The sequence below is a fragment of the Martes martes genome (assembly GCF_963455335.1).
Source record: "Martes martes genome assembly, chromosome: 12".
NCBI classification, from domain to species: Eukaryota; Metazoa; Chordata; class Mammalia; order Carnivora; family Mustelidae; genus Martes; species Martes martes.
This window is the reverse complement of record NC_137900.1, coordinates 42,631,719-42,920,076: the sequence shown is the minus strand read 5'-3', so window position 1 is coordinate 42,920,076 and position 288,358 is coordinate 42,631,719. Positions and strand designations below refer to the sequence as shown.

At 40.4% G+C, this 288,358-nt stretch overlaps 1 protein-coding gene and 1 long non-coding RNA gene across 10 annotated transcripts in view; one reads left to right on the top strand and one right to left on the bottom strand.

Annotated features, from left to right (window-relative positions):
- LOC308352986 overlaps positions 1-1,367 on the bottom strand; it is a 10,327-nt gene extending 8,960 nt beyond the window's left edge. Inside the window, exon 1 of the long non-coding RNA XR_013967719.1 lies at positions 1-1,367. This exon is cut by the window's left edge and continues 2,196 nt beyond it. This is a non-coding gene — a long non-coding RNA (uncharacterized lncRNA).
- Positions 1,368-48,613: 47,246 nt separating this feature from the next.
- On the top strand, positions 48,614-276,853 carry NFIB (nuclear factor I B). Of its 9 annotated transcripts, none has more exons than XM_080819505.1 (12): positions 48,614-49,710; positions 55,820-56,351; positions 180,807-180,860; positions 208,927-208,995; positions 215,203-215,323; positions 218,975-219,093; positions 239,496-239,630; positions 243,538-243,722; positions 247,863-248,001; positions 251,118-251,200; positions 261,213-261,301; positions 275,314-276,847. In XM_080819505.1, the coding sequence occupies exons 1-12, from the start codon at positions 49,681-49,683 to the stop codon at positions 275,441-275,443; spliced, it is 1,686 nt and encodes a 561-aa protein (XP_080675631.1). In that variant the 5' UTR covers positions 48,614-49,680; the 3' UTR covers positions 275,444-276,847. The 9 variants fall into 9 exon arrangements, with proteins under 9 accessions (XP_080675631.1, XP_080675630.1, XP_080675634.1 ...); XM_080819504.1 differs by having other exon boundaries at positions 247,863-248,028; XM_080819507.1 differs by having other exon boundaries at positions 49,095-49,710; positions 55,820-56,126; positions 247,863-248,028.
- Positions 276,854-288,358: the final 11,505 nt, after the last annotated feature.

Below are 288,358 nucleotides of genomic sequence, written 5' to 3'. Positions count from 1 at the left end.
CATGACATTGATCAAAGCAGGGCACTTGTGGTGCAATTAGGATTGGAATACCATGAACTTTTAACCGTCATCCGCTTTCCTCTTCCACCAACCTCTTCTGTTTCCCTGAAGCAAGCCGCAGGCTTTGAGGAGCAGGGTTTCAAAATCTTTTGACTGGATAACCCCTAAAGTTCCTCCCCGCCCCCCACCCCGCTCTAATGCCCGGTGATCCTGATTCTGGGGATGTAAACCATAGTAATCTCCAAAACAAGTTCCTGAAACCTGGATATTGGCAAACCTTGCTCTTCTTTCATAGGGCCGACTAAGCCCCTTTCCCATGTCTTTAAAGAATAGCTTTTTCAAATTGCTCTGCACCAAAAAACATAAAGATGAAATCAAGGAATGTTTCAGATGTAAACATACTGGCGCTCTAAGATTAAATATGTTGCTTACGTTAAAATGCAGTGCTGAGGTCAGGACCGATATCCATTTCCTGAATAATTAAGTTATTAAGTATTCTATAACACATTTGTTTATGCACTCAACAACAAATTATCTCTGAAAAATCCAGCTAAAAACAAAACAGCTAAAATCCAGCCAAAAAATAAGCATTAGGTATTAGCATTTTTACCTCTCACATTAGCTGGATGTCTGTCTGGGTATCGGCTCACTCAGAGCAGGGGGTTCATCAGGGAAAGGGGGAGACTTTTGATGTCTTTGTTAGCTTTTCACAAAGGCAAAAAAAACTCCACAGGCTGAACCTCTTAACTTCTAACTCACATCAGACATCCCTAAATTGCATGGTTTTAGTGTTGCTAAGGGGGGGGTGGGGAAACGGTCTCCTTCTCACAGTGTGGGTGAAGGTGTAAATCGGTATAAAATTATTGGAGGGCAATTTGGCAATAGCTATTAAAAATGAAATGCTCATACCCTTTGACCCAATAATAATTCACCTTCTGGGAATTCATCATAGAGAAATACTCGTACAACGGCTCAAAGATTTAAGAGTAAAATGATGTTTGCAAGAATATTTGGTACAGGGAAAACTGGAAAGAACCCAAGTGTGCATTAACAGGCAATTGGTTAGAGATACTATGGTTTGGCCATACAGGACCATACCGTGGAGCCATTAAAAAGAAGATTAAAAAGAAGCTCACTTTTTTCAGACTGGCATAGAAAGATGTCTGAGACATATTGCTAGGTGGAAAACAGCATGCTTCAAAGCTGAACTATAATCCCATTTTTTGTAAAATAATAAATGAAATTTTTAATATATGCCTTGAAAAAAATGTTAACTGGTTTTCTCAGCTGTGTGGGATTATGGAAGATTTTCACTTTCAATGCTATAATGTTTCAAGCTATTTATATATGTGTGTATATATATTTATATAGATATGCCATTACTTTTGTAATCAGAAAAAATAAATGTTGCTGTAGCTTGGTCCCTTGAGAGCCCTGTTACAAAAGTGTAGAAGGCTAGTCCAAACCCATTAACTTTACTGGAAAACAAAACTTAGTTGAAATTGGAACGGGGATGCTGCTTAACCAAAGGGAGGTCACTCACGGAAATTCTTCTGCCTTTAGAGTCTACAAGCCTTTGTAATAATTAGCCCACAACGAAATGTTCTTTTAAAGAGGAGCTAAGGAGGATAAATGTAAAACGCAGCCAGTTTTGGAACCACTGCCGTCGTTGACAGCCGTCTGAGCCCTGGGACGCGAAGAGGTCTCCTCTTTAACTGCGACTTGCCCGAGGTGGGGTGGGGGGGGGGAGTGTCATAAAAATGAAGAAGAGTTTGTGTTTAATTTTTGCACGTGCACCAAACTAAGATTTGGTGCACGTCCCCCAGCTCCGGGGCCGGTTCCTACGGCGGCAGTGGTGGTGGCAGGGGAGCTACCGCTTATACAATAAAGGGGCCTGTTCGTTGCAAAGAATGCAAAATTACAAGTACAAAATTAGGTACAGCATTCTGAAGGGGCCCCTGAAAAGGACAGGGCCTTAAACTAAGCTTAATTAGCTTCCCAGAGATCCGTCCCGCTCTGACTCAGAGTTCTTCAACCAAGATAACAGGGGAGAGTAACGGGCACACTTCCTCTCCTTCAAGAATTACCCTGCCAAAGAGGAGTTCCGGTGTCATGCGTAAAAGCTAGAGGCAGCACCCCAGAGCCCTGGGACACTGTGCGATCTCTGTTCTTTGGGGGACACTTAAGTTTCTGTGGACGTTCGAGCTCTGAAGAATCTGTACTTGTTGACAATGGCAGACGCCCAGTTCTTGATGCTCGTAAAACCATGGCAGTCAGAGTTGGAAAAGATGTATTAGGTCATCAATCTAGATTCAGGTCCAAGGCAGGATGGTTCATTACTGTAGTCATTCCAAGCCTTTGTCCAGGCAGCCTGGAAATGTCTTGAGGGCCTCACTCTTAGAAGGCTGTTCCTCTCTGCTGGTTACTGGGCAAGTTGTGGAGGTGTTTGAAGAAGAAAAAAAAAAAAACAAAAAAAGGCAGTTTAGAGTTGGAACCACACAAATACTTAATTATATCCATTCACCTAGATTTCTATCAGTGTTTTCCACATGAAGAAAACGATTTAGTGTAAAGAAACTCTTGGTCTCCGGCATAAAGTTGCCATCAGGGAACAAATCACTGATTTTTTCCGGTTCCTTGTATTTCAACTTTGGTGGTGAGTTTCTTTTTAGCCTTAGGGAAAAAGCTAACTTGCTGGGGTCCTCCGTAGCCAGCATTACCAAGAAACGGTAATAATGAAAAGCTGCTTTTGTTAATAGAAAGTGGCTTCCTAAACACTTATTTTGGGTCTATTTACCTGTCTTTGGCGAACTTGATGTGTTCCCGATTTTTATTTTAGGCTTTTATGGCACTATAAAAATGGGGAGTCTGGGGGCGTCTGGGTGGCTCAGTAGGTTAAGCGTCTGCCTTCGGCTCAGGTCATGATCCCAGGATCCTGGGATCAGCCCAGCATCAGGCTCCCTGCTCAGCAGGAGCCTGCTTGTCCTTCTCCTTCTGCTCTTCCTCCTGTCCCCTGCTCTGCTCTCTCTCTCCGTTGAATAAATAAATAAAATCTTTTTTTTTTTTTAAATGGGGACTCTGAAAGCTAAGTTTTTATTTTCTCATGTTTTCCTTGCAGTCCATACTGATAGTGAAGCTCATTTCCCAAAAGCTTCTGATGGCTACTTTTTTGGTAGCACAGAGAGGATTGTTCTAGACTGGAAGGAGAGTAGACTTGAATTGTGATCGACTGATGAATGTCTGCTGTATGTCCTAGTGAAATCTCTTATCCCTGTGCCTCACGAGTGTGCAATGGCATGTGTGTGGTCGGCTTGCTTATTCTTCATGTGTTTGGCAGTTTATGGGTTGGTTTGTTGTTGTTGTTGTTTGCCTTGAAAATACTCAGAACAATTCTTTCTTTGATAAGTCATACCATTAGCAAATATAAAGTGCTAAACAATAATCTATTTGGATATTTGCATTTGAGAGTTCATTTCTATCTTAAGACAAGTGGGCATTAGTTTATGGATGTTAGTGACATTATTTTTAGTAATGGGCTCTTTTAGCAACAAGCAACCCTCAGGAACCTCTTTTATTTTTTTCTATTCCCAAAGATGGGCTTCCGGTTTATCAACCATCAAGAAACTAACCGCAAGACTCCGTGTCAGGCTGGGCGTGGAGCCTGCTTAAGATTCACTCTCTCCCTCTGCCTCTCCCAACCCCCCAAATAAATAAATAAATAGATAATAAATAAATAAACGTAAAATAATTTTTTAAAAAAGAAACTAACCACAAATGCTGAGTTAAACTTAGGAGACTTTAGTTAGATTTAAAAAGTTGAGAATTCATTCAAAATGAAAAAATGTGCTCAGCAAAAAACAAACAAAGAAACAACAACAGAAACACAACTATTTGCCAAAGTATAGTAAAGGGGGATACCTGGGTGGCTCAGTGGGTTAAGCGGCTGCCCTCTGCTCAGGTCAGGATCCCAGAGTTCTGGTATCAAGTCCTGCATTGGGCTCCTTGCTCACTGGGGTGCCTGCTTCTCTCTCTGCTTCTGCTTGCCACTCTGCCTGTTTGTGTTCTCTCTCTTTCTCTCTGCCAAATAAATAAATGCAATCTTACAAAAAAAAAAAAAAAGATGGGCACCTGGGTGGCTCAGTGGGTTAAGCCGCTGCCTTTGGCTCAAGTCGTGATCCCGGGATGCTGGGATCGAGCCCCACATTGGGCTCTCTGCTCAGCGGGGAGCCTGCTTCCCCCCGCCCCCTGCCTGCCTCTCTGCCTACTTGTGCTCTCTGTCTGTAAAATAAATAAATAAAATCTTTAAAAAAAAAAAAAGCATAGGAAATAAATAGAATTTTGGGCAATATTAATTTTGAATCTCCTGAACTGAAAAAATAAAGGTAGAAATGCTATATGTTAAAAGATACTACTTTTATTTTAAAATTTTTCAATACAGTGTGTCTATCTCTGGGACTTCCTGTGACTCCGTCCTTTCAGAAATGTGCCTATCCATGCCAACAAATTACTAAGATAATGGAAAATAAAAATTCTTGAGAAGTTAAAAATTACCAAAGGCACAGTGTCATTGGAAATCACTAGAAGAGGGGTCCCTGGATGGTTCAGTGGTTAAGCATCTGCCTTTGACTCAGGTCATGATCACAGGGGTCCTGGATTGAGCCTCCAAATCTGTCTCCCTGCTCAGTGGGGAGTCTGCTTCTCCCTTTGCTTCTCCCCTTGGTTCGTGCTCTCTCTCTTTCTCTCTCTCTCTGTCAAGTAAATAAACATAATCTTAAAAAAAAAAGAAAAAAAGAAAGTCGCTAGAATATTTTCCCAACCCAAAACCATTCAATTTGCCAAAAGCTCTTTCATGATTTGTGAATGTACTTAAATGTAATCTCATAAAGAAGCTAAAATATTTTAATTGTGCATTAAACAAATTCTCCTTAGCAAAAATAATGAAATTATATGAATTTAGTACTGTCTAGAAAAATATGGGCTATTTTATGAAAAGTTAATACTGTTGGTGACCTCAGTAATGTGAGCTATCCTAAACTCCTTACTGGCAATTAAGTTGTAAGCTCTTAAATGTACGGATCTATGTCCTGAATTGAACCCTTTAAACATGGTTGGGTACATTAAATGTTTCTGGAACAAATGAACACGATTGAATTCAGGTAGGTGTCAGATTGTTCACTGTCTGATCCAGGTTTCCCTGATTGTCTTTGTTATTGGGCCTGATTTCAACAGTAACTGATCAAAGAAATCGCAATTGTATGTATTTACAACCCTGTCTGTACAAGTGAATGCTTTCCAACGTTCCATGAAAGTTCTCAGGTGTATATTGGTTAGAAGCTTGGTTTCAAAAGAATATATGAATTTATTTTTGTGATAGAGAATTCTAGTAGAAGACTGGATCCGGCTTCTCAAACAACATTGTCTGAAATGTCTCGCTCTTTCTCTCTCTAGATCCCAACTTGATGACTTTCTGTGCTGTGTTCATTCTTAGGCAAATATGATGGCAAAGATGGCACCGTTTGGCAACCCCTAAGTAGAAGGAGATTGTTTCTTTGACAATAGAAACTGACCTCCTGTTGTCCTAACTGGGGTGACATGCCCATCCCTGACCCTATGAAAGTCTTCTGGTGGTATGGGAGTGTGTCAGTTTGACATAGCTGTGTGGCTGCCTTCACAAATTACCACAGGTGGGATGGCTTACCAACAGAAATGTGTTCTTTCATATTTCTGGAGGCCAGCGATCCGAAGTCAAGGCGTCAGCAGGGCTGTGCTCCCTCTAGAGGCTCCAGGGGGAGATTCTGTTTCTTGCCTCTTCCAGCTTCTGATAGCTCAGGCATTCCTTGGCTTGTGGATGTACCACTTCAGTCAGTCTCTGCGGCCTCCTTGTCCTATCTGCGCGTCTCCCTTGCATGTCTGTGTCAAACCCCCTCTGCTGCATCTTATAAGGACATATGTGATTGTATTTAAGGCTCACTGGGATAATCCAGGATGACCTTATCTCAGGAGCCTTAATTTAAATACACCTGCAAAGATCCTTTTCCCAAACAAAGTCATATTCACAAACACCAGGGATTTGGACACAAACATCTGTTTTGGGGGAGAAGGGGGACATTATTTAACCCATTTCTGCTGGTAAATGATTAACAATCTCCTTAACAAAGAAGGAGAAGCCTCAATACACGGCATTTACATAGTTGTGTGGTCTTAATACTACTGTTGGTCAATTTCAAGCTGCCAACAGGAAGTCACTGAGCCATGGAGATGCGGAGAGATCCACAGTTGTGCCCTGAAATCATGCAGGTCCAAGAAGTGAAGTAACCTCAAGAGCATGGGTAATCATAAAATGTATTCAAATAACAAATAATCAAATAATAATATTAATAATATTCAAATAACTCCTCACTCAAAGAAGTGAGGATTTTTGAGTGCCTAATAACTGTTTCAAATATAATTTAATTATAAATGTATATACTTTAAATGTTAATAGTGATCATAGTTAACACTGGCTCACAAAATTTCTAAAAATTTTCCAGTTGGTTTGAATAAGCTGGTATGAGGCAGCTCCAACATGCCACTGGATAAAATGTGCTGATTGATCAGGACTGACTCACAGAGCCCGGGGCATAGGGTCAGCGATATTCAAACCACATGAACTGAAATTAAAGTGGATGGTTCTTTAGGAGAAAGTTGGGGTGCTATGACGTGAAGCTGAGGAAAAGAATATTAGGAAGACAAACAGCAGTCGCTTCAGTATCATTTAAATATATTCTAATGATTTCAGGCCAAGGAAAAAGTTTTCAGCCAAGTTCAAAGTAATTACAGGTACAAATATTGTGGCTGTACCTGGATCTGCAAGTCAGCTCTCTACCTAAGGGAAAAGCAGTATTTTTCACATTGTCATTTTACTTAGCTCATAAAATCTGTTTTTAAGCCTGGATACATGTGTCCCAAGGTGATCAGCTTCAGAAAGAGACATAAACAAACGGTCTTTTTAAAAGCATCATTTCTTGGGGTGCCTGGGTGGTTGATTCGGTTAAGTGTCCAACTCTTGGCTTCGGCTCAGGTCCTGATCTCGTGGGGTGATGGGATCAAGGCCCCTTGTCGGGCTCCCCAATGAGCCTGGCATCTGTTTCAGAGTCTCTCTCCCTCTCACCTCCCCCACCTCACTCCTCCCCCATCCCTGCACCTTCTCTGTCTCTCTCTCTGAAATAAATAAAATCTTTTTAAAAAGCATTTTTAAAAATAACTTAACAGCTTTATTAAAATATCATTTGCACACCATGCAACTCACCATTTAAAGTGCAAAATTGGATCTTTTGATACATCTTCAGAGTTCATTCTCCACCACAATCAATTTTAGGAGATTTTTGTCACCTTAAAAAGAAACTCTGTACCATGGTGCTGTCGTCTTCCAATGCCCAGACTCTGACCCCCAGGTCTTGGCAACCACTTGTCTATTTCCTCTCTGTAGGATTGTTTATTCTAGGGATGTTATACAAATGAAATCCTATGATATGTTCCATTGTGACTGGCATGATGTTTTAAAGTTCATCAGTGTAGCATAAAGCAATATCTCATACTGTATTTTTTAAAGGTTTTATTTATTTATTTGACAGAAATCACAAGTAGGCAGAGAGAGAGGGGGAAGCAGGCTACCCGTGGAGAAAAGAGCCCGATGTGGGGCTCGATTCCAGGACCCTGGAATCATGACCTGAGCCGAAGGCAGAGGCTTAACCCACTGAGCCACCCACGCACCCCTCTCCTACCGTATTTTTATTGCCACGTAGTATTCTACTGTGTGGCTATACCACGTTTTTGTTTACCCATTCATTAGTAGATGGGCATTTGGACTGTTTCCCCTTTTAGACTATTACGAATAATGCTCCTGCAAACATTTGTGGACAAGTTCTTTGGTGAACCTAGATTTCATTTCTCTGAAAATAATGGTCTTCTAGTTTAGCAAGCTTTCTTATCTCCCACATGTTTAAGGGAGCCGTCATTTAGGAATTAGATCAGAAATGCCACACACAGAATTTCAGTCCTCTTACATATTGGGTCAGTGAACCCAACCCCTTAAAAATCATGGGGACTGGCTCAGCCGAAAGGAGGAGCCCTGCTCATACACTTCAGGGAAGAGGAGGAGGGCATCGTTAGTTAGGAGGAGGAGCTAGCTCCGGGCACACTGTGTAGGTGTGGCTGAATTCTCCCTGTTGTACTAAGTCCTGGCCTGCCCACGATAAGCCACATAATTAGTCCATCTCAGGGTTCCTTCAGGGACTCTCCATATGCAAAGTGTAAGGAATAATAAAAATACAACCTTCCTCGGTGATCTGGAAATCAGACTCGCGAGGTTGGGGAAACCCGAAAGAAAGAGGGAATTTTAGTTTCCCTGATAGTGGCCTGGAGAGAGTTTCATATTCTCTCTTGCACGATGGGAGAGTTCTTTGGTGAGTCCTGCAAACCGGCCAAGGGGGGGGGGGAGAAGCTCTATACTAGTTTATATAGCAACTTTCTTCCAAGAAATTCAGTGTCTCAAACAGTCTTTCACTCATTTCCCTCAGGGAGTTTGCAAGAATGTACATTAGAAGTTACTTCTTTTAAAATGTACACTCTCCAGTTAGCCAGTACTGGGCAGAAAGACCCAGAAAAGTGAACCTACTGACCAAACATCCCACTCTAATATTTTCAGTGAGCTGCTAGAAATGAATGCATCTCCTGGGAAACAGGATCTCTCCGTAACAGCCCCATGACTCTACTCACAGTTGGCCACATTCCTTTCATCAGGGGCAAAGCTTCCCCTTCCAAGTTAGACTCAACTGGTATGGCATGCCCCACGAAATGGAAGTGTATTATTGACTTACAATTGGGTGCTCAGGTCTTCCTTCCAATGGGAAGTGTTTCCCTCTAACAGCTCAACACTCCTAATCCAGCCCAACCGAGAACCCCTCAAGAATCCTGGGACCGACCCGCTCCAAAGCAAGAGTCTTGCTTACAAACCACATGCAGAAAACTGGGGTCTAGCCAGTCCTCTCTCACTGCTGTTATTTGGTCTGTCTCCGTGTAGCCTTGACATGAGGCTGTACTACCCCTCACAGTCCTACCACTCAGACTGGGGAACAAGCATCCTCCGTTCCAATTTCCAAAGCCCAACTCCAGTGCCTGGATGGGCAATGACTCTGGGGAAGCCTCCAGCATCAGCCACATGCAGGGTCCACCCCAGCCCTCCATCCCAAACCACTTAGTTCCTTGTGTTGGGCCTTTCCTCAACATTTTCTTATTATGAAGTTCTCACTGCCCATCCCAGGGGGGAGGGGGGATCTTGGTCAGGGACCCACTAGCTCATGCAGAATCTCAGGGAATCACATCTGAAGAATATCTTTGCCTTCCCTCCCACCCCCAAAAAATCTCTGGGCGCCATTATGTCCTTCCCAGGGATTCTCAGAAAATGGAATATCTTAATCCAGTGGGTGACAAAGAGTCCATACTGGCATCCCATGTTACATCCAGCCTCAGACATAGATCGTTTTGGCCCCCATACTCTGAGCCAGCACTTTATTTTAAATTCGTGTAGGTTGTCAACAAGGACTAACTCCGTAGTTTATAGGGCCCAGTGTGGCATGAAAATGCAGGCCCCTTGTTCAAAATTTAAGAATTTCTGATTGGCCATAGCAGAACCTGAAACCAAGTACAGAGACCCTTCTCGGGCCAAGGTTGAGTGCTGGGTGAAGGCACACCGGCTGCATGTCCATGAAGCTAAGCCCTGCTCCCAACATTTTAAAAAGTGAAAGATTCTGAACCTCTCTTAAAAACTAAAGAAATCGGTGACTCTAGGTCCGCCTCCCTCAATGGATCCCCAAAATTGGTTGGCGCTGGGTTGTGACTTGTATTCCTTTGCTGGGGCTATCATGACAAAGTGCCATAGACCGAGTGGCAGAAATTTATTTCTTCATGATACCGGAGCTAGAAGTCTGAGAACAAGGTGTCAGTGGAAGTGTTTTTCCCTAAGGCTTCACTCCCTGGCTCACCGGCTCACTGATGGCCGCCATCTTGGTGCGTCTTCATACCGTCTTCCCACCGCACCAGTCTGTGTCCTAACCTCCTCCTCTTATAAGGACTTCCCCAGTCCCACTGGAATAGCACTACCTGAATGACCTCCTCTTAACTTAGTAACACCTTTAAAGGCTCTATCTCTAAATACAGACTCATTCCGAAGTGTTGGGGGTTAGGCCTTCAACATATGAATTTTGGAGGTCAAGTCAGCCCACGACACAGCTGCTCACTTCAGAGGGGCCAAAACTCCAACTCTCTGCACGGGCCTGGTCCCCAACCGTTGCCATGGGTCCTCTTCTTTGTGCTGCTCTTCTTCCTCCTGTCACTTCTCCCCTGCAGAGGGACCTGCTCCCCTGGTGTTGCATCTGGAATAGTGACACCATGTCCATTATACGACCACAGCTGCGCACACCCTCCACGTCTGCATGACGACTCAAGTAACCGTTCATGGGGCTACAACCAGTTTCTTAAAAACAAACCCCAAACGCAGCCATTATGCAGAGATCAGAGTTTAAAGGCAGCATAGAGGGAAGGAATCGCCCTGAGGTATGACTAAGGACCCATCCCAGTGATTAGACTTGCGGGCTTAGGAGAGGGTACTCTCAGCTGCTGCATAATTTTTCCTGGGGCCAAGCCTACTAAAAAATCACATGATTGTGTAAGGGACGGCCCTAAATTCCAGCGGAATCCCAACCATACAGCCCCTTAGAGACAGCATACTCTCAAATTGGTCTTTGTACCCTATTTGTAGAAATGTTAGCCAGATTATAGCTGAAAACTCTGCTAATTCTGGGGACGTTTTTGGTCTTGTGCCTGGAACTGTTGAAGCATATACTCACACCTACCACATGTAACACTCAGTAGCATAATTTCCAGCACGACACTTTCCTACTTTATTTTTAAAAGAAACAGAGCAGAGACTGAAGACCTGCTCGCTCAGTTGCTTTTTGCAGGAGACTCCATAAAAGGTGGAAGGGGTGGCTTCTGTGCTGCAAAGAGCCATATTTTGCCTTTTTTAAAAGGGAAAGGGGACACAAAAACCTTTGCTCAGAATCAGGGAGCTCGTGCTGAACCACAGAACACGGGTACCTGCATGCTAATAAAAATAAAAAGAATGTCCGATTTGCAAGGTTCTTGGAAAATCGTAATTAATAAATCCCAATATTGGAGCTTGGTACTCTAACCCCTTTGTTTCTAAGACAAGGAAAGGGAGGCTCTAAAATGTCGAATGACTCACCCCCAGACCAACACTCCACGTCAAAAGCAGGTCTTTTTCTCAGGTCCGTGGACTTCCCACCCCACCAGGCTACTTCGAAGCAGGCATTGTCCTATTGGCCTAAATTGCACGTAAAACAACAACAAAACGCCCCTCTCTCTCCATTAGAGTCTCTATTTAGATTCCAGAGTGGAGAAAGCAAAGGCTATTTCAACTTCAACTCCCTTAGCAAACAGAAGAAAAGGCATCTGCCTGACCCGTGGACTTTTCCAGCAGGACCCCGGGGCTCTCCGCCCTCAGGTCTCTGCGGCGGCGAGCGGTGCTGACTGCCAGTCTGACACCAGGGGGCGCAGCATCCTTTGTCCTGACACAGACACTGAAGGCAGGCTCTGAAGGCTGGCTGGGCCTCAAAAAAAAATCTGACTTTCCCTCCTTTCACGGTTTCTCTCTGGAACCGGCCCACTCCCCATCCCCCCTCATTCATCTTAAAACCGTTTTTGCTTTTTTTTCCCTTTCCTCCTGGACGCTCAGACTTTCCCTCTGTACTATCTCAGATTTATGCATGTTTCTAGAAGGGCTTTTCAGAGACAGCAACCCCTCCCCAGCCGCTCCTCTGCTGCAAAGCCCTGGAGCCCACGGCCACCGCCCTATCATTTGCTCTCACCTGGAGCCCCACCCCCCAACTCAGGGTTTTCTAGCAATTCTTCCAGAATGAAGAACTCTCAAGGACAGGACTAGCTTTTCCTGAAAAAAATGATCACATGCCATCCTCCCAAGTCCCTTTCGTTTCCACTCACAGAAATACTAACAAACAAATGAAATTATTGGTTCTGGAAAGCTCGTGCCGCCCAGCATGCACCCCTGCTGCCCTCTGTCTGCTTCTGATCATCTGACATCAGCCCACCCCAAGGGACAGGCTGAAGCATCCTTTAAGCCACACTTCTTCCTGACGCACTGTGCACACCAAGCAGGATCAGTGTCTCCTTCTACCCTCACCAGCCTGGCTCTAAGTGTCCTCCAGCAGAAGGAAATCCACTTCACATTCACCAACGTCTCTGATTTCACAGATAAAGGAACACCCACTTTGTTCACACTTTGAGACACACTTCTGTACCTGCTTCTATAGACAACACACCCAAAATGTGAACCCCATATCCGAAAGACAAACGTACCCTTTTGCAAAGAACCCTAAACATGCACAATTTTGAACTGAAGGGCCACAGGGTCCTACACCAGGCCTTTGACAAGCAGCTGCTCTATTTACATAAAGAGATTTCAAGTTTCTAGTCCACTCCCCAGGATCTCTCTGGTTTGAACCTCCCAACAACCCAGAGAGACAGGCCGGGAAATTGGAAGCTTCAGGAGCTTGCCCCAGTCCCAGAGCTAGCACAGGCTGGAGGCCGCATTGGGGTGACCGCCGCTAGGTGACAGGGGCCCAAGGAAAGTTGTCTGTCCAGTTGCACCGAGGCCTGGAAAGAATGCAGCCCTCACAAATGAGCGTCAGGTTACCTGCACCAAGAAAGTTTATGGTCTCAGCTCCTGAAAACCTGTAGCATTAGCAGGTGTAGGTGGAGAGGAAAAGGAAGGGGTGACGTGAACTCTGATCTGATCTTTCTTTTATCTGTGGCCTCACTACTCACTACTCACCTCCCCGCTCTCCTTTGCTACCATAGAGAGTGATGGCAATGCTGGGTTGGAGATAGGTAGCCACGGCTGGTGACCTTGACTGGGAGCCTCTCTGTCCTCATTCAGAAAGTCATGGTAACGTTTATTAGATATGGACAGAGACACTCAAGGGATGAAAAATACCAGCCTCATTCTGGAAAAGGGGACAGAGTAAGAGGCTTACTTTCAGTTTAGGCCTTTTTGAGTTATTTGAAGTATTTTGATTTATGTATATGTTTCTCTTATAATTTTAAAAAATTTTTATTGGGGCTAATAATGCTCTTTAGAGTTACTGTAATGATAACCTATGTAAAGTGTCTGGCACACGGCAAGTGGCCTGGCACGCAGCGGATGCTTCCTGAACAGTAGTGAACTGTCAGAGACACCGGCCCCAGTACTGAGCAAACGGACTCAGAATCAAGAATCCTGGGGTCTGATGCAGACTCTGCTCTCAGGTCACCGCCTGCCCTTGGGGAAGTCAAGTCCCTTCTTTGTGCCTCAGTTCCCTCCTCTATCAAATGACAAGATATGGTCCAACTGAATTGGAAAATAATGGGAAGGCCAGAGCCAAGCTCACCACCAGAAGTGCCTCAAGCACCCCCTAGAAAATGCAGCCAGTCTCTGCAGAGGAGGCCTCGCAAGCTGGAGCTCATCAGGCACAAATCCTTCCCTTCCTAGGAGAAGCTGACCTCGAGGGTGGGCAGAGAGAGCTGGAGACAGCTGAGCAAGGTCTGGAGATGATACAGAAATTAAGGGAGGAAACAAAAATGCGTGAACACCATGCAAAGCCATCAACTTAGGTAGGAGCTGGGGAGAGAAGGTTTAGGCTGTTCCCTGGGTGCACTGGGCCCCGATCATTTCCAGAGAGATGCCCTTGATTGTCAGAGGGGGTGTCATTCAGGAGCCGGCCGGTCTAGCCAGAGGAAGCCCCAGGAGGTCAGTCGGTGGAGAGTTCTGTGTGGGGCACAGGGGCTAGCTCTGGTGAGACCAGACCCTCCGCTTAGCACCACCAACAGCAGAGCGGGCCCTTTGGATAAAGTCAAAAGTCACCCGCTGCCCAGGAGAATGGGACTAAAGCACCCTCAGAAATTTTGTCCAGTTTTACATTTATCTGCGCAACAATGGAAAAGTGGAGAAACAGGGAGGGCCCTAGGAAGGGCAGATTGGATGCTCAGGCACTGAAACAGGGAGACCTGTTCTGGGGCACCCCAGCCCCTGAGAATCAAATACAGATTCCTTCCTGGGACACACTGCTAATTCACCTCCCATCCTGCTGGGGATTGGTGGTTTTCCTTATTAAGTCTCCTTTGCCAGCGCTCAGCCTTTGGGGACGGGAGGCAGGTAGTCTGGTGGGTAGGAAGGTTGTGACTTTCTTTTCGCCCTGCGGTCTCCTTCCTATTTAAAGCACCACCGCCTGTCGCAGCAGCAGCGTGCCAATATTTGCAGGCAGAAAGATTTTCTGACATGGGGGGGGGGAGGTTGGTGATCAGAGCAGATGGGAGGCCCTTTCCCAAAGCCATCAGGCAGGGCAGAAATGGGTTTCACCTGCACCCAGAGGAATCACCAGCCCCTACTCTCCCAGTCAACACTCAGAAGGTATCTGCGTTCATATTTAAAAAAAAGGGGGGGGGGAATTTTCCCCCTTATCTCTGAATTATTTGACCACACCCGTTAAAATGACATTCTGCCTGCGGCCCCCCCCCCCCGCGTTGTCACTGCCTAAAGGGAAGGTAGTGTTTTCAACTCTTGAAGGATCTGAAATAACGGTAGCAAAGTATGCTGACACCTGGAAGACCCCTCCCTCCCCTTTTTTGGTGAGGCCTAGCTATCTAAAAGGGGGATAAAGGAGGAGGAGGCGGCTTGTAGAGAGGTTGGGGCAGGTAGCAACAACTCCGCCTGATTTCCAGAGGCAAAACCAAATAAATAAAAAGAGTTCCAACCATCATACTTTGACAAACCTATACTTTTGCGGATTTCTATAATTTTGAAGAGATACCTTCCACTGTACAAGTCACTTTCAAAGATAGTTCTGAATGTACGGCCACTTGCAAAAATGTCTCCGTGCTTGCTTTTCCGCGTGGTTCTTTTTCTGCGCCCGTTTGTATCTGTAATAAGCAGCACTGTTTATTATCCTTGGGTCCGTGCCCCTGGGATGGAACTGAAATAAAACAGGAGCGCCGAGGCTGAGCACTGGAAAATACGCCGGGTTTCCCAGGCCCCGGAGGGTCCCGGGGCAGGGGCGCAGCGGCGCGGGGAGAGCCCACCCGCGCGTAAGCGCTTGGTGAAGGGCAAGTTTGCAAGAGTTTTTCCAGCCGCCGAAAGGTCCCGGGCAGCACGAAGCCCGGATGAGTGGGCACAGGAAAGAGGCACACTGGGAAGGGAAATGCCACTTAAGACTGGGAATAAGGGTGTGACTTAAGGGCCGAACAGAAGAATATCGCCAGAATCATAAAAGACCGCCGCGCGGGAAGCGTCCTGCGCCGTCTTTTAGCTCGAAGTCTCCACTCTCGTTCCTGTGCAATAAATTCTCATTAATAAATTCTCGTTCTTCCGCGTAGCCCAGCAGTCTTCGCTGTCAAAACAAGTATCCTAAACAAGACGAGGCTCACCGCCCTCCTTCCCTGCAGTGGCCTAATATTTGTCCCCATTTCGTTTTAAGCCGAGTGCTTTGTAACCGTGGAGAATGTGAGCGCAGGCCCTGAGAAATAAAGCCCCGCTGTGCCGGGATCACAAAGGCTCCCCGCACCCTCGGACCCCAAACGGGCCGGCCCGTAGGGCCTCTCCCAAGTTCCACTGCTCCCAAAACTGAGCGGGGTTCGCTATCAATAAGCAGAAACCCGCATCGGAGACACAACGCGGAGTGCTTCCCGCGTCTAGAGGGAAATTTCCCGGTTTAGCCCAGCCTGTGCCCCCACATCACCCCCGCCCTATGTCCTGTCGGTGCCGGCTCCGCCTGAGAGTTTGCCGGAAAGAATGCAATTAAACGCGCGCGCTAAACCCGCGCTGTGCGCTTCCCAAATGAGACTTCCAGCCCCAGGGCCCGGCCCGAACTGTCCGTCCCACAGGTTCCTGTGAGATACCAGTCCCCTGTCCCCCAGCCTCCAAAAATTCCTACAAAGACGGCTCGAATTGTTCTTGAGAGCTCCGCTTCCTCGTCCAGTTCGGTGGTTTTAAGACTCAGAGATTCAGTTTGCTCGAAAGAGCAGAGTGATTTCCCTCAAGCAACTCGTGCAGGAGCTCGAAGCAGCTTCTGGGTTGCCGCGCGTCCAAGCGGCCGCGGACTTTTCCGAATTTTAAGAAGTAGTAAATTGATTTTCGGTGCAGGGAAAAGTGCTGGGGGCTGGAGTGCGGAGTTGGGGTGGGCGCCGAGGAAGCTGCCAAGAGGCTTCTGGTTTTTTGTTTTGTTTGCCCTTTTTTTTTTTTTTTTTTAAGTTAGGCTTGCACTAAGCCGTAAACACGAACGGCACTGCTTCGTGGTTTCCGAATTTCGAGAATCGTGCAGAGTTTGGGCGCATCCCTGCGGCCAGGGGCCCCGCACAGCGTACTGGGAACTGCTTCCAGTTCCCAAAGAGCCAGCGCAGTTCGCTGGGTGGTACCAGGCGCTGCCGACTTTGTCCTGTGCCCCTGGCTCTTCTGTCTTCTCCCCTCTCCTGCCAAACCCAGAACCATCCCGTCGCCTCCGGGATTGCGCGGGAGAAAGTAGGGCCGACGGTCTAGACTGCGCATTCTCCCAACAGGTAGTGTCACCGGGGAGCTAGCCCGGGTTCAGTATTCAAGCTGGAGCCTAGACGCAGACACCTAGGGAGTCTGGGAAGGAAAGTCGCGTTCTGGGAGTCAACTTTAAATAACCTTGTATTCTCCCCATTCTCCAACTTCTCCCGAAATAGCGTGAGCTGCGCGGTTTGGAACGGAGCTCAATGAGCCCAAATATACAGCTCAGACTGTAAACTCACATCTGATTTGGGTCGGTCTTTCTTTTCTTTCTTTTTTTTTTCTTTTTTGCTCCAATAATTACTAAATAACCCAGCGGGACTTTAGAGAGAGAGAGAGAGAGATTTATTTGAGAATTGGGAGAGTCCCCTTCGAAATGCACTAGGCTGCAGAGCAAAAAGGAAAAAGCTGCGTGGCACTTGAATGATATAATTGAATTATGCCTTTCCCTGGTGCGCAGTGAGGAAAAGCAGAATGCCAGGCCGTATGTGGAACGGGCGGCGGCGGCCTCGCGCTCCAGCGGGCGCACCACGCTTCCTTCCCCAGGGCGCAGGGAGAAGTTGGGTTGGGCCATTTTGTCCTGCCCCCCAGCAAGGGTGGGCGGGCTGGGACGTCGCCGCAGCACGGTCCCAGCTGCGTGGCCCCCTTCCCTGCCGGGGCACTCGCCCAAACGTCCCTGCCTGAGGCCGTGGGCGCACGTGGTGCGCAGAGACCCGAAGCGCGACTCGAAACCGCGCGCGTCGCCCCAAAGATCCCTGGCGCGCGCGGCCCTCTCAGGGCGGGGGAAGGTGGGGGACGGGGCCCCCGGGCAGGCGGATCTAATCCCGCCTTGGCAGACGAGCCTTTGCCGCTGTTGCTCTGAGCCGTCTCCGCGTAGTGCTTTCGGCACTGGCACGAACCGCCGAACTACCGGCTCTGTCTTATCCGTCTCTTAAAGTAACGGCCCACAGTCAGCCCCTCGAAGCCTCTGGGGCCGCGGGCGGACCTGACCCAGGATTCTTGGATCTTTAACCACCTCAGGACCTGGCTTCCCAATGGCACCCAGCCCGCTCCCCCACACCCACCCCAGCGCTGCTTGTTTGCCCTGCGCTCCACCACTAACCGTGCTACCTAAACTTTCCAAAGTTTTCTCGAGCTCTGCCACCTCAATCAAGTTCGCCTCGGCTGACGCTGGCAGGAGGAGAAAGAGAACCACCACTTCCTCCCCCACCCCCTTCCCTCCACCTTGCCTCCTTTCCTCTCCCTCCCACCCTCCTCCACCCCCGTGAGTCCAAACCTTGCGGGTGGGAGCGCGCGCTGTGGAGCCCCCGGAGGCACCGACTCTGCAGGGGATGGAGTTCGTTCCGCATCCCCCACTCTCCGCGCCTCGGCCGTTCCCGCCCCCTCCTCCCCCACCTCGCTTTCGGCGGGGACCTTCGGGCTTGTAGTTTGGTTTGGTTCAAATTTATTTTTTTCTCTTTGCAGATTTTTTTCTTTAGGATTCTTCCACCCTGCTGGAGCCCCGAGCGCCCGCCTGCCTTCCAGTTCCCCGGGGTGGGGATCGGGAGACGCACTCTTCGTGCTGGGCGGGTTGGCTCCCGAGTGGGGGCCAGGGGCTCCCAGGCCGCGATTTCTCCGCCTTGGTTTCGTCTCCCTGGGAGACCCCTAAGTCTTGGCGTGAGGCAAACTCGTGCCAAAGCTCGGGCTCCAGTCAAGCTTCCTGCGCCCCTTGCCCCCCACCCCCCGGAGCTGTGGATGCGGCCGGTTTGGGGGGTTGTTTTTATACTTCTTTAGAAGACTGGAGTGCGCAACGGAGAGGAGACCCGGCTCTAACACGATCCTGAGGTATTCCCACAGACTGGGAATTAGAGGTAGAAAGGTTCACTCCCTCCGGGTCCCGCAGCTCCATGTGCCCAGTCAGGGGACCACCACAGACTTTGCCCCAAGTTGGTTGGTTTGTGGCCTGTTATGTTTTTATTTTGTCTAGGATTAGCGGGGTTTGACATTTTTGTGGCCAGCCTTACCCTCCCGGGGCTTCAACTTTCAAACCAACAAGTCAACGAGAACGTTCCGACGAAACAAGATCTTTTGGTGCGCCGCTGGGACGCGTGCGGGGAATAGAAACGAAATCCTCCTCCGGTGGCGCCGTGCGGACTCCCGGGCCTGGGGTTGCAGGGCCGTTTCTGAAACCCGCTGGACTGGGCTTGGAATCGGATTTGACCCCGCCAGGGTCAAGGCCAGCACTTTGCTTTGATCTTTCCACGTGCCGAGATTGTGATCCTACGATCATTGGCCACAGATGATGCTTGCCCCTAAGCGGCGTCCGCAGAAGCTAACGGGTTCAGCGGGGCTGCGCCTACGTGCCCAAATCAGAATCAAGTTTATGCTCGAAGTTAGGAGGACGTCGGTTACCTCGTGTGACCCGGGACATGAGCTGTCTGCCCAAATCAAAGCTGGCTACAAATGCGCCCTCCCCCAAGAGTCTCAGGAGACCCGCGCCCCACAACCTTCTCTCTTTCCAAACTCTGGGCAAACACGTGTCCCCCTTGCGGCTTCCTTTGGGCCGCACCTCCCAGAGGCCTCACTCTGACTGGGCCCTCCGGAAACCAAGGTCGCACCGCCTTGTCGCCTTGCCCCCCTCCCCCACCCCCAACCTCTGACTCCGGGCTGGTCCCTGCAAGCCTTGGCCCACATTGTCACCAAGGTTGTGTCGGAGAGGGAGGAGGCCTGGAAAGGCGAGGGTTATCTGGATCCTTCTATTGGCACCCTAGCAGAAACAAAACTTCTGGTGATGATAACGGGACACGTATGGCCGCTTTGAGGGGCGGAGGCGCGGAAGTGGAGAGGAGAAAAATATGATAGAGGTAGATAAGTTGTGTGTGTAAGCAACTTGCTTCTTAACTCCTCACCCCATCACCCCCAAAATCCAGCGCCTGACAGAACTGTCTATCTTTTCTTTACAGTATCAAACTCCCAGGGGGTGGGGCGGAGCTGAGGGCACGCTGTGCCCCCAGAGCCAGCCTGTACCCTACAACCGTGGCAGCCACACTTTCAAGGGCAGACGCACCGCTCTGATTTGTGTTTGCTTGGAATATAAAGGATCCTGTTCACAAAGGGGCACCCACTTCCCTCTCCCACCTCCACCCCCTCTGAGCATTTCCTAGAACCCCTAGCGCTTGGATTGTATGCATTGATTTTTAATATCCGGGCAGAGCACCCTAGATTTCACTGAGAGATTTTAAGACAGGGAGGAGAGGATGAAGTTAGGATTAAGTAAAAGGACTGGGCATTCTTTTCAGGGGAGGACTAGAGATGAATTCAAAATTGAATGTGGATGAATTTGGAAGTGTTTTGAAATCTCATTTCCTTCAGGAGCTGTCTGCTTTAGACCAAAACTTATTGAAATTATCACGAAGGACAGGAAGCTGGGAGTCTCTGTGAAACAAAAAAGTCAAAGGCTTGCAGGATACCCTTTCCCCCACCACCATCACCTCTCCTCAAATAAAGAAAAAGCAGCTCTCTGCTCAGCTCAGTGACTCAGTACTCCCCAACACTGTCACTGGGCTGCCTGAGTCCGTCCCTAATAGTCCGATCCTTCAGAAAAGGGGTGACCCAATACTAGCTGGGTTCCCCAAGTCCCTAGCACAGTGTCTGTCTTCTGGGATGGAGCCTGGGAAGGGCCTGCAGGAAACAGGCATGGGGGTGAAGCCCGGAGGCCTATAGCACCTTGCCAGTGTGGGAAGGAATGTCCAGGCCGCCCCTGGGCCTTCCAAGCCCATCTACTGGTGATTATTTAAGGCCTCAAGTTTAAATTTCTCATCTTGATGTTAAAAAAGGAGTGGGTAAGAACATATGCCAAGGTTTGGAGTTATTCATGTCTGTTCTCCATTTACTTTTGTTTGTAGGGTTTTCTTCTTTTTGTCTTTCCTTCCTTCTACCCCCTGCAGTGTTGACAACCTTGGAGGAGGAGGCTTGGGGGGAAGGCTGAACTTGACCCATTTATTCTTATTAACCAGTCACAAAAGCAGCATAAATATGATAAATATGAACCCTCCACACTTACTAAGATCTTTTAAAATACGGATGGAGATTTTATATGTATATATATGTACACACACACGCGCGCGCGCACACACACACATACACACATATCCATTTAAGTGGAAACTGATTAGGACTAAGACATCTCAGAAGCTGTACTGGTAAACTAATCCTGTCCCTTTAAGAAAAATCCATAAAGCACTTCCATCAGCCCAGTGTCTGGGAAAGGAGCAAACTAACTGCTTGGAACAAAAGAGACAAAGAGGCCAAACAACAAAACAAACAAACAAGTCCCTCTCCCCCCCTCCAGACAACAATAGACTAGACGGAGCGAGTGCAGGGACTGCCTGGGCTGGCGGCTGCTGTCCACCTGCCAAGTCTCCCGCATTTGGCTGGAGACTTCCCCTCTCTCGCCCCACTCCCGCCCCACTCCCGCCCCTGTCGCCCCCCTCTCCCAGCCCTTTCTGTCTCTCTCTGTGTGCGACTCTCTCTGTGTCCCTCTCTTGGGGTCTGGCTATGTGTGTGTGTTTTGTCCCTGTCTGTCTCTGTTCTGCTGCTGCTTTCACTTGATGTCGCTCTGTGTATCAAGACCTCCATTCTCTCCCTCTCTTTCTCACCCTCTCTTTAAAGGCCCGCAGCATATTAGCATACTCTGGCATTTATTTATTTATTTGCTAGGCCTTTTCTGTGCATCTCCAAATAAGCCTGCCTCCTCCAAACTTGGGTCTCCCTGAGATGTCACGGTGGCCTGTTTTGTATTTTGTTCGGAGCCCTCTTCACCAGGAGGATCCCAAAGTCCATTTGCACTTCTGCTTTTCACCATTCCCCGTTCAGATCTTTGCTCTTTTTCTATAAGGCTTTTGGCACACGCACACACCCCCTCCTTGTCCCCACCAGCCCTTTCTCTGCTTCTTGGCTGCGGCTTGAGGCTCTCATGCATGCCTGCCTTCCCTTTCTCTCCCTCTCTCTTCCTCTCTCTCCGGCAGCCATTATCACCCCCCCCAACCACGCGCCCCCTCCAAGTCCAGCCTTTCCCTTCCTCTTGCCTCCACTCCACCAAACTTTAATAAAAATGCTGCAAACATTTTTGCCTGGGGAGTGCTTTCCTTTAGGGAGTGAATATAAACACTTGCAAAGTCAGGAGTGGAGAAAGGAGAGAATTAATATATGGACACTGCAGGCAGCAGAGGCTTAGCCTGCAACAAGGGTCCTTGCCAACACCCCATCCTCTTCCACATATCCCCCACCACCACAATAAACCCTTTTGTGATAGCATTTCCTGAATCATCTGTGTCTGCTCCAGGAAGATGCAGGGAAAACCTGGCCACGGCTCTCCTCCACTGGACAGCAGGTGACCAATGGGGAGGGAGGCTGCAGCCTCATCAGGCACATTCCCACCTTCCCAACCCCTCTCTCTACATCCTCTGAGGAAAAAAAAACAAAACAAAAAACCAAGAACATAGAGGCCCCTGGCAACAAGGGGTGGGCGGTGGGCATGGTCTGTGATTCCTCTTTCAGAGAAGTATAGAGAAGCTTCTCCAAGGATGGTTGTCTCTCAGTAAAGGAGGAGATTTCAGTTATCAAGAAGTTGTGGGTAAAAAAGGACTGAACTGTTTATCTAAAACCGACCAGAGAATTCCCACAGGGGCGTGGTAGGGGGTTTGGCAAAATGGTGGCATCCTCACCCGACCTCTGCCACCCCCCCCCATAGTCTTTGCCCAGTAAACAACAGAACCCGGACCAGTGATCTCCCTCAGCCCTCACCCTTCCTCTTTTCCTCCTTTCTTCAATACTATATGAACGAAGCCAGATGAAAACAACATTAGGGGCAACTCTGAAGAGAGGAAAGTCATTTATAGTCTGAGAAGAGCACAAAAAACCAGAGATAGGAAATTTACCCTCATTGTTTGGTTGCTTAGCGATAGGGCAGTGTTGAGAAACACTTAAGTAACCAAAGACACCTATCCACAGACATATACACAAGTGTCCATGTAGGTACATTTAGTTGGTGGTGACTAGTTGTTAAGAGGAAAAGGGAAGAATTTTGAAATCAGGTAAACCTGGATGGAATATAACCTGGCTACTTACTAGCTAAGCAATTATACCTACCTCACAGTGGTGTTCTAGAGATTAAGTGGGATTGCATATATGAGAAAGCCAAAAGCAATGTCTGGCAAGCTGCGTGTGCTCAGTAAGTGAGTCCTTCTTCCCTCCCTCTGTTCCTCCCTTCCTCCTTCCTTCCTTTCCTCCTTCCCTCCTCTCTCCACTGGCTTCCTCCCTGGCTAGCTTCCCAAGGTGCAAGCAAAGCGGAAATCATCCAAATTGCCCCAATTTCCAGATCCCAAGGGAACTTGACTTCCCTCTGAGTCCCAATATTGGACAAGTGCAGACCACACCACAGCCCACTAATTCTGTGCCCAAATACCACCAGGGATCATCCGTTCTTGGATGGAATTATTTAGCTCCATGAGTCCACTCTCTCCTCTAGGGTCTTTCTTTTTATCAGTTAAGGGGGGAGAGAACTCTTACCCCAAAATCCAACCACTTCCATGTTTTTAGTTGAGACTGTGTGCCCGGAGAGTCTCTGTTTGAGGGAACGTATTAAAAATCACGTCATAGCCAGAATGTCTAAGGGAGAAGCAGAAACGAGTGTTTTCTAACGGAGTGTGGTCCTGACCCGTAACTTCTCAATAGCGAATGCTGTTTTCTTGGTATTTTGACCTTGTCAAAATGACTGATTTTTTTTTTTTCCTCCAGAGGAGTCACTCTCTACCTAAGCTGTTTCTCTCGAGAAGTGTTTTTGGGACAACACTTGGGTGCATCTAGAAGCGTTCACTGGTGGCGGCGCCTTGTCCTGGCCTTCCACCGGTGACTTGTTGCTGGGATTCCTTCTCTTTCTTTCTCTCTCCCAGAAGCCGAACCAGGTTGTCACAGCAGCAGGCTAGCCTGTGACCCATGCCTGGGCCCCCAGCTTCCGTTGGTAAGAGAGTGAACACGTAAAAAATGTTCCCACCTTACACTTCCTTTTTCCCCGAGTCTTATTGTCTGTTCGGCAGATATCCCATTTCCACATTTCACCAGCTTCCTGGACATTTTCCTGTGTTCACCCAGCCTTAACAACCGTGGAGAGGCGCTGATCCTGGAGCATATTTGGGGAGGGAGGGTGACCCCTACGGCCCCTCCCTAAGGCTTTCAGTCATCTCTTTGCTCTTCTCTCTTTTCCCCTGATTTCATCATGAGGCCTCTACTACTTATGACAAGGATGTGGAAGACTGTTGGGTCTTTCTCCACTTCGAGTGTTCTAATTTCCACGTAGTATCTTTCTGTGAACTACAGAGAGAGTCCTCTATCCTTCCTGGAAGCACAGCTTCTCACTGCAGATGGCAGCCCCGGTGTGGTGTACCAGGTCCCAGGGTGGGGTGGGGGCAGCGAACATCCCTCAGCAGCAAACACGAGCACTGTGAATCCCCTGGTTCTGACAGGTGTGAGTGTTGCTGGTGCATGAATCCTTTAGAGATGTCCGCTTAAAATGGAGGAGGCCACAAAGTGCGACGTCAGAAGACTAACAGCCTCTGAAGCCTTCCAAAGTCTTGTCTTTGATTCTCCTGAGATTATGTTTCCTTATTTTGTCTTTGACCTACATTCTTCGTCTACTCAGGCTTCATTGTCATACCAGCGGCAGGGGGACAAGTGGGTATTAGTGGTGGAAATAGCAAACCCCGTAGAGCCTGGTAGGTCCTTTGTCCTTTGCTTGCCATTGCTTCCAGTGGGCCAGCTTCCCCACTGAACCAGTAACTCCCCTTAGGTCTGCCTGAGAGCCTTGAGGTGGACACTACTGCCCCCTACAGTCTAAGTCTGGAAAAACTGCCCGGTGTCAATACCTGTCACTGGGTGCAAAGATTGCAAGTGACATCATTCTGAGGTGACGATGTAATTCGCCTTCTTCACCAGGGAAAAGTCCCAAGGGCTGTCAGTTTCCAGTCTAGGAGAAAGGTTAGCTCCTGTGTGCTAAGTGACAGCAGCTCTGTACTGACCCGATTCTACAGAACAAGAAACCTCCCAATTTAGGAGCCTTTGGAAAAACACTTCATCGTCTGAGGTGGCTCTCAGCTCTGGCTGCACATTAGAATCACCTGGGGAGCTTTAAAAAAATTGCCAGGGCCTGGGCCTCTCCTCAATCCAATTAAAAATTCGACTTTCCAGGGGTGTGGTGCGGGCACTGGTATTTTTTTAAAGTTCCCCGGGGTGATTCTAGTGTTTAACCAGGGTTGAGAACGGCTAATACGTAGGTGGGAAGAACAGGACATCATGGTGAATAATGCTCTTTCCTTTAACGAATATGTAAAGACCTCCTACTACAGACGGTTTGCTGAAAACAAATAGATGATGCAGTAACCCACGAACACAGAACGCAGGACAGGAAGTTCGAGCCCCAAGTTCCAATTCAGGTTCTATCACTAACGAGGGGAGTGACCTTGGACAAGTCTTTGGACCTTAGTCTGCTCATCTGTAAATGGAAGTGTCTGGAAAGAAAACTATAATTTATGTTGGTGTCCTCTAGCCTCACGGTGTATTGCCAAATTCTCAGAAACCCATAAGCTTAGCCAGGCAATTACCAAATTCTTTTGGAGGCTGGCTCCCTCCACTCATGCATATTACTGACAACCGTCCTTCTGATGTTCCACCAAATCCCTTTCCAAAAACCCTAAGTATCAGAGTGTTAATTTTTAAATAATACTGGGCTCCCTTAATTCTCTCCCCTGGTCTCTTACAAATTAGCGGATGAAGGGACTGGAGTAGTGGTAATGTCTATGAGCAGTGGGTAATGACTAACAGAAGTTTATCCAGTTGGATAAATGTCTAGTGGATTGCTGCTGGGGTCAGTGTTAGTTCTGTTCTTAATTAACATCTTCATTAATAGTGTGGGAGAGGGAATAAACAATAGCTAATGATATTTGCAGATGGTAGTAAATTCTGAGGTGTTGCTACTACCAGTGAGAGCAGCAGGAGCCATGGGGATATCAGAGATGTGAACAAGAAGTGATTATAATGATGTTTGTTCTGGAAAAGGCAGAATGAAATGTTTCGGGGGCGGGGGGAGGCGGGGGGAGGTGGGGAATGACAAGGGAGACTGAGAAATGCTGAGCGAAATAAACAACGACTATCGTTTTTAACTTGGGTGTGCATTTGGCAAATGAGGCCGCCAATGGCCTCGCAACTTCTGTTGGGCACCCTGAGATGTTGTCCCGAACAACAACAATAATTGTGATGCCGACGATCACGGTAATAATACCCAATGTTGACTCAGAGCAGACAATAACCCAGTTGGGGTTCTAAGTGATTTATATGGAGGCGATTTTTATTCCTGATATTTTAATCACCATAGAGTTCTCCTAGGCTCTCTAAAGATTCTGACAGCGGCCTTACCAAGATTCTTGGAATTCTAGGGGTGAAAAGACACATGAGCTCATGGGAAAATGAGGAGTATGAAGAGGTGTGGGCAAGGAACGTGGAGGATGTGACGTGGGCTCTTTCCCCAGACTCTTGAGTAGAATTTCTCTTTCCACCATTGATTCATCCTGTCCCCAACCCACCTGCCATCCTTTTCTCTCATGAAGCCATTGCTGGATTAACATGGTTGGTGAGGGTAGACAGAAAAATCTCGCAAAATGGAGGAAGGAAGGAAGGAAAGAGGGAGGGCAGGAAGGAAGGAAGGAGGGAAAAGAAAGAGAAAGAAAACCAACGTTTCTTGCAGCCTTATCCCAAGTCATGATGTAGTTGTGGCAGGAGGTGTTAAACTTCATACACTGCACAGATTTTCTTGTTTAACCTTTACATGTCTAATTGTCACAATGACTCTCTCTCATAGTTGTTGGCTCTCACTCCTATTAATGAAAGGAAAGACTCAGAGAGGTTAGGTCACTGGCCATGAACACACAGCCTATTGATCGAGTGGAGGTTCAAACTGCAGTTGGTTTACTCCTAAACTCATGTCCTCTCCAACCATGAATACATAATTCCTCTTCTTTCATTTCAGCCCTGCCTGGTTAATGACAACATACAGCCACGCATAGAGAGCCAGAAGGTAGAAATATTAAGAGGAGAATAAACACTGAGGAGCAGAGGGATAAAGGGAAAGTAGCCAGTATACGCATCCGCTGCCCAATTCAAAGTGATTGAATTATTTATAATTATATTTTGAAATTAGGAAAAATGGAATTTGCAAACAAGAAAGGCTTCAAGACAATGGAACCCATAATAATGTGGATTTGACCTTGAGGGAATTTGGCAGAGAGCATTAGTATCTGAGACAAAAGTAAACTGAGAAGAAAAACATTTGAATGCTATAAAAGCCAAGACTCTTCTTGGCAAATGTGAAGCCCAGGGCCAGATGGATGCCAAAGGTCTTCAAAATTATATCAAAGGAGCTTTAGGAAGTTGGAAACATGTGGCCTGGGCGTGCAGCTCCCCCCTTCCCCAACCTCGCTATGAAAGGGGGCTCCAAATGCCAACTCAGAGTTAGAATGAGGAACTGAGATTTTTAAACTGATGAAATATACATTTCAGAGTAGATACATAAAAGGTACAGTTCAAAGAATAAATATAAAGCAAACACCATTGTAAACATGACCCAGGTCAAGAAATGCAACATTCCCAGGACCTGAGAAGTACCCTCCCTGATTTTTCTTGTGATCATTTCTTTGCTTTTATTTTTAAAGTTTTTTTTTTAATTTTAGTTTTAGCAGTTATGCAGGTCTGTTTTTGAACTTTTTATAAATAAAATCATACTGTATGTATTCTTTCAAGACTTGCTTTTTTCTTTCAACCATATGTTATATGTAAAAGTAAACTACAGAACATTTAACTGCTCTACCTTTGTGGGGACTTTTGATTATTTCTAGCTTGGAGCATTCAAGAACAATTTTGATGTGAATGTCCCATACACGTGACCTCATCATGCACATGTGAGGGAGTTTCCCTAGGGAGGGGTGAGGAAGCTATCACCCTCAGGCCAAAGAGAACCCACTGCTTTTTGTATGACTTACCACCTAAGAACAGTTTCAGTGTTTTCAAATGATTAAGACTAAAAAAAAAACCCCCCAAAAAAAACAAAAAAAAAGGAAAAATATCTTATCATGTGTAAAGGTAATATTAAATTCCAATGTCAATGTCGATAAATACAGGTTATTGAAACACAGCCAGGTTCATTGTTTAAATATCATGGATGGCTGTTTTTGTGTGACATGGAAAGAGCTGGGTGGAGGCATCCGAGACTCACCCTATGGCCCGCAGAGCCTTAAACCTGAGTGATGTTCTGGGCTGTGTGAATGCACAGGCTCACGTCTGGTCCCTTTACAGAAAAGGACCCTGCTCTAGAGCATAGTCCTAGAAGGGAAATTATAAGGACCTTAAGTAAAACAGGATGCTAAATGAAAAAGTCAGCACATTGAGGGGTAACTTGCAGGAGTTACTATGAATCTGAGACTCCTTTCCCTCCCCCCTTCCACCTGGGTTTCCCTGCCTCCAAGAGGTAGGTCGGAAGAATCCCTTTCCAAAAAAGTCAGATTGTCAGCTGGCAGTCAGTTACCATAATAGCTGATGACTATTTGACTTAACATCGCCACAACCCCACTCTAGGTTCCATGCATTTTAATAAAAGGTCTTTGTGTAAAAACGACTTTTAAGCCCAAATGAACGATGGCATTAAGATCCCACAGGTGTAATCTCCAGCTCCAAGTTGGAAGAGTGTCTGTCTGAGTAGATTCGAGATTTCTTAGAGAAAATTTGTTAAAAATCAAACCAAACACTGGAAGAATTTATCCAAAGAACAGTACAACAGAAGAGTTCATCAAAAGACAACATTTAAAAGAACAAATTTAGAGAACTAATTACCACTCAATTTCAAGTGTTATTATGTTAGAATAACTAAGACAGTGTGCTATTGGCATCAATCAATCAAAGAAATAGAATAGACCCACACATATATGGACAACTGACTTTCAACAAGGGTATAAAGGCAATTCAGTGGAGGAAAAAATAGTCTTTTTAGTAAATGGTATGAGAACAATTGAATATCCACGCGAAAAAAATGAATTTTCAGTCCATGCCTTGCACTATATATAAAAGGTATCTCAAAATGGATTGTAGACCTCAAAGTAAAACATAAAATTATAAAAATTCCAAAAGAAATAGGGAGAAAAATCTTTGTCCTGTTGAATTAGGCAAAATGTCTTAGATATAAAACCAAAAGCATGATCCATAATTTTGACTTCATCACAATTCAATAATTCGACTCTTCAAAAGATATGGTTAAGAGACTGAAAAGAAAAGACATAGTTTGGGAGAAAATATTGCATATCAAATATCTGGTAAAAGATTTGTATCCACAACATGTAAACAATAAAACTACAATAATTCAACAATCAGAAAGCCAACACCTCAATTTTTAAAAATTAACAAAATATTTGAACAGATGCTTTACCTAAGATCTAAGAATGTTAAATACACATGTAAAAAGATGCTTAACTCTCTTAGTCATGAGGGAAACAAATATTAGGGAAACAAATAGTAAAATGGTATTGGAACACACTACATTGCTATTAGAATGGTGACAAATTAAAGACTTGATCATACTAAGTTGGTGAGGATATGAAGGAACTAGGATTCTCATATATTGTTAATGGAATTGTGAAATGGTGCAGCCACTTTGGGTAACCGTTTGACAGCTCCTTAAAAAGTTAAACCCTTAAAGAGATACCTACCATGTGCCCAGAAATTTCATTCCTAGGTATTTACCCGAGAGAATCAAAAGCTTATGCCCATGTAAAGTCTTATACATGAAATGTTCATAGCACCTTTATTTGTAAGAGCCCCAAACTATAAACAATTGAACTGCCCATCAACAGGTGATGGCTAAATTGTGCCAAGCCATACAATGAACTTCTACTCAAATAGTAAAAATAAATGAACTATTGATATACATAACGACGTGAATAAATGTCAAAATATGCTGAATGAAAGAAGCCAGACAAAAGAAGAGTACCTGTTGGGTGATTCTGTTTACATAAAATTCTAAAATATGCAAACCAAGTTATAATAACAGACAGCAGATCAGCTGGGAGGGATTACCGAGAGGCACAGAAAACCCCTCGAAGGTGATTGAAACATTTCCCATCTTGATTGTGGTGATGGTTTCACTAGCGTATACATATGTTAAAACTTACCAAGTCATACACATTAAATACGTACCACTTATTATATGGCACTAAGAATTAATAAATGTGCTTTTAGAAACTCACAAAAACATTACAACATTAAATGAGTGAAGTTGTAAGCTACAAAATAGGAGAGAAATCCGCACCAGATGGAAAGGACAAAGGTCTCACGTCCTGAATGTATAAAGGACACCTACAAATGAATAAGAAAAACACAAGAAAGCCCAACTAAAAATGGGCAAAATATTTGAACAGACATTTCATAAAAGAGGCTGTCCAAATGGCCAATAAACAGATGAAAAGCAGCTAACCCCATCAGTCATCCGGAAATGCAAATTAAAACCACATTGAGGGCACCTGGGTGGCTCAGTGGGTTAAGCCTCTGCCTTCAGCTCAGGTCATGATCTCAGGGTCCTGGGATCTAGCCCCCATCAGGCTCTCTGCTCAGCAGGGAGCCTGCTTCTCCCTCTCTCTCTCTGCCTGCCTCTCTGCCTACTTGTGATCTCTCTCTGTCAAATAAATAAATAAAAATCTTAAAAAAAACCCCAACACATTGAGATACTATACTCCAGAAATAGAAAAAAAGACCAATTAAACAGTGTTGACGAACATGTAAAACACCTAGAACTCTCATGCACTGCTGGTGGGAGTGTAGATTAGTACAATCACTTTAGAAGGTCTATTTGCCATTATCTATGAAAATTTGTCGTAGGCTACTTCATAACCCGGAAATTCTACTATTAGGCAAGAGAATGCCTATGTATGAACTCTGGAACACAGGTAGAAGTATGACCATCTCTCTGTTACTTGTATTGGCTCCAAACTAAAAATAACCCAGGGATTGTCAAGACCCCACAAAGAGTAGATAAATTGTGTTGTATTCATAAAATAGAATCCATACTGCAAAATATCATACAATATACATACATACTTACAAAATATCATACAATAGAATCCATACTGCAAAGTGGAGGGGGGAGGACATTTGTTATCTGCAGTAGCAAGAAGGAATGTCATATGAAATGCTGACCAAAATAGTTCAGCCATAAAAAAGCAACTATCATATGCTTCCCTCTGTATGAAGTTCAAAACCAGACAATATAACTTTGTATGTTAGAAATCAGGACAGTGGGTATCTTTGGGAGGGATGGTGGGGTTGTACTGGCAGAGAGTTGAAAGTGGTTTCTGGGTTGCCGGTAATTTTCCACTTCTTCATGTGCATGGTGTTGACACGGATCAGTGCTCTAGCTGCACGCCTAGGATGTGCCCTTTTCTACATGCACGCTCTAGAGAAGTTTGTTCTTTTTGTTCCTACACAATGTTCCATTGTGTGATTGGGCAGCCATTTATTCATTTCTCTAAAGCACAGGAAGAGAGACTGGGCCGTCACTGTATCTCACCCCGGAGGGATCAAAAGCATTAGGCCAAGGCTTCGGCCGCTTCCTTTCTCTTTGGGGACTAAGTCTTGGCCAGATGTCATTGTCATGCTATACAGTTGTGCTAAGGTTGCCCACATTACGGCTCCCTGTTAGGGAGATGTGAGGCCTAGAAAGAGCCCTACAGGACGGAGGAGAGATTTCAAGGTTGGGCAAAGCCACTCCATTGAGGCTGGGGCATGTAGAGGAGAATAAAAATTTGTATGAAATTGGTTAAGACCCAAGGGTCTGGAACCACCCTACCTAAGTTCAAATCCTGCCTCGGACACTTGGGAGGTATTGGACTTGGGTAAGTTATTTACTTCCCTGTACCCAAGTTTTCTCATCTGTCAAATGGAAATAATATTGTACCTGTACTATGGGGTACTGCAAAGGATAAACCAGGTTTAAAGGTTCTAGATCAATTGCCAAAGCTCCACAGAGCTCCTCAGAGGCTGCTCCCATCCCCTATTTTCAGTAGATAGATAGCCCTGATTTATTGTATGTTGCAAAATGCTTTGACACTCCTCTTTCCCAGCTTTTGATAAACCCTTCTCTGCCAATTTTCTGGAATTCTCCAATCACCCTTCTGACTCCACAAAGAAACCTGACAGGTGTATGAATTCAGAGCAACACTACACAAGGCTTCTATTTCTGTTAACTCTTCTGGTATTTTCTTCCCCATCTCCCATTTCCAGGTCTCTCTCCTCCATGCTAGAATATTGTCGGTTTTGTTCACTTTGAACTCCTGGACACAGCAGGTACTTATTTGGTGCCTAAAGAGTTGTGACATCTTAGTCACTAGATGAACGACACTGTTTGTGTCAGTGGGTTCTGGAGTGTTCTCAGTTCTTATCATTTGGGTAGCATCGTTCCATGCCTGTCACTAACCAGCCCTTTGAACACTGTTCTTGACGACAGGAGCAACCTTCCGGTCCCACCTTGAGCCTCAACCTGCCACAGGGCAGGCATTCCGTAAGTGTGTAGGAAGGGCCCTTGCTCAAGCTACAATTATATCTCCCACTGTTCTAGAGAGTCCAGGAGTAAACTTTAGATAGAAACTACCTACCACAAACTTCAGACTACACCACAGCCTCCTTCAACTTCATCTGCGCATGGGGGACCTCGGGACCTCCATCTTGCTTTTTAAATTCTAATCGCAAATAGAGGCTAGATGCCAGGCCCAGTGGCACTTGGAGGAGCCCTGACGTTTGGTCATTGTCACAGACCATGGTAACTCTTGTTGACCATCTCTCACCGCATCCGAAGGACAAGGACAGTGACAAATAATAACCTGATAATCAGGTTCAAGAAATATTTCTTGAGAAAGGACTCCATCTCAGACACATCTTGACGTATTTTGACACATATTTTGACATCCGAGACTTTTTTGATTCCCAAACAGCAATGAAGCAGGTACTTTAGATTTTTATGCTCTTTTTGAAGATCAGGCAAGCTTGGCTACGAATTATTACATGCCTTTCCCGGAATCACATAGCTTTTGAGTAACTAGGTCAGGATTTGAACCCCAACTCGTGGGGCGTCTAAGTCCAAGTCTATTCGCGTCCATTCCTCTATTCCATTCCTTCAGAAATGCTGGAGAATGAAGATAATCTTGTTACATTCTGTCATGCCTTGTTTGCTCCCTAAACTGGTTTGCCCAGCTTGAGAGGTTCTTTCATCACCACGGGGTATTGAATGAATCATAGCTATATCCAAAACTCAAATCCACATTCAAAGGAGGAAGATCTATCCCATTGATAATATTTAAAAGAATGTGCCTCGAGTTCTAAAGGCAATTTCAAAAGAAGAGTTATAAAAATGCTTTAAGGAATACTTGCAAAGCCTTCCAAGGCCAACTCCTGTGAAGGGGCCACACTCGCCTGGGTGGTTACAGTCTTGCACTAGGTCCTCGCTGTAGGTACCGGTCAGCTTCGGCCAGAGGCTTTGGAAATAGAAAGCCCTGGTTTAGGAGTCCCATAACCTTTCACTGTTACTCCACCTCCCTGAGCCTCAGGCTCCTCGTCTTTAAAAGAGCTGAGATCATGAAGGTGACCTACTGAGCACAGAGCAGAGCCATGGTTCAATCTGAGTACGCGGTAATTATTATCACTTGTTATGACACTCATTTTAACCTAAGGTTGGGGAAAATCGTTGCCCTAGGGGAGACCTTGCTTAATTAAGTTGCTGCCGTTGGTCAGAGCAGAAGAGAAGATCCAGCTTGTAGGTAGTCACGTAAAAGGAGCCTGCATCTCTGGACTGCAGGGAAACCTGGCCCATAGGGTTGGCCTCCCATGTGCACAGGGGTGTGCCCACGCTGCTCAACTAAGGTGGTGTGCTGGCCAGAAAAAGGGCCACAAAGATCACTTCTGTGAATGAGTTTAGAGCCTGATCGAATATGGAGCTCTTCTGTGCCCTTCCCCATGTACACAATGTACGAACTTCTCGGTTATTTACTGTTTTGACTCTGTGACATCGTATGTGGGAGGTGTTCACTGATGTCCATTTGAGAGAAGAACCTAGAGAGTCCTGTCTGATGAATGAAACACTACAAGCAAACTGCACAGGACACCAACAGCAATGATAACGTGGCAGTCCCTGTCATCAAATCCCATGCCTGGGCAAATTTCTAATTGCCTACATTAACATAGAGATCAGGCATCCCTAGATGGTATACATGTTTATTGTATTTCATGAAACCCATCCATTGAACCATAGCTCACAATGATTCATTTTTACAAACTTGTGTAAAACTTTCCAAAATCTTGACTTCATTTCCAAAAAAGGTCTTAGTTGTACCATGTGTCCTGATTCAACATTCAGAAAATACAGTCGCTGCACCCATCGGGGAGTTTTAGATTTTCTAGAATAGTGGTTGTCTACTAGGGTAGGGGCAGAACATCACACCTTTGTGAGATATGTCTGATAGGAATATTGTAGAGTATTTTACCAAGGAGAGCAGATTTGATGTTATCTCTATAAAGTGATCAGCTCCCCTGACTTGCATTCTGACATTTTTCTTTTTAAAGAGAGAACGAAAACTGTGAGTATGGCCAGGATTTATGGGGGTTCAGGTGTCTGGCTTGTGGACATCAAATGTTAATTACGACCTGGAGCATAAAAAGTGGTGAGTGGCTATCTGGGATTTGGCATATAAAGGAGCTTGAGGTCACAGTAGTTCTGGTGGGTTTGTCATGAGGAATCACAGGACCCCACTTCTCACATGCTTTGAAATAAACATTAATAAAAAGAGCCCTTGCTTAGAGTGAGGGCCTCTCCTCTAACAGCAGCAGGGTTGTTAATTAGCCTCATAGCCTTAACCAAGTCATTATCTCCTTGAACCTTGTTTTGATTTCTCATCTATAAGAAGAGCAGTTGGTTTAGATTAAGGGTTGTAAACTCGTGGGTGTGAGAGGCAGCGGGTAGACCCACATGAGGAAAGCGGGCCAGCAGAATGCAACAGGGGGCCCAGGAGATCAGGCCCCATCTAAAGGAGGCGGCAACTCTGCCCCAACCTTTTAAATGAATTCCAACATTCAAAAGATGACAGGGCAAAACACAGGATGCTGCCAGTTTGGTTTTCTTCACCTCTTGTCTAGAAGTCCTCAAAGTCTCTTCTAAGTTTTAGCATCTTAACAATTTTGCACCCTTTCGCTAATATCAAGGATAGGAATAGAAGGTTAAATGGAAGAGTTACGGAACAAAATTCTATCGAACTTAAGATCTTATAACTCTGCCAAATAATATACAAGCACAAAAGCAAATACTGGATTGGAATATATGCAAATGAAACAGGTTTTTTAGGTGATGGTACTGGGGGGTAGATGTAACTTACATGTTGCTAATTGTCCACTTAAAGCGTCTCTACTCTTGAAAAAAATAAACAAAGGGTCTCACTCTTGTTTGCTTGTGTAATAACAAGAAACATGTGTAATAACAAAAAAATTAAAAAGATAACGGTGAAAGTAATATTGAGGGCAGCTCAGAATGGTGCCTGACCTGAAGAGAAAATGGGAGGGGTTGTGATATTAGGTATGTTCTTGAAACTTGTATTTCTACCCTGCTCTGTGTATTTGCTTGTCAACCATTCTTAAACAATAAGCTGTTAAGACAGTGTGAATTTCACATAGGTAAACCCTGGGCGCCAGAGTTTTTCCACCTAACATTGCGGCTCTTCCCCGCCCCCCCCCCCCACCGTTGTTTATAAAAACACTTCCCACATCATGAAGAATAGTGGTATCAAAAGTTTCCTGACTTTGTTAGTTTGGCTTTTGTGTGCATTATTCGAGGGTTTGGTTTTGTTTTCAGTGGGTGGGTGGGGAAGGGCACCTGACTTATCTTCCCTAATTACATTTTTCTTTGGTTTCTATCCACACTATTTTCATTCTACAAACCCACATCAACTACCTGTAAAGTGAGCAAAAAAACCAAAGGTGGTTATTTAGTGTGTTTATTTGAAGGCTTTTAAGATAACCCACGGGAAGTTTACTCTTTTTTTTGACTAATGTAGAAGAGGGTATTAGCACAAAGCAGTGGAAGGCCTTGGTACCATAAATGCAGAAATCTTTAAAAACGTATTCATCCTTGTACGGGAGTGCCCAGCCCCAAGTCGAGCCCCAGAGGAAGCATGTGATACATGTTTGTAGAAGAATTGCATTCTTCCTCTATGCCTCAGGCTGTATCAAGGCTTTCTTAGTTACAGAATAAAGACACAAAATGGGGTTATTGATCTTCTTTACTAGTGGGCAATTTGAAACGATGTCGCCACGTTCTAGATATGCCAAGAAGCATGTTTGACCCTGAGGACAAGTAGCCATGGGATGTGGACGCAGGGGGCTTGACTTTCGTTTTCTTGTTGAAAATGGCCCACTGAGCAAAAGGCAGGATGGTCCTTTGCCAGGACTATACTGAAGGATCAGTAGACTGTCTAGCGCTTTCTTACATCCTGTTGCCTCGCTGACTTCTGGATTGCCAGATGCTTCTGTTTTTTGAAAATGGTTAAAAAAATACCTTAGTGATTCTGTTGTTTCAGAAATCTTACATATGGCACAAAATATCCAGAACATTTTTTGAGAAAACACTTGTGTTTCCTTTGCTCAATTTAATCATCATTACAGCCTAAATTCATTCAAGTTTATTGTTTTCTTTTTATGGGCATTTTGATGGTTGAAACTAAAGTTATATAAAAGTGTGAGTAAGCAAGATATGAAGATTTAACTGCTCCTAGCTTTTCTTTCCTAAAGTAAGTCTTCAGAACATAAGTAGGCTAGGGAAGAGTGGATACTTCGAGTTGAGAATTCGCAACGATTGCGATAAAAATGGTGTTTTCAAAGCTGGGAGACATCCTTGATTTATCACCCTTGAATCGGAGAGCAAATTTTTCACACAGTGAGTCATAACTAGAGGCTTTTTCTTCCTTTTTTTTTCCCTTTTGGTAAACCACCTCAACCTGCTCTCGAAAACCCCTGGTTTTTGTACAGAATGAGTCTAAGTCTGTCTCTGTTTTGCCTGTGAAATTTAACAAGACCATGGCTGGGGGTTGGGGAGGCTGTGAGCCATACCACCATCTCAGGTTTTTGATGACACCACAAACCACTTGAGATTTATTTTGTTAGCAGATGTCAGCAGATACATGTGTGCACAGGTGCAGCATGCAGTTAGTGAAAGAAGGAACACTGCGTGTATTTATTTTTGTACCCATACTCTCAATGGTTAGAAAGGGACCTGGTGTGCCTGTCTTGGGCAGTGTGGGGTTTCAACTCAATGTCAAGGGCTTATCTGGTGATCTCTTGAAGTCTCTTCCCCAGATATAATTCTGTAGGATGAGCAACTATGTCTTGTGGGAAAGACGCTGTATTTATTTTTTACAATCAATGTCTGAAGAAGGGGCACAATGGATTATAGTTAAAGACTGCTAGAACCAGTAGAAAATAAAAGTAATTACCAGAGGTGGTTGTTTATACTTGGGTATTCCACTTCTACAACAATATACGAGATACGCGTTCTCCTTTCCTCAGTAGAAGTTGTACGAAGACAGCTCTCATCTATAGAACTAAAACAAAGTGCCCAAACTTGGCACTTTACACATGTCCTACTTGAAGACTCCCTAAATATTTTTAGATAATTAAGAAATATTTGAAACTATTTCCTGGAGGCAATAGGCAATATGAATGCTTACACAGGTTTATACATCATGCAGTTTTTAAATTCTAAAAAATATTATCCAATTGTTTGAAAGGATGGTGTGTTTTATTTAGCATCATGTCTTGAGTATTCCACTACCTTTATTATATAAATTAAGTTTGCGTACATGCTAGCACAATAATGGACTAAATATAATAATCTAATAAGTTAGTGTGTGCCCTTTAATAATAAAAAATAATAGAAATAAAAACACACTTCCTATATTTTTGAGAAATAGCGAAGTAAGATAAAATAAACACCTTTGGGGTAATGACTGAAAATTACTGGTTTAGATGGGGTAGAAGAATTACTTCAATTATGATATAAAGCATTGTAATAATGCATGCTTTTAGAAATAATTATATAGTGATTATTCTCAAAGATAAACACATGCAGATGTTGTAGTACATTAAAAAAATTTTCTTAATTTGAAGAAAACATACAGAAACTGCATTACCAGTTAATTGGCTTTAAGAAGAACCAGAAAATCTAAAGTATCAGTGTACTCGTGAACCTTCTAGTTAGTTATAAGAAATCAATTGTGCCCGCAACTGAAGGCAGGAAAAAATTAGCTTTTCTACTGGAATCACTTCAGTTAGATAAGCCAGAGGGCCAAAATGCCTAAGTAACATTGGACAATCCTTATTTTTAAAAAATGATGAGTTATAATTTCTAGAAAAATGAATATAAAAAGATACTTGACCTTAATTATTTCTAGGAAAGGTTTTTAACCAAGATAATTTTAATTTTAAAAACGTACTCCCTAATTTCTATATATTGATTTATAATGCAAATTATGAAAACTGGAAAATCAACCAATTGTGTAGATTAGAAGACTATTAACATTTGCCAAATAAGAGACATAGGAACAACATTCCATTGAGGTGACTACAAATTAGTGAGTCCGATTTCTCTAAGACATGATTGGAAAACAGTTTCCTCATTTTATGAGCATTGGCTATCATTTACTTATGATATGGGTACATACTTGACAGACAGAGGGTAATCGGTAGAAGAAGTAGTATTATAGGCGTCACATGTCAGAAGAAACAAATTACATGCAAATAAAAAAGATAATCTATGAAAGACTGAACATGACATACAATGGTAAATTCTATTACTAAATAATATGCTCAGGGAGAAATCCTCTGACAGGTGACACTAACTCCAGATTCATTCAAGTCATCAGTAGGAAAGCTCAGGAAATCCTTCCCTCTTCCCTTTCCTATTCCTTTCCCCACTTCATCCCTTTGGGTATTTCTTAAACAAAACTGGATTCTTCCTGTAATATTATTTCTCTTTTGAATGAAATAGATGTTGGGAAGGATTGGTAACTATGAAGTCCACTATGGACTTCAAATAATCGCAAAAGAAAACCTTTCGGAGGCACACTTCTGTACAAAAGTTTTAGAATTTGGTAACATGGCCAATTTAAACACTCCCTTTGCGTCCTCAACAATTTTTTAAACTTTAGCTGCATTAAATTTTCATATTTTATATTTGGTTCCTTAGCACTAAATGTGATTTACTTCGCCATGAAACTACTATTAGGAAATGCTAGAATGGAAACAGATCTGTTTGTTACCCACTTGAATTGACTGCCTGAGAAGACTGAATTATGGCTACACTAGCTGAGTGGTTAAAATTACCTAACTTGGATCAAGATAGACGTTAAAAATTAATTTTCCTTGGGAAGTTATAGCTGAGTGTGGAGAGACATACATACATAGATGTATGTGTACATGTGTGTAATCTCATCCTCAACTCCCTTCCCAAAGCTATATAGATAATACTAGTTTTTAGATAGTGCTAGTTTTTCCTAGAGGGGAAATTGGGAGCTGTTAAACCTTTGGTTTAATAACCTGTCTTTAAATTTGGTATTTTCTGAAGTCCAATGGGGTCAATATAATTACTACTTTTCTGCTTATTATCATTAACATAGGTATGTATATTATTCACATACAGCCAAGGATCTATATAATGTGTGTGTGTATTAGAAAAAAACTCTTTTTGGGGGGTGATGAGGCCAAAATATCTTCCTTGTTTTATAATATATATTGTAGAAACCAAGAACCTGAACATTGTTGTTTAAGTTCTCTTGGACTTTGAAGGTTAACATAACTGGGATTAAAATACTGCCATGCTCACATTTAGTGGAGAGATAAGAACAATTCATCGGGAGCTATTCCGGTCCCGCTGGTAATCACATAATTGAACAGGGATTTTAAAGGATATTTGAAGCCATTGTCTGTTGTGCAATTACATAATTAGTCAAAATCTCTGTAATAAAATCTTTTCTAAACACACGTGGGTTAGTACCATGTAAATTTCGGGTCAATGTTATATTTCTACTTCTAATACTTCGATTTTAAATTAGAATTCTATAACAACTTAACCGTGAAGCATGTTACCGCCCCACAGACGCTTAAAATGAAAATAACTGGATTACTTAAAAACTAAGCAAAACCACTACATACATTTAACTTAAAAAAAAAATACTCATCAAATCCGCTTTGTTTACGAACATTAACTGTCTACCAAAGCTCACCTAGTGTTTACTTCTGGGGCCCCAAAGGTGGTGTTATTTCTTTGGTGCTAATTATTTCTTGCACCTTCCCCTAGATTATTGACATTCGCATGGATGCATACACATAGAAGTCAAGAGTGCCCTCTTTTCTGGTGGTTTTGCTGTAGTGATAACGCCCGGCCGGGAGGCACATTTCAGAAGTCCTTTTACACGAAAACAAACGCGGCCTTGCGAAGTTGACCGAGCAACGTGGCGGGAAGTAGGGGAGTACCACCTATTAAGTAAGCATCGCTATTATTTGGTGAAGAGTCTTGCGCCGCAGTTCGGCCCCGCTCCCCTCTCCCGCAAGCCGGCGGGGAGGCCCCGTGACCCGGGGAGCACAAAGGCGCGCGGAGCGGCGCGGCGCGGCCCCGCAGACAGGCGGCGCCGCCCTCCTCGCCCGCCCTCGCCGCGCTGCTGCCCCTCCCGGGCCGCACAAAGAGCAGAGCCGCCACTCGCGAGGGGCGCCCGCGCCGCGCAGGCCGCCACACCCACTCGGGCCCGCTCCCGCCTCCGCCGCCGCCGGCGCCCTGATGAATATGCATCGCCGCGCGCCCGCCCCCGGCTCCTCCTTTCGGCTTCCTTCCCGCCGCCAGGCGGAAGCGAAGAGCCGCGCTTCCCGCGCGCCGGGGCGGTCGGGGCGGTCGGGGCGGGGCGGGGGCAGGGCGGCCGGGGAGCCGGAGAAAGAGAAAGGCTGGGAGGCGGCGGCGGCGGCGGGACGCGCGGGGCCCGGGCGCGGAAAGGGTGCGCGGGTGGGTGGCGATTCCGGGGCAGCCCCGCCGCCGGCCAGGCCAATCCGAGGACTGGGAAGGGGCGAGCGCGCGACCCCGCGGCCGCGCCCGCTGCCCCTGTGGAGCGCGCCCGGGCCCGAGAGGGGGGGCAGCCCCCACCCCTAGAGCGGCCCTGCTAAAACAACAATAAAACCCACCGAACACACACACGCACACACACAGACACACACACACATCACTCTGGACGGCGTTCAAGTCAACCACGAGAAACAGACTTCAGCAAGTGAGAGGAAGGAAAACGGGATATCCAGACTGAGGGGGCTGCTTGCTTTTAGACTTGACTTTTTCTTCTCCGGCCAAGACCTGGGGCATTGCAGAAATAATAATTTTAAAAATAAAAGACTACTCCCGGATTGCCTTTTTTTTTTTTTTAAACTAAGCACAAAAAGCGACACCCAAACAACCCTTGAGAAAATCCTCAAATCTGTACCTGAGACACGTGAAGTCCGCGGCCCAGGGTTCTGTTGCAGACTCAAGATCTCTTTTATTTAATGCAATACGGTGCAATGGTATGTGGCTTTGAATGATGGGTTTTATTTGCTCGTCTTGTTCGTCCCTTGCACCCCCTTCACCCCAAACACAGTTTTCTTTTCCCCTGTTTGTGCATTGTGAAGTGACTGTTTTATACTTAAATGTCATCTGCTTTATAGGTTGAGCTATAGTGCTGGGTTTCCAGGCCAGTGCAAATATGTATTTTATTTTATTTTATTTTTTTAGCCTTAGCAACTTTACTATATGTGTCACACTTTTATGGCGGGAATCAGTGGATAACATTGTGAGCCCAAACTGTGAAATGTAACATTTTCCCTGCTTAATTCCCTATTTCCTCCTCCTCCCAATGCTGGAAAAAATTCCTGTGCAAATGATATTTTAGTTGTACCCTGTAGTCCATTCTCTCTTTTCATAGCATTCTTTCCACCACTTTAAGGTGAATGTGCACAGCTTTGTTACATATTCTCTTTTAAAAGTGCATTTGAAAAAAAAAATAAGTGAGGGTAGTACTATTTATTTAGCTCTGGTTGGTGTGTTAAGAGTTTTTAAAATCAATATTCCCAAGTTTAGTTCCCCCCCATCTTGCCCCTGAAGTTGCAGGATCAAATTGTTAGTCCTCCCACACCTCCCTCCCCGTTTAAAAAAAGATTATGATGGATTTCTTCCCGCTCCTAATACTTTTTTTTTTAAGTCCCGCTGTCTTTGCTCTAGGATTTTTACCCCTCTAAGTGTGTGTGTGTGTGTGTGTGTGTGCGCGCGCGCGCGCGCCTCCCTTTTCCCTTGTGCTCTCTTCGCCAGTACGTCTGGGACACATTTTAATGCACAATATCCCATCCATTAAGTTGTGGTTGAATGCGGAGTGTGTGAGGACTTGGCAGCTTTCAGGTTGAAGGGGGCGGGGAAGCCAGTTTCGACTTTGACACAAGATGCCGAAGTGGTGTGATTGGAATTATTATTAGGGCTGTGAACATGGCCATCTTCTCCTCCGGTTAGAAGAACTGCCATTGAACTTGAGACGGGACAGACAAGATCTCCAAGTCCCGCCCCCCCCCCCCCCCCAGTACAGTAGCTGGCAGGGAAAAGGCGCCAAAATACACAAGATTAACTCTAACGTTCTTTGAATGAATCTTATAGCACCATCCTTTGTAATTTTAATTTTCCAACAGGCGGGAAAAAGTTAACTTTTGAACCCATATTGAACAGACATTTAAATCAGCTCTAAAATGGAATAAATCCAGAAAGCCATACAGGCATGCTTATGTGGTTAGAAAAAGAATGCACGTGTAAATAAGCAGGGTGCATGTGTGTATCTGACTGGGGAGTTCAAGATTTAATCAAAATCAGAATTATAGTGTGACTTTTGTGTACCTTTACTTGTATGGGGGTGGGGTGGGGGAGTGAGGATCCTGAGGCTAGAAAGCTGACCTTTAAGCAGCCTAAGTAAAAACTGCAAAGAGTTGTGAAACACAAAACGTTGTGGTTTCCAGTTTTACATTTGAGGTTTGATGTTTTCATTTAATGGTATGAGAGATGGAGAAAGCTCCAGTGCTGAAAAGTCCCTATTAAATCATATGTGGGCAAAGGTCAAGCACTCCAACTCACTGATACAATATACTGCAGATTCTTGCCTAACTGATGGGGAGCATAAGAAAAAGTGCTTGGGCAATAAAAGTATTAGAAGGGTAATTATCGTCGTGGTTGGGACTGCATTCTTGTGCACTGGGAAAAGGTTTTTACTGGCCCCGATGAATTTTAAAGCTGAGTATTGTTGAAAGCTGTTTTAATAGGAAATTGATTAGCTGAGTGTTTCATACAATAAATGGTGACAGTTTCATTGTTTGATGTCCAAAATACATTCCTTTTATTCTTTAGCAGACATAGACATCTTTTAATTTTAATATGATCAGACTGAGCAGCAGTATAATTATGAGTGAATATGATGTCATGAACATCTGTAACCTTGCTTTTAGAGTTTGTGACATCACACGATTTGACAATTTTATTGCTTTGAAATTTATTAACTTTCTGTGTTGTTAAAACATTTCGGAGATGAAGTTTACTGAACATATATTTTGTGTAGGCCCAATAGTTTGTCTTTTCTCTTTGTAATTACACAATTGTTTGTTAAATTTTAATTTGAAAGTTAAAATGCACAATTCTGTTGTCATGTGTTATTTTGATTTTGAAACAGAATGGCAGTTTTCAAACGAAGAATTAGAGAAATGGGTGCAAAAAGTTTGAGTTTCTTTGCAGTACACCTTCTACACTTCTTAATATAGAATGTAAAGACTCCTTATCCAAAATAAGGATAAAGCTTTTTAAACACCTCCTTAAAACCGATTTGTTTTCCTGTCACATCAACGTATGTAGATAGATAACAAAAAATCAATTTATACGTAGAAATAAAATGATAGTATAGTTTTACTTTAAAGCTCAGCTGTTTTGAAAAAGGACGATAAGTACATTCTCAGCCTCTGCAGAGAAGAGACTGGAAGGAACTTTTGAAGAACTGTGAGTGAAGCAAGGCAATTATTACCATGATTATCAAGGTTTAAAATAAATCATGCAAAAGTTTCAGGCAACTGCTGACTTTGTAATCCGGGAGCAAATGTCTTCAGAAGTTGGGACTCTCTGCTGATGAACTCGCTTCATCTCTGGAGAGAAGTGGAAACCGGCTAACCTTAATAGAGGAATCTGGCCTAGTCGCTGTTCACATTCAGTTGTAGCTTGTAAATGTGCCCGAAATGTAAGCACACTTAGTGGGATGGTATTTTTTTTTTTTTTTAACAGTCGAGTACAGGCATTTCAGCAGCGACATTATTAACAGCGTCATTTTTCTCATTTAGTTTTGTCCTCAGGGGACACCAAACAGCTCCCAGAGGAGGGAAGAAAAGTCCACGGTTATTTATTCCTTTCAGTGAAAGGCAAAGCACTGGCAGTGGGGGGGTGGGGGTGGGGGAGCTAACCAGTTGTGAATTTTCTAGGAGGGAAAAATTGTTACCCTAATTTGACAGTTAGTAGTTTAAGGGCTGAGAGAGCTGGGCATGATTCTGCAATTCCCATCAAGTGCAGGCAATTTCAGTACTTGTTGGTTGTTTATATATGTGCTTTTGAGTGGATTTTTGGTGTTTCTCCTTGTGGATATGAAATTGTGTTTTCTGGGCTACCCGTGTATGATTTTTGTGGTTCACCTGGAAGAAGGAAAGGGCCCTAGGCCTGGTGTGGTAAATACTTGCAGTTTTGCAGGCCTGGGTCCTGGGGTCAGGAGGTCATCTGTCTCTTTTGTATTTAGTTTTAAAATATTGATATTGGCGAAGCAGCTAGGGTGTGTGGTTGTTGAGCCTCCCCTCAAATCACATTCAAGAGCTAAAAAAAAAAAAGTCATGGCGGTATTGAAAATGACAGCTTTGTTAAGCTCCAAGAAACCTTTCCCTACACTGCCCAGGATTTGCAACCTGTCACTGAGTTTCTTTAGAAGGGGGAAGGTTAAAAGAAAATCAATATTGATAGATACTTGAGATGTCAAGTCCTCTCTGGAGGTCAGTGAAAGGCTCCAATTGGGTAACTTGCTTAATTTTTCAAATATACGATTGAGTTTTGAAAAATCCTGTCTCTGGAAGCACTGGCATTCCTTCTTGACAACAAACTGTCAGGAAAGAAACTTTTTCCCCCTCTAAGGTGGCAGAGAATAAGTGATCTAGGGAGGAGTAATTCTGAAATATCAAATATTCCTGTTGCCACAAGAAGCTTTCACTTCTTTCTAGCTCTTCAAACCAGATTTTGGGGTGAATGCGATTGTCCAGTCATTACCTTTCAGTGTGAGAGAGAGGAAAAAAGAGGGTTTAGGGAGAGGTAAGTATCCAAGTCTAAGAAGTGTTTGGCCCATTTTGATAGTATCAGAAACTTCTCAAAGATACTTTAGCACCACTCTTAATACCACTGAACGGACATGCAGGAAAAAAGGGAAGGTGAATAAAACGCATGTATTTTCTCACTTTCTCTCTCTATTTTTCTACCTGGGATTTAAAAGATTGGTACTTTTAAAATCCAAGATAGTGGATGAGTATGCTGAGAAGCCAGATGTCCCATACCCCCAAATCTACCAGTCTGTCTTTACAAAGGCTCCCTTAAAGTTCATCCTGGGAGGCCTGCAGTGACCTTGACATGGGCTGGACAAGAAGTGGTGTTTTGGAGGGTGTGTGTGTGGGGGGGCGTCAGCCAACCTGCCCATGGCTCAGAGGCCTGAGTGCCCAGTCAAAGCCATATGAACTGAGCACCCAGGAAGCCCTTCCAGGATGTCACTGTTGCTCATTCTTTCTCCCCTTTTGGTTTACCCATCTCACCATTACTTCTTTCTCAATTTTACTCAAATTACTCCTTTTCTTGGAAACAAATCAAAACTCAAAACTCCCAAGCATCCTCCATGCTCATCAGACTGTCCCCAACCACAAGCGCTCTACAAACAGGGAACACCTGAGAGAGATTTGAACCCCTCAGTGCTAGGCCTGGGAAGCCCCAAACATCTCCACTTGTCTGGGTTCTTACCTGGGTCTGTCGCTGCTTCTTCACCCTGATGCTGCTGTAGATTTGTGGGCTCTTCTGTGTAACAGTTGTCAATTTTTCGCTTTTCGTTTTTAAGCTTGTGAGAAACTTTTGGATGCAATCTGGTTTGGGTGGCAGAGGGAAATGATTTCTGTTGGTAAGGGAAACTAACAGGAGAGGAGGGGTACGTTGTCTGCAGACACTTGCCCAGGGCTCAGCCCTGGGCCTCTTTTGCCAGGGGACAGCGGCTGGTTCTGGGATCTCTGGCTGAAAGGAGCGCTCTCTGGGTGCCAGGATTTCACTGGGGGTGGTGTGGTGTGGAGGGAGGGAAGAAAGGAGGGAGGGAGAGAAAGAGAGAGAGATGGGCTCCGGATTTTTAAAGAGACCCGAAATAATGGCTTCTGTAAGAGTCCAGGCATTCAAAGAGGTGTGTTCAAGGACATGAGTGCATTCGTGCCAAGGGGAATGTCTTTTATGGTAAATTAACTCCGGTTAAATTGAATATTTGTTCAAAGGGAAACTCCAGTAGTTAAAGCTGGTATTATCAGTAGCGCTTCCCCGCCCCCTCCCCTCAGACTTCGCTACAAGGGTGAGAAGAGGGAGGCAGCATAATGTGCAATACAAAAGTGATGCTTTGGGGGTTTTATTTTTAATCTGAGATTGCCTAAAAATTTCTGAGAGAGAAATGAGTATTTATTTGGATTAATCCCGACTGTCACCTCCCTCCTTTCATCTATAAGGACTGTCAACTTTATCCTGGCTTTTCAAAAAGAAGAAATGACCCACACAAAGGAAATTAACGTTGTCAGAACGCTGACTAGAGGATTTGCCTGGGGTGGGGTGGGGGGAGCAGGGAGTCTCCTCCCAGTGGTGTGTGCCCTGAAGGGTTAACTCGGGGGAGTTCTTGAAATTTCCCCGACTTTACCTGTCTTCCCAGACCCACCGCTCCCCCTCTCTCCGGCCTCCTCAGTTCCCCACCCCCCAGCGCCTTTCTTCTTTGGGCTCTGGGTTTACGGGGGCTGCAGCTGGTAGACTTGGCAAGCTGGCCTCATTAAGAGCGCTCTTTGAAAACGGACTGTGTTTGAGCATTTCCCTAATGAGGACAGGACGGGGTTAAAAAGTGACCATTTCATGGTTGACTTGAACCTGCCTACTTTTCTTGATGTGTCGTTGTGAAATGCTTGATGTGGATAACTCCCACTTGGTGAAGGAAAAAGTCACTGGTTCCTTCAGGTCCGCTGGGGGGACGGGAAGGGGGGGGACGGTGGGCAGAAGCGGGAGAGCGAGGGAAAGGAGAAAGTTGAGGAAGAAAACCGGGAGAGAGGAAGAGAAGAGGGAAGGAGAATCAGAGAGCCCCGTCAGACCCCAACAGCACCGTTGGGAGCAGGGGCGGCCCCGCCCTGGCGCGGGGGCAGTCGAGTCCCCTTCTTGGCCCCGACCGCCCCGGCAGCCCCTAGCTAGGTAGACGCGGAGCCCCTGGCACTCACTTTTCCTCTCTCCATTGTCTGGACAGCCTTTGCTTCTACCTCTTCCCCACCCACCCCTTGCCGAAAACCGGAATTTGGGGGGCGGGGAGTGTGTGTGTGTGTGTGTGTGTGTAAGTGTGCGCGTGTGTGCGCGCGCGCACGAGTACAGAGAGAGTGCAATACAAATCGCCTCCCTCCAAATACCCGAAATCAAGTTCATTCACTCGGGACCCCGCGGCTCGCGGCCGGGGTGGGGGCGGGGCCCTCCGCGCGGGAGCGAGGCAGGCGCGGCCGCCTCTGCAGGGCTGTAGCGGCACACGCACCCCGCTCGCGCGCGCGCCCGCCCTCCCCGCAGCTTCGGGCGCGCCGCCGCCCCGCCCTGCCTGCACCCCGGCGGGGAGGGAGCCGCTTTCCGCCGGCGCCCCGGGCCCCGGGGGGTGGGGATTGGGAGCGAGCCAGCGGGGCCGCAGGAGGAGGAGAACGGAGCGGGCTGCGGGAGGAGGCGGAGAAGGAGGAGAAGGAGGAGGGAGCAGGAGGCGGCGGCGGCAGCTCTGCCCGATCCTCCCGCTCCGAGCGAGGCCACGTGCACGGGGCACCCCCAGGAGGGCGGCAAACCGCGGCGAAGCGCGGCGCGCCGCTTCTGCGGAGCTGCCCCGGGGCGCGGGCCCGCGCTGGGGAGACCCCGGAGGACCCCGCCCCCCGCCCCCGTCCGCGCCGGCCTCCCCAACTACTTGAGCCGAAGTTCGCTCAGGCCCCCGCCTCCTCGGCCTGCCCCTCCTCCCTTCAGCCGGCGGGCTTGGCAGACCGCGCCCGCCCCGGGTGCGAGAGTCGGCGCCCCAGCCTGGGCCCCGGGGCGGCCTGGGTGTGAGGGAATTTTCCATTCGTTCCTTTCTCGGGCCCAGACCGGCTCAGTGCTTCTCCCACTCGGATGTTCCCGCGGCTTAAAGAGTCCGCAGCGAGCACAGAAATACCTCTTCCAGGGCGGGTTTTCGGGGGTGTGTGTGTGTGTGGTGGTGTGGGGAGACTGCAGGACTTGCCCAAAGGGCGGAAAGAAGATCTAGTTTGAAAAAAAAAAAAAAAAAAAGTCATGGTTCTGTGGCACCGATATGAGACCTTTAACAAATGAGAGGGAGAGAGAGAGAGAAGAGAAAGAGAAGCAAGAGGAGGAGGAGGAAGGTGGGGGGCGGGGGGTGTGGAGAGGCTGGTGCAAAAGGAATGCGCGTTTGCAGGAGGAGGAGTAAAGCGATGATTGTGTAATTAAATAATAAAACAATCCTTAAGTCTGATTTGGAGAGAGCTCGAGCGGGGTCCAGAGGGTGGAACCGGTGAAATTTTCAACTTCCAAGTTTTGCAACGAAAGAAAGCGAGAGAGGGAGGGGAAAAAAGAGCCCAGAACAGAAAAGAGCGGAGTTTGGAGCCGAGCGGGAGAGCGGGATTTATCGTTTGGGATTTTTCAGGAGCTCGTTCCGATCCCCCTGGGCTCTGGGCAGCGGCGGCAGCAGCAGCAGCCTCCTCGCTCGGCCCGGTCAGACGCGGGCGAGGCGGGCGGGCGGGCGGCCGGGCGTGGAAGAGCCGGCGCGGGCGGCGGCGGCTGCAGCCGGGGACCGCGCCGCGAGCCTCTTCCGCCCGGGAGACCTGCGCCTGAGCCCCCTCCCTCACCCCGGCCTCTCCCTTCTCCCCCACCCACCCCGCCCCCACCCGGCCCTCTCCCGCGCGCGCCCCGCCACCCGCGCGCACTCGCTCACGCTCCCCCTCGCGCACACACATGGTCGGCTCGCGGCAAAGTTTCGCCTGCGATCGCCACTCCGGAATCCTGCCGCAGTGCTCGGGGCTGTAACCTTGAACTTTCCCAGCGCGGTGACACATTCTCCTCGCTCTCCCTCCCGCGCTCTCTCCTGCGCCCCCCTCCCCGCCTTTTTTAAAAAAGCATTTCACCACCAACCACCACCCCAATCCAACCCACCCCGAACCTTCGCGCACCCCCTAGCCCCCAACAACAACAACAACTGCAAAACAGAAAATAAATCCCCAAACCCAGGCGAAAAGCAGCCAACACCGGCGGCGGCGGCGGCGGCGGCCTCGGCGAGCAGGGCCAGCGCGCTCGGACTGCAAGAGGGTTAAAAGTGTAGATTGGATTTCACCCCGGGAAATCTAGCACGCCGAGTGAACTTGAATCTTTGGCTATTTAAGGAGGACTGGGTTTGTTGTGAAGTTGCGGTGATCCAGCGCAGAGCCCCGTCCTGATTGATCGCATCGCGGGGCTCAGATGACTGTAAAATGAATAGATGAAATTCTTGCTTCTCGAAGATTTTCTTGGGCATCTCCGGGAAAGTGCGTTTTAAGGCGAAGTCATGATGTATTCTCCCATCTGTCTCACTCAGGTACATGTCTCGGTCGCTCTCTCGAGCTTTCTCTCTAGTCCGAAATGCCTTTGTTTTGCTTTGTTGCTCGCGTCTGCGGACAATTAACGGCTTTAGTTAACCTCCGCACACCCCTGTCCCTCCCAGAAGTGGCCCGGAGTTGCGGCGGGATTTGCGGGGCGGCGTGGGAGCCGGCGCGCGGCCGCTCGCCCGAGGCCACCCCGCGCGTCCGGCCCCGCGCCCTGGGCATGGGGAGCGGGCGCCCGCGCGCTGCCAGGGCGGCTGGGCCGGGCGAGGCCGTCGGGGGTGGGCAGGGCCCCGGGCCGGGAGCGCTAGCCCCTGCGCGGCCCCCAGAGTGTCTGCTGCTGTGCGGCGCCCCTGCCCAGGGTGCCCGTCGCCCCTGTCGGTCGCTGGAGCACTGAGACCCACTCCGGCTTTAGAGGAGCTTTTACGGGGGGACTGAGCCCTAATAAACAACCAGTGAACTTGGGCGAGGGGACTCTAGCACGAGTCCTTGTGGGCGCCTCTGGACTCCGCTGCAGGCAGTGGGCGGGCGACGAAGCGAGTCGGAGGTTGTGGTCCGGAGACCCATTCCTTTGCTTAATTTGGGGATCTGAAACTCTGGTCCATCGTGATCCGCACTTTGAGGTTTCCAGTGACCACACCACAAAGGCAGTCTTTACGTTGACGCGAGTTAGTTGGTCGTGGTGAAAGTTAAAGACTTTAGAACATGTTCATTTTGTGGAGACCTGTTCATTTGACAATATTTGGGCGTAGCTCGGAAGGCAGAAAGTAATGCTGGAAAAGTAAGGTCATTATTGAAAAATTCACTTTGAAAATTGTCCTAAGACTTTAGGAACAACGTTACGAAATAAAACACTGGCTTGGTGCATTTTTAAGAGCACAATTTATATAATTTTAAACCAGACGGTCGAATGCAAAACTGGTGAGACCGAACGGACTTACCTGGGGGCAGTTTTCATCGCTGCCCAGCTAACTAACCAACTGGCGAACTAACTAAATATCTTAGCCCAGAGTTGTTATTTGAAGCATTATTTTAAACCTCGAAAAGTGTGGGACTGTTGACTTCAGCTTTGAGGAGGAAGTGTCACCATTGATAATTGATAACCATTTTCTTGGACGTTGGCATAGAAAACTACACAGTTAAAGAAGTGTCGCCAGGTCTTAGTTGTGTTACAGTTTTTTAAAAATCCAATATCACGATGATGCATTTTTATAATGGACAAATGATTAAGATTTCAATTGTATGACAATTAGAAGCCATTGTGATTGGAAAGGACCGAGGCATTCATAAATTGTGAATGAAGATGAAAACAATGATAAGGCTTATTCAGTGATTGGATACAGTCCTGTAGCTTTTTGGCTGACACATTTTTTATTGTTTATATTTTGTTTGGCATCTGTGTATGATTAACTTAGATATGGCTATTTTCAGCAAGTAACGTGCACTTTAATTTAACAAAACTGGAAAAATGAGTTGCTGAGTTATTTGTATTTTAAAAGCTATGTATAATGGCCAATAAATATGATGATGAAATTGTTTCAGGTATAAGGGATTGCCTTTAGTTGTAAAAGTTACCTTTCATATTACCTATCAGCAGGATTTTTTTTTTTCTTTCTGGTAAGCCATGTTCATTTGGTAATATTTTTACATTATTGAAGCACAGTTCAAATAAAACAAATTGAGGCAAGATTTTTCGCTTACAAAGTAACTGCATGACTTATTCTCACCTGTAAAGGATTGCTTTTCTATATTAATTTGTATTTCTAGCATCAGCTGCTCAGAAGCCTTGCTAGCGATTACACTGCATTTTTTATTTCCTCTAAATATGCATTGTAAAGTCACTAGCTTTATCTTAATTTCAATAAGTTGGAGATAACATTGTAGCATCGTGACATATGGAATATTAGGAGCATATACAGCACAATCATTCAGCTATCACATTAGTATTCAAGAACACATACTTACCAATACTAATTCATGATGACTAACATTCTCTCTTGTTTTAATAATGTAAATTTAGGTTGACGTATTAAAACTGTTTTGGGGATTTCAGGCCTATACTCCAGAAGGAATTGTAGCTTTCCAATTCTCTTTTAATATCTCTGTGGCTTTATAGGTAATGTAAGGTGTTGCAAAAGTGAGAGCACATGAACAGTGTTACTTTTATATCAGACCAGTAGTTTAGCTTTGTATTATAAAAGTCTATTAGCTATGGCAAAATGTTTTTTAGGATATGTAAATACAGAATAAAGAAATATTCTTAATTGGCAGAAAACTTTACAAAGTGTCTCAGTTGTTGCAATAAAGTATCTAGGTTTTAGAAAGAATTTTAATTTCAAAAGGAGCTTCAATTTAAGTTAATATTTAGCAAAATGTTATGTAAAAGCATCAGGATACTCCTATAAATCAGTACATATACCTCAGTACAAATCAGATATAAAAGGAAAAATAAGAACCATCATATATGATTTAATATTTTGCTTTTTCTAAAAATAATGTAAACCCTTAATAAAACTTTTACTTGGCATGATTGCATTGAATTATTAAAATTTCAAGTTCTTTATGGAACATATTTTAAATGGTTTATTATTGTAGCAGTGTCCCAAGAATATCTAGTATTTACTCTTCCACCTCTATATTGATCTAATTTTCTGTTTTCCTTTCATGGAAACCATTGTTTCTATAAAGAAAAATAAATATTTCTGGTGGAATTAAGGTTGTTTACTTTTACATTTGATATTTGTAACTTGGCTATTTTATCAATTTAGTTCAACTAAAGGAAGTTTTAAAAGAGAAATGTCAATGAATTTCAATAAAAATTCTAAAAGAGTGAGGTGGCATATTGCCTTAGTATAGAGCCATTAGATCTTAGGTTACTTATATGCTTAGCTTTAAAAAAAAACAAAAACAAAAACTTTCATAATGGTTTAAAGTGTTATTGTGATAACCTATTAATTAGGACATTTGAATACCTTAATCACTTCTTTTTTGGATGAAGACAGTTACTATGCTTCATATTCATGTCACTCAAAATTACTAAAAATATATAGCAACTTAGTGCTAGAAAACAGTCACACTTGAGAGGTGACATTTTAGGCTTGTTAGTACAGAAGTATATGTGACTTATAACAAACCTGTACTTATCATCATGTTTTTGGAGGTTATGTTTCCTTGTCAAGTGTTTCCTTGAAAGGAATCCACAGAATATTAAAGCCCTGAAACATATTTATAAGGCAACTTAGTGGACTGAGAGAGTTTGCTATTTCTATTTGTCAATAAGGAAAAAAAAAGTATGTTTTAAAACATTATTTGGCAACATTGGAACAAACTCAAGGCAACCTTAAAAGAAAACCCACATTGTTTTGTGTGCATTTGCTAAGAAATTCCAAATTCAGTTCTCAAATTTGCATTTTGATTGTTTAAAATAACTTACTAAAATTTTGGGATTTATTACATGACAGATGATTTGGAACTCAAACAAATTTAATCAAAAGTATGTTTGATGTCTTAATAAGAAAATGAAATGTCACTGAACATAGTACTTAAGGATGTAGGCACTTAAGAGTTACCGCACCGCTTAATATCTGTTGCAATAATACAGCATTTTAAAAAGCATGGCAAGGGTAAAACTCCCCCCTCCCATCCCCATGTATTCTTTACATTCTCAACCCCTTAGCTGATGAGTATGTATGTATGTTTTTTAATCGTATCAATAAATCGTAGTAAAAGTCAGATTATAGGAAGTGAGTTCCCAAGGCATGTTTAAGTCCACACTTCCTTCAACAGGGCTTCCTTTGCATTATTTCTAAGGGGATAAACAAAGTTTTTGTAGTTACAGTGAAAGCTGAAAGCATGGCATCAGAAAGTATATGGAGATAGGGAGGTCTTATCATGGGGCTGTGGTTGCTGTGAGCAGGGCTGCCTTCCCACACAAAGAACAGATTGTGGTTTAACTCTTTCCATGGCCTAGTTTAATGTGCTCACATAGTAACCGAATTGTTCAAATCTCTGCTGGAAACTACTGATCGGTTTAATGATTTCCTCTATGGCATTTGGTTATGCCTCATGCTGTGATGTAATCATCTGCATTCTGTATTGTTATGAAATTTTGATTTATACTCATTCTGCCGGAGGAACGTTTTTACAGCAATATGTTAAAACACTTGATAACTGCATTATTGATTGGATGGGACGTGCACCTTTTCCGGGTGTGATACGCATACTGTGAACACGCTGCAGTCTTTAGCACCGAAAACTCGAATTTCATCTTAAAAATGGATTCAAACCCATTGGGGATTTTCTTTGGCTCCCTTCTTTGTTCCAGTGTCATTAGTTGCACTTTCTTCATCTTTACCCTCATGGCATTCATCAGACTGCTGGTTAGATAGAATTTATTTCTCGTAATTCAGGGTGACCAGCCCTAGTGTGTCAATTCTAAGTTGGGATCCGATAAGTTAGTGAAAGTTATTTTCCTGGTTGGGGTGACAGTACAGTCAGGGCGTCCAGAAAAGTGGCTGCAGTGGGAAGTTCTTATTTGCTTCGGATCTTGGTTTATTGCTCCCGTACAGTATGCCTGCCCAGGATGTTAGCTCTTTCTCTGAGCAGTAATAGGGCCTCAGCTTATGAGACAGGATTTACCTATGGCAGGAAGTAATGAAACATGAACTGCTTTGGGAAGTAACTTGGAATATCTCTAGGTGAAGATAATCTGCCGTTCCATACCGCCCCCCGCCCTTCAAAACAGGCTTAGATGGAACAGGCTGGGAAAATGCAGGAGCCCAAGGTAAACCACTTCATTCAAAAGACCGGATACTGTAGAGTCGATGCACGTGCAGACTCACAAGCCGTGCATACGTGCACCCACACTCCGGCCGAAGAATTCACACACGTAGCAGATGAATTGTATTGATTCCACAAAAGCAGTCAGTGACCAGCGGTGCACTCCTGGTGTCCCCCTGCCACCGCACGCAGAGACACAAAGCATGTAAAGTTGGTGCCAAGTTGCCATTTTTCATTGTTCACCTCAGATTGATTTTTAAGGGGTTTAGAATAATTGCCGTACTCATGTGATCGGTTAACAAATTAACGGACTCCGTGGGGCTTCGGATTCTCTAGGAAAGCTGCCGGAAGAACCTTCACATAATTTTTATTTTCAACTTTGGAAACTTCTATTGAAAAATGAAAAGAGTGTGTCGGTGTGTCCATGAGAGAATAGGAGAGTGTGAGAGTGAGTGTGTGTGTGTGTGTGTGTGTATGCGTGTGCGCCCGTGTGCCTTGGAGGCTGGTGTTGGTGAGGGGGGGAGAGAATGCACGGCTCAAAGTATGGAAACCTTCTGTTCAGGACACTGATACGGGGAGCTGTGTCCTTTGCCCACTTTCCCTCACTGTATACCGGTTTCTCTAGTTACCACTCTTGGAATGGTGCTGTTTCAGTGTTGGAATGTTGGACGTTTGATAAGAAAATGGATCAAGTTTAATGGCGCATGCTCTTTGTGCCACCAGCAGCCTCTTGCTGAGAGCATGCTCCAAAAGCGGGAACTGTGTGGCATTACACTGAGCATCTATATGCTTTGTGTTTCTGTGCCACAGAGAAGAGAAATGAACTGTGGCATCGCTCCTGCCTTCTGAACAGCTCTGCTCCGATTAAAAAAAAAAAAAAACAATCTTACTGTGTTCTTTGTAAAATGGTACTGCTTCGTGTTAGTTGGTCAATCAAATATTTAAATATTAAATTGGGTGCCAGGCACCTTGGTTACTTACGTTTTAGAGAATGTAGGATGCATGGTGGGAATGAGGGGGATGGGGCCAGAGTGGAAATACAAATAGAAATCTTATTTTCTTTTTAGGAGGCATGATCAACCTGTAAATTTTGGTGGAAAAGGGACTGCTTGGCGGACTTTGTTTTCTTCTTTTCCTGCTGTTTTGATAATTTTAAATAAGAGAGGAATGTGATTTTTATGCATAACTTTTTGGAGTGGATTGGGAATGGATTATAGTTTTATTTATTTATTTATTTATTTATTTATTTTTGAGCCTTTAAAACTAAGCTGACTGTGTCTGTCTTCTCCCCCCCCACCCCCCCGCCCCAACCTTCATCTTCAACAGGATGAATTTCACCCATTCATCGAGGCACTCCTTCCACATGTCCGTGCAATCGCCTACACTTGGTTCAACCTGCAGGCTCGGAAACGCAAGTACTTTAAAAAGCACGAGAAGCGAATGTCAAAGGACGAAGAAAGAGCAGTCAAAGATGAGCTTCTCAGCGAAAAGCCTGAAATCAAACAGAAGTGGGCATCCAGGCTCCTGGCCAAGCTGCGCAAAGACATCCGCCAGGAGTACCGAGAGGACTTTGTGCTCACCGTGACTGGCAAGAAGCACCCGTGCTGTGTCTTATCCAATCCCGACCAGAAGGGTAAGATTAGGAGAATCGACTGCCTGCGACAGGCAGACAAAGTCTGGCGTCTGGATCTAGTCATGGTGATCCTGTTCAAAGGCATCCCCTTGGAAAGTACCGATGGAGAGCGGCTCATGAAATCCCCTCATTGCACAAACCCAGCACTTTGTGTCCAGCCACATCATATCACAGTATCAGTTAAGGAGCTTGATTTGTTTTTGGCATACTACGTGCAGGAGCAAGGTAGGAGCAGATCGTTCTTTCTTCTAGTAGGGCAAACACTGCCCACAAACCCCGTGTACGAAATAGCTGGCTTGGGTTAGATGGTCCTCGAGGCCCCTAGATCTCCTTCACCCACGCTGGGTGGAGTGGCCTGCCCTCTTCCACTGCCATGTCCACTGCCATGGGCCAACCATGGACACAGGCGTGGAGCTTTCATACCTGGATAGGCGTGGGTATTTTGCAAAAGACCACAAAGAGATGCGTTTTCAGATGTCTTTGAAATAATATACCTTTTCAAAGGCACAGACTAGTCTGAAAACTAGAGTTTATTACAATTCACTTTTTGTCCTCGGCTGCATTCCTTGCGTCTAGTCATCATTTCTCCATTTGAAAATGTAACTTTATTTATGAAGAGTCAAACCGCTTTTTTTAATAATCTTTGTATTGGCCTCGTAACTAGCAAGGTAGATGAACTTTGTTCACGAATCTAGTCCTATTGCACCGAAAACAGAATTTACGTTTTCCTGTTACAAAATACTTAAGATAGCCAATATCAGAAAGTGTATCTTACGTGAACCTGAATTTATTTAATTTAAATATTTCTATCGACACCTCCTATTGATTGTGTAATATTCTCCATAGATTAAATGGATGATAGTTCTTGTTTAAATAATTTATGGTATAATATTTTCCCAACATGACTTGGGAATACTTAATATCATTAGTTTACTTGAATGTGAATTCACAAAACTTACTGAGGAGAGAAGTTGCAGCTCTTCTTACAGAACAAAAACGGAAAGTGGACTGGTTACACTGGTTTAAAATAAATCTCAAAAAGAATGCAGAAACCACATACCGTACCTATAAAAAAAAGACTTGATAAAGACAGTGGTATAAATGTTGCCTGGGTGAGTCAAAAATAGGGGATATTTTTGCTGAGCATTTTTTGAGTTCATGAAATATGTTTTTATTATTATTATTATTTTGTACTTTCCTTTAAATAAGTGACAGTTTCTTTTCTTCAAATAAATGTGTCAGGATATGGATTTCCACGTATTAGCAGCAGTCTGTAGTAAAACATCATTTTAAGAAAGCAGCATACCAAAAGTGGACTGAAGTTTGATCTGCCACAGATGGTGGGTCATTTCCGAACTTGGCCTGGTCGTAGGGAAATGGCCTGCAGATAGTGAGGTGGCAGACGGGTTATCTGTTGTTCGTTATATAAATCTGGGACTCAGCAAATTGGTATGAACCTTATCATTATCCAGAAAAAAAAAATCAAAATTACTCTTTTGGCTCAGAAATCTAGGTACTCGTTACATGTTTTTTGTCTTTATATTTCCTTGATATAGTTTTAGAGATATGCTTAAATGTCATTTAAAAAAAATTCTTAGTTGGATTTTAAATAAGATGCTCAAAATCATATATTTGAAACTACCTTTTTTTTTTTTTTTAAACATTGCTTTTGCCATCACCATGGATTTAAGAATTAAGGTCCAAATAATGATGGTTTAGGGAAAAATATATTTTCACCCTGTGCGTCCTAAAATAAAAGCTCATCAACACATGACACTTAATTTGATTGACAGCTGTCTAGGAGGTGACATCCTAAGGTGGGCTATAGATCTGTGTTGGGTTGACTGTGAATGTGTTTTAAGAGTGTTGTGAAAGTCGAGGCTGGAAGTAAAGTTTTAAAAAGTGGGTCATGCAACTTTTTAGTACAGGGAGGGAAGATTTGCAACCACTTCCCTGCTGCTCACATTTTAACTTGCTTGAAGGCTAGTCCTTGAGGTGTGCATGCATGTGCATTCATTCCCGGGGCAGGCAGCCAACTCTCTTGGTTGATGAACTGACAATAAAGAACATATCCTTTGGATTTGTGGAGATAGAATGAAGAAAGAAAAATGTGTAAATGCCTTCTGCATTGCACCATTGGTCATGATAATCATGAAGTTTTAAGCAACTCTTGGAGACCATGTTTTCAGATAGAACATTGATTTTGTTGTTGTTTTGAGTCTCTGTCATAAAAAGCTTTCATTATTTTACCCTGTATATCTAATTTGTATCCCCTCCTACCTGCCAGCGCGTCATCTCTTCTTAACATCTGTTGGCTCTTTCTTTGAAAAAGTCACATCAGGAAGCTTTTGCGTTTTCCTTTTTTCAAATTTCATATCTTTTTTTTTTTTTGGTCAAATGTAGGTTAATTATGTTGTTTTGCAGTGCAATTGATTGAAGAAGGCATTTACAAAGATAAGTCTGTAGTCAATCAAAGTGCTGCCTATCTCTCATCATGACTCTTTATTTCTCCTCTAAGTACATGAAAACCCACTTAAGTCAGTTTTATAAATCAGGCAAAGAAGTATGAAGATTAACATGAAGGAAAAATAAGAAAAGAAAGCTGTAATGTTTACAACAGAATGAGCAACAAAACTACCTTTCCCCCCCTTTCTCTCTGTCTCTCCACTTCTAAACGACTGGGAGGAAAACATGAGAAAGAACAGAGAGAATGCCAAAGATGGTTGCCACTGGCACCAGGATTGGCATCAGACCCTCTTTGTTTAGCTCAGGATGCCTGTGATTTGTTAGTTGGCATCCGCATTGCAGTGTGGAGTGATGTTACAATATATTGACAATTTCCAGATCTAGAAATGTCAATAGTCCTCTTGGTTATTTATACAAGATCACAAACTGCATCTCTTCTGGAGGATGAAATAAAGACCAACATATAATAAAGTTCCATTGTTGGCCAACTTCCTATGCTTTTCTTTTTCCCTCTTTCTCTTTTGGTTCAACCCACACTTCTTTTTTTTTTTTTTTTCCTTCATGCCCAGCAGCCTCATCTTTTTTTGAAATGTGGAAAGAGTTACTAGAGCTTTGACACAAGCTCTAGTACTACATCTGCCTCTGATATGGTTTTGGGAAAAATTTATGCATTTCGAAATCACTTTTGATATAGAGTTCATTAGACCTTTGCATCCCATGGCCACGAGGCAGTATTTTCTTTAAAGCTAAATCTCTTTGTTATTCAGCTTCTCCTATGCATATAGCCCGACTGACCGCAATTTAGTCCATTTTTCTATTTCTGCACATTAGTAAAGGGTCATGTTCAATACAGTCATTTATAAAATTATATCAGCCCCCCGCTTTACCTCACATATACACATCATGGGGGAGTAACTGCGTTTAAATCCATAAAATCATTTGACGTTATTGATTCAGAGGGCTGCGCTTCGGCTGTTCCGTTGCTACAAGAACCGCCATTTTGTTTGTGAAGTGCCAGGCGAGGGGGAAAAAAAAGGCAGACACTGTGCTTGATGCCAATAATGGTTGCCAGTGGCACCGAGGTTGGCATCAGACCCTCTTTGTCTAGTTGCTGAATGCCTTTGATTCGTTGGTTGGCATCCGCATTGCAGTGGGCACACTGGAAAGTTTTTGACAATCCCTGAATGAAAGCTGCTTGCTTGTTTGCTGCAGCAAATCTTAGCTAATATAAAACCCTTCCTTTTTATTTTTTAGGTTTTTTTTTCTTTCTTTCTTTTAAGTCTGTGTGATAGATCAGAGGAAAAAATAGCTCTAAAGTGGCCTCCATTTTCCCAAAGATGTTAAAGATGTCCAATGATTCTTGGGCAGGTGGTACCTAGTCCCCATATTGTCTTTGTTATTGCATTCATGAAAGCAAAGCAAAACAAAACAAAACAAAAACCAGACAAGGCTTGCACAGGACACCTTCCTGGGATGTAAGTGTGCTGTAGGGTGTGGGGTGTGCGCTGAGGATGTGGGGAAGACTTGCTGAATGTACTGATATTTAATGCATTCGTTATGACTGACTCTCGCTTTCAGTCCTATCACTGCTTATTTCTCATGTAATTTGTAGTTCCCTCAGTTTCCACCCTTCCAAATTTTACAGTGACATGATGAGAGGATCTAACTTTTCTTCCTAGTGACTAATGTGTAACAGTGTAAATGTTAAAAAAAAAAAAAAAAGCAAAACTTCATGAAGAAACCTCTGTGTTCAGGTCTGATATAAATCCTCCAGTCCTGAATTTCTCAATTCTTTATCAAAACGTTGCCAGATTCTCCGCACGGTCCTGCACACCAGGAAAACCAACCAAAAGGCTAAAATAATTTTGGTTGACGTTTCCTAGATAGTGAGCATTAATATTGCTTTCCGGTTAACCACCATTATCTCATTAATTAATAAGAAGGATTAGCAGTTCCACCCCAAAGGGCTGCAGAGAAGGAAGTCTGGCCTATGGGAGGCCTTGAGTCCAGGCTGTGTCCTGTCTGAAGGGGAAATGGGGAGGGGTGGGGTGGATTGGGGGGGGCTGGGCTTTCTCTGAGGCAGGGAAGGGTTCTGAAGAAGGAGGTCAAAACACACTAAGAAGTTTAAAGATCTCAAGAGATAGTAACTGTTGTCCTGAATTGAACAGATCAGAGTTTAAACTAAGTCAGCCTAACTGAGTTTTGGACTGTACTTTGCACTCCTATTAAACATGTTTCAGATATTGAAGAGAGTCCTCTCATGGCTCATGGCTGTCATCAAGGAGGAGTTTCCTTTAGCCTTGGGGAACCTTTAAAGCCACGATCCACTGCTGGGTGGCAACTTTTGTCGTTTTATTGTTAAGTGTGATGATAATTAAAGTACATTTTGAAGTTGTGAAAAATGTGACTTGTTTACAGGGGAGGTTGTAATCATTGTTACTGTTTTTGAAATAGAATCCTTCCCGGTTGTCACATATCATTAGCGAGGAAGCAAATGCTAAGAATTATTTTCCTCCCTTAGTTACTGACTCTTAGAATCCTTTTGGGTAACCATTATTTCTTTATGAAAAGCTGACGCAGATAATTGTTTGCAAGTTGACAGAGTATTTTAACATTTTAATAAATTCCACTTCATTTTCAGGTATTTCCCATTATGGGGAAAACTAAGCTTTTGTAATTTGTTAAAATGAGGCCATTCTCCAGGATGGTCTGGTGTGCGTGGACTGCGAAGGGCTCAGAGAGCAGAGAGTTCATGTGCACGTGGGATTTAGGGGGACACTGCAAAGTTTTCCCGTCTAGCATCCTGTCCTTGACTGAACTCCTGAACTCCAATGCACAGTTGTTTGCATTCTGGCTCACACACAATTCACCAGATAAAGAATGGCTCTTACTGACATGTCTTGCTTCTAGGCTTAATGAGACTTTTGTGGGAACATATATTGTAAGATAAGATACTTAGCCATTTTCTCACTGATAAGAAGAAAACACAGTCTAAGGGGCCAGAAACTCACCCTCTGTGTATGCCGTGATGTCCCTGCCATAAGATATCTCTGCCAGACAATTCAAGAGTTAAACTCGGAGGCCCCAGTTACCAGCTGGGGAAGCTTGGCATCTGTGTTCTGATATGGCAAACTAAGCTATTGCATTGCTGTTAATATGATTTCAGTTTTCAAAGGGAAAGGGGGGCGGGGGGGAGAGGCTCATTTGTTACATCAATTATGATTTCGAATATTAAAAAAAAAATACAGTGACCCACTTTCTGGAGGCAGCAAAGGTTGGAAAAATGTCCTACCGACAGCATGAGCCATCCCTCCCACCTTAAGCCCTCCCCAACCCTCCCCCCCAATACACAGCAGTACACATTTTATACTAAAAAATATTGTTCACCTAGATATGGGTTGGATTTGCAAATTCGGTGCACTCTGCCTCTTGCGTGGCAAAATGACTTTATATGTAAAGGAACAGAGATGCTGTTCGTTATTCAGGAATAATGGTAATATGGGGGATCTGTGAATTGCAGTGACAGGAGATAGTGGTTGGTTTCCCAAGGGTTGGCTCCCTGACAGATTCAGCATGGGCCTTGGAGCTAGGGAGGGCCACACATAGGGAGGCCCCCTGTAGCCGTGGCCTAAGTTCTTTAAAGTCGCTCTTTTCCAAAGTGGTGCAGAGGGAGTGTTTCCACGCGTAGAGGTAATGCAGAGTGGGTAGGATCTCTTATTTACTTAGTTGTTTTTCCCTAACTCTGGAACTTAGGAGTTGCCAAAAGGAAATTAAAGTTTTAATTCTCTGTTAACTTTTTCCTTTCAAATTTGGCGTTAGGGTTTGAAATAGTCCAGGATATCTAACTTAGGAAAGCCTTTCTCCGCATAAACGTTCATTATGCTTGATTGACCTGAAAAACTAGGCCAGTGGGCTTTAAAAAAACAAAACAAGAAGACAAAACAAAACAAAACAAAACTCTGTAAGGGCGCTTTTTTGCCCTTTACTTCTCTGCTGACCTGTTAGGATTTCAGCACCTGAAGAGGGAGGGACCGACCCAGTGCGAGGCTGAGTCAGAATTCTCTGGAATTCTTAAAAGTTGAGATAAGTATGTTTTCATTTCTGGCATCCCAGTGGCTTGTATGATAACTGGCTTTATAATCAAAGGGATAATTATCACTTTGTTGGGAGCTTGGGGTGACAGAGAGTAGAAATAACATAGGCAAAACTTTCTGAGATAGATAGATAGATTGTTAACTATCCGAACTTCTGGGGGCAAAGTGAAAGGTGATTCCTTGCAGTGAAACTGGCTTCTTGGGTAGAAATTTCTCTTCAGCTTGGCAAAGAATGGCATTTTCTAGTTTGAAGTTGAAAGCAGAGCCTGCGACCCTCCAGGCGTTTTCGTTATGGGCTAAGTCAGAGCAAGTGATCAGCCAATGTCATGTTCAAAGCAAAGTTTTCCAACTTTTTTCCCTCCATCCTTTGGAGGAGGAATAATTTTAGAAATCTCAAGGACTAGTGGTTGTGCGATGGGAAGCCGGAGTGATTACAGCAGCCGGTCTCCTCGCCAAGCATAGCAAGAGGGGTGCTTCCTCTGAGTCAGGCATGCTCTTCTGTGGCAGTGTGGTATGCCGTCTCATTTTAAGGAACATTCTTGGGTCCTTGAACTCTCATCATGTGATGTGGTTAATTTAACTGAATTCAGTTGTTAGGATTTGGCATAGAGAATAAATCATCAGACAGCAGAGAACTTGTGAAAACGAAGTGCGTGGAGTGAGAAGTGAGTCTGTGGGATTAGCTTGTATTAGACTGAACGGTACAGGGTGTGAGGCTAATGGGACTTGAATGGCTCGGCTTTTGGTTGTTATATTATTCAGAAAATTGGAAGAAATGGCTAGCAATTAACCAATGAGGTGGAAAGACCTTGAGGCTGAATTGAAGGCCACACATTGGAAAAAAAAAACCCTCAAAATTTACATCAAGCAGTGTTCCAAGATAGGAATGCAAACTCGTCTTGTGCATAAATATATTGTTTATAATAAAACACTTAGAAACACATATTCTCTCTTTTATGATGATGGTTTAAACAGGACAGCATTGATGAATCACAGACAAATTAAAGAACTCTGAATAAGGACTATATAATTGAAAATATGGGGTGATGGATGAAGTAATTTTACTAGCTGAGAGTTGCCCGGAGGTTGTATATTTTCAGAATCCCATTTTAAGGCAGTTCGGAGCATGTAGTAAGTTATGGATGCAGCACAAATCATTTGAAAATGGGATTTGTTTAAACAAGTGCAAAAAGGAAAGGAAGAATTGCCCTTGAAAAAAATTCCTTATTCTAAGTACGTGCAGTTTCAAATTTTTGGTTCGCTTTAGCTCTGTTTCTCAAAATAGAAAATTTAATGAACAGCATTCAGCTGAGTTTCAAAATGCACAAATCTCCCACAAAACGACACAAAAAGCCATTTAGCCAGCATCAGTTAATATTCGGTGACACTCGTATATATTCCAATACTGAGTGAAGCTGAAGATTTCTTTAAAAACTTGATTTTTCAAAAGTCACATTGAAAAAAAAATACATGGAAAAATGTATCGCTGTTCACAGGGAACGGCAGAGCTTAGAACAAAAATCTAATCATGAGCGCAGATGTTAAGAAAGTTATTGGAAATGGGGTGTATTCTCTAATTCCAGTGAGTAGGGGATTACATTTATGCCTATGTTAATACCATGAGTATGTCAACATGAAGTCTATACCCCTCTATTAGTGAAATCTAAAGTGTGAAAAATGTTCCTGCTTAGGACAACTTGTATTTTATTATTCTGACATCTGCAGTTTCTGGATGGATTACCTTAAATTTGCTATGCTATGTTAAAAGCCTTGTTTTATGAGGTCGGTCTCAGCTCCTGGCCTTGGTGTCAGGAACCCTGCTACGTGATGCAACTTGCCTTGTTAGGTTTAATTGACCAAAGCTGATGTGTTAAAACAATTCATTTGTGCTGTAACTTATGCCCTGGCTAACTTGCTACCTGAATCCTTTGACCTTGACTTGTCTGGGTCACGAAATGGCTGCAAGCTGTTTGACCTTTCTATTGTGCAGTAATGTCACTGTTTCCTCTTATTCTTTTATGGTAATAGCTGACAAAAAGCCCCAGCCCTGGCTTTACACCCCAGTGGATTCAAGGCGTCCCTCTGCTGTAGCCATGTCTTCTGTTTGACATGGTCTGGCTGTAGAAAGTGACTTTCTTTTGTTTGCTGACAGTGATGGGGACAAATTTGCAGCCCTCCTTGCTACAAGAGGTGGGGGATAGTCTTCTGGCATTTGGAGAGATTCGAATTCCTTCTGCTTAGATTCTCAGTTTCCGTGTTTTATGATGATGCATATCACAATTTCCTTTCCCCCACTCTTCTGAGGTCGACTTTGCAGCTTTTTATATTTATGATTTCCTTAATAATTGCTTTTCAACATTTTTAGCTGTTACAATAAAAATATTTTATTGTCATTACATAGGGTAAAAGTGATAAATTTAGTTATGCTTTTGGTTACCAATATGTAAGTCCTAAAACAACTGACGTTTAAACTTCACCCTATAAATCTTTGCCCAGTATTGGAAAAAGTCTTATACTAACTATGTAGAACAAGACAAAATTTTTCAAAAAATCAGAGTCATGTCATAACTTGATGTATGTGACCTTAAAACTCGGTGTATAGTTTTAGGGGAAGCCTACTCTTTGTGACTTCAATAGCCAAGTCCCAATACATAGTAGCAAACCATTGGTAGATCTGAAGTTTTTATTTCTGTGGGGACTTTTGCCAGCATATAAAATTAAATATTTATTTTAATGAATATAAAAATTGTCTTTCTATTCTTTATGAAGACCCATGTGCAAAAATGGAGTTTTACCTCTGTTCTCTTCTGAAGCAGTGAAATAATTTTATTTTTAAAATATTGGAAATGCCTTCTAAAATGTTAAAACACAGATATTTTTATCCTACCAAATTTTTCTTTGCCAAATATGACATTGTAGTTCATGATTTTTCCTATATTTGCCAGATTAAATATTTAAAATCCAAGCTGTTACATTTTATTTTTAAATTATTAGAGGAAAAAAGGAAGTTTAAGTTAGACTGTGCATTTCCTGACTTGTATGCCGCATACTGTTTATACATGTGTGTGGATACACTGACAGATGAGAGACAATGTGGCACAGGCACTAGAACCTTGGGAAAAAAAGCCCTAGATTTTTCTATTTCCATTTAAAAAAAATTTCTGAAATGGCAGGTGAGAAGATTTTACTTTTTCTTTTCTTTCTTTTTTTGGGGGGGGGTGGTGGCTGTTGTTTTAAACTATCCCCCCCCCCCCCAGAATGTTCCCAAGATCAGGGAATTTAAATGCTTCTCAGCATTAATTGTGTTGATATTCCAGCTTCCCAGGGGTTTGAGGAAGAAAGGTGAAAGAAATACACTGAATCTGATTTTACTCGGTAGCTTTAGTTCCTCTCTGTTCTGTAAAAACCAGTCTAGACTCAAAGACATACATCTCTCTTGACTTTCTGTTCCCTCGTTGGCTCTCTCAGTGGTAGAGCCAACACAGAGTTAGCTGGGTTTGGATGTGGTTAGGAGGCTCAAGGGTCAAAGGCAGTGGGACCATGGTTGGAAGACAGTGAGCAGCCCCTGAGGGTTTCAAACATGTCCACGACTTCTTGAAGTCAGCCTCAGTTCCTCCACTGAAAGGCTTTACAACGGAACTCAGCTGTTGAGTTGAAGAGGTTAAGTTTCTGGACCATGGGTAATTGGTGGATGCGCGTGCACACGCGCACGCGCGCGTGCTCACCAAAGAGGAAAAGTAAAGTTGGAGAAAAAGAGAAAGGTAGGGCTTAGATCTTGCAGGAATTAAGAAGGATAGTTCCATCATAGATTGGAGAGCAAATATAATGCAGTTTAAAATAGTCTGTCATCCTCTGAAGTTGGGATTGCTTCTTCCTACTGTTACAGATTTTTTCCAGCATTGAAAATTAAGTGCACAAATCTGACATTTAGGGGTCTCTCTTGGTTCTACCCTTTTGCAGCTTTGTAAGCTTGGTCAAGCCACTTAAGCTCCATGTGCTTTGGTTTCCTGTTCTGTAAAATGCGCTTTAAAATGTCTGCTTCACAGGACTGTTTTGTGATTAAATGAAATAATTCATGTAAGCAAAAGCAGTAGTGTTAACAACACCCATTACTACTCTGTGTAAAGTAACATAGCATAATAGATACTTGCAAAGAAACTACGCTGATGTTGGAGAGAAGGGGTGATTGGGTGTTGAAGCAAAAGGTCATCATTAGTTTTTACATATCAGGTGATAAGACATTCCCAAGAGAAAATGAAAGTCTCTGATCCCAGTGATGTGAATAGATATTTGTTAATTAAACTTCTGAGTGTAGGCATATGAAGTTAGCTAGTTGTATACAGTTTTAAAATCTGCTTGAATTAGGATTACTATACAGTTTCAGCAATTCTTTGCATCAAATTTACCAGAGACGTAACTTCTTGATCAAATTAGGAATATTTCCAAGGAAGGAGTAAAATAATTTTATTAGTATCTCTCTGAATAAATAATGCAACTTTGGTATCAAATGGAGGGTGTCCTAGCAAGACTTGTAATTCACTGCATTCCAGTAAAAGCAGAAGACTTTTATTTACCAAAAAATCACGTTGCCAGCATTTGGGAGAACTACACTTAAGTTTTAAATTTGGTTGGACAGAAGTGATGATATGTGGCTAGACTGGATTGTTCTTGACGAAGAGCATGCTGCTGGTTTTCAGACTCTATGTCTGAAAGCGTGTTATTCAAAAATGATCCCCAGTTGGGTCAAAACTCAAAATGTTCAATAGTTACATGAATTGTTTTGACTTTATTACCATTTAGCTCCTTCTATTTTAAGTCAGTCTTCCCTATTTGTCCTTTTTGTGGTGTGAAGCAAATTAATTGCATGATCTTTAGAGGGAAAAAGTTCTTATTTCTTACTTAAAGTGATTTCATTTTTACTGAGAACAATTGGGAGCCAAATGGGAGGGGGTTAAACCATTCTCTTCTCCTCAAACTAGATTTGGGACTCCTCAAACTAGTGTCTTTGGGTGGCTGGATCCTTGTGGTCACAAAGCCACTTCTGTGGGCCGGATCTGTGGGGAGCTTGACCATGGTGAGCAGGTTGCTCCCTTGACTCTCTGCACAGCGGGTTCAGAAAGTGGATGGATTCACCCATATCCATGTTGTCTGCTAGAGAAGTGCCTTAAATCGCATGTCACATTGGTGCCATACCAAAAAAAAAAAAAAAATCGTATTCTTACATGAAGCATTTTATAATAATACCTGGGGGTTCTGGCCAGGAGTTCATAGGAAAAGCTGTCGCACTGTTTGTTTGTCAGTTAAAGGATAACTGGAATGTGCAGCAAGCAGTATCAGAACATTGATTAGCTTGTTTACATTCAGGTAACATACTTTTAAATAATCTGTGTCGTACGTTTTCTTTTTGCGAACATCCCCGATATTCAGTTGCTCTTCTTCTGTTCGTTGGTTGCACAAAAGTAAAAAAGCATGTATTTTAGTAAAGGAGGCAAATTAAACCCCAAATTTTTAACATACATAAAATGAGTTGTTGTTGATGGCAGAAGGATTTGGTATTTTATCTCTCTAATACCTTGGGAAAGCTTTGTTTGCACTTACGAATTAAAGTTGATATCGACCTAAAATAGCGATGCATATAGGGTTCATGGTTCTTAAATACTGGTTGCCTTTCTTAGCCTCCTGGAGATGCTAACATAGTTCTTTAAATTTCCTGATGGTAAAATATTAATATTTTTGGATAAGACTTAGAGTTATCATGTAACAATATCTGTTCTATTTACAGTCTCCAAATAAGGGAAAAGCTGCTTATAGTAATATGAGGATCACTGGTCTTACAATAATTAAATAGACTTGTTATACTACATTAATCCCTTTTGGAACATTTGGAATGACTTCTTAGTACTAACAAACATAGCATTAGGGCCTAAAATTAATCTGCTCTTGGTATCCAACATTTTATAATATAAAACATGTGTATAGAGAAACCTATTTCGGGTTTAAGATGAGTTCATGGAAGGACAAAATGAAATTATATTGGAATATGATTCCAAGTCCTGATAAAATCCGGAATTCATTTACAGTCAGCGTAGGTAGACAGATTGTTTTTGGTAAGTTTTTGTATTTTGGTGAATATGATGTTTGGGCTCTCAGAATTATTTTCCACTTAAAATCCAAGTTTTGTACGCAATCCACCAGATACACACAGCATGAAATGGGAGCTTTTCCATCCAATATCCAGGAGGTTGCGTTAACACCTTATGAGCTGGGGTTTCTTGGTACCTGCATTGGTATGGCTGTTTATTAATCCCAGAGAAAATGAGATGGACCAATTTTAAAGTCTGATCCAGTCTTACTCGTTGTTTTGTAGAAATGGTTTCAAGTTAATGGCAGACTCTGCCTTCCCGCAGCATTATTCCAGATTTGCGGAAGGGACTTCTGAGACAGGGTAATGTTGACATCTTCTGTTGTGAAGCCCCACGAGGCATAATTTCCTCCGCAGTTGTGGGCTATTTTACTGTCGAGTTTTCCACACACGTGAAGTCAGCCTTGGGTGTGCCCGTTCCAGGGGAGATATTTTGCGAAGGATGAAGGGTTGGTTCCCTTCTCGGACAGAATGCAAGCATCTGCACAGAGAAGTATGGAAGTGCTCAAAGTATCGAGTGGTTTGCAGCCATTTTAGACCATGTGCCTGGGACCAGCTAACACATTGTCAGGGAAAAACATGATGTAGCAACAATATTAGATCATGCAAATGAGACTACTGAATAGTAATAGTTATGGGCAATATTTTGGAAAACACTGATTAGTGACAGTTTTATTACAGCAAATGTATGTATCAAGTCCCCAGATTTCATTGTAATGCACTGAAAACAGATGTCAAAGTGTCCCAAACAGAATTTCATGGTTAATCTACATATTGCATGGAAAGTACAAACAAACCATTTAGAATTCTGTTATTTAATCCTCTTAGAAGGAATGAAAATATACAATTTAGATTTACTCCATTCTTTCTTTTAATTTCAGTTTTTGTTTTCTAGGGGCTGCTGATAAGTTATTTTTTTGTTGTTGTTTGCTATTTTCTTAAGATGCGTGTGGGAGGAGACATCTCTGCATACGGACATGGTTTTACTTAATGTACTTTGAACTGTAAGTTTCTGAACATAAGGTCTTTGTATTTAAAAAAAAGAAGAAGAAGAAAGAAAAATTAGGCTTTAAATTATTTAGTGACCTGGTAATGGAATGACTTCCTTCTAGCCCTTTGTTTACTGATGTGGAGTTCCAGTCTGTGCCACATAGTGACTGAAGCAGAGCCTGAAGAGGAAAAGAAGGCAAACCGTAGCCCTACTACATGCAAGTCCCTTAGAGATTTTGAGCCTCTCAGGGCCTCTGTTTCTCTATCTGTCAAGGGAGGGTATTTGGTTAGAGAACTTCCACTATCCCTCTTAGCTCTGGCATCTTAGGAATCTAACTTCTGGTTACCTTGGCAAAGGGACTCTCCCCTCCATGTTAAGCAATATTTAATAAAGTTTAGCATACTCTTGTTAAATTTGGGGATTTTAATACATTTTATTTATTAAAAAGAAGTAGAAAATGTGTAACTTGCCAGTTGGGTAACACTTTCATGTTGCTCAATTCAAAGTCCAATAGTCAGATCATTTGGTTCAATCTAGATAAAAAGCTTGCCTTTTTTTTTTTTTTTTTTTTTTAAAGAAAGAGGTCTTTAACTCATAGAAGCTTAAAGCTTCGAGATTCTCTAGAGACCTTCTCACTTTATGGTTGTGGGTACTGAGTCTAAGAGAGGCCCAAAGCCTCTTCGGTTGTTTGTGTTAGTTTTACTGCTACAAGGACATAAAGAAGCATAAATAATGAAAAGTATTATCTTGTGGACATAGCAGCAGTTTTTGTCTTTTTTTTTTAAAGGAACATAGAGGGAAATCATGACTATAGATCTTAGTATTATCATTTTGTAACTTATTGAAATCCGTTGTTTTAAGAGTCCAGTTTTTTCTTTCATACCTTTTCATAGGATGTATTCTAATGAAGTCATTCTGAAGCTTTGGTCTTCATGAGAATGACTGCCTTTCTTTTTTTCAGTGCACGGAAAATACTTCTTAGTTTATGGTCAACTAATAAGGGTTGGATACTAGTTGGAAAACAGAGAGAATCCGTTAAAAATGCATTGCCAGATTTCCAGCTACATTGTAGGTCACGTTTGAGATTGCTTGTAAGAAAAACTGGTTTTTGGAAGTTAGATATTGGAAGAAAAAGTGGGAGCTGGTAATGAGTTGGTTTAAGCTCTGCTTCCTGGATGTCTACAATTTTCAGATTAGCTGGATAATTGCTATACCTCCATTTTCCTTTGTGTGGTATATGTCTCTCATCGTAGTTTAAAAAATTCCTTTTTTTTTCAAGTTTAAAACATCCATATACCTTCTTTTATTGAGGAGAAGTTTCTGAGGATTTTTTTTCTTAGTTTAATTTTTAGAAACCAAAGCATATTAAATTCACAAGGGTAATTCAATTTCAAAAGGAAACTTTTAGTGAATCTTTTTGCTAAGGTAAGAATTCTTTTTATAACATAAAAGATTTATCTGTAAATTAAATTGTTTTATGAGTGTCCTGTAATGTGCTTATGTATATCAGATCACCCCTGAAGTTAGCAGAGATTAATAAATTAAAGCAGAGGCACTAACAGTATTAGGAAAAGTTTAATATCAGCTACTATCAGGAGCCAGTTTCTAGTCTGATATTTTGTGGAGAGAGCTTGAAGAAGGCATGTTTTAAAGGCACAGCTATAGATGGAAAAATAGATGCATAAAAGATGGGTATTGTGCAAGATTGTCACACCGACATCAATGGAAATGTTAGGGGAGCACACTATGAAATTGATCAGATTTATTTGTTAAATGAATATAGATTATTTAAATCGAATACAGAACGTCATGGGCAAATAAGGTGAGTGTTATTGAAGTGATTCAAAGGAAGTCCCTCCAACTGGGAAAATCGACTTTTTACTGAGGTTGGTACTGTCTTCCCCACCTCATATGTACTTTCCATGTCAAGAGTGAGTAGAATAACAACGTAGGAAGCACGGTGTCCCTAATATTAGCCCTAGCGCCTGTCCTGGAACCAAGTTGCGGGTTTAAATGTTTCTCCTACTCCTGTTCACTATGGGACTGGGCAGATTAGTTGTTTTCTGAGATTCGGTTCCTGAGCTCCTGAGGGGGCACCTGCTTTACTTGGTGCTTAGGAGGGTGACCCGGGAAGGTGCTCGCAGGGTGCTTGGTACAGCGCCTGCCGCGTTGTGGCTCTTCCGCGAGAAGCTTGCAGTCCGGTGCTGTGATTTACACAGCAGCCAGTATGGGGCTTGCACACAGTAGGTCCTGAGTACTTATTTGTTCAGTGAGTGATGCTCACCACCTCTGCTGAGGATTCCGGAAGACTTGGTCTCCCTTTGGTGGGGCAGAGTGTTCCGTCGAGGACAACACTGTGCCGAAAGTGGGAAGAAAAAAATACTAATGTGGCAAAAATTAAAATATTGTCCTTGCTCTGTAATGTCTCAAAATTGAGCCCTCCGGAAGCGGAGGGTATAGAACTCTAGCACGTCATAATGCTCATTTCAGTGTTTTCAGGTGACTTAAGGGAGCAGCATCTCCTAGGAGCCTACTGACACGCTAGATTCCTGTATAAATGTCTCCTTAGAATCCAGTATGGTTCACAACTGCCCATTTTTCATAAGGCCTTTCATTTGGGTTATAAGGAAATCCCAGACATAAACATAATCAGAAACAAAAGGGAATATACCCATAACTGTTGCCTAGCAGGGAACACTCGAGGCAAATGGTGTTTATGCAGGAAACCAACACTTTAACATCCCAAACCTTTTCATGGGCTTGAATGGTGATATATAATTTTTCTCCTGTATGTCTCCAATAGCACGGAATTATTGCCCCACAAAAGTTTGGGAGCAGTATCTCCGTATTTTCTGTAAGATTTTCCTCTGAAGAATAATGTTGATTGTTTTGTCTTATTCATTAAAAATGTTACATAATTTAAAAAATCATTTCATTGACAATGTATTTTAAGTGCCGAAAAATTTTGGTGCTGGCAACATTTCTTTAGTAGTCACTAGTTAATAATCTTTATCTCGTTGTTGTTCATTTTATCAGTTATTAAGTTTTTCCAAAGTGTGTGTGAGTAAGCACAAATACAGTGTATTATTTTTATTTTATTTCTTTTTTTTTGTTATGTGATTATTAAATTCTACACACATCATACAGTCAGGGAAGTAGACATATATGAATTTATTAAAATTTGTTTTTCAAAGAAAATACAAAACACTTGGTAGAATAAAAGGTGGAAAATGGTTGACAAGTGTGTTTATTGAGTAGGAACTCAGCGCTGAGCACTTTTAGTATTTTAAAGCGTTAGGAAAAAATACTGCAAATACAGATGGCCTCTCCCAAATAATTTACAAGTAGAAAAGAAAGGACAATGGTCACTTGCAGTGTTTATGAGAAAGAAAAACGCCAGATATTGGAATAAGCACGCAACTAACTAATGATCTAACCAACTACTATATATAGATAGATTTGCTGAGCTCTCTGGGAGGAGACCCTGTGGGACTGTAACAGAAAGGTCACAGAGAGGAGGTGATTCTTCTGCAGGGTTTTCTCAGGGGTTCTATCACAAAAATAAAACAATGAAACAGATAACCAAGGATCTACCTCTCACATAAATGAATTCTGCTTGGCGATGATAGAAGCTGTATGGAGGTTGATATATCTTGGGGATTTGGGAGCAGCAAATTTGGCATTTTGTTTAAAAAATTTTTTAGTAAAAGAAAAACCTGGTAGAGAGCTTTCACCAAGATGCTGAGATACTCAATACTAAATAGCTTTAATTGGTTCATCTCTTTTTTTTTTTACTTTTAGCATGGCTAATAAATTGAATCTGAATATTTAAATTATTTCTATGTATATCTTAGCTCTTAGGTTTCAATGTAATCCTATACACATTGTTTAAACATTTTTATATAATATCCTTTAAAATTAATTCTCATGTTTTTCTTGTTTGTAATTATAATCTTGAATGGAAGATGGGAATATATTTGGGGTATATATATCTAATGATTCATTTTAGGTGTTTTATTTTTTTTTTAAGATTTTATTTATTTATTTGATAGAGAGAGAGATCACAAGTAGGCAGAGAGGCAGGCAGAGGGGTAGGGGAAAGCAGGTTCCCCACTGAGCAGAGAGCCTGATGCGGGGCTCGATCCCAGGACCCTGAGATCATGACCTGAGCCGAAGGCAGAGGCTTAACCCACTGAGCCACCCAGGTGCCCCCATTTTAGGTGTTTTAGAATTGAGAAGATAATTCTATAGTCAGGTAAAAAAAAAGCTAGAGACTAGAATACTCTGCAAAAAATATATATATTTTTTAAAGATTTATTTATTTATTTATTTGACAGAGAGAGATCACAAGTGGGCAGAGAGGCGGGCAGAGAGAGAGGGGGGAAGCAGGCTCCCTGCTGAGCAGAGAGCCCGATGCAGGGCTCGATCCCAGGACTCTGAGATCATGACCCAAGCCGAAGGCAGAGGCTTTAACCCACTGAGCCACCCAGGCGCTCCTGCAAAAAATATTTTATTTAAAAATTATTCTGAAGTTCATGGAATTGAATTTTGTGTCCAATTTACATCCCTATTATTATTACTATTATTATTATTATTTTAAAAATCAAGTGTGGCTCCCCAACTCAGTAGAAAGGAAAAAGAATTGTTTCAGTGGGTTAAGATGTGCTTTATTGTTGAGCTAACGTATCTCTTTTGAGGCAAACTTATACTTTTGCTACTAAAAGCGATGGATTGATACAGCAACATACCCAATAATAAAGTAACCCCGGGCTTTATTGTTGAATTTTCCTAATATATTTTGCTCTCTGTAAATGACATCTGTTTCAGAGCATAGTGTTTCCTTATAGATAGAGAAAAAATATAAAAGGAAAACTATGGTAATTCTTTGACTATTGCTGTATTTAACTCTTTTAAAGTAGCTTTCAAACTTGAAAGGTTGTCAGACTTAACCCGTAAAGATAGAATTGAATCCAATGTGTGAGATTCTGTTTCTTTCTATCTCCCCCACTCCCTCAGACAAATACAAAGTGAATTTAAGTTCTTAGAGGGCAGTGATCAGGTTTTCTTTTTTCATACTTCTCCTGATTCTCCATAAGGGAATATACAATGTTGACTGTTTAGTTGAATGTTGATTCTAACTCACAGATGTGACAAGATTATGACCAAAGAAATGTAAAGAGACATCTGTCTCTGTGTGCCATTACATGGATGGCCTTTCAAAACCATTCTATCTACACATAGGTTGTTTAGTCGTTCAACAAATATTCACTGAATACTTGCGATGTATCAGGCACTTGTGCCAGGTACTGAAATTATAATATCGAGAAGACGGGCATTTTACTAACTTTCCAGTAGGGAAAGACAATTTAAGAAGTATCCGACGTTTATGGTTCTTTTTTCCTTCACAGAAAAGCATTGCCATTTGACGCTCAGTAACTACTTTGTGCAAAGAGTAATGGCAGTGACTATTCAAACACCATCTGAAGGAAACGAGTTAATGAAAACTTGTGACAATTTCTAAGGAAATAGTGAGACCATGAGAATGGATTATTCTGATGAACAACTATAATTTTTTTCATCTGTGTGATAAAAAACATTTTTGTAGGCCATTTACAGTAACACTAAGCTTGCTCTATGACATCTTGTATGTAGCGTGTAGCTTTTCTTACAGGGAATTGGAAGTGTGTCAGGATGCCTTTCTGAGCTCTGTCCTAGCTCCGGACTGGAGCCGTGGCCCTGGCTCTGAGTGGCGTTAGCACCATGGTCTTCAGAAGTGAGCAGGTGGAGAACTCTGGTGAAGCTTTAGGGAGTACTGAGTACACGCTGGGCTTTGTGATGCTGATTACAATGGATGCAACAAGCAGAAGACTATTCTGGCATTGGGGGTACACACCCAATAATTTCTCCAACTCCTCAGACATCAGTAGATCCATTGCTGGTTTTGCAATCAGCAGGTCAGTCTGAGGGGTGACGATCACTGGAGGAAGTGAGCTAGGAACATATGAAGTTGGAACTTGCTGCAAGGAGCCATGAAACAGTGTCATCAAGTTGGAATCAGGAGTACTGAGTCTGAAACCCAGTTTTGATCACTTTTACTATATGACTTTCAGCAAGTGTTGCAAAGTCTCCATGACTCTCTTTCTTCTGCTGAAAAATGGAGACACTACCAACCTTAAGAGGTTTTTGTGAGGCTGGATGAGTTAAAGACTTGGAAAGGCCTTGTGCGGTGACAGTCGATGATGCCTTGTAAGGTGCTCAATCTATAATATGGTAAAGGTGGGTAGGATTTTCTAGGCTGTGATGATTTTCCACCCTGTTTTTTAATATGTAGTGGTCCCGCTGACATTCAGTGAACACTTACTATGTATCAGGCATTTCTTTCAGAGTTTTATCTGTGTGACTTTTTTAATCCTCAGTAACCATGTGAGGTAGCTACTTTACTGTCCTTTGATAAATGAAAACCCCACCTTCAAGTGAGTTAGGTGACAGAGCCCAAATTTGAACTCTTGTAGTGTGCCTCTAGAGTGCTTTCTCTCTCTCTCTCTCTTTTTTTTTTAAAGATTTTATTTATTTATTTGACAGACAGAGATCACAAGTAAGAGGAGAGGCAGGCAGAGAGAGAGGAGGAAGCAGGCTCCCCGCCGAGCAGAGAGCCCAACGCGGGGCTCGATCCCAGGGTCCTGGGATCATGACCTGAGCGGAAGGCAGAGGCTTAACCCACTGAGCCACCCAGGGGCCCCTCTAGAGTGCTTTCTTAACCCTACTTCTAGTTAGTGAAGTGACTCTCTCCACAGTAGGGTGGAAGAAATAACAGAAAATACTATATAGTGAAGGATGATTTCTGCATACTAAAAAGATAAGCTCATTTTAACTTATTCACATATCTTAAAAAGGATTGAAATGATCACTTGTTATCTTGGATTTGTAGTTGTCTCTTTCAAATTTTGATTTATTAATTCTGATATACGAAATAAAGTTATAGCAGTATCCAAGCTAATCTTTTCTCTGAAACTAAGCAGTCTTTCTCATTTGTTGTTTCCCCTGTTCTATTGTGCTTTTGTACGGAGGCCCTGAAATTGGATGTGTTTATTGTGTAGATCACAAAGGATACATAGGGAAAATAAAACAGTCTTAAAGAGAGGATTAGCAAGTCAAGAGCCATACATAGTAATCCAGATCTTCAAGAATAGGCATCATGGTCCTTATGATTGATCTATGATAAAACACTCCCTCTTCTACTCATACCAAGCTAAAGTAATGGTTTTTCTTAGAAGTCTTGGAATATTTCTCTTCTGTTCTTGTTATTTTTTTGGAAAAGTTGGGATATTTTTGTGAGATTTATTAACATCAGCTTACACCTGAGTAAATGTACTCTGAGATCTTTCTGTGATGACATGAACAGAGGACATGTATTTTGATTTCGATAATAATTTCCTTGTTGAATTTTTTCAGAGTCAAGACTTATTTGAATTATGGGTACTTGCTTTGTGGATAATTCAGATCAGAGGTTCTGAGATTTGTAGCTCACTCTAGGGGTGTGAGGGACAGACCTGCCGCCCTCCACCCCTGTCACATTTCATTCACTTTTTTGGTTCAGTGGATCGATTTCCTTCTTAGATAAGACAGTGAATATTAGGGAGAAAGATACGATGGAAAGATCCAGCAGAGACTCCCCTTTCTCTTCAGAAAGACGGAGATCCCTCTTATTACTGCTTTATTATTTTGCCAGCAATAATTGGTAGTCAGAGTAGTATAATAAAAATAACTACAGCCTGTTGAGAATGTCCTATGGGCCCCCTGAATTAATGTAATCATTATAGGTACCAAAGAAGTAGGAGTTATTCTCAATATTTGGTAGGTAAAGAAATCGAGGTTAAATGTGTTAGCGAAATCTCCAGTCGATGGCTAGTAAGTGACAGAGCTGAGGTTTGAGCCCAGGACTGCCCCTTTCCCATCTCATATTTCCAACTTCACTACTATCTCTTTATTTAAAACTTGTTCTTCAGTCGTCTTCAAGTAAGATAATGTCTTTTTTAAGGGTATTTTCTTTATTTTCCAAGGATTTAGGTTGCATCCTATAATAAATATATGCCGTAGCAGAGTTAGAGAACGGTCCTCAAATCTCGGCGTGGTCCTGCCGAAAGGAGGAAGTAACTATATGGTTTCTTTTTTTCTGTCCACTGTAAATATGTCTTCCTTCTACTGGCCTGGGTGTGCGTTGGTTTGTTCCACAGGCCCTGTTCTTCGGTGAGCAACAGTGATAGAAATTCCTGTGGCATTCCTAAGTACCCGCACAAAACAATGAAACATGTTGACTTTATATATCTGGCCCCCAAACACGAATAGAGATACTTTTCTCTTCTTATTCCTTCCGGTTCCTTTCAGAGATGGCATATAAAAAGCACAGTGGAGGCCCAGGCTGAATCGACTTGAGTTTGTGGCAGCCCCGAACACTATTGGGATCACTCTTGCCCTGAATGAGGAGTTCATTGTCCTCAAAGACATTATGTTAAAGCCCTTAACTGTGAACTTTCAGTCAAGATGCTAGACTTGCCAGTTAGTTACACAGAAACTATTCTGTCCAGGCTGGAATGTGGCAGTTTAAACAGGGGGACTTTGATCCCCGAGATAAAGTGGGGACAGACACTAGTGTACTGTTACCATCTTACCACAGTTTGAATTTGTAGAGTTTTTTTCTCGGTTTAATCTAAATGTCTTAAACCTGCGCCCAGTGTGTGGTGGGATGATGTAAATAAATGAGCATTTTGTTAGAAAATCTTTACGAAGAGCCAATGTGGCTCGTTCTCCAAGACCCCCTAGTTAAGAATTACAGTGATGTTTAGTTATGTCAGTTAGGTTTCTTTGAGAATGTGTGCCAAACTTTAATCTCTGGATTTGATATTTATGTGGCTGCTTATTTAATCTTTTAACCACGTCAGAATTGTCTTAGCCAGCTCTAAGATGGCGGTTGCAATAATAACACCTCGTATTTATAAGCACCTACTGTATGCCAGGCCCTGCGGTAAGGCCTCGTGCAGCACATCACCTTTAATCCTCACAAGTCCCTGACGCGGAAGCCATCACTATCATCATCCTCGTCGTCTTGTTGGAAATCAAAATACTCAGGCAGAGAGAGATTCATTCATGTCCTAGGTTTACACAGCAGTGGGTAAGAGTAGGAATAGCGGATTGAGCCTGAATATTCAGGTTCTGGAACCCTGCCCAAGGACCTCACTGGGCTGCCCAGCTCATCAGTCCTGTGGTTTCGGGCAGGGCAGCCCACCTTCCGGGACCGTGTTCTGATCTACTACAAGAGCAGACTCTTGCCTCCTTGATCAGATTATCAAGAAGACCAGATAAGAAAAGCACATGAGCAAAACTGCACACTTTTAAGAAATATACAAATAAATGAGATTATTTTAATAGCATTAACACATTCTAAAGATCATGTTTCTATGAATAATCTCATAAGAAACCACATCGCTCAGAGGTTGGACCTCAGCAAAGTGGGCTGCCACGTCTAGTGTAACATGGTTGTGATTTTCACATTTATATTATTGCTGATAGTACAAATAATTTTGTACTTTAGAGAAAATTCGTTGAGCACAATACTGCATTTTATTCTGGACTGGCATGCTTAAATAATGTTTATTGAATATTTATTGGCCTCTTGATGCCCTTAGGAACCACTTTGGTGGGGAAGGAGAAGACTGACAATTATATAAAAAAAAAGGAATGGATGTAATAGTTCTGTCTGCAGCCAGTGAAATGAGATAAACAGTTGGATAATTATTGCAGAAATGTTATCAGTGTAAGTAGATGGTTTAAGTATTTAAGAATTACCCCCAAATAATGTAGCCTAAACCCAACATGTACAGTAGCCAAAGTTTTTTTAAAAATGTTTTATGTATTTATTTGACAGACAGATCACAAGTAGGCAGAGAGGCAGGCAGAGAGAAAGGAGGGGAAGCAGGCTCCCCGCTGAGCAGAGAGCCCGATGTGGGGCTAGATCCCAGGACCCTGGGACCATGACCTGAGCCGAAGGCAGAGGCTTTAACCCACTGAGCCACCCAGGTGCCCTAGTAGCTGAAGTTTTAATACTGAATCCCATCTCCTCAATTCTTCTTTTCCCCGACTAGATACAGCTGCAAAATAGAATATTTTTAGAATGAATGCTTACTACAAAGTGTTTCTTCTAAAATTTATTTTGGCTTTTTAAAATATAACAGGTTTTTTTTTTTTTTAAAGCACAGTTTTCTGACCCATGCAGTATGTATTTTATATCCCTTTGAGTATTTATGAGTATGTCATTTAGTAGTTTTTATGTTTACTAAATTCATTTCCCTAGAAAGACAGGTGTGGAGTCTTTGCATGCATGCATGTACATCTGAATGTGTGAAACGTAGCTTAGGGATTACAACAGTTTAGTCAAGGTCATAAGTGACCTGATGTGCCCTTGAGCATGCTGTTTATAATTGCTGTGGTTAGTTTTCCTTCTCACTGTTTTTACCTATAATGTCAAAACACAATTATATGGAGTTGGTATGTTCACTAATAGCAGTTTATCTCTGCATGGTTTATAGACAGAGTCAAAAGCCAACGACTATAATTACATCCATGTTTCTAACTTAGCAGTGAGCTAGACAAGTGTGGTTGAAGTATGCCGTGGGTAGAGTGCAGCCAGTAGGAATTATAGGGTAAAGTCATTGCTTTGCATTCTTTTGGTTTTACAATAATTGTTACTTTAATTTTGTTTTCTGGATTTTACCACTGTCTGTTGTGTTTATATGACCACATAAAGAGTGGTTGAGTTACGTGTCTCTCCACTCTATTTTTCTTCTGCTTGCCTCCCTCTATAAATGTACTGGTTCTCCTTTCACTTTTCTTTGACTCAGCAGACAGTACATTACAGTTAATAGTTTTCTGAAGCGGCCTGATATTCATGCTCTATGGAACCCATAAGACTTCCACTATTTGCATTATATGTTTAATTGGATAATTATGGGAACCATGTTGAACTGTTAACAACTGTCAAGGCTTTGATTAATCTTTTGAATGTTCATTGGCATGGTTCAAGTTAGCAACCGCAGCACAGACTTTTTGTTGTTATTATTGTTGTTGTTTTGTTTTTGTTGCCATTCTCGTGATTATTTGAGAGGGTGCAAATGATTTCTCTAGAAAAATATATGCAGTCTCTCATTGGGGCTCAGCTTATATATTGTGGCAAAGAGAAGCCGCACAATTGGTGGACCGCCATCCTTTGTTCTGCCTAGGGAATAATGCAGTTGAATCAATCTCCAGAAAAATAAGAAAGTCTTCTTATATTTTTCATGATGTCAGTGATATAAAATAGAAAGGAGAATCTTTGCTTTTGAAATGGTATTGATTTGAGCCCGTTGTTTGGAAGAGGTAATGGAAAGAGAACTGCCGTACACATGAGGAATATTTGGTATTGGACCCTGGAACTAGGACTGAGTTATGTAGACCAGTGTTCTTTTGCCAATGTATGCTCAGTTCATATGGGTCTTATATGACACGAAATGAACATCCAGATTAGGATAGCAGACAATTCTATGCAAACATACATAACTCTCAGGCCCCCTTAAGATTTCTTGTCTCTTTTGCTTTAAGTGCCTGTCAGTGTGCTTATGGGACAAAAGCATACTTGTTTTTCCTTTTGTAATTGTAATTGGTTTCTATTTTTTATATTTGGCCTGACAGTTACAATTTTGGGTTTTTATATGCTTGTATTTTGGTACTGGATGGAGAAAACAGTTGGTCAGGTATATAGTGGAAAAGTTAGAATGAATAAATAATATTTGCAAACAAATCTTTAAAGAGTTTACATGGATGGGATAAAGATTTATACTATATTTGAGTGCTCTTTTTGTTTTCTCCGTGTGCGCTGCAACTCAGTTTTATGAGAATGTTTACTGAGAAATATCAGTGTTCTTTCCAGGTCGTGAATTTCAGAGTATAACTTGGACAGTACTATATCTTTGAGACCCAGGCTTTTAAAGATTTTGTTTATTTATTTATTTGAGAGAGCGAGCGAGAGAGAGAGCGGAGAGAGGAACCGAGGGAGAGGGAGAGAGAGAATCCCAAGCGGGCTCCTAAGCCCCGCGCAGAGCCTGAGGGGGCTCGATCTCCCGACCCTGAGATCAAGACCAAGAGTCCAGTTCTGAACGTACTGAGCCTCCCAGGCACTCCTGAGATCCGGGCTTTTATGATTAGTTAGGGTAGGTCTGATGGAGGAGGCAGCGTCTGAGAAGACTCAAGGGAGGTGGGTGGGTATCGTCAGTCAGACACTTGAGTGTGCGCATGCGTACACCCGTTGATACATACTGAGCTATTCCTTACATCAGCCCGGTGAAGCAAGGCCTGCTATTATCTCTTTTTTACATGTGGGGAAACTGAGGAACAGAAGTTAAATAATCTGCCCAGGGTCACATAACTATAAGCGATGGAATCAGGATTTGGACATAGGCGATTTTGTTAAACTATTATTTCAGGTCAGCTCTTCAGCGGGCTTAGTGAAGCTAATCCAGGATAGGAATAAGCCCTTGAGCAGACTTCGTACTCAGTTTAGGTATACGGGACTCAGACTAATTTCTCTTCCTGGGAAATAAAATATTGGATTCTACCTGTCATTTCCAAAGTGTGTTGTTTTGAAGTACCATCTTAGATCAAGTGAATGGGGTTGGAATGGGCACTTCAGCTACCGGCAAAGCAATCCTGCTGCTTATGTTGAAAGTGTATTTTAGTGCTTTAGTCAAATGCACAAAAGATGTGGGGGAGGAAGGATTGTTTTAGATGAGGAATATGCAAAGGGAATCGGAACACCATTCTGACCCCTTGAGGTTGCGTTATTTTTATAAGACCGTTGTTTACAGTTGGAAGCTTTATGGTAATTGTACCTTCCATTGAGGTTCAAGATGGCTCTTCAGGCCGCTCATAATGGGATAATGAAGTGGAGAGGAAGAGTATGAAAGGAGAGCGTAGAAGGAGCAAATTCACACTGCAGTACGTGTAGTGGCCCATAAATATTCATCTAAGAAAATTTCTTAGGTGCATTGAGTTGTGGATGAGCACCTTAACATCAAATTGCATTTATAGTTTGTTCACCGAAGTAAGTTATTTCAGTTCCTGCTGCTTCAAATACTTTTCTTTCCTAGAAGTGTCCTGGAAGCCCATGGACCTGCCTTCTGTATGGAGACAGTCTGATCACTGTGAGCCTTAACTTCCCCTTACTTGGGTTTTCAGTAAGCTCTCCATCTCAGCAGTTGAGTCTTAGGTAAAGCGGTTGTGTGAAAGGTAATGCGGAAGGGGATACAACTTCGAGAACGCATTTATTAACATTAAAAATAGGATTCATGGTTTTCAGGCATGATACACTGTGTTCATCATATATATACACACACGTGTGTATGTATGTGTGAATATATGGAAATGTTTATAATTATTTTTCTCTATCCTTTACACTCCAATGAAAAATTCCTGAGAACATGAAATCTGACTCAACACCTTGCTTAATACATAGTAGTGATAATATTTTTATATTGAGCTTACTTTGGATTTCTAGCATATCTTAGAGGTTTTACTGGAAATCTCTTAAGGTTAGTGAATGTATATATATTTTTTTTCTTGGTGTGCCTTTAGTTTTAAACAGACCAGACTTCTACCATGGGAAGATGCAAGGGCCCGACGACATGGTTCACCTCATGCCCTGACTAGAAATAGTTCCTCTCAGTCCTTGTTTTTCACTTTCTTTAGAGAAAGTCACCACTCATGAATCACGCTGGGGTTAAAGGTCTAAATTCCATACTACACAATCTAAACGTGACACTTTGCTGCTAGGAGAGTCCTGCCCCGGTTGCTAGACCACCTGTGTTTTTCCTGTTTTGCTCATGTTCTAGGTTGTGCTTATTCCGAAGCTCACGTGTCTTCTTTCCTTGGCCATTGAGACGACCAGAGGGGATACATTGGTCCTCCTTCTCCATAGTGGTGTTTGTTGATTTCCACATATGTTTCAGACCATTGGACTGTCCGATTTCAGAGATCCAAAATAAGACTTCGATTGAACATATGTATCTTGTTAGCAATGTTATGACAAATCGCAGCAGCTGTATAAACTAGTCTTTCTGTAGTTTCACACAGGGGACTCCATTAACAATGGACCACTCTGTCAGCATTTAATCCTTTTTACCTCTTGGTTCCTGTGAACTTTTCTACTGGACATCAGGATCATTCTGACCCGCAAACAGAAGAAAATGTCCAAGACTACCAGTCAGCTGAATTCCCCTTGGTGCTCTCTAAGGTGATCTGGAGGAAGGCTGGCAATGATCATGGTTACTTTATTGGTCCTAATTAGAAAGATAAACAGGTCATCAGGATGGCTGTGACAGAATTTGGGATTAACTTGGCTTTGGAATTGTTTCTGAATTTAGCACCAGGGTTCATGGTCCCGAAGAGCTGAGCTCTGACGTTTGGAGTGCTTGTGGTATGAAGCAGGGCAGCAAGGACATAGCTTCTCCCAGAAACAGTCACAGCTGGCAGACTCATCTTTGGGAGGACTTTGTCATGTATAAGTCTACTTCTGGGTCTGATAATTTCAAGACATGAGAAACACAGAGTTCTCAAGGGACCTTTTACCTCTTTAGGTAAATGTCTATCTTTATTTTTCCGTCAGGAAAAAAAGAGGGCACACTGGATGTTCAAGTACAATGGGGAACTTAGAAAAAGCCAGGTTATAGCCTTAGAATAACAATGAACAAAAGTTCAGGTTCCAGTTTAAGTATACTTGACGTTTGAACCCCTTGTTTGAAGCCCTTGCTTTAGGTCTATCTTCAGAGGACATCTGAAATTCCTTTGACTTCCAGTGGATGGCAAACGAACAAGAATGGATGACAAAGGGATATAAAGATAGAGCTCAAACAAGTTGTTGTTAATTCTTTCTTTCACCTAAGAGGACTAATGAAAAGCTTAAATTACTAAATTCAGACTAGACCATTGTCGCTACTTGCCAAATAGTACGTGCTTGTGCGTCTGTCTAATCCATATTTGAAAGCCACAAACAGAAGCACATAATTTGGCAAAACACCAGAAACATGCCTCGGCACACTTCTGGAGATTCTTCCAAATGACTTATTGATTCAAAAATTTTAGAGTGTGTGTGTGTGTGTGTGTGTGTGCGCGCGCGCGCGCGCGCACATTCAGATTGCCTGGAGACTCTTGAAATAATTTCTGCCAGCAAACCATATGTATTACAGTTGCTTGGCGGGGGGTGGGGGGTAGTTTGGGGACTTTCTTTTAAGATTCTGAATTGTAGAAAACAAAAAAATAAAGCTGTTTATTGGGCAGTTACTTTCTCTTTTATTTTCAAGTACAGACTTGCTACTTAAAAATCCTCCTCCAAATACAACATATCTTTACAACAGTCTTTACTTTGGAAAGTTAAAGCATCCTGTTTGTTTTTAAAATGTGTTTCGAGGTTTCAGTTTTCTTCTAACTGGTAGGTCGCAAAGAGTAATTCATTACAAGAAAAAATTCTTTGTAGCACCGTGAAGAAGTTTCCTAAAGTAAATTCTTCTTTTCTAAGATTTTTACAAAAGTATTTTTCCTTTGTCAGGTTTCTGCTTGGTATAGAAAATAATGCGCTTAAAAAAAAAAGCATATAATTTGAATTCAATCCAGAATACATGAAGATATGTAGATGGTAACTTTATTATCAAGGCAGAAGTGGAGGACAGAGTCCATAAGAGATCTTTGGTGTGGTCCCCTTTCCCTTGCACAAATATTATTTTTAAAAGTCAGGTGCTTTTATGTGTAGTATTTTGTTTAAACGTTCCATCTTCCTTTACAAGATGGGTACTATTATTCCTCACATAAAGATGAAAAAAATCAGCTCAAAGAATTTAAGTAAGCTGCTCCAGGTTGTCCAGCCAGGAAGTGGTGAAGGCAGGATTAATCCAAAGGCTGTTGGACTCCACAGATAATACCTACAGCTTTCTCTGAGGGAGGTAAATATTACAAATTCGGATATTCATCTCCCCTCCATCCCTCGAATTTTAAGCCCTATGGCTCTGAAGATAATTGTATGCAGGTTATGTGAATGTATTTCCTTATTAAGGGCTTTTTAAACGGTTTTAAATTATATTTCATATTTGTAAATTACTTAACACTTTTGTCTTTTGTTTATGGTATCTTACTTCATATGTATCCTGTTTGAGTGAAATATTATTGTTCCCATTTTACAGCTGAGAACCATTAAGTAATTCACCCAGTGGCTGGGGTTGGGGAGGGGTGTTTAAGTGTTTCGAATGCCTCAGATCCAAGGGCAATCTGTGCTTGTCTTTCACCTCAAACAGAAAAACTGAATATGGGGAAATCGAGAACTTTCTGGCTTAATTTAAAAACAAAATGGACCTGCATTATGTAATCATGTGTGTCTTTTGAGCATTCTTCTCACATTCTAGGTGCATATTGATAATTGGTTGAGCTGTTGTTATCTATGTTTTTGGGAGATGCTTCATTTCTGGTTATGAGTGAGTTCTTTTTTTTTTTTTTTTCTTCCTTGTTTCAAGGAATTTTGTGATGTACTAATGGGGTTTTCAACATCAGCAACTTTTTTTTAAAAATTTATTTATTTGACAGGCAGAGATAACAAGTAGGCAGAGAGGCAGGCAGAGAGAGAGGAGGAAGCAGGCTCCCCGCTGAGCAGAGAGCCTGATGCGGGGCTTGATCCCAGGACCCCGGGATCATGACCTGAGCCAAAGACAGAGGCTTTAACCCACTGAGCCACCCAGGTGCCCCAATATCAGCAACTTTTAGTCCTTTGGTTTCTTTAGGCATAATTGGATTATATAGATTAAGATGATTGAATTCACATAAATGTAAAAAACAAAAAAGGGGGGGTGAAGAAAGGAGGAAAAGAAGGAGTTAATTCTCATGGCTTTGTCTGTTTGTCGTGATATTTGAAATCCCTCCCAGCAATGCAGTCCTTTCCCTCCTACAACTTGCTTCCTTTTGCATCAGGCCCTTGGTAGGCAGCGTAGGACAGTATCCCACTCGAGCCCTTCACGTAGATATGCACAACAAGGAAATGAAGATGCTAAGGACTTGAGCACCCCGCGTCCCAGGTGAGTAACAGGGTTTTCACTTGTATGTGCTCGAGTTATTCTTCAAGGTGTCAGTGCTGGTGAATGGAGTGACTCAGGAGGTAGTCATGAGAGTCTCCCTGGCCTGGCGGTGTTTCCTCGCCAAGGCTCCATGTACCTTTCCCTCACTGTTTACTCCAGCTGCACTAACATCCCCTCTATTATCTCTCTTACTCTGACTTCGAGATTGACAATCGCCGAAACCTCAAAACCATTATGAATTCAAGTGTGTTCAGTGATTAGAGGCGGTAAGTGTTGGCTGGTGAAGAAGTTGACGTGAAATAACCAGAAAAGTAATGAACTCTGGGTTACTCATCCAAATATGTGACACAGGTGAAGAATTGATGAGCTTGGCGTGTGCAGAGAGGCAGTCTTGGCCCTGTCAGTGTAGAACTGCCATCGGAAGGATCAACAGCAAGGTCCGCCTTACAGACTGAGGCCCGTTGGGTGGATGGACGCACAGACAAATTAGGAACTCCTTATGATGGCCCATCCTCTGGGTTTTATCATAGATTTTATCAGATTAATGGTCTGCAACAGTTAATGTGATTTCTCATGGAATAAGTCAACTAAAACAAAAACATCCCCTATCTGTCGCCTAACCAGTGTTTCTGAAAGTTCACTGCCTTGGTACCGTTGATTTGACTTTCTCAAGAAATCAGTTAATTTAGTTAAAAAGCAAAGGTAACTCTACCACCTCTTGCCTGGTGCTTAGAGTTTCCAGAAGATTCCAATCCCTCAGCATGCTATCAGAGTGGAGGAGGCCCCACTTTAAAAAAAAAAAAAAAAAGATAATGCTCCGTCTTTCTTTGGTGAGTTCTAGCCGATGTAGGCTTAATTCTTGGGCCTCATATTGAATACTTGTTCTGGGGAAACGTGATCCCAGGAATGCTGGTGATTTGCTGTTTCAAAATGGTGCTATGCTTTAGGTTTCTGTTCAAATCTAAGATTTCAGAAGAGTCAGTAACTGCAAATAATCTAAAAGGGGAAGAGTAAAGAATGCTTCTAACTTCCCTTTGAAATGAATAGCTCCGCCAGAGAAGCAGCTATTAGAAAAACAAAAACGACCAAGAAAAGCTGCTCAGCTCAGCACACAGAGGTAAATTTACTGACATCAGACTGAAAAATGAGGGCTGGGCTTTGAAAAGACATCCCTTCTGACTAGAGGAAAGCTTGTGATTTTGGCATGGCTGCAGCCCTCCTAAGCCCCTGAGAAATTCTGAAAAACATTACAGAAGACTGTCCTTAATATTAATGGATGTCTTCCTGTGTGTGTGTGTGTGTGTGTGTGTGTGTGTGTGTGTGTGTGTAGGGAAGAAGACCGCCAGAGAGAGAAGGGGGAGACAGTGAGAGAGAAAAGATCACTTAGGTTGAAGAACTACCAGTGAAAATGTCGCAGTGTCTAATTTCTGGACCGCACTTTGCATCTGTTACTTTCTGCTCTCCAGTATTTGTGAGGATGAGAGTAGCCATGAGGCACTTTAAATTAGCCTTGCAATATCACGGCCCTCTTCACAAACTCTTCCTAAAATACTTTGTTTGTAGATAACACTGATAGGAACCCAGATTGTGGCCTTATCTGTTATATGACATCAGAGGTGGAAAAAAAAGACTGTTTCCCTGGGGCTCATTGTGGTGAGAGCCACATTAGGTTGTACCATAGTGAACAATTTCAGGGGCCCCAAAAGCGTGCAGCTCTGCCTCTTGGGAGGGGACTTTTCCTTTGCAGCTCAGCTCCAGGAAACGTGAACATTTGTGTTTTCAAGACCACATACCATTGGGAAGGAAGTAGGGGTGGAGATTCGTGCTGAGATTAAGTGGATACGAGAATCTCTGTACTGTGTATGATCTGGGAACTGCTAGATTTTATGTAGCTCTCTTTCTGGCGTGCCTTCTAGATTTTTCGGTCAGGCTGACAAGAATACGGATACTGGCTAAAGATATTTTTCATGAAATAACGTATTGACTCTTCAGGCTTGGACACACGGACTCCTGTTCAGCATGCCTGACTAGTGTGGATGTAACTCGTGTGTGTGTGTGTGTGTGTGTGTGTGTGTGTGCGCGCGCGCGCGGGGGCGCGTAGACACAGACAGAAATCTGCTGCCGGATCATCCACGGTTGTACTTTGGGATACATAACTGTTACCTATCACGGTAAAGGAATTTAATAATTGTGGGAACCAGTTGTTAAAAAGCAACTCGGAGATTATTTTCAGAAAGGGAGGCATTAACTCCTCACAGCCAGGTCGGTCACTCCACCTCGGGCACTGGTCCGTTCACCTTAAAAGACGTGAGGCCTAGTCCCGTTTGACCTGTGGAGAGTTATGCAGATCATAAACAGAGAACTGGAGTTTCTTTTCAGGACTGACGAGGTGGAAAAAAAACCCAGAAAATTCACCCATTTAGAAAGGGTGCCTTGATTTGCTGTGGCGCTGAAAACTGGGCACATGTTTTCCCAGACGTACAAAGCCCTGTAGCATTGTTGGCTGGTTAATGAGTGATCTCCCTGGTCTGCTCAGCCTGTGTCTGTTTTCTTGACTCAGGACTGACACTCTCAATATAATCTTAATTCATTTTTGGTCTAGGTTGGCTAAATCTTCTGATTTGGCAGAGTCGAGTGTCAGGATTGCCATGCTCATGTTTGCTCTGGATTTATATCTTAAGTTGAGGTTAAGTAACGCATTTACATAAATCAACTCAGCACTAGCCTCTGAAACGAAGTTGTTCTACTGAGAGAAAAAGTAATTGTATTGCTTCCGAGATTTGCTTTCATTTTATAGGAAGGATTTATAAATATAACATGTCCTGCGTTAAAATCAACTCTTCTGTGGGTTTTGGTTCTGGAAAACAGAATGGAAAAAATTTTACTTGCGAGAACTGGTTGTAGCTGTTACTACAGTGGGATGACTTTTGTGGAGGTAGATGTCCTTTAGCAAAAGATGTCATTTAGCAAACTAATTTAGCAAATAGTGTGCTTTAAAAGAAGGGTTTGTGTTTTCTGATCGGCAGCACAGGGGCTCTAAAAGAATAAAAAAGTCTCTTCGATAATAAAGGCAATGCAGAAGTGGGAAGAGACTTCACAGTTACAGCTGTCAATATTTAAGTAGGGGTGTTTTTCAAATAATAGTGATTGTGATTCATGCAAATAACCTTTTCAGAGATTAATTTCTCTTAAAATAACAGCAGAGAAAACTGTCGTGGCTGTATTGGATGGGTCATCATCTATTAATTCATGTTCTATTTTTTAAAAATTTACTTTAATTAAAATTTACCTGCACTTACTTCTAAAGCACAATAAAAAGAATATTTTATCCCTCCAAATTTAGGGATAAGTGACTGTAAAATATATGTTATAGTTGCAAATGCCAGAAATAGATGGGAAGACTAAGAGACTGGTTGCGATTTTAAGTTTCTCGAAAGCATATAATGAACACTTGCTATGTTCAGTACTATGAAATATTAACAAAACAGTATTGACTATGAGATATAATATTAAATGTCTGACTTTTAAATATAATAGTTTTTAGGGCTACTGAACGGAATTTGCCTTGTAATCTTGCAAGTTTTAAATGTGAAATAACTTTACGACAAGTTTTTATTTTCATCCTTAATGTATTTTTTTCCTAGACTGTTACTGGCATCGCTAAAATATTCTTCTGTATGTAGGGGAGAAAATCCTCTATCCTGAGTCTTTGTGAGTATATTTAAGATGGGCCAAATGACATGGGGTCGCCCTCATTATAGACAGCGTATTTTCCTCTGCAGGACAACATCGTAGGGCGTTTTGGTTTGTTTAAAGAAATTATTATTGACTCCTTAAGTGTTTTCCATGAGGTTCCATATTCCCTGACTTGATCTCATTTTGCTCCATTTAGCAATAGTGTGGCTGGCCAACCGCTCATCCTTCTTCATCAGTTCCCTTGGAAAGCTAGGATCCATATTTCCAGTCTCTGAAAGGTGGAAGCATGTGTTTTGTCCAGCTGAGTCTCTCGGTCTGATTTTTTTTTTTTTCCCGGTCCTAATACATGTTTATTCCTACATGTGACAAATCTGCAGTCGTGTTTTCTTTCTGAGTTATAATGACTCAGATGTCATAATTAATTTGATGAGCAGGTGGGGGTTATTAGCCTTGTGCTTCACTTGCTAATAGCCGCACAGTTTTTCTAAAGTACTCTTTCAACTAAGGAGGCATTTCTTCACATAGAATAAACAGTACAGCACAAAAGCCTCAGTTAGATAACTATCCGTGGGCTTGAAAAGCTGCCAAGCAGATGTTGTTATTGGAGCTGGCCCAGGCGAGATTGGGCAAGGCAGATGCTCGTGGGGAGGGGAGGGGGGAGGAGAAGGGGGAGGAGATGTAAGAGAGCAGAGGTTGTGGGGAGAGGGGGAGGTTCTACAGGACTCTGATGCTCTCTTTGCCGGGGTTGGGCCACATTTTGTTGCTGTGGGAGTTGTCTTCTCATGAGCCATCTCCATGGTCATGGCCGCGGGTTGGTCTCTTGAAATGTACAGAGATGAGGATGGGGTGGGAGGTGGAGGGGACCGTCTCTAAATATCCACATGGGAATGAATCTGAGTGTTCATCCAGCAGTCTGAGACTTCTGGTTTGCATTAGGGCGGCTGTGTGCAATTTTTGAAGGGCCCTACGGAGACTCTGCTTCATACCTACCCACATATGTAATGGACATGACGGCCCTGACATTTGCCAGAACTCATAGGTTTTGCTTTATTGCTATGAATCAGGTTGTGCAAATTTAAGACAAAATGCTGTTTTGTTTCCTGTCACCTCACTATATAATTTTTTTCCCTAAGCATTTCCCACTCTTTATTAAAATGTTGCAAAGTAACAGCACACTTTGAAAAATTAAAATCAATCTTGGAACATGTCAAATTTGTATGAGGTAAACATGCAGAGGGTTAATCTAAACTGATCTTGTTTCTGTCCTCTGCCTTTTTTTTTTTTTTTTTTTTTGGTGATCTAAGGCTTTTTAAAACTCATCTCTCACTCCCCTTCACTAGATTAAATTCTGTAATCTCATTTTTTCTTTGAGCTGATCTCAAGCCAATGGTCTGGGGATTTTATAGCCAAGGGATAATTTTTGATAATGGGCTATTAAAACACTTGCAGCTCCTATCCTGTCTTTCAAATTAGTGTGTGCACAGATTGTCTTTCTGGGGAAAAAGTCTTTCCCTTGGCAATAAGCAACTGATTATGGGCCACAAGCAGCATAAAAGCTTCCTGTAATGCTTATACGAAAAACATAGGTAAATAATAAATGATAAATAACAATGGGAACGAACTGTACAGTGGGAGCAGCAAGTCTGCCCAGCATTTTTGTTTTAATCCTTTGGAGAAAAAGTCTTGTTTTCTCTGATTCAGACAGATTTAGTGTGTTCTGACAACAGGGTCATCTAACAGTTTCCTTAACGATAGAAGTACAGTGGCTTGAGACAGCTGTGTGAGGTCACGTAACTTTCATTGTTGTTTATAGTGTAGCTTATTAATAGGTTAAAATGAATAACTCGTGGGACAGAGGTCAGGTAGCACCTGTATAAATAACGAATCTGTCCTTCCAAAATAGGTAATGCAAAATTAACATACATAGTTTGCCACTTTGTTTTTTTAATTCAGTTCAACTTCCTTTCCTTTCTTCAGCTTTGAGGCATGATTAAAGTAAAAATTTGAAGTTCGGAGGAGGCACACAAATTTGTTTCCTAATACTGTGTTTTCGTGTGACTGGGATTTTGGTAGCATAATGAAAGCCAGTATCCTCTGGCTGAAGGAGATGTCTGATTTTACGTCTGCATCATTTTTCAGAAGAAAAAATTTTAGACATACAGGCATATGTAACGTAAAGTGACATAAAGCCACCAACTGTGAGTCCAACGTGACGTGAATTGTGCTGGGGGTTGGCGTGAATGCTTTTCTTCTTCATGTGTAAAATGAGGCTTCAGACGTATCTTATGTGTGAAATGCGTTGCTGCAACGTGTGCAGATGGTAAGAACACATATGTCTCAATACCATTCTCCTAGCCTGTATGCTTTATTGCTCAATAGCCTGACAGATGCATATGGACGAATTCATTCATTGCCATCTCTGCTGATGGGTAGTACTTTTGGAAATGATGTTGTAATTTGGCAAACTGAATCGTGGTGGGGGGCGGTATGGAAAGCAATGAAGAAATGGCACCATTATGGTCTCGAACCCAATACTTAGAGTTATAAGACTTCTTCACATACAAGGTTTTTGGTACTCTGTAATGTTAAAAAAGAGGGAAGAAAAAACCCTAGTGTCACATTTGATGCAGAATTTGAAAAATGCCTGTCTTTTTATCAGTGAAGACGGATGAGAAAGCCCCTGCATCATTTTAAATATGCACAGAAAGAGATACGGTGTTATAAGGGATGTCAGGTTAAAAAAAAAAATGAGAGGTCAGTCTATGGATGCAGTCTGTAAAACTGTGTTTAATATAGTAGAGCACCTCATAACATGAGTCACTGTTAGGAAGAAGTGAGCGTTTGTATGCTGGAACTTAAGTAATTTGCCTACAACAGGAGAATTACGTGCAACAATTACTAATATAACACTGCTAGCTAGTAAAGTGGGCACCAAGACGACCTCTAGTCCAGTAAATGGTTGTGCTGTACCTGGGTATAAAATTGAAGTCCAGAGCAACCACCATCAATGCCTTTGTAGTTCTTCAAATTATGTAGATGTTTAATTGAATGAACATTTGATTAGTGCCCACTCTATGTCTTGCCATGTGCTAAAGGTTGGGGAAATGCAAAGACCAATAATTCCGGTGATCCTTCCTCTCAAGTTTATAATCTAATCTAGCAAAGGAAACAGAAAGCTAACCACCTATATCATATAAGACAGAAGGTAGATGATGCCATATAGGTAGCTAAAAAGTGCCATTGGCTTCCACAAGAGGGGATTCAGTAATTCACAAGAAGTCAGTGAAGGTTCTGTGACTCAAGGAAAGTGCTTGAAAAAGGTGTACAGTTTCCTCAGATGGGAGTGTGAGTAATGGGGGTCCTGGAGGCTGGGAAAAGCATTAGAAGAGGTGTCATTGGGAATGGATGAGGTGAGTGGGCAGTTGAGCTTCATGAACAATATGGGGGAGGGGGAGTGGGGAGAGCTGTAAGAGAGAGAGCTGTAAGGAGGGCTGATGCGTTAGGGCTGCTGAGGGCTTCGGCTGCCATGACGAAGAGTTTCCAGTGGGTAACTCTTCAATTGTTTGAGTGGTTATGATCAGATTGTCTTTTAGAAGACAACCCTGACAGCAAAATGGAGGGTGGATTAGAGAAGAGAGAAAATGGAGTCGGGGGAGGAAGGCATTTTATTTTATTTTATTTTATTTTATTTTATTTTTTTTAAAGATTTTATTCATTTATTTGACAGCGAGAGATCACAAGTAGGCAGAGAGGCAGGCAGAGAGAGAGGAGGAAGCAGGCTTCCTGCTGAGCAGAGAGCCCGATGTGGGGCTCGATCCCAGGACCCTGGGATCATGACCCGAGCCGAAGGCAGAGGCTTTAACCCACTGAGCCACCCAGGCGCCCCGGAGGAAGGCATTTTAAATCAAGCTTTTACATTTTCATATGAACTATTATTTTTGTCTTCTCCACACATATGCAGTACAGCATAAAAGATTTAGAGCAAAAACCATGGACGACATGCCTATTCATTTCAATGATTAAAAAATTTTTTTATTGAATACCTGCTACCTGCCAGTGACATTTCTGAGGGCTGTGGATACAGTAGTCAACAAGACAGACATGACCTCTGCCCTCAGGGAGCTTACCTTCTCTTGGGGGAGAATGATCATCAAACCAACAAGGTAATAAGTGATTTAGATTGGGATACTTGCTATGAGGAAGCAAATAGAATGATACGATACCAGTGTGTAGGTTAAACTGGAGGTTGAGTACGGGGTCTTTGTTACTTAAGGTCCTCTGGGAAAGCCTTTCTGTTGGAATGAAATATGAAAAAAAATGTAGCCTACTATTGTAGTATTTTTGATACTGATTTGTGACCTCATTTATTAATACAGCCTTGGTTAAAAGTCCCTTTGAAGCATTTGCACTTACAGAGATAACCTCAGGAACAGGTTAACTCTTCAGGTTTATCAGAAAGCTCTCCATAAGGAGCAGGCTTGCTGTATTTCAGTATAAACGGCATTTACATCGCTTCTCGGCCTTTTGGCTAAGATCAAGTGTAGTATAAACGGCATTTACAGAATCCTGATTTAATCTTAGGTGAGCTTCACCTTAAATGAAATATATAAGAAACATTTCATGTGTAAAAGATCCGTATATGGAAGACCTTGCTCATTTTACAGAAAGGCTACTTTTTTCTGTGATGTTTTTCAGTGTCCCTTGTTCTACTCCCAGTAATCTATTTTTCTGAGAAGTCCCTTCCAGGCAACAGATTTGTTGGCATGCCTCTTCTTATCCTGTGATGAGAACTGTGCAGCCAATCTAGTTTTTTCCTTTTCCTGGTGCGCCAGGAAGCTCAAAGCTCAAGATGTGTGTTCATTTTTTTTTTTTTTTAAAGATTTATTTATTTATTTATTTGACACGGGGTGGGGGGGGGGGAGAGAGAGAGAGAGATCACAAGTAGACAGAAAGGCAGGCAGAGAGAGAGGGGGAAAGCAGGCTCCCTGCCGAGCAGAGAGCCCGATGCGGGGCTCCATCCCAGGACCCTGAGATCATGACCTGAGCCGAAGGCAGAGGCTTAACCCACTGAGCCACCCAGGCGCCCCAAGATGTGTGTTCATTTGTCTGTTTTTCTCTGTTTGGATTCTAAGATAGTATCTTCTACTTTGTGTCTGTCTTTGTCCCTTGGATTTTGTGTTTTCATCAGTGGATTATTCCAGCTTTCAGTTAATGAAGTGTCAAGTCCTTATTTAAAATAAGAAATTTTAAAAAAATCAGTCCTCAAATTTGATGCTTAGGATTCAGCTGAGAACAGGAACAATGGGAACGGATAGATTCTGGAAGTACTGAGAAATGAGACCTTGAGGGTTGGAAGGACATAAAGGGTGGTGGCAGGCAGAGGTCTGCCCCCCTGGGTGAATACTATAGAGGCTATAAAGAGGAAGAGTAGATCTGCAGCGGGATAAAGACTTGGATTTTAGAGAAGCTCTTGGTCCCATGCCCTGCCGAACTGATGACCAGCCAATTAAAAAGAATGCTTAGAACACAAAAGGAAGGTTATGACTGGGAATACAGATCTGAGCATAACGGAGGACTTGGAAGTCAGTGGGGCTGTTGGAGGAAGATGGTTTCCGGAGAGGTGCTGCAGATGGTCCTTGAGGGATGTTTACAAGTGAGTGACTAGGGGAGAGGAACCCACACTCTCCAGCCTGGGACCTTTGTACACTTTCATCCAACCAAGACCCCCATCCTCAATCCTTCAGCTGACTAGTGTTGACTCTTCCTTCTGGGCCCTTCTGAGACATTTTCTGTTGCAGTAGGTTGGTTCTCCCCACCATTGTCTGAGATGGTTTCTTGTCCTACGGGCTCTTACAGCGCCTCACACTTTCCTGTCACAGGGCTTACCACAGGGGATTGGGATTGCTTATTTGGGTCTCCTTCCCCACACTCCATTGCAAACTCGTTGACACATGCTTCTCCAGCTTGTAGCTCCACGCCGCCACATAGCTGCTGCTCAGTGCGCATGAACTAAGCGAGCAAGTAAACCGGAAGGAGTCATCCTGAAAGTGAGAGGGATGCTGTCTCAGACCTGTTAGGAGAAGGAGATGAGTGTCTGCAGAGAGGGACACAGAGTCAACAGAGCAGTGTTCATGATCTGCATCTATCTGGTCTTGGTCTGCTAGAGCTGTCCTAACCAAACACCCGGGTGGCTTCAACGACATCAGTTTATTTCTCACAGTTCTGGAGGCTGAGAGGTCCAAGATCGAGGCATCGGCCAGGAGGTTCCTTTCTGAGGCTGCCTTCTCACAGTGTCCTCTCACGGTGTCCTCTGGCAGAGAGAGAGCAAACAAGATCCCGAGGGTTCCTTCTCTCCTTAGAAGCACACTAACCCTACCAGATCAGGGCCCTACCCTTGTCACCTCATTTAATCTTAATTACTGCCATAGAGACCCTGTGTCCAAAGAGCATCACGTTGGAAGTTGGGGCTTCAACATGTGAATTCTGGTATGTGTTGGGGGGAGGTTCCCAACCATTAAGTCCATAACATTTTTCTAGTAGCTGGCTCCTATTTATGGTTTGTAGACAGACAGATAGATAGGTGATATTATTCCTAGTTGCAAGTATGGTATATAATGTCCGATCCACACAATGGGAAGCCTCTGCCTTTGTTCCGGATCCTGATCCAAAGGACGTTGCTGGACCCAGATATATGGAGCCAAAATCAATCCCTGCTGATCCGGTAATTTCTTAGGATTGATCTCACAGAGCCACTCGCGTTGTCCACTAAATCTGCCTTTTTGGTCACGTAACACAATTAATAATGACTGGATGTGCTTAGGCTCAGCTTGAAAAGGAATTTCATGAGGAGAAGGGTGTCAGGCACAGGAATGCATTAGGGAGGGAATTTATGGAACTTGATTTCTTTTAAAATTAGATTAGATGGTTATCTGCCTAGGCTGCTGTAGGTGTGGCTTTGCCTTAGGTGGGGGGATAGCCCAGATTTCCTTTCAAGTTTCTTCTCGGCCCCGACATTCTCTGACAGGAATTTTCAAATTTATATTTGCAGGGTTGTTTGAAATTCTTCTCTTCTCTATCTCCTACAAATACAGTCTGTTGGAAATAAGACAGATCTGGGAAAGAGTATCTGTATAACGCTATAGAAGATGTCGCGCAGAACAGAGCCTTTGGATAATTAATGAAAATGTTTGTCTTATGATCCACTGTATAATCCCCAGATACATAAAAAGTCATCACTGATCGTTTTCACTTTCCTGAAGAAACCACGGCAAGATATCTTAGGTGCATAGACAGTAGGGGTTCCTTTCGTCTCTCTATTTTGATATTATTATTATTATTATTATTATTATTAACGTATATTGTATTATTTGTTTCAGGGGTACAGGTCTTATTGTGATAATATTATTTAAACCTCTTTTTATTCCGATGATGTTATTTATTATTATATACACTTCAAATTGTAAAAAAATGACCTAAATCTAGAAGGAGCTTTCCCTGGCTGGAGGAGTGGTTGTTGATGGGATGGGCAGAAAAGTCAGGAGTGTGTAGTGGGTTGCCTCTCCTGGAATCAGAGAGGGGGGCAAAAAGCATTTGACTTTTTGAAATATGACATATAATCTAATATTAGTGGGAATATCTGCTTGCTTCTCTGTTTTGGTCGGGTTTAAGTAGGTACTTCTATTTTTCTCTAATGTTCTTTGGGAGAATTTTTTCCCATAGGCCGGAAGTCTGGGCTAGAGGCAAGACGTTTGGAGTTTGTCTCCTTTCTTCCTCTGTACATTAACATAAATCAAAACAAAACTCTAATCCCTTTATTATATTTGACAAGCATGGAGTATTGTTCTATGCTATGTCAGCAAAATCACTCCTCATTTGAACTAAGAATTTTTTTTTTTTGATTGCCTTTTAACCTCCAGCATGTTTTGGGGGGCAGAGACATAACACAGGAGCAATAATAGTTTCAGGGGGTGGGGGCAATGAGTGACTACCAATCCCTGAGCATAAACCCTGGTATTTGGGTTCATAGATTGTACCTTCCAACCCCCCCTTTTAAAACTGAACAGGCCACTTGATATGTCTGGGACTCCCTTTCCCTCTTGCTGTTCCTAAGCCCTTCAGTCATGAACATGATAGTGTAAGTCCATAATTGTTCTTCGTAATGAATACATAACACAAATTCTTTGGGCGATTCGAGCTGTAAGTGTGAGAAATCTGGGTAGCAATCCCGTGTATGGTCACTTAGATCCCTCTGTGGTCACTAGTGTTGAATTTCATGTGTATTAGGGGTTGAACGAGGCCGTTAGGGAGGCTGCGCCCCCATTCCCCCATCATTTTGGGATGAGTTTATATTTTCGTATCTTAAACCCAGTCTTTCTTGCATAGACAAATTCAAGGTACAGGAAATGACTCAAAAATAAGGGTACGTGCTTTATTTTGTCAGAGTGATGCAGGAAAATGCAGAAAGTGGGAATTCCCAAAGACTTTTTCTTCGCAGGGAAGGATCGATGGCAGCCATTTCTTCATGAGCATCCCTGAGTGTGCAGCTTTTGTGAAACCAAACCCCCTCGTGCCATTTAAGATGCTGCCGGAACGTGTACCTTTGAATAATACATTAAAGAAAAAAAAAACCCACCTTGTTTTAACGGTAGTTTCTTTAAAGGCTGTACAAATAACAAAATCCTGTTATAGGTTAAAACAAAAAGCCGCAACAACCCTCCCTCTCAGCCCTTTTCTTTTGGGGGTAGTGGGCCAGATGTTTAAACAATATTGCGGGCTCTTGTGCACGCCGCGGGACTCGGAGACCTTGGGAAAGAAATCATGTCTGCACCCCTGGTGTGTCACAGTTTTAGACCCCTGACCTAGAAACCGTTTAAACAGATGTGTAGTTCAAGGGACTTATGTCGACATTGAACCTTTTTTTCCCTTTGCAAATGGCTGCCTCTAAAACCGGAACGTTTTTTTCTAGAAGAAACAGCTCTTTCTCACAACTTTCTCCTTTCGTGTAGAAACCGTTCTGGTGCCACAGGAACCGAACAAAGAAACAAACAGCTGCCTCATCAGCCACTCCTGTCCCGGGGTGGGGGGTCATCTTCTTTTCCATCTCAGGCCTGTGCATGGTGACTTTCGATAGTTAAGTGTCTACTCACCTCAGGAAACCCCTAGAGATTATGGACCAGCGTCATTTGTGGCCCTCTCCCTTTGTCATCTCCAGCCTGCACATCTCAATGTGCTCCTTCTTCCAGAAGGGATCCCTCCTCAACTTGGGTCCTGGCATGCGGAGTTCATTCTGTAGCTTGGGTCAGTCACCGACAAAGGCTTGCACCATAGCTGCCTTTATGAAAGTGTTTATTTCATATCTGAAATGTTTTCATGTGCATTCGCTCTGCTTTGACTTGCAGGAGGAGAAAGCAAGTAGTTTTACTGGAGGCAAAACAGCCACCTGTGAAAACTAATTGCGTAGGTAGAGGTTTGATGGTATCTCTGGGAGGGGATCCAGCAGGAAGAAAGCAAATGTTCTAAATCTACAAGGAAATCACCTGGGTGCCAAGCTGACCCTCTTCATCAAAGCCAGGATTGAAATATCCCATCAAATCCGGGGCCTGTGTTTAGGAGGCCGGGGTGGGGAAGGCAGCCAGAGGGAGGAGCCCCATGAAGGAAGGTGCAGTTTGTCAGGGTGAACGTTGTGGGAGCATGAAAAATGAGAAATGTGATCAACTCAATGGAACCTCCTCGTTAAAGGTTGACATGGTATGGGAATGGTCTATAGTGACTTTCAAACAAGTTTGGGATGTGGCTGCTCTTGAGTTCCTTTTTTCTCCCCTTCATCAAGCTTTCGTTTTCAGTCTTAAATTCTGCAGTCTTGACCCTTTCCCCCCACTCCCCTTTCCTTAATCCCACCAGTCTAGAATACCTGAGTGTTTCATGCCATTAAAAGGCCAAGATATTCTGTGATGGAGAGGCAGGAATCAATGAGGCAGGCCACCTTTTGTCACTGTCTGTGTAGCAACACAACACAACACAACACAACAACTGGAACCTGTTGTCCACGAGTTCAGAAAAAGCTGGTCCACTGGGCCTCCCACTAGTATTCATGTTGCCTCTGTCTGAACCTCATGCAGGTGACAGATCTGTGAGTGGTCTTCCAGATGGCAGAATCTGATCTATCTTGCAAAACTCTACATTTTGCCTGTCACTCCTGGTAGAAATCAGTTTTAGTCTCAGTACTAGATGTGCTTGACTAACACACCTACACGTTGCCTTAGTTGTAGGGCCAGAAAGGTTTAGTTAGCAGCATGTATCTGCATGCAAGTGACTTTTCTTATTGGCCGGCTTCCATGGCTGTCTTCAAAACTCTGGAGAGGTGGGGAAAGTTCCTAGTATTTGAAGCGCCATGAGATTTTAGGGAGATTTGGGGAAAAGTTAGATGATCCTTCCTGTAGCCCAGTAAAAATAAATCTTTGGAAAGTGACAAAGTGGTTTTATAAAAGCTCTATAAATGAAAGAGCAAGAATTAAAAAGACACTTACATGATTTTAAATGGAAGACTTTGGACACCCCCCCTCCCCCGGAGAAAGAGAGCACAAGCAGGGAGGGGCAGAGGGAGAGGGAGAAAGAGAATTCCAAGCGGACTCCCCACTGAGCACAGAGCCCAGTGTAGGACTCGATCTCACAACCCTGAGATCACGACCTGAGCCAAAACCAAGAGTCAGACGCTTAACCGCCTGAACCACCTAGGCACACCTGGACACGTTTCTTAATGTCCAGGGTATTCTGAAGCCAATGCTCAGATGGGCCTCATACAGTACTGACACACACCCCAAGGAGCTGTGAATTAGGAGTCCAGAGGGTTCTCTTGGAGGTTGCATTGCCTTAAGTTAGCTAGATCCCAATCTCTGAAGTCCATGGGGGCCTCACTTACCTCAATGCACTTTGATTCCTCCCTACCTGTTATCTTTACTGTGGTGTCTTATAGGGTCTGTCAGGATTCAAGAGCTCTACACCTCTTGATGAGGGCACTCCCTCCAGAGCGTCTCCCACTTCAAACTGCCATCAGAGACTGTTCTATGGAAGCTAATCCCAAGCCATTGTGAACCTATCTGGACGCTATAGTGGAGGCCTCCTTCTCACATTCAACCTCAGTCAACTAAAGTGTCTGGTTTTCATTAATACCATTCAGACAGAAGGCCTTTCCAACAGTAATATGTCACAGTGTCCCTGGGCCCCTCTTTCCAGAGCATAAGCCAGTGGATCCCCATTTGTGTGAGAAACTTCTCATCCATTGTATTGAAGATAGGATCTTGCTCAAGTGCAGCCCGCAGTCACTTCCTGTGTATTTCCAAGATGCTTAGGCACTTATTTTAAGCCATTTTGATTATATATCCCTGACATGTATGAGAGATTTATTCAGGGGTGATCATGAGTTTCTAAACTTACAGGCAACCCTTTGGAAAATAATTTCCTCTCCAGGTATTGAAGCACCATGTACATGGACTTCTTAACATTCTCTTTGCTTCTGTCACCAGCATAGGCAATTGGCTTTTCTTCCAGTGACCTTTTATATTTTAAACAAAGAAACAACATCATCACTTTAGAAACTTTATAACAATGAATAAGGAGAGCAAATTTGCCCTGAGATGTGGTTGTTGACCAGATGGCCAGATTTATGAAATGCCAAAGTTGTTCTCTCCAAACTTGCATTCCCGTGACTTGGATTTGTTTTCAGCAAAACTACCGACCTGATTATAAAACTCTCCCTAGGGAGTTCTATGGTCCCTAGAACATGGTTTAGGGAAATACTGGTGTTCCACATGAGCCCAAATGAAGGCAGATCCTCAGAGGAGGGTGCAGTGGAAAGAGCAGTCTGCGACTGTGTGTTAGTCCTGGGACTCAGTGTCAAGTTGAGCAAGTGGGTGTGTTTGTATGAATGTGTCTTTGTACATGTGTGTTCACCTCTATTATTGTTACAACATTTCCACGTGACCTGCTTTAAAATGGAATGGCATCCATACTATCCCGATTTATACAACCATAGTGTAAACTTTTTTTAAAAAATTATTTTGGAAGTGACGATGTGATAGAAAAGGATAAAAAATATCTGGCGGTCTTTCTCCACATCATTTCCTAGTTCATCCTGAACGTTCAGTAAAATCTCATTTGTAATGGTTTCCATCACAAGGTATCCAGGAGCAAATAAAACATACATTGCTGGGTGACATCAGCAGTTCACAGGGCCCATGGCAGTGAGACCCCATCAGTATTCATCCAAGAGGGTTGGGCGAGTTTTATGCCACCTCCTTGTCCTGTGGCCGAAGAGAGACCTGGCTCGGAGAGCAGATCCAGAAAGGCAGCCGAGGGCCACATGCCCCAGATGTGTAGAAATGTTCTTAGATACGTAGACAACACCGTGTTCTCACCCACCAGCAAAACTCTTTGACTGGAAGGGCTGAATTATTTAGCATAATCCTGAACGCATTGTTGCCTTACTAATAAGCATCTAAAGTTAAACAGCCTGTTGGCTAAATTGCATGTTGGACTCAATTGCCCTGCTAGATCGGAGCATTTATAAACGTAGTAGATCTGAATGGAAGTTCTCAGCAATGATAAGCAGTACCTTTGCTTCCATTGAATTTATATTCTAAACTGAGTCATCAAAGAAGTTCTTTTATAGCTTACTACATCCGTAAAAGAACACTGGAGAGGCTTGACTATAACAACGAGCTACCAACACTAAACACATAAATGGGGGAAGAGAGCCCATGCTGTTCACACAGTTCAATAAATTGCATTATTTAACCAAAACCTTGTTATGGGAGATACTGATAAAATATTCCTAAAAAAAAAAAAAAAAGGCCAAACTTGTCCCTTTTAAAAACCTTATCTTTCCTTAGCACTGCAACAAGTAATTCTGGCTCTGTCTATGAATAAATTCAAAGACAAAGACACCGTAGAAAGTGTACTTGTAGACCTCATCTCTGTAGTTGTCTCTTTATTGCTCAGAGGTTTGGGAGGCTTTACTTGTTCCTTCGGCGCCAAACAAAGAGCAGGGAGGCTGGTTGTGGCTGGCGCTAGAATTCATGGTCCCACGTCCTGCGCGACTGAGAGCCATCTGCCTCCCTCCGCCTCTTGGAGGGGCACAGTAGCTGGAACGAGGCACAGCAGGGGTTCCTCACTTCCTGGGACTGTATGCAGTTTTATGTGCTTATTGCCTTATTTCACAATCCCCTCGCTTTTATCCCCATCTTAGGGCTGGGGAACCAGATGCTGTTGGTCAAACTGACTTGCCCAAGGCCAGACAACTCCTAGGTGTCCAAGCCAGGTTTACAATCAGGCCTGTCTGCCTTTGGGGCCCTGAGTGGCTCAACCACAAGGCGTTACTGCCTCATCTTTAGAAATTTCGAAGTCCTTGTCACCAGCTGGGCCCTTCCTTCAGGGGCTCCTGCTGTGAGGCCCCAGAAAGGCAGCTTGACTCGCAGCTCTACTCAGTTCTGAGGGGAGAACTGAGGTAGTGACAAAGCCAGGTCCGACCAAGTCATGGGGGCTTGGTTCATGGTGCTGATGGGAAGGCAGTGGGGTCGGGAAGCCAAGAACGCGGGCAAGCTGAGCTATATCTGGTCAGGTTTTACCGAGGGCCTCTGGCGCAGGCCTGGAGCGAACCACCCCCTACTCAGGTCCCTCTCACCCTTCTTACCCAATCGGTCTTGTCACTTTGGGTCCAATTTCACGAACTCATGGTGATTAAGTAACCACGATTCTCATGGTTTTGCCACTGGCTGCCAAGGAGGCTGGGGTTTCTAAAATATTTTAATGGTATGAATATTCTCTTTCTTTTTGAAAGTTAGAGGACTGGAGGCAGGAATAGGAATATTATATTTCATGGCGCTTCCTTTCTCTTTCTCTGCATCTTTCTGTGCGTTTTTCCCTTTTTCCTAATTTTTCTTTTCTCTCTCTCTCTTTTTTAAAATATATCAGTATTGTAGATGAGGTGGAAGAATTTCTTTTCTGAAAGGAGGGGATCTTGTTCAGTTAAAGTTTTTAGGGATATAAATTTATTTCTAAAATGCAGAATAGCTCTATAGTTAATAAATTTTTCTCTTGGCCACATTTTCCCCTCTGTAACGGCATTTGGATTTGAGACTAACAATGAAAGCTGAGTAATTAAGGCAAAAAAAATCAGTAAGACTTTTATCACCTTTAATTTAACCTCTCGAGTTCGATGGATAACTTCTGTTGGTCCGAGCCTCTGGAAAATAGGTCAAGATGAATGTTTTCGGTTAAAGAGAAGCTGCATAGAATGTTTCGCTGTATCCACATGACAGTCGTAGGGTGGCAGGCACAGTTATTGGCCTCATTTTCCATCCAAGGTGGAGGGAAGGGACTTTCCAACATCACACAGCCAGTTGGTGGTGGGTTTAGATGAGGTGCTTTGGTTCCAGAATCTGTGTGCTTCTTCACTCCTATACCAGCATGACTGTGGGAGAGAGGATTGAAACGCCCCTGGGGTCTGGAGCTAAGCTGAACAGGATACCGTTGAACTAGAAGTTTTGGGAAGGCACTTGGGTCATTCCTTGATCACATCCCATAGATGGCATCCTTATTATCAATTAAATACACGACAAGACACACCCAGACTCATCAGTGAGCTGTGTTGTTCAAAGGTAACTTTTAATGACCTTGTGAAAATTCTCCACACTCCCGCTGTTTCATCAGTAAAAACGAATCAAAATTTTTTATCTTTTTAAAGGACTTTAGGGGGGTTAATCTGTTACTACCTGTAAAATACCTTAGTTGAAGCACAGGCCCGCAATAGCTATGTCAGATCTGATTCTTACCACACGTAACACGCCATTGGCCCGGCCGGAGCTTTCATATCGTGCTTGGTGACTATGAAGGTTCTTACCCCGCTGCGTCATTGACTGGATACCCATTTATTTGTGAATAATAAGGCAAAGCCAGTTACTCAAAGCCATTGCGAAGTTTATAGTTGAGACTTAGTCCCCATGTGGTTTTACACTAAAGACAGGCCGCTGAAGTGTTAGAAGGAGAATGTTCGACAAATTCAGCAAGATTCTCTCGCAGTTGCTGAAGAAGTACCCAAGGGTTGACTCCTGGTAGTTCAGCCAAGTTCATTTCATTTTGGAATTTGGAAGTCAGGTTGGTACTTTCATATTCCAGTATGTCGAGCCTTGTAGCTTAAGTGTTTTTGTCTGAAGTTCAAGAGGGGCAGAAGGTCATTGTTATCACTTAGCCCCCTAGCCCCTGACTGTTAACACGCCTATACACACACGCACATGCGCACACACTTGTATACTGTCCACCCACCCCCAGAGTCCCAACCAAGTAATGTAAAGCAAAACAAACCTTATCCCAATGAAGAGGTAAATGGTTCTGTTCTTGGTGAGATTTATCAACATATGATAATTCAGCTATTTATCTCTGATACCCGTGTGTTATTATAAACCACACTGACATGAGCGCAGATGAGCTTTTGGATCAGTGGAAGGCCTTTGAGCAGCTATTAGAGAACCAATGCACTGGAGTCCTGTAAAAGAAATGAGCCTCATCAGTTCACTTCAAATCAGCAAACAATTATTGAGTGCAAGTCCCTGAAGACGAACGTCTCCATGCTTATACGCTTATGTCTGGTGGAGGAAATAAGATCAGTAAGTGATGCAAGGCCAAGTCAGGTCAGTCTCTAAGACAGGTATAAATGTGGGGCTATTGAGATGCAGTGGCTGGCTCACATCTGGTTGTGGGGGAGGAAGGAGCTGCTTTGGAGAAGTGGTATTTTTGATTGATCTCAAGTGATGGGTTTTGAGAAGTGTGTGGGAGATCTTTCGACCAGGAGAATGGCATGGCCAAAAGGGAAAGGGCAGGAGAATGCGTGAGAAGTTATGCAGTGTGGCCAGAACATTCAGCTTATGGGTGGGAGGTGGACACCAGGCAGCAGGGGGCCATATGGGGAAAAGAGACTGAGGCTACCTCAGTTGGATTGAGAGATTTGTACTTATTGGACTAATTCCTGGAAGATATCTAGAGGCAGCTCCTAGGATATTACTAATTCTCCCAAGAGTTTCAGACAACTTTACTTAACACATTTTACTTGTATAGTATTTCTTCGCAGTCCAAAAGATCTAAATCTCCCTGGTTTTTTTATTTCTGGGATTTCTGGGGGTGTATTATATACATCAGAGAAAACCATGCACCCATAGGCCGTGTTCTCTCTGTACATTTCCAGCCCTCCCAGAAACAATCATCTTGCGAACTGTCAAATTATCCAGCTATAATCTAATTGGTGGTGACTGCTGAGTCCCTTAGCACCAAAGAACTTGTATCCAGCAAGCTTCTTTCTTTCAAACATTTGTTAGTTCATTAAAGATGTTATGTTAGAGGTAAGATACGATGATGCATCTGAGAAGGAAATAAAAGACCAGGACAAAAGACAAGTTGAATAGTCAAAGATGAGCAATAAGCACCAGGGAAAGCTCACTATAGCACCTGATTTTGATTGAATCACTGGTGATAGCGTTGGCTTTGAAGTTGTTGCCAATCTGCCTAAACTTTCTTCATGGGTGGAATGAATGAAAATTATGAAGCATTGATGTAAAAATAATTCTTTGTCTTCTTTCTTTCTTTCTCTCTTTCGAAGCAACCAACCTACCTTCCTTCTTTCCTTCCTCATCCTATCTTCCTTCTGTCCATCTGTCCACCCAACCCTCCCTTCTACTCCCCCCTCCTTCTCCAGGCTTTTCTAACTGCACAATTTCCCGGACTGATTGACTTCTGCTTGTCAACATTGATCTGAATTTAATACAGATGATTGTCACAGATGCAAACTTTTGCTGCAAGAAGATAGAAAGGCCATTTTCCCTCTGCCACAAAGCTGTGACAGAGAGGGACATGGAAAGCTACATGGGTTAAACTTAAGACACCTCATTCTCATAATCTTGCTCTCAGTCACTCTGCTTAGAGGTTTCCCCAAGGTTTTAGGCGGTAAGACTGCACCTAGTCTTACTAGTGAATAGTAAGAGAATATCTTGTGAATAACAGAGAATTCATTCACTCCTTCATTCATCAAGTATTCACTGTCTTATGCTAATAGCACAGTTAATGGAATTATTACATTTCTTTATATTTCTCTCACATATTATGACGAGGCAATTTGTATTTTCTTTTAAAATATGTGAATGCGGGGGCACCTGGGTGGCTCAGTGGGTTAAAGCCTCTGCCTTCAGCTCGGGTCATGATTCCAGGGTCCTGGGATCGAGCCCCACATCGGGCTCTCTGCTCGGCAGGGAGCCTGCTTCCTCCTCTCTCTCTGCCTGCATCTCTGCCTACTTGTGATCTCTGTCTGTCAAATAAATAAAATCTTTAAAAAAAACAACAACATGTGAATGCTTAAATATCAAGATAATTCTTTTATTACTGCGTGTTCAGTCTCAGCAGTTAAAACTTCACTATTTTATTTACTGACAGAATCAGGAAAAGATAAAAAAAACTATAAATATCATGATATAACATCTATGTATAATGCTTTTAAATTGAAAAATATTGTCAAGACTTAATCTCTCTAAATTTTTTTAGTAACGTTTTCATGAATTATAATGAATGAATTCTGAAATGGATTTATCCTTAGTAGACTTCATAATGCCCAAAGAAAGTAAAAATAAAGAAGAAAATTAGGATAAATATTTCCAGGTACTTAGAACATTGGGAGATATGTTACAGACTTTGAATGTGGAGTCCACTGGCCACCCCAATCCTTTTTGCTGTTCCTGGCACTTATATTTCCTCCTCGAGGACGGAGGTTAAAAAGTGGATCTTATTTTTAATTCTGATTCTTGTTTTGGGGAGCAAAATGGTTTCTCCCATTGAGAGAGAAGGGTAACCACAGTGTTAAAAACTGGCTGCCCCCTGAATGCATGCACCCTTGCAAATCCTGTAACAATGGAAAAATCTGCAGATAGATGTAGAAATTAATTAATATGTTGCTACCATGTGAAGAATGTAGGCACAAGTGGATAAAGCTGACTAAATCCCACAGAATTTGTGCAACTTGCCTATTAAACCTCTAATACTGTGAGCCCTCCAATAAGTGAAAGCCAAGGCCCACTTTGGGCCGTTGTTTTTTCCATCCCAGCTGGTTATTTATGAAAGTCGGGCCTGTTTGTTACGTGTTCTAAGTGCCCCTCATCCACCGAGCTGGAGTCATTCCTGATCACAGAGTGGACCGGAGAATGACCAGTGGGGACTAGCTGTCCTCCTAGAGGAGGCTGCGGAGGCCCCGGGGTCTGGGTGAGAAGGAGCAGCACCTCAGCCCTGTATGTGACCTCCAACAGCAAAGTGCCGGCCGGCTCCCTGATACCATTCGCGGTAACCTGAATGACTGGTTATTCTGGTCAGGAGAAAATAGCACTGACATCATGTGATTCTGGCAAAGTAAACCACATTGGAACTTGGCCTTTGAATACCCAAGGGGCTGGCAGCAATCTCAGGGGTTGGCTGGGAGCCCCATTGAGCTCACTAGTAATCAGTTGACTGCTGAGCTGGACAAGCTGCCCTAGTTTTTCTGACAAGCTCTGTCTAAAAGAATGATGGGCAGTCTGCCATTAGGATTTTTTAGCAGAGTTGCTAACGATTAACTCTTCAGCTCCTGTGCTTATTACTGTGTCCTTCGTAACGTGTTGGTATGCAATTAGACAGAACTTCGGAAGGAAGGGTCCGATTCCTCATTCAGCGACGCCACGCAGAATTCCTCTTTGGCGCAACCAACCCCCATAAGCAAGGAGAAACACTGTACGCAGGTTTCAGAGCAATGCCAGTGGGTGAGTTTTCCTTGAAATTTCTATTTTTTTTTAAACGAAATGCTATAATTTTTAATTAGGCAAAATGTCCACTGTTGCATCCCAACCCTCCCTTGGGAAGAGATACCTCCTTAGGGAACCCTTCACAAAACCATGAGCATTTAAGACTTATTTCTTACGATAGATATATCCATGCATATTCTTTCCGATAAAACTTGATAATTCAGAGTATTGTCCAGGAAAGGAGGTATTTGCAGTCAGTGTGTCGTCATCCAGAGAAACCAAATCTTTTGGATAAACCTGACTTCTCAAAGTACTTATCTACCTATCTTTTACTAGAAAAGGTAATGCCTTGGTAAGTTTTGTTCCTCTTCTCACATAGTATAAGTAAAATATAACCAATATTTTGTATCCGGTTGGTCAAAACCAGATTGATCCAAAAAATCTATATGCTGCCCTCCCTGTGATGAATTTGTCAAGTTTAGTCTTGCTTTATACTGGAATTCTTCCTAAGGTGTGCTGCCTCTTCTCTTGGTAGCTATGGCCATCTCCATTGGATAGCAAAGCGCTGTGACAGGATATCCATACTCCTGCACATGGCCAGACAGAGGCAGCGAGTATCCCAATGATGTCTTGTGAACCTGTGTCCACTTCTGGGAGTATTTAATGGCAAAAGCTAAAGTTCTGGGCTTCTTTCTGCCTACTGAGTGGCGGCGTGAAGTCTGACTCCTCTTTGCTCTTTTCTACCAAAAAGCCATATTTGAGAGATGGTACAGTTTCTCATGTTTGAGCGGTTTATGACATCAGCCACATGGAGACATGATTGTCCGTCAGAGAATTTAGTAAAGGGAACAGAAAGACGACACAGGCATTGGTAACTTTTCACAGGCTCTTCCTGTTCCACACACCTCCTGTCTCCCGTCCCCCAGCGCTCTAAAGCTTGATGGGCCGTGGCCTCAGAGGGGCCCTCCTCTGTAGTAGAGTTGGGGGTCAAGAGTGACAACCTTGCAGGTGCATCGTTAAAGACAAATTTTCACGGTTTTTTCATTTGGCTTGTTACCCGAAGACATATCAGGAGAAGATGAAAGCGACTCCAGGGGTTTGAGTAAGGATTTATAAGTAGGTGGAACTTTTCAGCATGTCTGGTCCTACTGGGTGTGGTTTGGGGGAGGAGCCAGGGCACATATCCCAAGACTTTAGCCTTCCTGATGATACTCCTGCTTGGTTCAGGTGTTCATCTCTCTAGCCCCTTTGTGTGAGGACAGTGTCACAATTGTCACTGAGCCCCCATTTATCCTAAGTAAGGGCTTGGGGGTGGTGAAAGAGCAGGTCAGGGTTTGGGGACCCCCCTTCCCCCTTCCTCCCATCTCTCCTTTCCTGTGTGCCTCCAACCTGCTCATGGCTCCCTTCACTCCCCTCCTCCTCTCTTTTTTCCTTCTTCTTGTTTTTTCCTCTTTTTAATTTATTTTTAAAAAAGATTTTATTTATTTGAGAGAGAGAAAGAGTTGGGGGAGGGGGTTAAGGGAGAGGGAGAGTCAAGCTCCCCCGCTGAGCAGAGAGCCCAATGCGGGACTCGATCCCAGGACCCTGAGATCATGACCTGAGCTGAAGGCAGAGGCTTCACCGATTGAGCCACCTAGGTGGCTCCCCGCTTTTTAGTTTTTAAAAACTACTTACTGAGCATCTCCTCTCACCAGACAATGTGCAATGATGTACAAAGCCGTGTTCATCCCGCACTCAGGGAGTTTGTAGTCTCGTGGGAGGCAAAGGGGTCTCAAATCGATTGATTACAAAAATAAATGCAGAACGAATGATCGTGGTAATTAATTTGATGAAAAGGCAGATGATGCTACCAGGGCATAAAGCAAGAGGATCTTAGTATATTCCTGTGAAAGATCTGGGTGATGACATTTCTCGGAGTGAAGAACAAGCGGGGAGTTAGACCTGAGGTGGTGTCTCAGCTCTGCGAGTGAGTATTGAAACCTGAGGGATGGACTTGGGCTCTTTGAGCCTTAATTTCCTTATCAGTTAAATGAGGATAATAATAGCTGCTCCCCAGGGTTTATATGTGATTGGAAATACTAAATTTGAAACATTTAGTCGACACAGTAAGAATTTAACAAAGTTCTCTCTTACTATTATTAATGCTATAATTCAGTGAGCTGAATTAGAGATATCCTATTGGGGTTTTTTTCCACCCCCTCTGGTATTAAAATGCCACTGACAACCCAGTTTTCCTGCACAGCGATCACTTCCATGACCAGTCTACTAAAATGTCATAAGCAGTGTCCACACTATGGGAACCCAGTAGTGTTTAATCCACTCATTTAACTCACATTTTTGAGGTGTGTAATAACCCATTGACATTTCCTGAAAAACACTGCCTAGAGCTTTGTCTGTCTCTCCTAACTTTTCTTTCTGTTTACTTTCAGGGGTCCTTTTGGTCACTGAAAGGTGTCAAATTCTTGCTGGCACTTGGGTTGTGTATTAATTGCAGGTGTCAGAAACTGAAGTCATGCCCAAGGCAGCGAGCGAGGGGAATTATTGGTTGGTGTAATTGAAAAGTCCAGTTCGTCCTCGGGCGTAACTGGACTCAAGGGCTCTGATGATGGGCTTAGGAATGGCTCTCTCACTCCCCTCCCTGGGGGGTCTCGCCTTTGTTCTTTAAGGCTCTCCCTTCCCTGAGGTGAGCCCCAGGCTTACCTTCCATCAGCTGAGCAGCCCCGGTGGGTGGGGAGGGAAAGTTCCAGGGTGGGCTCTCTCCGGGCCGCTCGCTGAATTGGTGCAGGCTTTTGGCTGGAGGGCCCGAGTCACCTGCCTGCTCTTGGAGCGAGGGGAGGAGGGCAAGACCCCCAAACCACCTGATTCCAGAAAGTGGGGATGAGGGGCTTGCCAGAAAAAAAGAGAAATGACCACGTTACTACTCTGAGGAACTAGTAAATGTGGTACAGACAGCAGCATTCCGATCAAACACGCAAACAGGCAGAAATCCACGATAGATAAGAAATTCAAACTACCCCGTTCCTGCTTTTAGCTCAGGCAGGAGTACGATCGGTGAGGTGACACGGAGACCTGGCACCCGCTCCCTGGGGAGTCTTGACTGCATGCCGGACAGTGGCCTGAGTTATGTCTGATATACATGATAACCTTGGAAGGTAAGAACTTGAAAATTCTCCTGCGGCAGAAGAGCAAAGTGACGTCTAGGGAAGTGTTATAACTTGTGTGGAGCTCCCCAACTAGTCAGCGGTGGCGGGAGCAGACTTTCACCCGCGGGGTCCCTCCCCTGAAGCCCAGGCTTGGGAGGCTTAGCTCCCTGATCATCGCCTTGTCCCGCAGAGGTGCCTGAGTGCTGTGGGATAGCCCCCCGAGCCCGAGGCCGTGCAGACGTGTGCCTCTCAGGCTGGATGGCTGGTGCGTTTTCCTGTGGGAAGCAGAGGAGGCTTCTCTTCCACGACTGGGTTTGGGAACACCAGGACTTTGGAGTCCTGTTCTGGGTATATATGGTCACACGGACTCTCCCCCAGTGACTGAGTGACTCATGGAAAGCCTCACCCCTTCGTTTTATCTGTCTGCAAACTGGCGATGATACTGTTCTGCTGTTGGGAGATTCATCTGAAAAGTTGGATGCCCTGAGCATCACACCAGAGGTTTTAAAACTCAAGTCTCAGGGCTTCAGGGTGGACGGCCCAGGCTCCCCGGGTGAGGAGATAGGTCTGAGTTCCTGCGACTGCCGCCAAATACCAGAGGCTGAGGGCCTTAAACATTTGTCTATTTTCTCCCAGTTTTGGAGGCTGGATGTCTAAGATCAGGCTGCTGGTGTGATCACGTCTGGACCCCGCAGACAGCTGCCTTCTCGCGTGTTCTCCCGTGTCAGAGAAGAGAGCTTGAGAGCTGACTCTTTGGAGTCTCTCCTTAGAAGAACACTAGTCCTGTCCTATCATGGCCCCACCCTTTGGTTCTTCTTTGACCTCCCATACCCCATACCTCCCTAAAAAGTCCCTGTCTCCAAATGCAGCCAAGCTGGGGTGGGGCGGGGGGGGCTCTAACATGATGGGGGCTGGGAAGCACAGTTCAGTCCCCAGCAGTGGGCTCTTGTGAGAACCACACATCTCCATTGCTATTCAGCACACTCTAGCCCTTCAGGTCTGCCAGTGGCACCAAATAAGGGGGCTTGGTGGAGGATGTGTTCCTAAAACTTAACATCTTTCTTTTGGGGAAAGTCATTTTAATTACTTGCCGAAGTTCCCAATTAGGGCAACAAGTTTTGGAAGGTGCTATGACAAACATATGGTCATCTGCTCAGCAAACCCAGATGTGGAATGTGTGGAAATAGAGGTATGATCAAAGGGGCTGAGTGAAAGCTCAGAGGAAGAACTAATCAAGAGTCAATGGGGAAGACTTGAGAAAGTGAAATTAGATGCTGATGTCACAGGCTAACTGGGATTTCACAGGGAGCCGGGCAGAGAGGTATTCTGGTCGTGGGGGCACAGCCCTTTGTGAAGGTGTCCCGAGACAGAGGGGCCATGGAGAGCCGAGGGAAGCTGCCTCCCAGCGATTGGCGTCAGAATTTGGAGTCCCTCGAGTCCCTGGCTCATCCAGGGTATTCGGTCTTTATTCAAAAGTCAGTGGAAAGCCCTTGAAGGTCTTTTAGAAAAGAGGAAGTGTTGTTGCTAGGTCTGGATTTTGGATGGGCAAGTTTTTTAAAATATGCAGGTTGATTTGGTGGCTAGAGAGCCTAGAGTTGGAGACCTAGCACATGCTGTTCCTGCTACCCAGAATGCCTTTCCTTCTCTTTGTGCCCCTCCCAAACTCCATTCATCCTCAAAGCACTGTTCTAGAGCAGTGTCCACTGCCAAGGGATTCCTGACCTGCCCAGATGGACTCATGACTCCTTCCTCCATCCTACTCTTAGGTGTGCCTGTTATGGCTTGATTAACGTTTCAGGATAATTGTGTTTACATATCTCTCCCACTACTTGACATGAAAGACCTTAAGAGAGGGGTTGTGTGTGTGTGTGTGTGTGTGTGTGTATTTTGTTGTTGTTCAGTCTTGTTTTACATTCATAGTCTACAATGCTTGGCACATTGTAGGTGCTCTGTTCTGATTTGTTGAACACAACCAAGTTGAACTCAGCCCACTGTGAAAGTCAGGAGAGAAGCGAGAACAGGGAAGAGGTAAGGATAGAAAGGGGAGGGCACGTTATGAGTGCAGAGAGAAGGAGCTGGATACTGTGAGGTTTCTAACTTGGTCATCTGGGTAAAGGTTAGTTAAGAGAGACAAGGAACATGAAAGAACCATTGCATTTGGAAGAGAGAAGATGCATTTGGATTTTCCTTTTGGTTGCTTAGGGACATTCCAAGAGCTGACATCTAGCAGGCAAGTGACAATACAGGTCTGAATTTAGCTTTGCTGTTACCCCAGACCTTTGAAACCGAAGGTGTGATTGCTATTGTTGAAAGAGAAGGTGGGCCAGGGGGGTATCTTTGAGAATGCTGACTTTTAAGGCCGTGGTGGAAGAATTGGAATTCATAAAGGAGAAGAGAAGTGAGAGATCAGAGGAGTAGGAGGAGAATCAGGGCAGCTCAATGTCATAGAATCAAAGAGATGAGAAATGAAGCCCAGGTTAGGCCAGACTCTGGCCAGAGTTGTATCATAAAAGGACTTTAATAACAAGAGCAATATCAGCAAAGATAAACATAATAGTATTTACCGAGTTCTCAGTACTTGCTATATTCCAGGCATTTTGCTAAATGCTTTTCCTAAATATCTCATTTAATTTAAACATTAAGCCTGTTATCCTTGAATATCCAAATTCAGACTCCAAGAGGTCAAGTCATTGTCCAAGGCCAAACAGCTAATAAGCATTCAAACTGGGCATGGTTTGTGAACTTTCAGATGCTGCAAAGAGCACTAAGCAATTATTTTATCTTATTTTTTTAGTGGGGGGAAGTCTGCAGAGATTATGGAAATTCAGGTAACTGTAAAAGTTGCTAGAGCCATCCCTGTAAACTCAGACGAAATATAACTTTCTCTCCCCTACATAGATGAGAGAATATGGGGATGTGTTACATTTCCATTTAAATCAGCTAATTCAAAATATATTAGTGGCTATAAGAAAACTGACTGCTTAGTATGTGGTGTGTATTTTAACCTTATTTTCTATCATAAGGTCATTTAAAAACCATTCTGATCTACCATTTCCTCTACATCCTAACTTTTTACATAATCAAGGGAATTATTTAAGTTGGAAAGAGAAACCTGACTATTCTTAGCAGTTATTTTGTTTAGTGCTTTCCACATCGAGTTGTATGCTTAAGAGATACACACCATAGCGATTCCTGAAAATATTTGCTCATAATCGCTGCGCTCTTATGGATGTGTTTTCATATATAATTCAGGAAAGAAAAATTATTGCATATGATAGATGAGTATTACCACATAAAAGTACTGATTTGTGTATCCTATTTTCATGCTTTGCTAATTCTCAAGAGATAACCGTACAGTAATTTCTAAGAAACCAGACAGTTTAATTTCGCGGCTAGTGTCATTTTAAAGCATTGGCGTATGTTTGCAGCCGTAGCTGTGGCTTTGGCTGGTCTTTGTGCAGGAAACCTTCCAGCAGCAAGGACTCTGGTCTGGGCTTCTCCCAGACATTTTATTCCCACCCAGCGACCCCCCCCCACCCACGTCACCTCACCACGTGGGGTTCCCTGGCCTTGAAGTGGGTGACTGTCTCCACCTGTTAGGCCATCCAAGATGAGGCTGAGGTTTCTCAGGAGGAACTCTTGCAGAGAAAACACTAAGGGTAACAGAACACAATGAGGTGCCTTATGAAGAAATAGACAGACACAGGTCTGGTTTGCTTCCCACCCATGTTAGGGGTATTTAACCACGGATTAATTTCCTGGCCGGCCTCGAAGACTCATTTATCTCGTTTCTCTTCCCTCAAAAACACAAACAGAAACACAAAAACCTGCCCCTCTTTTAGATTCCAGAAGGGCTTTGGAATTGGGAAGGAGGAGGAGGGCAGGCCAGCTGTGGTTGGGGCTTTCTTCCCACCTGGTGGCTTCTCTTCCTGAGTTACATTTGCTGGGAATCACAAGCCCATGCTTTGCTTGCAAGAACATGACAATGCGGAATACGGTCTTTTTGGAAAAGCTGATAGAGATTTTCATCATTTCTGCATCAATGAAGAGGGAAAGAGTGAGCTTTACGCTATTTATTTATTTATTTATTTATTTATTTATTTATTTTCTTTACGATTGACAGTTTTAAACTGTAGCCTTCCTGACTAAATTATTCGCCAGCTTGGTTAAGTCAGCATTCTCTTTACATAATTATTGGATTTCTTTCAAGGTGCTGTCTCCTTATCGGGCAAAGAAATGCAGTTTAATATAGCTCTCTCTCGAGGTGGTTAGATTTGGTTCACCCTCTTATCTTTCAAACACGCACCATTTATTTAAAATGCATAGGCATATGTTCCGAACAAAGTTATTTTCAGTGCATATATATTCATTAGCCCATGTGTGAAAGTACATTTCAAATAACAACCATTGCGATATTTGTTCTTCTTTCAAAACTTTCTTCTGTATCCCTCGTGGTTTAGTCGAACTCCAGGCCCACACTCTTTGAGGAAATTCCTATGGAGTCGGTACATTTGAACATTTTTGACTGATATAAAATTGCTTTGTTGATCATATACCCATGCATGATAAGATATGCATAAGAAGAAATCTGGTACAGAAGTATAAATAATACTTATCTTTAAGCCAGCATCTGTCATCTGCTTTAGCAGACATTGCTTGCTTTCTTCCTAGCACAAAAAGGGCTGAAAGATTAATGGAGCAGCTTTGTGTGTGCTCCGTGATGCTTAATCAATTTTTATTAAATTCTAAATTAAAACTTGGCTTTCACTACAGTGACATTGCTGATGTATAGAACAAGGGGAGGGATCACGATGCCCTGAAAAGGCTGAGCATTGCCTCACTGATCTTGAGTCCCTAGTCTGTTTCTTCCTGTAGGATTTCTTCTAAGGATTGTTGTGCACCGGACTGAACCCTGTAGTCTTGGGTAGGAAGAGATAAAGACACCCCAAACGTCAGATGCTTGGGACTTCTGGACTGGGTATTTTGTAGTTTGATTTTCCTATTCTCAGGCATGTTCCCCTCTCTGAGGAGAGAATAGCTCAGTTGTTTCTCGGGGTGCAGATGATGGGCTCATTCTGCATCCAGAGTGATCGGGTGAATGAAGACTCACTAGTCATGCCCAGTGAGAGACAAAGTTTTTGGTAAATCAGGCTTACCATATTAAAGATCTGATAGAGACCTGGGCTTTTTCCCGTGAATGTACCTTATAAGTTCTATGTTTGGAACTTTCTGACTCTTTCATGCAGGTTTTTATTTTTTTATTTTTGATTTTTTTGGGTGGACTACCAGCCACTCAGAGAAGCAGTTCATAAGTAACCATCTTATTACCTTTGTAACCCTCTGTGTATAGGGACCTTAGATTCAGAAGGCAAATGGAAACATTTCTTTTCAGGTAAAAGGTTTTAAAATGCTACCCGTGATTGGTTTTCTTGGATTCTGTGTCTATAAGGAAAGGAAGAATGGGATTTAATTTAAAATAATATTTCTCTGTTGAATACTGGTATTTCTGTTTTTGAATTTGCTTTTTCTTACATCTGGTACACACCAGACTAACCTGTATATATTACTCCTTCGGAAACATATGTCTGTGGGCCCTGATCCAAAAGTAGCTTATGTATCTACATTTCAAAGTATCAGATTTCTTGAAGGGGGGGGGCAACTATGAGATTTGTTGTTAATTATTGTTTATTTTCTGGGAAATATGGCAAGCTGTAAACTTAAGATCCGAATATCTGTGCTTTTGAATTAGGTTCTATGCTACTTAGGAGAGAAGAGAATTAACGAAAAGTTTGGAAGCCAATTCTTACGCGCCCAAAGAAAAGCAATAGTTCTCACAGCCAGTGCTCTCCCATCGCTCATCTTTTCATTGCCCTGTGTAAACTCTTATCTTATACCTTGTCATTTCTTAGTTATAAATGCCAAGTGTATAGATGCCCCTGTTGACATACTCTGTTTACCTCCTATTACCTAAGTCTTGATGTTTCCCATTTCGGTACTGCCCGCTACACTGCATATGCAGAGCTGGGGCAGGAGTCTTCTATGCTCTGGAATGATTCAGGAGCCCAGCCCCGAATGGTTACACGGCAGGTTGTTGCCACATACACGCGCTCCTCGTTTGCCTACGATGTATTTGGTGCCCGAGTGTATCCTTACCACGTACCTTCTTTCTCAGCCACTACGGCTTCAGAAAAAACCTTGGGAAATTCTCCAAGAGTAGAGGAGAAGCCTTGGATTACCGAAATGAAGACAGCCCGGCTCAACTTGACACGCAGACTGGCTCTGAGCGCACGGTGTAGTGGGCCCTGGCTTTCTAACCTCGCAGGGACGTGGGTCCCTGTCATTTGCCAGTGCCTCCTCATTGTGATATTTGCAGCCCGTAAGCTGGAGAGTTCGTCTGCTTTCTGCGTTTCTGCGGAGTAATTTTGAGTAGATGAACTGAGGCGTGGGAGGGATTGCCAAATGAGGTGGTGATGATGGCTAGGAGACTTGGACTTAGGGAGTGCTTTCTGGCAGAAGTACAGCTCAGACAGTATCGTGTTTTTGACCATGGTACTTTAGACACTCTGCCAAGTGTTTGTAACGAGATAGGGCTGTTACGATACTTTGCTTTTAACTTGACTTTTGCATACAGTACGTCGTCCTTGTTTTATAAACTGTGTCGCATACTTTTTGTACCTCTATAAACAAGTGAAGCTGTTGAGTTTTTGGATAAAGTTTGAAGCAGTCTTGTGTTGCTTCCTCTTTGCTTTATGCTCCAAGTTGAGAGCTGAATAGCGAGATCTTTTTTCACACCATTTATAATGCGATGCACATTTTGAAGGCAATTTAAATTCTTTTGGCTCCCCAGCCATATGCTGCAAAATGGAAGCATTATACATGTATGGATGGGGGAATAGGTAGGAAATTGGAGTGTGAAGATATATGACTGGGTGTATAGTGGGGGACTATTATCCTTTTTGAGAGAGGGAGAGAGGGAGAAGGAGAGGAAAAGGGGGGTTTCGCTCTCTAGGAATTTTTCCAAACTTTAGGCCCAATTTTGCCGAAGAAAATAATATGGCAGAAGAAGTTTAAAATGTTTCCACAGGCTATACAGGAACCTTTATATATGCAATTTAGATCTCTAATGAGATTTTGGAACCTTACCAGTATATTATTTGAGAAATTGGCAATATAGTCAAGAGGAATGAACTTTAAGGTATAATTTTTAATGGAAGAACAAAAACTAATATAAGTTAAAATTATGTTCCTATTTTATTATTACATTTTTACTCATTCTTTTTTTATGATTTCATTCCTCTCCATTCTTGCCTTTGCGTCTCAATTTTTCTGTTTCTTTCTACATTGGAAAAGTGAAGTGCAATATTCTTCTTAACACATAACTCTTTCACTCTGTCTCTCTGGAGGATATTTTTTACTGTTTTCATAATCCATTCTGCCTGAGTAGAAAACACCAGATTTCTCCAATATTCTGAAAATAATTTCTACTTTGCTTTGATGGAAATATCCTGTTTCTGAACTTTTCTTATTATAATCATGTAGACTTCTTGTGGATATGCTGCACTGATCACATGGACATCATTATACATTAATTTGGCTGATAGTTGGGTTGATATGTTTATATATACTTAAGTTAGAAAAGGAGCCCCATTCTCATTCTCATTTGAAGCTTACTTCCTTATCTTTTCTTCTTTCCTTTTTCCATCATATATAATAAATGACTTCTATTATTAGATCACATACAGTAAGTAGTTCCTTCTGTAACTTTCATCAGAAGTGGAAGTGCTGCGTCAAGCCAGGTGTTGCTGTACTTTTTCCTGAAGGAAGTAGCTGGTAGGTTCAAGTACACCTCTGATGCATTTACCCTTAGAGTGATATTTTTTGGATGTACACATGTGCCCTTTTCTTCTTTGGCTCGCTGAACACCGGGTATGCAGAAATGCTGGGAACTTCTCACAAAAAGACAATCAAATGTACATACTGCTTTCTTTGCAACCATTCCGTGAAAACAGCTTTCAAAGTTAACTTGCTATTCTAACATTTTGAAAATAAAATGCTACAGATCTTTTTGGTTAAAGCGTGGGGAATCATTTTGTTCTTTACAATATATTTCTTCATTTTAGCTTCTCCAATCTCTGTGTAATGGGATACATTGTTATCTGCTTTTGTAGATCACAGATTTCTTACTATAAACTACGTTGTGTAACGTAACAGCTTTTGAATAATGATCATATGTTGTATTTTCACCATTAATTGACTTTATGTTGTTTAGGAGATGCAAGGGAAAGCTGGGAATTAAGAAACAAAGAGTGAAATAAAGAAAAAAAAAAAACAAGCAGGCACTGAATTTCGTTCTTTCATTCATTTATTTTTGAGAAGGGTGGAAAAGCCCGCAGATCTGTATCTCAGTAGAGTGAAACTGTGTTGCTGTTTATCTGTACCTTTTTCCCCCTGTGGCAAGAGACGTGAAGAATAGACACTCACTCCCAAAGATACCAAGTTCCAAAGCACTGACTCATGAGTCTACAATGAAATACTAGGATGCAGCCATTTCCTACCTTTGTTTAGCAATGAACTGATTGGACCAGGCGGATGTAAGCTCTCAGCTGCTGGGCTTTACAGAAGGAAATGCTTTTTGGTCTCTCTTAGGTACTGGGTGCTGTTTAGCAACTTCTTTGGATTTGACTGAATCAGCCAATGTGAAAATGTTTCTTAGAATATATAAACTACAGCCCCTGGACCCTTCCGCCTGTTTGTGTCCCTAGAGTCCTCACCTGACTGCAGAGAGAAGCATGCAGTCCTTTTAGTGCCGTGCGTTTGAAACATGAGCCGATGGACTGAACTCACCAACCACTTCTCTCAGTCTCGATCAGGCTCATCTCTCTTTGCAGCCTCCACCTGTAAGGGTGACTTCCAGGTGCTGTCAAACCCGGCCCCTGCCTCTCTTCCCACCTGGGTCACACTCTACCTGCTGTCTCAGTGCTGGTCCTTGGTCTTCTCGCTCTTCTGCCAGCACAGCCGGGTCCCAGGCACTTGGCTCTACCTCTTCTTCTCCTGGGACCCCTTCTCCCCCAGGTTTTCACAGGCTTGTGCCCTCACTTCAGACGGAGGTCTGCTCAGAGGACATGTGCTCAGGGGATCTACTACCACGCCATCTGTCGTCACCCCTCCCCACCCCCAACTCTCTTTCTCATTTATCCTGTGGATGCCTGACTCCTGACATATTTCATTTTCACTTGATTCTTGCTTTAGTGTTTGTCACCTCCACTGACTGTAGGCCTCATGTGGGTTGGGACTTTGGTCGTCTTGTACTTTCTCACCTGGGCTTAGAACATAGAAGAATCTAGTTATCTATCTATCTATCTATCTATCTATCTATCTATCTATACCATCTGTCTACCACTAAGTAGAACCTGTAAGATGGAAAAAAAAAAGTCTTTTAAATAAACAAACAATGTAGATCTTCCAGAGATGGTGCTGACCTTTTCCATGGGACCATTTGCTATTACTTAATTTCTGGATGCTTTGGCTTTGCCATTTGGTAAGTGATGACCAACTTTCACACACCTCACAGACATTACCACGGGTCCAATAACGGGAAGTGAACTTTAATCATGAGGAGTGAAGGATCAAACACCCGTTTCCTTTTATGAAAAGGAGCCCAGAAATAATGAAAAGAGTATGTGCCCGGTGGACAGTGGTATTTTCTAGGTGTTCGGGGTTTTCCGTGTGGGTGTGTTGTCTTACAGAACTTTTTCAGTAATGATGCTTGTGATGAGCTTCTGAGGGTGGATGAATGGAGAGCCAAGTCTAGCTAATGCGTGAAGGATAATTTGGGGGTTATAGTAAAGCAAGAGAATGAGATAAATGAAAGAAACTGGCTCTAAAGGAAGCACTTGAAATTCTAGGTCGTTGTCCTCTTACCTCTGACCGTTCTTGGACATGTTAGTTTTCAGTCAAGGAGGCTTTCTGGGATTTTCGGAAGTGTGATTTTACCTTGAATGTATCAGGGCTGAAAACAATTGTTTATGTTTATGTAGTTCATAATTTTGCAGCTTAGTTTGTGTGGGTTAGTGGCCCTACTGTTCAACTGGATGGCAAATCTGTGCTAGGAGGATACCATATGCACAAGTATTTTCTTAAATAATGTTGGCGTTTGCCACTGGTGTTAGGGGAAGAAGGGAAAAAAAATGAGAGTAATTCTGGAAGCCCTCCAGTAAGGGGTTAGGAAAGAACTTAGGGACAAATGCTCCTACTTGGAACACAACACCAAATAGTGGTTTTTTTGTGTTTTTTTTTTTTTTTTTTTTAAGAGAAGCCAAAATTAAACACAGTAGAGTTTACTGTTTGCTAATCAGCATGTGTTTACTTTCTCTTCCAAAACTGAAGTTGCCAACCAATACATATCCTACCCAGTGCTATGAATCTGTCCAAATAAACATGGGAAGTAGTAAAACAATGACACCACATGAAAAATATATCCTCATTCATTAAATAGAATCCAAAAAATTCTCTGGAATTTAATTCTAGCGATGAAGTGGGGACTGTTTGGTCAATTAAGAGAGGATGATGGCTCGCTCCCTCGGTTGGTCTGGCATGGAGGAACGTGTTTTTAAGTAGCCATACAACCCCACATGTACTGGCTGAAACCAAGAGAGATGGAAATGGGTTATTTCATATCAACCCCTCACCCACATTCCCAGTGGACTAGGACATTTGGGGTATAACATAGTTTTATGAAATTATAAGCATAAGCAGCTTGTAGAATTCAAAGAATCAATTTTAATTTCTGTCTCAATCACTAAAGATTACTGACAAGGAAGTTCTCAAGATGAAATTAGGGAGTGCTTCCTCTGGAGACTGCTAACAAGGGCAAAGAGAAGTTGTAATGAGAAGCTTTTATTTTGTGGTCAGTCCCTTTTGGAAAATAAATTCAACAGCACTAGCTATAATGAACATTATGGAGAGTCTTAAATTCATAAGGATGCCAGTATACTTCAGCTAGTGAGTGGTTTCATGTAAAATTGGGATCTATCTTGTATATGCATGTCTTTGTTGGGAAGCTTTGTTGTAGGACAGCAAGACGGAGGTGGGATGGTTATTGGGTTATTACTGTTGTGGTTTAAATCTGCCTTAAAAAAAAAAAAAAATCCAGGGCCACTTGGGTGGCTCAGTGGATTAAACCTCTGTCTTCGGCTCAGGTCATGTTCTCAGGGTCCTGGGATCGAGTTCCGCATCCGGCTCTCTGCTCAGCGGGGAGCCTGCTTCCCCCTCTCTCTCTCTGCCTGCCTCACAGCCTACTTGTGATCTCTGTCTGTCAAATAAATAAATAAAATCTTAAAAAAAAATCCATCATCCTCTCTATACTGGAACGGACTCATTCAATGCCAACTCTTACCTTCTGTCAAAACCTGCTTTGGGGAACTAAAGTGATATTCGTCATTTAATGTTTAATGTGAGTTTAAATAAATGCGTTGAGTTTTCAATGGTAATTACACTGAAACCCTGTGAGTATTGTACAGTTAAGTGGTTCAAGTTCAAGCCTTGGGGATAAGTGGTGTAGTCTAAAAGAAAGGGCCATTCCTGGCAGAAGTCTTACTTTTGAGGTGACTACTTCTTCTCTCCCTTTGTGCAAAGAAAGTCGGCCCCTGGACCTTTCCTATCAGGCAGGTCCCAGGGATGCTTCTGCGTGAGCAGCAAAACAGGAGGTAGCTGGTTCTCTGAAGGTGATTTAATACCTAATTGTAATTCGGCGTTAACATTAAGATTAGAGTCCTTCCATCTCCGGCAGTATAACAGTGCTTTTTTTTTTTTTTTTCTTAATAAGAAATTAATTATCTGAACAAATTTACTCCTTGGATTTAGTTAGGTAAATGGCATATAACCAAATAATAGTTTTCAATAAAACCAACATCATAGCCCATGAAAACCCAAAGGGATTTTTTAGGATGAGATACCATATGTCAGAGTTGTCAACCAAAAGCTGTATAAACATGGGCTGTTGGCCTTGTTATCTAATCTCATCATTTACAGATAAGGAACCTGAGGCCTTCAGCGGGAAAGGTCTGCCGTAGCCTCCTGCGGCTGGTGAGGAGCAATGTTTAAAGTTAGAAGGGCAGACTTCCTGAATACAGAACGCAGCTAACTCTATGAGGCTGCCTCCCAAATTTTGAATGGCGTTCCTTGAGTACCAGATCTTTTTTTCTAAAATAAAAGTTTCCAGGTCTGAGCATAAAGGAATCAAATGTAGACAATGAGTGATAATTTTCTGAAAAATTAGTGTCAGCAGCTGCTTTCAACTTCCAGCTCACACCTTCATAGAATAGCCAAGCCGTAGGTCTAAGAAAGTCATTTGTTCTGTGTCACGTGTTCATCCGACAGCCATATATATGGATACACATGTATATTTACATACCTACGTACTTCCTGGTGTTGGAGGGGGAAGATGGCAGGAGCGTTCTCTGTGTCCTTCAAATTGAGGAGGAAAGTAGAGAGATCTTAAGTGTCTTGGTGCTCATTCAACCAGTCCCTCAACGGATGTAGGAATAGTGGGCATGCAAAATGAAAAAGACTGCCACAGCCCTTGGCTTTATGGAAACTGATATTCCTCAAGTAGTTGTAGGGGATGGATAGGGAGACAATCAACCAAGTTCGATAAAAGTATGGAAAAAGTTATTACGTTGACATACAGACTCTTGTGGGAACAAATGGAAGAAAGAGCCACACACCAGATCAGTGACGGCTTCCCGAATGAAAGTTAACCAGGAGAAAGAATGAAAATTCGCGTGGGAAGGGAGAACAGAATGTCTGAAAGCTCAGAGAGAGCCCAGGAATGGACAGAAGGTCAGTAAATGGGAAACTTCAATAGGCAACTCTGCATACAAGTTTTTTCAGGAATTCCTTGAAGGAATTGGTCTGATACGCTTTTTCCTGAGTTCCCATTGCAAGCTCTTCAGCCATAAGTGAAGTTTGTTTGTTTGTTTTTCTGACTGTAGTGTTTGTTCTTTATATTGTTTTCCAATGATATAACATTCTCTGTAATATCTTATTTGAGTCCAATTATCAAGTGCAATTATCATTACCATCAATAGACATTGTCTTTATTAAGTACCTACTCATTGAGAAGCACTGAGAACACTACATCTGAACCATGATCATGGTAAAAGATTAGGTTGTTCTAGGTCTGTTCTGACTGTGACTAAGGGTGCACCCTTGCAGTGATCTCTCTCTCTCTGTCTCTGTCTCTCTGTTTTTTTTTGGTTCCTTATGATTTTTTTAAATAGATTTTATTTATTTATTTGACAGACAGAGATCACAGGTAGGCAGAGAGGCAGGCAGAGAGAGGGGGGAAGCAGGCTCCCCGCCGAGCAGAGAGCCCAATGCGGGGCTCGATCGCAGGACCCTGGGATCACGACCTGAGCCGAAGGCAGAGGCTTTAACCCACTGAGCCACCCAGGCGCCCCTCCTTATGATTTTTTGATCTGGTGATGATACCTCTTTAGTTCTATTCTAAATCTCTCAATCAGTTTTTTTAAAAGGTGTTTTGAAACATTTAAGACATGAAAAGTGTAAATATCTCAACAGATGCATGCATTACCCAATTTAAGAAATAGTCTTTTGTTTAAATTTATTTGAATGAAGTTAAAAACATTAAGTAAAAATTCAGAAGAATGAATATGTAACATTACTAAAAAGATGAACAAAGTACCTGAATGCCTTCTCTTCTCAGCCTCATTCCCTTTCATCCTACTACGCCAAGAAGTAGCTTCTCTCTTAAATTTTGAGGTTATTGTTCCCAGGACCTGTATGACATGTACTTTCTTGCTCATGCATTTTATAAGGTTTTTGCTGCTGAGAACCCTCATCTCTCTGCCATCCCATCTAGAGAGTGATCCTCTGACATTTTACTGAAGTATAATTTCTCCTGGGTTTGGCAGTTGGAGGAGTCAAAGGACCTTAGGCTCCAGTCCTGGGTTTTCCAAGAGTCGCAGAAGTTCTCCACACATCTTTCCCTTGACATGTAACATAATAATAAAGCATTGCCCTTGACTCTTATTTTGGTCATTATAATCGATACATGTTTTATATATGTAAGATGATATATAAATTACAGAGAAGTTTCCTTTTTGAGTATTGGAATTGGTGGGATGATAATGAAAATGCTCTCTGCGTTGTTGTTCCAGATCAAAATGGATAGACTGGAGTTCAACTGAAATATTTCACCTCACAGTCCTGGTTAATTTATTCCGTCTTGTACATATGCTCACTTTGTAATATCTGCTGTTTGCAAACAGATCATTTTTTTAAAGAATTTATTTATTTATTTGGGATAGAGAGAGTGGGAGAGAGAGCATGAACACGGGCGGGGGAGGGGCCAGAGGGAGAGGAAGAAGCAGACTCCCCGCTGAACAGGGAGCCTGAGGTGGAACTCGATCCCACGACCCTGGGATCATGACCTGAGCGAAAGGCAGACGCTTAACCAACTGAGCCACCCAGGCACCCTGTTAACAGATATTAAAGAATACCAACCAAATAGCCAAATGCCGAACCTCAAACCTTACCAAACCTCCTTATGATAGAGTGTTAAATATTTTGTATGAAAAGTTTTGGGACCGTTTTCTGAGAAATTCCTTCACATCTGGAAATTTCAGCTTCCAGTTGCCCACGAAGGAATATAAATCGTTTAACTGTTATTTGCATTGGGAAAGAGAAGATTTCAGGCTCTGTTTGTGTGGATTTCACATTTTCAACAGGATTTACTATCTCTAGGGCTAACCTCATGTCAATGAAGGATCTTTTGAAGAGCAGTCCTATTACAGTTAGTTTAGGAAATGTCACGACTTAAGCTTCCTGTCCTTTGCCTTGATTTTCTTACAAAGGGAAGACTTTCTGCTCTGTCCTGTCAAGAGCAAGTGCAGCATGTGTTAGTGGAAGGAACCAGAAGCAGGCCTGCTCTCTTGACCTGTCCTGCTGTGCGAGTCTGTTTGCTAGAGGAGAACTGGCAGCCCTGGGCTCTGCTGCAGGGAATCCTACAAGTACTCCTGATGCCTGTGATTACAGGCCACTCAAGCTGCACAGAGGCAAAAAAAAAAAAAAAAAAAAAAAAGAAAAAGAAAGATATAAACATTTAAATAAAATAAGATGGATAGTTCAGCTCATAATGGGAGCTTGTCGAAATTTAGGATTCTATGAATCATTGAAGAGACAGAAGAATCTCAGGATTCGGCTCCTTACGTTTCTTTCTTTTTTTTTTTTTTTTAAGATTTTATTTATTTATTTGACAGGCAGAGATCACAAGTAGGCAGAGAGGCAGGCAGAGAGAGAGAGAGAGAGAGGAGGAAGCAGACTCCCCGCTGAGCAGGGAGCCCGAGCAGGGCTCGATCCCAGGACCCTGAGATCATGACCTGAGCTGAAGGCAGAGGCTTAACCCACTGAGCCACCCAGGTGCCCCTCCCTACATTAGTAATTTAAAATTTTCTAAGGTAATGTCCACCATAGAAAATTCAGCACGGAGCCTTGACCATTGACCCTCCAGGCTTCATTCTTCATACCTCCCACTTTGTCCTCCGGTCTTCCTTTCCTTTCCCTTCTTAACTGAGGTGGAGTTGACATCCAGCGTTAGATCAGTTTCAGGTTGTCAACATCGTGATTTGAGGGCTCTCGACAGGACGCCATGCTCGCTGCGATCCGTGTCGTTAACTACTTCTGGCTATTTATCCCCGAGAAAATGAAAACACGCGTTCAAAAAGACATATGCACCCCCGTGTTTATCGTGGCCTTATTTACAACGTGGAGTCAGGGATGCAGTCTTCCTTTTCTTAATGATTTCCAGGATCTGGAGTCGATTGGGTGGCTTTTATCCCTTCCCTTCTCTCCCTGAGCGAGTGAGTGGTGCCCCTGGCGGCAAATGACGCCGTAAGGACACAGGACCACTACTGTGCGCTGACTGTGCTTTGCCGGGTTGGGGGAGACCAGGCACGCACAGAGTTAAGCCCGGGGCTGCCCCGTAGTAACCGAACATTACCGGTGTGGCGGGCTGGAAATCCCGAAGCAGATGCTGGACGCGGCCTTGTTATTGTCCAGCAAGGGCTCTCATATGAGAAAACGCAGCCATGCAGAAATGGCACAAACACCATTCCCTCGCCCGCCATGGCTTCTGGTTTTTTCTTTTCCAACACCCAGGAGCCTACTCCGCCTCGCCAGAGACCATCGCCCTTTCCGTCTCTCCGCCTGGACCTCGTTAAAAATACAAAAATAAAACACCCACCAACGAGTCTCCGATTGTCCTGTGCCTTGCTGATAAGAGGGTCTGATTTACCTTGGGATCTTTTAAGTTTGTGGTTGTTGGCAAAGACCTTGTTTCTTTCTCAAGTCTCTGAGCCCCATCATGGCCTTTCAGAACCTTTAAGTCCTGTAATACTATATTTTGCGAAGAAGGGGGGAAAAAATGAGATTTTTTTCCTCCTTGCTTTTGTTAACCCATTCTTGTTTGAGACTCCAACAAAAAGGGTTTTTGTTAACTGGAGCTTAAAATCGGCCAGCTTGCAAAGTATTCTCCCTTTTTATGCAAGGAGGATTAGCTTGGCGTGTTATGCAGTTCTCCTGTGTGAGCCATTCACGTGTCCTGTCACAAGGTGTATAATTACCGCACTTCGCCATCAGCAATCATTCTTAAGTTAAAACCTGTTTTAAACCTCTCATTAATATAAATCATACCGGGAAGGTAGAAAATACACCTTCAAAAAGAACGAAGTGTTAGGGAGTTAATCTGTTCTTTTCATAATAGACCCAGAGTAAATAATTTTTACTGAGCGCTTTTCTCTCTATGCAATCAAAATAGTTTGTGATAAAAGATCTGGTCCCGGGGATGCATAAATGTGCAGTGTTTTATTCACATGGGCTCGGGCTTCCTGCTTGGTGCCAGCCTCGTTTTCTCTCTGTCACCCTTGAACGGTGAAGTGTGTAATCCTCCATTCTTTTAGAGTCAGCCCCCTGACAAAACTCCCTCTCTCTTCCTCTCTCTGTCTCTTTCTCTCTGTCTCTCTCTCTCTGCACCCCTCCGCATGCACACACACACACACACACACACACACGTGTGCACGTTCACACATACACGCATACACACATATTCAAAAGCAAATTGTTTTCATTTTTAAGCCTTTCTTTCAGTGGCCTATCTCAACATGCTATAGCTAGTTAGCTAGCAATCTGAACATAGAAACAATGTCTCCAAGAATGGATTTTCTTTCGTGGAAGGGCCATATGCAAAGGACTCAAATATCCGTGGTGTATTTATTCATTAGCGGTTTGTTCTGGAATAGGTACAACAGCTCTGAAGGCATAGCCCCAGTTACTCATCTTTCTAACATACAAGGGTCACTTCTACTCTCCCTCTTTGCCTCCTACCCCCGGAATCCATTTGCCATTGCCTCACAGCTGTGGTGGTGCTTGATTGTGGGAAGTTCAATCCAAGTTGGGACTTTTAGGTGCGGGGTTAGGTAGTGTCAGAAAAACGGCTCAAATCCTTACATATCCGGAAAGGCCCAGAATGATCCGGCCTCTGACCACCTCTCCAGACTCATGTCTCACTTCTCTCCCTTGAGCTTCTGGCTCATCATCTTTATAATCTCCATTCTCTTCTTTACATTTGCCAAAAAGCACTACTCTTTTCTACCAAAGGGCCTTCACTTGTACTAATTCTTTTTTACCCAGCTAAATTTTCCTCATTATTTAGGTCTGAGCTTAAGCCAGTCTTCCTTCTTCCTTCCACAGATTTTTTTTTTTTAAGATTTTATTTATTTATTTGACAGACAGAGATCACAAGTAGGCAGAGAGGCAGGCAGAGAGAGAGGAGAAAGCAGGCTCTCCACGGAGCAGAGAGCCCGATGCGGGGCTCGATCCCAGGACCCTGGGATCATGACCTGAGCCGAAGGCAGAGGCTTTAACCCACTGAGCCACCCAGGCGCCCCTCTTCCACAGAGTTTTAATTCCGTGTCTGCAGTGTGCCAGAAATCGTTCTAGGTCCTTGAGATTGGGATTAATTTACACAGATGACACCCTTGCTTTCAGGGGGCTTCTAGGAGGCAGTATGCTATTCTAGGAGACCACAAAGCAGTCTCTCTTGACATTCCATTTCATCTTGGCTCTCTTTACGCTGCATTTCCATACACTCTATGATTCTTCCTAGTGGCTCTTCATCCTGTACACTAAGTATTTTTTAATGCTTATTAGGAAATGTTAATCCAACGTGGACATGTTCTGTCTTCCCTGATAAAATCTCAGTTCTATGAGACCTGATCAGACTTCATCTGTCACGTGTCCATCCCAGGGACCCTCAGTAGATGCTGAATGAGTGAGTAAAGTGATGGCTTTCAGCCTGTCTCCGAACACCTGCCAGTTATTGTCTGCCTGAATTCTTCTATGTCACTCTGTTATACTCTCTTAAATATTACCCTAATTAGAAATTGATTGGGATCAACAGACTTTCTCTTCAAAAAAAAAAAAAAAAGTCAGTTACTGAAAGTGATTATTCTGAATTCCTATCCTCTGCTTTTCTTTTGGTACCTGGCAGTTAGGAGTGACTGCAGGAAGGGGGATGAGGTGGGGCCAAGAGGTGATATTTTGGGGATCCAGGACAGTGGGAAGCCTGAGGTGTGTGACCCAGGGAGGGTCTTGTAGGGTGCTGGAGATGGGAAGATAGGTCCCGAAGAGACAGGAGAGGGATGGAACCAGGGAGAGAAGAGGTTTTGAGATTAGGCCTTGCTGACATCAGGAATTCATAGAGAGGGGCACCTGGGTGGCTCAGTCGTTAAGCGTCTGCCTTCGGCTCAGGTCATGATCCCAGTGTCTTGGGATTGAGCCCCGTATTGGGCTCCCTGCTCAGCGGGAAGCCTGCTTCTCCCTCTCCCATTCCCCCTGCTTGCGTTCCTTCTCTTGCTGTGTCTCTCTCTCTCAAACAAATAAATAAAATCTTAAAAAAAAAAAAAAAAAGGAATTTACAGAGAGAAAGCTAAGACCCTCTTTTCTTTTTTGTCCTTTGGGAACAAAGGAAGGGGACTAACATCAGTTAAGAATCTTGTATGTGCCAGGGACTTTACATGTATTTTTTTTTTCCCCAGACCTTGTTTTATCTCCAGTTTATATACAAGAATCAGGTTTCCTTAATTCCAGGATTAGAGCAAGTAAAACTGACACTCTGTAGCCTCTTGGTGCTCCGTTAATGTCATTGAATGAATGAATTTACTGTACAAATGCTTGATTTCCATTTTGGCCTAATTCTTTAAGCCAGTTTTCCTAGACTCAGAATTATATTGGTACTACGGCTGGATAGTCAAGTTGCATTCAGAGTTGAGTTGTACTTTGTGACGGTATGAAAAGCTAATCATCTTGTACGATGTTGTTTCAACAGCAGAATTCAGTGGGAGTTCCAGACCGTTGACTCACCTATGATCTGCAGAGCTCTGTTTCCTAGTAAATTGGGATTACCTGTATGTGAATACAGAATTTACATGAGTTTTATCTTGTGTATTCTATTTTCTTGTGATATTTAGGGCACTTCTTTTATTTATTTATTTATTTAATTTATTTTTTAAAAGATTTTATTTATTTATTTGACAGAGAGAGATCACAAGTAGGCATAGACAAAAGCAGAGAGAGAGGGAGAGAGAGGAGGAAGCAGGCTCCCCTCTGAGCAGAGAGCCCGATGCGGGGCTTGATCCCAGGACCCTGAGATCATGACCTGAGCCGAAGGCAAAGGCCTTAACCCACTGACCACCCAGGCGCCCCAGGGCACTTCTTTTATAATTCTGAGTTGAAGTGGCTCTTTCTCTGCTCTTGTTTTTTTAACCACAAACCTCCCCAGAGCCTTTTTATAAGTAGGTGGTACAATAATAACAATAGTGATAAAAGTTAATACCAAAAAGATTTAAAAGTAGTGAGAGAGATGAGATAATTTCTAAGATTCCAAAAATATAAGATCTTTTGATATGTTCCCGTTTCATATTGAATTAACAGGAACATGATAATAAACTGATTTCGGTTGGACTGAATGGAAAGAGAAACCACGGGAGTGATGAACTCTAATAGATTAGCATACAAGGGCAAAGAAGGGAGAACCAAACCATAAGACCCTTTCTTTTGTCATGGTAAAGCCTGGCCGGAAAGGAAGTTTTTTCCACTGGAATGTTTGGCAAAGCTAAGTATACAATTTATATGTAATTAATGAATTTATATGTAATTAATATATCTCAAAGATAGTAGATGAAGAAGGGAATGTTTACTATTTTGACCACTGAGATTGGGTGGGTAGTGGCCGTGAGTGGGTTGCTTGTATGTGGGTTCAAGCAGAACATTGTTTGGTCAAGATAGAAATTACTGTGAAGAAATGTAAGGTTCAGTCAAGAGTCTAATGTCTTTGATGAGTGGGATTCTCTTCCTATATAATTATTTTTGAAGCCAGCCTCAACACAGGATCTTTGGGGTTACTTCTACGGTTGCTATACATATTAAATAAGATACATTCACAATACAACGTTGGATCAGAAATCTGATTAAGGGAAGAGTAAAGGTATTATTTAAAGGGGTTAAAAATGAAAACTCAAACCTTTTAAAACTATTGCGGTTAAATGTATTCATAGAAAGAAATGTGAAATTAAATCAATGGGCACAGATTGCTTGAAAAAATTCAGAGACACTGCGTTTCACGGTTGGAGCGTGGGCTCTGGAGACCCAAGAGGCTCCTTTCTGCAGCTCGCCAGCACGCCCTTCAACCTCCTTAGGCCTCTCCTTCCTCACCTGTAAGATGGGCTGATAATGATAGTATTCACCTTGACCGGCTGTACTAGGAATTAAAACCAACTTTTGGGAAGCTTCTTGTAAAATGTTTGCTTATCCTTGACGTCTACAAATAGCGGTTATTACCAACAATTATATAGCATTGGAGAAAATAGATACTTTTTAAAATGATGACAAATAAGTCATAATGTACTGTTATTCATTTTCGTGATAGTATTCCCATTGCTCAGGTCCAGCGAAAATATCCAATTCACGAAAATCCAAAGCAGCCTCACTTTTTTTTTTTTCAAACGTGTTATAAATACAGACATTCGGGAACTGTGTTTCCTCATTCTTCATTGAGTTTAAAAAATTTTGTCAATTATTTGTTCATTCAACAAACAATTCCTAAGCACCTACTACTATTTTATGCCATGTCCTAACTTCTAGGAATAAAAAACACAGACACTGTTAGGATATCACAGTCTAAAAATAAAGTCTCATCAGTGAACTGGTGATCCATTTAGACAATGGCAAGTGGGAAACCTTTGAACTGATAACTAAAGCTTTTAAAATTGTAGTAGTTTTCTGGGCACATTTAAGAAGAATTTCTCATACACACACATGCACATACACACTACATATATCTTGGAATTTATGATAAACTAGGAAACCATTTGAAATCGGAACAAAAAAGTTATTTTTAGTTCGTGGCAAAGACAGAATTATCTGAATAACTCAGTTGTTCATTTCTAAGGTTTCTTTGGCAGCATTAGTCTAGTGTTTATTTTAAAGTGCGATTAGCAGTTATCTGGAATAATTTTTAAAATATATTTATATTAATAAAAGTCGTGTAAGTTTTTTTTTGGAAGAATCATAGGCTTGTATATTGATTGCTTTTCTTGATGTTGATTTTACTGAATAGATTTTGACCAAAAATGTTTTTCAAATATTGCTTATTAGCTTATTAAGAGGGAGATGATTCATCTTTCAATGAATTAATATTTTTGGCTTTTGTTAGAAAGCCAAATTGTCATCATTAAATGATTTTAGAAAAAAAGTAATGAGCTCTTTAAAATGGATGGTACATACTTCCTCAATTAATTATCTTGTTAATGCTATATTGAACAATGAGGGGCAATGCAAGATTATAATAATTCAGTCTTCTGAACCTAGTGTTAAAAAATTTACCCGATCAGTGTTCTAAGTCATATTTTAATCAATTTTATTGAACTCAGACCCATTCAAGGGGAAATGACACATATTTTATTACAGTGACCAAATATTACGTATAATCAGCATAATAGAAAAAATTCATTCAAAACAATTATATTGGCTTGGACCTTTAAATATTTTGTTCTGTCTTTCTGAATACATTTTGGCTCTGTTTTCATGGAGAATCCCATAAATTTGAGAGTAAATCTTGATACTTTGGTAAAGCCAGCTCTGCCTCAAAGCACAGGCAGGAAAATTTATTATTTTTGTATCTCTCTTTAATATTATAAGCAGCGATGGTCTTTTTATGTCATTTTTTAATAAAATAAATATTTAAAATATACTTGAAGCCACTAAGTCACAGAAACCCCAGACACAATCCATCACTTTGTTCCACCTCAAGTTCAATCATTGCTTACAAAGGCATCATATAAAATGACCTGTTCTTGAGGAAGAATATAGTGCAAAGATGAGCCCAGTGCCAAATAATCACTTGTGTCCTAAGAACAACATTTGTATTTATTTAATTTTGCGTAGTGTTTCTTAGGATTTGGATCCTTAAATATCCAAATCATATGCATTCCAGAAAAGCTACAATCCATGCTTTAAAAAATGCTTTCAAAGGGGGGACCTGGGGTCTCAGTCGGCTAAGCATCCAACTCTTGATTTCTGCTTAGGTCATGAGCTCAGGGTGGTGAGATCAAGCACTGTGTCGGGCTCTGCACTGGGCAGGAAGCCTGCTGAAGACTCTCTCCCTCCCGCTCCCAGTGCCCCTCCCCTCGTCTTGCCCTCAGACTTGCTCACACTCTCTAACCAAAAAAAAAAAAAAAAATGCTTTCAAAGGAAAATTTATAAAAACAATATCCTCAAAGGGAAAGAAAAAAGCTATATACCCACATTAGTGGTAAAGAAATATAATAAAGAAAATATAATATAATATAACATTATAATTCTATATGTAAAGGAAATGCATAATTCTGGAAGAGAATAAGACAGGACAGATCATTCAACTGGGATCAGATGTCTCTTGATTTTTGTTCAGGACTCTTATTAATTTTAATTATTCTCTTTGGTTCTCAACTGTTTATTTTTAGTGGTTAGATCCCAGCTTTCCATGATTAGGGAAGGTGGGTCTCCCCACAGAGCGATGATGTGGGAACTAGAACACAGCCGGTATTTGACTGTGAGATCAGTGAACAGCGGTCTCAGCAAATGCTGGTGTGGGATGTTTGCCACGTAGGACTTGTTTTCCACTTTATGCTGGTTTGAATGTGGCTTTCTGGGTAGGCTAGAAATACCTTAAAAGCTGTTAATTGTTCAGGGAAATTCAATAAGGGGTGAGATGGGAAGGAGAAATTTGAAGAGGCACTTTTTTTTTCTTTTATTTTATTATGAGCTTATTTCTTTGAATATTGTTTTAGGTTATTTATAGGGACAGGCAGAAGCTTGTTTGTTTGAGGGGTAAAAATCCTAGAACGTACATACGCAGAATACCCATTGTGGCTCCTTGGTCAACCGGAGTGGAGTGGAGTGGTTGATAGGAGGCTGGGTGGCTGGGGGGGAAACCAAAGCCAGAACCTGTGAGCCCAGGTGGGTTCCTCATATTCGCTTCTCTATCACTCATGGACACTTGCATTTCCTTATTAGATGTGCATGTGGAGGAATTGAACTAGAGTTCGTAGGAAGAATTTTCTAGTTTGCATTTCTCTGCACTTAGATTGGCCTCTAACTCTTTTCGTTAACACGTCTTTCCCTTCTTTTTAAAAACATGGATGGAAAACTTGATTTTTCAAAGTTTTCCCCTTGGATTTCGGTCTCCTGTTGAATTGCACAACAGGGAAAGTAATCAAAGTATGAAAGAAGCCAGTGTCATTATTAAATAATTAACAGCTATCACATTTTTTTGATACCTAGCCTAAAAGAGAAAATTCTGGAATGCAGATTTTAACAGTGTTCCTGTTGAACCACGTTTCAGACGGGAAATGTGAGTGGGCATTGGACATCCTAAAATTGTTGCAGACAGGTTGCAATTCAGAAGAACAATGCAATGTCGAAGTTAGTTCTTATCACGAGTTGGAACTAGAATTTTATATAGTCACTTATCAGTAGCAGGGGACGCGGTCAGAGTAGACCAGCTCAGTAATGTGCTCTGCTGCTCGCTGTACCCCAGAGTGCAGCCTGGCTTCTGTCATGATAAGATTTTTGTCATCAAGTCCCTACTCTATGATCTGGGCAGAGGACCTCACCTCTTGAGGCTTCTGTTAGGCTGTGTAACTCACTAGAATGAGGTAGAGGAAACATTCTGAGGGAACAGCAGAAAGGCAGTGGTATTAATGCCGAGCCCGAGGAGCAGGAAAGGTTCTAGGAAAAAAGTGGCATTTAGTCTGGTCTGCATGGAGTGAGGGTGTCTAAACTCAGTGGATAAAGAGGACAGATTTAGTTGGGGTAGTAGCATGGGCGAAGGCACAGTGGCCCAGCTCCCTGGGGGAGGCGCGTGAATTAATGTCAGGGCAGCTGAGCCTGGAATTTGGGAAATGACCCTTGAGGATCCCGTGTGCCATATGAAGTGATTTTATTCAATAGGTGTATATGTTTCTTACATTTTGTAACAGATTACCACAAATTCAGTGACTTAAAGCAACACCCCAGTATTAGCATACAGCTCTGTTGGTCAGAAGTCCAGCACATTCTCTGGCTGCATTCTATTATAAGACTGAAGTCAAAGTGTCCCCTGGGGTTAGCTCTCGTTTGGAGGCTCTGGGGGAAAATGTCTTTTTAAGCTCATTCTTGTTGTTGGCAGAATTTAGCTCCTTATGGCTGTAGGACTGAGGTCTCTATTCCTTTGCCTGCTGTCCCCATTCCTTCGTCTTTAAGCCAATAACGGCACATCAGTTCCTTCTTGTGCTTTGAACCTCTCTGACCTATCTTCTGCAACCAGGCAGAGAAATTCTCTGCTTTTAAAGAGCTCATGTGATTAGATCAGGATTACTTCCTACCTTAAGGTCAAATTTGCCATCGAATCTAATCATGGGATTAAAATCCGTCATATTCACTGTCCGGGGGACTCTGCAGAGCATGTGGACCAGAGGGCAGGACATTTTAGAGTCCAGCTTAGAATTCAGCATTGCACAATACTGTCGGTGTCTGGGCAAGAGTTCCGTGTTCCAAGCGGTGTTTAGAAAGTTAACATTGGTGGAATACAGGAAGCATTTTGGAAAAATGAGAACGTGGAAGCAGATGACGAGAGAAGAAATCTGTGCAATATCGAGAGGGCTTTAGTACTGATTACGTGCTGTTTAACCTTGACCTAGTACAATTTATTTTTATTTTTATTTTTTTTTCTTTTAAAGATTTTATTTATTTGACAGACAGAAATCACAAGGAGGCAGAGAGGCAGGCAGAGAGAGAGGGGGAGGCAGGCTCCCCGCCGAGCAGAGAGCCCAATTCGGGGCCCGATCCCAGAACCCTGGGATCATGACCTGAGCTGAAGGCAGAGACTTCAACCCACTGAGCCACCTGGATGCCCTGACCTAGTACAATTTAATTTAAGAAGGGCTTCAGGACATTGGAAATAGAGGTCTCAGGATCAAAAGGAGGGCTTCACAACTTGCCAGCTCCTTGTCTCAGCCACGATTTTACCGGCGTGTGTTTTATAGAGGGAAAGATATTGGGTAGGGCCGCATAATCTCCTGGTGCCTCCCGCTCCCCATGAGCCTTCATTTGTTTCATGTACTGGCATTTCATTTTAAATTAAATTTATGACTTCACTTTTATTATTTAATCTAAAAGTATGTTTGAAGACTGCTGGACCTTTGTAACACCTTCATTCTATAGATGAGAAAATGGTGGCCCAGAGAGGGGAAATGATGTATCTGCGAGAGTTTCTTAGTTCTGCCCGTTACGCAGTATAGTTTGAGAACAAACAAGTTGCTGGCGAAGAATGAGCAGACAGCACCGAGGTCAGAAGACAAGGCGGCTCACATGATGATATCAAGGATATCATGGATTCAGGGGAGGCTGGGATTATAGCCTGGCTTGGGATTTGTCAGGAACACGTCATGGCACAAAGCGGCTCTTAGCCTGGCTTGCTAAAGGAGGTAATGGAGAGAAAGGGAGAATTGCCTAGGTGAAGGTCTGCAGGCCCAGCCGGCTCTGTGCAAAGCTGGGGGTAAGAGAAGCTTAAGAGGCAGTGTGGTTTAGTGGTTCTGAACACTGGGATCTTACCTATTTGAGCCGTGTGACACGGGAGAAGGTATTTTGTCTCATTGAGCCTCAGTTTGTCCCGCTGTAAAATAGGGCTAATAATTATGCCCATATAAATACGTAACAGTTTTATGGGTCAAAACCTGTCGAATATCTGAAATCTCATGTTTCAGCTGAACCTGTTCCTACCTTACAGGGTCGTTGGGAGCCCCGGGTGAGATGATGCGTGTTTAGCATGGTACCCAACACATAATCAGTACTGAATGTGTAATAATGATTTGTACTGTTATGTGGAGTATTATTTAACCCTTTAACTCAAGAGAAGTCTTTTGCTTTGAGGTATAGGAGAGTAGACAGGCTACGGGGGAGAGGGTTCTGGATTTCATGTGAAATGTCAAAATATCTACTGGAAGCTGAGGTCAGGAGGGCAGAAAGACTCCTGGTGTATCAACATTTGGCTTGCCCTGGGTGCACCGAGTTTAATAACTGGCTGCTGACTATGGTTCTGGAGGAGCTCACAGACTTGGGTGGGAGTAGAGGGGGCTGGTAGACAGGATAAAACCTAGTCTGGAGCAGAAAACTCTTCCTGGGAGGAGATAGAGGGACAAGAAGGGGACAGAGATGGGATATGTGTTGCGAGTGGGGAGGAAGAGGAGACTAGATCTCGTTGGATGAAGAGAAGCTCTGGGTTGTGGAAACTCAACTGGATGGGACTGAAACTTCATGATGAAAGGGGCAAGAAATGAGGAAGTTACACTTTGATGAAGGTTTTTCTTCTGGAAGGTTCCTTAAGGAAGTGTAGAAAGCTGGGAGAGGGGCAGGAGGAAGGGGAGGAAACATCAGGAAGGGTTGTTTGTTAATGTTGAGGACATGGGGGTGATGGGTACACAGAGATGGGAGAGCTCTTGGCCATGATCCATAGGCAGGGACACTGCCTCAGGGAGGAAACCAGGGCTCCAGGCCAGGGCTCCTGATTTCCCTAGAACTCCAGGTCGGATGTAAAGGAGGTTCCCTTGCTCAGAGCAGTCCCACCTTTTAATGCTTGCCTTGAGATACTTGGAGAATGTCATGTCTTCCCCTAGTGTGGTACACGGAAGCAGAATCAAAGGATCTCCCCCGAGCTTGTGAACCACAACCCGGGCTTTAAGACAGCTTCCGAGAGGTGTGTCTACCTTGTTGATGAAGCATGTACTAATTAGAAAGAGCTGTGTTCTCTTTGTGGTGTAGGACTTTGCAGTAGATCTACATCATCATTAATATCAATAATAATTAATGAGATGAACATTTCGAACAGGTGTCTGGTAATCCTTGGTGGAGAGAATTTGGGGGATCTTGTTCCCCGACTTTGCCTTCTCTCCACCTGGAAAGGAAACAGATGAGCCCATCAGACCACAGTCTGTGGAGAGGAAATTCCTTGGCTCTGAGAGATGAAGGCATGGTTTGCTGAGATTACTGTTTACCAGGGAGAAAGGCCGGCTGCTTTGATGTTCTCCCAAGACTAGCGATGGAGAAGAGGCTTTGGTGCAGATCCGTCCAATCACATGGAGGTTATTCCAGTTCCCAGGCATGGAACCTTTTCCTTCAGAGTCACAGGGTAGAGTCTCATGTTATGAATCAAGGCATTGGCTTTCAGGAGAATGCTTGATATATTGCTCTATTTACCGTAGCCTTAATTCCACTATATAAACAAGAATATGCCATTTTTCTCATCATCTTAAGAACTCTGAGTTCCTTAAATCTCATCAAGTGTAGTGTTATTTATTCAAACTTTTATCTGAATTCTGCCCTGGAGTGCTTATAGGCAGTTACATTTATCTCTGTAACGTTACTCACCATTTAGTAAAAGAAACAAAACGGAAACAAACACCAGCAAAAATACCTCCTCCATAAGATACATATAAAACAGGAATAACATGTGAATGAACAAAATCCTGGCTTGAATCAGTTCTCTTGCAACAATTGTAGAGTTGTAATTTTGAGTAAATGAGTCTGCAAACCAAAATAGTTTGTAGGTTTAATTTTAGGTTTACGGTTTTGACATTGTAACCCTAAATTACATCTTATTCGGAAAAAATCTCTTCAACGTGGACTTTTTTTTTTTTTTCTCTTTTACCCTAACACCACAAGATAACTCCATATTAAAATTTTTCTGAAGATAATAGAGCTCTATCTGTCCACTCACCTAAATCAATATGTAGATAATAAATATAGTATTTATCATCAAGATAATACATAATATCATTTCTTGGAGCTTTGATTTGCTCTTCTTGTTGAAAATCTTGGCAGTCCTAAATACACCACATTTTAAAAGAATAAGAAAAATTTTGAATACGGCAGAGGGGGAGGAGAATAGTTAGAAGATGTACTGAACTCCATAGGATGCAACGTTTTAGGAGAGAAAAAGGGCTAAAGCAATAACAATTTCTACCAAGTTGGGTTATCTACGTGAGTTTCATCTTTAACGAAGATGAAACTTTAACGAAGTTAAAGCCACACTTTAACGAAGGACTAGCATTTTAGAAATGTTCTTGCAGATGGAGAATTAGGCAATTATTTCGTGGTGTCCAGTTAAAGTTAGCAGGAGGCTAAGAGAAGAAAAGTTCCAGGTTCCCTAGAGGGCAAGAAGTGTTTCTTCAAAAATCCCCTATGTGGTTCCTCCAAGAGCGACATAAACAAACGGGTACTTAATAAATGTGTTTTGATGATGGCTATGGTCAGATGGAGGGTAGATCAAGAACTGAAATTACCTGGATTTACAAGACTAAAGGCTAATCGAAGCCTAGGCATCAGCTATGATGAAGCCCAGTGCCCTTAATAAGTGTGTTTCCACGTTGAGCTCATGCGAAAAAAGGGACTGTGCATTTCAGATGCCAAACCCCTGACCAAATCTGGGCAGTTGTAATAGCCTCTTTAGGCCTTTGGTGAAATCCCCAATAAACTAAATACCAAAATCAAATATAAAAAATGAAGGGAAGTCTGTGGACTGGCTGAGTGACGTGGGTAGTCAGTGGTCTTTCAGGAGGCCAAGCTCGGAGTTCTAGAACAGCCCACTTCTGCTTGCCCAGAACCTTCGAAGTCTCCCGTTAACGAATGACAAGTCTTTTTCAAACTCCTTCTTAGAGCCATGCCGGCTTGGACAGAATGCCAGTGGGTGGGATCCGAGTTTGATCCGGTGCCGCTGGAAGGGAAACACTTCAGGGCCGTTCAAGAATGCTTTGGAAACAGAAACCGGGTTTTGGGATGGTGGTCAGGAGTCAGACTGAGAGGATCATGGAAACAAAACCATTTTCAGCTTTTTCAAAAAATTATCATTTGATTTGATGTTTGACTTCAATATGGTTATGGTGATAGTGTTTGTTCCTATTTCCTGGACAACTGGTCTTTTCCTTCGGTATTTTTCCTTTGGGAAAATAGAAGCCTTTCAAATGCTGCCGTATAGCTCACACCTCATTATTCTTACTCCCCTGTTAGACTCAGCAGCCCTCGTCTTCTCCTTGAAAGTGCCCTTAGTTCTGCAGAGTAATTCGGGGACTCTCAGCGAGCCCAGAAGATGGAGAAAGGACACCCTATTGGCAAACTCTCAGACCCCAAGGATTACATTTTTGTGCCCTGTCACTCCCCATATTTATTGTATTTTTCTCACCTTAACTTGCTGTTCACTCAGATGGACCCTCCCGTCTGTTTTGTCTCAGTGGTCTGCGTAGTTTGGGAGGTGTTCCCAAATGTTTAGGGAAACAAAGGGGAGTATAAGCAAATAGATAAATACCACATACTGGTATGGTCAAGTTCTATCTTAAATGAGATAATGAGCAGTTTCACCATTCAGAGCAGGATTTGGTGAGCTGTCCACGGTAATATAGAGTTTGTTTAGTTTGTATCTTTTTTCTATCTCCTAGCACTATTAAACAATTAAACAATTTATATCTTATCTTTTGGTTGCTCATGCCCACTCCAGAAATAATTTGTAAGACAATCTAATTTAGATTCTATCTGCTTTAAATAGGAATTAGTGTGGGTTGAATATAATGTATGTGAAAGATGGAACCTGGGAAAAAGTTATTGCCCGGAAGGTTTGGAAATTAATACTATTCTTCCTTTGAGCATCATAAGGCAATTGATCAAAATGGTCAACTTAATACAAAGAATATGACTTTTGGGCATAATGTGCTTATGAATTTGAATATTAAATCATAGCTTCCACTTTATTAAGTTCTGCCCAATAGCACTTTCCAAACATTATTCATAATTTACTTCTGCTGTTACAGCAATATTTCAGAAGATGGATAGGGATAGTGGTTTTCAGTTTTCAATGTAAAGCACCATGTCCTATAGACCGTCTGGGGTATTCCTCTTGAAACAAATGAGTTTCAGTTGTTGGTCTCTTTGATGTAGATTTTACTGGAAGAGCTTTCTTATTTTCCTTTCTTGAGCATGACTCTGAAAGGAATTTTGGCAAATACAATATAGTCTTTCGTGTCAGTTGAGAATGATGGAATTGAAGTGACGCTGAAGTTGTCCCTGACCTGGGCATTGAGATCAGGGTGATGGGAGCCCTTTTGAAATAATAACATCGTTGGGATGCCTGGGTGGCTCAGTCGGTTAAGCGTCTGCCTTTGGCTCAGGTCATGATCCTGGGATCAAGTCCCACGTCAGGTTCCCTGCTCGGCTGTGTGCGGAGCTCTTCTGTCTGCTGTTCCCCCGTTTGTGCTCTCTCTCTCTCTGACAAATAAATAAATAAAATCTTAACAACAACAAAAAGGAAATACAGCATCTTTTTTTTTTCTGGGGCTCACCTTTTCCCCGGGGCTTACTTCCTTCTCAGCTTTGTACACACACACACACACCCTTCATTCTTACCTGTGGATACAGATGAACCCTAGAAGGACTTGCTTGAATCCTGTTTCTGGCCTTTTTCCTGTGTGAGCTTCCTTAGTTTTTGCCCCGTTCTCACGGGGTCAGCAGAGTGACTCGATAAATTAATACGAGCCACCATGTTAATGCAGAGTTTCCTTGTGGGGTAAGCCCAGCTTGCTTGTCCATTTTTATTTTTTGTCAGTAATTCTTACTTTAAAATGATTTTAGATATTTTATTTTTCAGTTAAATCTATTTTAGAAAAATAAAAAAAAAAATGGCCGGGGGCAATTAATTCATTTCTCAGCCAGCTGTTGCTATGCCATCTTTTCTAAGTCAGACGAAGTCTGGGTTGTTTCTTAATGTTAAACATTATTTTTGCCTATATTTGAGTTCTACTGTACCCAGTAGAATCGAAATATTATCAGTTTTATCGTAATTTCTAAGAGTGATGACAGTACCTACTATTTATTGTACTCTCACTATGAACAAGGCACTGTGCTGGCAATTTACATAAAGTCTCTCAATTAATTCTCACTACAGTCCTGCTTCAAGAGATTACTATTTGCTTTTTACAAGACGATAAGAGGAACTCTGAGATAATGGGCCATTTACCCAAGTTACAGCAAATGAGTGGACAAGTAGGTTGAGAATTCTTTATTAAATTCTGCTTCGAGAAGAGTAATATTTTCTTTTTATAATAATTATTGGAGTATTGCAGAAATACTAACATAACAAGTTAGACTCTTCTCAGTACGGCATTCAGAGAAAACCACTGTTAGCAGTGGTGCATCTTTACTTGACTTCTTGAGAATAATCCTTGTAGTTTATCTGATGATTTTTAGAGTAACAGTTTCTAATATTTCCTCTTATGCCTTTTTGTTGATGTACTTTTTAATTTCTTTACAATTGAATCAGAATACATTTTAGATTCAGAATGAGAGAGAAGTCTCAGGGCAACATAGCTTTACAATTTGCTTTCTGACATTTTTTTGCTTTCAAATACTCAAATCCCTTCTTATTTATTAACATTTATCAATCATCTTTTCTTAAAATAGTTTTCAGATAGTATGCTCAGGTGTTTAAAGTTGTCACATGTATTTTTTGTTTAACACTATTAAATGTATAACCAGAGATTTTTTCAATTGCTTGTTTTAAGTATGTGTGCTCTTTTTTTCTGTTATACATGTAATAGATATGTCTATGAGAATTCTGTGTGAAAATTGGTGTCTTTGGAGATTAAATAAAGACGGCTTTAGCCATTATTTTTCTATTTCTTGCTCTACTAAGCACCCAATTAATGAGCTTGACATAAGTTATTTTTTACCCAGCTATTTACTTTGAAAAATGAAAAGTAATACATTTGCAGAAAAATATTGAATACTACTACATACAGGTAAAAATGGGAAATAAAGTGTCCTCTTTCCTCCTGTTTCTCTCTTGGTCCTGTTCCTCTTCTTCCCAATCCTAAATTTCTTCTGTTTCCAGATTTTCTTAATGGAATATGAGCATAGGTATGTACATGTATGTACATATCCATTCTAAGTAGTGGGTGTTTTTAAGTTTAGATAAATTGACTGTCTTCACAGTGCCTGTCTCCCTCCTGTGCTCACTGACTGGGGAATAAGCAGGAATAAGTAGGACATTCATATTCAGTAAAATAAGAATAGGTTTTATATATTTTTAAAAGATTTTATTTATTTGAGGGAGAGAGAGAGAGAGAGAGAGAGAGAGCAGGGGAGAGGAGCAGAAGGAAAGAGAGAGAAGCAGTCTCCCCACTGAGCAGGGAGCCTATCACGGGACTTGATCCCAGGACCCCGAGATCATGACCTGAGCCAAAGACAGGTGCTTCACCTACTGAGTCACCCAGACACCCTAAGAATAAGTTTTAAATGGAAAAGAAATCAGGACCATGGATGTAGAAGTAGAGAATCAAAATACAGAAAAGGATACAATTTTTGGATTATAAAGTTCAACAATGTTGCCTGCCAGGTTAATGAGCATCATGTAAACAAAAATTTTTTGTACTTAATATGAAAAAGAAAAGAAAATCAGTAATATATTGTTTTTTCATGTGAAAGAAGGGAGTATGACAGGTTCTTAGAAGAAAGCTCTTAGTCTGGATTGCTCAAATTTTAAAGGGGGACTGTTATTCTCGGGTGCTGGGGCTAATACCTGTTGAAGTAAGGCAGGTCAGAACGGTAGGCAGTAATGTGTGTCTGCCAAAGATGAGGTGTATTCAGCTCTGTAATGAGTGCAGTTTGTTGTACCAAAATTAAGAACTTCAGGACAGAGCATCAAACCAAGCGGCTACCCAAGTCGGTGCCCCTGAAGGCAGCCCAGTGTGCCCAGATACCCTGGAGCAAGGGGCTGTGAGGACAGGAGCTGGTGGAGGGATGGGGCAGGGGTGTGTTCAGCTAAGTGCACATACCTCCTCTTTGAGTTTTCCTGATCTTTGCCACTTCTGAAGGAAGGGGCTTGGAATGTGAGCTAGGGTGTGGACTACTTGGGGCGTAGGGGGTGGGGAATAATGAGGAAAGCATAGAGGAGGGCTCTGCTAGAAGCATTGAGAATGTGACTGGAGAGCTGATGCTTAGACAGAAGGAGCATCCGGGAATTAAAGGAAAGGGCGTGAGGTGAGGGGAGCTCTCCTCCCTTGGGTGCTGCGGGATGGGAGTGGGGGTGCATTTACAGACCATGTCCGGCGTGTGGAGAAGAGACACCAGTAGGCATGTGGTCCCAGTTCCTTGATGTGCTAGGACAGAGGGAACCATATGTCCTTCCCAGACACCACAGAGGGACGTGGCAGTCAGCTTGGTGGCCTAAGATGTCAAGAGAGGCTCCCTGCACATTGCCCTGGGAGGGATCCTGAGAGATGAGTCTGGTGGAGACTCAGAGGACCAGGTACTATGAGGGGACAGCTGAAGGCTTCAGGAGGGTAGCATGGTCAGATTTACATTTTTGGAAGTGTTTTCCTTGTTAGCATAAAGCAGTGATTCTCAGAGGGCAACGTGGGCCCCATGCACTAGCTGCTGCTGCTGCTGCTGCTTCTTTTTTTTTTTTTTAAGGATTTTATTTATTTATTCATGAGAGGGAGAGAAAAGCAGAGAAAGAAGCAGGCTCCCCACTCAGCACAGAGTATGATGCAGGACTTGATCCCAGGACCCTAGGATCATGACCTGAGCCAAAGGCAGAGGCTTTAACCCACTGAGCCACCCAGGAACCCCATCATCCACTAGCTTCTTGGCAATGCAGATTCATGAGCCCCATTCTGACCTACTAAATTGGATCTCCGAGGGTGGGCCAGACGCTGGGTCAGAACCTGCTCTGTGGGTAATTCTTCGGCATGTGGAAGCTTGAGACCCACTGCTGTTGGAGAATAGATGATAGAGGGGACTTAGAAAGTATTTATTATAAATGCCTTATTTGACTATGATGAACCTGAGGGCTGGGGTGAGTAAGTAACTTATCAAAGATTAACTTTGTGGTGGGTGATAATTAAGACACAAATCCTGACTCTGCCTAGTCTTTCTGCTACACAAACTTCCCAGGCAGCGAGGGGATTGTCAGATCATTTTTAAAAGGAAGGCGTAATGATATGTTATGTTACTTTCAAAAAGAGCGCCTACAAAAGTTCAAATGGAAATAGGCAAGTATTGTAATGCATGAAATGACTGATACCTAATTTTTTGGCTGTATCATATTTCATATGTGATGCATATTATGTTTGTGAGTCTCGGAGACTGGAATGGGGAAGAAGGAAGTGACTTATCTAAACTTAAGCTAATTATTCTCTAAGCAGTGTATTTACTAGCTCTGACCTTGGGCAAGCATTTAATCTCTTTGAACCTCAACTTCCTTATCTATAAAATGGGGATAATAATACCTACCTTAACGGGGTTGTTAGGATAAGGTAGTTTATGTGAAAGTGTTTTGTGAGTTGTAAAACCTTGTAACTGTGAGTGGTATTTTCTTATATGATTTAAATGCAAGTCCATTCATCTAGCAAACGTTTATCAAACACATAGTATGGACACTATTGTTAAATGTAGACTTTTCAGAGACGTGTTTTGGGTCGGAAGAAATATACAACTTTTGAGATGGTTTCTGAAGTTTTTCACATTTTTACTCAGTAAGAAACCCCTTCAGACTTAATATAGAAAATTTTTATTTGAAATTTCCAGCCTATATTTTGGATGGAATCTTACCTTAGATAGGTAGTTCCCTTCTTACATTTTGCTTAAACCTTATTTCAGAAGAGATACTTAACCAAAACTTTGGGAGATGCTTTCCACTTTAATATTTTTAATTTTGTCCTTTAAGAGATGATTCAATTTAAGCGTTAAATGAGTGTAAAATTATTTAGATAGCCTTCCAGAACAGCAGCAAATGTATAGGAGTACTTTCTAAATAAAATTCAGTCAATGATTAGTTTATGACTCTTCAAACCCTAAAATGAATTGGAATGGTTTTTCTTTCATCAATTAAAAATTAAGTGCCTTGTTATTAGTGTGAGCCTATTGGTTTGCTCACTTAAGCAGGTAAGGAAGTTCCTCACAGAAAGGCTGGGTTCTCTCAGGGATTTTATTAACTCGCGTCTCTGTGATGTGAGAACAGTTCCTTTTTCAGGAATGCCCACTGACCTCTGGAGGCGGCACTTAGCCTTTAATGAATGGAAGTTTATCTACATCAACACGAAGGTGATGTTCCATCTAATACCAGTTAAACTAAAGTTACCAGTAAAGCCCAGTGGTGCATTCGTTTGATGTGGAACTTCTGATTGAGAGATAATGATTTAAATGTTTTAATCATCTAAATGTCACTTATTGATGCTGAAGAGCTTTCCAAAGAGTGCACTTCCTTTCCTTTAAGGATAATATCATTGCCGCAACGTAATCATTTTTTAATAAAGTGGCACCATATGGCTCAACTCAGATTTCATCATAGGGTCCACAAGAGGGCTGACCCGAGGGTGCTTCTCAGCTGGGAAGGCATGGGAGGTGGAAAGAACATCAGGGAGACTGTGCAGTGTGGTTCAGTATCTCTGTGATAGACAAATCTCTGGCCTTCACCCTCATTACCTACTCATTTTACCTCGTTTTGCTCCTGCCTTTGGACTCCGTCTTTCTGACTCAAATTACAGTCTGTTGGGTCATTGCCTTGAGTAACTGTTTAGTATTTTTTTTAAGTGGTCAAAGCTTCTTTCTATTTGAACTACTTTTTATATTAGTGTCATTTTAAGATGACTACAACTCTTTTATTTTACTTTCTTTCCTAACCATTATAGACCCAATTATATATCACCTATGTTTTCTCTGTTTCTATACATTTCTATGCTGTTTCATAATACTGTTCTAGGAAATGGAATGTATTTCTTTTAAGAAACATCCCAAATCCATTTATATGTGAATTCAGGTTGTTTTTTGAAGGCAGCTTTGGTAATTTAATTCCAATTCCAAGAAAAAAAAATGCAGTTTATATTGCTATTAAACACCCACACAATACATGTTTTTAAATTCAGTGTCATGGGGCATCAAGCTAAGGGCAGTCTGATTTTTAAATGAAAAATCTGCAAAATGAACTGTTGGGACTTCATCAAGAGAATAAGGTTCTGCACAGTGAAGGAAACAATCAACAAAACTAAAAGGAAACCTTCAGAATGGGAGAAGATATTTGCAAATGACATATCTGATAAAGAGTTAGTATCTCAAAGTTATAAGGGACTTATTGAACTCAACACCCAAAAAACAAATAATCCAGTTAAGAAATGGGCAGAAGACATGAACAGACATTTTTCCAGAGAAGACCTACAGATAACCAACAGACGCATGAAAAAGTAAATAAATGAGAGATTGCAATTTTATTCCAGGTCTTTTCCAGGTTGTGATGAACTGAGCATGGCAGAACTATATGTATATAATTAATAGTCTCAACCTCTGGGGACTAATTGTTGAGCATCTGGCTTTTGGTCTAAACAGAGACAAAATAATCATGTACACACAGATCCACAATTTCAGTACAGTTTCAACTTACTAACTGGGCTTTCTTTTAGTTTCACTTAGTGAGTTACCTAATAACTTCCCAGAAAATCCAGTGTATAAGAGATACAGCTATTTTGACACATGTTAAAACTGACTCTAATACATGAAATTTGAAATGGGAAGGTTTTTTTTGTTTTGTTTTGTTTTTTAGGACTCATTCAAGAACATTTACATTTGAGAGTTAAAAATATTCTTTCTGTTTTTTTCCTGTAGTAAAAATTTAAACAAAACAAAATTAAAATAATGAATGATGTTTTCCGCTATACTTACTGTAATTACCTCTTCTGCTTGAAATTTTATTTTTTGGCCTCATATGAAGTGACAGATCATTACAGCCAATTTGTGGTTTTAACAATCAGAAGTAACTGACTAATGATGCTATTCACATTTGGTTGGGGATTAAAGGAGAGTCATTGTGTGAGCTTGTGTGTGCGCGCATGCGCACGTGTGTTTATATTTTAGTGTATTTTCTTCGTAACTGAAATGTCAAAAACAATTTGTAAGGCTACTCCTGAATATTTGGTCTTTTCAAGCCTGAGGGTTTTTATCTTTTTTTGAAATTCTTTTTTTTTTCTTCAGTCTTCATAAAAAATTTCAATTTTTTTTGAACAAAACATAAAAAAAAAAAAAAACCCACCAAAAAACCCCAAACCAACAACCAGCAACTTTTGTCCTTAAAGTAGAGCAGATGGAAGGGTAGCGATCTTAACCATAAGAAAAGTGTTTGAAATGCCTTCTCCATTTACTACTTTACTTGTACAACTTGGATGCCTCTCTATATATTTAGTTTCATTCAAGTTTTCCGTTTTTTCATTCTGAAAAGGAAGCAAAATACTGAATCCTTTTTCCAAAGGAAAATGTTTGTAGTGTCATGAAAAACGAGAACAGATGGGCCTGCAGAGCGCTGGGGAGAGGCACGGCTCTCCGGCTGAAATTGTTAGGAAGAGTCAGAGGCAGGCTCTGAAGCTACCAATTGTTGCGGTTATTTATGACTTAATTCCAGCGCATAAAACAAGGAGTTACAAGGTAGGATTTTGCCTCTTCCATTAAATAAAAGACATTCTACTAATTTACGGTCCAGACTTCCCGAAGCGCGTGCCCGAGTCGCCAGGTTTTATTAGGAAAAAAGACGAATCCGGGGAAAGCAGTCTTAGTCACTTAAAATGCATTCTATAATTTTGGGCTTCACAGTGGGCAGGTTTACCCAGATGCAGTGTGACAGCCTATTAGCAAAATAAACAGGTCTTCTGAACTTGGAGTCCTCTGCTCTTTTCCCTCCACTTTTAACTAGATTAGCTTTGCCGGGCGTCAGGGTTTGGGTTGCGTTGGGAGCGTTAACTCCGATTGAGCAGCAAAGCATCCATTAACAATACCATATCCAAAGTGACGTTTCCATACAGGCTGCCTGCTGTTTCATTCATAACCACAAAACAGACTGAAATGACTTTACTTCTTTTTACAACTTGCAAAGAGTTAATGGACTGTGCTGGCCCCCTGCCAAAACCTTTAAGAAACTTTATTAATGTGTTATGAGGCTGGGACACCATAGTGTGGGATTTTATTGGTTATTCATCTTAATGAATAAAAATATGTATGCACAATTAAAGCCACGTTCTCTAGCAATTGCCTTCCAATAAATGTTGAGTCTTTGTCAGAGCTCGTTATGGCGTTTGCTGATCAATTTTGATCCTTTTCTTTCCAAAACCTGAAGTTACCGGCAGTGCAGTAACGTGGTCTCTGCTTAAAGAGATACCAGCTTAGTATTTGAAATGAGTAATTATTTAATGATGAAAAGAAAATTCTTCAGCGAGTGGTAAGAGCGACTGTGTTTTTAAGGAAAAAAATTTGTGTGAAAAAGCTATTCATACTCTGCAGCACTTTCTCATTGCTTACTAAAAAAAAACACCCTTATCTATGATGTATCGATTCTTCATAAGTCGGAGACAATGTAATTTTGCTGTAGATCATGTAAGAAATTGATACTGGATAAGCAGCATTAAATCCCCCCCCCCCACCATGTGCTCTGTTCTGACATGTCAGTTACTAGACAGAATTTCATTTTTATTTTCATACAGTTTTATTGCTCTTGTACCTCTGACTTTTCCCCCCCACCTTCTTTGGGGTGGAATGTTTTGAGGAGGGAATAAAGGCAGGAATTGTATCATATTGAAACTGAATTTTAAAATAGGCTGAGGAATGGGTGGGTTTACATAAATTTATTGCTCTACTACTTGAGAAAAGATGAATATTTTTGCATCTTTTGAAATGTACTTGCTCCCCCAAATAGAATATTACACACCTCCAAAAGAATATTGAATGGTCTTTTTCAATTTGTGAAAACAACCCCAAGTACCTAAAGATGAAGAAAACTTCCAGGGCATCTTTTGGCAAAATAATTTTCATATTGTGGTCATTGGAGTGGGAAAATGTTATTCCACTTTATCCGAAGTACTTGTCGAGAGCTATTTAAAAGGGAGCCTGGGAGAGCCTAGGTGGCTCTGTGGGTTAAAGCCTCTGCCTTCGGCTCGGGTCATGATCCTGGGGTCCTGGGGTCCTGGGATGGAGCCCCGAGTCGGGCTCCCTGCTCAGCAGGGAGCCTGCTTCCTCCTCTCTCTCTGCCTGCTTTTCTGTCTACTTGTGATCTCTGTCTGTCAAATAAGTAAATAAAATCTTTAATAAATAAATAAATAAATAAAATAAAAGGGGGCGCGTGGGTGGCTCAGTTGGTTGGGCAACTGTCTTCAGCTCAGGTCATGGTCCCTGAGTCCTGGGATTGAGTCCTGCATCGGGCTCCCATCTCCACAGGGGTCTGCTTCTCCCTCTGACCTTCTTCCTTCTCATGCTCTCTTTCACTCTCTCTCTCTCAAATAAATAAAATCTTTTAAAAAAAAAGTTATTTAAAAAACAACAACAACATCCCTTCTCCCTAAAAAAAATACCTTTGGTGAGTAATAGTATCAAGAGAAGGAGTACATTATTCTCTTAAAGCACTAATTTTTTATGAATTGGTGTTAGCATACCTTAATTCATACTAATGTCCCTAAAGTCATCCGTATGGTTTTGCCTTTAGTAGTAATGAGAATAATTTGATTTTCTTGAATTAACAGATTTAGAAATAATTATAATTTCTTTCTTTCTTTGACCATTTAACCTGTTGTTGAAATGGAAATCCACACAGCCAATGAATTTAACACCTAGTGGCTTATTCTGTTATCAGTGAACCAGAACTTGACTTGAGTTTTTAAAATGGCCTACCTTGAAGTCATTAAGATGAGGTTACAGACATGAGAATGAAATTTGGAAGATGATTCAAAGTGGACTTTGTGTGGGCCGTTGGGGGTGTGTGGAGAAAGCTATTTGGGGAATGGGAAATCTCTCAAATTAGATTTTGAACACTGTGGGCAGCTGGCCATTTTTGCAAGTTGAGTCATCATGCTGAGGCACTTGGCCTTGTGAATTCGTTAATTCTGTGCGCTGTGTTGCAACTAACCACCTCACTTGAAGCAAAGGCATATTTGGGTCTTGTACCTTCCTGTGAGTCGCATTCAGCTGAGTAGGAGGAAGTGGTGAAAGTGGTGTTGGTGGATCTTTCAGGCGGTGATGGAAGCAGGCTCTTGTGAGCAGACATATTGTGTCAGTAGAAAAAACCATCAAACCATAAACCCTCGTTAAGTACGGCTAAGACTGTAGTAACATTCATGGAAAAAATGGCACATGGGAAGAAATCAGACTGTCACTTGTGAGATGTGGCTTAGAGGGGGAATTACTTGATCCTGTGGTGAAGTCTCAGGACTTCGGTGGGAGATTAGGAGGTTTGTGGGGAATGAAGAGGGTAGTGGCTTTGGAAAGGGTGTCTGGTATTTACATGTTATCACGGCACTGAGCTGCTCATGCTGAGCTGGTCCTTTGCCTTTCAACTGAGGGCCCTGACTTAGTCCTCAATTTGTGGCCTGCCATGGGCAAAAAGGGTTTTCTGGTTTCATCCTTCTCCTAGTTTGTGCACATTACCAAACCACAACTTAAACTCACCACAAGCAGCAGTCACCACTCAAGGGAGGCTTCCGCTGGGAAAATTGGGAAGTTACATGTCAAAAATTAGGAAAGTCGCCCAAAGACCCCGTAACTATAGAGGAATAATGTCTACCTGGACTGTATTTCTGTTTCTAATGGTGACAACTCTAATTTGAGAAGACAGCAAATATACATAGGGCTCTGGAGTCAGATTTGCTTGAGTTTAATTTCTAGGTGATTCAGTTATTAGCAGAATAGCCTTGGGCAAGTTTTCCCCTCTGAAAATGGTGATAACAATATCTAACTGTTATTTTGAGGATGAAATCTATGTATCACATTGAGAACACTTTTAGACTTGCAAACAAATGCCCAATGACTATTAGCCTTACTATTACTTTTATTACTATTTCATCCACCAGATATTTGCTGATGAAGGATACAGTGATATGTAAGTGTATAAAATGTATGGAGCACTAGTATTTTATGCAACCAATTGCATTTTTTCTCACTAGGATTTTTTTTCAAGTGTAGGAATCAATCTGATAGGTTTTGCAGTGTCTTGTGTACTCAGCAAGCTTACAACTTCCAGAAATTTGAATTCTTGGTGGGGACACCAAATGTACTCCCTTGGCAATATGTGTCAAAAGGACCAACATAAGAAACAAGAAATGAGCAAAATCTGAAATGATTTTTCAAGGTTTTTGTTTCTGTTTTTGTTTTTTGGTAAAGGATTGTCTTAATTCCAGAATTCTGTCTCTAATAGTGCAGTCTCTTTGCATATAGTAGATGATCAGTCAACATTTATTGAATTCCTCTGTTGAACCAATTGCCCTTTTAGAATTTGAGAACTCTCAAGGACAAAGAGTTGATAAGTTAGCAGTATGGAATCCTATAAAATCTCATGAAGGTCAAGAACAAATAGCTTAAGCCTTAAAAACTTTAGCAAGTTAACAGAGAACTGGAGGTATTTTCTGAACACACCAACTTTGCTTCACTAGTCTGTGGTGAGTGGCCTGCTGTTTTACAGCTATGTGACTTTGACCCTCCTGATAACTAATTAAACAAAGGCTAAAAAGTCCCGAAATGTCTTTCTTGCAGAATTATAATAATGGTGAGCAATTTTCCTGCTTTTATTAAGAAGGTCCAAGAAGTATCCATATGTGTATACACATTGTGTGGACATACAACGAAAGCTAGAAAGCCTGGGCATTTAGTGAACAAGCTGTGTGAGTGTAGTGAGTGCCACCGGCCTGTGTCAGCATTGTGGAATTCATTTTTCCCCTCTGAATGATCTCTCAGCAGAGGCAACGTTGGATTCTGTTGAAGCTTAGAGTTACGGAACAGTCCTCACTGCCAATAATGATTACAGGATAGTACAGCCGGCCTCATGTGTCTCTCAACCTGAGCTTAAACTTGTGGAATACCTAAAAGAAAAATCCAGTGACCTCATTATGCAATATTTGGCAGCTGTGGACACCGTATTTTAGCTGGGGCTTTAATAAAGAAAAAGAAAAGCCAGAGACAACACACGTCTTGTGAGATCTAGGTGTACTTGTGAAGCATTCTACTTTATCTTTCAAATGTTTTATATATTCCTGCTATGAGCAAACTCGCCTCTCTGTAGTTTCACAGAACACCACCCCGTGTTGCCCTCCCTCCTTTCTGTCAGCCCTTGGAACTTGCAGAGACCGTGGGTTTGGTCTAAATTTTCACAGTTAAGTGGGTTTTGTGCTATGGGTGCTTGCCGTGGAGGGGTAAAAAAAATTTTTTTTTTAAATATGTCATTTATGTAGGAGATGCATAGCCTCTTAAAGAAAGAGAAGGAACCCAATTTAAATTGTTTTGTTTTCATTTTGTATACACATATGCTTTGATAAAGACTATAAATCCGTGTCAAAATTATGCCATCGCAAATGGGAAAATGTTGGCTTTGCTCATGCTTTTTCGAAGTAGGTTTCCGTATGGTGGGGAGTTTTGTGTGTGTGTGTGTGTGTGTGTTTCTTTTCTTCCACAAAATTGAGTTTTCTTTCATTAGCAAAAGTGTTGTGGGCCTATGTGTCATTGAGAGGTTGAGGTGAGTGAAATTTAATAAAAGAACCCCCCCCCCCCCACTTTCTCACTTGTAGTATTCCAAAATTGCTTTGTAGTTAGCTTTTCAAACAGCTTCAAAAAAAAAAAAAAAAAAAAAGTTGTGGTACCAGCTCTTATGCATGCAGGAAGTAAGCTTCTTGGCTCCATGTGAGCCAGACTCGAGACCCCTCCCGGGCCGCAGGTCTGCCCTCTGCCCCGGCGAGGCGGCCGGCCGGCGACATTTCAGGAGGCCGCTTGGCAGCCATTTTAGATCCTGCCCGCGCAGAGAGCTCCTGGCTGCCAAAAACTGCCGCCGCTCCGTGCCAAGACACTCTTGGCAGTGGAGATAAACTTTGTAGAGATACACAGTCCAGAAATATCTTATAATTACAAAGCACAGGGGGCAGAATGTTTTTACAATACAGCTGTGCTAATGTAAACATTTAATTTGGCAGCCTTCTCCACCCACTTTTCAATTAACCGGGTTTATGCAGATACTTTAGGTCTGTAATAAACTTTATTGCTACTTCTCTTAGAGTACAGTTTATGAAACACAGATTTGAGGGGCTTTTTTGGGGGGGCTTTCCACCCATTTAGGAAAGCACGTTGTGCGTGTTCTGTTGCCATGAAGGGGAAGTGTAGCTCTCTGTCTCAGAAATGCCACAGGCCTGGCTTAGCTGAAACAATCGCTTTAGGGAAGAAAGAAAACGTGGGGGCCGTCTCCTTTGGCTTCCAAAGCATGCAAGAGGATATTAATAGAAAGAGGTAAAATCACTTATATAGCTACAAAAAGACACTTGTGTTGGTGATCATTAAAAAAGATAAATGTCCTCTGCAATGCATGAGACTGTTTCAGAGATAAATTCCCGATAACAGTTCTTACAGATATAATTATAATAATTGTGTGATCGCCGTGATAATTATTCTTATAGAGTGAAAGAAATAATTTTCTATCTAAAGTAGCATTCAACTGTTCAGCTCACAAAGCTAGTCAATAGATCCTTTTCAGCTAACCTAAAAAATGGTGGAGGTCATAGGGTTTTAAAGCTAAATTTGGGTTTAATTGACATAGTGAAAAGGAATTTTTTTCTATGAGGAATGTGACATCACATTTCATGATATCTCTACATGCACATTGCTTACACATTTTTTGAAGAAATTAGGAATACCATATGTATGGATAATTTGGGTTTTTGAAGAGACAGAAAAAGATTTTCAATGCCTATTTTCCTCTTTCCATTTAGAAATTTTGCTTTGGTTATGGTTTTGAAAAATTAACCCCTGTTCCTCCTGATGGCAGATTTTGCATATTAGAAAACCATTCTTCTGTTTTCCCTCAGGACTCCTTTCGGGTTCCTCATTTAATCTGGCTCCATCGACATTCAATCTAGGCGAAATGACCCCAAAGTAATTTCCAATCTGAAGTTGTATTTGGCTGTTCACTTCCAAAGCTAGCCAATAGGACCCTTTTAACTATCCTGAGAGACAGCAGAGGTCAGAGAATTTTAAAGCTCTGGTCTCGTTATTTTATAGTCTTGTTACCTTATGCCTCAATGGCTATTTTGCCATTGTATTGCCGTTATGCGTTCTCCTTATCACAGCTAAACAATGCATTTGCTGTGGGTTTTATTCTCTCAGATCTTTTACTTACTGAAAACGAAAATCAAGCAAAAAACATTTGACCATCTCACTACTAAATCTGTGTGCTGTATGTGTGTATGCGTGTGTGAGACACGTTAATTTTATTTTCAAACTGCAATAATTGTAGATACTGCTTATTTACAAAGCTTAGAGCTCATTTTACTTGTTAGCAAGGGCACGAAAGTCAGGACAGTGCAGATTAAACTGCATGCTACATGAGGATGGAAATAAATCACGTTTTTTTCACCATTGTAGGCTGAGTTCCAGGGATGATACCTGAGCCCTTGTAGGTACTGAATTCTGTTTTCTTTTTTCAGGAAGCAAACAAATGAATAAATCTTGTAAGTACAAGCTATAATCAGAATACTGAGTATTAACCTTAAAAACTGGTAGCTCATTATAGGGCTTTCTTTGAGATTGTTTTTTCTTTCTTTGGGAAATTAATGCCCTTTGTCTCAATTTCTTCATGGATAGAATATCCAATATAACATCCTGTCTGCAGCTTAAATGAATTCCCAAAATTACTGAGGGTAAATTGTGATACAAGGAAGTCATGGTCTCATGCAGGGAAGCAATGTATAAGCAACCAACCAGAGTGCAATGTTAAAAAGTTCTATATTGGAGGTATAATCAAGGTGCTGGGGACCTGAGAGGTGGCCTCCCTGAGTGGCAAAAAGTATGGTTCAGAGAAGTCGGGTAACATTCAAGTGCCTTGAAGATGAATTAGGAATTTGTCTAGCATTAAGGAAGGGATATTCCAAGAGTGGAAGCCATATGGGCAAAAGCATAAGAGACCTGCAATTGCCCAACATATTCTAGCAATTTCCAGAAGTTTGCTAGAGCTTAGGTGCTGGGCAGTTGGGTACAGATGTAAAAAAGGGTACAAGATGATGGTTTGTCTGAAAGATGTAGTGAGAGATGAGGCTAGACCAGGACCAGATGTCCAAGAGCCTTGAAGGTTGTACTAAGGAAGTTGTAGACTGTTCCAAGGAACAGGGAGCCATCAGTGTTTTAAGAAGGGAAGTGATGTGATTCCTGCTGGTGGCACCATTGTGGGATGAGACATGCGTGTTCACTAAGGTCTTGTGCTACAGTTGCAGGTGGAGATGAAGGGATGGACTTGAAATATAGAGTTTTGGCCAGCAACTGACTGGGAGGCTTTCAGGAGATGAGGTTCCCAGATGCTTGGAGAACTGAATGAATACGGGCACCATATTTAATTGGGGTGTGGACAGGAAGAGGCTGAGAGTATGTAGGGATTGGGCCTAGCAATGATAAGAGGGATTTTGCAGTTAAAAAGACAGGTTAGGGCTAGAAATAGAAATTTGGAGTCGTCTGCAAATGAGTAATTGTAAACATGAGGTGGATTGAATTCACCCTGGGAAGGTAAGAAGCCAAGAAGGAGGGCCCCTTGGGGGGATTGTCTTAGGTAGGGTGCTGACAGATGAGAAGGAGATTGTCTTAGAGATTGCAAAGAAAGCCCAGAAAGGGAGGCTCAGGAACAGGAAGAGGTGGTGGCCTGAAGGATAAGGGAAGGAGAATTTTTAAAAGTTGGGGGTGGTTAGTGTCAAGAGTCATTTGGGTAGGAGTCTGGGAAGGTCAGGGCAAATGGTGGTGTATAGAGATAGTAATTTTGGAGTTCAAACACATCTAGACTTCTTGACTGTGAGAGCGAGTTTGGGGCATGAGAATTATTATTTATTCATTTTAAACACTGATCAGAGAGTTTTGAGTTTTGCACTTGCATTTTCCTCCCCAGCATAACTTTACCAAAACAGGTCCATCATCCTGGGGTCCAGGGGTGCTTAAAGGATGAATAGTCTGTGCAGATCTTAAGAAATTCCTGGTGGAAAACAATTGATTATATTTATTTGTAATCTCTCCCTTCTCGTCATTCTGAGGAGGAAATGTGCATTTTTTTTCTCCACCTAATTTCACCATTGGCTACTATATTTAAAGAAGCAGAAACCACTTAGAAATTTTAGTGTGTGTTTGGAGAAGGCATGAACAGTTTCACAGAAAATAAAAGGAAATGTGGCCAACCAGTGAGCACACCCTTTAATTGCTCTTACCAAGCCTTCAGACATGCCCCTAGGGGGGAAATTATGTTCCCCCTCCCTGGATTCACCCTGTTAGCAGCAATTTATTCGCACAATCCCCTCTGCTCCCCTTCTCCCTGTGTGACTCCCCAGTTTAGCAGTAAAAGACTCAGAAAGTGGTGATATTATGCTAGTACACACAGATTATGAGAAAGTATGATTGAGCCAACTAGCTTGTAAGTAAAAACAACAGCTCCCTGTAACGGGGTGTAGCTCTGTATCCTCCCGGGGTCTCTTAAAGGGTTTTAAAACATTTTTTAATGCCCGGAGCCTCCAAGCACGCTCCGGTTCAGACTCAGCATGCCGTGTGAACTTTGGAGTTTCCCCTGAACGACAGTAAGCGAGCAAGGGGAATCCTTGCTAGTTAAAATCAAAAACATAAATGTACGTGGCCCTCTCGAAAAGTAAAGTGTCAGGAGGTGGGTAAAGGGCACTAGTCCCTCTTGACTTTCTCCCTCCAGCCCTTGCCATCCTAAGTTGCTGCTTCACCTCTTTCTCGAGGAGGCACAGATAGGAGCAAATGAAGTTTCTGAAAGTAAAGTTGGATCTCGTTGACGTCGATTAGGGTCTGGCAAACGATCTCACTTTATCAGGCCTTTCAAGTGGAAGGATGTACACTGTAGCGGCTGTGACTTGCCAATTAGCTGGGCTTTCCCCACGGTTTCTGGTTTGGCAGGGGACGAGGTGGTTCACCCGGCCGCACTGCTGCCTGCCAAGGACACATGGCCAGCTCCCGGCTTCCTGTCTTCCTCTTTGTGTCCTGGCCTAGCCTTCCAGGGAACTGCCAAGACACCATTGCCAAAAATCTTCCTTCGGAAAGGTCAAGTAACCTCAAGTCACCTGTGCCAATATTTGTGTTTTCTTTTGAGTCCTTCTGTGTTCAGCTTTGAGAAAAGTATACGGGTGAACGTGCCGAGAGTGGAACCTGGGGGTCACTTTGGATCACTTGAATGTAGCAGTAGAACCCAAAGAATCCCTTGGCCGGTCAGGGTATGATGTTTCTAGTAGAATTCTATTTAAAGCTCCTGGAAGTGTGATAGAGTTCAGAATGGTTCAATGTGGATTTGGATTGGATTTGGATTGAGTTTGCTTTTTAGGATTCACTATACACATGTGATTTTTGGCTGAAGCTGGCTCCTGGTGCATCACATGGCAGGGAGAGCGAGAAAAATAGAGACTGGTCTTGGCTTAAGAGCTGCATTTTTGTTTGTTATTTTAAGACTTCATAGTCACATACTACCCTTGGCTTTCTAGTTTGGTGTCTGAGACCAAGCATCCTGGCAAGCGACCTAAGGACAGTGCAGAAGAGGGTTACCTGGAGTGTCTGTTGAAAGGGCCATTCTCTTGGTACCAGTTGCACTGATTGGCACAGCTGTTGAGTGCGCATAGAAGAATCTACATTTGCAAGAAGCATCTTGAATGATTCTGATGCTCACTAAAATTTGGGGGCTGGATGTGTTCCTGAGTGTGAAATGAAAAGAAGTCTTTTATTTGCACCACACAGTTCATTGTCCCATGTGTCCCCTTTAATTGATCTTTTTGGAGACCTCGAGCTTAAATGGACTCTTCAGACTGTGCGCAAACCAACAGCGATGACAGACACTTTTCAGAAGATTGAAATGAAAAGATACTAATAATATAAGAAAACTTTATCTAAATAATTGTCCCTTCTCTGAACCTTATATTTTAAGATTTTTTTAAATAAGGCTTTTTCCGCGACCACTGGAAGTTGTGTACTAAACAGGTCTGGAGGGCTCCCTCTCTGTAGCCGCCCTGAGAATGTTGCTCCTTGGAGGGGTGCAGTGTGACGGGCCCAGTGATGCCTCTCGTTAAAGGAAAGTTCAGCGTCTCCAATATTTCATAGCGCAAAACAGTTTTCTTCTCTACCTTGAAAAAATACCGTGTGAGGGATATGGAGCTCTTAAAGTGCCCAACACTTAGCCTCATGCGAATGTTCGTGGCTGTTAGCATTCGGTAGAGAAGACACTTCGTGTTCTGCCTGTAGACTCATAGCCCTGTTGGGGAGGAATAATTACCTCTGCCTTCAAGTTCCTTCTAGCTGGACTAAGAATCAAAGTGCCATGAGGCAGATTAACCAGAGAAAAATCAAATTTAATGGCATCCCTATAGGGAACCCACATAGACGTGGAAATTCCAAAGATGGTAGACAACATGAGGCTTGTATGAGCTGAGGAGAGGAATAGGAATCTGGGGATACGAAGGGGAGATGGAGCTGTAGCAGGAAAGTGAAAGGAGATGTTTGGAAAACAGAGGTTGTCCTCATGCAGGTAATTTTCTTAGTAAAGAGAATCTCTGTTAATAGCTGTCTTCCTGATACAAGCAGGCTGTTGAGGGAGAGCTCAAGAGCTTTTCCTGGATCTGTTGGGTTTTGATTGCTTTTAACTAAAGATAATGTTCGTGCAACTTGGCCCATCTTGGGATGGCCTGCCCGTGGCCCCTACAGCCCCAATATTTCCTTTTGGCTTTTCATGTAAAATTGTCCATAGTATTTACTTCCTAAGCTCAGTTTAATTTTCCTTTTATGCCTTCTGTATCATGTAATATGTTATTTTTAAATGTTGATAAGAACAGGATAGCCTTGAACCTTTCTTTGCCTTTGGTCTGTAGCATTCCTAAAGATGGGCCCAGGTTACCTTTGTAATTTGACCATTTTTTTTTTCTAAATTATTTCCAAAATTCGCTGAAAAGTTGCAGCCTCAGGACACCTCTGCCTTTCTGACACGACTAACAAACACTACACTAATTTGGAACACATGTTCTGTCAGAGTTTACCTATAGCCTTGGGTTCCAAATTTGCAACTTCAGCATCTTCCATTGAAAAGAAACAGCATATTTTTTTTCTTGAATTCCCCCCTTGCCTCCCCTTGAACCATAGTCTTTTATAACAGTAATAAGGAAATGTGGTTATGGGTATAATTGCCATGAGGCAATTGTACCCTTGAGGACTGGCAGAATTTTCTTTTCTTATAGTCTGAGGACTGGGCTCCATCAAGAAGCTCCATTTGCAAATAACTCAATTAGAATAATAACAATGTCTTTATTTTTATGGCAACTTTCCCTATAGAGATCAAAGCACGTTAGAAACATCCTATCAGATTCATTGTTCTAATACCCAGTGGACCAGAATAAAAAAGTTTTATTCTAGCTCGTTTGAGATAGGTGATTGAGGCAGGGAGAGGTTAAGTGACATCCCAGAGGTCACAAAGAAACTCAGTAGGGGGACTGCAACGAAAAATCAAGGTTTCCTGTTACTCTGCAAGTTATCAAGCCACATTCTTTCCTGGCCATTGTAAAGGATGAGAATAAAGCACGGCCTCTTTTAGGATTGCAAAATAATGTAGGTGAAAGTGCTTTGAAAATTGTAAAGGTATTGTTGCTATCTTTATCACTTAGTACAAATGGAAGGTAAGAAAGAGCCTTATTGTCAATGTCTAGTTATTCTCATAGATAGGACACAGATTTGCAAATTCAGGTTGCTTGGGCCCAAACATCAGTCTTCTTGATCATTAATGAAGGACTAATGAAAAATTACATTTGTAAGTCTAAATAAAATATCACACTTAAGCATCTTATGGTTCCTCACAATTCTTAAAGAATTCTGTGTGGTTGAAAACAAACTTTGAATGGGACGAGAAGAAACCAAAGATCAAAGCTGCTCTTGTTGAATTAACTGCTAGACACAAACCTTAACCAAGTACTCTGATTTTATTTTTTTCCTCTTTCTTCCTCCTCCTCCTCCTCCTCCTCCTCCTCTTCCTCCGCCCCCCCCCTCCTCCTTCTTCTTTAAGGTTTTCGCTTTGGACTCCATAGTGGTGATTTGAGGCTCTCTCTCTCTTTTTTTTTTAATCAGGAAGTGGGAGTAGAATGCTACTAATCTTCCAACCCGATTTCAGGGAGCCTTGGAGGACACATTCTCTGGGGAGGAGACACAATCAACTTGATGTTCTTAATTACTATTGTTTGCTTTGTGATTAAAGGTGGCGTATTTTGGTGGGGGGCTATTGGCTTCCCCAGTGCCCAGCGTGTCGGTGTTGGGAGCGTAAGGAGTGGTGACATTCCTTCCCTGAAAGAGGAATCCCCTTCCACTTAGCAGGAGCTGAAAAATCAGAAATGCCCCCAGTTTTATCAGCCCTTGCCTTTTAACAGGAAAAAAATGAGAAGTTGGGCAAAATACAAATACACAGAATTTAAAAGCTGTCTCTGATTTTCAAGGTTCTAGAGTGAGTTCATATTCCTTCCCTTTAACTCAAGTAAATGAAGTGATCTCCCGCTTATCACCCATCCTCCCTGTCTGTCTCCTGGGAAGAGTAATGGCCTTGAGACTTCGTCTCATCAGTGCACCTCTTGTTGTGTCTTAATGCTTAATGAATGTTAAGCTGAGAATGAATCCAGGTAAACAGGTGAACAGAAACTAAAGTTCAGCGCACGTGAACCTGTGTGTGAAAGAACATGGGAAGAAAACATCCATCTTATGGAAGCACTTTTAGCCCTGCGAATGGACCGAGGCGATAAGAGCTATTCTCTACCAGTTGATTGAATTAGATCAGCTAATTTATTCCAGTTCTGATATTTAGTGGATGATATTAATAGAGGACATTCTGTTATTGCTTTATTATTGTTAATGTATTTTTTTTTAAGGAAAGTTTTCTTAAGCACACCCTCCTTTTTCTTTCAAATGGCCTCCCTGGATTCCAGGGCATGCCCTCCCCGCCCTCCTCCTCTCCATTGTATATTGGTTTTCATGGAGTGACATAATGTCACAAAAGATTCCAACTCAGTGACAAGAAAGCTGAGCAGTGCTGTCACTTGAAAAACACATGGGTCCCTTTGAATGGGAGCCTAACGTGGGGAGAAAGCTTTGGCTTGGCATCTAGATGGGGGTACCCTAACCTTCGTATTCCAGTCATGCGTGGAACACTGACTTTATTGCAGTTGCAAATATTGCCATTGAGTCAACAAAACTGCACAGACAAGAATGATGTATTAAGCAGAGTCAGGGTCTTTCCATATATAGTTTGTATTTTCAAGCCAAAAAAAAAAAAAGTTATCCTTTTGGGGGGAAATTATTTCTCTGTTTCACATCCTTTCGAAATTAACTGGGTTTGTACCCCATCTTTCCTTCATTGAAGTTTTCCTTAGATGTAGATTTTATACCCTAGACTTCCTTAGACATAGGTAGGTGTAGATTTTTTTACTACAAAAATCTAATATTCTGTCAACAATAGGTAGAAAGACAAGCATACTTTTCTTATAAAGAGCTGTGACACTTTATTTCATTTCATTTTTTTTAGAAGGTTTTATTTATTTACTTGACAAAGAGATCGCCAGTAGGCAGAGAGGCAGGCAGAGAGAGAGAGAGAGAGGGAAGCAGCCTCCCTGCTGAGCAGAGAGCCCGATGCGGGGCTCAATCCCAGGACCCTGAGATCATGACCTGAGCCGAAGGCAGAGGCTCAATCCACTGAGCCACCCAGGCGCCCCTATTTCATTTCTCAAACTGTGTCCCAGATAGAAGAAGGGCTGTGAGCCTCTGACAGGTGACAGAGCTGCTCCGGTCAGGAATGGAAACTGTAACATCAAACCTTGCCCGGTTTTGCTTCTGCCTCCGTCAGTCATGCAAAATGTCCTTCACCTCTTCCAGTCGCTGAACGGTCCTACGAAGTTCGATGGTTTCAGTCCAGTTCTTGCGGCAGAGACACCACAATCCGCACATTCTATCCCTGCCTTGGCATCCTCAGCTGACACGCCAAGGTTGAAGCAGGCTTGGGAGAATACAGTTTCCTTCCAGGCCAGGCACAGCACATCGTGATGTCCAGGGGATATCACACTTTGGGATTTAACCCCTGGTAGGGGGCGTGGGGGGATGGGTGGAGAAAGCTGCATTGAAGTGGTATAACCCCCTGTCTCCGGTGTTAAAAACAGATTTTACTTATAAACTATTTCCCTGTTACTTTGTTGCATTTTATCTGCTGTGCCATTTGTAAGTGGATGGAGATTTTGTGTTTATTGGCTTTCATCCAGATCTTCAAATACATTGTTTGAAGGTGGAGATTAGTCGTCTCTCCTAATCGCTATCAGCCTATTTCTAGGAGGGTGCCTCTTTAAACCAATTTCTGGGCCAAGTATATCTGTCTAATTTCAGTTATCTGTTCAGGATAATGTAAACAATTCAGTTTCACTTGTTGTGTCTTGGCTTTAGCTGAATGATATATTCCTATGTGATGGTTTTTAAATCCCAGCATCCACATAATAGAGTACATTGAAAGAACTGGTGATCTTTTCTTATTGCCTTTTTTTGGACTGCAACTTATAATTAAAGTTTAAGTCTAGAATAATATATGCACAGTAAAAAAACTGGTTAAAGTTTAGAGTACATTTCTATCTGGTATTATGCTTCCTGCCTGTCACTCCCATTACCAGAGACACTGAACACTTGTGGTGTCAACATTACTCTTCTGGTTTTCAAGGTCTGTGCAACATGTCTTCCATCATATTCTGGGGGTTGTGTTGTGGTATGTCCATCGCACTATAATTTTCTCATTGGAAATCAAAGGGAAAGGAGAGAAAATGCGAAAAGTGGAAATTACGGCTAGGCTTCCTTCATGATCACTTTATGCCTGTTTAGACTATAACCCATTTTCTTTTTTCAATAAATATTTAGTGTCACTTCCTTCTTCCGGGGCTTTTATCAAACACACTGTTAAGACATCAAGTCGGTCCATATCATTTGCATTTGCAATTCTAAAGTTTTGACACTGTGAGTTTATATACTTCCTTATGCATACGTTCATCAGTATTTTTATGTTGTCTCCATAAATTTGTGCAGTATTCTAGTAAAGCATTGTAAATTCGAGTTCTGGTAGAAGAAAATACTTCTGTCTGTTCTTGTTTAATGAATTAGCCGAGGTAAAAATGCTAGGTGTCAAGTGAGGTCTCGTGAACGATTTCTTAGAGAAAACAGAGTAATGTTGAAATTGTTTCTCTTTTCAAATATGTATTATCCTTATGTTGATGTAAATTCGTGTGTATTTAAGGCAGTTTGATTATCCTTACATGATATTGTTAGCTATTCAGACCACTGATAAGCGATTCAAAGTTGTTCGTGTCATGAGATATAAGTAAATACATAGTATTCTATAAAAATAATCAGACTCAATTGATCCAGACAAGGAGCAGACAGTCATGTTCGTAGAAAGGTCATTTACACAGGAAAAAAAACAAAACAAAACAAAACAACAACCCAGGTATCATGTAACTTGTTGGAAAGAGAGGAGAAATAGTAAACATGGACGGATGTGTGGGATTATCACATCTCTTGGAGGAGATGTATTTAGAGCTTGTCATTGAAAATCTAAGTAATTAGTCTTTTTTTTTTAAAGTCTTTTTACAAAAGACTTTGGGATGTAGAATTGCATACTTAGTACCGAATGGTGACAGTGCTTTCTCATCTTTTTTATGAGAATCATAATAATTACTTGAAATTTATTAAATTCTAAATGGCATTATATTTAATCTGTCTAATGCTGTTAACTCTATTACCTGACATATATTTTGGAGTGATGAATATGTCAAACTTCAGCAAGCACATATATCTGTCAGGATCCAGGAAAATAGAGTTTCTACCAGAGAGTACAATAGAAAGACTTTTATGAGGGCAGGGTAGGAGGTAATTAGAATGATATTAGATCAGGTGAGACACCAACTGGGCAGTGAGGCCACCCAGATATCAACACCAGCAGGAGCTCCCTCCTTCAACTCGGGCTGGAGGGGTAAGGGGAGAAGTTGGTGTTAACAGAGTCCCTTGAGCCACAGTTATCTGAGGGGTGTGGGGACCACAGAGAGTGGGACCCACCCAGTGAAAGCTAGAACCATAAAGGATTCCTGGCCACCACTTGGAGAGGCCTGTCAAAGCAGAGAGAGGAAATAGTTGCCCTCTCGTTTCTTCTTGCCCTCCGATTTCCCAGACTTCCACCTCTACTCCCCATTGGTCTGGACCTGGACCAAACCCATGTGTTAACAGAGCTGGGGAATGTAGTTCGCAGGAAAAGAGTGAGGGGTGGCTCTGAGGACAAGTTACTACTACTTGGCAACTCTGATTTTTTTTTTTTAATTTAATTTAATTTAATTTTTTCGGTGTTCCAGGATTCATTGTTTATGCACCACACCCCGTGCTCAGTGCAATACGTGTCCTCCTTAATACCCACCACCAGGCTCACCCATCTCCCCACCCCCCTCCCAAACCCTGTTTGTTTCTCAGAGTCCACAGTCTCTCATGGTTCGTCTCCTGCTCCAATTTCCTGCGCTTCACTTTTTCTTTCCTTCTCCTAATGTCCTGCATGTTATTCCTCATGTTTCACAACTAAGTGAAACCATATGATAATTGATTTCCTCTGCTTGACTTATTTCATTCAACATAATCTCCTCCAGTCCCGTCCATGTTGATATAAAAATTGAGCATTCATCCTTTCTGATGGCTGAGTAATGTTCCATTGTGTATATGGACCTCATCTTCCTTATCCATTTGTTTGTTGAAGCGCATTTTGGCTCTTTCCACAGTTTAGTGATTGATGCCATTGCTGCTATGAACATTGGGGTACAGATGGCCCTTCTTTTCACTACATCTGTATCTTTGGGGTAAATACCCAGTAATGCAATTACAGGGTCATAGGGTAGCTTTATTTTTAATTTTTTGAGGAATCTCCACTCTGTTTTCCAAAGTGGCTGCACCAACTTGCATTCCCACCAACAGTGTAAGAGGGTTCCCCTTTCTCCACATCCTCTCCAACACACGTTGTTTCCTGACTTGTTAATCTTTGCCATTCTAACTGGTGTAAGGTATCTCAGTGTGGTTTTGACTTGATTTCCCTGCTGGCTAATGAGGATGAACATTTTTTCATGTGTCTGTTAGCCATTTGTATGTCTTCCTCAGAGAAGTGTCTGTCTGTGTCTTCTGCCCACTTTTTGACATGATTATCTGTTTTTTGGGTGTTGAGTTTGGGGAGTTTTTTATAGATCTGGATATCAGCCCTTTGTAGTGTCATTTGCGAGTATCTTCTCCCGTGGGTTCCATGGGTTGCCTCTTTGTTTTGTTGACTGTTTCCTTTTGAGGTGGGGTGGAGAGATGGAATTGAGTGAGGTAGGATTCAAAGCATTAATTTCACGTGAGGGATTGTATTTGCATGATATTATTGAAAGGCTTATCACACTAGTTTTTCTTAGCCTCATCGAATTACTAATTTTTTTATTGCACTGGAAAATTTAGTTTATGATTTATCATTATACATTATTGTTAGGTGCTTTTGAAAATTCTCACTTTTTGTTTTTGGTTAATTTTCAAATTTTAGCATCCTTTAAATGTCAGGAAGAATTTGATCTTCTCTAGTTAGAACAAATCTTGAAAACCAAAAACAACAGGTGACAGTCTCGATCATTCTGTTGGTGGTTAGCTCTGACAGGGAGTCATAGATGACCTCAACTTCCCCCTCTTCTGTCTTCTGGACGTACTGAGAACGGACAAGGGAAGTTCAACTGTCCTTGTCATCAGGCACTGCCTACAATGTGGAAATGATGATGTGGTTCTTTTGTGACTTCTTTGCAGGCTCGGTATGCAGCATACTCTGTTTTTTGACTGGAATGCAATGTCAGTCTTGAAATGGCAGCATAATAATCAATTTGCAAAATTGAACATTAGCCATGTGTAATGTATGTGCAGTAAAAATAATCTTTATGAGCATGGGAGATGAGTCTGCAGTAAAGAACTTGAAGTTGGTCTGTGTTAAAGTTTTGTCACATCTGGAAGGCATTTGATGTATAAAATTACATAGGTTTGATACCATTCAGGGTTAAGACATATGGATGGGACATTATGCAGAAACTGGTTCTTTTTCATACTCTTTAGAGTTAGTTTAGAGATTTTTAATCATAAGGAGTCCATTTGAATCTCCGTTAAAGATAAACTGAGCAAAATGACAAAATGGAAGGAATTTCGAACACATGGTACATGGCTCTACACCCTTATAGTCTTGGTTCCCTTCTTTAAAATGGATATATAGAATTAGACATACCTTGCATCATTTTTTTCTTATTTCCCAAATAACCATAGGCATGAATAGTAGATTCTATGGTAGGCTTCTGTAACAGGCTCTTTAATATTTTTGGTTAAAATTACCTATATTTTCAGCTTTCTTTTCACAATGACATTTGAAAGAGTACTGCCACATCAGATTATAACAAATCTTCATATTTCTTTTGGGTTATAAACTTTTCAGAGTTCTTTCAAACATATTATTCTACTTATCAGAGTAATCTTGACCTTCCCTTAGAAAAAAAAGGTAAAATTAGGATGCCTGGGTGGCTGAGCCGGTTGAACGTCCTGACTCTTGATTTCAGCTCAGGTCATGATCTCAGGGTCGTGAGATCGAGCCCTGCGTCAGGCATGGCATCCGCTTGAGATTCCTCTCCTTCTCCCTCTGCTCCTCCACAGGCCCATTCTCTTTCTCCATCTCAGGGAAAAAAAAAAATCATATTAGCCCAGCTTTTTAAATTTGTTTTTATCAATAAAATCAAGTGACATTCCTCTCATGCATAATTTTAATTGGCAGGGGGAAATTACCATCTCCTCATTTGTTTCCTCATTTTATCCCTTTTTGAAAATGTTCACTCACATGATGTATTATTCAAGTAGTCTTATTCCTGGTAAATTAGCTTTTGCCCTGAAAACATGGGGACAGAACTTCTTTGAACCATTTATCAAGGAACTGTTAGGACATTGAATACCGCTCCATTCTCTGCCACATCAGCACACTTCCTTTTTCGTCAAGTGACTCCTCTCATTTTTTCCTCCAATTTTATGATAAAGTTATTTTATAAACAATAGCAGTACTGAATGTCTGACACGCAAATCTGCCTTCCTGTGGTGGGAGGTGTATAAATTTTGTCTTACTCTATTTTTCTGCTAATTACTATACACTTCTGGATTAAATACATACATTTATTTTTGTATGAATATATCACCACATACTTAAGAGCCATGATTTAATAATAAGGCAAAGTCTAGTTATTCATCATATATAACCAATCAGGTATATAAAAAACCCATTCAATTTCTTTCCTGTAAGCTCCTATGATGATTTAAATGTAAATATTTTAATGATTTGGCAAAGTATCCTTTCACCTGGCATAATGGAGAAGTCTAGCCAAGTAAAAAATTTCTTTTTAGGAACTCGTGCCTATGATGAAATGAGCACTTTTCAAATAAGAATGTGACTTTTCAGTTTGTGACTGAATCAGTTGCTAAATTTGTATTTGTAGAGAGGTTCTGAAAAAATAGAATATGTGTAGATAATCATCAGACAAGTAATAGTTATGATTGGCATTACTGCAATTAATTGTAATTTGAAGAAGATGAAAAATAAGTTAGAGCAGCCATCAAGGTCTTGCCCACTGTAAAATAGTGGTCATTTATTCAACAAATATTTTTTGAGCACTTAACTAATATGCCAGGGATTATGCTAAGTAATGAATAAGACTTCCATGTATCTTGGGCACCTGGGTGGCTCAGTCAGTTAAGCAACTGCCTTCTGCTCAGGTCATGATCTTAGGATCCTGGGATCAAGTCCTGCATTGTCAGGCTCCCTGCTCAGCGGGGTATCTGTTTCTCCTTCTGCCTCTGCCCCTCCCTGCCTACTCATGTTCTCTCTCTAATTTAAAAAAAAAAAAAAATTTCCATGTATCTTGACCCCATGAATTTTATAACATAGCAAATGGGCTGGACGCTAACCTAGCCCTTCAATTTCCAGTGCTGTTAGAGTTTTCAAAGGGAAATGTGGAGTGAAACCAGAGAGGGCCAGTTAGGTGGGGTTTTGGTGGAGGGAGGAGTGTAAGTGGGAAACTAGACCTCAAAGTATATTTAAAAAAAAAATACATTAGCCTTTCTCCATAAATACCTGTGCATATTTTCACTGTTATGTGAAGTTATTCCCCCCCCCCACCCCCGCCTTATTTCTGTTGTAAATGAACTAAGGCTGAAAACTTGTGTCTTTTTCTTGTCCAGTTTTAAATGACCGGGCAATGTGAAAACTGAGGTAAGAGGGGTTTGCTCAGGGTCAGAGTACAAGTGGTTAGCAGTTACTGAATGGGACCCAGGCGTTCTGACTTTCCAGACAGTTTGGAGAAAACACAGCCTGCTCCTTGAGAAGAAAAATTGCCGACGAAATATTAGAAAGTCTTGTATCTGGTTTTGATCTGGATATACAATATGATAGTAAGTTTTGGAGAAGTACATGGAACGTCATAGCACAAAGGGGCCATGTGTCCACAGGACTGTGGCACGTGTGGGATTTAGACTAATCCATGGAGACCCCAGGACAAAATAAAATAAGTAAGTCACTGTGTCAGTGAGCATGACAAGTGCTCTTCGGGGCTTTGGAGGTATGAGAGCATTTATTTTTCCATGCTTTCCTTTTAAGAGCAAATCTAAGACTAATATGATCATAAACATTGCATTTGGTTTATATTGAAATTTTGCAATGATTTTTTTTCAATTTGCCTCCATAATTATGTTCTTGAGTCTGATGACATTCTGGTTTTCATTTTCAGATTCATATTTCACTAACATTCTCTTTGCACTACATACCTTACTATAAAATGCAGGTTTCTTGGTTTCCAAGAAAAAAAAAAAGTATATTACATAGAATAGCTGAAATCCACAATGTCTCCCAGATGGGAAAGACAGAACATTCATCTCATCTTTTCCTACTGGATCTGGCCGGGCTTTGGAAAGTACTTCATTGTTTTCATATGGCAAAACCTATTGGCCAATTGTTCCTTAAAGTACGTAGTGGCGTGTTCATCTAATATTATGAGATATGGGCAGCATTTATGAAAGATTATAAATCTTGCAACTCTCTTCAGAAACTTAAAATACAGCTGGAGATGTTTTGCTTCCAACAAACATGCAATCTTCATAAAATTGGAAAAGAAATGTTTTGAATAAATAATGTCTTGGTTTATTTCTCTCTAGTGCAAGAACTATTTTTTTTAGTCACAATCATGCCATAAAACTCCTCCCTCCACTACACTAACACCCTTGCCTCTGTATTTATATATTTTCCCGGTGCATTAAAAAAATTTTTAAGGATGCCAGATTGCTCTGCCTTGTTTTTAAAGATAGAAAACTGGATTTGCTCCCAGGGACTCTTTCCCTAACTAGGCCAGTTTAAAAACTAAACAAGGATTGAGTCAGTTAATTAATTTAAATGAGATTACAAATCAAAAACATATTACGCAATCTTGATTTAATTACCACATTTTATTTACTTAATTGAAAACACACTGTAGGAACTTTGCAATCTTGACAATGATCAGTATGGTGTCTGTGCGTTCTATAGGGTAAAGGCTTAGAAAGCAAGAAGTGCAGATGATCCTGGTTGTGACCTTTGGTTCACTCAATCCCTGGATCAGTAAAGAGTCATTGAACTTAATCTTAGGCCGGCAAGGTCAGATACGATTATCCCTGCTTTCAGTCGTGAGGTTTTGGTGCTAGTTAATGAGCCGGTACAAACCTCTGGTCAGAGATATTGGCAGATTTAACACTTTTTGTGCAGGGGTGTTCATATCTGCCCTAGTCAATAGTCCCCCTCTGTGAACAGGTTTAATCTGCTCTCATATGGATATGGGATTTTTTCCCCCCCCTTAAATTTCAGTGGCCTCTGTCTTTTGGCTAATTCCTTGTGGACAAATTTTGGTCTTGAGCCCAAATAAATCCTTATTTTAATCCTTGAGATATGATGCTTTGAACCTAATCACCCTGTTAAACCAAAAAAAAGTAGCTCTTTAAAACAAAGTTTAAAAATAGAATTAGTGGAATGTGTAGGAATAAGAAATAGAGGCTAGTTGACATGTCTGTGCTCTTGTTTTATATTTGACATGTCTGTGTTCTTGTTTTATATTTTCTTCGGTTAAGCTAATTTATCTGGAAGGACCCTCAATATAGCAACCTCTTTTAAAACTCTGAGCTTTGTTGTATTCAGCAGATACTTAAAAATCTGTATTAGCCAATGAAAAGGAGGATCTGAAGGTACGGACCTATAGATGGGAAATAATATAAATTAAAGAGCATGATTAAGGATACATAGGAAGCCATGTTTCCTGAACAGTATTTGCTTCTGCCAAATGTATTCAGGGAGGTTTGATTTCTCTTCGTACTCTGTACTCAGACCTGAGTTTAGGGAAGGGGGCACCGATTCAGTAAAACGTATCAAGAACTCCATTAACAAACTGACAGAGTTCATGGTTTCCATGGGCAGTTGGTTAAGCAAGTTTTGCAACGAAGTGGATGCCATATAAAGGAATGTCCTGTTGAGGAGATAGAGGGACAGAAGCTAGAGAGAGACAGAGGGAGGAGGAGAGGGAGAGAACGAGCAGGCATTTCCCTGCATATCGACGTGCTTGCGAGAGACAAGGAAAGCCCTTGGTTTTCCTGTGTTCTTTTTGTGTGCATGTTAGTCTAATAAATATTTAATAGAGGAAAAAGAAAATATTGTGAAGCTATAGTTTTGTGTCACCCCAGTTGATGAAGCAGTTCTCCATTAAACCTGAAGCCGTATAACGTTTTAACCCTGCCGGAGAAAACTATGGCGAATTATGTAATCAGAATTGCAATTCCGTGAAGCTAAGTCTCTGTAAATCCCGAGGAAGCAGTCACTGGGAAAGTAAACAGCCAAGAGTGAGGCACAAGACTTGAGCAGAGGGCGGTGGAAGAGGGTGGGAGAAATTTGCCCTAGGAAACTTAGAAAACCTAGAGTTTTCTCCCCTTCCCCGTTAAAAAGATGCATCGTTTGTCTTATTTTTGTGTGTCCCTATTACAAAATGCATTCATCTGCCTCCTTTCCCTGAGGGTTTTTCTTGGTCCTTACATCCTGACTTTTCTCTTTCTTAAGTGATTCTTTCTGGCATGCTATATATTTAATTTGTAAAATTATACTATTTTAATATGTTGGTAATTAATGTTTAGGAGAGAAAGAAGGGGGCCATTCCAAGTCTTAAAAAAAAAACCTCATGGTATTCTTCAATTGACAATGGGCTATTTCTTTACCTGCTTAAAGCGAAAGATTATGACAAAGGGGCTCTTTATCACATGATGACTAATTTTAGTTCTTGCGAGAGGCTATCTGTAGGTTAACAGGTTACGGTGTGGGTTTCATTTACTCTTATGATATCCCTTGATAGAAAAGCCATATTGTTACAGAATCATAGAATTTTAGGGCTAGAAGGGACCTGACAAATTACCTTCTTCAATACCTTCTTTGCATTGACATGACTGTATATGTGCTGCCGAAGCGAGCACTGCATTGACATGACTGTAAATTAAAATCATGCCTCTCAAATTTAGTTTTTCTGTTGATACTCCAGTCATGGTGCCAGAACATGAAATGAATTCCTGAAATAGGCTTCATCGAGCTTATGTATAAAGGCCATTAAAAACTTCTTGGCCTCCTGCTTGCAAACTAGGGGCCTGTTTCTGGACCCTCAACAGACATTTTTTCCCTTTGGAGGAGAGACCCCAAAGTTAATTTCTCACTCAAAATAGTCTCTCTTATCTACCCCCTCCCATTTCCAAGTATTTCTTCTGGAGGTAAGGGAAGCAGAACTGAGCCTGAACATCAGGCCAGGACTCGTACACCTGACCTTCCCAAACCCTCCCCCACTCTTCCCCCCCCCCACGAAAGGTGTGTCTATTTGACTTCGAATGCATGTTTCTGCCCTGAGGGGCATGCCTAGTCCTTCTTCTTTGTACACTTCTGTCCTTTCAGAGACCACTTGTTCCCTACTCACTTAGTTTACTCAACGGAATGTCAGGCAGTATATCAAAGATTAGGGCTGTAGGGCTAATAAATAGGTCAGCATCCCTGCTTTCATGTATTTCAGAATTTAAAATAAGGATAACTTCAACGTGGAGGACTTTGGGGAGGAAAAAAAGGGGGACAGAATGTCCAAAGACTTGGAGGCATCAGGTGTAGGTGGCATATGGGAAACCAGAAGGCTAAAATAGGACCTGGGTCTTGGTAAAGACTAGAGGTCCGGAATGGCATACTGAAAAATTTGGAGATTTTCCCATGGGTACTTGGAATACATGTCAGCGTCTTAGCGGTGAAGTAGCTTCATCAGTTTGAAGTTTCAAAAAGATCACCTTGGTAGCAGAGTGAAATTATATCTACCACCATAATATGAGATCTGTTCATTTCTCAAGACCCTGTTCCTAAGGTCCCTTCCCTTTGGTACCATCTATAAAACACCCTTACTCATCCTTCCTAGGAAGAACTAACTGCTTGCTGATCTTGGTACATACTCGCTAATAACACCTGTCACCGTGTATGATATTTTATTTATACGTTTATTTCTCTTTGGGCAGCCTCTGAGCTCTAGAAGGCATAGAATGCATATTCTTCTTCAGTATGTTAAAGGTCATTATTATAAATGAATTGGAAATTTAATAAGAACTTATTGAGAACCTATTATGGTCCCAAACATCAGCCATTGGACTATAGAAGGGGTTCCATGAATCTTACTGATTCACATCAGTAGTGATTCACAGTAGTGACCCTCGAAAGACTTTCAGTTTTGGTGGTCTGCCCCCATCAGATAATTGAGTTCACCTACCTCAGAAAGTTAGTACTCATTAACAAACATTTAAGTGGTTATTATTTGTTTACTATCTTACCTATTTAGCAAACATTTTATTGGACTTTCTCTAGATCATTAATTAGTAAAACATTAGAATTCTCTTTGTTTGGCGGAGAGAATCCAGACTGAATTTAATTCGGAGCTGTCCTCTTTTAAAAGCGTTGATAACTGTATAGATTTTAATAATAATTGTTTCCAACTTAGAATGAAAGAATAGCTGTGGGCTTTCAAAAAGTATGAAAAAGGTTTTGAATGTATTGGTAAATGGTAGGAAGGAGGAGGGAAGTTAGGGGAAGGTCAAGTTCCCAGAAACATTTAATCTACTGAAAGATCGCTTGGCTGTACGTGATTTTAAGATTGCATCATAACCTCTCAAGAGGCAGTGTGTCTAAATGGGTGGCCCATGTAGAGAACATATGTTTTAATAGGTGCCATGTAACTTCGGACAAGCCATTTCGGTCGCTTAAATATCCCAGGGTCTTTCATAAAACTGGGTCAGGAGGGAAGCTGGCCATTCTTTGGGTAAAGTTTAAAAGTTTAGTTATTAGAAGAGCCATAAAAGGCTGCCTGCTTTCTAAAAGGGAGTACACAAAGGGATTGAAGAAAAGTTGGTAAGGGTCCTGTGGGGCTGTGAACCTTTTCTTATTCCTGGGGTAGGAGGAATAGATTGAGTTTAAAAAGTAGTAACTTAGAAATGGCTTCACTATTTTCTTCCAAGAAGAAGACATATATGTTTCGTTCACACTATTAAAACATAAAGAATGGGTCAGAAGATATTTTTATAAGTACATAATGCGAACTATTTCAGCTCTGCATTATGTCCAGTGAAGTCAGAAATGTAGAAGATGTAGACTGGGATCAAGGAAGAGAAAATAAAATGTGGAGGGAATGACGGAGGACTGGTTTAGGTGAGCTGCCTTTAAGTTCTGTTCCCCTGTCCTTCTCTCCACTGGGTCTGGATTGTTCTAGACTCAAGACCCAGTGTGCTGGGCAACTCACAACCCCCCTTCTTACCAGCCTTGTTCTTCACAGACTTCAGTCTTCTGGAAGGTAATCCCCATCAGATGGCTGGTATCTGCTGCCTTTTGAGCATGAGAGCTCCTGAGACCCCTGCAGTGGCAGAGCTTTCTCCCTTCACTCCTTGAAGTGTATATCCTTCAAGTGTCTCCTTCATGTTCTGGCTACTTACCAAAAATCTGGCTATTTTTAAAAACATTTTTTAAAAAGATTTTATTTATTTATTTGACACAGAGAGAGGGAGCACAAGCAGGGGGAGCTGCAGGAGGAGAGGGAGAAACAGGGTCCCCACTGAGCAGGGAGCCCGATATGGGGCTGGATCCCAGGACCCTAGGGGGATCACAACCTGAACCTAAGGCACATGTTCACCAACTGAGCCACCCAGGTGCCCCGTCCACAAATCATTTGCCTGGGATGGGCAGAATTTAGTCATATCCCCTTTCTCCCTTTCTTCCTGAGAGTTAACCCATTAAACACACTAATCATTCTTTGAATGTGACCTCTGTGTTTGATATTGTTGATTTACTGATTGTATCAGATGCGTCTGACCAGTACCTGATGGTTGACATAATAAAAGCTTTGCAACAATTCTATAAGGTAGACAGTATTACAGTTGTAAATATCAAGACCACAAGGCTCTAAGAGTTAAGTAATTGTGCACAAAATCCCCCTACTAGTGAGGAACAGAGCTAGAATTCATGATAACATATTAAGTACACACAGACCCACACACAGGACTTGAGCAAATGATGGAAGTAGTTGAAGAAAACCTTTGGGTATAGAGTAATGTGACCTGGGTTTTTGATGTGGTCCGAATAATTCCTTCTCTGAAGTTAACCACAATAACAGTTCATTTTGGTTTCTCTGCCAACTATGACTCGCTGGTTACTTCCTTTTCTAGCAGTTGGAATTGAGTGACCGGTATAAGGTGCCATAAGAGCTAAGAGTAGATTATAGTGTTAGAATTTACAGTCTGAAAAGTAAATGCGAACTTGCCCCCTCCCTGAGGCGGCTCTCTTCTATGTTTTGGAATCTCGTATATGCTCTTTTACTTCATGAAAAGGAGCAGACTTGGGAATATAAGGGAAAAGCTGCCATTGTGTGCCAGTAAATGCCCGATCATTTTAGAAAGTAGAATTCTTATTAAAAGCAAGTGTGTGACTCAAATGTAGTGTCTACTTCAGTTTTCCCTCAAATGTTTGTGGTTTGGTTGTGTTTTGTTTTAGTAATTATATTGTTTTCAAATGAAGAGGTTGGTGTGCACTTGTTGGGAATGGGGGAAAGGGTAATTTGCAGCAGAAAAGACAAGGGTTTCCCAATGGGATGTTGTGGTAACAGGGGGTGCTATTGTTCTAGCTGAATACTTTCTTCAGAATAGAAGAGACATTCATTCTTTAATTGACCCAAGTTTTAGGAGCCAGATGTTGGGAAGGAGTTTTGTGGTGCCCTTTTGGAATTGATTAAAGTAAACATGCGAGGCTCACGGAGAGTCTACAACCCCGGTCCCCTGAGGACAAGCTCAACCTGCCTCATGTTGTGTCATTAGGAAGGTGGCAGTTAGCCACCTTGAGGGATGCATGTCTAGATCTCCATAAATGTGAGGTAACGTCAGAAGAAAAAAGAGCATATGAAGAAGCCCTCTGTCCAGTAGGTATGTTAATAATAATAATAAGAAGAAGAAGTAGGAACTCCTCAAAAGGTTAGAGTGACTTGAGAAATTAAATTGGAATGTAGGATCAGTATTGAAGGACATTTGTCAGAGGAACTCGAGGCAGAAATAGCTGAAGCTATAGCAAAATAATGTCATTTATCATTTTTATGTAACCATCAGACTCCATGCCTGGAAAGTGGCCAGTGTTATACCATCTTTTATAGGAATGTAGAAAAAGAAAGATTGACCTTCTAAGTTGTAAGTCACCGAGTCTTGCCTCAATTCCAGAAAAAAGCAAGCAGATTCACGAGAGTTGGGAGACAAGCATTTTAGAGAACACCCAACTGTGTGACTGTCTACAGGAGACATGGGCCGGAACTCAGGCTGCAAGAGTAGCTCCTACCACTTTATTTCCATTTTGGGAAATCGAAAATCAGTTGGAGGATAATGTGGGAATCACTAAATATATTTGTGAAGATTTCACGAAAGCTATTCTGGAGGAAAAAAAAAAAAAAAGACAAAGGAAATAGGATGAGGAGGTAGAATTCCCATCTCAGCATTAACTCTGTTTAGCAGGCATGAGGCAAAAGGCAAAGACGAAAAACCAAGTTCTGTACAGAAAGATACTCATAGGATCCCCTTGCATTTAACAGTAGAAGCAGCAGCTGGAGTATGCGAGTCACTTACATGGAAGAAGTTAATAACCCTGCTGAAAAAAACCAGTTTAAGATATTTCTGCTTCAATGAGACTGGATTCCTGTCTTGGCTTAGGTACCATGGCACGATTTCAGGGAGGAGACTTATCTGTGGCCACCGATCACATTTTGTTGAAATTCACTATCAAGTTCAAAACTGCCTTTCCTAGGCAGGCCAAGAAGGCTGCTGAGTCTCAGCCTTCCATTCCCCCGGCGCTTGCTGAAAGCCTAGTGCATTCACGGCACACGGCGCGCCGCGGAGGCACAAAAGAAGTAGACAGAATCTCTTCCCCTGCTTGGGAGCGTGCAATTTGGTTGGGGAGACAAAACTTAAATACTAGAACCAATAAAAGAAGATGACAAAGCAACTTGCAAGGAAGTGTATAATCATACGGGGCAAATGACGCAGGTAAGTGTGGAGGGACGTAGAGGAAAGAGGAATGAGCAAAACGCAGCAGTGTTAGATGAGCTGGGAAAGGAGCGTTGCCTAGCCGTAGTATAACCTTTCCGCTGCTTTCTGCAGAAAGCATCAATGAAAAAGAACGAGCAGTAGGAAATTCGGAGAGACTACATTGATCTTGTTCTCCTTATCTGCAATCTGTCTATCACAGATGGAAATTAAATTGATCCAACAGTTTGCTCTCCACAAAGCTATGTTAGTTTCTACCTAGTAATTTATGCTTTTCTTGGTGTTTGCAAATTGATTGCTATTATGGGATGCAGACAAATCTGGGCCTGGATCCAGTAGGTTGGGAGATTATGGGAGTGGGTATGTGCGTGTGCACGTGAAATCCTGGAAAAACGGACTCTCATTTCTGTGTATTTCACTCCTCGAATAAAAACATTTTCAGGTTCTTAAAAGCATGTTTAATTACACTCGGATTGCATTTTTAGGGGATGTATCTGCTTTATTTCATATTGCTTCTGACAGGCCCAACCTCCAAACCGCCTTTCGTGGCTTTGGAGCCAGACCTTTTGTTTCAAAAAAGCCTTGCTCCATTCTGAGACTATGATAGATCTCTACTTTTTTCTTCTCCTTTTGACACAGAAATATGGATGGACATTCATCTAGCTTGATAAATAAAGTGTTGCTGCTGAAAGGCTTGGGAAAGTATACTTTATTTAAACACACTCAGCTTCATTGTTGCATCTTAATTTTTTAAAAAAAAAACTCCTCCTGAGGATTGTGAAATTCATTCAAAACAAATTAAAAAGAAAACATTTTCTGTGATTTCTTTATAGATTCTGGACAATCAGGAAGTCCAAGCCACAATGATCCTGCCAAGAATCCTCCAGGTAAATATATGCTCCAAGACGTTTGCAATCTAACATTGTTGGAGAACAAAGGTACCACTGTATAGATAAACACCCCATGACTGGTCAGCTGCCTATATTTCTCTGGCAGACTGGTTTGATCAGGACGGGATGTGACTCTGTGTAGGCCCTTCACAGGGGCAAATACTTGTATACGGGCGTCATCCATATTTACCTAACTGCCGCCATTTTAATTTTTGTTGGTGTTTTTTGGAAAAGTGAACGTGCATTGTCCAGGTACTAAAAGTCCCTGGGGCTTAAAAAGACAAAAAACCCCTTCATCATTCTTTCAAAACGCACGAGAAAAAGTAAAAATTTCCCTACTCTTATTATAGTTTATCAACTCTCATTACTTTAAAAGGAGGGTTGTGGAGGTGGTTGGTTATACGTTCAGCGAAGGATTCTTTGCCAAAGAGTTTTTGTTCCATAAAGTTTTTATTGGATTCCAAGAATCAGGAAATAATGAAAGTAGGACTTTTCCTTCAGTATAATGTATGCCGAATACTCTTTGTATGTTCAGAAGTTGTTCCAGATCTGAAAATGGGCTTTTATAACTTGGCTGTCTTCAGAGTTTTGTTGCTTCTAAACCTATTGATTCAGGAGTACTCTGTGGTTTTTTCCTCATGACATAAAACTTGTGCAAAGAAGAATTTCTAATATTTCGTTATCAGGAGAATCTCATTTGTACCTGTAACTTGGGTAAAAGAGTGCTCTAAGAATTAACCAACAAAAACAAAGCAAAATGAACGCAAAAATCCAAACTCACCACACATGCCCTCTACTTCCCAAAATAATGTGATCTGGTTATTTTCATTGAAAATAAACAAAATGTCTTTGAAAGGTGATAATAAAAGTTCTCTCAGGTAGACTTAGTTTTAGGTCCTTAGTTACTTGACCTGCCTTGTCATAGGGTTTTGCTACTGTGGGTTGAACTGTCTAAAGAACCCCAAACTGTAAGAAAATATGTCAGGTCAGTCTTTAATGTGCAAATGGGGTTAGAAAGATACAGTAAGTAAATATGTAAGTAAAGATGCAAAGTCAAGGAAATATAGTTTTTCTTTCTGAGTCTTGCCTGTATTTTGCTCTTTATTTTTATCTTAAAAAACTGTATTTTTTCAAATACATATTAACTTACTCTGTATTGTACAAAACCTTACTGTTCAGCGAAAGTAGCCGATACTTCAAAGATTCAGAGTTTTAATTTAGATTGAAAAATGTATGCTAACTTGATTTATCCCTACTTTGATCAAAATCATTCAAAATTCATACAGATTGATAACAAAACATGCAAAAAACAGAACAATTTAAAATATAATTTCCAGTTAACTGTATTACTTTATTTTTTGGGTTGGTGGGAGAGCAGAATCAAAAAGACTATTTCGAACGTAATAAGTTTTGTCAGAGGTTTTCTGAAGTTGAGGGGCACCTGGGTGGCTCAGTCCGTTAAGCGTCTGCCTTTGGCTCAGATCATGATCCCAGGGTCCTGGGGTCGAGCCCCACGTCGGGCTCTCTGCTCAGTGGGGGTCTGGGAGTCTGCTTCTCTTTTCTCCCTGCTGCTCCCCCTGCTTGTACTTCCTCTCTCTCTCTCTCTCTCTAATCAATAAATAAAATCTTTCTTTTTAAATCTTTTAAAAAAGGCAAAAATTTCCTGAAGTTGGGAAAAATTTCAATAGGTTATCCTTTTAACTTTACTAAGATTTCTTCTTTTCACTTAAGTAATAGTTTCCCTGTGTAACATAATAACCCAAAGTGAATTGTGTTCAAACATTTTTTAAAAGCTTCCTCACTCATTTTAGAAAGAATGGGGGTAGGGGAGGGTAGTTAATAGAAAAAGAGTTGATAAGTAACGTAAGTCAGTCAGACTAAAACAAGGGATATGTTCTTTGCATTTGAAATTAATAAAGCTGTTATTGTTTGAAATGCACTTCTGAACATGTACAGCATTATACTCACTTAAAAATGTTCTCTACTTAAGCTGAATGAATAATTGTTGAATAGTTGTATAATGCCAGAATTTGATTTTTCAGTTTTTGTCAAGAAGGTTGGTTCGATTTTTCTTTTGCTACATTCAGTGTAGCATCTCTTAATTCATCTGTTTGCATATAATATGACAAACAGAAAATAATCAAGGTAGAATCTTTCTAATTTTTTTCCTTTTTAAATTTTCCTTGGAAATCAATCCTTTTTGAGAACAATGTCTTAAAATTGGGTTGTTGTAGATCGCATTACGATTAGTTGAATATTGTATATGCATACATGGTACATCAATTACCAGTTTTTCAGTTAGGAAATAATAAAACATATAATTTCAAAATTAAATGGAGGAAATATAGAATTTTCTTTGATGATTCAGAAGCATGCCACCATTTTAACATATGTTGTGTATCATTGTGTTATGGACTTAAACATAAAGATTGTTAAGGAATCCCGTTTGATGAAAGTTGAGAGTTTGTTCTTCAGTAACTTGAAATAAATCAAGCCACTAGAAATGTAGAATGGCTTCTAATTTGAAATATGAAAAATTAGAACTTATTAAGGTTTTTGTTTTGTAGTCAATTGGAATAAATTATACATACTATTAAAAGCTTTTTTCATGGGGCACCTGGGTGGCTCAGTCGGTTAAGTGTCTGAGTCTTGATTTTGGCTCAGGTCATGATCTCAGGGTCATGAGATCAAGTCCCTCATCGGGCTCTGGGTTGAGTGTGGACCTACTTAGGTCCTCTCCTTCTGCCCCTCCCCTACTTGTGTGTGTGCTCTCTTACTCTCTCTCTCAAGAAAAAAAAGAAAAGAAAAGAAAAAAAGCTCTTTTCTTGAATGTAAGCACATTTGGGATTTTAGAGCATAATTTATCTTTTGGAGGCTTTTTTCATCTCTGTCTTCTAGCTTTGGCTGAAATGTGAATCTCTGACTTTTCAGATTCAGTATCTCAAAAAGGCACAATGCATTCATGGGAAAATTCAGTCTACTACCATAAACAATGAGAGAATCAAATCACTTTGCTGCTTGTATTGTTATAACAAAGGGAAGTTAAACTTTGGGAAAAGATCACTTCGAGAGCTAACACTTTATTATCACCAGTAGTTTTCCACTGGGAGATGGGCAACCCATAGACATGGCTACCATCTCCTTCCCAACAGCTTGGGAAGTGATAGCAAACATTCCAGACCTTTTGGAGGTAGAAGCTCTGTGAAATCTGTTCCCTGCTGTTAACATGAATGTGGATGCCATTCAGTCATTCTATAAGAACAGATGCATGTGTCTTTATTGCACTTCCTTATACTATTTGTGATTTCATGTTTTGTTTTTATTCTTTGTTACATGGTAGGGATGGGCATCATCATCTTTTCAGGTCTAAGGGGCTTTAAAATTCTAATGGTGCCCAAGGATAGGGCACTGTTATTTTAGTCAAGAGGCACTAGACAGCTTCATTTTTTTTTTTTTAATGATACACATTTCCTCATTCCTTTGATTTTTTTTTTTAAAGATTTTATCCATTTATTTGACCGACAGAGATCACAAGTAGGCAGAGAAGCAGGCAGAGAGAGAGAGGAAGAAGCAGGCTCCCCGCTGAGCAAAGAGCCTGATGCGGGGCTCGATCCCAGGACCCTGGGATCACGACCCGAGCTGAAGGCAGAGGCTTTAACCCACTGAGCCACCCAGGCGCCCCATTTCCTTTGATTTTGATGTAGCCGGAAGTTATATGTTTATATTTAGGATATTATATGTTATTATATATTGTTATATATTATATATATTATATATTATTATATATGTTAACGTATTATATTAACATATTCATTAACATATTATATACATATATAACATATATTAACATATTATATTTATTATAATATATTTATATATTTATATATAAAATATATATAAATATATAAATATAATATATATAAATTATTATAACATATTTATATATTTAATATATAATATATATAATAATATATATAAATTATTATAATATATTTATATATTTATATATTTATATATATAAAATATATATAAATATATAAATATAATATATAAATATAATATAATATATTATATAATATGTTAACATATATAATAAATATATTCCACATACCAGAGAGATCATATGGTATCAGTCTTTCTCTGACTTCTTTCAGTTAGCATAATACCCTCAAGAGCCATCCATGTTTTTGTAAATAGCAAGATTTCATCCTTTTTCATGGCTGAATAATATTCCACATGCATATTCCCATTTATATACACGCAACACATATATATTATATTTATATTTACATACCACATTTTCTTTATCCTTTCATTCATTGTTTGAGACTTAGGTTATTTTGATATCTTGACTATTATAAATAATGCTGCATGAACATTAGGCATATTTATCTTTTTAAATTAGTGTTCTCATTTTTTTAAACAAAAACCCAGAAGTAGAATTGCTGGATCATGTAGGGTTATATTTTTAGTTTTTTTAAGGAAAGTCATACTATTTTCCATAGTGGCTATACCAATTTACCTTCCCACCAACACTGTTGTAGGGTTCCCTTTTCTCCATAGTCTTGCCAAAACTTGCTATTTCTAGTCTTTTTGGTAATAACCATTCTAACAGGTATGAGGTTTTGATTTGCAGTTCCCTGGTGGTTAATAATGCAGAACATGTATTTGTGCACCTGTTGGCCATCTGTATGTCTTTTTTGAAAATTTCTGTTTAGATCCTCTGCCCATTTTTTTAATCAGATTTTTTTTTTTTGCTAATGAGTTGTATGAATTCTTTATATGTTTTGGATATTAACCCCTTATAAAGTATATGATTTGAAAATATTTCTTCCATTCAGTAGGTTTCCTTTTCCTTCTCTTAAAGGTTCTCTTTCCTATGCAGAAACTTTTTAGATTGATTTGTCTATTTTTGCTTCTATTGTTTTTGCTTTTGATGTCAGATTAAAAAAATTATTGCCAAGACTGATGTCAGAGAGCTTACTGCCTGTTTCCATCTGGAAGTTTTATGGTTTCAAGCCTTACATTTGAGTTTTTAATCTATCTTGAGTTAATTTTTGTGTAGGGAGTGAATAATGGTCTAGTTTCATTCTTTTGGATGTGATGGTGCAATTCCCAACACCATTTTTTGAAAAGACTGTCCATTTCTCATTGTGTGTTCTTGGCTCCTTTATCATAAATTAATTGACTATAAATGTATGAGTTTATTTCTAGGCTCCCTATTCTGTTCCATTGATCAGTGTATGTGATTTTCTTGAGATTGCTTTGGTTATTTGGAATCTTTTATGGTTCCATATAAATCTTAGGACTGTTTATTCTATTTCTATGAGAATTGCCATTGGAATTTTGATAGTGATTGCGTTGATTCTGTAGGTTGCTTTGGGTAATGTGAACATGTTAACAAATTAATTCTTCCAATCCATGAGCATGGAATATTTTTCCATTTATTTGTTTCTTCATCTACATCTTTCATTAATGTATTTAAGTGTTTAGTTATAGGTCTTTCACTTCTTTGGTTAAATATTCCTAGGTGTTAAAAAAATTTTTTTTTCTTGCAGTTGTAAACAGGGTGTAGTTCGTTCATTCGTTCGTTCTTTTTTTCTTCTTTAGAGTGGAGGAGGGGCAGAGAGAGAGGGAGAACAAGAATCTTTTTTTTTTTAACATATAATGTATTATTTGCTTCAGGAGTACAGGTCTGTGATTCATCAGTCTTACACAATTCACAGCACTCACCATAGCATATACCCTTCCCAATGTCCATCACCCAACCACCCTATCCCTCCCTGCCCCTGCACCTCCCAGCAACCCTCAGTTTGTTTCCTAGGATGAGGAGTCTCTTATGGTTTGTCTCCCTTCTTGGTCCCATCTTGCTTGATTTTTTTTCCCTTCTTACCCCCCACAACCCCCTGCCCTGCCTCTCAAATTCTTCATATCAGAGAGATCATATGATAATTGTCTTTCTCTGACTGACTTATTTCGCTTAGCATAACACCCTCTAGTTCCAACCACATCATTGCAAATGGCAAGATTTCATTATTTTTGATGGCTGCATAGTAGAGAACAAGAATCTTAAGCAGGTTCCATACCCAGCACAGAACCCAACATGGGGCTGAATCTCAGAAACCTGAGATCATGACTTGAGCTGAAATCAAAAGTGAGACACTTAACTGACTGAGCCACCCTGGCCCCTAAACAGCATGTTTTCTTAATTTCTCTATTATTATTATTCTCTCTTATACAACAGATTTTTGACGTTGTATCCTACAACTTTACTGAATTTATTTGTTCTAACAGTTTTCTGATGGAGTCTTTAGGGTTTTCTATATAGATAATGAGTCACCTACAAATAATGACTGCTTTCTTCTTTCTTTTTTCTTCTTTCTTTCTTTCTTTCTTTCTAACTTTCCTTCCTTCCTTCCTTCCTTCCTTTCTTTCTTTCTTGCTTTCTTTCTTCTTTTTAATTTGAATGATTTTTACTTATTTTTCTTGCCTAACTCCTCTGGCCAGGACTCCTGATACTATGTTAAATAAAAATGGTAATAGTGGGTATCCTTATCTATTTCCCGATCTTCGAGGAAAAGCATTCAGGTTTTCACCACCAAGTATGATTCTAGCTGTGGACTTGTTGTATACGGCCTTTATTATTTTGAGATATGGTCCCTAAAGCCCATGTTGTTGAGAATTTTTATCATAAACAGATGTTAAATTTTGTCACATGTTTTTCTACATCTATTGAAGTGATTATATGGTTTATAAGCTTCATTTTGTTAATGTGGTGTATCACATTGACCAATTTGCTGCTGTTGAACCATCCTTGTATCTCTAGGATAAATTGCACTTAATCACGGGATATGATCCTTTTAATGTATTGTTGAGTTTGGTTTGCTAATATTTTGTTGAGGATTTTTGCATCTATGTTCACAGAAATATTGGTCTGTAATTTTCTTTTTCTGTGACATCTTATCCTGGTTTCAGTGTCAGGGTAAAGCTGGCCTCATAAAATGAATTTGGAAGAGTTCCCTCCTCTTTTATTTTTTTGAAACAGTTTGAGAGAGATTATGTTAATTTCTTTTTTTTTTTTTGACTGGTAGAATTCACCAGTGAAGTTGTCTGTCCTGGACTTTTGTTTGTTGGGAGGTTTTTGATACAAGTAAGGTTATCTCCTTACTTGTAATTGGTCTGTTTAGATTTTCTGTTTCATCATGGTTCATGGTAGGTTGTATGTTTCTGTGAATTTACCCACTTTTTCTAGGTTATTCAGTGTGTTAGCATATTTTTTTTTGTAGTAGTCTTTTATTATTTCTGTGATATCAGTTGTAACATCTTCTTTTTCATTTCTGAATTTATTTATTTGAGCCCTTTTCCTTGGTGAGTCTAGCTAAAGTTTTGTCAGTTTCATCTTTTCAAAAACCAGCTCTTAATTTTTTTAAAAAGATTTTATTTATTTATTTGACAGATAGAGATGGCAAGTAGGCAGAGAGGCAGGCAGAGAGAGAGGAGGAAGCAGGCTCCCTGCTGAGCAGAGAGCCTGATGTGGGGCTTGATCCCAGAACCCTGGGATCATGACCGGAGCCGAAGGCAGAGGCTTTAACCCACTGAGCCACCCAGGCGCCCTCCAGCTCTTAATTTAATTTATTTTTTTTATTGCCCTTATAGTCTCTGTCTCATTTATTTCTGCTCTCATCTTTGGTATTTCTTTCCTTCTGTTAAGTTTGGGTTTTGTTCTTCTTTTTCTTGTTCCTTGAAGTGTAAAGATAGGTTGTTCATTTGAGACATTTCTTGTTTCTTGAGGTAGGCATTTATTGCCAAGAACTTCCCTTATAGAACTACCTTCGTGGAATCCCATACATTTTGATATGTTTCATTTCCATTTTCATTTGCTGTATGGTATTTTTTGATTTCTCTAATCATTTCTTCTTTACCCATAATAGTATATGTTTACTATAGTAATCAGCTGACCTTGCATTTAAGAAATTCTTTAAATCATAAAAATTTTGTAGTCAATTTGTCTCCAACTTTATTTTATAGGTACAGATTAAAGCCAGCAGAGGGTTGTCATGAAACTAATGAAAACCAACCAAATAAATAATTATTGATAAAATTAATTTAGCATCTGTAGCTGTAGTTATCATCTGCTGGAATCAGTATGGAAGCCCATATTTGCTTGACTTCTTTTATTTTTTAACTTAGAATTTGGGACAAACTTTACTCTCTAATAGTTACAGAAGTAATACAATGTTTTTCTTTATTTGTGTGTGAAGGCAAATACATTTTCATAGACCCTGAAAGAGTCCATAGAGCATGTTTTATTTTTGAATATGATGTTCAAAGTCAAGGAAAAGAAATTCTGATTTTTAAAACTCTGATTTTTAAAAATCATAGCTCATTTAATCCTCAGTTAATAAGTTCATACCCATTTATTCTCATATTTTCATTTATTGCAGCCACAAGAATAAAAACTTTTATAGAGGAAAATACACTATTTCTTGATACTTAGAAGTAATTTTAAACTTTGGCATTAGACAATATGCAACTGGCTATAAACAGGCTTTCTATTCTTGGAAGTATAAATAGAAAGACATTAAAAGGATTGGTTAACTGTGGTAAGACTTGACATCGTAGGTAAACCTTTTATGTAATTTTAGAATGAGGTCTGTGCAAGTCACTGTAAAAATAAAAGGATTTTTTTTCTACCAGATTTTGTTTCAGAAACAGTTTTCTTTTTTATCCTTTAATTTTTTTTCAAGACATCACAAAGTTCCTAAATGTTCAAATTTAGGATAGAATTCAGAGTAAAGGAGTAAAAGATTAAGAATGTGTTTTCTTGGCAAATTACTCTTAAAAAACAAGAAGGGCACATATCCGTCAACTCCTTATTTTTATAGGCTACATATGGGTGCTTGTATATAACCCATTCCTCAAAAATTGATCTACATAGCAGTTAGCACCATGCCCAGCCTCTGTAATGGTTCTAGCCTGATCACTCATAATATTAATTTTGGGCGGAAAAAGACAATTTAGGAATGTCTTATGAGGTCATGAAGGAGATTTTTCTGTATCTCCTTGATCACCAACCTTGTTAGACAACAAATAATACTGAGTACCCACTAGTTGCTGAATTCAGAATTAAATATTACATTCCCAGAAACAAGGTGTAGGTTGAATCAACTCTAAATGAGTTGAGATAGCCATTTGCCTTGGGGGAGTTGGAAATATACATCATTCTACACCAAGAAAAATGAACATCCCAACTAGCTGTCTGTGGGTGGATTATTCAGTTACAGACATTTAATGAGCATCTATTTTGTTTATGGCACTAGGCTAGATGCTGTAGAAGGTAAAATGGGGGATTGTTTTACAGTGGTTTTACATTACAAATGAAGCTTGCTTTCCATAAACTTTTCTGTTCATTTAATATGTGCGCTATTTTATATATGTCATGAAGACTGATGTTACTCAGCGTGACAACTTAAGTGTCATGGGAGTTCAAAGTTGTGAAATACTGTTTCCAACCGTCGTAGGGAACATGGGGAAGTGGGAAGAACATGAACTTCGGAATTAAATTTTTCCACTGAATCAAGGCTCTGTGTTTTACAATGATCGTGGGGCCCATGAGGAGCCTGAGCATATCAGCCAACTTCTCTGAACTCAGCACAATTATATCCACACCAGTTGTAAGCATCAGATGTGGGGTGGGGGGTGGGGGGGCATACTTGGCTAGTAGCAGGTACTTGATAAAAGTGAGGGCTTCTTCTTCTTCTTCTTCTTCTTCTTTTTTTTTTTTTAAGGATTTTATTTATTTATTTGACAGACAGAGATCACAAGTAGGCAGAGAGGCAGGCAGAGAGAGAGAGGAGGAAGCAGGCTCCCAGCTGAGCAGAGAGCCCAATGTGGGGCTTGATCCCAAGACCCTAGGATTACGACCTGAGCCGAAGGCAGAGACCTTAACCCGCTGAGCCACCCAGGCACCCAAAGTGAGGGCTTTTTCATCCTACTTTCTCTTCTAGCTGGGTTGGTCAAGAAGGCTTCCTACAGGAAGTATCATTTGCTGTGGAACCAGATAGAAATTCATTGATTTTTTTTTTTAATTGCTCTCCTCTAAAACTTTAAGATGACATACACAAAGTTACAGGTCAAGATAAGATCTGAGGCAAAGAAAGAGGTATTTTCAAGTCTTTTGATGGGATAGGATGATAGTTTTTAGGTAGTCAGTTTTGTTCTAAGGTTTTTGACATCAAAGGAAATGTGGTATGAAATTTTGTTACATAGTTTATAAGACTGACATGAGAAAGAGTACAAATGTATCATTAGAGATTGCTTTTCCCTTGGCAACATTTTGTATCTTAGTCCCTTGTATTCACATCCTATAAAGACTTTTCCCACTTACCTTTTTATAGTGGTCCTACTTTCTGAAGCCACCAACTTTTCCGTCTCCGTTGAAAATTTTCTGTGTGCCTTATTCTTCCTGGCTCTCTCCTTTTTCCTACTAACTCATTCCTGGCAACTTATTTCTTACTTTAAAAAATTTATTTATTTATTTATTTATTTGGCAGAGAGAGGGAGAGATCACAAGTAGTCAGAGCAGCGGGCAGAGGGTGGGGGGGACGCAGGCTGAGCCTGATGCGGGGCTTGATCCCAGGACCCTGAGATCATGACCTGAGCCAAAGGCAGAGGCTTAACCCACTGAGCCACCCAGGTGCCCCAACTTACTTCTTACTTAAAAAAATGCATGTTTTGGTCCTCATTCAGACACCTTATTCAACTAAGAGTCCCATCCCTCTCTTCTTTCTCATGAAAAAGACTAAACTTCCTCCTTAATTTCTCCTGCAACTTGGCTTCTGTCTCCACTTGAAATGATTTTCATTAAATTCATGACTTTTTATTTATTCATTTTCATTTATTATTATTTCATTTATTCATGACTTTTACAATCTGACTCCAGTGCCTCTTTTCCATTCTATTTCTGCTTCCATGTTTTTTAATAGTATTTATTTGGTTCAATTGACCATGCTCTACTTACAGTGTTCCTTTGCTTTTTTTTTTTTTTAGTTTTATTTTGTTATGATAAGAATATTTACATGAGATTTGCCCTCTTAAGAAATTTTTAAGTGAATATAGTTACAGCGTTGCCCAGCGATCTTCTGGACACTCCTATTTTGGTTACGATTGCTGCTTTGTGTCATGCTTATGTTTGCTTACACATCTCCCCCTTCCCAAGTAGACAGTTACATTTTCTAAATGAATAATTGGCTACTGTAATCCTACATATATATATATATTTTTTTTTTTTTTAACTTGTCACACTCAAGAAAGCAGAGGATACCAATGCTTATAACACTGCTAATTCAGTGTCTTCACTTGACTTATGAAAACGGGGCGAAGAGAGCAAGGGATTTGCCCACAGGTCCAATTAGTTATTGGCAAATGGAGGCCAAAGCTCACATTTTTTCATGGATCTTAACCTTAAGACAGTAGTAACCCCACTATGTCATTCATACTTTTTTCCTTGCCTCTCCTCCCCGGCAGCTGGTGAATAATACAACTGACTCTGTACGAGGCCTTGTGAAAAAATGAATTTTGGCCTCGTCCATGCTTGGCCTGAATGTTTATGAGTGTGCACTGCCACGCAGAGAAAGAAATGAGAAATCCTGGTGTTGAGGTCCTTTCGCAGACTGAGTCACTCCCGTTGACTGCCACGCTTGAGCCCCCGGAGGCGGCTGGAACAGCGTAGCTTCTGGGACAAGGGGCAGTGGGCAGAGGCGGAGCAGACGATGGAGGTGAATCCTGAGTGACAGTGGCCTTGGTGGGGATGAGCTTGGGGAGAGATGTTGGTGGAGAGTTCCGGAGGCTTTGGGGTTGGGACACTGATGCAGTAAGGGGGGGCTCTCTGCCAAGTTAATCCAGTTGCTAGAGCCCTGTCGCCCCTATCTTGTCTTCTGCTTCATCTTTTCTCAAGGTTCTTTTTTTTTTTTTTTTTACTTTTAAAAGATTTTATTTATTTATCTGACAGACAGAGATCACAAGTAGGCAGAGAGGCAGGTGTGGGGGGGGGGAAGCAGGCTCCCTGCCGAGCAGAGAGCCCGATGCGGGGCTCGATCCCAAGACCCTGGGATCATGACCTGAGCCGAAGGCAGAGACTTAACCCACTGAGCCACCCAGGCGCCCCTCTTCTTGAGGTTCTCAGGGTTTGCATTTGTACAGGTCAGGGGCCCGCTTGGTACATAGTCACAAGGGTAATTTAAACACATCAAATGCTTTCTCTCACAACGCTCCGAGGGAAAGGACTAGCCGGGAGAGACACCCTAGCTAGCCCAACTTTTGTTTTTCCTAGCCTTCTGACTGTATTGCAGGACCTTTTGGTATCTGAAATGATATAAAGTAACTTGGAGGGCAAGCAAAATTTCAGTATGTGGATGTGGGTGCTGACTTCATTGTACACCTAGTTCCAGAGAAGTTTTAAGAGGCCTTGCACCTGAATGGGTTGCAAATTGTTAAATTTTAAAAGATGTTGGTATACCATATTTTTCTTCCCTCGGATTCCCTACGGGGAGGCAGGGGGTGCGGGACACCTTCTGAAAGAGGTGTCCATCTTGATGACCCTGGGTTAGGCTGTGAGCGCACCCACCGCCCAAGGCTCATGACTCAAGTATCTCAGGTTCTTTTTACAAGGATTCCCTGCATCTAAAGTTTCCTCTCCATTTAAATTATTGTCCCTCTCCATATTTGCAAGGCCTGCTTTTGCAGCATATGGCTACAATTTAATAATGCAAAGCGTTTTCCTCCTCACAGCTGGAAAGCTGGGATTGTTCTATATCAGACATAGAGTGGACTTGCTCCAGGCCAGTTAAAATCATTTGAACTCGGCAGAAGCTAAGCTTGCTGGACGTATTGTCCCGTACAAAGGCACCCAGGGGACCTGATTGCCTATTAGAGCATCATGCTTGGAAAGAGGGATCGATTCTATGCTAATATATTGCAAGCAGAATAAAATATGAAGCAGAGAGAAAGATATATAGCTACCCAAGTTGTAATCTGTTTCTACCTTATAGAAGAAGAATGTGGTTTCAAGTTAGCCGGCAAAAATCCTATTGAAGTTTCAGTTCTTTCTGTTTCTGGAACTATAAAAGACTGACAAGGTATCAAGCAATTTCAGCAAGTACTTTTGCGTGGCAATTTGAGTCTTGTTGGCTTTTGCATAATGCCTTGGAAGATAGAAGAATTTAAGAAAAATACTAGGTTTCAGTTTTCATTGTTGTTATAAATTTTTTGGGGTCTTTTGACTTGTTCGCTGGTCTTTGGGGACCATGCCCTCTTTTATTTTATTTTACATAATAGAACTAAGAACATACTCCTCTTTCCACTGAAGTATTTCTGATTCTTGAACCCAACAGAGAGGTTCCCTTTCCAACCCATCCCCATTCCATCCCATAAGCATGTTCATGTCCCCAGGGCGTTCAGGAGGAAGAATACAGAAAAACCACTTGACTTGCAGATTTGATCTTGTTATCATTAAAATATCACATGCATTTGTAAATGAAACAAACAGGACATGATGGAGTTTCTTTTTTCATAAATTATACGGTTTTATTTATTTGAAATGTCTGGCATAGGCAAATCTATAAAGGCAAAGTACATCAGAGGTTGTGAGGAGCTTGGAGTTGTGGGACATGGGCACGTGACCACTAACGGATATGGGGTTTTTTTGTGAGGTGATGAAAATGTTCTGCAATTAGGTGATGGTTGTACAACTCTCTGAATAGACCCAAAACCACTGAATTGTATGTGAATTATATCTCAATAAAGCTGTAATTTTTTGCTTGTTCAAAGTGTTTATGAGCCAATGGCAGAAAAGGGTTTGGAACTCAAGGCTAGGAGAGATATTTGGGGGTTCTTAACCCAGGAATCAGTGAGCTCAAAGGATCAAGGAAGAGGCTCCAGGGAGACCCCGGCACAAGCAAGTCACATGGCAAATGGTATAGGTGTTGTACACGTGTGTTTCTCTGGGCTGCATTAGATCTAGTTGAGGTCCCTTATTCTGGTAAAGTATGGATGACAAGTGACAGGTTGTATTATAAGATACTGATTCTGTGGGGTTTTTTTTTTTTTTTTTGGGGTGACACTTTTTTTTTTAATGTAGTGGATTTTTAGTTCAAAATTGGGTATTTGGGATTGCAGTCATTTTTGGAATTGGACTACTTTCTGTGCAGAAAGATGCTGCACAGATGCTAAGTAAGTAAGCAAGGAATGGAAGAATTCTTCTTCATTAAGACAAATAAAACATTCTGCTATTTTATACTTACTGTGTCCTCGCAGTATCTGGAAAGAGACCATATAAATTACGTTACTTTGCATAGCATTGACAGGTGAAGTATCTACAAGTTTTTGAGAGAACATGTAGAAAGAGGAGCAGAGGGATGAGGAAAGTCCCCTGGTGGGGTTACTCTTACAGCAGACGAGGAAGGCAAAATATTTTAAAAAGAAGATAAATCTTAATATATTGTGATTTTCTTGAATATATTTACACTGTGTCCTTTTAACTAGAGCACCTAGATTATTGTAGTAATTTTCCTAATCTCCGTAGCTCATATTTTTGCCTCGGGTCCTAATCCCTGTGAATATCCATTGTGGGCTCCTGGTGATTTCCATAATGTGCAAATCTGATTATTATACTCCCCTCCATATATGTTTTGAAAATTTCCACTCTAGGGTAAGCCTGATCTATAGCATGGCATCTAACCAGCCCTTTATGACATGGTCCTGAATGTTCCTTTCATTGCATACGTGGACCTTGCCTTTAGCCTTAGCCTTAGCCATGTTGTTTGTGTCTCTGTCCATACGATTTGTCTGCCTAGAATGTCTGTACTTTCTTGACACCTCATCCGTGAGACATCTCCAGGCCCTCCCTTTAGCACAGTTTATAATAATAGCATTTATTGCATTTTTTTACCACTATTTTCGTCTCTGTTTCCCTTCGTGGATTCTGGACACCTTCAGGTGAGAACAGTAAGCTTCCATTTGTACATTTAACATCTAAGGCAAATACCTGGCCAGAGAAAATGTTCAGCAGTGTTTAGAATCTATGAGACAGAGGCTTAGACCAGTAGTACACTAAATAAATTGTAACCTGTTTGTTCAGTAATGAGACCATGTCCATCCCTGCAGCTTGACCTGAGCCAGGAAAGCCTGGTGTTTCATAGACAGAGACAGTGGGTCTCCTGTGCCTTGTGGACACACCACCCCTCAGACTCGACTGGGGACATTACAAACTCCTATCTTTGTGTGGCATGGTCTGAAGAATTTTGTAGGGATGTATCAGACTGACAATCGTAGTACCCCAACATAATTACTGATTCAGAATACCAGTCTCAGATGAAGCAAATGTTTCTCCTCACCATCTGATGAATTGTGAAGAAGGCCTTCTTGCTATTTTTATGCTTTTGGCTTAGGAGTGTGCTTGAATGGTGTTAGAGTTCACGTGATCATGAATGAAGGAACACGTAAGATCTTTCTAGAAGTTGCAAAAAATATGTGACATTAAATGAAATGTTTTGGACTCATTTGTGATTTGTGTGTGATGTGGAAATAATGTTATTTTGAAAATATGGACACCACTATATATAGATCACTTGCTCGAGGTCATTTTTTTCTTTATCGAGGTGTAACTGATATACAACATATTATATAACTATCTATAGTGTATATAGAGCTACACACACACACACACACACACATAAAGGGAAGAAAATGAAAAGAATATATATATATATATATATATGTGTGTGTGTGTGTGTGTGTGTGTGTGTGTGTATCACCATAATCAAGATGATGAGCATTTCCATCAATCTCAGAAGTTTCCTCTGACCACTTTATAATCTATTCCTTTCTCTAACCCCCATCCTCAGATGACCTCTGATCTGCTTTATATCACTCTAGATGACTTTACATTTCTAGAATTTTATATAAATGTATCCTTTGTATAAATTTACTCTTTTTGGTCTGGCTTCTTTAGTCTAGAATAAAGATTTTGATTTATCCATGTGATTACATTTGTCAATGATTTATTTGTTTTTATTGCTGAGTAGTATTCCATTATATAGATACGCCACATATGGTGTGACATAAGGGTTGATAACCTTTTTGAAGGTTGTTATCCTTTTTAAAAAAATGTAGATATCCAATTAATCCAGTACCGTTTGTTTAAGAGACATTTTTTTTTCCCTCCAATTGAATTGCATAGCTACTTATCCAGTAGCAACAATGATACATTTATTTGTCTGTTTCTGGTCCATCCCACTGATGTATATGTCTTATCTTTTGCCAAGATCAAAGTACTTTTTTGATTCCTGTAACTTTTTTTTTATTTCTGTAACTTTTTGATAAGTATTTATAGTAAGTTCTAAAAAGATTTTTAGGTCCTTTGTATTTTCATCTAAATAGGATCAGCTTGACAAATTCTACAAAAACAAACAAACTAACAAACCCTGTTAGAATTTTGATTGAGAGTAGTGAGATTTAAAACTCGGTCTTTTTAGGCATTCAGCAAAATAATTACCAGTAGCTATCTAATATAAAGTCCACATTACTTGCTTAACTTCTGACCCAGTTTCTCCCAGTTCTACACTAAAATTTCTACAAGGATATATAAAACTGTAACTTTGGCTAAGCACACTGAAAGTGAGACTGAAGGATCACCTTTAGCTAGAATCACAGAGGCTTATCTTATAATTATATGAACTGTGTGTTGAGACTAAATTTAAAAATGATAATTTTCCTACCTAATATCTTACAAAAGATAGCCGTGTTAGTTCTTCAAGAAATTGTGGACAATCCCACTATCATCCCCCTAGGTTCAGAGATTTTTCTGTATCAATTTAAAAGGCTGTAAACTCAAAGAACAGGATTAGGAAATGTGGGATGAAGAGGAAGTAAAGAGAAGGAGTGTGGGAAGACATCTAGCAATCTGCTTCTACTTTCTAACGTATGTATGTAAATCCTTAAGCAATTTTTCCATTCTGTGCCAGTCCAACTCTTTCACACCATAGAGAAGACCCTTTTGAAATCTCATCCCATCTGTCCTTCAGAGCCACACTTTACAGAGAGTGAGGGTTTTCATGTACTTACCTGGTAGGACCTTACATAGCTAGGTGGTGGGGTGAGAAGAGGCTTATGAGACGAAGGAGCAGTAGTCAGTGGGAACTGGTTAGGAGCTGCGGTTATCAACTTTATCCTGTTATTGAAACCTTTACTTATTGTAAGCCAGGGGAAAAGCCATACACTTTTCTAAGGACAGACCCTAAATCTCTATAGACTACCCTCTAAGGAAAAGAAAAACGATCGCAAGAATATGCCCTTGATAAGAAAATAGTGAAGAACCTAGGGAAAGGTACATCATCAAGAAGAGCATATTTTTGAAAATGAAGTGCAGAAGAAAATTTCAGAGAAAACAATCTGTTGAGTTAGAAGAAAGTACTTAATGGAAAAATGAAGAGACAAAAGAATAACTTCGAGGGAAGTGCCGTATAAGATAAGAAATAACAAGAAGTTGCTTTCATGTAATTAAAGTCTGCATTTGAAGGAATAAGAAACAGAACTGATATTGCGGAAATAATGCTTGATATAGAGGACAAACAAACTTGAGATATTTGCTTTAAAAGCAGAAGAAAAGAACAGAGAGGTTAACATGATGAGAAAGTTTATGGTGGGGGAATAGAAAATTGAGTATTAATTTAGGTGTTCTTGGTGAGAAAGCAGAGCATTTAGGAGAGCAATAGAATCAAAGACAAATTAAGAACACTTTAATGAGCTAAAAATGATCTAAATATTTAGATCAAAAGGGCTAACTATATCTAGTCAACAGTAACGATATTTAAATATATACTATGGAAGTTTTTGTATTTTGTGGATGAAAAAGAGAATCTTATAATCATCCTGGAGGAAAAACAAGTGACCTATACTTTTTTTTTTCCCCCTTTTGGTCAACCTTAAGTAACAGAAGAGTGGGGGATTAGAATTATGATGAGTTACTGAGAATTATGATGAAACTTCTTTTATGTTTAGAGAGTTTTCTCAAAAACTCTTTATTCTCAAAAAATAGAGTCTTTTATTTTCTTTGTAAAAATTTTACTTGAAAACCTATACCAATTAGCAAAGTGATGCACTCCCCCACCCCCAAAAATTAGGAACAGGAAGTTCTCAGATCTATACCTATAGATATAAATATAGCTACAGATATAGACTATTAATGAGAATAGTAAGCAGAATTATACCTAAGTAATTATTATGAATAAGACTGCAGATGTAAATGTCAGTCTAAAAATGTAATTCTTGAATATATATAAACAAGAATTTAGTACCAATGTAGAAAAGTAATTCTTGAATATATATAAACAAGAATTTAGTAACAATTATCTGAGTCCCAAATTCCAGATCATGATTTTTTAATTGTGAAATATACATAAAATAACATTTACCATTTTAATCATTCATAAATGTACAGTTCAGTAGTGTTAAGTTTATCTACATTGTTGCACAATCAATTTCCAGAGCTTTCTCCTCTTGCAAAACTGAAACTCTGTACCCAACAAATAACAACTCACCATTCCCCCTTCTCCCATCTCTTGGCATCCATTCTACTTTGTTTCTACGAGTTTGACTGGTCTAGATACCTAGTCTAAGTGAAATCATACAGCCTTTGTCTTTGCTACTGGTGTATTTACAGTTTACATTTTTAAGGATTGAAAAGAGGAGGAGGCTTGAGGGTGTTGAGTATCTAGGAATGGCAGACTAGTTTTCTTCTTTTAGGATAACTTGTTGAGTTTTGCTAAACAGTTTGTTACTTGTTTTTAATCACTGTTTTTGCTTAGAGTTGTTATTAGGAACGCCTGCTTTTCTTGTCGGCGTCAAGTGCATTTTCAGCATCACTTGATAAGGTTGTGTGTCTTTCCTTTTTTTCCCTCTATCGTCCTGATAGATTTTCTAACAGTGAACTGCACCCAGTCATGGAATAAAACCCTAATGATAATGGTGTATTGTTCTTTTGATAACATTGCTATATTTAATTCAAGTATGTGAATCGAATATATTCAGTTTTATTTAGGATCTTTGAGGTTGCATTTATGTGTATGCTTGGTCTTTGTTTTGTTTGCTTGCTTTGGTTTAATGAGGGAGGTTGCAAATTACTTAAGTTTTGCTGGTCTAATAAAGGCTACCAAGAGAGTGTTCTCTGTAAGGAAATTTGTCATCATTTGCTAGAGCCTGGGAGAGTGTAAATATCACTGGACTTTAAAGGCTAGGTAAAAGATAAAATCCAGCTGTGTGCCCATGTCTACCTGGTGACATTCTGAAGGTGGTTTTTAGATCACCTTTTAATTCTCTTCTAGGGTTTTCAAATTCTAAACTGTATATGAGTCACTGGTGGTCTTTTTAAGTTGCAGATTCTGATTCTGAGGGTCTGGGCTTGACACTGAACTTCTCTGTGCTTAACAAGTTCCCCAGTTATGCCAGTACTGTTGGTCGTGGGACCATATTTTGAACACCAAGATGCTAACCCAGTGGTTCCCAGACGTTGCTGCACGTTTGAATCACCAGGGGAACTTTTGGAACATCTTCACGTCTAGGACATATCCATACCAATTAAATCAGAATAGCTGAGGGTTGAAGCCAAGCATAAGCTGTTTTTCAAGAACCCCAGGTGGTTCCAATGATCAGCAACTTTAGGGAACCACTGCACTAGGGGTAATTGGTCTATTCAGGTTTCCACTTTGCTCAATTTTGGTTACTTTTATTTTAGTAAGTAATTGCCCATTTACGTTTTCAAAGTTGTGGTCAGTAACTTGCATGTGTTATTCTCTTATAATGTTTTTAACGTATTTGGTTTCTATGGTTATGTTTCCCTTCTGTTCTTGTGTATTTTCGCTTTTTCTTTTCTTCCTTAATGAGGTTTGCAAATGATGTTTCTGTTTTGCTGATCTTCTCAGAAAATCATCTTCCCTTTTATTGTTTTGTTTTAAATACTTCTTTTCCTATTTTATTGATTTCAGCTTTTGTCTTTAATTCCCTTTTTAATTTTTCTTGGGATGTTTTGCCGTTCTTTCTATCATTATGGTAAAGTAATTTGGCCTTTTGTCTCTTTCTTGTCATTGCTTTCTAGGTAGTTCATAATTTTTCTTTTGATTCTGTTTGATCTATAGCTTATTTTCTTAATTTTCAGGTAGTTCAGAAAATTTGGTCACTTTCTATTTTTTACTTTTGGCCTTATTTTCTAAAGATGACACAGTAATAACAGTTATCTCTTTGGTCAAGGACATGATCAATTTTTATAAAATTTTTGTGAATGTGCTAAGAAAGTACACTTTGTATTTGAATGATATAAAGTTAGTCACTGTCTAATAGTCATATTCAATTCTGAAAGAGTGTATTCAAAATTCTCACTACAACTGTATTTTTGTAAAGTTTCTTGGATTTTAATAATTTTTGTTTTATACATTTTTCACAATATTGTTTGGTGTACTTACAGTTTTATGATTTATGCTCTTTATCATATATGCTTTTTTATTCAGTTGTAATGTTCTTTATCTCGTTTATTGTAATTCTTCTTAAATTCTCTTCACTACCACTGACACTGCTTACTTTGTGTTTGAATTTGCCTGATTTCTTTTTGCACATCATTTTATTTTCAACTTTTTATTCTTGTTGTCATTTTGTCTTCAATGTGTTCCTTAAAAATAGCTGAATTTTATTTGCTTCAGTTGATCTAATGTTCTTTATGGGCTAATTCAATCCACTTACCTGTATTGTAATGGGATATGCTTAATTTGTTCTATTTACTTTATATTATTTATTTTTACATCTTATGTTCTTAGTTTGTCTTGATTAAGTTAGTATTCACTGTGTTTTGCTCTCCCTTTGTTAATTTGGAAGTTCTACCTTCCTTTTCTCTGCTCTTAAAATGAAATCTCTCTATTATTATTTGAAAATGATTACAGTTTTCATACTGACTCATAGGTACTGTGATTATCATCTGTATTACAGTGAAGTGTGAGGTGTGGAAAAGTTGCTCAACCCTTAGGTTTACACAGTAAGTGGCAGAGCTGATCTTCTAGTGTACTTTAACATAACTTAGTATAATTTTATTAATTATAATATATTTTAATATGTTAATTGTAGTAAAATACAATTTAATTTTTATTTAATTTACTGTATTCTAAAAATAAACACTTGGTAAACCATAAAATATCTGGGCTAATAAATTTAAAAATATGAAAGAAAATAATAATTTTCTTGGAAGATATAGATATATTATATATATAATATAATATATAGTAAAATGGCCTCAAGACCAGAAAACAAGAGTAGAGCAAATTCTTGAAAGACTCAGAGTTTTCTAAGAATCTTCTCTAAAACAGATTATGAGAAGACAGTTTTACCAGCGAGTTTTTCCAGACTTTCTGAACTGTTCATATTTTTAAAAATAAAAATGGCTGTCATACAAATAATTTTATGAAGCATGTATGTAATCATAGTATGAAAACTTCATAAATGAAACAAAGATCCCCAGAAAAGTATACCAGCTACATAGAACTCAGAAGCAACTATTAGCAAACCAGTTTAGTAGTAAATTAAAAGAGCTACCTTGTGTAGATAAGCAAAGATAATTTACCTTAAGAATTCAGTAATATATAACAGTAAACACTGTAAGGAAATTTAAAAAGGATTCCAAAAAAGCATTTAGTGGTATTCAATAATTGTTCTGATCAGAACACTTTTAAAAATCTGAGAGAACTAAGAATAAGTGAACATATAAAATGTTAAGAAAAAATCAAATATTAATGAATAGCCAACACTGTCATTAACTGTGGAACTCTAGAGGTAATGTCATTAATATTAGGAATAAAATATTCCTGATAACACAATCCCTATTTTACATATTTTTGAATGTTTGTTTAAAGAAAAAATGCATAAATACCTGAAAAAAATCCAACCTTATTAGAATTAAATGAAAATTATGACATTATTATAATGATATCTTTTCTCTATCAACTTGCTACAATTAAAACAAGTCCCTATTATGACTAATATGTAATTGTGGCAGAGGGTGGTGACATGGACACGTTCATTCTGCCCGAGGGAGAAGAAATTGGCAAAAATCTTTATGGAAAGCAGCTTGGCAGTTTTTAACCACGAGTTTTTACAAAGAGTTTATGTCCTTTGACCCAGCAATTCCACTTCTGGGAACTCCAGCCTAAGGAAATCATGAGAATCGCTGACAAAGATTTGTGTACGGGGAAGCCAATGGCAGTTCTGTTTATAATATTCAAAAAAAATGGGAAATAACCTAAAATGCCAAAAAAAGGAGAATGGTCAAATAAAGTACAGCCATGCAGTGTAATATTATACAGACATTAAAATCATGCTTTTGAAAAACTATTGGATCTAAAGGGAAAGATACAATGTGAATTAGAAAAGAAGCAGAATACAAATTCATTTAAATTTGATCCCTGTTTTTAAAAATTCATATTTTTATATCTTACATATAGCAGGAAAAAAGTTTAATGGACTGGAAGGAAATACTAAAAAACAAATAACATTAATATAGTACTATCAGAGCGTGTTAAAATCAGAAAATTGCTGTCCTTCTGCTGAATCACTTAAATCACGGACAGGGACATTTCACAGTGAAGGATAAACTTGAATCTAAATTAATACTGGAATGTGAACCTTGGCTATAGGCTGAGGGTCAGTCTCTGCGCAGAGAAGCATTATCTTTGTAATGATTACTCTGTCTGTTTCGTCATCCCACTTTCCATTCTTAACCGTGGACAGTGCAGATCAGTTGAGAAACGGCAGATAAAGCCAAGCCTTACAACACCACTACCAGAAAATTCCCAGTAGGTTAGTGGTGGTATCTGAAGTTATGTGAAGACCGGCAAAGAGCTAGTGTAAAATAATCTTATCTTCTCCCCCCTTTGCATCCATAAACAAAAGGATTTAGGCGTCTTTTACACTCTGCGGAAGGAAGTGAACAGTTGGAATCCTAAGGCTGGAAAATGCCTGCGAGATACCTAGGGGTCCTGTTCTTTCTCCAAATGAGCAAGCACTGCAAGAAAACGAACACAAAAAGGGCCTGGTGAAAAAGCGGGACCTGGGGGGGCGCCTGGGTGGCTCAGTGGGGTAAGTTTATGCTTTAGGCTCAGGTCATGATCTCAGGGTCCAGGGATGGAGCCTGGCTTTGGGCTCCCTGCTTAGCAAGGAGTCTGCTTCTCCCTTTCCCTCTGTCCCTCCTTCCCGCTTGTGTGCACAATCGCTCTCTCTCTCTCAAATAAATAAATAAAATCTTAAAAAAAAAAAAAAAAAAAAAAAGTGGAACCTGAGCATTGCAATGGGCTTCAGAAGTGCTCTTAATTCAGTTTCCTACCCAAAGTGGGAATTCTTAAATCTAATGGGGGAGTCCTTACTGCCTCTAGGAAATCCCCTACCTCTGTAGACACGAGTTTCCTCATCTGTAAAATGGGAATGCTTGCATGACAATGGGTAGGATAATTAGGATCATTATGTGAATGAATGCATTTGAAGATCTTGGAACAGTAGCTTGGCCTTTGTTGGCTGTTAACCACTTTTGCAAGGTTTCCCATTCCCTTCTAGGACTTTTCTTATTGGATGACAAATCTGGTTATTGAGCCAAAAAACAGTTCCTGGAACTACGCAGAAGAAGTCTTATCCAACATCTACATTAACAGTCCTTCTAATACTTGAAGACAGCTTTCATGAATTTAATAACTGCTTTCTGTGGTTTTTTCTTTTTTAATTTCAAGAATAGAACACAGTAGACTATAAAAATGAGCGTTATCAGTTTTCCTTTGGATTTTCTATGTAAATGTTGTTTAACATTCAAATGGAGCTGATTATAATTTGAGATATTAACAGTTAGATATGCCATTGTGTCCCTTTGTTATTGTTTGTAAAGGAGGTTAAACACTATATTAACTTCTGAGTAGTGATTTATTGTTGCTTTTGTTAGAGAAAAATAAAAAAAGAAGTAAAATAATATAATTTGATATTGCCTTTGAGAATCTTCAGTTTGCAGAGGTCTTTATTTCCTACTCAATTTTATTTTTTAAAAAGCATTACATGTAGTGTAAATACAGCGTCACATAAATGCCGAGTTGTTCTTTGCTTCTTGGCTTAAACTGTTGTGTAATATTGCTCTGTAACCATTAAGCAGCTGCTCTGCCTCAGAGATGCTCATATTTCCTTTGGTAGATGAAGGGAATTTACTATATGAATGTCTCCAAATTGCTTTAAAATCGTTGGCCTTTGTATCAGCTATTTAGATTCACAGTGGTCTATGTCCCCTGTGAAAACCGTGTTTCTGGAAGACCCCAGCAGCCTGGAGGTTACAGATGGGGTTATGTTAATAGTAATAACCTGCATTTTGCTGAGTCTCATCCTCTGTACATTCACAGGGCTCCTGGCACTCTGCGTGATTCTCCCCGGTTGTTTTATCAGCGTCCTTATGCGTTGTTTCCTACACACTTTCTTGTATGCTATTCGCTCTCCAAGTACTCTGTCCTGAACTCTTTCCTCTGCCCTCCTCATCTTGGGGAATGCCTGCCCATCGTAAGGCTGTGCTGTGTGCAAAGACGAATGGAGGAGGCAGCGGTCGGCTTCCGGTACTTCTCCCAGGTTACCCAGTTGCCTGATTCCCCCCATCCCCCACTCCCAGAAAGTCATGTTGGTGGGGCCCGGGTGGAGGCGGGGGTGGGGGGGAGGAGTGGTTGCGTTGCCTCTCAGCCTCGGGAGCCCTGCTTTCAGTGAAGTCTCAGTATGCTCCATGCAGGACTGGAGCCCAGTGGGACCTGTGGGTGTTGCACCTTGTCTAGTGGGTGCAAAGCAGTTCTGACGTATTTCCAGCACCTTTCGTAGTTCCAGCAAAATAACTCTTTCAGGTTTCCTTGTAGATTCAGATTCCTCAGAACATGAGGTGAGGGATGGAGAAACACCCGGCTCCATTCTGAATTGCTTTCCCTCTTCTGTGAGATAGTCATTGTATTTGCCTGTGTGTGACTGGCTGTCTTCCGCTGGTAGGATTAGCTTCAGGGGGATCCTCCCACCCGTATGATTCGGCTCCTGACGTCCACACACCATTCAATCTTCATGGGTATGGCCAAGACGCGGATGGAGCCCTGACTACTCACTAGAGTAATGAGGAAATGAACTTCAGATGATATCTACATATTGAAATGTTATTACATATGATGCATGATTTCATTTATATAAATATATTGAAATGTTCCCTCGTCACTCATTCGTGTATTTATTTTACAAATATTTTTGAACTCTGACTCTTTAAACACTTCTAGCTTCTGGGTAGTTACTTTGTACTAAATGCTTCAAGTTGTACACCAGTACGTAATGAAGTTGGATATATAATCTGAATTTGATCATCATTCTTTTCCACTCTACCCAAAGCCTAAATGGACCCCTCAGCCGATGAGTCCCAGGGAATAACTAGGGTCAGTAAAATTATCCTTCAACCTTAAGCCATCTATACCTACATCGTTACGTAAATACCAAGCTGCTTATTCATGACCCTGTTCCAAAAGGTTAAAATCTAAAATTTTGTTCTATAAGCATTGATTTGGTAGTTACTATATATACAGGCACTGAGGTGGTTGTTAAGGGAGATTCAGAAATGAACAAAACCCAGGCATTCTCCCAAATAAAGGAGCTGATAATCCCATAAGAACCATAAGACTTGAAAACAGATACCCTGGACACTTGAATGTGTAAAGGGATGTAAGTAAGTACAAACTAGGTGCTCTGTGAATTCAGAAGAAAGAGATGATTTCTGACTGGCACAGGGATTGGGAGAGGAGGGTAGGGTAACGGGTCACGGGGTGGATGGTGGTCGAGCAGAATGTTGCAGGATGAGAACAAAGTAGGTAGAGAGAGAGCCATCTGACTGGGGGAGCTAACTGCACGAGAAAGGTAGGAGGGCAGACATTTACAGAGTACAGTTGAGGGAGGACAAATAAATCTTGTCTGGTTGGCTAAGTATATGAGCTGCCATCAAGATAAATAAGGTCTTTATATTTAATGTATTTTCCAAATATAAAATTTTATATTTACTGTATATAAAGTATAATTTGTTATACTTTACAAAGGTGTGTGTTGCATTTGTTGTAGTTTTATATGATAATAACCTACCATGGTTCAGAAAATTGAAAATATCTTTCCCCCCAATCACACAAAGGGACTCAATGTCCTTTTTTTTTGTCTTCATGGCTTTAAGTACCTTGTACAGTGTTGGCTACCTTAAAGCTTCTCAATAATCAGTGGAATGAATTCAACCTTGTGAAAAATTAAGCTGCTAGAGAAGTAGGAGTTTCCTAAAATACAGGTCCATCAAATGGGGACATTTTGTCATTAACTTCTTAAAAATGTATATTTTTTCAAAGTAATACTTAATATGATACTTAGTAATACTTAATATGATAATATAATATGATAAGTTTTATCACCAGCTGAGAGCCAATAATTCCTTCACACTCTTTCTTTTGTTCTGGTTCTAAAAAAGGTGAACGGTGGGTGTTCAGACATGCATGGCTCCTTGGTTCACGGAAGTGATGCATATAAGCTCATTGAATTGTTTTCTGTCTTTTCATGCTATGTACAGTTGAAAAGTAGTGTGGTAGCTTTTGTTCTGGTAAAATTTCTAAATAAAGATTTACACGTGATTTGAGACCGTCTGGAATCCTGTGCACGTAATTCAACGTGTAAGTGATTATTGACCCAACTGGCCAATCCTAACTCATTGGGAACATTTAATGAGTGCCTAGTGTGGATTTTATGTTTTTATCTCACTTATCATTCACAATAATTTTATTAACTCTAGTTTTTAAATGAGGAGTCTGAGATACGAAGAGTCTAATAACATGATCAGGATTCCACGCTGATAAAGTGTGGTTGGGAGTCGAATGCCAGCCCCTGACTCACATGCCTGCCCTGAATTGAATCCCTTGGTCAGCCCTAAAACTTTATGTACCATCTGATCCAGTTGCCAGTTCTTAGAATCCAGAGTTTGTTTTCCTGGAAACTTTTGCATTCTGAGGGTTTTCAGGCTTTTCTTATTCTCTTCCTGGGAAGCAGAGAGTAACCATATCCCTCCTTCTGGTATTCCGTCCCTCTTTCGCCCTCAATACATGTCCTGCATATCAATGAGAAGCTGGGGACATGACTGGGCATTTGTGGAAGTCCTCATTTCTAATCCTGGACACAGCTTGACCGGATCCCAGACAGCACAGAACTTACTCAGGCCTCTGAACGGTGGGCCATGTCACCAAAGCGTCCCGTGGCATTTCTGGAGGCCTGGATTGGTCCCTGTTTGCTAGAAAAAGGATGCAGTTCTTGAAATGAAGGGAGTCCAAGGAAGTAGTAGCAAGAGGGAGAGGGCATTGAAGTCATGTGGGGTATATCAAAAGTGCGTGGAAATAGGTCTGTGCAAAGTATTTGCTGTATGTACAAGTTCTGCTTTTGTGTGATTCATGACCTTGGAACAAGGGTGAGGGAGGGCTGCTAACAACAGTTCGCTTTTCTTTAATCAGGGAAGGATTTGTGAAAGAACAGTGGTTTCAAGAGGTCTTTGAAGTAATTCCAACAAGGTTCTAATTGTGGTTGTGGTTTTCCTTTTTCTTTCTTTCTTTTTTATAAATGGGTAGGCTTTAGTCTACCAGGTGCTACCGAGCTGAATGCATTTGGTAAGAACCCCTGACTTCATTCTCAATGCGTGGGCTGTGGCAAATAAAACCATTCCAGTTGCCCTGTACATTTAGCAGGCGGTGGAAAAATTTCCCTAGGAAATTATTTGGCATTTCAACTTCTTACTTTTGTTTAAACAGACCCCGGATTGCATTCAAAGAGTTTTGCTTTCACTTGTGTTTGTTATAAGCACACTTAGTTTTTGTTCTAACCTTTGGTTTAAAAACACTTGAACAAATCCTAGCGTTTAATCATTTGTTTGCTTCCTGCTTGTGCTGATCTTTTTCCTCTCAATATTTATTTTCAGGTTACCTGGAGGATAGTTTTGTAAAATCTGGAGTCTTCAATGTGTCCGAACTTGTGAGGGTATCCAGAAGTAAGTAAACTGTTTTGTTATTATTTGATTATACATTATGATTTTAAATATTTTCTATTCTGAACCTTCAACACAGTATTAAGAATAACCACTTATGGGGAAAATCTGAGTTTTAAAATTTCCGCCTTGTTGATGAAATCGTAAGTGGATATATTTTGTCGGATTTTCTAAAATATTTGCCTTCAGATCATCAAACTTTTGTAGTTCAAAAATAATTGGGGGGTTGTTCTGATTGCTGTGTTATTGGTATTCATTTAATTCACTGTTCTCTCTGTGACCATAGATGGTCATTTATATAAAAGGAAGTGTGATTAATTACATGTACTCTATGTTGTTATGATAACCCACATAAGTTTCCTGTAGATAAGTGCTTTTTCATTTTACTAACGTTTTGGTGGGGGCTTGGAGATGTACAGGATATACACAGTAACATGCAGAGTGTAGAGAGATGCAGAAATTAACTTTGCAGATTGTAGTTTGGATATAGATAGAAAGCTATTGTGATCCAAAACAATGTCCAATTGTTTTAACTGGCCACCTCACCTGAGACACCATTCTTGATAGGCCGGATGAGATTTTTCTTGGGTTAAGTTTACCTGGCCAGCTACCTAAGCAAGGGAGAAGTTTATTGACTTGAGTCTTTTACGTATTTCTTGTGTGTACAAATATACCTAAGATGTAGCTGTTAAGGCATTCATCATGTTAAAGGAGGTGACTCATTTCTTCTCGTTCTCTTTGATTTAGCTTATTTATGTAATTTTGAAGGCTCTATTTTTACCTGGCATTTTGTTAGAGAGCGTCACCAGTTTGGATGATGTTACTCAAATGGTGTAGTGGCGTTCCGTCCTTGTTTAAGTTGTGTTTTCCATCTGGGTCAAATTCAGAGGTCTTGAAAAAGAATTGTAGTGATCCCAAAAGAACAAAGCAAGTTACTGAGGGTAAGTTTAGGGAGTGAGTTAGAGTTGTGGCCGTGCAGTAATCCCCCGGCAGGTAGGTGACTATGTCTTTCAAACCAGATTTAACTTAAAGGGTTCCTCTTTCTAGAGTGGCCAGTGAAAATAGCATATATTGCAGGCAGTTGCCTACATGGACGTTTAAGATCTTCAGTAACTTATCCTTTCTGACATATGCCGCGGTAGATAAATATATGCCCCAAAGACTCTGTCATGGATCTGTTTACTTAGGGCAGTGCAGGAGACCAAAACCTAATATCCTGTATCCCAGCAACTCTAGGTTTCATATTTGCGGGATAAGAGGATTCTGATGGTCTTCTCCATTGACCAAGGCCACCATGAGCCCTGTGTGTTTTTCCCGATCAATAACGTGGTATGGAAGGCCTCTGACATTTGAAAGTTTTCTGTGTTTATTTTTAATTTGGAAAGGAACGTGCCTGACTTATTCACTACCACTTTCTGGCATTCATGTAAGGAAGGGGGAATTTGAAAGTTGGGCGGGGTGGTGTGTGTGGGGGGGTAGGGGTAGGTGTTTTTCCTACACTGTTCTGCTACAGTTACCAGACTTTATAACATTATTTGTTATAAATTTGTCTTTTCCTAAGTTTCGTGATTTTTTTTGAAGATTTTATTTATTTATTTGACAGACAGAGGTCATGAGTAGGCAGAGAGGCAGGCAGAGAGAGAGGAGGAAGCAGGCTCCCCATGGAGCAGACAGCCCAATGTGGGGCTCGATCCCAGGAGTCTGGGATCATGACCTGAGCTGAAGGCAGAGGCTTTAACCCACTGAGCCACCCAGGCACCCCATAAGTTTCGTGATATTAGTTCCTCCTCCTTATGAGATGGATCGAAGAGTCATCTGTTAGAAATTATTACCAGTTCCTTATTATAGGTAACATCATGCTAGACCCTCCAGAAGGACAGCCACATAGAACCTTGGAAAGCCCAGAGTGATATTTTGAAAACTCTGAACTTACACATAAAGAAAGACTTAAAAAACACCTTTCCAGAACAGTTCCAAAGTGAGGCAGATTTAATATACTTCATTCTTTTTAAACTGATACCATCCTCTCTTCGAGGTTTTTAAGTTATCTGTTACAACACACATTACTGATCTGTAATTAGTATATTAATTATGTATATGCATTCATTAATTTACTCAGCAAACAAACTCCTCTGTATGTAAATAGGTATCTCTGAAATGCTTGAGAAGTTATCCTAAGTGTTTTAATATATCCACATCATAATCATATTTACACAGTTGAACTTCGTTGTTTATGAAATACGTGTTTGCCAAGTACGCAGAAACTTCGGCATGACCTTTATGCTGTATATCACAAATTCTGACTTCTTGAGGGTTTACAGTATGTTAATGGTTTCTGGCCTCCCAGGTTTGACTATCACATGACCCACTAATGTGTCCGTTGATTTTAGCTAATGAAGCTCCCCTGTTTTAGGATAGTGATCATTCTGTTGAATGATATTATCTCCATCTTGAAAGTTGATTTAGGATCAGCTTTTGGAGTGAGAAGAACAATAAGAGAGATTAAGGGTTGACCTCTCACCCTTAGAATCTGAGGTTCTTTGGAGCTTCATCTCTAAGAGGATATTGGCAGCCTCTTAAACATGATTTGCAGCTTTCAGACTTTGCAGCTCTCCAGGAGAGGTGCTAACGTGGATCTTTGCATCTGATGGAAGTTCTTCCAGAGGCTTTTAAACAGGAGCATCAGCCTGGGACTTGCCATGCTCACATACTCTATTTATTTAAAGAAATATTTTATTTATTTATCTGACAAGAGAGATAGAGAGCACAAGTAGGCAGAGCAGCAGGCAGAGGGAGAGGGAGAAACAGGCCACCTGCTGAGCAAGGAACTCGATGCGGGGCTCGATCACAGGACCCTGAGGATCGTGACCTGAGCCGAAGGCAGGTGCTTCACCGACTGTGCCACCCAGGTGCCCAACCCAAACTCTCTTAATTATGAAATGTATTTGGTGAGCACTGCTTTAGAATTTGGCCATGTTTATTATTAAGCTACTCTTCTTCTTGTACTTTCCCCTTTAATGTCAGAAGGCACATTACATTTTTGCAATGCTCATGTATAAATCTGTGGGTAAATTATTTTGATTGCTGTCTTGAGAGTCTGTAATAATCCTTCTGCAAGAAAATTTAGAAAAACAAAATTTCCAAAGATGATGATGATGATGATTATTATTCTACTATAAATTTCATCTAGTATGTTTATGACCAAGCAATCTGTGTTGACGCTTAAGCCATATGTATGAAATAGAAACTACAGATCTTTGCTTAAATGTTGCATGAGCTTAATAAATTGCAAGTACTTTACATAAGTTATGACCTGTAAGTTTCCTTTTAGTAATTCAGTCCTTTGAATTGTATCCATTACTGTTGCAGAAGGCTGGACAGATTACTGACTTTTCCCCAGTCTCTCAAATGCCTCCTTCTAGCACACACCCTGCTTTCCAATGTCACATAGAGCATGGTTCTAATAATAAACTTTAAAGCATGTGGTTACTGTGGGATTTCTTACCTTGCTTTTTTTTTTTTTTTTTTTAACCTCCGGTATACCTCAAGCCACAACAAACAGTTCCATTTTAGCTGCCCAAAGAATTCAAGCCATTTGGCATAGTCACCCATTGAATACAAATATTTTCTGTGTTATTCAAATGAAGGTAAAGTACATTATATAAAAAGAAGAATTTAACAGAAGGCATAAACTCGGGAAGTTTGGAGCTGAGACTAATCTTGTATATATTGATTTAATTTTTAATGGGGGAAGAGAGAGATTCATCATATATTCTTTGATTACTTCTCTGCAGTAACACATGTGCTTCCTAATCATACTTTCTTAAAAATATTTTAAAGTAAATTTTGGCCGACCTGATATTGACATACAATTCAGCAGACAGCAAACACATGTAGTGAACACATTAAAATTCTGGGTAAGGAAAATTCCCTGAAATTCCTCTATGAATCATGTATTCGATTTGAAACAGTTGGAAGAGAGGAAGATTAAGTAGACTATATGTTCTTAGGGTGAATCACAGGGGCTCTGGAGTTTCGTTGCCATAGCCCTGGACATACTTTCTCTCCTTAGAGCTTTTGAAGGCCTGATTTTAAAAAAGGTAAAGAGGGGCATCTAGGTGGCTCGGTGGGTTGGGCCTCTGCCTTTGATACCCACCTGCCCAGTCTCACCTTGTATATTCTCTGCCCAAGATGTTGCTCTTGTAGTCACTCCTACTGAGAATGACCTCTCCTTAAGAACTTACTCATTCTGCAAAGTCCAGTGCAAGCTCTGGCTTCTCCAGAGAGTTCTTGGATCATTCGAGCCTATATGGGATTCTTCTTCCCATGAAATCCCATAGTGTTTATTGGGGCTGTCATTCATTCGGGCGGTTTCATTATGACCTGCAGTATGCTGGTATTTCTATTTTTTCATGAGTGTTTTGTTTACCCAGCTTGTTGCCCAATCTGTTTTATTAAGGACAGGAACTATCTTAGACTATTTTTTATCCCTTGCAGCACCTGCCAGTAATGGACACAAACAACTTGTTGAAGGAACAGACTTTCAACAAATAGGTTCATTTATAACCCTTCCTCTGCTTTTGGTGCTATTTGAACTGTTCACTCTTTGCTAAACACTCCAGGCTGCCAGGGAAGAGATGTGGGGAAGAAATCAAGGAAAGAAGGGATCTTACGTTGGTTGAATACTTATGCACTGGGCACGATGCTGGGCTTTTATCACTCCTTATCTCATTTCATCTTCAAAATAATCATAGGCGGTAGGTGACTGGTATTCTCATTTTCTAGCTTGGGAAACTGAGGCACATGGCTCAGAAGTGGCAGAGGGAGTTCAAACTATCTAAGTTCAAACAAACTAAACTACCTCATAAGACTCTACTTATTCTAATACAATGTACTGCCTCATGAATCTATTCAAGATGTCTAGAAACAAATTTTTTAAATTTGAACACATGTAATCCATTATATGAAAACCAATACTTACATCGAAGAATCTGAGCTCATACTGTATCAGCAAAGTCAAAAAGATTTCTTCATATACAAAATAATACTTTGAAGTATAAAGTTCCATAGCACCTTTTATTTATTCTTATTTTTAATAAGTAAATTATTTTTAATTTTTTTTTCATGAGTCATTATAAGTGATTTTTGTAAAGTTGGGGATACAAACTTTTTTTAAAAAAAGATTTTATTTATTTATATGATAGAGAGAGAGAGATCGCAAGTAAGCAGAGAGGCAGGCAGAGGGAGGGGGGGAAGCAGGCTTCTTGCTGAGCAGAGAGCCCAATTCGGGGCTTGATCCCAGGACCTTGAGATCATGACCTGAGCCAAAGGCAGAGGTCCAACCCACTGAGCCACCCTGGTGCCCCCAATTTAAAAACAAAACAAAACAAAACAAAACAAAAACATAACTATTGAGTAAAGCCACACTAAACTATTCATACATGAACCTGAATATGTATTTTTTGGGGGGAAAAAAAAACTTGGCTCTTATTTTATGTTTGTCATTTCACTTGTATACCTGCCCTTATACAAGAATTCGTTATATCAAATAATTATTCATATGATTTGTAATGCGTTCTAACATGCTAATATTCTAATTTGATTAACTTAACAGGGGTTTGGTTTTTGAGAACCAACTTAGGGGGCACCTACTGGCTTATTTGGTTAAGTGTCTGCCTTCAGCTCAGGTCATGATCCCAGAGTCCTGGGATCGTTCCCTTTGTTGGGCTCCCTGCTTAGGGGGTAGTCTGCTTCTCCCTCTCCCCACTCCCTGTTTGTGCTCTCTCTCTTACTCTCTCAGTCTCTCAAATAAATAAAATCTTAAAAAAAAAAAAAAAGAACCAGCTTAGTACAAAGCCCCTTGCTTGGTGCTGAGTAATAGGAAACATGTCGTTTCCTCTGACGCATCTATAGACTAGTGTGGCGACAGATGTAGTGAAAAGTAATACAAAGGAGTGAGTGAAGAAGGTTGTAGAGTGGGAATAGGGAAGTGGTAACCAATGATTATAGTCTGAGTGCCTCAAGTTTCCAGACTTGAACACTGGTCTTGCGAGGAAATCTTCAAGTTGTACCCTGGTGAACGGTTGATACTGGAGTCTCAGGGTAAAGAGAGTTTGCCCGGAGGTGTGGAACGTATTAGATTATTACATTCAAATAGAAATGACAAGTGTAAAAGTCATTCCTGATGTTTCTTTCTGTTTTATTCCTCAGCGCCCATAACCCAGGGAACTGGAGTCAACTTCCCAATTGGAGAAATCCCGAGCCAACCATACTATCATGACATGAACTCGGGGGTCAATCTTCAGAGGTCACTGTCTTCTCCACCAAGCAGGTAACTGGAAGAGGAGTTCTCAGTCTCTGTACACTTATTCTCAGTCTATATGCAGCTGGGTGGAGACATAGATATGCAGAGAGGTGGGTAGATAAAGAGATCGGGAAAACAAAGCCAAGAATTCCAGACTTTCTGCTGATTCTATATAAATTTTTACTCTTACCCGGTTAAATTTGTTTTGATATTTGAAAATCAAATGTAGTTGTTCAAAGCATTAAAAACATATTTGGGTTTGGGATAGGACAAGGGAACTATATTCCCTTCATATAAAAATATGAACATGATTTTATAATTTTCTATGAATTCTGCAAGTTCACTAAATCTTTTAGTGACTTACAAGCAATGTTGTCATGGCAGAGAGCCCTGGTCTATAGATTGATCCATCCTGGTAACTTTTACCCTACTATCTTATCCGAGCTGGGTAAAATAAAACATGAAAAATAAAATGTGTCATCTACTTAACCTTAAAAGTAAAGGCCTTATTCTAGGCCACACTTGGCTAATGTCTGCAGTGAGCTGGTATTTTTTTTTTTTTTTTAATAATTTAGTTGATTCTCAGTCCCCAATGAAAACACTACTTGCTCTGAGATTTGGTTTGATCTTGTTGGGGAAGAGCTACAGTGATGTTACTTTACTTTTTAGTTCCCTGTTGACATTCTCACTTTTGTCTTTTGACCTTCTGATTGTGACTTTGAGTCCCACAGAAGTTTAAAAAGAGATATCTTATTTAAATGGGGATAAATAGCCTGGAGAGTTGTTGGTGTAGGATTTAGTGATGGTATGTTCCACTCTTCCACTGTTACAGAATGCTAGAAGAGGACTGAGTTATTGAAAAGTAAGATGAATAAATATTACAGCTTTATTGTTTTTTTAAATTGGATCTTCAACGTATGGAGATCCATATCATTTTCAGAGCATTACTTAGACCCATGATTAAATGTAAGAGTGTACATGAATTTCAGAGCAAAACATTTCATTTTATAATAGCCATTTTTTAAGAATTAAAGAATATTTGGGTAATTACTTTCCTATGCTCTTCTCAATAATGAACGTTAATTGCATTTGGATTAATTACGGGGCTGTGCACATTTTTCTGTTTACTAACTAAGTTCAATTTTATATCATTTATGATCAAACTGTGTTTCTGTATAGGTTAGGTTACATAGCAATGTAATTTGGTTTATTGTCACTCAGATTGTCTGTGACATGGTTGGGTCTTAAAAATGCTTTAGTTTTTCTAAATTTGAAATGTTGAATAGGACATTTCTACTTGGTCTGATGGATCAGTATGTTATCAACACAGATCTTTCTTCACCATCATTTGGTTTCAGATATTATGCCATTCAGAATAAAAAAGGTTTCAAAAACATCTATTATTTCCTTATGAAAACCTTTCTCTCTCACTTTCAGTCTTTCATACGTATTTACTACTGATTCACAGCTGAGAGAATTAGTTTAAAGGAGAGTTTGAAAAGATATGCATTCTAACTTTGGATACCATAGGAATAAATTAAAGGACTGTTATTTACTCCCACTGTGGTTTCCCATGGAGAGAAACTGTTGTCTTCGACATCATGTTAATACTCTGGGAGTTGTGAGTCAAATATTAATCACAGGTACCTCTGTGAGTATGTACACGTGCTTCTCGGATTCTGGATGTACACAGGTTTCTAGGATTTGGAAACAGTGCAGCAAAAAGAATACAGTCTTGGAATTCAGAAGTCCTTCCTTTGTGGCAGATGGCTTCCACTAACATGCCCTGGAAAATTCACTGAATTTCTCCAAATTTGTCTCCCCACTTGTAAAAAAAGGGAGGACTGATTTATGGATAGGACTTAAGAAGTCAGTGCCAACTCTTAAGTCTTATGACATTGTGTTTATTATCACTGCACAAAGTTATTTCAGAAGATAACCTCTCTTTGGTTTTTACCCATAGAAATGTACATGAGGTCTTTTATTTTTTTAATTTAAGGAAAAAAATCCATTTTCATAGTCATAATTGACTGTTTAGTAGGATATTGATGGGAATATATGATAACAGTATATCATGCAAAATAACCTATGCCATGACATAAATTTTCATATTTTTTCATGTATATATGAAAAAATAGATATATATATATATTTGTTTACTTATTTTTGAGGGTGGGGAGGTGGTTGGTTTGGGAAGGGAGAGAGAGAATATTAACCGGGCTCTATGCCCAGCACAGAGCCCAACACAGGAGTCAGTCTTATGACCTTGAGATCATGACCTGAGCTGAAATCAAGAGTGGGAGTCCTAATAGACTGAGCCATCCTGGTACCCCCATGACAACTTTTTCATCTCTGCTATAAATAGTCACTTTTCTTAATAACTGGGATGAGCCATGTGTTCTTTATTAATTCTATTTTTTGTTTATTTATTTTTTGAGAGAGAGAGTATCTTAAGCAGGCTCGACACCCAGCATGGAGCCAAACGCGGGGCTCAATCTCACGACCCTAAGATCATGGCCTGAGCCAAAATAAGAGTCGGACACTTAACCAACTGAGCCATCCAGGTGCTCCTAAAATGTATCATTCCAAAAGCATACTGTTTGTATGAATTTGGCAATGACCTATTCTTCATGGTTGATCTTGAGGATAAAAGATCATAACCTAACTTTTTATAAAAAATATAAAGAAGAATATATGAAATAATTTATAATCAATAAAGTCCTATAAAATTTTTACATTATTAATTTATGGTTACTCATAATAATTACTACTTAATGAGTATCTTCTAAATGCCAACCACTTACTAAGAGCTTTACATTTAATCCTCTCAACCACTCCTCTTTGAACTAGGTTTTATTATTTCCATTTTATAAATGATTAAACTGAGTTTAAAAAGGTTAAGGAGCTTACTATTAAGAAGTAGTGAGTGGCCTAGTCGAGATTTGCTACTAGGCTGGTTCCACTCCAGATCTCATGTTCTACTGACTCCTTTGCCTTAATGTTTGAATTAATATGAAAGAATTATACTGGTATGGCCAGTGCCGTGCTAATGAATATTATTATCATTGATAATAATAATAATAGTCAGGTACAATCTTAATGATCTTATTTATTTATTTTCCAATCCTAATAATTTTAAAGTTAGTACACATATCACATCAAGAATTCACTTTTTAGGGGTGCTTGGGTGGGTCAGTTGTTAAGCGTCTGCCTTCAGCTCAGGTCATGATCCCAGCGTCCTGGGATCGAGCCCCACATCGAGCTCCCTGCTCGGCGGGGAGCCTGCTTCTCCCTCTCCCACTCCTCCTGCTTGTGTTCCCTCTCTCACTGTGTCTCTCTCTGTTGAATAAATAAATACAACCTTCTTTTTAAAAAAAGAGTTCACTTTTTACTACAGATATTTCTTTGGAAACACATTTTAAAAGGTAAATATAAGCACCCTATCATTAGGCAGGTATAGGTATAATATGGTGTGATAAATGACATGTACAACTAGAAGTGTTCGCTACTCCTATTGAAGTCTGGAATGTTCTCCATTGTTTCAGAAAAGATACTAAAATGCTATTACTTGTGTTTATGGAAATTTTCTTAGTAAGACTCTTCTCAAATTACATATTTTCATCTGCTGCACACCTCCTTAGTCATCCCATTAAAGCAACTGTTGTCATATTTTAACAGCAAAAGACCCAAAACTATATCCATAGACGAAAATATGGAACCAAGTCCTACAGGAGACTTCTATCCGTCTCCGAATTCACCAGCTGCTGGAAGCCGAACATGGCACGAAAGAGATCAAGGTAAGCGATGAGGTGATTCCTTGGGGGACATCAGAGTAAGATGTTAGCTTGTTTCCCAAGTTTCCTTTAGTCAAAATTTCATCATTGAGTCGATACAGATATTTTCTTCATAAAATGATGGCAGTAAAATTATTTTGAAGATAATGTACTAGTCACGCGTCACCACAGTTACAAAAATTCTCCCAGACAGAATGATCTCTTAGAACCCCCAATCACACATGTGACTGACTGTGGTTTGCTGCTTTCATTGGCCGGTTTGCAGCCAAACCTCAAATTGCGACTCCCATTAGATCAGTCTGCTACTCTGTATGGGGTGCTTCAGGGAGGAGCCGCACTTACAACAGGTTGCAGGAGACAGTTATTGACTCTTCCCATCTAAAGGAAGACATAATTCCCTTTGGAAGTAGGCACAGCCTAAACAATAAATTCAAGTGTAATGTCACAGACTTCGTGTGAGTCAATCTGGTTGTTCCTTCTAGGTGAAACTATGACCCAGCTGTAGGGCTGCTTTGGGGGAAAAATGAAACTCCATAGGTATTATTTGGCTCTCTAAATCCAAACTTTCAACTTTTTTTCATTCTTAAAGTCTGTCGGGTTAAATATATTTCATCAGACATCCTCCTGCCTTTTTGCAGCAACTAGCAGGAGATTAATAAGCACGGAAATAAAAAAATATTAACTAACTGCAGTGTCTTGTTGGTATGTATGTGTGCAAATACGATTTATATCAAGAGCAAAAAAAAATTGAAAATTGTTTTAAATCATATTTTACAGTTTACTAAAAATGTAAAAAGAAAAATCTCTTTATCAATGGTTTTTAGCCCATGACTTGAGTGTATGTTTCTACGGCTGGGGAGCAGTACACTAGGTTATCTCAGGAGGCAGATAACCAAAGCATAGCAGTTCAAGCCCAAATCAGTTCCTTACTCAGGACATGTTTACTACTCCACATTTGCAGCAGGGCACCCGGGTGACAGGGGCACCGGGTGGTTCAGGGGTTAAGCGACGGACTCCAGATCTCAGCTCAGGTCTTAATCTCAAGGTGGTGAGTTGAAGCCCCGTGTTGGGCTCCATGCTGGGTGTGGCACCTACTTAAAAAGAAATATTCCACTAGGGAAAAAAAAAAAAGTGAAAAATCTTCACGGAGGAATTGGACTTTGAGTCCGGTGGGTCTCCTTTAGCATGGTGAGATTTTTTAACTGGTAAAGAAGGGAGCAGAGTTGTCAGAGAGAAAACCCTAGCCAAAGGCAGTGTAAGTTTCATAGTGGCCACGTTGGACACCGAGGCTGGGCTCTCTCTGTGTAAGAAAGTAGGGAGAGGTGATGGGTCATTTTGTGGAAGGATCTGAAAATCAGCTGGAAGAGTTTTGGCTCTGAGACGACCTCCCCCCACCCAACCCCTGGCCTTTCCAAATCTATTCTTCAAACGGTAGGCAAAATCTCTATAAAACATAGTAACAGCAACTCCTTTGCTTAAATCTTTCAGTAATTTCTCACTCCTCTTAGGAGAAAATTAGAATCCTCATATGAGGGGCAGGCCCTGTCCTTGCTGCTGTTTTCTGCACTTTAGGTTGTTGCTTTGTTAATATTTGGGAAGGCAAAACCCAAGACCTTCCTCTCACCCACACCCTCTGGGATTATCCTCTGCTAACTCTTCATCTCAAAAATTGGGGGGCATCTTCTAAGCCCCAGCCTAAATTGAGGAATTTCGATCTAAATTCAGTCTTCCTGTTTTCCTCTCCTGACACCCAGTAGTGTTCCTTCATTGTTCTCATAATAAATAGTTATGTACTTGTTTGTGGGATTCATTGTCTAAACCCATCTGCACTGTGAAGGTAGGGACCTTATGGATTTGGGCTATTATGTAACAGCACCCTGGTGCATAGTAGGGGCACAAAAGTTATTTTTTGGACAAATGAAACATTGATAGGCAGAATATCAGTCTCATTCGTGAAGGCGAGAACTTTCACCAGACTTGCAGAAGTAAGAATAAAAACCAAACCTTCAATGCTTTCTATTTTATTGCTTGTTTAACTTGCATTGCCAGTTTGTTTTAAACAAAGCCATATTTTCCTCTGGAGAAAATTATTCTGGAAAAGATTCTAATGGTAATAATAATAACACTGTGAATGTGTGGGAACGGGTGTGTTGTTCAGAAGTGTAGGTGTTCTTTATTATAGAGAGTGTCACTTTGTAGAAATTGATTCCTCTTTCAGCCTATTGAGTAAAGGCAATCTCAAATCATATTATAAAACATTTTTGAAAAGTAGAAGGGAAACTGTCATTCTTTCTCTTTGTAAAATCGTCGTATTGTCTTGGTGATTTTCTTTTGTCAAGATGACTAGAATTACTGGAGAAGTCTGTGAGGGCATATTTTATTAAGAGTCAGGAAGAATGATCCATTCTCAAGTGTGCTTAAAAAAACTCTGTCACTTTAATTCTGAAGACCCTGAAGACTTTGTAATATGCACAATAAGCCATTGTGGGAAGAAGTCTTGCACTACAATAAAAAAATGAGGGATGTACAGTACTATCTTTATAAATTTGCTAAGCCAGATGCCGTCCTTTTGTTCTTAGAAAATTACTTTTTTTAAAATTTGGAAAATAAAATGCCCCATGGTTGTTCTTGTCTGTCTTCACATGTTCTTCAGACACACTTGGCTATCACGAAGGGGTTCCAAAGGGCATGTTGAGTTTCACTCGATATTTGTAATAGCTTTGGTACATGTCTTATACTTGTTTCTCCCACAAAGCCCTGCACTAAATTGGTAATCAATAACTACTTATTGGTTGATTAAAATATGCTTCTGTTTATAACTGGCAGGAATGTTTAAAATTTACCATTAATTATTTCCTGGGTATGCCTTAATCTGGTAGTGTTAACTTTGTATTAAAATCTACTTTTGCCGTAGCCCTTAGCAACACTGATTTTTGAAATTGAAGAACCAAAGATAGCAAAATTATGGACAATATGTGGCATTCTACTTTTCCTTATAATCTGAAACACCAACCTAAGCCACAGAGATTTTGTTTCCAACTAGGCTAAAATAAAGGATATAAGATAGCCAAACTAATATATTCATTCTGTTTTCAAAAGCAATTAGGCAAATTTTTAACACAAACTCTAGGTTCATGTAATGACAAATATTTATGGTACCTTTTTTAAATTTATGTACCTTTTAATAATTTAATTGAAAAAATATCTTAAAAAAAAGATTTTATTTATTTATTTGACAGAGACAGAGATCACAAGTAGGCAGAGAGGCAGTCAGAGAGAGAGGGGGAAGCAGGCTCCCTGCTGAGCCTGAGACCATGACCTGAGCCGAAGGCAGAGGCTTAACCCACTGAGCCACCCAGGTGCCCCGAAAAAGTATCTTTATTTTAGGGTATTATAAACATAATTAGTTATCTTCATATGTTCGTTTCTTGTTTACTGTTTTTTTCCCATAATGCAGAGAAATTACGATGTCCTGGTCATAAAAGAATTACAATTTCTAATTTTGCAGAATAAAGACATGAACATTTTAAGACTGAACATTATGTAATAGCATTAAACATTTGGTAGGAATCTGTATAATTTGCTTACATTTCTCCTGATGTGTAGTGAGGGAAATTAAATTTATCAACATCCACATTATGTAATACCCACATTTTTATTTGTGTTGTTTTACACATAGAGAAGGGAAAGAAACAGGAAACTGGCCACTAACAAAGGACTGTATAGCCACTGTTATATTCCTTTCTTAGATTCTGGAGTATTTTTTCCTCCTTAATGTTTTCTATGAATTTCCTAGTCTTAAACTTCCTGACTGCTTCTACTTCTATTGAAAACTTTGGGTTTTTTGGATACAGTGTTCCACCATTTTCAATTTTAATGGTTAAATTAATAGAACCAAATGAGCTTATCAGTGTGTATGCTGACAATTTCCTTTATTCCAAGACCATGGAAAAGACACCATCTGAGACCTGTACCTTTATTTTTTTCCACCTGAGACTCAATTTCTAGTTGGTATGCTTTTCTTGAAATCATCAGAGTGCTTCTTTGTAATTTATGAAAAAAGAGGAAAAATAAGAAGTAGGTCTTTGGGGGCGCCTGGGTGGCTCAGTGGGTTAAGCCTCTGCCTTCAGCTCAGGTCATGATCTCAGGGTCCTGGGATCGAGTCCCGTATCAGGCTGTCTGCTTGGCGGGGAGCCTGCTTCCTCCTGTCTCTCTCTCTGCCTGCCTCTCTGCCTACTTGTGATCTCTGCCAAATAAGTAAATAAAATATTTAAAAAAAAAAAAAAAAAAAAAAAAAAAAAAAAGAAGTAGGTCTTTGTTTTCCTCCAATTCAAATTACTTTTTGGGACTAAATCTTGTTATATGTTAATGCCTAGGAATTTAACAGACTGACAGATGGTATGCTTGGGCATTTGAAGCAGTGCTTTATCAATATCAGCACCTATCACTGCCAGTTCATCTAGGCCTGCATCTGAGGCTCCCGAAACTCTATTTAATAGACACTTATGATACAGTAAATATATTTGTCATATACAGCTGGGCTTTTAAATGGAAAATTTAGCAGCTTCTCAGTCTGATGAATATTTAAGCAACTGTAATCTTAGTTTTATAAAATGTAAATTCAAAAAGACTTTGTATGCAGTAAAATTTTATTAATTCCTACACATTTAGGATTTGGGATCATTGGAGTCAATTAACATTTATCAAATGCCTATTATTTGCCAGGAAGTTTTCTAGGCATTGGGCACATAAATATGAATAAATTAAATTTCCAGCCCTTGACCTGCTGAGCAGAAAAATATTTTTTTTACTATTTATGAATAAAGGTTCTTCACAGAGAATAAATCATGTAAGCCAGACTAGGAGGGGACTGTCTCCATGCTACAGAACTAGCTTACTTTTAAGCACTATGAGAAGTAAATCTTTAAGTAAAAATCAATGAATTGGTATGTTAGCACAAACTAGCACTACTTAGCAGTATATTGGTATGTAATTACAATTTTAAGGGTAGTTTAGAAATGCACACTGGACTCTCAAATAACCAGTATTTAGGCATCGTGTTATGATTGCTGTGAGTACTAGGAAATAATGCTAACACTAATTTTAAAAAAATTTACAGTTCTGTCATATAAATAAGTCTCTTCCATTAGTCTTTTGAAATTGTAATAAATTTCTGAGCCCTAGAGGTTTCTTTCTAATAATTTTTCAATATTCTCATTCAATATTCATTTTTCAAATATTCTCATTAATAATATAGTTTTAGATGTTGGGCTCAATGTCAGTTTGCACTTGGTAGCGTTCTATGAGGATACAATGTTAAATAGCCAATGAATTAAACCGTAAGTCTCTAGGGAACACGGGCTGGAGAATAATAGTGCTGGCCCAGCATCATGAGTTCAACCAGGCACAGGAAACTTAGCGATTGAACCAGAATCAGAGACCAGCATTTCTTAGTGTGAGTTTAAGGAATGTTACTCAGCACGCAAGACACAAGAGGATTCAACAGGGTTTGGAAAATTCTATCTGAATGAAAATGTAAACTTTTTTCATTCATTGATGAATTTGTAGAATGTTTAATATCCTGTTGGGTGCCATCAGTGTGACTTTCCATGAGTGGATATTGCCTGATTGCGTTTAAGCTTGTGACTTTAGGGCCTCTTTTTCCCCTTTTTTTTCCATTCAAGAATCCATAAGGAGGAAAGTTCTAGGTTCAAATTTTGGAAAACAGTGTTCTAGCCCAAACTACAGTCTGACAAATGACAGAATCTCAAGATGTCTGTAGAAACATAGGAGTTGGGTAAATGAGCAGCTTTTACAAATAGTTGAATAACCGCTGTCTGGGAGTTACTCACATTAGATGGAAGTCCCAGCAAACAGCAAGGCAAAGGCTTAGTAATCTTCCTGGAAGAATTTTTAAGCCCCCTTTGGGACCCAGAGAGAACACCAACAATTTCTTACATTCTTAAGGTTTGTATCACAAGGATTAAATGTCAAATGTTCAAATATCAAATTTTGAGCCAGACAAAATCAGAGATACAAGTGCTTTTGATGAATACATGCAAAGAAATGGTTTGAATTTAACGTTCAATCACAATTTTTAAGTTTTGTGGGGTTTCTTTTCTTTTTTTTTTTTTTGCTTAACCTATTATTGAACATATCGAAAGTGAACGATTTACAGTTCCTGCCAAACTTTCCGTGAACCTCTCCATGCATCATGATGCCACTGGAGAGCAAACTCCAAGAATGTTTTTGCCATAGCGTATTTCATTTTCTTTAGCTACACTGCTGTAGTTGAAAAGTCACAACAGGAGCATCCTCCACACAGAAAGGAAAACAATAAATTATTGGTGAAAGCTTTTGTCAGAATTCCTCACATGTGCCTACTAACTAAAAGAAGCTTTTGTTCCTTTCGTGCGTTTTGACCAGGAAGAACATTTTGGATGGGGCAAACCTGCGTCCATGTTAGAAGGCCCAAGACTACTTAGTAGGGGAAAATTATACTCCTATTTCAGTGCTCTGGAGACTTCATGATTTGAAAATGTAGGGGCCCCTGGGTGGCTCGGTTGTTAAGCATCTGCCTTTGTTTGGCTCAGGTCATGATTCCAGGGTCCTGGGATGGAGTCCCACATCTGACTCCTTACTCAGCAGGAAAGCTGCTTCTCTCTCTCCCACTCTCCCTGCTTGTGTTCCCTCTCTTGCTCTCTCTCTCACTCTCTGTCAAATAAATACATAAAATCTTAAAAAAAAAAAAAAGTAGCACTTTGCAGAAAAACCACAATGGATAATTAGTTTGAAAAAATAACAGCTTGCTATTAATGCTGGATCTCTAGATTGATAGAACACAGCCTAAAATAGGAAAGTGAAAAACCCATGGGAGACAGTGTAGTTCAGTATAAAAGCGTGCCATGCAAAGTTTCTTGGAGTGGTAAAAGATTGTATTTCTAGCCCTTTTATACACTGATGTCATGTTTAAGTTTATTTTGTAGTAGTTTAGAAAGTCAGTTTCTTTTGAGTGACTGTATGACGAATATCGTATACACTAAGAGATTGATTTTTCAGAGATAGAACACAGATTATTAGAATACTGAGCAGAATGTGGTTCAGGCTCCTTATTTTACACAGCTAACCAAGCTAAGGATCCATAAGGGTCTGTCTTGTCTAATGCCTCCAGATGATGAATAGCAGAGCCAACATCTTCTTTTTCAAAAGCTGTTTTTTCCCCCATGTTATCCTGCAACCCATCTAGAGAATAAATATGTATGTAGGGAGAAATGGAGAAATAGGAAAATTTGAATACTGGCAGATAGACAGTTTTTCTATGGAGTTTCATGAATCTGTTAGCTCTTTGGAACTAAAATGGGATCATAGAGGTGATTTTGTGATTTTGTGATTTTTCAACTAGTTTTCAGGGTTCCAGAAGAATTGTCAAAACAAAATTTTGAGATAGTAAAATGTATATCTGCTTAAAAAAAAATCTCTTAATCTTAGTGTCATGATTGAAAGTTTTGGAACTAAAAAAAAGAAAAAAACAAAAAACTGAAGCTATGAGTGCTTGACATAGATAATTGTGGAGAAGAGCTTTGGATTGAATGTTTAAGCCTAATGTTTTAAAAGCTTTTTTGTTATGGAAAATGTTAAAGCAGAGAGCATCATAAAGTGAATTTGAATGTGCCCAGTTTTAACTGTTATCAACATTTTGCCAATCTTACTGCATTTACTATCTGTCAGTTTTTTGAAGTTTGCTTAAAAGTAAATCCCAGACATTATGTCATTTTACTTATAAATAAAATACTTCTAAGTATTTCTAATAGACAGTGGCTTTTATTTTTAACACAACCCAAATACTATTATCAATGTAACAAACATGACAATAATTCCTTAATACTACCTAATATATATTCCATGTTCAGATGCCCCAGAATATCTTATAGGCCGTTTTGTTTCAATGAGGATCCCAAATGGTCCATTTACTGTATTTGTGTTTTCAGCCTTTTTTTAACCTATGATAGTTATAGTAACTATTTTTCTTTATTAACTATTTTTGCAGTAGCCCCTTTTTCTGTGTCGTTTATTTGTTGAAGGAACCACAGATATTCAAAATCTTTGTTCAGTAAGTACCTATAAGTGAGGAAAGCCAGGTCCCCTTGCCATTTGTGGCTATCATTTATTGAGCACTTACTACACTTAAGGGCTGGGCCAAGACTTCACGTGTATTTTGCTTTGCAACCCTATTAAAAAAAATTAACAGTTCATTAAACTAATCACTACAGTGATTAAGAGATTTGACATAAATCACGCAGATGATAAGTAGCAGAGGTAGAAGGGGAACACTTGTTCATTTAGCTACCGAACCCATACTACACGCACTGCCTTCCAGCAAGTCATTGTGATGTGATTTGCAAAGTAGTTCTAAAACCTCTATTACAGCTTTTTCCCCCGCAGTGTATGAAACTTAAATACAGATAAATGCACATAACATCAGAAGGGTTCATGGACTCCGGGGATTCACGAGTGCAGTCCTTGGACTGGACTCATGTTAAGAATCTCATTTCCATTTAATACTGACATGTTGTTAATAAAATCCTGAAGTCTTGGGGCACCTGGCTGGCTCAGTTGTTAAAGCACGTGACTATTGATCTTGGGATCATCTGTTCAAGCCCCGTGTCGGGCCTAGAGCTTACTTAAAAAAAAAAAAAAAAAAGGAAATAAAAATAAAGAAATAATCCTAAGGTCTTAAATATCATATATAAATATATGTGATATATGTAAATATATATGATATATAAATATATAAGTGATATACATATAGATATATGTGATATATGATACATATAAATATACATATGAAAAATATATAATATATAAATATATATAGTAGTTCTGTTTTTATTTTTTGCTTTATGCTTAAAGCACTATAATGGTGACCTGGAAAGTCCAAGTACTAGTGTGGCCTCAGACAAATACACTTAATTTCAGTAAATTTTGAGTTTTCTCATCTGTAAAATAACAGAGTTGAATACTAAGGTCCCTTCAGGTCTAAAATTCTAGATTTTAAATTACCTGAATCAAAGAATTTTTAGATCTCCAGTTACTTGAGTCTTAAAGCTCTCATTAACATAGCTCTTTTTTGAAAATTCAGAAAGTTTTCCGATTCCTAATTTTTTAAAAATGTTTATTTTCAATACTCTCTTTGAATAACGCAATAATTGGGCTGTTTATGTGCTGGGAGGCACCATATGTTTTGTATAGCTGAGGAATGTGCAGCTCTTAAAAATACATGTCCTGTCCTGCGCCATCCTGGTACAACAAATGATTGATAGAGATTGAGTTATTATAACAGAACCTTGTTATGGGATCAGTGTCTCCTACTTTGAAAATAAATGACTCAGCCAGACGGCAACATTTATTTTCTCTAAATGACTAGGGATGTAGCAATAGGAGACCATTATCCTGTGACAATATTCTGTTTCATTGACATTATCTCACAAATGTAATTGGTCCATTACTAAATAGAGGTTTTGTTACTGATCAATTTCACGTGATTTCTAAAACCATTAAGATAATAAATATGCCATCATAGTAATTTCATTGACAGAATGTTCTTTTTTTCTTCATTTACATTTGTTAGAGGAAAAATATAGATTTAGGTTGAACTTAAACACTACAATTTATACCGGTTTTGACTACTTTTCCATTAAGAGAAATAGAATATTGTGCAGAGTAATCATATTTGCATCGAGCTGCTGAACTAACGACCTTAACATTTTCGTGATTTTTTTTCCTCTACCACACTAAACCACATCAAATCATAATTGTTCCTAAGCAATTAGTTTACTACCTCAATTTAATGATTTTATTTGAAATAAGTTCCAGATCATTTCTAGGACTTTCCTGTAAATCCACTAAAGTAACACATCAGTTAAATCAACCCTAACCATTACCAGCATGGATAATAACAGCATTAGTAACAACAGAAACCTTGAGATGTCTTGTAGCATAAATGTTTCTAAATGCATGGCTTTTCCCCAAATGTTCTCCTCTAAAATCTCATCTGTAATCTTGTTAAATTAGAACTCTTCCAGTATCTTTCTGACTTTTACAGTTAAGGTTACGGTATTGATTTTATTTTATAGTCCATGGCTCTCAGATGCTTAACACTAATAAGCCTCTATAGCCAAGAGGTTTTCCCCAGAGGCATAGTGAATAGCAGCTATTTACCTATGCCAGTATTTAATAAGCGACTAAAATATACTCCAAACCCTGCATAATCGTGGGGTGTTTTTCCTTCTTTCAAATGAGGTTTTCTGACATTACTCAAGACACTTTGTCATTGTCTGTCTGTTAAAATGAAATTGCTTAATGGACAAAAGCATTTTGAAGTGTTTTTAAAAAGCAGTTTTCATTTATTCAGTATTTATTCTTTTAGCACTGTTGTTCATTATTCAAAGGGGTTTTTTTTTGTTGTTTTTTTCATTCTTTTTCTTTTTTTAATGTCTCAGGAAGGTGTTTGTGAGCTTCAAAGGGGTTGGAGTTTTAACTTTGTATTGGGTGTAGGTGTAGCCTGGAGACTTTTTTTTTTTTCCTTTGGAGAGAGGCGATAAATAGAGACTTGTAGTAACATGCAGCTTACTGTGCTCGGATTGAAATACACAATAGAGAGAGGTTTAAACTATCACAAATGTTTTAAACTGCTGAAGAATACAATAATATGCACAAGTGGAGTTAAGATTAAATAACTAACAATTAAAGTAAGAATTTTCATTTATTTAACACGAAGTCTACCATATTTTCTCCTTTAAAAAAAGAACTGATTTCATTTAAAAAAAAGATTGAAAAATTTAATTGAAGATGCTATCTTATCTCTCCTTAACGTAGCTTGCAGTTTTTTGGAGTTATTTTAGAGTGTCATAAATGTAAATATATATATATGGAGATACTTTCTTAACATGGCAGCTAATTATTTTTTTGAATCATCTGGCATCATCATGAAACTACTGTAGTGGGATTAAGTCCATATGTCTTGTCATAACATTCCGAGCTTTTTGTTAACTTGGAGCGTGTGGGAAGGACTTATTCGCATTTGCCACACAGTCATAAAATTTTACATCCAGAAGAGTCTTTAGAAACAGATATTCAGATATTCTCTTTTCCTCACTTGTGTTCTCAAAAATACACTGTTTTGCTTTTAGCCAACTAAATTGCAAATGTTACATTTAAGCATTTCATTGTATACTTTTGCAACATCCAATTCTTAAGACCAATAAGGCATTTCTTTACTTTAAGAAGGAAATAATGAGAGGTGCCTGAGTGGCTCAGGTGGCTCAGTCAGTTAAGCGTCTGCCTTCGGTTCAGGTCATGGTCCCAGGGTGCTGAGATTGAACTCCACATCGGGCTTCCTGCTCAGTGGGGAGTCTGCTTCTCCCTCTCTCTGCTCCTCCCCCCACTCATGCTCTTTCTTTCTCTCAAATAAATAAATAAAAATTTTTAAAAAATCTATGTAATAGAATTATTGGGGGCTTTTATTTTCTTTTTATACTGACAGCTTTTTTTCCCCCAAAACTCCCATAAGTAATTTTTACTGTTATAATAAACAAAGGTAAATTACATACTTGGGGGAAGGAGAACACTGCCTGTGGCTCCATGAAGTATTATAAATGGGTGGACAATGTTGGATCTTGTTATTTCCTTCTTTTCTTTTTTAAAAATTTTTATTTATTTATTTGAGAGAAAGAAAGAGCATGAGTGGGGGGAGGAGCAGAGAGAGGGAGAAGCAGCTCCCCACGGAGCAGAGAGCCCAATGCGGGGCTTGATCCCAGGACCCTGAGATCATGACCTGAGCCAAAGGCAGAGGCTTAACCCACTGAGCCACTCACACAGATTTTTATAATATAGTGGTATTTTACCATGTCATTGAATTTCCACTTCATGATGGCTTCATAATATGTCATCCTTGCCTGTACTACACACTTTTAAATGTCTACTTTGTTTATGGATGCATAAGTAGTTTGCAAGTTTTTATATAATAAAGACGCAGTGATCATCACGGTATGGGCATCCTTGTGCTTAATGAAGTTTGATTATTGTGTTCCTGTCTAGTTCTACTCACTGTCCCCAAACCTAGCATACTGCCTGGTACCACGTCACCAAGTAGATGGTGACATTTTGTTAAAGGAATAGATACGTTCCTACTGTGGAATTACTGAGTTAAACGTTGTCCATTTCTAAAGCTATTGACCAATTATTGGTACAGACTCTAGGAAGGTCTTATTAATTTACATTCTTACTAGCGGTGCCTGAGTCGTTTAACTCCACTGTCGTATCCATAATTTTTAAACGTAGCACATGGCTCTATAAGCAATATTTATGTCTGTCTGTCTGTCCGCCTGTATTTATCTATTTTAAGTAGGCTCCACACCCAGTGCAAGGCTTGAACTCACGACCCTGAGATCAAGACCTGAGCTGAGATCGAGAGTCAGAGGCTTAACCGAGTGAGCCACCCAGATTCCCCTTCTATAAACAATTTTTAAATATCTCCTCTGGAATGTATTTAAAGAACAATGTCTCCATGGCTTTTCGACTCTACCTTTGCACCTCTTTTTTGTCATGTCTATTTCATTGACACCATTGTCCATCACCTCACATTCTCTTCCCGTGAGCCAGGATAGCTCTATTTTATTGTGGGAAAAAATGGGGACATGGAGACAGTAACTTCCCTCAGGGATTATATGAAGCTTTCAAGGTGAAGGTATATAGCCCACAGGCTCTGTGTGCCTTCTTCTGCTCGAGGCCACATTCCCTCAGGGACTTCCCAGTCCGCACTCCTTTATCTGTTGGTAGAACTTGTTAAGGCAGGGATCCCCTCGGTTGTCCCCAGGGAAACACCAGAAATAAGTACTTCACGGCTTTGGGCTGGAATCTCCTAGGCTTGATAAATGCAGTATTTCATGTAACATTTTTAAGGTTATAAATAACCTCTCAACTTCCCCCAGGCAAAAACAGAGGATGAGAATCCTTGGTCTCTGGGAGCATTCAGTTGGCAGATCCCTGTTTCTTGCCTTCTCCTTGTCCTCTGGGCACAGGGCCCAAGCTGTTTCCTTCTCTCAGGACTGACTCTGGATTTATGGCCTGATGTGAAAGTATCAGATTTCTAGTTCCTGAACTGGTCCCACACCCTCGATGTGGTAGCCTCTTATGTATTATAAACAGTGTTATTATTTTATGCAGATAGCTCGGTCCTTTCTCGTGTTGTCATCCAGCTGCCACCTTGGCAGTGTAATGGACAGCGGAGATTCCCGTTTAGCTGAAGTCCATTTTTCACTCCCCGTGTTTTGTGTTGCTTGACAGTTTTCAGCGGAGTGATGGATGTGTTGACCACCTTAGCCTCATTCAGCAGTGGATTTGGTCTCTGTCTCTGAGGAGGTTTCCTGCGTCCGGAGTTTTCGTACATTTCTAAACCTCTAGAAAAAAAATCTATGAAAGTCTAGAACTTTCTTAAAAGAAAAAGATAAGGAAACCTAGAAAACTATGAGAGGTCTTACCTGGGTAAGACTGGTCAATATAACATAATCTTGTCAAATCTTAGTCATGGGACCATTGAAAAACTAACTGTTACCACATAGGCACTTCCCTTCTTTGGTCTCTCTCCTGCTCATCCCAAAGTGTCAAGGGTTACAGAAGCTTCCCTGTTGCTATCTTCATTGTGCCTTGAGTTTCCTTCTACCAAAAAAAAAAAAAAAAAAAAGGAAAAAGAAAAGAATCCTGTAACATCTTCTCAGCAACTTGATAACGTAAAAAATAAAGAAGGCATTTTTAACAATGATGATGGCTTTTTAAGCACTTCCTAATAAAACATATCTTAACCTTAAATACTGGAAACCACATGAAGCCAGCAAATGATGATTTGTACCTCGAGGGTTCATTTGGACTTGTTTACAAGCGTCGTGTATAAATAAGAAAGACAACTTAAGAATATGGAAAGGATTGGACTGTTAAACTACTTTGAATTTGCTTCTTTGTTAACTAGATAGAAATGTGTTTTTCTAAATTATAGGAATGGCACAGTTAATATATTTTAATTTATTGTTATGCCATGCTGAAATTAATAGCTTCCAGAAATTCAAGAACTCTTCTGTGCTCTTACGTAATTGATTTGAAATAAATAGTTGTAAACCATAAGAGTCATCATAGGGAAGAAGAATAAACTTTTTTTTTTTTAAGAAAATGATGCGTTTTCTATGTAGGTGATAGAAATTCGATTTGTAACCTCAGTCTACTCCAGCATATTGGAAAAGCTAACATATTGCTCTCCTCTGTGTGGAAAAGGAGCAGGTGTCCCAGACAGGCAGGTGTTAAGGTGGCTGTTTGAGCTTGCCCTAGATCACTAGTTGACTTCAGTGGAGTTCGACTAACAGGTGGCTAACTGACTGGAGTGCCATGTGACATTTATCCCGGGAGCGACTTGGATGACAGGCTGCCACAGACTGAGGAAGGGGTCTTTGCTTTGATGAAGAAATTGCCAAAACTCATGTCTCATTAGTGTTTCCTAAGGTTCTTTGGAAGTGAACAACAGTTTAATTAAGGGCTGACGTAAACACGTTTCTGCACACTTTCCCTGCAGCATTTTATCACATTAGAATTGATCAAAATTGTTGCCTTGGGCTGACTTGAACAGATATACATCTGGAGCACCATTTGTGCAAGCTGCTGATGAGTCGAGTGCATACGCTGTGTTTCACAGCAACGTTCTTCCTTTGTAGATGAAATTACCTTGTTGGGAGATGAGTTGATCTAACTCTTTATTTGCTTAAGCCTTTATCTCTTTGAAGTGATGCTGCGAAATGAATGACACATCAGGGCTTAGGATGTATGTATATCCCAGTGCCAAAAAAATTATACCATGGCTAGTAAAAATTATGGGATGACTCGATTTTGCAAAATACTTATGTAAAGCTATGCATGAATCTAAATGAACCTACTCATAAAAGTTGAACTTTTTCTTACATGGTGGTCTTTTACTATGTATTTAACTTCACAACTGGTTGCTAAAGCCATGGCTAATTGTCCGATTATAAATCTAAACAAGGGTATAGACAATGAAGGATAACGCCATCAACGTGATCTTCCTTTGTTTTTTTAAATTAGCCTCAGTGACTTCTGTCCTGAAGAAGAACCTTCTCTACAAGCTAATGTCACGATTGCAATTAATGACGGCTTGTGTTTGTAATGTCCGTCCTCTCTGCTGAGCTCAAAGCATCTCCAAGCCAGGGAGCAGGTGGTCTTACTCAAGATCTTGAACTTGAGGCCTTGCCCTAGCTTCTCACCCTTCCTAGAAACACAGTAACTGATTCTGTTCCCCCCCCTTTTTTTTTGCTTTATGTTCAGTTACTTCTCACCTGGTGATCTCTGCTCATGGGACAGTGCATTTTATGATATGCCGATGGGTTATTTTATTCATCTTATATACCAGTTATCAATTTGCCATCCACCTGCTTTCACATGCAAGAGATTCTAAGATACACTGCCTCGATAGGGTCTGCTCTACCTCTTCTTCTGTCTTTCGGTGATAGATCTTTTAAAAATTCTCTTCCTGGTCATGTCCTTCCAGCCTGCATATGTCTTTGCATATTTAATAAAATCGTCTTCTGTAGGAGATAAGCCATTAGTCAACTCAAACACACACACACACACACACACACTCTCTCTCTCTCTCTCTTTCTCTCTCACTCTATGGATAGAACAAATACAAAATAATAATTAAAAAAATCCGTCCGAAGATATCAGACACAAACACACAATCATTAAGGAGATCTAGACCTCCACAATCCCAGGAGGGAATGCTTAAAGAGAAAATAAATCAAGTTGGTTCAGTGGATAAAATACTGTTCTGTAGCTGGAATAAGAGGGTAGGAAGACTTCATTTTCCAGCCCAAGGGAAGGTCATCTGCAAAGAAAGAGTTAGAAGCACATTCCTCCTTGCTCCCTCCTCGCTCCCTCCTCCTCCAGGAGGCCATAAGTAAATGAGTTTAGCTAAAGTTTAAATAAAATGGAATGATAAGGAAAAGAAAAATACGATGCCATCGTAGAGCTTAAAAAGAGGAAGATCTTGTCTGAAGGAGAGGATTTCCACGACTGTTTTTATAATGAACTGTGAGGAGGAAGGCCTGGAAGGAGACTAGACAGGAAATTTTTTTATTTAACCAGGTTCAAGTGAAAAAGGTTGAGTGGAAGCTGCAAGAAACAGGAAAAAAAAAAAATAGAGAGCTTTTGGAAAGCGTTTCCCTCCTGAGATCAATTCATTTATAAAGTGTTATTTTCCAAATCAAATTTAAATGTCCTTGTCTGATGGCAAACCCGCACTGACCTTTGCTTCTTTCTCATGGACCACCAGCAACTGCCTCCTTCCCACCACTAGAAACACTGGCTAATCCTCTTCTTATCATCTTGCTTCTCTCGCCAACTTCTTTATTTCATGTATTATTCAATGTATGCGTTATTATGTATGTATTATTATTCTACTTATTATATATTTATATATTATTCAGTTTTATTATTATTCAACTTATTTTCAACTTAATCTTTTTATGTATTATTCTTCCGGCTTGAGGGACAATACACTGTGAAAAGCATGACATTTGTTTTTCTCCACAGAAAGGTCACTTCAAACCATCTCTCCTATATATTCATTCTTCAAACATTTTTTTTTTATATCTGTAGCCTAGAAGTGCATTAAAAATAGAAACAGTATCATTTTTCCGTTTGGCATGAGGTCTACTAGACTGCAGACATTCAAAATAAAATTAAAATCAAAACAATACAAGTTTGAATCATGATTAAAATGTAATAGCTAGAAACTCTACCCTTCCTCCTCCCAGATAACTGACATTTTATTTTTTATTCTTTGTGTGTGTGTGTGTGTGTGTGTGTGAGTGAGTTTTTTGTTTTGTTTTGTTTTGTTTTTTGTGGTGACCTGGGTGGGGAAGGGGTCACTTTGTGTCCCCTGCACACTTAGCATATAGCTTGTACGTGCTGGGTACCCGTATATCTTCATTGATTAATGGGCTCAAAAAAAATTTAGTCTGGTGGAAGACAGTGGTGGTCAAGCCCACTTTCTACAATATCATTCTTTATCTGTTCCTGAAGAAGTAGTTTCTGTATGGACAGTGGATCTTCTCATTCTTCTTTTTACTGTTACAAGTTCACTTAAGTGTTTGAGGAGAAGATAATTTGGTCCCTTTTGGTCCTGAAGAGTGAATTTTGAACCTGAAGAGTGAATTTTGATTTGTTTCTACTGAGTTAGCCTCTTTAATTCCTTTGTGTGTTCTGAACACGAAGGTACCAGTATTATTCGGTGCATGCCTAACAAGAACCCAACCAGTAAATGGACCTGTAATAATTACCCAGGAAAACCAAGTGAATTATTTTGAATAAGAAAATGCAGAGACTTCATTTCTCAAAAATTACATCATCACCCATCTTCTTGAACTGCGGGACAAACACTCTTGATTTACGTGTTCTTTGCAGAAAGTGACTCAGGTGAATCCAGCTACGTTTAATGAGAATTTGGAAACAGTTGTAGTACTTGCAGTAGCCTTGATTGAACACCCCCAGAAATGACAGAACTAGAATAACGCTCATTCTACTTACCAAACTCTGGTCATATTTCATTGTTTTTCAGTCATGTGCAGTAAATGCTCTATTACTCATACCGGGAGTCTTTTTTTTTTTTTTTAAAGATTTATTTATTTATTTGACAGAACGAGAAAGAGACCGTGCGTGCATGCGCAAGTGGGGGAGGGGCAGCGGTGAGAATCCCCAAGCAGACTCACCACTGAGCTTGGAGCCCAATGAGGGGTTTGATCTCATGACTCTCAGATCATAACCTGAGCCAAAACCAGGAGTTGGACACTTAACCAACTGAGCCAGCCATGTACCCCTAGAAGTGGAGTCGTTAGAAACTGATTACACTGGTTAATTTTTTTTTTTGAGATCTGTATTTAAGCACAGGCAATAGTGCTTAATAGTGTTTAATAAGAGTGTCAATAGATTTCTTTTTCTAATAGTTACTTTTAAATTAAAAATTTGGCAAGAAACATCGCTTTATCTGCAAAGTGAGGGATGGAATAAAGCTGCTTTCCACTCCTAAAGACCTATATATCTATGATGAGCTCCCGGTGGGCCAAAACCTATATTTGTAGTGTTACCTTTCAAAAATCACATAGCTCTTAAGTGAAATTAAGTATTATTTTTGGCATTTTGAAGGTATCTTCGCTGAAATGAACTTTTTTGGTCTGTTTTTAAATGGTCTCAACATTTTTCCTCCTTTTGTAGCAGCATTAATTCCTGTGCTTTCATTAGCAGTTTCCTTTCTTCATTTTTACTTCTCAAGAAAGATATAAGGAAATGGTTCAGCAGTTCTGATAGTTCAGTGACAGCCAGCTAGTCACAGATTCTAGCTACGAAGACACCTGTCATTTTTGTAGACTGTGATGTCTACTGTTTTAACAGTAACATATCCATTCTTTAAATGCCAATGTGCCAAAAACACATGTTTAATTTTATTGGATGCTTTTACCAGAGCTTATGTAATTTTTCAAATGGCAAATCATAATGATAACTAGTTTCTTATATTAATAGCACCATAAAAACTTTTTTTTTAAAGAATTCATTTATTTATTTGACAGAGAGAGAGATGACAAGTAGGCAGAGAGTCAGGCAAAGAGAGAGAGAGGGGGAAGCAGGCTCCCTGTGGAGCAGAAAGCCCAGTGCGGGGTTCGATCCCAGGACCCTGAGATCACGACCCGAGCAGGCAGAGGCTTAACCCACTGAGCCACCCAGGCACCCCCATAAAATCTTTTTTAAAAAACAACACCGTGAGGTATTTTCCTCTTGTTAAAAAAATTAAAAATGAATGTTATATACATGCATATATATTTAATATGATGAAGTTTTTGGTTTTTTAAATATAACTTCTTTTTTTAGAACTATAAATTGAAATATTTTTAAATAAAATACTGTGCTGTCTGCAGTTTGCTTCGAAGTGAAATGGGGGAGTGTAGATGGGCTAAAGGTGAAATAAGGCTGGCTATGAATTGGTATGATAGTTATGGTAGTGTTTTCTACCATAGCAATTGTCACACTGTTTTATACCTTTTTCTAACTCGGGTGTTTCCCCTCCCTCGTTTAAGTTTTGTAGAGGCTGATGCTTAATCTAGGTCACCATTGTGTCTCTAGCAACTAGTGCAGTGTCTGGCATAAATTAAGCCTTCAATAAATATTTATGGAAGGAAGGTATTAATAAATCTGTCTTCTCAAGTGGTCTCCATGATTGCTATCTCCATTTTGGCTAGTTCATCCTCCATGGACTTTTGGGAGGGGCAGCTTTAAACTGTAAACGTGTGATCATATTTTCTCATCAATAGCTGTCCCCAATCAGGGCAGGAATTCAGATATTTATACACAAAGTCCATGGCCCCTCACTGTGTGGGTCCTGCCGGCTACTCGCTCCACCCTTCATCTCTGTACTTCACCTCTCCACAGACTACTTGTACCACTTGCTTATTCTATGCTCCCCTTCTTCGGAATGTTTCCTCTCTCTGGGAGTGTCATCCTCATCCACATTTTAAACACAGTGCCGCTGAGGCACCTTCCTTAACCTGAGGAGGCTGAGGTGGTCACTGCCCTGTGCAGTAAAGCCAGCAAACACCACACCACAACACCCCTTGCTTTCAGCACGCTTCCTCCCTCTCAACTGTTGATGGCCATTTTTTTCTTATCATTTTCTTCTTCACTGACAGTGAGTATCCCTATAGCAGCTACTTTGTATTTTTTGTAACATCCTTACTTTACCCGGCAAATAGAGGAAGCCAATAAATACTTGCAGAATGAGCAAATTAAGGAATGTACTTTTTGTTAAACAAGTAATGAGTTTTCCGTAGAAGATGTTAAATCAATGATAGACTTACCAGCTTTCCCAAAGGTTGTTTTTCACATTTGCACCAGGTTTTCGTTTTTTTTTTCCACAGTGTAGTCAGCAGGTCAAAAGACAAAGGCCTGAATCGTATAAATCTAAGAATGAAATGCTGAGGCAGAAAAGACCTTGATGTGAACCAAGGCGCCAAGGGAGACACGATACTTAGTTTTTCAAAAGTTCAAGATTTATTTAGTAGGAGAAATAATTCTGATGATAATTTTAATAAAGCCTTGCGTTAACTTCAGTGGAGACTGTTTCCGACAGAGATTTCAAATCTCCAATGTAACTGGGTCTTTGGCCCTCAGTGCATATTTTGTAGAAAAGCCAAAGTACAGAAATAATGAAATGTTGGAAAATGAGATCCCTTGTTATAGTAACATGAATTTTATAGCTGGAGAAAGTCATAAACTTTGGGTTTTTCCCTCTTCCTTTGCAGATATGTCTTCTCCGACTACTATGAAGAAGCCTGAAAAGCCACTGTTCAGCTCTACATCACCACAAGATTCTTCCCCAAGATTGAGCACTTTCCCCCAGCACCATCATCCCGGAATCCCTGGAGTTGCACACAGTGGTGAGGAGTTGCAAGCATGGAGGAGAAGCCTCCCTCTTGGCAGAGCTCACTGTCAGGGATGTGGCAGGAGTTATAATTAGAGCTGTGGTGGCCATACTTTCTCAGCTGAAAGAGGGAGGGTCCTGATCCAATCCAATATTTTTTTCTTACCAATATATGAGAAAAGATTTCCATGGCATTCAATTAAATGACATTTCTGAATGTATTTTTAATTGCCTTTATTGGAAAGATTACAATCACAAGAAATTAGAAGGTACGGGATACATAGTCATCTTACCTGTAGCTTCAGGATTCGTCCCCCTTCTATATATTTGACTAAAGAAAGACAGAATTTCAAGTATGTTGCTGAGTTTGGAGCATTTCCAGAGGCATTAAGATATATAGACACTATTTCCATAGATGTTATTTTCTATACAAAAATCAATATCTAATTACTTATTTAGGAGGGAAGTTAATCACAAAAATAAAAGAGGTTTTTTGACACTTTTTTTATGTGCACAAATAAATGTGGGCTAGTACATTTGATATTATGTCTAATATCTTAATTTACATAGGAAAAAGAATACCAGTATTTCACATATATACTTGAATGAACAATTAAATTAAATCCCCTTTCAAAAATTTTAAATGAGATAAAATTAATAAATAATACTGTATGCTTTCTACCTATTATTCTTGAGCCGTTGAAGGGAGTATACTGAATTTTTGATGGAGAAAGTTCCATATATAATATACATATGTATATATAAAATATATACATATATATATAATTTGTAGCAACACTCTTATTGCTTTACATTTATAAATAGGCAATTTCTTATTCTTCAAACAAATTCAATCTGATTTTTAAACCTTTATTCAAAGGATGTAACTTTAGTTCTAAAAAAGTCCTTGTCTTCGATATCTAAGTATATGTTAATTAGTATCATTGCTACTTTAAAAATCTTTACTGCTGTCTTTACTGCTGTCACTAAGAAAATTATAAAACTAAGAAGGAATATACAAATCAAATGCAGTATAAAATTTTTATATTTATATTGTTCATACTGCTAAAATAGGTCGAAAAAGTCAGTAACTATTTCATGGATCTCTAATGTTGATATTTGAGCAAAATTCAGTCCAATCATTCATGTATTATGACACCTGGTTAAAATATTCAGATTTCTGACACTGGGAAAAAATTAAATAGTACACTTTTATATAATGAAACCTAGATAAGCCTTCCACCTCGGTTTTTCACCAGATACTTACTCAATATGTGATGTATCAGGGCCTGTGGCGAACACCTTGGTCATGAGACAGTTTCCGTCCTTAAAGAGCTCACGATCCAGCAGGAAGACGAGGGGACCACATCAGCTAGGCATGAAATCTGAATAGGACTAGACACTTGGAAAAGGATTAGATACCTGCAAGAGATGTGTTCTCTAAAGTTTAGAGAGTGAGTTCTCCACAAGAAGGAAGAACAAGGCAAGAGGAAGGTTGTTTCAGACAGAGAGAACAGCCCGAATCAGTGTCGGAGAGGTCCTTGCCACAAGGAACTGCCGTCTATCGAAGGATCCACAAATATCTGGGAAGAGAGAGTGGCCAGTTATGAAGCCCACGAAGTGAGGTGGGGCGGGTTCCCTACAGCCCTTGAGGACCATACAAACCTGTGAAGTTGCTAGGCTTTTATCCTGGAAGCAGTGGGGAGCCACTGAAAGATTTTTAGCAGAGAAGTGACATGCTTGAAATGGCATTTCACAAAATTCATTCATGTGAGACTATAAAGGCTGTATCAGAAGGAGCAAGACTGGAGGAAAGGAGGCAATTAGGACGGCTTTGCAATGACATAGGCAGGAAATACATGTGCATACATGTATGCATGTATGAATTCTTTTATAAAGAAGGGAGACATTTTCTGCCTGTGTTTTGCTTTTCCTATTTTCAAGGACTGGAATGACCTTTATTGCTACAAAGTAGCTGTTTTTTACTTTCAGTTTGAAATACTACATTCTGCTAGCTTCCATCGAGCCAGCCACAGCTTCTGCGAGCACATATAAGGGAGCCCAGAGCCTAAGCCCTGACTTGATATGTGCTAGCTCCCCTGAGCAAAGATCTCTTCCCCAACTACACTGATCTCAAAGCCCAGAGGGCCCAAGATGGAGCTGTGTGTATATATCTTTCAAGGGCTTGTATAGATGTGGGTGAAGATCATGGTTACATGATCTTTAGCCATATCTTCATTTAGCTGAGATTAAGGGCACTTCAACACCAAGTAAAAAAGATGCTCAATTTAACTTAGGTGTTTCCATCTTCTTAAATTATACTTTCAGATGTGGCTACTTCTTCAACAAAGTAGTATGTCAGAAAGAAGTTCCGTTTGAAGAAATATACAGTTGTTCTCTGAAATGCATCACTTTGATGAAGGATGCACACACTTCAGTGTGTGGAGAGATCACACAAGGCACTTGTTCAAATTGTACTTTCTGGTGCCTTACCCCTGGAGGGCCTTGAGATCCAGTAGGTTTGTGGTTAGGCCCAGGAATCTGCATTGTAACAATAGTCCAGAAGATTCTGAGTGACCTGGACATTCAGGAAGCAAAGTTGTGACCATAAAATTGAATTTATGACCTTCACCGAGATATATTCTTAATTTCTCATGTTTTCTGAAAAAAGCTTTTTTGGGGGGAAGATAAGTAATATCCCTTTAAAAGTATGTGTGTGTGTGTGTGTGTGTGTGTGTGTGTATACACACACACACATATACACACATATATATGTGCATATATTTATTTATATATATATATATGATTACAAAGTTGGAGATAAGTTAGTCCAGATGATTTTCATTAATAAGTCATGGAAAGAATTTATTTTTCATATTGTTTGCTAAGTTATTTCATAAAACACTAAACATTTATCATATGTAATTTCCTATGATTTGGATCAAAACATTAAATAGAAAGAGACATTTAATCTTCACTTCTACATATATTCGTTGGTACTCTTAAATTGTACTTATGTGGTTATTTTCCTCAACATTATAGAGATAATGATTGTGTAATTATATTCTTTCCCATTTTTCAAACTTAAGAATTATATTTCAAATATATGACCAAATAAATTATGGTCATACTGATGCTGAAAAATTACAGCACAATTAAACATCATCTACATCGCATATGTTTTATATATTATTTCCCTTTATAAAATATGTGATTTATTGGTAAGTTAATATGAGTATATGAACGTTTAAATTCACATTTCTGGAGGTTTTATTCTTAGTCTTATCTTAATAACATCTTTTAAGCTACATGTAATAAAAGTTAGAGTAGGAAGAAAAAAATAGTTACAGAATAGAGTTCTTTTGGTTTTGAAAGGAACAAATTCATTAGGAAAAAGAGGTCTCAGGCCCTACGATCAAATGTTCATAAGCATTTGTCCAATGATCAGATAATTACACAGCACATTATTGTTTCCTAATTATTGGCTTCTCTTTTAACCCACCCCCGGCTAGGACATATAGGGAAAATATTTATTTTAAATCGGAGTCCACTTTTGTTTTGAATTTCGGTAGAGAGTCTGTGTGTGCCCCTGCCTTTTAATGAATTCTGTGAGTTGGTCCGGACTTAAGGCACAAAGACTTGCTGACCAAAGATTGTATTCTGATGGGAAATAACTGCTTAAAGGAACGTTTTATGAAATATTGGCTTCCCCCATAAAAGAGACGCTTCCTTTGGCTCAGTGTTCATTGAACCGGGAAGCCAGATTGCTCGTTCCCCAGAGTGGGGTCGGGGCTGTGCGTTCCTACCGCCGGCGGGGACCAGCGAGTGGGTGGGTCCCGGGGAAGCAGGGACACGAGCCGACCGCGTGCCGGGGGGGCGGGCGCCGCGGCTGACCTCAGTCTCCCCTTTTGTGTCCTGTGCAGTCATCTCCACTCGAACTCCACCGCCGCCCTCACCGCTGCCATTTCCAACACAAGCTATTCTTCCGCCAGCCCCATCGAGCTACTTTTCTCATCCAACAATCAGATATCCTCCCCACCTGAATCCTCAGGATACTCTGAAGAACTATGTACCTTCTTATGACCCATCCAGTCCGCAAACCAGCCAGGTAAAAACGCGAGAGCGAATAAGAGGGCCTAAGGGAGATGAACAGGTCTGACTCTCAGACATGAAGCTTATTCAGACGGTGTGTCTGGCAGAACATCGAGCTTTTGAAAGCCATCTTCAGGAAGGTTCTGGGTGACTCAATAAGTTTTTATTTAAAGGTGGCTGAATGACAGGTAGGAAGTGTCTTGCCCCAAAGGGGCACATTTGTGAAGATGTCTCTGGTTTGATGTTTTTGAATTTTCATTGACTGAAAAGAAAGTTTATGCAGAAAGTACATTGACAAAAAAGCTCAGAGCTGGTGTTCACACCTCTGAAATACCGGGTTTAGCACAGACACAGAGTGCTTATTTCAGGCAGGAGCAAGGTATGCGCTAAAATAAACACACACAAAAGAACTTACAGTCGTATTTAGAGGCCAACTATTAGGTATTAAAATCAGCTTTGGAAATGTAAACATTGTCAGTGTTTGATGACTACTTGAATATTCTTTGCACAGACATGACTACATTTAACAATGAATGTTACCAGAAGTGTCTTTTCTTTTTTTCTTTCTTTCTTTCTTTCTCTCTCTCTCTCTTTTATTTATTTATTTGTTTATTTTTTTAAATACCGTGCAGTGGTTTTAGGGACTTTTATTGTGTAAGTGTAGTGACTCATATCCCTTTCTCACTCCTTAAAAGTGTGGCTTCTTCTATGGAGAGCTCACTTCATAGTGATTTGATACAAGAGCACTTTTCATGATCAAATAGATAGGCTTTGTGACGGAGCTGGCACAAATTGTAATATCCAAAATCTGTAATGTAGTTTTGCTCTTCAGGTCTGGTATGTGGCGTTGCTGCTTTACCTTCAAGACTCCTGCCCACTCCTCACTATACCTTTTAATGCTCTGAGAGATTGTCATAAGCGTTCTATCTTTAATGCCGTTCAGTTACTCAAATGCCAGTGAATAGTATGTGCATATTAATTTAGAATTAACAAAGAAAAGATCTGAAGAAATCAATTTTGGTCGTAATTGTTAGAATGAAGCAAAATTGTCTTTTTTTGGAACGTTTTATTTTTGAGTAACAACACAGCCAACACCATTTGGGTTGCTTAAAAAATTACCTGTACTTTTAGTTCTGTTGACTAATAATACTAAACTAAAGACACCATTCTTGAGTTGTGACTTTGTAGTTAAGCCATTTGTATTTTAGAAGAAAAGGTCCAAATGGTATAGCACTTTTGATGACTATAATAAGAATTTTTAAATAAAAAAAGTGAGATCTTAGTATATCAGTTTAGAAATAAAAATTTGCTGTCAGATCATGGATTCAAGAGTCTCAGTTCCATAGAGCATTTTGCTAGACTCAGCTGGGAACAGTGCACACAAGGTCTGATTTTAATTTGAGTAGAATTTCCATGAATAACAAAGTCTAATTAAGACATCCATTAAAAGTCCTTAACGTTAATTCAGTGTGGAAAATCTTAGAGTTCCATTGGATTTTTTTTTTTTTAGCTGATGTCTTAATTAGGCACTGTTAGGGGAAAAATTATGCAAATTAAAATCAGGCCCTTAGTGTTACGCATTTCTTTAATTATTCAGTGCTTGTTTTAGGTATATTCCCATTTCTTTATAAGTTAAGAGGGCATATTAGGTGATAATCTGCCTTATTGTTCTGCTTTTCTTCCTATTTTTAAGGTAAAGATTGAGCTTCTGAGAGAAGCATCTTACTTTCATTTCAATTAAAAAAAAAATCCCCTCTCAGGACTTTGTATAATAGGAGCAACTATGTACTAGGCAGGGTAATCCTTTCCCAGTGCGGTTCAACTTTATCTTCAGATAAGATGTCTCTCTTTTCCTTTCTATGCTATGAAAGTTCATCTAACAGCCTTAAAAGAGAAGCTTTATAGTATAGCTTCATCTGAACCAGTAGAAAACCCAAAAGGAATAACCTTTCCATTCTTCCAGACCCTGAATTCCAGAAAATTTATCTGTTGGGCTTGGGACCGACTTGTTTCTTTGTCAGTTTTATTCTTTTTAAATGAGAGAAATGTCTGTTGGTTCATGTCAATGCCATTCCAGTAGACAAAGCTTGCAGAATGAACGAGGTAATATCAGATCCTGTGGCAGCATTTTCTTGGCATTATTGTCGTTCTTCTGTCCTGTGTTCTCAGGTAGGTCCTATGGAACTGTTTCAGTGAACACAGTATACAGATATGCTTTTTACTCCCGAATGTACCACCAATGATAAAACGAGATTGCTCTTCTTTCTTGAGGAAGATACATACAACGGTCTTTTGCAGCGTTCAGATAACCAGAATCCAATGGTCTGCTTTAGAAAAAACTACTTTTTCCACTTGAAAGGAAAAGGCATCTTTCTAGTAAAGTGCAGAATAGTTTTTATGGGCACATCATAGCTCCTTTGATTTTTAACTCCAACTCAAAACCAGTTAATTTGCATTTCAAAAGAGGACTCTTGATATTTACCTGTTTAGCTCTAAGCCGGGGGCGAGGGGGGCGGGTGGTTGCCGAGGGCTTGTTCACCTGTGGTCCACTATCCCCTCCCAAATTTCCTCCAGCCCTGTACTGATTTTGATTACCAAGTCTAGCCACTGAGATGCCTCATCCTCCCCACAGCAATTTGGAGATTAATTGCATTGCTGCTGCACCGATTAGCGTGAGACAGCCATGCTATTCAGTGGATTATTTTAAATAAAATTAGTCTAAAGATACAACTCTCATAGGTTTCCGTAGGGGGGAAGCTCTGGTCAATTTTCCTGACATAAAGTTAAATACTTAAAATTACCCATGATGAATAGGCAGGATATTCAAGAAGTCCATTTTCTTTATAGAATAAATAATGTGGCCTCTGAGGAACCCAACCGAAGACTTAGTTCATGTCTGTAAGTTACCGTATTTAAGTGTTATTAGCTGTTCATCTTTTTGTCTAAAGAAATGACTCCTGGTAATTTATGGGCAGGTATTTAGATAAATATTCTGCTTCATTGCATTCTTTGCCTTTAACAGTACTGATTAGAAAGGCTAAATATTTATGGAGGATACTCTCATGGCAAATTGGGATGAGCACCATACAGTGGAGAAGTCCAACATGAAGGGTAATCAAGAATAGTGTTCTCTGTCTAGAAAAAAGCATTCCAGTATATATATATATATTTTTCCAAACAGTGTACCCTTAGGATTTTGTCTCCTACCACAGATACTATTTTCATACCCTGGGCTGAAACTCAGATATTAATATCTTTTCTATCATTGCCCTGGGGATTCTCTCAGTTGCTCCCCACAAGTGTCAACAATAATGTTTTGTGTAACTCTCCATGCCCGGCCATGGGGGAGGAACTTAAGTAACAAAGTATATTTGATTGCCCCTCTGCTTTGCTTCAGCACATTTTAATTGACATTGGAAATCTTTTATTTGTAGCTGTAAGGTCAGACTGAGTCTATCATTGGCTATCATTGTGTGGATCTGAAATTTTAAATGCTTTAAATATCATTCTATCTGCTCGTCTGAGTAAATCAGCAAAAGGGAAGTGGAGATCCTGGAATTTAAATGGTTTGGTATGTGTGTCCCAGCATCCTTGCGTATGATGGAAGACTAGAGTTTCTGAATGCAGAATATGGGCCTTGACTAGAAATGGTGGAAACCATTGAGTTTGATCTGTTCGATCTCCTTGATACCCCATCTTCTTTGTGTCAGTGATAGCATCATTGGGTGAAAATTGTGTTCTGAAAGCCCAAACTGACTCACTGTAGAAAAACAAGAGCAGAGAAGGAGGAGGCATGGCTCAAATTCTCCCTAGGTCAGGAAGAACTTACATTGTTGTCTTGGGCTCAGCATGTAAGTCTCCCCTGGAGTCTTCTGTGCTACCGAACGAAAGGATCCGTTCTGCCTGGCTCTCAGGGGGGTTGTAAAGACACACTCACCCATGCAAAGTGTTTCGAAGGTGAAGACGTTCTTTGAAATGCTGCTGCTTCTTTTTACCACTAACCGCTGGTTGGTCTCTGTGACTCAGACTTGAGAGAGCTTGTGGCGTTCCCAGCAAGGATGCAGGGTTCCCGCGTCCAAGTGCGCTGAGTGGAGCTGTTGGACGAGACGACTGCCTTTTGGATTGTTTCACCGGGCATTCTGTTTTTGTTTTGTAGCCTAACAGCAGTGGTCAAGTGGTAGGGAAAGTGCCTGGCCATTTCACACCTGTCTTGGCACCCTCTCCCCATCCCAGTGCAGTGCGACCTGTGACCCTGACCATGACAGATACTAAACCCATCACTACATCCACTGAAGGTGAGGCAGCTTCACCTACAGCAACCAGTAAGTATTTCTGTAGGAAATGAGAAATGTCCATCAAAGGCACCATTGGATACCTGATCCAAGGTGGAGAACAGGACAACTTTTTGGACCCGATGGAGATTTCTCATTTATGTGGAACTAGCAGGCATGTATGTGACCTGGCTATCACAAGCTCTCTCTTATCAAATTTCAGTCCGTATATCATATTTGAAAAGGGAGAAGCTTATTTGTTTGAATAAACAACTCTAACAAAAATGACTAGTCATGCCTGCTTGTTCAAGGTATACATTGAAAAAGACACCAAATATCATAATGTAGTGTTCGAGGTTTCTCGGTCACCCAGAGAGAGAGCAGATCATTGTTACTTATTGGAGCATCTTATAGAAATCAGTGTCCTTCACAAGGCAGATTGAATCCGTGCCTCTGGAAGATAATTGCATGTTTATATTACCGTAGGTTATGTCACTGCAAAAAAACAGTTAACACGATATTGGGTGCGAATGAGGACATTTGGAAGCCGAGTGTTAGGTACATGTAAGCTACCTACACTGTCATTATGACTTTTTTTGTTTGTTTCTTTGTTTTGTTTATCATGGTACATCAGGTACTATGCTTTTTAACACGGCCATAACATTTTAAATGTCAGAGATTTAGCCAGTGAACTTGACATAGAACATGCCAATAAACCAATGAATCCTTTGCTTCTTCATACAGAATACTTATCAATACAAAGAAAATTATTACCCAGTTTTTCGATTGGCTTCATCCAAACTAACGGGCTTCCTAGAACTAGTACAGTGGAATAGAGAAAATTCTAGTCAGGAGGAATTAGCCCACTCCTCGTCAATTATGCATTCCATATCTGAAATTCAGAGGTATCATTTTCTTTCCTAGAACAAAAAAAATTGACATGCTCTGTTCTAAGTGAAATTACAGAAACCCCACTGGCTCTCTCTTTCTCAGGTTTTGGAAAGATGTTTTCTATATATATATATATATTTTTTTTGGTGGGAGGGGGACTTCTGAAAACCTAGGAAAGGACACTACAAGAAAAAAGGACACTAGTTTGAGGGTACAGTGAATTCAGCATTTCTTTCTCAAAATTCATGAGACCCCATAGCCTAATCAGTCCAGGTAGACTTGTAATTCCCATCAATAATCATTAATTTTTCTAACTGGTCTGTTGTTAGAGGGTCCATTGAGCACTTCCCTGAATGCACAGTCAAGGAAGACTAAAATTCTTTTGTTCTAAAGATTAACTGTGTACACTACAGCCACTCAACTACTTTTAAAGTGTATGTGTTGGCATCTTTTAGCAAAGTCAGCAATTTAAATTAAGGCAAATAGAAACAAAGATTTTTTTTTTAAAGTTTTTGAAAGACTATCAAAGGATAAATGATCCAAACCAAGTTTTAGAAACTTCAGGTACCTACCCTTCTAGTGACATTAATAGATGACATTCAAGGGAAGATCAGACCCAAAGGATCACAGCTCACTATGGGAGTGCTGTCAGCCTGCTTGCTGATGCATTATTCTTGTACTCACCTATAGGTTGGTCAAAAACGGATCTGATTTGACTAATAAAATTGCAAAATATTCAGAAGGGATATATTGGTTGTGTAAAGATGGCTGTATCAGCCCATTTTCCACTCCTGCTTAAAAGAAATATAGTGAGTTTTTCTTTCCCCTACACAGACTTGTAGCTCTAGCTCTCGAGACAGCGCTAATAATGAAAAAGGCGTCATTGAACTGATAAGTCAATAAAATTAAAGAAAACACATAGACCAGGGAAACCTCTTTCTCATGGCTGAGAAGAGAAAAATACTGCAAACTTGTTGCGACTCTCTAAGGGCGAGGCCTTTCTCCATCAGTCCATACTGTACATTGAATCCCAGAAGCCTGGACATTGAGTGGGGCCCCTGGCTCTTTTGGCTGTCCTTGGATGGGCCCTTTATTCAGGAGTAATTAATAATGAATTGTGAGCATCTTCACTGTTTTAAAAAGTTAACCTAACAAAACCCTCAATGGATCTAATTCTGCAACCCTTCAAATGAACATGGCAGAATTAATATATTTGGTTAAAAAAAAACCCAAAACCTTTTAAAGGTTAATGTCTGGATTTCTTATCAATCTGATAGTGTTAAACCAAACATTTTAGCTTCCTTCAGACCTGTAGATTTAACATGAGTGGTGAAAATGTAGTGCTTCTTTTTATTCCAGCATGGGGCAAGGAGAATGCTTTAGTGCTAGGAACTCCTTTCCTTGTGAAAACAAACAAATCTTTAGGAATAGGGAGACATTTTCTTTGGGAAATTCACTGTGTACGAAAAAGCACCTCTACAAAAAGCCCTTGCAGGGTGAGACTAAATAACTTTAAGAATATTCACCATTGGTCCTTAGTGCCTGGTGGCCAAGTATTTCAAAGGTGTCACCACCCCTTCCCTGGACCAGTCACGAGAAATTGACTTTTTGTGCTTATGGAAAAGAAAGAATTTTTTTTCAAAAACATTTCTATCAAACCTAAGGTCATTCTCGCACTAAATGAAATACTGACAATTCACTCTATATGATATAATAAGTAGAGGCTCCTCCCTCATGTTAGGAATATTAGATTTTCTCCTTAGTAAGACATGTTTCATTTTGTATCATCAAGCACATCTGCTTAAATCCCATTCATTACAAGCTTTCACTTTTTCCCAATAGACCTTCAGTCTTACACTTAGAATCACAGACTATTATTGATGCTCCCATTATCAGACAACTACTATCTGGTGAAACAGGACATGTAGGAAAAGGACTTAGCCAGTCCTTGGTTCTCCTTCCGGACTGTACCAGAGCATATAAGCGTGGAATGCCCACACCAGAGGCCGGGTTGTGGTTCATTGGACAAATTTTTGGGGAGGGAGGTAAACGGGTTGAGTTGAGGTCAACTGCCATTTCTTTTATGTCACTTGGTGTTCACTCAGACGAAAGAATAGAGAAATAGAGACACTTTTTTTTTTTTTTTTTTTGGTTGCCTGTCCCACGTCCTGGGTTTTCTTTTACATGGACAGGGTGTTCATTCTGATAGTTCACAATTTTTATCTTTGTTTTTGTTCTTCCTTAATCAGCCTACACAGCCTCAGGCACATCTCAAGCCAATCGATATGTGGGACTAAGCCCAAGAGACCCATCCTTCCTACATCAGCAACAGGTGGGCAAGCTTCACCCAGGTGTGACGGTGTAGCACGCTTTCGCATTGGTGCTCTCTCCATGCTGCCTCTCAGATCTGGACTCAGAACGGGGCTCCCGGGGCTTCTGGGAAAGAAACTGATCATTTCATTTTCCAGAATATTTTCTCATTTATCCTTTGTTTCTTGCCTCTCTAAACAGGCTTGCTCAAATTGGCTCAAGACCTTTTCCATCTCTGTGACCTCTATCCATAACATCCATGAGTAAACTGGGTCTCAGCCAGGCTATTTTCCTCAGTCTCATTGGCTATTGAGAACTTACTAGCCTTTAGCTTCCAAAGACAAAAAAAACCTGAAAACTGATTAAAAAGCCCATTAGGGTAGAAACAGTACACAATTTGTGTTTTTTGAGCTCTTTCATATTTTCCAGATGTTTTACTCCTCATTTTGGACTTTTAGTCCAAGAGGATGAGTTATGAAGCTAAAATCTCGGGCGACACATCATTCCTGTTTTAATAGGTTTAAATTGGTTTACTGATTTCAGATGTGATAAAACACTTTTTTTTGTTCTGCTTTCTTACATCATTTATGTTTCAAGTAGCATTTTAAATTTCACATCTCATTAATGCTGTAAATTTAATGCAAATGAAGTGTTTACCCAAACTGTGAAAATATACAGCCAGGATTAATGGTGGCTTATAAACAAATTAGCCACAGTCAAAAGCATGGAACATACCAATACAGAAATCCCACGATTCTAGTTAAGGGATAACAGAAATAATTCTAAACACTTCAGAATTTAAATATATTTTATGATGCATATGTTTGCTGCTCTCAAACTCTGATAGCAGAGCGGTTTGAAATAAACAGCGTGCAAAATATTAAGTAGGGAAAAGTAGTCTATGAATAAGAAAGAGCTGGTATAACTAACTGGCTCTTCGTTCATAAGATGTATGGGCTTATGTCACATCTGTCTGTTTTTAGGTATGTGGTCACCCTACGCAGGGACTCATCCCTGCTTCTTCTGTCCTGGACTTGCCCACCTAGCTTGTGTTGTGTCTTTCTTAGCCGTGCCTCATGCGGAATTCCCAAGTCCTGCCCAGTTGCGGACCAAGGTAGCAGACCATGTAGATCAAAGGTCACCACATGCAGAGTTCAGAGAAAAATCCTAAAGATGATAGCTTATTCAAGATACTTGAGGCTGTGCCAGAGTTTTAAAAAGCAAAACAAAACAAAAGAGTGAGAACTAACTGAAAACATCTGTACACAGTTACAAAAAATACCAAATAATAATTAGTGGTTTTGCCCACCATTGGTTTTTCAACATAATTCTCTGGAATGTTGCTTTTTTTCACCTCTAAAATTGCTATAATATGAAATGTGTTATAATTACTATAATATGGTTCTATTTGACAAATGTATATGTTCACTGTATTTTCTAAAAACGTATGTAGGATTTAATAGGTTCAGAGGCTTGCTCTTTTAAAAATCATTCCACATATTTTCAGAAATATTTTTACCATGGGATTTGCATTATTCTTTATGACACATCTCTACTTTCTAGTTAATTTTTAATTCATAGACACATGCCTCCATTATTTAAACCTTTAGCACCAAAAACATTAAGATTATACCCAGTTTCATGTATTTAGAAGCAGTCTTCCCATCCCCCTGTGCTAACCTACAGCAGCTTTAATATTTTTTTTATATCTGTCACTTATGACTAACGTTAGAGGCTCAGGGAATTATGATCACAAAAGTTCATCATGCAGAAGTTACTTCTTTCACTTATCCCAAGGATAGATCAAGAAAACTTAGCAAGCCTCAGGAAAGTGTGAGTCTTCAGGTAGATGGAGTTCGGAGCACATTTTAATTGGAAAAAAAAATACACACACACACACACATATATACACAGATATATATTCTGGAGCTACAGACTTTTCTCATCAAAGACCACCACTTCTTGTTTAAGTGGGCAATGTCAAGTGAACTCCCGTTAACAATGTAAATAATATTTGTTTGGTCAAATGCAGTAGACATTTATGGAACGTACTGGTATTTACCAGGCAAACGGATAATTTGCCCTGTGCATAATGGAGGACTTAGTGCTACTTTTTGAAATGAAGAAGCTCAATATGCCAAATTTATAACGAGCTACAATTTTGAGGCATGCAGAAAACATGTGCATGCATCTCATACTATACATGAATATTACTGAAGTAAGGTTCCAGTTAAAAGATGATTACTTTTATGCTTCTAAATTTTAAAAGAACCATTGAGCTGAAGTTTCAGGCTTACTATCCAGGAACAGAGGGACAGGAATAGTTTAAGTGACTTGAGTAGAGTAAAGGTTATGCTTTCCCACAGCAGAAATGAGATTGATTTACTGTGTCCTTTCATTACTTTACAAAGATTTAAAAGAGACCACTCTTGTAACAGCAGGTTCTAAATGCATTTGGTTTAAAGCACTCAGTGATGAATGAAAAGGAAAATCAAGGGGTACATGAAATAAAGGTAATCAATCATTTTATATTAGCTAGGAGAAATTCAAAATTAGAAAGGCAATGGATTTAGTCTGAGAGAGTTCTTTTAAACATTCCGCATAGCCTTTAATATACATGACCCCTTAAGAATAAATATTGTTGCCAGGTACATTCTTCAGTTTATTGGCGGCTGCTTTATAAAGATTTATCCTTTTAGGTTATGAAAAGTATTGATGTGCAATGTGCAGTGCTATTTTTTCTCAGAAAAGAACTTTAATATAGCCTACATAAATTAGGGTTAACAATAAATTTAAAATTGTTGAATCATTCTGACTATCTTATTAATAATCTTTCCACAAGATGACAATAAAGCAGACCTTTCAAAATAGTCACTTCTAGTACACAAGGATACTGGCCTTCTTTGATGGAGATGGCCAATGTTAAAATTAACCCTATGTTCCATTTGTAAGAGTAATATATCCGTATTGGCAAATTTGAATCCTAAAAGTATATGCTTTTATGCCCATCAACTTGGTACACATACAGCTGTTATTAGTAATTATACCTCTCTGTGCTCCTTGATAATAGTTATTACTGATTCTTATCGGTCATTAACTGACTTGAAATACTAGATTTTTTCTGACACAGGAATTTCACCTGTCACTGCAACTATGATATCTCATTTGAATCTAAAACATAAAAAAATCCATAATCATGAAGAATAGTTCAAAAAGATTCATGTAAACCAGTTGATAATTTGCCGTTAAAAACCAGCCTCTCTAACTGGTCATGATAATCAGCTCATGCCAGCTGATCAGGACTTGAAATTTTCCTTTATCCTCTACTACAGTCTTGTGTGTTGTGTGGTTCAAGGTCTGGAACTAGACTGTCTGTGGGGTGATTGGCTTAGTTCATGCGCTCACTGTTGGCTTGGGGAGATCTTAAAAGCAGGTATCAGTTGGAACTCCATATTCTTCTTTAACTTTCCTGTTGGAAGATGGTGTGGTGGCTTGAGGAACTCCTGGTCCTGCTTTGGGAAACTGAACTCTGTAGTCTTTCCTGACTAAAAAATAAATGGCTTTTTTATGATTCAGAACTTTTCACAAATGTCAAAAACCTCCTCGCTGAGTTAACCTCACGGAAGTTTAGCAGAACGCAGTGTTTTCCTTTCCTCGTCCTGCACGAGGGCACTGCGCACATGCACCACGATAGGCAAGGAGGGAGGTCCACGTCCCAAGTTTTGTCTCTCTCAGAAAATGGGAGCTCTATAGCAGAGTCTTGGATGTTTCTCTGTATTTGAAAATACAGAAATTATTCTGTAATCCAGTCTACCTATTTTAGCATAAATGGCGAATATGAGACAACTTACATGAATGAGCACCAGTTCCTTATCTGGTCAACCTCACCACGGATTTATTAAACCTCAGGCCTTCTTTCTTTGCTCTCATAGAAAATTGTGTGATCAAAGAGGGTCTAGTTACCTTGATTTTCACCCTTCTATTTGAGTGTAAGGTTGTAATAAAAATATAAATCTTTACTTTTATACATCAGCATAAAATATTTAAAAAATCTTACTGCAAGTTGGAAATAAAAGTTTGTAGCTAAGAAGCTTTTCATTTGGAAATAGAAGATTACTATTCAAACCAACTATTGAAAAGCATATAAACTTTTGATACAGAGTTGAGATTTCGATAAAATAAATGGGAGGTCCCTCTTGCCTTTCCAAAGGGAGACAACCAAGTCAAGTAAGCTCTAGTATGTAAGATGTAAGGCTTATTTTCATCATGTCTCAAAATTATAATCTCCTGACTATATATAGTACTTACTGTTAGCTCTAATGAATGCACGGCCTGATCAGCTCAGGTCCTTGCATTATGTACGCACACAACTGCATGGGTTTTATTGGTGCTTGAGCTTCAGCATGTTACGTCTCTTGCATGACTACTTAATGCTATTATTTCAATTTCAATTACTGGGCCAACTTATATTAAAATATTTTCAACACTTTCCCTGATACAGTTTCACAACTCAAATTTGTTATAGTGGACATGTCTGTTACACCAGATGGCCTTCCTAAGACATTGCCTCTGTAGGATTTTTTTTTTTATTAAGGTAATCAATTGAAATTTCTTTACGATGTTTGTCCTGGCAAATGGCAAAGCCAAAGCTAGGTACATTGAGACCACTGGGAAGAGGTAGTCTTTTATTAGAGGCAAGCAATAGAAAGGACACAAGTGGACGATCAACAAACCCTTCAATAAAGTCAGGAAGCAGCCTATCAACACTCGGGCTGTTCTTATTGTGTCTGTTATCATAATTGACAGCTTGACGTAAAACCCTATCACATGACTTCTGGGTAGGTATGTAAATGGATAAGAGGTCACTCTTCACATACGCTAGCTGGAGAGGAAACACATTTAAAGGAAGTTTCGGTCAAAATAACGGCATGCAAATGTTTAGCTTTTTGGCTAGTTCTTAAGTTTAAAAAAAAAACCTTCCAGGGTCTATTTTATCATTCATTTATTTATTCACTTACTGTGAGTAGTTATCAAATGCTAATATCCGCACTTGATCTTAGCCAAAAGCCCAAGAAGGGATCAAATTCTAATATCCAGATAAACCATTCTAATTACTGTAAAAATAAAGTTATGTTTGCTGTAACCTTAAATTCAATCAATAAAATCACAAGGGAAAAATTATTTTCTTCGCTGAAAATATTTACTTTAAAAGATCTAAGTTGAATCAGGGAAGTAGAGGAAATTCTGAAGGTTATAATTACAGCCATTTTAGCCTTAAATATTCTTGGGCTGCACATGAAGGACAAGGTAGAAAAAGAACAGTGATAGGCAATCTAGTGTCCTGGGTGAAAACGAGGGATTAGGAGTTTGCAAGTGTGGTTTCAATGTTGACACAAACAGGGCATGTCTGACCTTGGACAAGTCCATAAACTTTGCTGTCCTGTATCTTTATCTTGGAAAGGAAAATGTAGAGGTTGAATTACACAATCTCTGAGTTCCTTTGAAACCTTAAATTTTACAAATCAAAGTAGTCTCCATCTAAAAAAGCCTTTCATTTTCTGATACCTAATGACTCACGGTCAGCTATGTTTACTTTGTTCATGGGCTATGCATACCCATTTAAAGTAATCCTACTGTACTAATTCAATTAAATATCAAGAAGCATGGGTTTCAGAAACTGACATTAGAACTTAAGGTCCCAGGATGATTTTGAATATCTTTTTTTTTTTTTTAATGCGTTATATGTCTTACATATAACAGTTTCATTCTGAACATTTTGCTTGTTCAGTTGGGCTACACCCTATTCATTCAGAGGCCATTTTATTTGCTCCATGGTGAGTAACTAATAATCGCAATAAAATAAAATTCCACTAACCTAAGAGTTAGAGGAGAGTTTGGATATTGGCGTGTTGATCTTTTTAAGCACCCCCTCAAAAAAACCTCTCCCCCTCAAAAATCTGTTTCCTTGAGGTTATCCGGAGAAATGAAAAAACCTGAGAGAACACAAAAACACACTTTTCAAGCTATTCCCTTGAGGGTCACTGTAAACTTAAAAAAAAAAAAAAAGTGAGAAGGTAAATTTGCCTGTGTTGATTATTCTGTTTACAGTTTAATGGTTTATTGGTTCAACTGAGAGCTGTTGTCATCATGAGGGACTGTTAGTACATTGGCCTGTTTGCTGAGTCTAGCAAAATAGAACATTTTGCTTACCTTCTTTCCTTTGTTCCCAAAGCTAATTGCTAAGCATTTAACAAAAGCCCCTGTTAATAACAATGGAGGGCCGTCATTTGAATAAACAAAATCTTAACTCTGAAATCACAAGCAATATTGATCCTTTATGGCTGTCAGCTACCTACCTATGTGAGTGGAGTCTAGGTAAGGCTAAGACCCAAATCTCAGGGGTTTTCCCTTATGCAGACTTTTTTTTTTCCTGTGTAGATTGTTGAGGGAAACTAGTAGGACCCATCCTTGTAGGCAAGGAACAATGTTCCCATCTCAGAGACTTTATAGAACTCCATCCGAGGAACATCCACAGCGAAAACTTTACCTTCACTTCTTTCTTAGCTGTTTCCACTATTTCCACCTTAACCCTTTACTTGTAGCTTTTTGGGAAGAGAATCTTACTTCTGTACTTCACCTTCTGCTTGCTTTTGGAATTCCGAGTATAATTGTTTTAGTATAAATTTTACCTTAATTTTCTAGGTAGTCTAATTTCATATTGGTAGATGCATATAGACTAAAGAATTAAAATTATTTATGTGAGTGTACATTTCTATAAGGGTATGGATATGCTGAGGTCTGTCAGACTCTATATTGTTATAAAAATAAGAATTGCAGTCCATCTCCATACAAACAGACAACTTTAACAGACTGAATTTCTAAACTAATCAGTACCTAGTGTTTTAAGCTTGATTACATTGGAGAAAGTGAGTCATTTCCTAATTCTTGAGGGAAAATACTTGGAAAAGCCATTACAGTGTTATTGAAGCTTAGGTACCACTTAAAATTAAAGTTTTAAATTTTAATTTAAAAAGAGATTGATAGCTAAAGGATATAGCACTGCCTCTCGCAGGACAGAAAGTGAGGAATCACCATACCAACCTCAAATAACAATTATCACCTATCATTTTAAATTTATTTAGAGCATAATGTAAAAAGTTTTTTTGTTGGGGATACTGACTTATAGTAATACTAAGAACATTTAACATGCCCCCCAAAGAAGCTTTAATACACATTGGATTCACCTTTTATCACCTAGAATCTAGTCAAAATCTTTCAAACTGTCTTCGTAATTGATCTTATTAGGAATAATGTCATGGAAATCTTTAGTGAAGAGGTGATTTCTATTTTAATTATTTGTTTCCCCCACCACACCATCACCTTTAAAATTTCACTTCATCAGGAGGTTTATTAATTCAAAGATGCTTAATGCAAAAGAAACTTAATAAAGTAAACCTGTAGAGTCTCTTGTTTAAGTGACTTGGCTTAAGTATTTATAACATATAAGCATGTATACACCTGTCTTCTCAGAAATTTTTAGAAATGTTGATAAATGTTACCTCACAATCTAAGTAGCTAAGTATTTATACTTTTTATTTTTCATTTTCAGTAACAGAGAGGAAATTAATCCAATACAGATGAATATCTTGCCAATTTCTTTGGCATCTAAATTATTGCTAGCTACTGCATTCCGTGATCATTTTGTATGTATCTTATCATATTTTCTGTTTGGAAGAAAATATTCCAATTGAATTTATCTTAAGTGTGAATGAAAGTGAATAGCCGTAGTCAGGTTTAACCCCTTTGGGTCTACTCTTAAGAAAGAAAATTCCAAAAATACATTAGTTTTAAATCTTACATATATGACCAAAGATAGGCCACCTGACATCTTTTAGGATGTTAAACCGACAAATAAACGAAACATGAGCAATGTGTGAACAACAAAAAAACTAAGCAGTTTACAAGGAGACACAGTGTTCTGTAATTACTTGTGAGACAAGTCCGCTAACCAGCGAGTCACATTTAGGCTCCCGTGACTTTGTGACAGCATCTTTGTCCAGACGTCTCTCCGGTCTAAGCTGAAGGCCCCACAGAAGCTAACCTGAAGTTAGCGGAACTATCATGAGCTGTGCCTGAAGAGACACCTCCATTCTGGAGAATGTTTAATTGAGTGAAAACTAGGATTTTCATTGATGAAAGCAGAATCAATAAGTTGTCCCTAAGGTCATCTTTACACAAGCTCAAGTTTTTTTTTTTTTTTTTTTAACTGTTTTTAGATGATTTTCATAGTACTGCTTTTAAAAAACATCTTTTGAAATAGACAATTGGCTTACTGTTGGGATAAAACAAAAACAAAAACAAAAAAAAACCAAAACGATGTTCAGGCTGTCCCATCACATTGCATTACTGATTAGAGTAATGCAAGTAATTGGAGAACTTGACAAAAATCTCATCATAAAGTTTGTGATCTGTTTGATTTTAAAACTAAGCAAATACACATTTTCTCCATCATGCAAGGATGATGGTCCATTTTAAGAATATTTTTGTTCCAATTTAATTTTTTTACTGGTTTATGGCTTCTTTATGAATATAGTCTGAGAAGAATCTATGTATCTATCAGTCTAGCTGGCCATCTCTCAATCTATCTATCTATCTATCTATCAATCTATCTATCTACCTATCCATCTGCCTACCTACCTACCTATCTACCAACCTACCTTAAGGGAATTTTTTCAGTTCTTTATAAAATTACTTTCAATTAAAATATCAGTATAATGAAAACACATGGAAATTTTAAGATGGTATTTTTGGAGACTCATAGATCTGTAGAAAAGTGCACAAAACGATTATTCCAAAACGCCAGAGTCACTATTACTTAGAATGTGTAGAAACCCATTGGTTTAACAGGAAACGTAAAGGTTCTTAATAGCCAATTTTTTTTTAGCCTTAACATTATCAGAAAGGATTACAATAATTTACCATCAGTTTAAAGGCACTTTGGCTGCAATCATCATCTTGTAGAAATCCTCACTGAAAAGCAGCAAACAGGGTTCAGCGGATTGCTGTAAGTCATCTTTTCAATGTGAGATGCAGCTAATTTACAGCATGGCTATCTAATGATTAAAAACCATCATCTTCTTGTAGGCATCCCCCCCCCCACCCCTGCCCTAGCCCTCTGAGCCAGATAAGTTTACTTTCTTAAGCATAAAAATAAGCAATATATCTTTTCAATAAATCTGCTAGCACTGTAGGGCAGCTGTGAACTAAACAGAGCTGGGTAGGATTACTCCAACCCTCTTTCGAAGGGCAGAGCTGACGATTCCGAGATCTGGGAAGAATTTGTTTCGGCTTGTACTCAGAGCGTTCCTCGCTCTGTTCCGATGGGGTAAAGTATTTTAAATGCCATTACTCTGAGTTTTAAAATGAAAGTAGAAGTTCTTATCAACTCTTCCTAAACAGTGCCTCTTTGGCTAAAATAAAATTAGGGAACATCTAAAACAGAGAGTGCCTTGATGCTTCTAAGCAGGAGCCAGGGAGAACTTAGAGGTGGGCTTTTACTCCTCTGAACTGCATGTCTCCTGTGTTTTGCAAACCGCATGCTTGAAGTTATTGATTATTTTGCTCAGTGCAGATGATTTGGTATGCTGCATTAAAAAAAAGCTTTTTAAATTTTCTTCCTAAAATATATCTCTCTATTGAATATTAACGTTTGCTTTTGTTTCAGCTCAATTTGTACTCTAATAATGGCTAATTGTGATGTTCTAAGCACTAGTTTCTCTCGTATGCTTTAATTAATAGAGAAGCATATTGCAGTAGCTTTTTCTAAAAAAAAAAAAAAAAATAAGAGTCTGGGAAGTTTTGCTTTGCAGAGTAAGGTTTTCTTTTGCTTTTTTTTTTTTTTTTCTTTCTTTAAGTTGCCTCTTGGGAAAGTAAGGTTAATGCCATGTACAATACTAGTTTGCATGTGTTCATTTAAATACTAAAAACTGTAGTACTGCTCGATCCATATCTGACTGCTAGGTTTCAATTGACAGCTGAGGATTTGTGACTGGACCATGAATCAAAACGGCAGGCATTTATACCCCAGTACCAGTGAGGATACATTGGGAATTACTTGGCAAAGGTAACATTTTAATTATTTCCAACCCTACACTTACACCTAAAAATGACATGAGCTATAGTGTTTGTTTTTAACTAGCTTGACGGAAAATATATGTTAAAAATTTAGTTGTTTTGGCTTTACCATCCCTCTTTCCCTCCCCTCCTTCTTTCTTTCTTATGTAAATGCATCTTCAGATTAATTTGGGACTGTAGCCTATGCTAATTGATCATTGGAATTTCTAAGTGCTGTCAAATGTTTTCAACAGTTTATAAATCGGGGGAGGGGGTGGGGAGGAGATTTGACACTTAGATCTCAGGACCTGAAAAGTGAAATCGTAGTTCCAGGGAAGATTTTTCAGCTGTTTGAGGTTTAATAAAGCATTGGTTTTTTGCATTATAGATTCTTCTCTTTTCAGCTCTTTCCTATCCTGCTTACTTTGAACCATTTTACTATTCATTTATTCCCTGTCAGAAGGGAAAAGCTAGGACAAAACTTTCCAGTTGGTCAAGTTAACTGTTATCAATCCATTCATTGATTTGGGGGTCAGAAGATTGTTGAAATCAATAGTTAAAGAAGGAATTTGATTGAAATAAAGTTTTAACCTCTGATCATTGATATGAATCATTGAGAACTGAATTTATTTGGTCGGCTGAGAAAATTATGCTAAAACTTCATTTTCAAAACTAGTTTTGATATTGTCTCATGTATTGGTTTTGGAAAGTAAGTAGTGCTAAGTCTACTTCTTATGTATTATTTTAATAAAGAACAAATTGTGTCAAATGGACAAATTAAATAATTAAAATTCATGGCATAATCATATGTAATAAAAGATAAAAATTTATAGAAAAGAGTGAGGTAATCCCATAAGGAGTTCACCAAAAGTAGAGCCAACATAATTTTCCAACCCTGTTATAATTATAATGCCTGTCTTAAAATTACATACTCCAATATCAGTTGTAATCGTGCTGCCTGTCTCCATTTTACTTGATAGAAACTATTGAAGAGTAGAGTTTAAAAGAATTCAGTTAACAAAATGTCCACTTTTACTCAGGTGAAAACCATGAAAATTATTTAGAGTCCATTTTAAAAACTTCATGAGTTTTTATTAATATATTTCCTAAAATGAATATGATATGACTTTTCCTCTTTTTAAAGATTGGTATAACATCCACTTTACAATGTATACATTTTTATATATTTTAATTTTTTCCCCAAGAAGCTTATATAATTCCTCCATTTGGGAAAAAAAATACAATATATGCTTATAAAAAAGAAAATAAGCACAAGGAAAGCATCTTTTTAAAATAGTTTTAGTAAGAATATGAATTAAATCCAATAAAACTGTGTTATTTCAGTGGTCTTAATTATTTTTAAGTTAACTTAATTGGATTTGAGAACACCATGTTTGGATTTAATTTTATTAAATCACTTCCTTGTAGTCTATGTTCTCTCTGTCAATCAGCAGAATGGACTGTGTCTGTGTACAGGCCTTACCGTATTTATAAGAATTGTAAGTCAGATGAAGTCTACTCATGTTTTTGTTTTTGTTTGTTTTGTTTTTTAAAGATTTTATATATTTATTTGACAGAGAGATCACAAGTAGGCAGAGAGGCAGAGAGAGTGGGAGAAGTAGGCTCCCCGCCGAGCAAAAAGCCCGATGTAGGGCTCGATCCCAGGACCCTGGGATCATGACCTGAGCCAAAGGCAGAGGCTTTAACCCACTAAGCCACCCAGGCACCCCTCTACTCATGTTTTTAAATGTGGCTATAGCTGTGTGAACTTCTAAATCTGTGGGTTATCAATTGACATTTACTTCTATAAAGTGGGTTAGTACCTCTATAAAGAACATGAAAGCCAACTAAAGATATAAGTTATTGTGATTTGAAATAAAATTACACCCAATTCCTAGTCATTTTTTGAATCAAAAGTTGATATCCCCGGAAGGGGAAAGGTGAGTGGACAGTGAATCCCCACAGCACGCATGGATCGGGGTGAACTGACATGATGACTAATCCCAGTTCTTAGGAGAGAGCATTGTTCATGGTACAGAATCCCTTCTGGTTTAAAAATCGGCGTGGTAACCAGCTTCAGGTTAGAAAGAGTTAGAAAGAAATTCAGAACTCATTTTAAGATTTTCTTTCTTTCCCTCCCAAAGATTCACCTTTTTGATTAGCTGATAATGATACATAGGATGGCTTTAATATTTCAGAAAGCTTTAAAAACGTAGCTTTTGGTTTGTTCCTTCTTTATCGTGATTCGGAAGGCACATCATCGATAATGGCGGCCATCACAGTCATGCATTCAACAGGTATTTATTAAATCTGGGGTAGGCTGACCCAAATGTTGGGTGACTGATGTAGGTGCTCACAGTTCTGAAAACCTAAATATCCTGCAGTTTACAATAAATATGCTCAAACAAGACAGCAATTTGCTTTGCTTTGTTGTAGTGTTGTTTTTTGTTTTTTAATGGGCAAAAGTCGAGTCCATATCTGATAATACATATACATATACATATTCATGTATACATGTATTCATGGCACAACATATATTCATAACATATTCATGGTCTGTGCTCTGTGCTTTTTTATGAAACTTCATGTGTGGTTTTTTTTTTTTTCTAGAAAAGGGATTGAAAAAGGAAATCATAAACTTCTGCAATACTCCAAATTTTTTTTAAGATTTTATTTATTTATTTGACAGAGAGAGAGATCACAAGTAGGCAGAGAGGCGGGGAGGGGGGAGAAGGCTCCCTGCTGAGCAGAGAGCCCAATGTGGGGGCTCCATCCCAGGACCCTGAGATCATGACCTGAGCCGAAGGCAGAGGCTTAACCCACTGAGCCACCCAGGTGCCCCAATACTACTACCACTTTTAAGGCAGACAACAGACATCTAAAATCATCAGGGAACTGCTACAACTTTTATCCGATTAAAATTATTAAATTATCTGATTAAATAAAAAATATCTGAGAAATGTAGAGCCTTTCAACCAGAGCATTAAATAATCTGCCTTTGTCACAATGAAATAAAGAAACTATCAGGCTATTTTTGTGGTGGTGGTTGCTTTTTTGTTTTCAACAAAAGGCAATCCCTGGAGACTTCCTAGTCGAAAAGGGCAAAGCAAAGAAGGTGTTTGGGTTTTGCTGTGTGTTTTGGCTTTGCTTTGTTTTATTTTTGTTTTGATTGTTGTTTGTTGCCATTACTTTTCTTAGTACAATCCCTCGTCCGTGGTGGCCTCCCTCTCTGCTTTAAGCTGATTCTTCCGTAGACGTGTTTCCAAGTCACAAGCTGCACCTTGTGCAGGACTGAAAATGGCAGAGCCGGGAGAGCTGGGCCACTGTAATCAAAGCCGGAAGATTTCCTCTATCCTCCTCCCTCCCTGCCCTACCCCCACTCCCTCGGAGAAACAATCCCTTAGGATCCAAGGTGGATGGACTCCATCCGAAAGTTTTCACAGACTTACTAGGTTGCAATCCTGAAGGTGTTTTGTTGTTTTGACCTTAGAATTTTCTGAGCTCTGTGTGTGTGTGTGTGTGTGTGTGTGTGTGTGTGTTTGCTTGCACCTTGAAAATGTGAATTTTTCTGTCTAACCCTAGGGTTCCTGCAGTTACCCCAGCAGTCCTTTAGGGAAGGGCTCATTTTTTGAGTCAGGAGGGGCTTCGCTCTTCGGGGGGTAATCGGTGATGAGTTGCTGATGCCCTTCGTGAAGGTACTGCTGTGTCTGTGCTTTGTCCTCCAACGGGGCAAATGACACTGTGGCATATGTGAGTTATGTGGGTACAAACAAGCATAGCAGTGAACTCCCTAACTGGCTTCCCTTTTTTCGAAATGATAGCCTGAACATGGCTCACACTATCAAGTATGAAAGAGCAATATAATTGAATGAAAAAGCAAGCCGAAGGACAATCCAAGAATAATATAAACATAAGTTATTTTAAAACACTGGAGGGAGTGCTTTATGCAAAAGAGAAACGGGCTTTATGGTTTCATTCCCTCTTCTCTGCCTTCACCCCTTTCAAGAGAAGCAAAGCCACAAGTGAGTGGCTGTATGTGTCTGATGGCTTATATAAACATAGAAGAAGCCTTCAGATGGCTAAAATAAACATGCGCGTGTTACTGAAGGATGTGTTTACACAAACCATTTGCTCAGCCTCTGAAATAATGAATAAATGAAGATTTCACTGAAATAATTGGAAGGATTTCTGTGTCTCTGCTGATGCCGTAATTGAATGGCACCAAAGAGACTTTTATCAGGTACTTTCCACGTTACACGTGTTAGCAGTTCCTTTCTCTGAGTTGAAGACTTCGTTCTGTAGTTACTTTACATGTGTTTTTGTAAGAAATTGTCGTTTATTACTGCAATTCTAGAGAGTCGCTTGATTTCCCAGGAGAAATTTAGCAGCCAGTAAAGATTATTGGGATCTGGTTGGTCAGGAGCAGGAAGGCAGAAAGGAAGGAGTAAGAGCATTCCTTTCCCGCATAGAACCTGTTTCCATAACAGTGGCCTCGACCATTTACCATCTCAGTGGCTTTGTCCCTAAACTGTTCTTTGTAAGATACATGTCCTCAGTGATAGAAGAATGAAGATTTAAACAAAAACAATCTTCAGTATTGGGTCGCAAACCATGTTTATATGTCTACACATGTGTGTGCGTATGTGACTGTATATACACGCGTGTGTGCATGCACAGGCAGACATGTGCACATGTGCATATATGTACACGTGTGTCTTCACACATACTTGACAGAGGGCCCGTATACGATGAGGACAGTATGCGTCCTGCCCCTAGGTAGTCTTAAGAGTTAACTCTTATTTCAACATTACACTTAGACCATCCCTACAAATTCACTAGGTTAGCATTTCCTGCTTTCAGTTTGTTATCTTGACACATAACTACAGCACAACAGCTGGGTTGTTCCTGGAGTTCCTGGGGGGAGCTTTATTTTCAGAGTGCTGAATTTCCTTTTCAGCTGTCAGCTCTAAAGTGTGCTCAAAACGTTCAACTTTTTACACACCACTCTGGGCCCCTAGCACCACTCTGGGACTATACGATAGAAATGCTGATAAGGTAGATGAATGGAAACATCTTGGGTTGAAGAGGAGAATCGCAAAAGCCAAAAACGCAAATGTCCATTGTTTGGTCAGTGGGGATACTGACCAGTGTTGTTCTTTGCATCTGAGTAGTCTTTCTGAAAGAAGAGCTCCCTTCTCATGAAAAATTACTTGCACCTGTTATGAAATAAGCAGTGGTACCATTCTTGAAAACAGTCTTGATAGGGTGTTCACAAACACACAGTATCAGCGATCTGGCTGTTGAAAATGCGTTGGGATTTGCTGCAGTTTTGCCCAACTTTCTCCATGTATAAAGCAAGATTTGCACAACACAACATTTCCTTTTTATCTAGGAAACTCTTCAGAACACTTCCTAAGAAATTAATTGTATTCCAGCCAGACTTGCCTGCTGCCATCCCACAGGAAATGGGTCAGCAATCCATTAAGATGCCATTAGATAATCTAATTTGGAACTTAATCTCTAAATTAACCATGCTCCATACTTGAAGCATACTTGAGAGAAAGAAAAAAGTTTACGTTTGAATCGATAGGGGAGCCGAAGCGTGAAGAAGGCTGTTTGTTTTTTCTGTAGCTGTGGTCACGTCTCAAGCCGTCTGGTAACCAGGAGAAACCAGACATGATGTAATTCCAGATTGAACTTGAACTTCAGGGACTTAGGATCGGGGAACAATGGACCATAGGAATCAATAATGTCCATTTTCCACATGATTATGTTTGGAGCTTTAAGTTAACCTTTATGGGAGAAGCAGCAGGATCTGCAGTGTGACCAAAATGAGATGATCCAGAGACAAGATGTTAGAGGAAAGAAAACAACGTTTTCCGTGATATTTTCTGAGCAGCACTGCAGATTCCAGCAGGATTAGAAAAGTTCCCGCTCTGCAGTAAACCGGTGGCCTGTTCAGAGCACTCTTTGTTCGCTTAGGTAGGACAAACTTAATCTTATGTTTCCTGTCAGATGATTTTTGGCTGCACTACGGGAGAGGGAGGAGCGCGATTCAGAGAATTCCCAAACGTAAACCTTGCTGATTAACCCTTTGCAATGAAAGAAGCCCATTAAACACCTACTTTATCTGAAGATGTTTTACGTAAAGCGCCGTATTTACATATGTATTACGTCCAGGAGGAGTCCGCGCCCTCACCAGCCAACGCCCCTTTTATTAACTGACCTTTTTGATTTTCCTGTTGGGCAGTGCTGTGAGGAGGTAGGTCGTGAATTTTTAGCCGTTATTTACTTAGATAACAAAGCATAGGAATGAGTACATGTACTCACAAACGTGAAGAAAAAAGAAATTGAGTTCAAGAAATTGAAGAACACGAATTTTGAATACTCGCCAACTGTCGAAAGTTACAATTATTCTCCCCTTTGTTAATTCTCGTTTTACATGAAGGGTTTTTTTTTTTCTTTTGCACATGTGATTCTTTCTGCACACATATTAGCAGGCATGCTTCAAAAATGTGTTCAGTTCCCTAATCACTTCTGATTTTATGATTCGGAATTCTGACACATGTAAGTTCTGTTATTTAAGGGTGAAATTGTACAATGAATGCTGATTTTGGCTTTAAAATGAAAATCGTTTGGGAAAGAGTCACTTTTTGCTTTTCTATAAAACTTACATTTCTTTTTAATTTAGTATGCCTTAGGTGAGTTTCTTTACTGAAAGCTACTATTTGGGAGCAGTATTTTTGTAGAGAATTTTGTCTGCTGTTGAAGACTCACATATGCTAATAAGGGGAGCAGTAGCACTTGTAACAATAGCATTGAAAGGAACCCAGGGACAGAGAGGAATACAGACTACAGAAAGAATGGAAACCCACGTGTACGGTTCTCTGCTGTGGTACAGTCTGTGGGAGGAGATCAGATAACCACTGTGAGCCTGATGATGCTGTATTTTTTAATTGGCTGAAACCTCCCACAGCTACATAAGTCGTTACATATGTATGCCTGTGTGTCCTATAATTTATTTACAACTAGCCATCTTGGCAGTAATTCTCTATCTTTCATTTTCAGTTCTAAAACATGAAAAATATCAAACAATTTTTTTTAAATCTACTTAACCTGGCCTATTTAGGGGAATTTGTATTTTACTTATGTCTGAAGTAAACATTTTAAGGAAATACGTTGTTACTACTTTTAAGTATACAGGTTGCCTTGTTGAAGCGTCTTCTGGGATTTTTAAGAGCTCTCTACTTTCAGAGTACAGGAACTGCAATGAGCACATTTTATCTTTTGCTGCAGTGGTCCAAACTTAAGGGCTCTTTTTGCCCCGTGCTCTTCACTAAATAACATATTTCGCTGGCAGAAGCCATTATTTTTACTTAGAAACTGCTAAGACCCACGCATGGTAGAGTTAACATCCACGCCAGCATGCTCCAATAACGAAAACACATCTGAAACAATTGAATATAAATTAATGAGGTTAGATGGCCTACCGTTTTGCTATGTTCTCTCCAAAATCGTGGGTCCCCAAGGAGTAGCAATAAAGAAGGCCATTTACCTATTTAGTTAGGAAACAAATACATTTCTTTTTCATTACCACGAAGTACTGTTGCTTGCAGTTCGAGTAATTCCACAAGCCACCTGCAGTTCATGATACTCAGTATTTCCCAAAGAGCCCACAAGAGTACTTTGCAGATCAGGTAAGAGCTGGCCAGGGAGCTTTCCGTACAAATTATTACAAATAGTAATAATCATTAGAAATCATCTTGCATGCAAATAAGATCATTCAGATAGCAAAAATGATCCTTAAAAATGAGGGCAATAAATCGCAGAAATCCAAAACCTGTGTAGAGCCCTTTGTATACTTCACTTGTAGTGTAGCCCCATCTGCAATGGAGCTCCATAAGCAAATGATCGACATAGAGCCACATCCGTACGTACGTAAACAAAGGCAAATACTGTATGCAGCTGAAAAGGATCTGGAGTTGGATAAATGAGATACCATTATTTGTGTTGAGATTTGGACTCAAGAGTTTTACTTCTCTGGGAGTCTCAGTGTGTCCCAATGATGTGGACCTTACTTCATAGAATCTCTTCTATAATTTAAGGATAATACGAATTCTTGTCCAGTGATAAAAGTGAAGTGTGGCTCACAAAAGAGGGAGAAGAGGTAAAGTGTAATGGGTAAAAATGTAGATCCTAGAACCACACTGCTAGAGTTCACATCCTGGCTTTTGCGACTTAATAGCAACATGACTTGGGCAAGGCACTTAACTTCCTAGCTTCAGTTCCCTCCTCCGTAAAATCAGAATAAAATTGGCACTTTTCTCATAGATTCACTAGGAGGATGGAAAATTCATAAAACAGTACCTGGCAAATAATCCACACCATATTAGTACTAGAAACGGGTACATTTATTTATTACCATTTTTTGTTCTAATACATTCATTAATTCTTAAATATATTCTTATCATATAATAAGATATAATAATTCTCACAACTTTTTTTTTTTTTTTTAAGTAAGCTCTATGCTCCATGTAGGGCTTGAACTCAATGACTCCAAGATCAAGAGTCCCATACACTACCCACCAAGACAGCCAGGTGCTCCCAACATGTAATAATTCTTAAATATGTAGGTACTTAAATACCACCCATATATTCCTTCAACTGAGCCAGCAAATTTTCCCAAGACACTATCTATAGCATTTGCATTATGTCAAAGTAAGCAGCCAGTCCAAATGCATACACACATGATCCAAGACAGCATGACCTAATTAATACTTAATTAACCTGCCCTTGATAGGCTTTTCCAGGTAGATTTTAGCTATTAGTAGGGGAGATTGTTTATTGTGCATTTTGGGAAAGGTACTAGTACCTGTGTGTTAATTATTATAGCATAAGTATGTAGTTATACAGAAGTATGTAGCTAAGGAAGTAAAAAACTTTTTTTCTTGGGGATATTTAAAACAGGTGCAAAGGAATGAAAGGTAAATCCTTCTTTTTAGTTAAGGTCTTTATTTTATTTATTTTCCATGCTTTCTGGGCCATTGCTTATTTTTATTGCTGCCTATAAGTAATGTAGCTCCTAGTAGAGTTGAGGTATTCCTGAATACATGAAATTCTTTGTGCTTCATTCCTATACTATTTTTGTTAAGCTTCTTGAAAGAGTACTTGCTATCTTTGAGGTAACTATGGTAGGCTTATGATTAAATCAGTATGTGAAATCTGAATGAGCAATATTATTACTCCTCTAAAAAGTATTAATGTGCTGGGTACTTTCACAGTTTATAGAATGCTTGACAAATGGGTGACCCAACCCATTATCAGATAAATGCCAACCAATAATAGTAAATGAATTTTGCCATTCTTCGATTAGATCTTATTTCAAGAAATAGTTGAAGTGAAGTGTTTGACTTTGTTTGGTTCCTTTCTCAACTTATTGTTCCACATGTATTTATCTGGCACTCCGAGGTTCTTGGGTGGTTACTGAGGTAAAAACCGAGGGCCCATTCCTTCTGGCCTAGAAGACATAGTCTTCCATATAGAAAGTACAACCATCAAATGTAGACTTGCCCAGAGCAATTTTCCATCTTTCACTGAATGATACAGAGTCTGTTCACTACTTGTAGGTGCAATGACCAATTACTTTATCCAGTTTATCCAAGGATATGAACTATAGTAAAAATAGTGTGCCATTTTTAAAAGGAAGAAGGGGGTACCTTTAACCCTGTAATCCTCACCCTAAGGTCATTCTAATACAACTTCAACTAGATTTGTTTTCAGAGGATATATATTGACTTTCTGAGTTGCTTGATCACCCAGACCAACTACATATTCTGTGAGCAAGTCTCCCACACCATTATTTAGGTTACAATCCAGCTATGTGGGGCATGGGAAATCCACTGTCTCCTGAAACATATATTGCCTTCAGGAATTCTGTTCAAAAGTTCTTCCTAATCTAGGGTCGATGTCTGACTTTCCAGGGAAGCAGTATAATATAGTGAAATGGCCATGGGAATCAGAACTGGTTCATATCTGAGGTCTAGGCGGGTCACTTGGGGCAAGTTTAAACCTCTCAGTTTTCTCATCTGTGAAATGGGGATAATGGCAATTTCAAGAGTCCTTTGAGAAAATCAAGTCAGATAGCAGTTGTAAAACACCCAGAATGGTATCTTGCTTGTAGTAGGGCCTCAGCATGGTTTTCTTCTGGAACTTTCTCCCTTTATGCTAATTCTTTCCATCTGAACTATACAGAACAAGTCTATATTTCTTTCCAAGTCAAAGATTGTGTCTTCCCTGTCTCCCTTCAGCTGTTCCTCAAAAGACATGATTTGGTGGGTTTCCTCATCAAAGACATGTCATAGCGTTTGTTTCTCTTGAGTGATGCCTAGAAGCAACAGAATACTTCAGAAATAGTCTGGTGAGGATAAAATGGGCCGTCACTTCCCATTAATGCATCTTAAGGTCAAAATAATTTCTTTGCTTCTTCCCTTTTTGGGGCAGCCGCATCATGCATTTGGTGAGAATGATGTAAAAATATTAACCATGATATCAGACATTTTATTTTTTAGGATTTTGATTTAACTTGTATCTGTTCTGTATATAAAGAAATGTCTCATTATATGCACAGAGTAGAAGTCATTAGGGTGAATTCTGGTTTGTGTTAAGGTATAGTCAGAACCTCTTTTTTGCTTTTATTGTGCCTGGTTTTTTTTTTTAAAGTACTTTATATTCTTTTCCTGTTTTAATGGTATGGCCTATGGATATTTTCTAAAGATGTGGTTTCAACTTTTAGTCATGCCTATCTTCTGTTTGCCAAAAGAAAAGGTGATTTGGCAATGGAGAATGGAATGAAAGCAAAGTCTGTGCATGCTTAAAGATTTGTTGCTGAAATAGCTTAACCTGACCTTGAATATTTTGAGATCTTTCAGTTATGTTCGCACATCCCTTTACATAGAGGCACAGATTATTGGATTGGACAAAGGATGATTCTCATTCTATTATGAATTAAGACTATTACACATTACATATAAGTAGTTTTGTATGTGGAGATAAATATGAATATGTGTGTTTATTTTACCCATACTGGTGATCAGAGGCATCGATATATAGAGAGGGATTTAGATATGTAAAAAGCATGTTACCTGAAAAACTATGCAATTTGAGGCGATTCTCTTTTTGAGATGAAATGACCTAGGTTATTTTGTTTGATTAAACTCTTTTTTACATTGTTATCATAATCTTTGAATTTGTTTTACCAGCTATTTTTCAATGAGACTACCAAAAAGCTCTAAGAAATGTCTGTGTCTTACAGTTCTGAGCCTAACCTATAAATTGGCAATGAGAGACTTGTAAAACTCATATATGAGGTCTGCATAGTGTTAATGTTTGAGATTTATTTCCCCCAAAGGTTCATAAATAGTATTGACAAATATATTGCACTCTGCAATTTTGACATGGTCCTAATGTAGGATGATGGGAGGTTTGAAAAGTTTAAGTAAACATCTAAATTGAATTTGTTAGATATTCTGCAGCAAGAATACTGTAGTCGCTAGCATCAATTTGTTTTTACTGAGCATTTTCCAAAGAATAATACATGTCTCCTTTTAGAACCACATAAGAAAGCTGTTGCAAAATAAACCCCAAATTCCTGTCTTTTTTGCCATCAGTTAGAAAGACTTCTCCATTTAAGGAGTCACGTCTATTTTCAATCATTAAAATATACTTTATTTTCCTAAAGTGTGCAACCTCTACATGACTTTCCAGAGCCCATTGGATTTGGGACTCGCTTTTGCAAAGTGATTTGCTTGTAGTTGACACCATCTTTTATTATCAAGGATCATCAACTTGAGCTAGTCTTTTTATTTTTCCTACATGCTTTCCATTTCAGGTTAAAAATAATGGGTATCTGTTTTTGTAATTTGTCTTGTTTGCTAAGAAGTAATTAGCATTGGCTATAGCCAGACTCTACAGGGATTGACAAGACAGTCATTTTCTTTGTGGGGCTTCCCTTTCAGTTGGTAAGATAACCACAGCTATAGGTGACTATGCTAGGAAGTAAAAAACACTCTCATGGTAACAAAGTACAGTGAAAGGACGGTTGAGGGGAAAATAGCTTTCATGATGGATCATGTAACATTCTCTAACAGTCAGTCATGCAAAGGGAAGATGTGTGTGGGAAGAGAGAAATATGTGAAAATAATTAAGTCTCTTGGAAAAGGTTTCAGTTACATCTATTCTAATTCTTGAGAATTATGACTTTTAAACAGATAATGAGGACATCTCTTTTTAGTTTGAATTATTTCTTGTTCAAACTCTTATTTGATTATTCCTCATTCTTAAGTTTTTGTTAATACCGAATGTCTCTAATTTTAAGCTCAGAGATGCCAATTTTCTTTTTAGAGGGGGACAAATCACAACGTGTTTGTGGAAATATGTGATGATGACGATCCCCACTTTTTAAAAATACAGCGTTGGGTGGGATTGAGAACCCTTAAGTGATTTGTTTGTATATCCAAAAATTTAGTAGAATCCACCCTGTGCTAGTATTACATTAAATGGAGAGCAAAAAGAGAGATGGACTTTGCTATCTTAGAGCTTATAGTCTAATCATAATATCCCTCCAGTGTGAAATTTTTCTGTTGAGTTATCAACTCAGAAATGAGCACTTAGACATGCACTAATAAGACACATTTTGTGTAGAGATATCACCAGAGTAAAAGAATACACACACACACACACACACATATGCCAGGTTCTTCTTTTAATCCAGGCTTTATTTTTTAGTATTATTCTCTCTCTCTCTTTTTTTTTTTTTTTTACAAAATTGTTTTTCAAGTTAATATCCCATAAAGGTTTTTTTTGTACCTTTGGTCTTCACGTATGAAAAAATGAGATTATCTAGTTTGATATCAACAATAATAGTATCCATCTCACCTCATGGTTTCAAAAGTAAAGGATATTCTGTTAAATTTAAGACATTGAAATGATGTCTCCAAGTCAGGCTGTGATAAAACAGGCTGTGAGATTATCAGTTTGATGTTTTCTTGGTTCATGATGATTTATGCATCTATTTATTAGCTGACATTCATTCTGAGTGGGGTGCTGGAACAATAATGGTCTGGTTAGGTATCCCCCAAAAATGTATGGTACGTAGGGTTGTTTTGGGATCTGCAGATCTCAGGTTATGTTCCTCCAGATGATAACTTGTTTAATAAGAGAATATGCCAGTAGCAATGAGAGAACTGTTCCTCAAGTTTCTTTAAACAGCTCCAGATCCAACATAGGTGAAAGGGGAGTTGTTTGGACGGGGTCAAGAACTTGGCCGTCTTGCTCCCTCCAGGACCCCTCCCAGCAACCCCCCCCCCACCTCCCAGCTCTCCAGACACAGAACAGCTCAGATGTGGTAAAGTTCCTAACTTATGGCGGGGACAGGGAGTGCCCATGCCTCTGGTGCCAGCATTTCAAATGACATGTTATGTACTGGCCTTCTTTAAAAATGTTATTTTTTTCTTATCATGAGGAAAAAGGAAAATCTTTCACAACAGCTTACAGTTGTCCTCCATGGATAAGCAGGTGAAACACTGAAACCCATCTCATCGCCGAATTGCTTATGAACTGAAAGTAAAGCAAGATCAGAGAATAATGGGCAAACCTTTGTGGATTTGCTGCTTTCTGTTTCCTTTCCTTTCTTTCTTTCTTTCTTTTTTTTCTCCTTCATCGAAGTAGATCAGATATTTTAGGAACTCACTCAATCACAGTTCAACAGTTGAGTGTAAGCCTGACTTGAATTTCTCCTGCCTCATTGTTAGCCTTCCCCTTCCGTGAAAGAAATAGACCATGCAGAGTATGTACCTATAATATTGACAACGTAGCACGCTAATCTCATATGCAACTGTAATATGGAAAAAAGTTATAGTAGTAATTTGATGCCTATGGGATTTACATTTCTAATATCGTTGTAGATGTTAACATTGTGTTTCTTCTTTTTCTCTTCCCTCCCTCCTGCTCCTCTTCTGTCGACAGTCCTGGTACCTGGGCTAGCTTGGTTCCTTTCCAAGTATCAAATAGGACACCCATCCTACCGGCAAATGTCCAAAATTACGGTTTGAACATAATCGGAGAACCTTTCCTTCAAGCAGAAACGAGCAACTGAGGGAAAATGAAATACAACAGTAGTTTAAGAAATTAAAAAAAAAAAAAAAAGAAAAGTGGAAGACTGGACAAAACAAAACAAACAAAAAGGGAGAAAGGAAAGCAACCGAAGAAAGAAGATTTATAGACCAGCAATTGCAGCACTTACAATCACTAATTCCCTTAAGGTTGAAACTGTAATGACATAAAAAAGGGTCGATGATATTTCGCTGATGGTAGATCGCAGCCCCTGCAACGTAGCCTTTGTTACATGAAGTCCGCTGGGAAATAGATGTTCTGTCTCTATGACAATATATTTTAACTGACTTTCTAGATGCCTTAATATTTGCATGATAAGCTAGTTTTATTGGTTTAGTATTCTTGTTGTTTACGCATGGAATCACTATTCCTGGTTATCTCACCAACGAAGGCTAAGAGGCGGCATCAGAGGTGCTGGGTGACGGAGCCATGAGCCAGCCATTTTCTAAGCACTCTGATTTCTAAAAGTTAAAAAAATATATATATAAAATCTCTGTAGCCTTTAGTTATCAGTACAGATTTATTCAATTTTGGCCCTTAACCCAGCCTTTTCCAGTGTGTAACCCAGTTTGAAACCTTAAAAAAAAAAAAAAAAGAAAAGAAAAGAAAAAAAAAGAAAAAAAGAAAAAAGGAAAAAAAAACAGTTTGAACACAAAGGCTCTATGGAAGAAATGCCTCTATGTAGGTAAAGTGTTATCTCTGCATGCAACAGTAAAAATTAATATAATATTTTCCCCACAAAAGAAACACTTAACAGAGGCAAGTGCAATTTATAAATTTATATCTAAAGGGGAATCATGATTATAAGTCCTTCAGCCCTTGGACTCTAAATTGAGGGGATTAAAAAGAATTTAAAATAATTTTGAACGAATTTATTTTCCCCTCAGTTTTTGAGGGCATTAAAAAGGCATTAAATCAAGACAAATCATGTGCTTGAGAAAAAAAAAATTAACGAAAACACAGCACTTATGTTGGTTTAGCTGCAGCCTCCTTGGAGGTAGGATTTATTTATTTAAAATTACTGGTTGCATCAAGAACCCATAGGGTGTACGTACAAAAGGTTCTATAAAATCTGCATTACAGAGACAAAGAGGCAGGCAAATCCATGTCACGAGGGTAAAGCTTACAGTTTACAAACTGGGAACGCCAGGGTGTAGGATGTAAAAACGCACTCTTGAGAAAGCAGTTGTAATGAGGGTGCTGAAAACTTGCATGGTGCTTTCAGACATTAGCCTTGTTCAACGAATTTCTTGTATTGACAGATCTGTAGTGTGCATGGGCAGACACATTTTGCCTCTATGTCTCTTAAAATTTTAATTAAAAATACTCTTTCCAGTAATCCTAATTTGCACGAAGATATAATGTCCACATTACGTGCCTTGCCTTGAAATCTAAAAACAAAAAAAAAACAAAAAACAACAAAAAAAACACAAAAAGTGACATCACTACACTTGTTTTGCTGCATTTATTATCATTTTAAATCTTTACCATTTTTATGACAAAATATTTTGTACTCCAGACGAAGAAAAATGTGTGACATCTTGGATTTTTTAGACAGTTATACCTTTATCTCACATTTATAAAGCATATCATGGCTGTGTATAGTTGCCGCTTAAAAATTGTAATCGACCAGCAATATTTTCAGTATTTTGGTGTTTTTTCTATTAACCTTTCATGTTTTTCATCTTCCAATTAATATTTGGGGGGGAGGGGTTTCAAATTTATACGAATTATGCAATACCAAGTTTTGCCTATGTAGGTAGTGCTTTTAGCTGTATTGGTTATTATAGGTAAGTACACAGATTTAAAAAAAAAATAATGTATGCTTTTTTTCGTTTGTTTGTTTTAATTGACCAAAGTGGGTACTGCTATTTTTGCAGTGTGATGAGGTCCTTTGTGTACTGAGAGATGGACAGGGGATTTTTTTTAATATACATATATATATATTCTGGGGGGGGTGGGAGGATTTTTAACACTTTACAGTGTAGCTGTGAAGAAGCAGTGCCCCCTGAGATGGGCCTGGGCTGCGAAGCGACTGTTCTGTCTACTGTGACAAACTTCAACTTACACAGGTTCCCCTTCTCAAACTTCCCACCTGGGGTGCAGGCTGAACTCATTTCTGGTGTTCGTAACAACAGAAATAGTAAGAACAAGTGAACACAACAAATTCTCCTGGAGGCAGACTTGGCTTAAAACTGCCTTACCTTCTTCTTTTTTTTTTTTTTTTTGGTCCTTTTTTTGTGGGGGGAGGGGTTTGGTGGTGGTGGTGATGGTGGTAGTTGTTCTGGAAAGTTCCGGATCCACAGTGGAGAGTGAGCCTGTCTCATATTTGGCAAAAAATATCGGTGGAAGAATCCACATAGTGGAGGTTTCACACTTTGGGGGTTTTGGGTCTATTTTCTCCTACAAAACCCATCATCCCAGCTGGAGGGGTGCTCCCACAGTCTTTCTCCACCACTTCTCTTTCCCCATTTCTTCGTTTCCTTGTTGGTAGTGGATGATTTACCTGTGACTCACTACTTCAAATGGATGGCAGTGCATTTGGGTTTTTGTTTTTTTGTTTTTTGTTTTTTTACTACATCCAGAGGATTGAACAGACGGTTGCTATAGTAAATGTATTTGGACTTTTAGATTAAAATCAAAGTTCAGTTTTTAAGGAACAAAAAAATTAGTAAATCTTGTTACACTTTCATTTTACCTGACCTTTCAAACGGAGAACCAGAGCAGAAGGGAAATGTAGAATATCAGAAATTAATGTTCCTGTGGACGAATTAAGCCCATTAGATGCTGATGGGATTTTTTAAGGGATGGTGCCTCAAATATATATTTGGTTTAGTTTCCCCTGAGGGCTAGTGGGTGAATGGAGGCTGGTTTTATTTTGTTCTTACACCCCTCTCCCAGCCCCCCAGTCCCATTGAGGGAATTCATTACTAGAAGGAAAATCTTTCAGAATTAGTGACACATACAGAGGGCTGTCTTGAGGAGCCCCCTGACACCCCCCTCCCCCGGGGCCACGGCCTAATAAAATAAACTGTCCATTGTTCTCACAGCATATGATTTAATAATGAATACTTTAGGACAATGCTTATGGGTCTAGAATTGTATTTGATTAGCCCATTCAGTCTGATAGCCCACATGCTGGATAGCACAGCAGGACCCCAGCCATGCAAGTTGAAAAGTAAGTCCGATCATTTCTGTGATACTTGCCCTGATACAAAACAGCTCATCTCAGCCAAGCTCTTCACGTATCTTTGACCTAGTAGGTGAACACATTGAACCTCACGGGACACACAGTATTTTTTAAAGGCAGACTCGCGCTCTCTCTCTCTCTTTTTTTTTTTTTTTTTTTGCCAGAGAATGAGCAGTTCTAGCTAAGTCAGTTACACACTGTGGGTATTCCTGCCTGCCTCTTGACTACAAAGGCCTAGTTCAAGTGTTGGTTTTGGTTTTGTTTTTTTTTTTTTAAATCCATATTTTTTTTTCCCCTCCTTCCCTTTTGTGAGAAAACTATTAAAGATACTACTATCTATGGAAAATCTCAAATCCGATTTTTGGCCTCCTCCTCTCTTCCCAGGGAAGTCTGTCTTCTGACTAAGGGCCCCGCTCTTGCAGATCTTGCACGCCCCTCCCTTCCCCAGAACTCAGAGCTTCAGGATGGCGAAGGTCACCCAAGGGCATCAGGAGGGGGTGGTCTTCTGTCCTTCCTCGCCCCCCGTGCGTTCCGCAGCATTGTTCAGCTGTTTCCTTGCGTGGCTTCGTGGCTTCGTGGCCCACCACTCACAGTGCCTCTGAAGTTTCCTCTGGAGTGACATGAGCGTTGGAGGCTTGTCTAAGGGAAAATAAATAAGTAAATAAATAAATAAAAGGCAGTGAAGGAGACTGTACATAAAGACATGGCAAAAATCTTAATGATAGCAATATAGTTATGGGGTAATGTTCGGGTGGGCAGCTCCATTTAAAAAAAAAAATATGTGAATGAATCTGTGAAGCTGCAAAGTAGCGAGAAGAGCGAGAGATCTTCTTAACGAACCGCCTACCTTGTAGACAGTAATTTGTACACTGTATAGTTTTGTTAAGAATTTTTTTTTAAATTAAAATTCCCATGTTTGTAAAGCTAACTTTTTAACAATTATAATGGAACTGTATGTTGTTTCCATTTTTAAAGTAAACAAGAATATTCCTTGTTTGGAGACTGGACTTGAGTTAAAACTCTCCAGCCTCTTAAGTTATGTATTAAAAAAAAAAAAAATCTGTCCATGTTAGGAGTTATTTCACAGATACCTGTGCTTGAAAAGCATGGGATACTAATCCTTTAAAAAAGTGTAAATGGAGAAAAGTTATATTTTATGAAGGTTATTTTGTTGTATTTAGTATTGGGAAAGTTGGTTTTCAGAGCATTTCAGAATGTCAGAAGCACCACTGTCTTTTTTTAGTATATACGGCCTTTAGCAAAAGTTTTTGTGATTGTTACGTGATGGTATTTAAGGTTAAGTTTCACAGAGCATTCGGGATAGGCAGAAAACGAAATCAGTGCTATGTCTCACATAATGTGTCCTCAGGGAGCAGAGTATTGGATTTGTGACTGGTAGCTTCATAAGGACTCAACAAAGGAGATTGCACAGGGACATCTTCAGCGGTGGGACACCAGGACATGTGCTGTCCCTAGATTCAAAATCTAGGCACCATGTGAAACGATGAAGGCTGCAGAAAGTTATCCCATATTCAGTGTACAGTATTCATTTTTAATGAAACAACTCTACAATATTGCTGGCAGATAGGCCCCGAGCATGACATTCAATATAGTTTACATGTTCCTGTCAAGGTCTTTGGTTAACATTAACCAGCTGCATGCTTCCTGGACTTAAAAAAAAATTGGGTTTCGATAGAAAACTTTTTTTTTTTTTTAATGTGCAGGCTATTCAAGTTCAATAGTAAAAGCTCGAACTCGAAATTGAATGTTTTACTCCATGCTGAAGGAGCTGAAAGCTGCCTTCATATTTTGCACTTTCTGGTAGTTCCCCTGTTTTTTCGAATTCTTTAACAATTGTGTGGGTGGGGTGGAGCACTGCAGTTGGGGGAGAGCATGGACCACTGATTTTTGCCCTTTGACCCTGCACAATGACCTTTGCATCAGCCAAACTCATTGCCATGACAACTCTTTGTACTGTGTCCGTGCCACAGATCTGTTGGTTACATTGTTAATAGTAAAGGGGACAAGTTGGAGACGGTCAATTTTTACATTTTTTTTTGTTGCAATTTTTTCTTCAATGGTTGTAAGTAGTTTTTTTTTTTTTTTTAATAATAAAAGGGTTCACTAGTTAATACTCTTTAGAAATATCTGTGTGTTGCAATTCAAATGTATGTTGAGATTGTGAAAAGTGCTTCAGTGCTACTAGCCTACCTGGATGCTAGACCAGCCTCTGAGGAGCTCCTCTCAAATGATGACAGTTACCGGTGACACCAGGTGGCCTCCACACGCCAAGGGCAGAGTAAGCTAGTGACACTAAAGCGGTCTTGTATTACTGTAATTTTTGACAGAATGGTTTTGAAAACTGTGCTACAGGGACTGATGTGGCAAATATATCTCTTTATGCAGAAGGAAGTCTTTTTTTTTTTTTTTTTTAAAGAAGTATGGCTTATTATGCATTCTTCATCGAGGGCATTGAAGTTGCATGGACTGATAAAAGTTGATGCAAAATGAGAAAGAAACAAAACAAAACAAAAAAAAAAAAAACCAGCAAAATGTTTACCAAAAAACTCAAACAAATGAGCAGTGCCTGTTCAATTTCACAGTCTCTGTTGAGTTCAGTTGTAAATATGTTTCAAATGACATTTTCTTGGGAAAAAAAAATCTCTACAACATTGTAGAATGTGAGGGGTAACTACATCCCAGGCATAGGTTTCTCAAAGCTGCATTAGATTATGTCTTCATCAAGCTGTTAATTTGTGCTTATATCATATAGAACTTTTAGCATCCTGGGAAGAGGTACCCCCACTTCAATGATATTTCTCTGAGAACAACTTTTGTAGGACTGTGTGTTTCTTTAGATACATTTAGTACAACTGTAGGTGACGAGTAGTCAGTTACTGCTTGCTAGCTACACACCAGGGTTGATCCATTTTAAAACTTTTGGCATTCTGTCCTCATGGGCCATAAATACAGAACCTTGTATTTTAATTAAATTTTTTTAAAAAAGGAGGCACATGCACAATCTCCATGTTGCAAACCTTTAGCGGTAGGATGTATTATATGACAGTTACTTAATTTCTGGCGTTCAGACCTCTGGGATCAGCCCCAGACTGGGCCAGAATGTTAGCGAAGGTTTTTATGATGCCCGGTTGGAGGATAATGTTCTTTGGGTACTTTTTGTGGGTTGCAAATGAACTCAGTTGCCACAAGTTTTAAACTGGTGTAAATCAAGCTTGACTTAATGTGATTGTTACTGTTATATCCAGCCTATACTGCTAGCAGCTGCTCATACTGCAGTTAATTACTGGAAGCGGATATATTTCCTATGCAAAACCTGTTTAAACAATAAAATGAGCTATGCTACAGACTCTGGCCTCGTGTTTTATTTTCCTCCTCCTCGACCCCTTCCTGCCGCCCTCTCCCTACGTCAGTGCTGGGGGTCAGTAGGATCTTGAAGGATGACTCCGGTCCTCCGATCTGGGAGTCTTGTAGCACTGGTTTCATTCTGCAGCCTCTGGGATAGTGACTCTTTCAGTTCAATACTTGCGATTTGACGCCGGGCACAGGTATAGACGTGTGAACCCTCCGTGCGCCTCCGACTGGTATAGCCTTCCCCGGTTTCCAAAAATGCAAGTGCGGTTCTAGAATGTTGGGCCCCGCTCGCCGCCAGGAAAGGCCTTCCAGCAACAGGGCGAAGGGGACTGTGCCCGGATGACCCGACTGTGGTCCCTCCGAGCGGAAACCACAGGGCCTCCAGCACACACACACTGGACAGGAGAGGTAAGCCCCGAGGCCACCCTGCACTGTGGGTTTAGTGCTTACAGGAGACCCCGAGGAGCAGCGTCTCCCTCCAATGCCTGAGAAGGAATAGCACCCGAGGTTTCCACGAAGCAGTGCTGCTGCCTGGGGCCGTCAGGGCGGGGGTTCCTTATTCACAAGGAAGTGGGACACACATTTGGGAGGATGGGGTCTTGAATCCCAGACCCCTTGAAGGCAGCGTTTCGGAATGGAGTCAGCTGTAGTTCAAGACTAGCTCATTGAAAAGGAATGAGCTGGTATGGTTTTGTGATCTATCTGAGTGATGTGCACAAATGAAGCAAAAATAATGCAAGCTTCATTGAAAAGAGGGAGATAAAAATGCCTGGAATTTGACCATTCCAAGCAAAGACTTGCTGAGACAGAGCCGGCAGTCTGATTGACGGCTCAGGCCTCTAAGCGGGTCCCCACTGCAGCATGCAGGGGTGTGTGGAAAGCGGTTGACTACCATCTACTGAAAGAAAAGAGTGTTCTGGAAGGTTCCACCGGAGACGGTAATTGGGTGTCTTAAAGATTAAGACATCCCTTGGGAATAGTTTGAGGATATTAGAATTGAAATAAATTTTTTAGCTATAGAGGCACTTTCTGCCTTTGTTAAAATGTTGGGCTTCGTTCGCATCGATCAAGATTTAGGGACACAGGGCAGACAGGCAGTTGGGGAGACAACACTGTGGTAATTTAAAGTCCAGGCTCTGGAGTGAAACTGCAGGATTTCAACTGCAGGGAGCGGCTGGACTAGCTGTGTAACAAGGTATATAAACTTTCTTGGCCTCGGTTCCCTCGTCTGTAAAATGAGACACTGATGAGAGTACCTGTCTCATTAGGCTGTCGAGGGGGTAAGATTGTTTATGTAAAGCTCTTACAGAGGCTGGTACATATTACTGGTTATTACCATTATTATTATTAATTATTATTATTATTAGACAGTGTGACACATACTTTAGGAACGAATGGATTAATTAGATCATTTCTGTTAGAGCGAGCACATAAGGACAGGAACTATTGTTATTGGCAATTGGTTTTTTTTTTTTTTCAGTTGTGATTTTAAAATAATTGAGATGCTGTTGGTCGGAGATCACGGCTTCCTTTCCCGTTTAGTTTCAGTGCTGTGGCAGCAAGCCTCTACCGATAGACGTTCCAGCTGGTCCCTTCCAAGAGACCGTTCCGGGAGTGGAAGCTACAAGCCTGTACATGATCCGATCGTAGCTCCCAGAAGTTCCCTCCAGGTGATGTCAATATTTCCCTTTCTTCATGAGGAAAGAAAAGCCTTAATTTCTTAATTGTGTTCATTCTCTCAGGAGCTTTATTTTATAGGAGACACTCAAATTTGCAAGGAATGGAAGTTTTCTCGAATAGAAAGAAGTCACGAGAACCGAACCGAAGACGTTGAGGGAAGAGGAAGCCCAGGGCGAGAGTGGGGTGGCTGACCTCTTTTCCCTCCTCTGACAAGCTGACAGTTGCCATCTGTGCCTCTCACACGACACTCCATTCTTTGCTTTTAAGGTGGGGACTGGATAGGGCTGTGAAACCTGGGATGGATAAGCCTGAGATACGCGGCTTTCCAGACTTCATACAAAGGAGCCCCACCGAGTCCTCACAGGGCACTCCAGCTGCTCCCCTGGGAAAGGCAGCAAAAAAACGCTCTTTCCCTCCACCCCACCCCCCCCTTTCTGGAATCCCCTTCTCTGCATTCCCCCTTCACTCCCTGTCCACCAGGTCACCCAGATGTGTTCTTTGCACTCAGGGTTGGCATCTCCGAGGCTGCTCGCACTGTCTCTTCCTCCAAAAAGTCCTGTCCTCCACGTCAACGAAATATCCCCCTCCGTGGTAGTCTGCACTGCTGGGTTTGATATGACCAGGGTAGCTCACATTAGGGCCTGAGAGAGAGATTGAGGGCAGAGTGGAGGTGGGGAACTTGTATTTGCCCAGAAGTTATTATGCTATTATTTTTAAGACAGATGATTCCTCCGGGGGTAGATTATGTGGGGAAGGTTTTGTGGTATGCGGTTTTTCTACACCTGGGGCCAAGAACGCAAATGGCTACAGCCCAGGGCAGGGCAGGGATCCTAACTGGGTGAACCTGGGCAGAGGGAACAAATAGGGTGAGTGAGGTTTGATGACCCCGGGGAGGGCCATCTGCATTCAACAACTGCTGGGGCCTGGGCAGGTCCTACAGAGGCACCCTCACCACCTCCTCCGTCCCCTTAGTAGGACCGCTGAGGAAACTGGGTGAACCCTGCGCTATTTATGGCCGAGGGCTGCACAGGATCCAGACCCACCACCTCCACCAGCGGCCCAGTGCCCCACAGGGTTCAGAGAGACAAGAGAACCTTCTCAGAGAGACCTAGAATGTTGAGTCAAACGCACCTGGTACTGATCACACGTGTTTCCCTATTACTCTTTCTCACATCTTTACCGACTGCTCTAGAACCAACCTTCTCTTTGTTAGCACAAAAAGAAAGTGACTTTACACCTATCCAGAGACATAGAAAAGAGGAGTCACAGTGTGGCGCTTTAACATGATACGAAATCCAAATTCAAATGCCTTCTCACAAAATTTCAGCCCAGTATCTGTTTATACTGCAGTTCCTTGTCTAATCTGCAAAAACACAAACATGCCAACAACCTGGTGTTTGCAACATTACACAAAATTACCCAGAATAGTTGAACATCCCCATTGCTTAATAGTTTGATGCTTCTTGCTTAAGGAGATGGCACTGGCTGAATCACGAATAATTGATTTTTCTGGTCCAGAAAGAGTTGATTCCTAGTAAAGAAAATTCCATGCAAAATTCGGCGTAAACTGAAATTTTAAGAACACGCAGTAAAGGGAAATACACACTTTCGGCTTTTCCGTTAGCTGTGAACTTTTATCTGTGAAATACTGCTGAGGCTTTTCCACGATTGAGCCGTCGGTTCCAAGTAAGTGTTCAGATGAGGTAATAGGAACCAAGAGAAAAAATATCCTTCCCTACTTGTAAATATAAACACTTTTCCATTGTAGATAAGCTTTCAGAAAAACACACACATTGAGAAGTCAAGGGTTAAACCTAATGAATGCTGCTTTATATCTTTCTGTGAACACAGGGGAAAGGAGAGGAAATAATTCTTCTCTTTTGCTTCCTTCATTTGGGAGAAAGTATAGGTACAAACCAGAAGGTAATCAACCACCTTTAATGGTCTTAAACATTTTAATGTATGAGGCGTGGCCTGGGAAAAACCAGGGTCCTATTAAATTAGGAAAAAATAAAGAACATAAAAATGTAAATGTTGCTCATAGGTCATAAGAAAGGATGAAGACCACAAAAATTTTAATATAAACTTGCCAGTTACATTGTAGATACAGCTCTATGATAGTCACCAAATTATAATTAGAGTAGGTGGAGTACGACAGGGATGAAAGAAATGACTCCCAAAAGTCCATGCCTTTTTCTGATACATTTATGGGTTCCTCACAAATAAAACATAAATGGATCTTCAGCTTTTTCAGAGAAGTTCTGATTTTATCTACCCTGATTTTTTGATTAATCAGTTAAACTACATAAACAATATAACTACATTTGGCTTTTATATCTTTATAAAACTTTGCGTGTCCTGAAGCAGAAGAGACCCAGAAAATTTTTAAGGCTGGTGATAAAGGGGCACTTCCAAAATCTAGACTACTGGAATGATCTCACCTCCCTGAGAACAGAAACCCATTGGATCGGCAGTGATCGTATGGATTTTCTCTTTGACCTCTTGCCCGGGTAGCCCGGAATCCAAACTGAGCTGTGCTCCCGCTGACGTCCTCCTGGGAGGACTTACTAAAGTGTGAGCGCCTTACCTGGTGCTAATGAAATCCACATGGGCTGCCCCAGGCTCTGTGCTTTCTACTTCTTGTTTTCTGTTTCTGCAGCACCGTTCCTTCAGGCTGCCCTTCTGGTTAAGAAGTCTCAGGTCACATTCTCCGTCCAGTTCGAAGGAGGTTTGCGTAGACAAATGTCAAATTAATAGCACGTGTTAAAAGGCCCCACCAAGCCACCTATATCAAGATTTTTCCCATCACGGTGACAAAGCTACCAAATAGGGTATATTGAGTGTAGGAAAGTTTTCAAATAAGAGGGAGACTACTTTGTCGGCGGTGATACCAGAGAGCATAGGGTTGGCGTGTGTTGAAGGATGACTGAGTCAGGCCCTGGGCTAAGTATTTCACTTCTATTCTATTTGTTTAGTCTCTATTCTATTCTATTCTATTCTATTCTATTCTATTCTATTCTATTCCATTCTATTTGTTTAGTCCTCAGAAGACTCACAAAAGGGAAGTACTAATAACATTCTTGTGTTACCAATGAGAAAACACACACCGAAGGACGAGGTAAATTGTTCCAACAGACAGTGGGAAATTGTAGGGTTTGAACAGCGTCTGACCAGCGGACCTAAACCGCTTCCCATATCTCTTAAAATGTGGTTTGATGAAATAATTTGGTTATCTTTTTTTTTTTCAGTGGTACAGAACTTGAAGACTTTAGAATCCTCTGAAACCCAGATCTGAATTAGAGGTTAAGGCAACCATTGACCTTTGTTGTGTTGTAGGATTTGTGTGAGGTCTAATAGTTTGGTCACCTATTTTAATTTCAAATTTATAAACCTCGAATTTCAAATTTATAAACCTCGTTAAGTTTTGGGGAAGGTGGACATTCAAAACTCAGTATGGCCTTAGTTATATATGATCAGATTTTTTATTAATTGGTCATTGGGTTTATAATAAAACCGTAGAATGGTAGCCACTATTCTATCAATGCTAAATATTTTACGTACGTAATTTAGTTTAATTCTCAGTAATAGTTTGGCTATGACTATCCCCCTGTTGCAGATGAAAAAAAGGAAGATTCAGAGATTGAGCAATTTACTCCCAATTCACGCAGCTTTGACGCGGTGGACCCAAGCTTACAACCCTGGTATGCCTGATTACAAACACCATGATCATTAATTACCTCTTTGTTATTTCTTTTAAATTCAAAGAAACCAACAGGTAAATAAAAAGATGTGAAGAAGAGGAAGCCATTTTTAAATGGAATCCCTTTTACTGTCATAAGTGAGCATTTTTAAGCTGAATCAGGTTGAATGTCCTAAGAGTACTAACTTCTCTCCTCAGAGAAGACCCCTTCTGCGAGTGTGGGATCTGGTATTTTGTGGCTCGGGTTAAAACCTGGTTCGGGTAGGCTATCGGGTCTCCTCCTAATGATCTTAGAGGTGGACGGCCTAAGGGTGTTTGCACACTCGTGAAAACCAAAGCACCCAGAATCATAACACCTGGCAGCACCTTCCATCTCGACACCTAACATTCGATTCGGAGGTGAGGTGCGCGCATGTCGGACGCAAACGCGGCCCTGGCCTGCGGCCTTGCTTCTACCTGAGACTTGACAGCACCCTCATGTGTTCACCTGGAGCCGCTGGTGGTTCACTGTTGGCCAAGCTGTCTAACTCTGATGCAAGTGGGCTTCCAGGCCTCAACAAGTTTTCTTTCACAGTGGGTGCCCTGAGGAGAAAGGAGGGGTTTTGGTATGGCCTCATTGTTTGAGCCTGCTGTTCAGGTGCCCGGCTGTGAACAATGGACCCCATTGATAGTGGTGCGTGGCCCTGCATGTGCCAAAGTGATGTGCCAACGCACATTGCCGGGGGCAGGCATGGAAGTCAACGGTGAGGCATAACCAGGTGGGGGTTCAGGATCAAAGATGGCCTCCTCCTTCCGACTCAGCTCAGTGTGGCCAGGCGAGAGCCTCGACTACCTGCAGCTCACAAAAGGCCCGTCTGTGAGTTTGTGCAGACACCTCAGTTCTAAAGCTCTGAGATTACGGACCACACATCTATTTTCAGCATCTCCCGCAAGCAGAGAACTCTATGTCTTGAATG

Excerpts from the sequence above, each read along its gene's own strand:
- NFIB (XM_080819504.1), top strand. The coding sequence starts at position 49,681 with ATGATGTATTCTCCCATCTGTCTCACTCAG. Across the intron at positions 243,723-247,862 it reads CCAGTCCGCAAACCAGCCAG|CCTAACAGCAGTGGTCAAGT; the intron begins GTAAAAACGCGA and ends TTTGTTTTGTAG. Across the intron at positions 248,029-251,117 it reads AGCTTCACCTACAGCAACCA|CCTACACAGCCTCAGGCACA; the intron begins GTAAGTATTTCT and ends TTCCTTAATCAG.